We start from the raw sequence: 219,997 nt of genomic DNA, 5'->3' as shown, positions 1-219,997 counted from the left end.
TAGACTTTTGGAAAATCGCAAAAAATAAGATCTGTGTTCAACAAAGAGTTATGAACCTTACACGTTTTGTCTATCAAGATAATCTTTATAAGTTAAACGAAAATATATACATTTTGAAGCCTAAATAAAGCCGTCAGATATAAAATGCTAACGGTATGCTATAAACGGACTACAGCGCACCGGTCGCGGATCAACGTCATCATCAAGCTTCCTCAAACTTTATTTAAAAAACACGCTCGCTCATTATGATCTGCGCTGTTTATGGACACTTATCCACTTTTTCATGAGAAATATTGCCCATTCGTCATTTCCAAAAATGTTAGAAATATTGTTTACACGTGCCTCTTTGAGATTTTTTGTTAATGTTTTATTTATTTATTAGTTTATTATTTCGTTAGTTTATATAAACCTTAATATTATTTTCTTTGTGATTAAGGTTATGATGCATGATCATTGTGCCCCAAATATACTTTAAAAGATTATCTTTCACTGTATTATGTTTGATTGTATGTTTGCATACCATTTCTTCGCCAGAAAAAAAAACATCTCAGAAGCCCTAGCTATTGCCGTATCAATTTCCAATCTTATGTACTTTTTCTTACTTAGACGATAGAAAACCATAGATCGAGGAGAGAGAACCACTATAAATCTGGACATAACAGTGCAGCTTAGATGCTGGTTTACTTACCGGTATTGTAAGGGCCAGCATGAGGGACAAGGTTTATCAAGTCTCATTAAGTAAAACTATGGAGAGATAGAGGAGTTAAATAAAGTGTTCTATGTATTTATAACACAGTTAAATTCCAAACATTTAATATAATAGTTATATATAATTATATATGTTGAATTTAAAGAGAATTGTCCAATAGCATCAATGCTTAAATACAATATATTATAATTAAACCATACATGTTCCCTAAATAAACCATATATACTAATTTTGTTCACATTTTCTATATATTTTTACCTGGTAATCCACAAGCCCCAATGTGAGAGCCTGTGTAGTAAATTTTATCTCACATTACTGTGAGCTGACTGGTGTATAGTTACAATAGTTTAACATTTAATTTTTGGTATTTGTTAGACAAGTGACTTACAGTGCATTCAAGCTATAGATATCAGCGTGTTGTCTGGGAATTAAACAAAAGTTAACAAAATGCTCCAATCACGGATCCACAGAAACATTGCAGCAAGTTTTGTAGTAAACATCTTTATTTTCATAAAATAAGTAAACTGAAAACAAACTATATACTATATAATTCACATGACAAGTCTCTACAGGGAAAGAAGGTATGATTGCAACACAATGTGAATGCCCACATGGAAAATGCAAGTGCAAGTGTGTATAGTTGTGGCGAATTTTAATCAAGGTCCTCAAGGATGATTTCTTTGGGTCTCCTCCATCCAGCAAAGTACGTAATGGAATCCTCAAAATGAGCAACATATTCACACACAGCACTGAAAGTATCCCTATCTGGCAATTCTGTCTCCATTCGAATCACACTTTCACTCATCTGAAAAGCTGAATACCTGTCATGACAGTTACTCGTTTGCCTTTGGAGTTAGTCTTTGAGAAGCTGAATCTCTGTTATGGAATGCTCTAACTCAATCTCAAGCTGGATTCTTCTTCTTCGTCCAGACTGCAGCTCTTCTTTAGTTGTACTTTTATTTGAATGTTCCTCAGAATTGATAGTGAGGGTTTGATCAGCCGGAGATGGTTCATCATCTTTGTCAGCCATAAATTGTAGCCATTTCCTCCTCTTTATAAATGGGTGGTGGAACATTTTTAGGCACATCAGCCCTATCCTGTCTCAGGGAGTATGAATGATCTTCCAAAATTTGTCCAGTGGGAACATCATTTGTGGATATAAACAAAACGGGGACATTTTATCCCCTGCAGGAAAATGACAGCTGCAGATACGAGAATGGACACTGGGCATCCGGTCAGCTCGTCTAAGGATAAATTCAAAATAAGCAGTGTTAGTTTTATGGAAGTTACACCTTTACAAATTAAAATTACAAAAATCACACTTTACTACTAAAATAACAAAGATTAATATCATTGTTATCTAATGCCTAACTAGTGCTGTTTACAAATAACTACAATCATTATTATTAGTGGGTAAAGCAAAGTTGAATAAAAGTCAATAAACCAGGTATTATTTTGAATATTTTAATTAAACACATTTCTCGAAGTAACGTTAGCCTTTAATAAAACTGCAGCGGATCTAATCTATTAAACAGCAAAGTAAACAAGCTTTAAGATAATTTAAGAGAAAGACACAGGTAAGTTATTTTAGCTGTTGATTTTGTAATGAAAAACGTTTATTCTTGCTAACTTAGCCTTTTTAATTCCATCTGACCGTCAAAGTATCATATCATTCGCGTGTTGGGCAATATGCACCATTAAAGTTTGGTCGTGCATGGCCACATTAAGGCAGTAAATACGGTGTTCACATGGAAATCATCGTTGTGCTTACCTTACGGCACGAACAGTCTCCGCTGGGGAACATCGGACGGTAAACGAGCATCTTTCATCGACGACTTGTGGTTGCATCTCCGGACAAAACAAAACATGTCAAACTACAGTCTCTCCACAGTACAACAATATTTGGAAAAACTACAATTTGAAAAGACTAAATATATAACGTTATGTATATTAACTGAAAGGTAAACTTCTGAGAACGTGAGGCTGAAAGGCTAGTGACAGATTTCCTGTCATGATGACGTCGAAACTCCCCGCCAAGGATGTAGTCCCTATTAGCAACTTGTTAGCAACCACCGTTTTTAAGGCACAATAAAGTTTAAAAAAATCACAAGCAGATTATAACTGGTGTATTTTATGTCATAGAACAAAACGTGAAAATATTTAGAGGTTTTGTTAACCACAGACCTTATTTCAGGCGATTTAGCAAAAACCCATTCAAAAAACCCATAGACTTCAGGGCGAGGGAACCCGTAGTGCTAAAATGCTAACTCACTTCCGCGTTTTAGCCTACAAAGTGACGCCATTACTTCGGCACTCTATAGAGACAGAGCGCCGCGCGTCATAACCTGAAAACCACGCCCACCGGGGGGGAAAACAATCCAACCGTCTCCATTGACTTTGTATTGCGAGAGGCTGCCTCCTTGTCATTTCTGGCTTATAACAAAAAACAGAATAATGCCTAAAAACTGCTGTGTGACAATATCTACAGCTAACAAGCCAAAGAACCCAGAAATAAGTTTTTATAAGCTGTCGAGCCGTAAAACCCTGTCTTTAAGGAGAATAAAGTGGATCGCCGACTACGTTTCCCCCTATTGGACGCAGTTCTACTAATAGTATTACTATGAAAAGTTGCCTGTTTCCATTTTTGTGTCTTTAAACGCTCGTTTTTGGGGTCGACAGCTTATAAAAACTTATTTACAGATTAAAATTAAAAACAGAATAATACATAAAAGCTGCTGTGTGACAAGGTGTACAGCTAAAAAGCCAAAAAACCCAGAAATAAGTTTTTTTAAGCTGTCGACCTCATAAAACGAGCGTTTAAAGAAACAAAAGTGAAAACAGGCAACTTTTCATAGTACTTCTATTAGTAGAACTGCGTCCACTAGGGGGAAACGTAGTCGGCGATCCACTTTATTCTCCTTAAAAGCTGGGTTTTACGGCTCGACAGCTTATAAAAACTTATTTCTGGGTTCTTTGGCTTGTTAGCTGTACATATTGTCACACAGCAGCTTTTAGGCATTATTCTGTTTTTTGTTATAAGCCAGAAATGACAAGGAGGCAGCCTCTCGCAATACAAAGTCAATGGAGACGGTTGGATTGTTTTCCCCCCGGTGGGCGTGGTTTTCAAATTTGCATATCGACGCTCTGTCTCTATACACATTCATCACATTCAAAGGAAGAAGATAAAAAAGAAACGTAATGAAACTGGAAAATTCAGAAAGTTCTCAAGAAATCATGCAAGACTAAAGTCCTATCTACTTGAATTGGGAAAGGCAGATATCTCTAAAATCAACATATTTCAACAACAATTAATGGAACAGTATGTAGGATTGTGGCCAAAACTGGTATTGCAATAAAAAAACTTGTGGCTAAAACTGGTACTGCAATCACACAGCTTGTGGCCAATACACAAAATGACAACATAAACATCAGTTGAGGGCTGCAACTCCACTTTTTAAATGACAATATCCTGGCCAGACCACTGTTGTCAGTGATATAAGTATTTGAAATGAAAATGATTTCTTAATGTCTAGTGACATATCAGTGCCATTTTATGATTAATTGATATAAATTTCTTACATGCAGTTCTTTTAAATTTGACATCAACTGTATCATAACTTTTGTTTCTTAAGCTTAAATTGTGCAAAAACAACAAGTACTGCTCATGCACATCGCACCTCCGAGGGGCAATAATTCAAAATATGCGTTTGGAGTGTAATGTGTGTGGCTCTTCCTTTCAAAATATGTGTTTGTTGTGTCATGTGAACCATGTGCATCATGTGTCATGTCAAAGTACGTGTCTGCTGCACACGCATCGAAAGGGTTTATGATAAAAGAGACGCTCAAGTTCCTTGCAAGACGCTCGCAAGGTCGCGCTGGCACGTCACAACCAGAGATAGACGAGAAAGTGCATATTTTTTATATTTCGTTTCGCTAAATAAGACCCTTTTGCCTTGTTTGGGATCATTTAGAGTCCTTTAAAACTCAGTTGAAAAAAACTGTTAAGTGTTTGGGGTCCATTAAAGTCCATTAAAACATGGTGGTGAGTAAATTATCTGGAATTTTTTTAAAGAAAATGGACTAATCCTTTAACACTTAGATTAAGCGTATATCTGACAAACACGAGCATAAAGCAGCCGCCACATATTTTGACATGTTGCATGATGCACATAGGTTCACATGACGTGCCGAACACAAATTTTGACATGACGAGCCACACACATGATGGGCTAAATACATGTTGTGACATATTTAGCATTGCATTGTCCCCCTATTCATAATGTATATATCAGTGCCCAATTTTGTTATATCCAATATCTTTTAAATGTTACTTTTTTGATGAATATAATGTGCTCAGTTGTTTAATTGTCAAGAAAATTGTCATTCTTTAAAAAAAAATTATCATGAAAACAATATCATAGTGTAAAACATCTTCATGTTCCTGATTGATTTTCTTTATGTACAGTACGTTTTTTATTTTAATGCCACTTGTATACCTTTCTACCACCACAATAGTGCTTTAAAACGTAACCTTCCATAACTTAACATTTAACCATCAGACATTAGATTTCTCTTAAGGACTGTGAAATGCATTATTGCATCTCTATATACAGCAGCACTAAACGGAGGGGCTTTTAAGGACGGGTGTGTAATTTCAAATGACCCTGGTTTAGTTTACAGGAAATCATCTGCTCTTACATCATCTTCAGACCCATTTACATCCATCTCATTCAGACGTCATGCCTTTTAGTCTGATGTCAGATGACAGCTCAGACTCCTGATAAAAAGTGATTGACAGGTAGTTGTGGAATGAGAACCTAAAATATGATCCTGGACCACATCCATATGGGTATATTGTTAGCAATAGTCAACAACACATTTTATGGATCATGATGATAGATTTTTTTATGCCCAAAATTATTAGGATATAAAGTAAAGATCATGTCCATGAAGATATTTCCTAGTGTAAATAATATCAAAAATTATGTATCATCATTAGTAATATGGGTGGCTAAGGACTTCATTTGGACAACTTTAAAGGCGAGTTTCTCAATATTTTGATTTTTTGCACCCTCACATTCAAACAGTTGTATCTCGGCCAAATATTGAAAGATTGTTAATAAATTCAACATTCGCACGTTTTTGCTTTCGCCCCTTTGACATTGGGGTTAGGGGTGGGGTTTCATGACTGTTTTTTATGATAATCGTATGTTTTTAAACAAATTTATATGAATTAGCTAACTTATAAAATATGTATTACTATGAGATCAGGCTGGATCAGGTCATCTGATACACATACATATAACATTCATGTCAGGATGAAGTTGTCCATTTTAGATACCTGCTATAAGAGGTTGATGTTAGTGTGTCTCCAAGCAAATGAAATGTCTCTGAGAGATGACAATACTACAGACAACAGAAGGGAAAACGAGACGTGGTTGTCTGCAAAGAGCACAGACAAATATTTGAATCAGATCTTTACAAGGTCCAGACGAGTGAAGTCTGGCTCCAACTCAAGGACACATACATTATAATTATAGTGTCCAGGCAATAGAGAAAGAGAGAAAGAGAGAGAGATGCCCATTAACCAGAGACCATCCATCTTCAATGTAACTGCTGGATTTCAACCAGAACTCTTCTAACTCACCAAGGATACAGATAAGGTGTCTTTTGGTTTTGCATATTTGTCACACGTTAATTTTTCAGATCATAAAACTAATTTAAATATTGGTAATAGATAACACAAGTGAACAGAACATGCGGTTTTTAAATGAAGGTTTTTATTCCAAACCCACATGGCCCTGGGTGAAGTGTTTGCGCCTCATAACTTAACAGTGGTTTTTCACACTTGTGTTCAGATTCTCTTGCCACAGTCAAGCCTGATTACTGCCAAAGCTGTCCGCAATCAATAAATCACTTAAATAGTACCCGTCTGACAAAGTGAAGTAGACCAAAAGATCATCAAAAGCTACACATCATGCTGAGATCCAAAGATATTTAGAAACAAATGAGAAAGAGAGTAATTGAGATATACACCGTGTGCAATTATTTGGCAAGTTGTATTTTTGAGGATTACTTTTGTTATTGTACCGGTTAACATTTGAATTGCCAAACAGAACTGTAGTTGTACAATAACAAAAGTAATCCTCAAAATACAACTTGCCTAATAATTGTGCTCATGGTGTATCTGTTTGGAAAAGGTTACAAAGCTTTTGGACTCCAGTGAACCACAGTGAGATCAATTATCCACAAATGGATAAAACAGTGGAGAACCTTCTCAGGAGTGACCGACCCACCAAAATTACCGCAAGAGCGCAGTGACTACTCATTCAAGAGGTCACAAAAGACCCCACAACAACATCTAAAGAACTACAGGCCTCACGTGCCTCAGTTAAGATCAGGGTTCATGACTCCACCATAAGAAAGAGACCGGGAAAAATGGACTTTGCAAGACGAAAACCGCTGTTGAATTAAAAGAACATATAGTCTTGTCTTTGTTTTGCCAGATCCCCTAAACTTTTGGGAAAATACTCTGTGGACTGACGAGACAAATGGAAGGTGTGTGTCCATTACAACCAGGGCCGGAGTGGGGCCATTTTTCAGATCGGGATTTTCAGGCCCAAGACCGGCTCACTTTTTCCATGGTGGAATTCCAAATTAGCACTTTGCCAAATTGGATAAATGAAGCAACAGTTGAGCTCTTACTTTTGTGTAATTTTTATTAATACCATGGTTTAACAAATAATGTAAAGGTTTAATATTAATTAAATAATAACATACTTATTTACTACAAAAAAGTATTAATTATAAATTAAAATAAAATAATAATAAAAAGTAATTTTACTGCATACACAGATCAAGCTGGAGTTTTGTTATCAATATTAAACTGCATAGTCTATGAATCACATGTTTTGTGTGATACACAAAAGACTAATATTTTGATTAAATTTTATATTTTGCTTGTGCCAAATAATGAAGTTGTAATGCTACACTGTTAACCCAGAAATTGTCTTTACTCAAACAATCAAGGAAAAATCATTAATATTTTCTGTTTTGAAGCCAAAGCTTAAATTGATTTGTTGATTTAACTGTTAACCTTACAAAATCTATTAAACTAAAACATTCAAGTAAAATGAACTTAAAATTATTAGTTCATGTTGTGAGAAATACCCATAATCCTTTGCGCCTGAATATTTTGATTATTTTCTGCTTTTTCACAAATTAAAAACTGATAAGAACTTTCTGTACTCAAATATTTGTTAATAAAATGTCATATAGGTTCAAGCTCTTATTTTATTGATGTTGTTTTGTTGTAAATTATAATTTTGTGAAGTCACCGTTCAGGTGATCAGTGTTTCCTTACATGAAGCCTGTTCAGAACATTTTATTGTATTTCTCTCCACAGTACTGACAATGTATGTCAAAACACATTTTTTGTGTGTTTCTGTGGAGAATCATGTTTATTCAATGACTGACAAATCAGTCATTAATTTTTGTTATAAAACCATTTATAACATCAAATGTAATATAAAGTAATAAAAACTAAAGTTATATGCAATGGGTTTCCTCACACATAATGTCATCGAATCTGGGTTAAGAGTGCAGGAATATTGGAAGAAATTAAAACATTAAGTACATTAAACTTAAAATTAATTGTTATTTCAACCAGGCAAAATTAACTTTTTTAGGGCAACGAGTTTCCATAAATGTTTTAGGTTCAATCAACCTGTATGGGCTTACAGTGTAATCATTACTAGGCCTATCTCTCTTTACCTGTCGCCATTTGTGTTTGTCTTCTTGAAAATAAATCAGTAAGCTTGGCACATTTGGCAGCATCCTCCTCCAATGTCTTTTTTTTCTTCAACCTGGCTTTTACAGCCCCTCCTGGCCTCTTCCTTCCACCCATCCTCCCTGAAACACGCGTGACAATGTCTGGTCATCTGTTCATGACCTCAAGCTGAAGCAAACTTGGGTTCTGCAGCAGGACAATGATTCAAAACACACCAGCAAGTCCACCTCTGAATGGCTGAAAAAAAACAAAATGAAGACTTCGGAGTGGCCTAGTCAAAGTCCTGACCTCAATCCTATTGAGATGAGCTTTAAAAAGCAGTTTATGTTCAAAAACCCTTCAATGTGGCTGAATTACAGTACAACAATTCTGCAAAGATGAGGTCAACATTGCCCAAATGCTGGATTGCAGTTGTTGCTGCAACCGGTTATTAGGTTTAGGGGGCAAGCACTTTTTCACACCATGTAGGCCATGTAGTTAAGGATTTAGTTTTCCCTTCATTTAAAAACTTCATGTTGTGTTCACTTAGGTTTTATTTGACTAATATTGAAATTTGTTTGATGATCTGAAACATTAAAGTGTGACAAAAACATTATAAATCTGGAGACGGTCCAACACTTGTTCACACCACTGCACATCTCGTCTATCTTCTGTTACTAATCTTAAAGGGATATTTAAAACATGTACGCATTACTAGTATTAAAAAATATGGCCTACGACAATAACACATACACCACTTAAACTCGGCACATTCACACAGGAAGCTGAGTCATAACACAATCATAAGACATTTACAAGACATCTGCAGATGAATATTACATACCTGTTTAAAACCTCTGGCAGAATATACATCACTGTATAAACATTATTTACAACACAACTTCACAGCTTCATAAGGTAACAAATGTTCCAGATACATTATACATATATGTAATATTTAAGTTTAGATTCATATCGAATGATTTTCAGATTCACATAGGCTTGATAATTTAAGCAGTAAAAAGGAAGTTGACTTCACAAACAGTTTTAGTGTATAAAGTGCAGTCAGACCACTAACCAGTTTCATGCAAAACCAACGCCTTTGGTCAAGCTCAGTGTTAAATAAAGGTACAGATTGATGCCTTGTAGATTTTTAATTACATTAAACATTTTTCTTTCTGTTTATCTAAATAACATTTTCGAATTCATTATTTAAAGGAACAGTATGTAAGAAATTTATATCAATTAATCATAAAATGGCCCTGATATGTCACTAGACATTAAAAAATAATTTTCATTTGCAGCCCTCAACTGATGTTTATGTTGGCATGTTGTGTACTGGCCACCAGTTGTGTGATTGCAGTACCAGTTTTGGCCACAATCCTACATACTGTTCCTTTAACATTTGGCTGACATGCAGTGCATCTCGTTTCTGAGTGTGAAACATCTCATATACATATTTCTGTACGTGTCAGCATGTTGAGCTTACAGAAATAAAGGTTCCTCAACTGTTTTAAAGTTCAGAAAAAGCACGTTCTTATTCGAAGCATTTTTCTCTAAATACGATTTCTGCAGGGTGCTTCTCTGAAAAGAAAAGAGAGGTTCAGTGTTTTGACATTTGAATTATTTAAGGAACCAGACTATTGATATTTCTCCAAAGAACTAGAGAAATGTTATGTAAAGTCCCCCTATAGTGACATCAGAAAGTGAAACCTTTTCGGGTCTTCGTGGAACCTCTTTTCTAAAAGGGCTAATTTAAGTGTCGACTCATTTTAGATGTTACTCTTCCAACTCACAATGTCTGATTGTTCATGAACATTAATAATAGATGTTCTTCAGACAGGAGACAAACAAATCATATAAAAGGCAAAACCAATAGAAGTTGGAGACCATTGGAAGTAAAAGTTGTATGAATAACAAACACTCTTGTTAGTAACCAGTGGGCAGCTCTTTGCTAACAATTAATCCACATATAAAAACCTTTTATTTATTGCTGTTCAGGGATTGTACACTTACAGGTAATGCAGCCTCAACATTACTGTCAGTAGTTTTTTAGTGCGGAGAAATAAAAAAAATGAAATATTGTCTTTGCAATCTTTCTAATAATATACAGAGATCATCATTTCCTGACAAGTTTCTTTCTGACACACACATGACATTACAAAAGTATGCACGTACTCACGACTTTTAGTTTGCGTCAGATGTGGTAATAGATTTATTAATAGGAATTTTATTCATATGTTGTTACCAAATCTAATGGCGGCGTGTTTCAATTCAACAGCTTTTTACATTTTACAACAATTCTTTAAACTGTGACAAGTCACAGTTTGAAAAATTGTTGTGAAATGCAAGAAATATAAAATTGCAAAAGAAAAATCTCAAATATTATCTTTAAATTCTCTGAATCTTAAATGTGAGCTGTGTGATTCACATTAATCTCACAGATCTACACTCTCATACCAACATTTGACGTTTTAGTTTTTCTGGGGAACTTCTGAAGAAATGTCACAGTTATGTCATAAGTTTTGCAAGAGCAACACAATTCTCATGGCCGATGTTTTTGTTTTAATACAACAGAAATGCTTGTTTAGGTCGTCTTTACTGACCTCAGAAATCATGAGCTGGAGAGGTTCAGCTGGAAACCTTTCATTTACTGCTGTGCCTGGAGAAGAGAAACTCAATTACAATATGAGACTGTAGTTGTGTGTGCGTGGGTGACTGTGCTTGCGTGCATGCATGTGGTTTTTAAAGATTTAACCCATAAGAAAAAAGGGAAAGTGTTATATATCAGATATTTATTATCAAAGTATTTCAAAACAAAATCTGATCTACTAGACATATTGTTATAGCTAATCATTATTATTCTTCGTTTAAGAGATTTAAAGGGGACATATCATGAAAATCTGACTTTTTCCATGTTTAAGTGCTATAATTGAGTCCCCAGTGGTTCTATCAACCTAAAAAATGTGATTAAGATCAACCCAGTAACTAAGTTTTGGTAAACCATTCTCTGCAAGCATGTACAACCACGTCATTGAAATTTGGCTCCCCTTGTGATGTCAGAAGGGGATAATACCGCCCCTTAGGGGCTCATTATAGTTGTGGGTAGGTCCTAAGGCGAAGCCAAGACGACATAGGTTATGCGTCAGTTTTCATTTATACTTTTGCGTCGTTGTCCGCGTTGACATGCAAACACACGCGAAGACAGCTGGTAGGGGTTACAGTGCATGTTATAACAGCTAAGGGGCGTTGTTAGAAAAAAACCTTAGCTGTTATAAAATGCACTGGTAACCCACTGCTTCTTGGGGCTTATTGCTTTATTAAGAATCCATGATGATTCTGCACAAACACACATCTGTACAGGTTAGAAACATGCCAAATTCAATCCCTTGTTCATGGTCAATCTGTGCAACCCCAGTATAAACACCCATGTCTGTTTGGATACAGTGCCAAAGTTTTGGGTAATAAGATGTTTTACTGGCCTGATTCCACACAGTTCTGAGATCAGTATAATTTCCTACAGTGTGAGTGGTTTAAAGTTTGGGGTTTTGACTCTGTAAGTCTTTTACAAAAATCTCAAATTGCAACTCAGATTTTTTTAAAGAGAAAATAAGAAGTGATGTACAGCTAAAAGTGAAGGCCACTGTGTTTTCCTCTTTATGTGAAAGTAAAACACACACACACACACACACACACACACACACACACACACACACACACACACACACACACACACACACACACACACACACACACACACACACTTACTAACTCTTACAAACTTTATCACACTCAGTCTCTCTCTCTCTCGCTCTCTCTCTCATGTAAGCACTCCGTCAGACCTTTACCACAGAGCTCAAGCTTAACTTCTCATTTTAATGTCACTTCATTGGATGTTTATTGCTCTTGTCTGCTGGAAGTAAAATGTTTCATATCATTTTTCTCCTCACTGTTCCATTACTCAAATTACATGACGTCCATCCAAACCCATATGACTTACTTTCTTCTGTGGAAACTCTCTCTCTCTCTCTCTCCTCTCTCTCCTGTCGTATTATAAAGACAAAAATACTGTTTTACAATAAAAGTCAACAGTGATGTTTTTCAAACAAGAAACAGTTCATCAGTAACATATCCTCTTTATGTAACTATGCATGTTACCTAGTTTGTATGTAGTGTCTGGCACTGTGTGATAGAGTGGGAAAGTAGTTTCACACAGTAATATGAATACACGTTACCAGACTAAGTAACCACAGTGGGTTTATTTACTGAGTTTCTTAATCAACATAAAGGTAAACTCAACATATGGTTAAGTAAAAAACACGTACACATCACTTTTGTCACATATGAACAACTGAAGCATCTCACACATAAAAACCCATAACCTACATATCCTCTTAACCACTGCACTAACACCTTTACTAGACTTACTTAACCCCTTCAGACCCTGCCTCCACTGGAATGGACATAATGTAAAATTGCTGATCAACCAAACAAAATAAGGCACACTGATTAAACACCTGGAAAAATCAGGTCTGAAGGGGTTAAACAACTAACATAAAGGAGAATTAGTTAATTTGAAATAAATGTCAAATTATACTAAATTCAGATAGTTATATAATAAACAAACATGACTATCAACAATAGTATATTTACAAAATAATAAACATGAACTAATAATGAATAAATGCTAAAAATGTTTAATGTATTTATCTAATGGAACGACATTATAAAATGTTTTTATTACAGATATAATACATATATTGCGATGCAATAACGGTAATATTATATTTAAGTAATGGTTTAGCTCATGAAAGTGTTTTAAACTGGAGGAAGGAGGAGAGAGAGAGAGAGATGCGCCGGTGACGCGCGCGTGCCTCCGTTACGCGCACAAGAACTTCTCTCATCTGAACCTCTGCACATCACAGATTAAACATGTTGTTCATCTAGAGGATTTTACTTTGGACACAACACACGAATGGGTTTCTGTGAAGACACGCTCGACGTATCTGATGGTGAGTAAATATATGACTTGAAGAAAGCCGGAGATTTTGATGTTATAACAATGTTTCTATTCATCGTTTACTTTTGTGACAAACAAAGAGTTTGGGGAATTACATTTAACTCGATATGAGTACCGACTATCCTTTAATATAGGTGTTAAAGATATCCACTATATTTAATGCTATATTTACTATGACAGTATTATGACGCACTGAAAGCTCGCGCATCTGCATTGATTTTAACACCTTTACACATTATTCGTAAATGAACTTCATGTAATTGTTTATTTGTTGTATCATTGCGTTTGGGAGGTTAATTAATAACAAAGTTTGATCTAACTTCGTGCATAGTAAAATTCGCAATCCTGTGTATTACATTATATATGTATATATTAGCTTTATACATTATACATAATGTTATAATACGTCAGCACACTGCTGGTAAAACAATTTGTTCTGCTTTATTTTGTTATGCAATTTTTATAGTACTCGAATGTTCCTCAATTAATTATATCACAGTCCATAAATATGGTAATCATTTGATGTAATGTATAACATGGGCAGAGCCAGGGAGGGGAGATCGATGACGTCACCTAAAAGTTAGAATGTTTACCATGTTGAAAGATTATGAAAACAATTGTGTTGTAGCATGCAGTATAATGAATACGAGAAATGTGCAGTGGTAAAGAGTTTTTATTGGTTTATTCCTTAGAAAGATGTAAGCCACCAACATGACCGTGCCTGATCGGTGACCCTGAAGATAAACTCACCCGTTTAAGGTCCAACCACTGTCCTCCACTCATCTCACCTGCTTCATTTTCACCCCATCTCCATCACAAGAAGTGCTACCAGGATGATAAACGAGGTTATTTCCAGCCATTACAATCAGATGGGAAAGCCAAGCAATCGTACCACCACCAAAGAGCCTCTGAAGGATCCCAAAACAGCTGTGATTTTGGGAGTATGCAGCCTCATTGTTTTGGAGAACCTGATCGTTTTGTTGGCAGTTTGGAAGAATCATAAATTTCACAACCGAATGTATTTTTTCATCGCTAACCTGGCTTTATGCGACCTGTTGGCCGGCGTGAGCTACATGGTCAACCTGATGATGTCAGGAGAGTTTACGTTTCATCTGTCCACAACTGCGTGGTTTGTGCGTGAAGGGAGCACGTTTGTAGCCCTGAGCGCTTCCATCTTCAGCCTCTTGGCGATCGCTATTGAGCGCCACCTCACCATGATTAAAATGAGGCCTTATGATTCAAACAAAAAATACAGGGTGTTTCTCTTAATAGGGACTTGTTGGTTGATAGCCATCACACTGGGAGCTCTGCCCATTTTGGGCTGGAACTGTCTGGATAAACTTTCAGAGTGCTCAACCCTCTTTCCCCTCTACAGCAAATACTACGTGGCCTTCTGCATCACCATTTTCCTTTCACTGCTGCTGGCCATCTCCGTGCTGTACGCCAGGATTTACATCCTCGTCAAAACCACCAGCAGCAAAGTCACCAAGCACGGCGACTCGGAGCACTCCATGGCTCTCCTTCGAACCGTGATCATCGTGGTGGGCGTCTTCATCGCTTGCTGGACGCCCGTCTTCGTGCTTTTCCTTGTCGATGTGGCCTGCCAAGGGGGAGCCAAGAGCTGTCCCATCCTGCTGAAAGCAGAGTGGTTCATAGTCCTGGCAGTGTTGAATTCCGGCATGAACCCGGTGATATACACGTTAGCAAGCAGGGAAATGCGCCGTGCCTTTTACAGGCTGGTTTGTGGCTGTGTGGTGAAGGAGGACGGGTTGGGAAGCAAACAGAACACAGACCCCGGCAGAAGCAAGACGAGTTCGAACAGTCAGCAAGCGGCTGAACCCGACGGCCCTGAAACCATCAATGCAAAACCAACCGGCTGACTCTTAACAACAGCCAATGTAAAAGAGTTAAAGACTCGGTCTGTGTGTTCAATAAAGTGCACACAACTGCATTAGTGAATAGACTATAGAGCTATAGTATGCACTTTTTAAAGTGCCCATAATATATTAGCGCATGGAAAAGGAAGCTGTTTTAATGTTGCCCTTCATATGTAAGAGTCTTTAAAAAGCATGCACATTGAAACATGCTAACAAAACTCTGTCAGCAGTGGCACAATGAACAGTTTCAAGGCGGTATGCGAGACCCTTCCTTCAGATGATTTATTTTTTTGACTTGGGATGTATTCACAGCATGCAGCTACATAAAAATGACTCAGTTGAGTGCATTTATTTAATTTTACAGAGCATTTCACTTGCATTTGCGAATAAAAAAAATGCATGTGAAAAAGGATTATTTGAAAAACAAATTGGATTACAAAAAAAAAGAATGCATGAAGATGCATTTCTGAACCTATGGACAGTACAGCTCTTGTTGCACGGCTCACAGCAATGAAAGTACATGCACACTTTGTTTTTTTTTACCCATTAACTTATATAATGTAACTATAAAAACCACCAAACTGATCCCAACCCACAATCAAATTAAAACCAGCGGAAACCCGCACAATATGTAAACATTTTTACTTAACACTTAAAGTAATTTACAATAGTTTTACATTAATTTACTTTATATTTTACTACAGTGTTGGTAATTGAAAAAAAATGGAAAAGTGATAATGGTGGGGCGTTCTCATTTGACTCGATAGGTTTAAAAGTCCATTAGCACATTTAATAAAGCCTAAATGCATGAGTATTATATCTCAAACTGATACAGCACTTCCAATTCAGAAATTCAATTTCCAAAGTCAAACTGAAACTGGGAATAATTCAATTCTCAACTAAAGTTATGAGCAGACAAGAAGCTGGTATCCATTGATACTGGCGCATAACTAAACTATACAGATACAAAAAGAAATGTGAGAATTGGACATAGTATTTAATTTAGTATACTAGCATGTGCTACTATATTTAAGTCTGTGTCATAAACTGTATATATTGTTATAATTATGTATAATATATGTTCAAAAATCAGAGAATATGTGTATTTAAATGAGATCTGTCTGTATGGAGTAATTGTAGGCCTCTATTTTAAGATTAAATGCATAAACACCAGTGCTATATTTATTTTAACAGGCTGTTCCAGGTTTGTGGGTTTAACAGAGACATTATAAGTAACAGTAACCTGGCGCCACCTGCTGGATACAAATGTGAAGTACCAACAAATAAAATATTTCTGACATGTGAAGCAGAAAAAAGATGCTACTTTTTGTGTGAGCACATTTAGGGGCGTTATCCCAGGCAGGGCTTATCCAAGTTCCAGACTAAAATGCACATTTGAGTGGATAAAAAAAACTTGTTTTTGACATAAATCGGTAACATTGTTTTGTCTTAAGATGCACACCTGTAGTGATTTATTTTTTTGTAGAAACTTCTTAAATGATCTAATATAAATAAGGTCTAGTCCTGGATTAACCTTAACCCTGTCCGAGAAACTGCCCCATAATGTCTTATTTCTTTTGTGAATTATGCGAGTAATCCTGTCTGTGAAATCCATCAACGTTTCATTTTGATCATTGACTTTTACACTGATTTCATTCTTTCACATGACCTTACTCAGTCAATATTAAAGGTATCAAGATTATATTTTCACACAATGGTGTTTCAAGTATGTACACACTGAGTAAAAGTTGGATAAATTAAAACAAATACTTCAATTGGGTGGTAACATGTAAAAAAGCTTACATGGTGTCAACAACTGAAGTAATTTGTTAAAAAGCAACTTAAAGTGAGAACATTTTTGCATTCTTTCACTCTTTACAGATTTTGTGTAGAAAAAAAATCACAATTGAATGCACCTTAAAGATTACTCCACTTTCAAAAAAAAAAAAAAAATCTCTCTCTCTCTCTCTCTCTCTCTCTCTCTCTCTCTCTCTCTCTCTCTCTCTCTCTCTCTCTCTCTCTCTCTCTCTCTCATAAAGACAAAAATACTGTTTTACATAATAATAAAGTCAACAGTGATGTTTTTCAAACAAGAAACAGTCCATCAGTAACATATCCTCTTTATGTAACTATGCATGTTATAAAGTTTGTATGTAGTGTCTGGACACTGTGTGATAGAGTGGGAAATTAGTTTCACACAGTAATAAGAATACACGATACCAGACTTAGTAACCACAGTGGGTTTATTTATTGAGCTTCTTAACCAACATAAAGGTAAATTTAACATATGGTTAAGTAAAAAACACGTACACATCACTTTTGTCACATATGAACAACTGAAGCATCTCACGTATAAAAACCCATAACCCACATATCATCTTAACCACTGCACTAACACCTTTACTAGACTTACTTAACCCCTTCAGACCCTGCCTCCACTGGAATGGACATAATGTAAAAATGCTGATCAGCCAATCAAAATAAGGCACACTGATTAAACACCTGGAAAAATCAGGTCTGAAGGGGTTAAACAGCTAACATAAAGGAGAATTAGTTAATTTGAAATAAATGTCAAATTATACTAAATTCAGATAGTTATATAATAAACAAACAAGAAATGACTATCAACAATAGTATATTTATAAAATAATAAACATGAACTAATAATGAATAAATGCAAAAAAATGTTTAATGTATTTATCTAATGAAACGACATTATAAAATGTTATTATTACAGATATAATAGATATATTGCGATGCAATAACGGTAATATTATATTTAAGTTATGATTTAGCTCATGAAAGTGTTTTAAACTGGAGGAAGGAGGAGAGAGAGAGAGATGCGCCGGTGACGCGCGCGCGCCTTCATTACGCGCACAAGAACTTCTCTCATCTGAACCTCTACACATCACAGATTAAACATGTGGTGTATCTAGAGGATTTTACTTTGGACACAACATACGAATGGGTTTCTGTGAAGACGCGCTCGACGTATCTGATGGTGAGTAAAAATATATCGGAGATTTAGATGTTATTACAATGTTTCATCGTTTACTTTTGTGACAAACAAAGAGTTTGGGGAATGACATTTAACTAGATATAAGTACCGACTATCCTTTAATATAGGTGTTAAAGATATCCACTATATTTAATGCTATATTTACTATGACAGTATTATAGACGCATCATTGAAAGCTCGCGCATCTGCATTGATTTTAACACCTTGACACATTATTCGTAAATGAACTTCATGTAATTGTTTATTTGTTGTATCATTGCGTTTGTGAGGTTAGTTAATAACAAAGTTTGATCTAACTTCGTGCATAGTAAGATTAACAATCCCCTATATTACATTTTATATGTATATATTAGCTTTATACATTATACATAATGTCAGTGTATTATAATACGTCAGCACACTGCTGGTAAAACTATTTGTTCTGCTTTATTTTGTTATGCAATTTTTATAGTACTCGAATGTTCCTCAATTAATTATATCACAGTCCATAATTAAGTTAATCATTCATAGTAAGATGCGCAATCCTCTATATAACATTATAAATATGAGCTTTATACATCATAATGTATGTTATAAAGAAAGATTAGATTAGAAAGTACTCAAAAATGTTACTCAAGTGAAAGTACAAGTATTGAGTCTAGCCAGAATCATACTTGAGTAAAAGTAAAAAAGTACCACATTAAAATTCTTCTTGAGTATTAAAAAAGAATGAAAGAAGAATGAAAACTAGAGATTCTTTTTTAAGCTTTTAATCTCTTAAAACTCACAGGCAGCCGATGCAGGAAGAGGTGTATTAGACCTTATTCACACTTTCAGTCCAAATCCAATTTTGGTGTCCAATCAAATTTAGAACGTATAAACAGTCAAAAACCACATTAAATCCTTTTTTTCCTAATCCGTTTCAGGCTACTTCCAAAATCCTTTTTCAAATCGCATTTTCGGAAGTCCATTTTAGTCTGACCGCCCTGATTGCATTTGTGTAGCTTTTCGGATACGTCATGCTGTCGCGTCACGTAAACACGTCAGACGTTGAGGCAGCGTGACGTCATTGCCATAGAAAAAGTGCAGATAATCCCGAAAACGGCAGAACGCTACAGGACGCACAGATCAGATCTAAACAACAGTTGTGATACACAATGTGGACAGCGAGTCTTTCAAATTGGATATGCACCAAAATCAGATTTGGACTGACAGTGTGAACAAGGTCTTAATAAAGAGGTTACAAATAGCAGGGAACGTGTCACATGGGAACACACTTTATGTGCTGTCGGCTTCAAGGAAGCGAAAAAATCTTCATCATCAGATAAACTGTTGGCCAATTCCTTATTGTGGTCCAAAGGCTCCAGTATAAAAAAAAAACATTTGTGTGTTTCAGTTTCTGGTGTGAAAAGATGGAATTTCCTAGATAATGATTTAAAATTTGGTTCAAATATTACTCAATTTAAATATAAGTATAAACAGAAGATACTTTATTTGTATAAAGATGAATGTGAAAATTATTAAAATTATAATAATTATGATGGTCTCAAAGTTGTTTTCGTCGCCAGAATTGTTATCATTGTATTATTGTTCTTTTTTGTTTGTTTAGTGTTGTGTAAGCAGAATTTATAATAAAAACAATATAAAAATTAATTAAAAAATGAAAATTGTTAAAATTTAAAGCAGGTTAAATCTGGTCAGGGTTATTTTGTTAATTCTTTGGTGTTGTTATTTTTTGTTATGTCTGTGAGGCAATCTAATTTCTAATTTATAACTTTCTTAATATAAGAATGGGATAGGCGTTTATACGATTTTTTTCTTCGTCCTACTCCTGTTCTTCTTGTCATGGAATGTATTTTTGTTGTGTTTGTTGGATTGTTGTTGTGGCATTCGTGTTGACTTACCATGAAAAGGAAAATAAATAAATTAAATTAAATACTTTTTTAAAATTAAACTGGCCATCAGCGCAATTCAATTGGTTTGGTAAGAGCCAGGGAAAATAGAATGAAGTAATCTCTAAAAAATAAGTCGTTTTTGACTGTAAGGAGTAAAAAGTACTTTTTTTTCTTAAAAAAATTTGAATTAAGTAAAAGTATTGAATTGTACTCAAGTAAAGTAAAAATCCCCAAAAATAATACTTAAGTACAGTAATCAAGTAAAATAACTCAAGTACTTCTGGTTCTGCTTTATTTTGGTTAAGAAATTTTTATAGTACTCGAAGGTTCACAGTCCATAAATATAGTAATCATTTGATGCAAAGTATAAAGTGGTCAGAGTCAGGGAGGGGAGATTCATGACGTCACCTAAAAGTTAAAGAATGTTTACCATGTTGAAAGATTATGAAAAGAAATGTGTTGTAGCATGAAGTATAATGAACAGGAGAAATGTGCATTGGTAAAGAGTTTTATTGGTTTATTCCTTAGAAAGATGTAAGCCACCAACATGACGGTGCCTGATCGGTGACCCTGAAGATAAACTCACCCGTTTAAGGTCTAACCACTGTCCTTCACTCATCTCACCTGCTTCATTTTCACCCCATCTCCATCACAAGAAGCACTACCAACATGATAAACCAGACTATTTTCAAACATTACAATCAGATGGGAAAGACAAGCAATCGTACCACCACCATAGATGCCCTGAAGGATCCCAAAACAGCTGTGATTTTGGGAGTATGCAGCCTCATTGTTTTGGAGAACCTGATCGTTTTGTTGGCAATTTGGAAGAATCATAAATTTCACAACCGGATGTATTTTTTCATCGCTAACCTGGCTTTATGCGACCTGTTGGCCGGCGTGAGCTACATGGTCAACCTGATGATGTCAGGAGAGTTTACGTTTCATTTGTCCACAACTGCGTGGTTTGTGCGTGAAGGGAGCACGTTTGTAGCCCTGAGCGCTTCCATCTTCAGCCTCTTGGCGATCGCTATTGAGCGCCACCTCACCATGATTAAAATGAGGCCTTATGATTCAAACAAAAAATACAGGGTGTTTCTCTTAATAGGGACTTGTTGGTTGATAGCTGTCACACTGGGAGCTCTGCCCATTTTGGGCTGGAACTGTCTGGATAAACTTCAAGAGTGCTCGACCATCTTTCCCCTCTACAGCAAATATTACGTGGCCTTCTGCATCACCATTTTCCTTTCACTGCTGCTGGCCATCTCTGTGCTGTACACCAGGATTTATATCCTCGTCAAAACCACCAGCAGCAAAGTCACCAAGCACTGCGACTCGGAGCACTCCATGGCTCTCCTTCGAACTGTGATCATCGTGGTGGGCGTCTTCATCGCTTGCTGGACGCCCGTCTTCGTGCTCTTCCTTATCGACGTAGCATGCCAAGGGGGAGCCAAGAGCTGTCCCGTCCTGCTGAAAGATGATTGGTTCATAGCCCTGGCGGTGTCGAATTCCGGCATGAACCCGGTGATATACACGTTAGCAAGCAGGGAAATGCGCCGTGCCTTTTACAGGCTGGTTTGTGGCTGTGTGGTGAAGGAGGACGGGTTGGGAAGCAAATAGAACACAGACCCTGGCAGAAGCAAGACGAGTTCGAACAGTCAGCAAGCGGCTGAAACCATCAATGCACAAAACCAACCGGCTGACTCTTAACTCTTTCCCCGCCATTGACGAGATATCTCGTCAATTAAGAGAAAACGCTTCCCCGCCAATGACGAGATTTTCCGTCTTTGCGCAATACCGCTATTATCCACCAGGTGGCGCCCTTCCGCAACTTTTTAAAACCGGAAGTATTGCCCTATGGCAAGCTGCTGCATGTCCGTGTCTGTTCTAAAGATCGCTCTGAATCGGATCTCTATGAAAAGTCCGTCACAAATATGGAATTATTTTTGCTTTTTGCTCAAAATATGGTGTTTTTGCAAAAACCTACCCATATTCAAAAGCTGATTGCAAAAGAACCACTAAAGGTAGGATGAAACGGGTTTTTTTTGTTTGAAAGCAGAGGGTCTGTTCTTTCATTTGGTATATTGTATGTTTATTTATTTAAAGAAGAACATTTTCTGGAAGGCATTAAACTTTGGTGAAAATCATGAAAAACGCTGGCGCTGGCTGGCAACTTTTTTTAAAAACGCTGGCGGTGAAAGAGTTAACAACAGTCAATGTAAAAGAGTTAAAGATTCGGTCTTGAAAATAACCAATTCCTATCCTTCATACAATTGTCCAGAGATATGGGGTTGGAATGGATCAGTTCCTTTTACTACCAACAATTGAAAGCAATAATTAAGGCCAAAAAATAAATAAAAACACAATGAAACCTACAGATACCGCCTAACAGCTATTAAAAATTGCACACCATCCACAAAAAACTTTACAAAGTGATTGCATTTACAAACTCCTCCATAACACTTCCAATAGTAAAATGGGAGAATGAACTGCGACTTCTTCCAACCCCAGATTTCTGGCTAAATATCAGTAAAAACATATTCGCTATGACTACCAATACTAACCTACAACTTATACAATATAAAACTATTCACAGGACTCACTTTTTCCCAAAGCAAACTATTCAAAATGGGACTAGCGGATACAGCATTTGCCCTCACTGCACGACAGGGAGCACTGATTATTTGCATGCCACTTGGACCTGCCAGCCGGTCAATCTCCTATGGACATTAGTTACAAAAACATTTTTACCATTTTCTACTGTAGAATCCCACTCTCCCCCTCACTTTGCCTTCTAGGAGACACCACTTCCATTCTCATTCCACAGAAATGGAAATATCCACTCCTTGTCTCTTTAACTATTGCTAGGAAAAAAGTCTTTCAAAACTGGAAATCTAGAGACTCTTGTCACATAAATCATTGGATCAACCTAATTTCAAAACACATCCTAACAGAAGAACTCTCAGCTCAAAAGAAGAACGATACATCAGCGTTTAAAGACATTTTGAACCCTTACATATTTTTAACAAACTCGGCAATAATTGTGCCATTTACACTCCCTACCAGGGCTTGACATTAACTTTTTCGCTCACCAGCCAAAGTGGCTGTTTTTCAAAGTTATAGCATTTTCACCGGCCACAATTTTGATGTTGGTAAAATACATTTTATATGATTAAACTTGACTTTGGCCTCCTAAAACGACTTTAATTTGAGTAATCTTACTCGATTTAGCTAGATTAGATGCAGATTGACTTTCAAATGCAGACTGATCACCCAAATTAAGACTACATTTCTGCCCTACAAAGGCAAAAGGCAGTAACTTCGTTTTTGGTCAAAAATGACTTCAAGACCACCTTTATTATTTGCATTGGTATCTTGAGTCAATTTTATGTTTTTTTTTTCCGAGAAAATAAAAATAAAGAAGAAATTAACTGACAACTGAAACTCACTAGTCTAAACTTTAAAGTCATTTTTCTCACTTTCACACTCTAGCGAGTTAAGGTCTTTTGCTTTTACCAGGTATATCAGTATAGATCATATCATATATGTGGTGCATGAAAAACATGCTAGTAAATCATCAATAGATTAATTTCTAATGAATATATATTAAAAGTGGAGCAGGGGTGTAGAAGGTTAACTGAAAAGATAAACACAAAAACTTTTTTATGCTTGATCGTGGTTTTAAAAGTTATTTAAGCATGTACGTATGAAGTAAAAGTTGGATGAACCAAAAAAAAAAAAATGACTTTAATTGGTGGGTAACACGTAAAAAACTTTTGAGTGAAAAATTTCAGGTTAAAAAGCTTACATGTTTTAGGTGTCACCAAATAAAGTAATTTTTAAAAAAGGCATTTAAAGTGAGAAAATTAAAATTGAAAAAACTTGACTCAACTTTTACTTTTTACAGTGTAGAATAATTTTGTGTAGAAAACAGTAAATCACAATCAAATGCACACTTTCATAAAAAAATCCAGATAATTTACTCACCCCCATATCATCCAAGATGTTGGTGTCTTTCTTTCTTCAGTCGAGAAGAATTTAAGTTTTTGAGGAAAAGATTGCAGGATTTTTCTCCATATAGTGGACCTCAACAGTTTACAGTTTCAATGCAGCTTCAAAGGACTCTAAACGATCCCAACCGAGGCATTAAGGTTTTTTCTAGCGAAACCATCGTCATTTCACCAAAAAACCATGGGCGTAGATTTAGGGTGGGACGCTAGGGACATGTCCCTAGCAATATTCAGGGTAGACTGAATTGTCCCTAGCAATAATTTCGACCAAACAATTAATCTGTATTTATATATAACCACTGATGTCCGTCTTATTCTTGTGTTTTCTATTTTTTACTTATTATATTTTTTTCAGGAATCATTTAAATGAGATTAGAAATCTTTTGCAATCCCGTTCTGTAAAAATAACACTGGGATTTTTTTTGGCAAAATTAAATTAAGAATTAAATATTAATTGCATATTCTTCAATGTTATAAAGTAAATATGGATTCATATACAATGTGATTTTCTTTTTTTTGACAAAGACTTAAAGAGTTACTGTTTATTAGGCTCTAGGACATAACAAATTGTTTATTATAGTACATTAAATTTGGGATGGCACCTGGGGTGGCGAGTCAGATGTCACTGAGTAAAGTGCATACTGAGTTGTGTGTTGTTTATGTCAAGTAAACGATGATAAACAGTTTTTGCTATGCGACCATTTTATTTATGTCCCCACCAATGCCAAAATCAAACCTACACCCTTGCAAAAAATCCCCCACAACCACAACTTCCTGTCTTGCATTAGCCGTGTGTTGCGCCAGCAAGTCTTTACATAATCATGTATAAAGGCCATGTGAAACTACCGCTCCAGTGTTTAAAATGTGGAGAAAGACAGGTGTTCAGGCATTGTTGTATGTGGAATAATGCTAATTAATGTCTTTGTTTTATAATTTTTTTTGGTGAAAATGAGGATCGTTTAGGCAGCCAAACGTCACAGTATGCGCCAGAGCTCACACCTATGGCAAAGTGTGACCTTGTTCATAAGAGGAACAGGAAGTGATTTGTGGCTATTTCGGGATTCTGATTGGCTTACGTGGTTTTGAGCTTCTCGTTACACCGCCATCTAGAGGTTTGGCATGCTATTGACGACATACACTCACCTAAAGGATTATTAGGAACACCATACTAATACTGTGTTTAACCACCTTTTTCCTTTAGATCTGCCTTAATTGTACGTGGCATTGATTCAATAAGGTGCTGAAAGCATTCTTTAGAAATGTTGGCCCATATTGATAGGATAGCATCTTGCAGTTGATGGAGATTTGTGGGATGCACATCCAGGGCACGAAGCTCCCGTTCCACCACATCCCAAAGATGCTCTATTGAGTTGAGATCTGGTGACTGTGGGGGCCATTTTAGTACAGTGAACTCATTGTCATGTTCAAGAAACCAATTTGAAATGATTCGAGCTTTGTGACATGCTGCATTATCCTGCTGGAAGTAGCCATCAGAGGATGGGTACATGGTGATCATAAAGGGATGAACATGGTCAGAAACAATGCTCAGGTAGGCCGTGGCATTTAAACGATGCCCAATTGGCACTAAGGGGCCTAAAGAGTGCCAAGAAAACATCCCCCACACCATTACAGCATCAGCCTGCACAGTGGTAACAAGGCGTGATGGATCCATGTTCTCATTCTGTTTACGCCAAATTCTGACTCTACCATCTGAATGTCTCACAGAAATCGAGACTCATCAGACCAGGCAACATTTTTCCAGTCTTTAACTGTCCAATTTTGGTGAGGTCGTGCAGATAGGTCGTGTAGTCTCTTTTTCCTATTTGTAGTTGAGATGAGTGGTACCCGGTGGGGTCTTCTGCTGTTGTACGCCATCCACTTCAAGGTTGTGCGTGTTGTGGCTTCACAAATGCTTTGCTGCATACCTCTGTTGTAACGAGTGGTTATTTCAGTAAAAGTTGCTCTTCTATCAGCTTGAATCAGTCGGCTCATTCTCCTATGACTACTAGCATCAACAGGGCATTTTCACCCACAGGACTGCCCCATACTGGATGTTTTTCCCTTTTCACACTCATTCTTTGTAAACCCTAGAAATGGTTGTGCGTGAAAATCCCATTAACTGAGCAGATTGTGAAATACTCAGACCGGCACGTCTGGCACCAACAACCATGCCACGCTCAAAATTGCTTAAATCATCTTTCTTTCCCATTCTGACATTCAGTTTGGAGTTCAGGAGATTGTCTTACCAGGACCACACCCATAAATGCATTGAAACAACTGCCATGTGATTGGTTGATTAGATAATTGCATTAACGAGAAATTAAACAGGTGTTCCTAATAATCCTTTAGGTGAGTGTATATACACAGTTTCTAAAAACTGACATGTGTGCAAAAAGTTATTGAGAGGTTGAAATGTCCGTTTATGAAAATAAGCGCTCACGTGTAAACGTAGTCTTCAATTAACACTTTCAAAAGAGTTACATTGTTAACACTATTATGTTAATAATATTATCCTACACTTTCTCCAGAAAAAAAACTTCTTGCATAAAATAGATTAAAGCACTTTCTATAACCTGTATATATGTATGTATATTTTCAAAAACTTCCCAGGGCCTTGAATTATTTGCCCCAGAACTTTCAAGGATTTCAAGGACCCGTATCTAGAGAGTAACTTGTAGTAATACTCAAAAAACCACACAGCGGACACACATTTGTCACCCACAAAAGCATTGATTGTGCTATTCATTTATAATTCTTTATTTTCAAATAATAATCAGAAGAATAATTATAACATCACTGTGTCTGTTTGTGAAGCCCACAGCCAAACCATAAAAATCATAACAGCCAAAGTAGAAATGAAAGCCCTCGACCGAACAAATACACACCGTTGACAAGTTTAAAGAAGTAAGAACTAAAGTGAATGAAAGCAGAATTATTTAACACTGTGAGCAAACACACACAAGCACCTCTGCTGGGCTCTGATGCTACCAACAATGACCACAAATACAATACGGTTTTAAAGTCATGCGAGTGCCACAGGTTTCAACGTCATAGAAAAATGTACTGTAGGTACTTTAAAGCCGCGCGCGTGTGTGTGTGCGTGTGTTTTAAAGTGTGTACGTGCAGCGTGTGATTTGTGTTAAAGCAAACACATTCATATCCTCCGTCTGAAAGCATAAAACAGTGATTTGATAGAAGCTACCAAATAATCTGTGCTAAGGACCTCAAATAAATCCATATAAACAACAGCTTTAGTTTTTTTTTCTCAAATATGATTTTTCTTCTATCGTTTACCAACAAACATGAAAATCCAGTTGTGCTTGATAGACAAAACTAAAACTTTTTTTATTCTAAAATACTTTTTGTTAATCTAGTTTTCACCTCAACCCTCTTTGAGATGGAGTTACTTTCATCTAAACTACATATGTCATTTCTGCTTCAAACCCACCAAAGTCTTCTTCAAAAATATAGATTCTCAGCCAGCGCAGTAAAATAAATCTAACAGCTCATCGTCCAAAATAAATCGTCCACTGGTATCTCAAAATGGTTTCGCTGTCCTCTGTCTTTACGGTCACCTCGAAACGTTTGACAGTCATCACGCTCCTGATGGGAAAGTCATCCGAGCGTGTTTTCGTGAAAGAGGGGTGGGTTACCCGTCCCACTTGTTTTAAGGTTTTCTTTCAACCGGCTGCTTCAAACACAGTTCGCTTCCCGCCGAGACGATTGGCAGGTTGTTGTCACGGTGATGGCCAATCAGGTGGCTTATGCTCTCAAATATGTGATCTTTTGTCCGAACCTTGAATAAACAAAGTTGATTTAGTTTTAAAGCACATGTACGATATAACTGATCATTGTGCTAAACAGTACAGTACACAAAAAACATCCATGGATGATGGCTATCCATGTTTTTAAAGGGATAGTTCACTTTTATCAAAAATGAATCCTGATTATTTACTCACCCCCATGTCATCCAAGATTTTTCTTTGTTCAGTCGAGAAGAAATTAAGTTTTTTGGTCTAAAAGCCTAATCTTTAAAGAAGATACCTTAAAGTTTTTCACTGAAGTGTCTGGATTTTAAAATGGTTTTAGCAGTTTACATTTATTTTAATAAATAAAAATAATAAAATAAAGTATATATTTTATACATAAAATTATAAAAATTAAAATATTTTACGCCACAAATCACAAGTCTCAAGTAGTTGTGATCAAAATGTAAAGTTAAAATCACAAAAATGTGGTGTCACACTTTTAGTGGTTTTACCAACAACAGCCACTAGGTGTCAATGGTAAGCTGCATGCTCTTGTCCCAAATTAATAAATTACTGTCATTGTGCATTATTATTACTGCTAAAACGTTTTAGAATATGAAAACTACATTCTTAGAGCTTTCCAATGACATATAGTTTGTTAACATTATTGTAAATTTATAGTTTGATACAGTGCTTTGAATATATATTAATTGACATGCATTCCTATGGGGGGGTCCATGTAACACAAAAACTGTCACTACATTATTTCTATCATTAGATGAAATATGAAAACTATATTCTGAGAGCTTTGCAGTGATATATAGTTTTATCAAGATTTTAGGTTTAGAGTAGTGGTTTAGTGTTATAAATATGTCAAAACAAATTGGGCCTACACGTGGGCCCGTGACATTTTAGAAACTAACTCTCACTACGTCATTTCTTTCCCAAAATGGTGATGATAAAACTACACTCAAAGCTTTTAAATGATATATAGTTTGGATAGAATTCACATGCAAAACACTGAAGTAAATTTAGGCGTTCCTAGGGCTGTCACAATGATTAAATAATCGTATCATCGATGATTTCAGATCACTTCAATGATTGCACATCTCTCTAAAAAACACAAGGGGGAGCTGCGTCAGATTACTTTTAAAAATGTGTTATGTGTATAAATATTTACTGCCAGATAAACCTTGGAAAAGATTTCATTTAAATAATTACAACAATCTGTGAAAATTATTTCATAAACAAAAAAAGTATGAGAATTAAATGTCAAAGCAATAAACAGGCAATTAATCGTCATAATTTATTAAACAATTAACCTTCAGCCAAATTTCATAATCGTGACAGCCCTAGGCGTCCCACTGGCGGGACAGTGACATTTAGCAGGATATAAATGTTTTGAGGCGCACTCTCTTTATAAATAAATCAAATTACTCTCCTAAGATAATTTATTTTAAAAAACACTGTTGAAATATGTATTCTAGAGGCTTAGACCTTTTCATTGATATATAGTTTGTCAAGATGGATTAAAATTGACATAAAAAATATTGAAGTAAACTATACGGGACGGGTGACAGTTAAGATGTAGAAAATTAGTGCGCGAAAATAGAGCACTTTAAGTACACTATAGAAGTGTACTTCTTTTTTACCAGGGTCCAGGGAAAGCTCCATCATTCTCCAGGCTCCAAGAAAATATCTCAGTGAGCATTTATTATTAAGTTTCTTAAAGCACTGGTCATGTTTGGATGTTACCGTATGTTTAAATGATGCAAATATGGTAAAAGACTCTGCAATACAGTCAGATATCTTTAATAACATTGGACAAAGATGTTTGATTGTCTCTCTCTCTCACCGTGCCTTCCGGATCCACCAGCAGGAGGTGTTTAGCCAATCCGTTGTGCATTCCCGTCAGGACGTACGAGCCTGGGTTTGTGGTGCTCTTCCGCACCAAGAAGTCACCGTCGTGTAGCAGCAGTTTCTCTGCCTGTCGTCGGCTCATCTCTCCGTGATACCAGGCCTGGTCTTCAAGCTCCTCCTGAGCTCTGAGGGCAGCTGCTCGCACCAGCAGTGGGCTGGAGTTATCCACAGACGCCACTTTATGAAGCTCTGCGGCGGGAGGACCTGCAGTCGGAGTCATGATCGCATCTTCAAATGGCTCTGCGGGCAGAAAGTGACATGTTTACATTATTACTGAGGTACAAAAACTCTCCCTAAAGATTTTGAAGAGATCTCAAAACAAATATGATGGAATTCAATGGGTACCGTCAACTGTGTGCTTATCCAACCCAATCTCACGAAAATTCATGTTATAGTCATGAAAAATTTGATTAATGTATTCGTGTTATTGACACGATTTTCCAAATGTCTTTTTTGTGTCACTCAGCACGAATTTCTATAAATACTTTTCGTGTCTGTGGCATGACTTTCTTTATCGTGTCATTTAATATTTTGTTTTCTCGTAGTTTTTTCCTATTTTTTTACCATTGTTGCTTGGGGTTGGGGTTAGAATTACTTTCTGTGACATCCCAACATCCAAAAATCTATTTTTGTTCATCAGAAAAAAGAAATTCATACAGATATAGAGCAACATGACGATAAGAAAATGATGATTTTTGACTAAGTATTTTCACTTTAAGTATTTCGTAAATGTATATTTAGCACCACCTGCTGACGCCACTGCAGAACAGAAATGACACACTGCACCTTTAAGAATGAATCCATTAAAATCTCTTACTCATGTCAAAAAGGTCCTTCATCGGACTGTCTTTAGATGCCCCGGTTGTATCCGACGCCGTCTCTGTGTCACCCTGGAGTGCGGCGAGCACCTGCGTGTCAATGTGTTGCGTATTTACATATGTAGGGACCTCTCCTGGTTTAGGCGTCTGACCTTTGAACTCAGGGAGACTATATATGTCACAGGACCCTAAAAGAGAGACAAACATTTTATTAAAAACCTAAAATTTTAATATGTATTTATTACATATTTTTTATATTAACTTGACTTCTTTTATGTATGTTAAGGTAAAGTTTTGAGTAGACTACATAAAAAAGTAGCCCTCCAGAGACCCCTGCTGTCGATATTATGAGGAAAGTAGGTGTTGAAAATGTAAAGTATTGTAAGGCATCGGTCCACGCTAAACATGAAAGCAAAGTTTGACAGGAAGAGGAAATTTCACCTTGTTGGATGAACATGGGTCGCCCTTGATAGTACGTCTGGTCGACTCCAGTGGCCTGTAAGATAAAGAGTCATCATCTGTAAGAACGAGACGTCACACGTAATGATGATAGAGAAAACACTGACATACGTGATGGGAGTTTAGGAAATGTTTCATGCATTTGAGATTCCATTTATAAAAAAAAATTGTCCTGCAAACAAAACACAATACTTGAACTAAATTATTTACTGAAAATAAAAATCAGCTCACAACAAGTGAACAAGTGTTGAAAACTTTATAAACTTTATTACTACAGCGGTTAAGGGGGCGGAGACCTGGCTGCTGTCTTGCGTCTGACTGGTCAGTCTAGCGTCAATGAAGCCGCCTGGAGGTGGCATTTTGCCGGGAATACTGTTGTAGTAATGGTGATCGGCTGACTCCTCCCCTTCTTCGGTCCACGGAGGTTCATCTGTACTCATGACCCTGCACAGGACAGAACAAGTTTTTATTTTATTTTAACCAGAACAAGTTTTTGTACTCCCTAACAATTAAAAAGTTATTTGTATTGGTGTTGTGTGGATATAAGAGGAGTCTCACCTGTCCGGCATGGATGATGGTTTGCTGGATGGACACTGCAGGTAAAGTTGAAAGCGGAGGTCAAACGCCTGACCGATGGTACTGATGACATCCTGAGCCAGACCATCAGAACACTCCAGAATATGACACGCTACACACACACACACACACACACAGAGAAAGAAAGAGTCAAAATCTGAGTCAAGCTCGAATCAAAAGAAATAAGTTTGAAACGCAAAGAGAAGCTACGGTAGCCGTCACAGGACAAACATGTCAGCCTAGTAAAAAAAGTTTGTCCGTTAAGGGCTTCTGTAGAAACATGGCGGCACAAAATGGCGACTTCCATGTAAGGGGACCCTCGGTGTATGTAGATAAAAACGTCTCATTTTAAGGTAATAAACACATAACGGTTCATTATGAAAGGTCTTTATACACCCCTGATAATATAGTTTTGTATATGATTTTGCATTTTTGTCAAGAGATCCTTCTAAAAAATTACACACTGCACCTTTAACTCTTTCCACGCCATTAAAGAGTTAACGCGTCAGAAAACTCAGAAAACGCTTCTCTGCCAATGACGAGTTTTTATGGCAATCCATATTTTTCATTATCATCCACTAGATGGCGCTCTTACACAACTAATAAAACACTAAAGCATCCACTGATCCAAAAACAGTAAATGTTAATGTAAATGTGCCATTTTTGGGTGTGTTCCTTTAAATGCAAATGTTCTCATCTCTGCACTAAATGCCAGTGATGTGTTTATATAGTACAGATTAAGGGGCGATAATATAATAATAAGATCCCCTTCTGACATCACAAGGGGAGTCAAATTTCAATGACCTATTTTTTTACATTCTTGCAGAGAACAGTTTACCAAAAACTAAGTTACTGGGTTGATCTTTTTCACATTTTCTAGGTTGATAGAAGCACTGGGTACCCAAATATAACACTTAAACATAAAATAGTCAGAATTTCATGATATGTCCCCTTTAAAGTTGTCCAAATGAAGTCCTTAGCAACACATATTACTAATGATAAATACATTTTTGATATATTTACGTTAAGAAATTTTGAAAATAGCTTCATGGAAAATGATTATTACCTAATATCCTAATGATTTTTGGTATAATAATTTTGACCCATACAATGTATTGTTGTCTATTGCAACTTACATATAATCTTCATATCCTTAATACTGACTAAGATCATCCCAGGTGAAAAAGAAATATATTTAAATAGTATTTTTTGGGACATACTTAATATATTTAAAAGCTACTATACTAAATGCATATTAAATGTATTATATTGAACCCACTTCAAATATATTAAATGCATTTCAAGATATATTTAAAGTCAATTTTAATCTATTTGCATTATATTTAATATATTGAAATTGTGTTAAATTGGAACAACTTCAAATATATTTAGTGCAATTTAAGTGTACTTCTTTAAAATTCATTTGAAATGCACTTCTCATACACTTAAAAATACAGTTAGAATACATTTAAAGCTTAATTTAACTGTGCTTTAAGAACACTTTAATAGTACTTCAGCATATTAGAAATATACTAGCATTACATTAATAGAAATGTATTAGCATTACACTACTATTTTATTATAAAGCTGTTTTTAATATTTAAAATGTTATATTAAAATCATTAAATATTAAGACACATACACATATTTTGAATACAGAACAATTTAATATACTTCATATTGTGTTGTGTACATTACAAAAATATCTAAAGTAAATTAATCAAGCACAGAGACATAAATAATCTCTTGACCAAAGAGAAACATATAAAACAAATATCAGAGAAATGCAATTACAGAGCTACTTCTATCAAATTGTACAACATTAACATTAAATGTATTAATGAAAAGTACACTATGAATATGCAATCACTAAATATTCATAAGCAATGATTATATAATAATCATAATGTAATTCTCTGCATAAAAAGTTAATGAAAAAAAAATGTTTTAAGTGCAATTTAAAGACTGAGTGCACAATGTTTGAAAAACGCTTTGGAAAAGGAAATTGGGCCGACTACCAAAACACACTTGTAGCCATCCAGCAGTAAGGGGTGTGTCTACTAACCGACATCCTTGCCGGGGTTGCGTATGTGTGTGGTGGCTCTATCAAAAGAAGGTCCCGATTCTATTGGGGTAGAGGCATGTTTGTTTAGGTAATTTCAAATGTTAACATTGGCTTTCAAAAATAGTGCACTCTGCCTTTAACCAACTTAAGATAAACCTATAAAAAGCTGAACTAAAACACAAAACAGTTTAGATGTCACATGTTTAAGTGGAGGGTCACTTCTTGCAATTCAGACACCGTAGTAATTGAAGACTGCTTCATCACACGGTCTGTGAAAAGGAAACAGAATATACCAATTAACCAATAATGAATGAACATTTGGCTATCCATGTTTAAAATAAATTGGCATAGATATGCATGTATGGAAGTTTTGTTAACTTCTCAGTTTACCTTTTAAAGCTTTGACTGTGTCCTCATCAAGCGTGTCAGTTGTATCTGTCAGAGCACTCTACAAGTGGGAATGAAGACAGGATTAGAACACGCTCATGAAATAAAGCAACCTGTGTGTATTACAGGATATGTTTTACATTGATAATTGTGTTTTATTTGAACCTAGATAATTTTCCATTGTTTGTCTATTGTGGTCTTGCAAACTTAAGGTTCACCTCTGTTTAAGGAGATTTAAGGAAATCAGAAATGATGCCAAACAGGGCTCCAGACTGCTATCAAATGGTGGCCACCAAAATTTGAGAGTGTGCCACTGAATTTTACATCCGGTCGCACATGTGCGACCAGCAAATTTGACCTTTATTTTGTAATATGACACTGAATTTGAAAAAGTACATTGTACTTTCTGAATCTATAATTAAAGTATTTCTTAGTAATACAGTATAAATTAGTAGACATGTGAATATTTGGTTAGCATGTTGTTTTACCGTGTGTGCCCCTTAATTTTCTGGTTGCGCCCCTAAAATTTTCAGTTGGGGGCCACTGTGCTCCTAGTAAAAAAAGGTAGTCTGGTGCCCTGCCAAATGATATATGCAAGGATGACTAGGCCAAGTCCCTTACAGCTTTACAATAAAAACAAACGGTTTTTACAAGAATAATTCAAAAGGACAGAAATTAGCCACCTGGAATGGATGTGTTGCAAACGTTTTTCTTCCGAATCACTCCACAATTGTCCCAATTCAAAAATGTCAATAGCAGTTGATCTGAAAAACAACAGGCAGGTAAATGATGATTAATGATTTGTTTTCGTTTTAAGAATTATTTACCCCGAGTACAATATATTTAAGACAATATAATATAATCAAACCCAGCCTCGGCAGTTTTACAATCTCTAATAAAAGTATCCCTTCTCACAATGTCATTTTTGTGTCCATATGTAATTAGAAATACATTTAAAAATAAACAAAAAGACAATAAGGTTGTCAAGATTGAACTGATATAATCATTAGTCATTGAACAATACTAGAGTTATAATAACCATATGGTCATATCATGGTATTTTCAGGTAAGACAGCTCAAACACTTATTTTAAACTAACGTTAGCGTTGCAATAGAAACATTAGAAAAACTTAAACGTGAAAACAAATAGCAACAACAAACTTACCACCAAGAATAAGTCTTTCTATGCGCTGTATCTTCATTTGTTCCTGTCTACTTGGGATCTGGTTGGTCATATTTATGTCGCTGTGCTAAAAAAAAAGAAAGGTTTTAATGATTTCTGAAATGCTTAAGAGAAATGCCTAACGTTAGTCAGAAAATAAAGATGTTCAAATTACCACACGCAACACAGACATAACGTTACATAAAGAAGCTGGGTTAAATGTAATTTAATGTTTACTTATTTAATAGTTAACTTAATAAAGAAATGCGAAAATCTGTCATCACTTACCCTCGTGTTGTCTCGTTCATCTCCAAACAAAAAGCGAAATACTTTTTCCCTCGACGTCAGATCCACTAAAACTGCTCATATTTTAAATCGAGTTGTTTTATCTTAGTCCTCTGGTGAAATACGATCGCCGATTAATTAAATAAATACGTTTAATGCAGAGTCGCCATCTAATTTAACAGTTTATACGTTTAACGCAAGCAACCACATGCACCTCGTGAACTGAACTCACTGAACAACTACAGCTTTCAAATAGCACCGTGACGTGTTACTATGACAACAACCAATCAGGTTTAGTCACGTGTGTCACGTGTGTTGTTTGAACATAAACACTAGCAAACGTAAGATTTTAAGCAAATCTTTGAAAAAATAGTTTATTATGCAATCGGAATGATATAATGTTGAAATGTTTGAGGAAAGTTCAATGTTAGCTTATTACAATTAATGAATCATTTTTTGAAAAAAGTATGTTTTATCCAAATATACTAAAACTTCACTAGAAGTACATTTATGTTAAGCATATTTCTTAAAAATGTAATTATGCATATATTTATTACCAGCATACTTTTAGTACACTTAATATAAATACATTAAAAATATTCTTAAGTTTAGCATATTTCTTAAAAATGTAATAAAGCATATATTCATTACCAATGTACTTCTAGTACACTTAATACAAATACATTAAAAATATTCTTAAGTTTAGCATATTTCTTTAAAATGTAATTAAGTATATATTTATTACCAGTGTACTTCTAGTATACTTTAAAAAAATATGTTTAAATGCAATTTAACGTATTTTTAATACACTTCAAATAAGTATGTTGTAAATACAAATGTATTATAAACATACTATTTGTATTTTAAGTATATTTTTAATACATTAAATACTACGTCTTTTTGACCTGGGATGTCAAAGTTTGTACTAAATGAGAAATCAAACTATGGTGTTATGAAACTGAAATAGGCTTTATTTTATTCATATTCATTCAAAATATAAATGTTTACAATTTTTGTATCAAAGGTAAAATATGCTTGTGTTTTTGTGAGTTTCATAAAAAAATGAAACAGGAGTAAATTAACCAATATTAACCATAGACAGATAGCTAGATAGGTAGATGGACAGATAGATAAGAGGTAAATAGAGGTACACATACAAGTATACGCACACAACACAAATCTGAAGTATTAAATATCGGCAGATGGCGAAAACGAACGGATGACGATTTGCTGACTCGCTCCCGTTTAAAGGCTTCATTACGGGATCATTTCTCTGACAACATCAAAAATGCATTAGAAAATACAGCGAGAGTTTAAATACGTGACCTCTGTGCTGACAGGAAGCTATAAGATCCATGAAATAAAAAGAGAGAGAGCACGAGAGAGCGAGAGAGACATACAGCAGACACAGAAATTGATTTTTCAATGCTAAATACAGCTGTGGTGAGTTAATCAATCCCATGTGTTTGTCGATGTACTGTTACAAGCCAATCCAGTGTGGTAAACAAAGTAAAATGGCCCTCAGGAGCAGTAATGGTGATTTCACATAAAACTGTGGTTGACCGATATCAACCATTAAACATTCAGAGCACCAAAACTTACTTGTCTTTTAAAATATTCAGTTAGTATTGTAATATAATTCACACTTTCCTAAACTCATGTCATGATGTTAAAGGTGCCAAAGAATGCATTGAAATAATCTGTTAAATTGTTTTCTAATATCTACATAGCAGGTATGTGGCTTTATCTAGTGCAATAAATATCCAGAAATGTTTTTACATGTCCATTTACAACCCTAGGATTTGCCTTTAGATTGAAATGGTCTAACATTACCTTATTTGAAAGGGTCATGAATAATAATGTTGAGCTCTGCTCTGATTGGCTGTTTCTCAGAGCAGCTCCTTCAGTAGCTAATTTAATTAATTGTTTGGAGATTGTTAATAAACGTTTCTGAGTAGTAAGTTTGTGTTTTTTTCAGTATGGACCTGCAAAACATAACTGTAACGTCAATAGTGGAACTTCAGCCTAAAGGGCTATTTATAGTCGTGCGTATGTCCTACGGCGTAGCAGCGACGGCGTAGGTTCCGCGTCGGTTTTCATTTATACTTGTGCGTCGCCGTACGCGTCGACGTGCAAACACACGCGAAACCGCTGGTTGGCAGTAATCACGCGTGTAACCACAGTAGCAGCAGAAGTCGTCACAGAAGATGAAGCTAAGCAAGTTAACCCACAAACGAAGAAGAAATAGCAACTTGTTGTGTATAATTTGAGAAGACCAGCAATGATGGAAGTAAATAAACAGCGACTTACGTTTCAGTTTGAGTTAAATCACTCCTCAACTTGGCTCATCTTTGTTTTCACCGTCTCAAACGGAAATACCTATGACGCAGTTCTTTTACCTGACGGGAGGGGTTCTGGTGGACCAATCACAGCGCTTACAGTCCGCGTAGAGCCGACTCGCTGTTAGAAATTTTGTGAGGTGCGCGTCAGGCTACGCAGACCTACGCACGACTATAAATCGCCCTTTAATGCTAGCATATAGCATATAGATATGTTTTTAGCATTGTACCAACATTGTCATTATTTTAATGTGTAATTTAATGTTGGGGCGACTGTAACGTTATAGTTGGTGCTATGTTGAGATTGGTCTGTTTTCCAGCGCTCTTTTGCATGCACAACGTTTACATACGATGTACAGAACTCTTATTATTCATCCATGCCTACATAAATACAGTTTTACATTCTACGGCACCTTTCTACACAAAATCAGAAAACACAAAAGATTAGAGAAATACCTCGACGATTAACTGGATCTTTCGCTACATAAGCCACGAAGTCGGTCGTGTCCTGTTGACAAATGAAAGAGAAAATTATTATATAGAAATATCAAAATATCATCTAGATCATTTATTACAGTATGTTAAAATTGCCACTTTGTAGGTGTGTGCAAAAATGTGCCGTTTTGGGTGTGTCATTTTAAATGCAAATGAGCGGTTTGTTGCAATTGAAACTCAATTGTGCTGTGAATTATTTTCTCTCTCTCTTTTTCTCTGCACTAAATGGCAGTGCTGTGATTGGATAGTGCATATTAAGGGGCGGTATTATTATAATAAGAGCTCCTTATGACATCATAAGGAGAAACCTATTTTTTCATGTGCTTGAAGAGAATGGTTTACAAAAACTAAATTACTGGGTTGATCTTTTTCACATTTTCTAGGTTGATAGAAGCACTGGGGACCCAATCATGGCACTTAAACATGGAAAAAGTCAGATTTTTATGCCATGGCCCCTTTAAGACATTTTCTCTTAAAGTATCATTAATCACTGGTGTGATGAATCTGTGTAAAGACTTACTGGATCTCCACCAGAAGCAAAAGAGATGGACTGCATGTGATGATTGGCTATTATCTGCGGAAACAGGAAGAAATATCATCCATTTGCAATACAACACTCGTATATGGGAGCATGTGTGTGTGTGTGTGTGTGTGTGTGTATAAGTGTGTGTACCTGTTTGGAGTCTGGTGTCATTAGGTTTAAACTGCTGGTTGAGATGTTGAGATTGATACTCATACCAGCAAACTGCAGGTTACTCTTTCCCAAAATACTGGACAGAAGTTTAGAGGGAGGCTGAAAGAGAGAACAAGAGAGAGAGAGAAACATGGAATTAAATGAATATATTTTGTATTTTTGGATGCACCATACAGTGCATCAGTGTTGCATCACTCAATCAGAACAGCATGTCACAAAATCTCCACAATTCAAACATGCATTTCCTTTAATTTGGAAATGGACACAAGCGTACAAATGCCTGCAATATTCACTGCAAAGAGGCGCATCACGCACATACATGCACGGCAGGAGGGAGCTGTGCTGATATCTGCTGCTCAGTACAGAATGAGTCACCACGATAACACTGTGCCCACACACACACACACACACTTGTGCACAAACACACACAACACAAACACTCACACACTTGCACACACAGATTCAATCACACATAGACACACATTTGCACATACACTCTTGCACAGTCACACATACACGCACACTTGCACATAAACACACACACACACACACACAAACACACACTTGTGCACAAACACACACAACACAAACACTCACACACTTGCACACACAGATTCAATCACACATAGACACACATTTGCACATACACTCTTGCACAGTCACACATACACGCACACTTGCACATAAACACACACACACACATACTGCAGTGCACCATTTATTCCTCTATATTGCTTTATATTTAATCTTTAACTGTGTGAGTCCTGCTTTTAATCATTTCCTGATTTATTTATTTATTCCACATTTCCTTCCGGATCTTTCTGCACCCACCATCCGTCCCCCCTGCACTTCCTGTTAAAGGTTAACCAGACACAAACCAGGCTTAGCTGAAGCCAGGACTAGGCCTTATTCAAATTAAAATGTTCAAACATTTTAAGCATATAAATATGGCACTGGCATATTTTAAAGGACACATATCATGAAAATCTGACTTTTTACATGTTTAAGTGCTATAATTGGGTCCCCACTGAAAAAGATTAACCAAATAACTTAGATTTGGTAAACCATTCTCTGCAAGCATGTAAAAAAATAGGTAATTGAAATTTGGCTCCCCATGTGATGTCAGAAGGGGATCATGCACACAATTGAGTTTCAATGTCAACAAACCACCATTATGGTGATCAGTGTTGTCATTAGCTTATTTGCATTTTAAAGGACACACCCAAAAACGGCACATTTTTGCTCACACCTACAAAGTGTCAATTTTAACATGTTATAATAAATTATTTATGGGGTAATTGAGCTAAAACTTCACATATGTACTCTGGGGACACCAAAGATTTATTTGACATCTTAAAAAAGTCTTGTGAAATGTCCCCTTTAAAATCTGTCAGTGCAGGTTATTTTCAGTACAACTTAATCTGGGGAATTTTGGAAATATTCCAAATTGGAAACTTGACAGGAATTTATGGGAATTATTTGGAAATTTAGGGAAATGTATATAAACTATATCATATACAAACATAAATAAAAAAATGTTTGGGGTCATAAGCAGACATGCATGCAAGTTAATACAAATTTTGAAGAATCCTGATACTTACGCTCATTAAGCCTGGATTTATTTGATCAAAGATCCTTCAGAAATCATTCTAATACAGTAAACTAGCTTACACACAGCACAATTTTGAACAAATTTATGTAATTTCTGTGAATATATGCAAACATTGACATTTTGATATTATTTTGGGTACATGATATGGAAGAATGCAAGTACATGCAGGGGTGTGGCCTAAATGGCCCTTTGGTAAGAAGTTTGCTGTGTGCATGTGACTAAGAAATGTGCAGGGTAGAAATTCAACAACAACTTCAAGATTTTTTTAAGTACATTTAAGTATAGGCAACTCATTTTTTTAATTCCCAGTTTATTCCCATTAAGTCCCATATATTCCCGTTAATTCCCATATATTCCCGTTAATTCCCATGGAAAGTTTCCAGCCTTGAAAATTCCCAGAATTTTGCAAACCTAGCTGAGAGATGAGCATAAATGTTTGGATTTGATTACTATTTTTTCTCAGTTCTTTAGTGAATCAGTTAATATAACAATGCAGACTGTATATGCAAATATTTTTTCATATACAATAAATATATTTCTTTCTGTATGTCTCTCTCTTTCGCTTTACCTTTTTCTTGCGCAGAGCTCCTTTGGCAGCAGGGACAGCTTCACACACCAGACTGATCGCCTCCCTGTGGAAAGAAAAGAAAAAATATTATGGGGCAATCTGGTTGATATATCACTGTATTACTATTTATAGCGCAATATGTTATTTCACCACTAGAGGCTGCTAAACAACAACAACGGCGTAGCTTGATGATGCTGTAAAAGATTGTGTAATGATGGGAGTTGTAGTCTTCACCTTCACTGTTGATAGGACTCACAAATCATGTTCATGGATGACGGCCGACTCTCTAAGTATTTTTATATATTTAGGCTAGCATATAAATGATGTCTTTCTATTTGTATGCATCTTTTTTATATATATATTCTTATATTTGATCTAATGTATGTGTACTTTATAATGTATTTTTTATATGTTTCTGTAAAGCGCTGTAAAGTCCCATGCATTTGCACAACTACTGCGTTGTGTTATAAAATAAATATAATTTTTTAAATGCATAAAGTATTTAAACAATGAAAATGGCATAATCAACAGTCATGTGATTGATTTTAATGCAAAACACTGCAAGAGCAATAATGCTGTAATCTACAATTTTTATTTATTTTCAACTTCATTTTATTTGCAATTATTAAAAACTTTAAAAAATATGTTTGTATAAAATTATTGGAGGTAAAAAAAAATTGCAAAATTTGACCTCATACAGTATGTGAACTATGGCGAACGCTGGGTGTTGTATCCCCTATAAACAGGGATGGAGCTTTAGTTAATATGGCAAATTAATACGGTTAAACATTTTTGAGAAAATTTGCACATGTGCTGGCAATTTTAATACGAAAATCTTACATATTGTGCCTTTAATGCTTTCACAAAGCAAACAGTAAGGGTGCATTTTCTGATAAGGAGGGCCCAACTATTCAACCCTCTTTGCAATAAAGTAAGACAGTAAATATTTAGATAAACAGAGTCCAGCATACACTTCATTTGTATCTGTTTGTGTGAATGTTACAGGAAGTCAGGCAGTAAAGAGGATGTGACATGTTGCTAACGCTAGCTCCCGGTCTGCAGCCCACACAACATCCAGCATTCAATAAACAAGAGCCATCCGCTGGGAGCCGATCCACCGCTTTTACACTGATGTTACGCATCAGTCATCACCGCACGCACGGACGACTACATTCACATGACATGTGCTCATTTTAGCAAAAATACATTAATATTTGACACCAGATACAAAGAGGATATGGAAAGTTTAAAAGACAACATGATGAGAGCGGTGATGTAACCTAAAACCACAGTATGATAGCCATAAATATATCAAATAAATACATTTACACGATCATTAAACATTTGGACACACCTGAATGAATTTGCTTATCATGATGAAAAACATTCTGATCTAAAGGCTGATACTAATGCTTGACGTTCAGCTTTGCAAAGATAAAGTGCATATAAAAATCAGTGCATGTACATATGCCTAAGGGTTTACTTCATTTTGTAATGGATGAAGTGGAATGAAAAGTAGAGGAACACCAATCGGTTAAAAAAAATTAGTTTGAGAAAACAAACAGAAGTGTGAAGAGCTGTGATCAAGACCAAATCTCAAATACTAGTTTTGAGTATTGTGCAAAACTTTTAAATAATAATTTTTTAAGAGAAATTTGTCAAGGGAAAGTGCGTTACAAAGTCACTTTTAGCTTATGAAGTTACAATAAAATACATTAATTTAAAAACAAAAAACTTGTCAGCAAACAAAAGCCTCATGCTGTGCACTGTAACTGTGTACTTTCATAATCTACATGATTATCTTTGTGTTGCAGTAAATCCAAATAATTCATCTTTTCAATTTTCTGAAAATAGCACGTCAAAGGTTCATGTCGTTTTTAAAGTCTGCATCAAGTTTCAGCTGATGGTTTCGATGGTTTTAAGCAATGAGGGATGTTTTTGAAGTAGCTTTAAAGGCAGGGAATCTGTTTTGATCCAGAAACATTTTTCGTTATGCTGGGTGAAAGTCTCATCACATCCTGATAGCAATGTTAAGTTGTCTTAGTATAAATATAAGTCAGCTGTGGAAGGCGTAGGACCAAAAAAATCTTTGAATTCAGACCGAATGCAAGAATTTGACGCATGCAATTTTTGCTCATCTTCTGTGAACGTGTTTTGCATGACATCATCAGCGTGTTACGTGCGCTCTGGAAACTAACAACATGCACAAAAGTCACAAACAACAAAAACCATCTGGATCAGCATACAGTAAAAACCTGAATTAACATCTGTAACTTTACTGCTTTTCCACGAGATGGAAACAGCTGCGGGAGGCAAAGGGTCTGAAAGGGTTGTTGCAGTGTTTCTTTTGGAAAGGTAGGTACGCTGCATGATTTTATTTAGATTGAGTCAGATATTGTATTTTGATGAAACATTGTGTTCCTTATGTAGTTTGTGTTCCTTTACGAATTAGCGTAACGATACTTATGTTTTCAAAATTACAAGCAAACTAGTACGTCTACACCACCGAAAACGTGCTGTATCTCATTCTGATTTAAAACAGCTATGTTTGTTATTTTGGTAATGTTATTCACTTTTTACTTTAAAGTGGTGACGGACATGAGACATAAATGGGCTGCGTGTTCACGTGTTTTGTAGGAGGTATGGCACATTTTGAACATTACCGTGTGATTTGGGATCGCGTGGTGAAGTCCAGAGATCTCATGGACCGAAGAACTTCAATACAGCCCAAGTACTAAAGCAGAAAAACAAGAAGATCACATTAAAATAGCTGCTAATCACATTCAAACAAACGATTTACAAATGATCAAAACATTTTTATCTTTGCAATAATGTGCAGTGATGAATCATTAACAGAGAAAAAAACATGGGTCCACTTTGATTTCATGTGCAGTCTGTTTTTTAATCTGATAAACACCCAACGCACAATACACACACACCATAGGTGTCATTTACACTGGGGACGCTGGGGACATGTCCCCACCACTTTTTGAAATGACTGATTTTGTCCCCACCACTTTTTGAAAGCATTTGCTTAAAATGTTCTGAAAAATCATACAATACCTGTGCGACTTACACTGCAAAAATGACTTTCTTAGTATTTTTGTCTTGTTTTCAGTAGAAATTTCTAAAAATTTCGTAAATAAAAAAGCTTTTTCTTGATGAGCAAAATGACCTAAGAAAATAAGTCTAGTTTTTAGAGCAAAAACTATACAATTTAAGTGAATTTGTGATTAAAACAAGCAAAAAAATCTGCCAATGGGGTGAGAAAAAAAAATCAAGATTTCTTTTTTCTTAAACACTTAATTTAAAGGAACAGTATGTAGGATTGTGGCCAAAACTGGTATTGCAATCACAAAACGTGTGGCTAAAACTGGTACTGCAATCACACAGCTGGTGGCCAATATACCAAACGACAACATAAACATCAGTTGAGGGCTGCAACTCCACTTTTTAAATGACAATATCCTGGCCGGACTGCTGTTGTTAGTGATATAAGTATTTGAAATGAAAAGGATTTCTTAATGTCTAGTGACATTTCAGGGCCATTTAATGATTAATTGATATAAATTTCTTACATACTGTTCCTTTAAGCAAAATTTTTTCACCCCATTGGCAGATATTTTTGCTTGTTTTAAGCACAAATTAACTTAAATTGTAGAGTTTTTGTCTAAAAATTTAACTTAGTTTATTAGGTAAATTTGCTCATCAAGAAAGTACATCTTGATTTAAGAATTTTTAGATATTTTCTATATCTGAAAACAAGACAAAAATACTAAGAAAAAAAGTCAGATTTTCAAGAAAAAACTTCTAAGAATTTTTGTCTTGTTTTCAGTAAAAATATAAAAAAAATCTTAAATTCAGATGCTTTTTCTTGATGAGCAAAAATCTCGTTTTTAGACCAACGATATCAAATTTAAGTGATTTTGTGCATAAAACAAGCAAAAAATCTGCCAATGGGGTAAGCAATTTTTTTCTTGAATTTTTCTTGAATTTAGTGTTTAAAAAAATGTTCAAGATTTTTTGCTTACCCCATTAGCAGATTTTTTATGCACAAAATCACTTACATTTGATATTTTTGCTCTAAAAACTAGACTTATTTTCTTAGGTCATTTTGCTCATCAAGAAAAAGCATCTTAATTTAAGAATTTTTAGATATTTTTACTGAAAACAAGACAAAAATACAAAGAAAATGTTTTCTTGAAATTTTTTTTTTGCAGTGTACGACTGTTTTTTGGTCCAGGGTCACATATGTTGCGTTGTGTGCTTATGGTGTGTTTTCTTTTACAAATTTAATTAATTTCTTTGTAATCATTTACTTAACGTGCTGCTGTTTTCTATAGATGGTTTCATCGGACGCACGTGATACACGTCTGGATCCGAACCTTACTTCCGGTTTCGTTTTTTTAATGGTCTGACTAGTTGCTAAACTGATCTCTTGAACAAATGCCTCGTCGAAAATAACAAATGTTTTTGTTTCCTAGGTATGTAGGTCTATATGTTGTTTTGTTTGCTTGTTATATAAATAACCTATGTTTAAAGAATTTGTTGTTATTTATTATAAGCGGAGTTTACCGGAAGTTACGTGCGGACCGCGACAGCGGCTTGTTTATGTTGTGACCGCTGAAACGGTCTATAGTATGATCCCTTGGTGATGCTTTGTTCAGTTGAGCTGGTGTTGCAGGGACTGTTTCATGTGCAGTCAACATTGTTGAGGGTTTTATGCTGAATATTTTTGTGTTGTTGACTGGCCTAAACTATGCCCATTTTTGATGCGCCGTTATTCAATATTTTTCCCGTCCTGCTGTAATGTTTATTCATCTGATCTTTTGTCCCCACCACTTTTCGACACAAACTGACGCCCCTGACACACACACACACACACACAACGCACAATAAATCACACAATCTAAAATTTTTCAGCAGAAAGTAGGGCTGCAAAATATATTAAATATTATGTTAATATTGCAATGGTACACAATAACTGAATGACTTTAATACTTAAAAAGTTATGTAAAGTCAACATTTAAGATTCTGCTTTATTTTACAAAAAACTATGTAGGTTATATATTTGTGATTTTTAAAAATATTATAATATTATTTAATTGGATGCTATAAACCTAAAAAATTATAATATCGCATAGCGTACCAAGCAATTGCGTGTTTACCCACCATGCAAACCACGCAATTGCGCGGGGCCCCGCGGGCTTGGGGGGCCCCTATTAGCCTCCATAAATATGTACACTAGATGTCGCCTTTTCTACGGCAGTTCATTGGAACGAATGCGTCAAATAGAGGCGCCATTTTGAAACACGGGAGCCCTGCATCAGCATCATTGTAGGCAATGGTGTAACGGAATTAAAATCATCATAAATCGTCACGTCAAGTTTTTTTTTTTTTTTTGGTTCGTTCCAACGTCAGACATGTATTTAGCATTGAGTCCAGAAACAATTTTTAAGTTTTGATATTAACTCTTTCACCGCCAGCGTTTTTAAAAAAAGTTGCCAGCGAGCGCCAGCGTTTTTCATGATTTTCACAAAAGTTTAATGTCTTCCAGAAAATGTTCTTCTTCAAATATATAAACATACAATATACCAAATGAAAGAACAGACCCTCTGCTTTCAAACAAAAAAAACCGTTTCATCCTACCTTCAGTGGTTCTTTTGTAATCAGCTTTTGAATATGGGTAGGTTTCTGCAAAAACACCATATTTTGAGCAAAAAGCAGAGATAATTCCATTTTTATGACGGACTTTTCATAGAGATCCCATTCAGCGCGACCTTTAAAACAGACACGGACATGCAGCCCCTTGCCATTGGGCAATACTTCCGGGTTTAAAAAGTTGCGGAAGGGCGCCACCTAGTGGATAATAGCGGTATTGCGGAAAGACGGAAAAACTTGTCATTGGCGGGGAAGCGTTTTCTCTTGATTGACGAGATATCTTGTCAATGGCGGGGAAAGAGTTAAGAAAATCTACTTTTTCTAACTATAATGTATAGTGCTAGTAGGCCTAACATCCATACACAGCACAAAAGTCCATCATCGTCCATGAATTCAAAGTACAGGCGGAGATAGCAGCATTACCTAGCTACTTCCTATGACAAGACCCCTGTTGCAAGATGGCGAAGGTTTTGACGCATACTTAGAACCCCAAGGTGACATCTAGTGTACAAGCTGACCACAAGCAGTTAACTTATTTAATGATTTCGGCCCAGATACATAGAAAAAAACAGACAACGGACAAAATTAAGACTCTTGCTTAAGGCAGTGGTGGTTTTCCAACTGGGGGGGCGCGGAAAGCTTCGAAAGTATATTGCGTTTATTCAGACCAAAATCTAAGCAACTCATATAAAGAACGCGCGAACGCAAAAGATGTGCGAGTATGCGCGAAAATAATAATCACGTACAGAAAAGCATTCTTGCGAGGGCACATATAGGCAAGTTCACTACTATGCTCTCGCAACTGCACAACATTCACTCGATCGTCAAGTTGACTTTTGTGACTTTGGGCTTTACACCTGTGATTGTTGGTTTGGTTTGATCAGTGACACACGTCATCTTTTGTTCCACACTCGTCGTGAAATACAGGTAGAAACATGATAGGCTATAAAGACACCACACAGAGGTTTAAATAATGCAGGAAATACATGAATCATATTCTGTATCTCATCAAAATCTCATCTTTAGTATTTGTCTAGTCTATATGCTCGTTGTATTTCACAGTAAGTTTGTTTCTGCAAAATGAAAATGAGAGTTATGTGATTCCCAGGCAATAACCAACTTACAATGTTTCTTTCTGGTCTTTGTTTATTTAGTTTGTTAGATCAGTCTGAATCATAATCCAATGCTTCCCCTTTTTTCTCATTTAGTTTTTTAAGTAAGATCACAGACTGAAGTTACAGAACTCTGTATCAATTACATTGCTTTAAATACATCCTATAGACAGTTTCATCGGACGCACGTGATACACGTGTCTGGATCCGAACCTTACTTCCGGTTTCGATTTTTTAATGGTCTGACTAGTTACTAAACTGATCTCTTGAACGAATGCCACGTCGAAAAAAACAAATGTTTTGGTTTCCTAGGTAATCTATGTGTTGTTTTTTTACTTGTTATATAAATAAACAACGTTTAAAGAACTTTGTTGTTATTTATTCTTAGCAGAGTTTACCGGAAGTTACGTGCGGACCGCGACAGCCGCTTGTTTATGTTTTTACTGCTGAAACGGTCTATAAAAGGAGTTTGCAAGCAAAGGATCCAGGAGGGACTTGAAAATATTTTTTGTACAAAAGGGGAGCCGGTGAAAAAACTTTGGGAACCACTGGCTTAAGGTAAAACCAAGACCTTCATTTTTTTTACAGAGAATAATTCTGTATCATTTTGAATAAGACATTGTGCACTATTTGCATCTTTAAACCAAGAATGTTTGTCTTATACCAAATTGTAAAAATGTTATGTTATGTTAAGCAGTTCAAAATAAAATAAATCTGGTTTATATTTGTCTAACTTACTTCTATACACTCAATATTACTGTTGTGCAATTCAAATGAAAAACCTTAAGCAATGTTGGGGGCCCCAGGTCCTTGGACTTTGCTTAGGGCCCCCAAAATGGTAAACAAGTTATCGCATACCGCCTTTTTCAATTTTGTGCAGCCCTTTCAGAAAAAAGAGAAAGCGGTTTGTTAACTAGCCAAGTCTGTGTCCATGTAGACCTTTTAGTCTTAACTATAGACACCTATAAAACTTAATCATGTGACCTCTGGAACGGCCAATAGAATTCAGACGATTCAATCTGGATTTGTCTACCAAAAAAATAAACACTACACATGCAGTATAATATATTAGATTATTATTAGATATTATAAATATAGTATAATACATAATAATACAATTACCAACCTTACATCTACAATTAAATATCTAATAAAAATTTGCGTTGCAAAAAAGCAAATCAGGTGTCAGCAGGAAACGACACCAATTCCCTCCTTGTCGATGACATCATACATAAACAGTGACATCACATCAACACATCTCACTGCTGAATGACTCACTCACAGATTCTCGCTAACTAACTTCTCTTTACTAAATGAATGAGTCACCTGTCTAACCCTCCCCTCACCTGCAGTGAGCAACTCTGAAGTGTCTCACCTCCACAGACAAATCCAGTTTAACAATGGTTTTTAGATTTACCTTTACCAGTGTTAGCACAAATATTTCACCAATGAACAATGTACGTGCTGATTAGTTAAGTTTATTCAAGTGGCTTATGAAAAATTTGTGACGTACTGTCTGGTTTTTATTGCCCAAATCAATTCGCCGGTGTTCGAATGAAAGCTCAAAAGGAAATGAGCGCGGAAGAGGATGAATGAGTCAGGGCAATGTTTTGCATAGTATCTGGTTAAACTCACTGATAAAGTATTTAAGATTTGTTGAGACATTTGAAGGGTTTAGATTAATCCTAGGGTTTAGTTATATTAGGATATTTAAGTAGTTTTTATAAAACAAAGCCAATGATATATGTTAAGATATGTCAGTAAGGTGTTTTTAAATGAAGGTACGTTATTATTAGGCGAAAAAACAATATGTGATTTTATTTTATAAAAACAGAGCCATGTTGCTGGATGTTAATATCTTTTCCTAGTAGTCCTGGCTCATAATTCACATGCAGAAACACTTTAAGTTAAGCTAGATTTCATATAGCAGATAATACACAGCTCCTGAAATGTTAAATGAGGTCAACAGTACTTATCTATGTGTGCTGTACAGTTAAATAGAAAAGTGTTGTTATTATTAAAGAAGCTTATACAACAACCACAACATTACCATCGCTGTAAATCACTAAATCAAGCAAGTATTCAACCTAAAGTCCACTGTCTATCCAAACAGCATCCCGTTCAGAGTCAGTCAATGTCAACAGCTGTCCTTTTAGTCAAATGGACCATAGTGTGTTTGTGTGTCTGCCTTCAGGGTCATTCAATAAATGAACTGTAAAAAGTAACACAAACCCAGATCCCATGGTGGTCTTGAACGGATGGACACTGACAACTTTTACCATCAAACTAATAAAAAGACACAACAAACGCTAACGAAGAGCTTCAAAAGCACGATTTGTTTCTGTTGTTCCTTTTTAATAAACCAATAAATTGTTTGTTCTTTGATTCTGAAGCAGATAGAAAAACCTGGTAGGGTATAATGCATGATTCATCTGTCACGAATCAGAGTCACCTTCAGCTAAATTAAGCCTTGAACATGTTTACAGTCAACGATCGTAAACACGCTTAAAATGTGACACTGGCCAATCTGAGCTCAAAGCACAATTTTTTTTAAAGCAAATAAAGGTCTTCTTAATTGTAAATAGGTTTAATAATTTCCCACCAATAATTTTCCATTGCTTTATAATTTGTATTTAATGCTTGTTAAAATTCAAAAGATTTATAAAATGTCATTAATAAGACTATCGATAGACAGACGGATATTCTCATACAATTCCAATTAAAAGTCCACGTTCACTATTAGTGGTCGACCGATATTGGGTTGTGTAATGATACCGATATTGAGAAATAACACAAATGTATTTACAGTAAATAAGAGAAACAGAAAAATGGGGGAAAAATAAACATGTGTTATGTATAAGATTTATAAATATACTCTTTTTAAGTACTTGAAAAATAATTACAAGAAATCTGTACCTAGGATCTGACACCTTATACTGTAAAAATTCCTTGCACTTAAATTTTTAAGTTTAATCAACTTAAATTTACAATTAATTTCAACTTTCTTGAAGTTGCTATAAATTATAAAATAAATTTGAAATAACTAATAATAAGCTAATTCAACTTTATTTTTGTGCTGGGCAAAGATTAATCGTGATTAATCGCATACAACATAATTTGTAACGTAACATACAAGTGTGTTCTGTGTGTAATTATTATGTAAATAAATACACACACACACACACACACATTCATGTATGTATTTAAGAAATATTTACATGTGTATATATATTTATTTATATTTTTATATATTCTATATTATATATATATAAAAAATTTAAATATACATTTTAAGTGGATCAAAAATTTTTATAAAAATTTTCCTAAAAAGAGAATGGGTATTGGTTATTAGTTTTAAGACATCTTTTATAAAAGGTTTTGATCTACTTCAAGTGTCTACGACTAGTGTATATACACATAAAAAAATGTATGTGTGTGTGTGTGTGTTTAAATATACATAATAATTACACACAGCACACACACATATATTAGGCAAAAAGTAACTTTTATTTTGTATGCGATTAATCGCGATTAATCTTTGTCCAGCACTACTTTACTTGTATAATTTATAGCAACTCCTCAATAGTCAAGAAAGTTAAAACTTAATTGTAAATTCAAGTTTGAATTAGAATTTTTTACAGTGTACGTTACTGTTTGAATAAAACTTTACTGCGGAGCAAAATGTTGTAGTGTGTAACACGACATGACGCCATGTTAAAAAGTAAATAATGATTGGTCATTTTAATGTCTGTCAGACTTAGGCTTTACATTTGAGTGTTTTTCATTTCGAGCAATACATTTAACGAACAGATGTGATAAAAAATTACAAATATCGGCCGACTTTACTTTAGAGACTTTACAACAGACCTGGAATTCATAAATATATGAGAGCATTTTAAATCAACTGCACAGAAAATGGGGTGAATTGTGCACATACCTGATAATAAACATTTGACAAAGTGACCAGCAAAATATTATTTCATCATTCGACGCATATACAAGAATAATAACTCTAGCAACACATCATTATGTTTGGAGACAATACAGTAACAGAACAACATCCGCTTGCTCTGGTAACCGGTCGCCGTGGTTACGGGATTTGCATGCACTTCCCTTTTGATGTGATAAACTTGCAGATAATTTGAATAGATCAAATCTGTGCAGGTAAAGAAAAATAACCAGAGTCACGGACAACCGGACCACCACACCTGTTTAACGGAAAGTGACGCATAACTCGCTTGTGTTAATATCATTCTGTACATTACAAGTCTGCCAATTACACACATGCAGATCTCGGTGATAGAGATTACTGCTATTTACATGACATTACTTATGATGACTAGAGACCAATGAAGAAACGTTAAGAGTTTATCTCTTTATGCGCAACAACATGCCACATTAACCGATTCAACTGATATGCAGTAACAGGTTTGTTTATTTATGAATTAGTTGTTTCACAAAATTTGTTTTTATTTTGCGTTTGCTTTTGGTTTACATTTATTTATGTTTTGACTGAATCAAATGACGAACTATTAAATAGATACTACCACATGAACTGTTGCTTAACATTAAAATAAAAGGCCTTACACTGTGATCAAAGATTGTGGTCTTACCGCCCACCTGTACACGCATGTAAGAAACAAAGACAAACCAGATTACCAATAAATGCTGCACTGTACGTGGCAGAACAGACTGTGCTTCTGCGATCAGCTGTGCGTTTGGCATGAAAAGCATCATTTCATTTACAGCAGAGTCACCGGTGACCTTGCTTCCAGCTGCACTTTTCCAAACCGTACACGTAATCCCTCTGTTCCAGCACACGGACCGGAAGATTTTGTATTCTGTACCTTTACCTTTGTTTAAATCTCTCTCTCTCTTTCTGATGAAAAACAGAAAAAGCTGAAGAGAAATCCGAGAGGGGATCTGGCAAGTGTGCAATCTTACCTTAACGACGTACGTCACTCCAGGTCCGGAAATCTTTTCACTGGAGTGCAGCCACCCGCGACACGGCTTATTCACCAGCCCTTCGCAGCTGGCACTGGCCAGGTTCCAGCCCTCTCCACCGTGCGGAGGCTCTTCCATCCTCACCTTCTTCCCAGAGCTCACGGAGCCAGGCTCCAGCGGGACGTGCGGCGCTCCGGAGCTGCCCGTCGGGAGTGCGGATGAGTTAGGGCTGCCGGAGCCGCCTCCCCCCGCCCCTCCCTGGAGCTTGGACACGGCCAGGTCCTTGACGGCGGACGGCAGGCCCTTGATGCCCAGCAGTCCGGAGGAGTTGGCGAATTTGAGGTTGGAGACTTTGTTGATGAGGGTGCACAGAGTGGTTCCAGACTCTTCGGAGGGGTCGGGGGGCAAGACCTCGGCCGGCGGGGCGTAGGGAGGGTCGCCCACGGGTGGTGACGGCGGGACGGCCGAGACCTTGGCGTTCATGGAGAGACCGTGCAGAAGCTCATCGACGGACGTCACTGACTCATTCCGGAATCGGTTGTATTTAGCACGGTGAAGCATTCCCCTCTGTATGCCGGTCTACGCACGAAGGGACACCCGGCTGACCGTCCGCTTCTTTAGCATGCTGGACCCGAGAAACTGTCCTTACGCGGGCGGCGAGCAGCTGCTCGCTGGGCTGAAGATGGTGTTGATCGTGGCGAAGGGCTTTTGCTGTGGACGCTACTGTCAGGAAAATCCGATGCTGCACAGCAGCTCAGAGACCAAAAATAAACCACAAAACGCGGAATCCATGGAGACAAGAGGACGACGAGAGAAAAGCAGCGCGAGGTCGCTCCTCTACAGAGACAGAGGGCCAGAGATGGCAGGGAGAGAGACAGAGCTCTAGTGAAGAGATGTCTCTCTCTCTCCCCGCATCCTGGCAGATCCCAGAACATGCATGACTCACTCGGGGAGAGAGAGAGAGACAGAGAGAGAGAGAGAGAGAGAAAGAGAGAGAGACCCTTCTCAACAAAAGAGTCACTCAACACTGCAGAGCACTTTCTGTTACAAAAAAAACTCCCACTTACAGCTCGGTAGGACCAATCAATTCTCAAAATTTGCCCTGTCCGTAGGAACGCCTCCTGGTTTGATTTGGTTCATGCGACTAAACTAAAGCATATAACTGAAAAGATTGCGGTTCAAATCTCTACCAATCCATCAATCGTACAAAAACAATCAAACCTCAGAATGAAGTTAAGACTAAAACAATGCAACATTGCATAAGAAGCGAAAGGTTTTCAATTGAATGTACGCATAAAGAAACTTGAGTTTGTGGCGATCACTAATTTTCTAGATTTTATTCATTCAGTAGCATCTCACACAGACGCCAAACCATAATCTGTCATTGATTACGAAATAATAATTCACCGCATTAATTACAGAATAATCTAAATTCAAATACAATCACCTTTCGCCCGCCACCTTGTCGATCTGGTCGTTTCTACCTGTCTTATCCATCGCCGCAGTTTATGGAAAACCTTGTCAAATTTAAACCTCAAGACCAATACGGTTTAATCTCTTTGTTCAACAGCTCGTCACATCTGTTCGTCCTCAAATATTACAAAACATCGGCATAATTCCATCGGCAAGACCTTCAAAACAAGCCTAGTTTTTCTCCTGAATGAGCTTTGTTAAATAATTTAACGTCTCCCTCAAACACACAATGTCGAGATGCAATCTTACTGAAACGCCATCCAGATTCATTTGAACCATAAACGGTGATGTCAGATCTCTCAGTCCCATTAAAAAAAAAACAGCGACATTAAAAACGAGCCATTCATGAAGAATGTCCAGAGGAGCTCGACTCATGAGCGGCACTCATTCACAAGCTCTTGCGCGGCTGCGGCGATCACACTGCAGTCTCTCCCTGCGACTCGCTTTTCTGCCTGCCTGCGAACAAGAAAAAAAACAGAAAAACAGAGCAAGAGAGAGAGAGAGAGAGAGAGAAAGAGAGAGGGTTTGTATCTTCCACCGAGACAAAAGCAAGCAATAAAAAACACATAAGCTCCTTGCTCGGTGTTGTCAGGGCGACGCAGTAATGATGCTGAGGAGAGAAACAGAGGATGCTAAAGAGCCGTGCTGGTTAAAATGATTCGGTATGACTGTGAATGGAGAGGCAGACGGGCATACCGACGATTCTGTGAATGAAGTCAGGCCTTGGCAGCTTTCTGCACGGCAATCCCTCGGGATGGATCCCGACCGGCCAATCAGGAAAGAGCAGGATGACTCATTCAGGGTAGGCTGGCTGAATAGTGGGGCAAACCACTCGAAGCACAGGTGATGGGTGAAACCATTCTCATCATACATAAGACCATGCTACCTACTTCTGATACATCTCCTGACGTGACGCATGGGTGTAATGGAGATTTTGTGTGTGACTTGATCTCTCTACATGTCCTGAGTGCTCATTTTCAACATTCATATGAATGAAGGGTTATCAAAGAATACAGTCTGAACTAAATCGAGTTATACCGTATAATGAATAATGCCCAAAGAGGCAGGCACCTGAAACATTTTTTAATAATAGCATATTGTGGATAATTGTTAGAATATAGATAGTGTTGGTGCTCAATTGATCATTTTAATGTGACGTTACGCACTTAGCTTACTCCCTGCCAGCATTTTTGGTAATTTTCAAAAAGACAAAATTTTGAACAAAAAGCTGAAATAATTGCATTTTTGTAAGGGAATTTTGTTAGAGATCAGATTCAGAAAGATTAAAGGTGCAGTGTGTAATTTTTTAGAAGGATCTCTTGACAGAAATGCAATATAATATACAAAACTATATTATCAGGGGTGTATAAAGACCTTTCATAATGAACCGTTATGTTTTTATTACCTTAGAACGAGACCTTTTTATCTACATACACCGAGGGTCCCCTTACATGGAAGTCTCCATTTTGTGCCACCATTTTTCTACAGAAGCCCTTAAGGGACAATTTTTTTACTAAGTTGTCTCAGACGATGACATGTTTGTCCAGTGGCGGCTACCGTAGCTTCTCTATGTGTTTCAAAAGCGAGGGGTGAGCAGTGAACTAAGCCGTTGGTTGCAATTCGCAATCTTACCACTAGATGCCGCTAAAATTTACACACTGCACCTTAAACAAAACATACACGGAGCTTAAAATGTCATTAAAATTTTATTTTGCATATCCATCTAGTGGATAATAGCAGAATTACAGATTACCGTAAAAACTCGTCATTGGCAGGGAAATGTTTTACAGAATGCCGTCAAAGACCCAGAAAACCCGGAAGAGAGGAAGTTGTGAATTTTGCGAATTTTGCGACATAAACCTATACGCCTCACTGTACCCAGTGATGTAAAATAATGACAGTCATCAATACACACTTGTATTTACAGTGACTACTTCATCAAAAGTATCCTTACATAAAAATGGAAAAAATTTAGCATTGTATTTATAGTACTGTAGAAAATAAAAGAGTGTATATTTATAACATATATTATAATATATTTGTGTGTGTATAATTGGGTATATATATATATAAACTATCACGTTTAGTTGCGCGCACGTGAAAGCAAAAGTTTCATGTGCGCACGCGGTAGTTCACGTGCGCACACGAAACTAAACTTTTAAAAAAATCTGCACATGAAGGTTTCGCGTGAGAACATGAAAGTTTCACGTGAGCACGAAACTTAAACGAAACTAAACTTTAGATTTTTTTGTCTCCAGTGTTACCTTAGGGGCTCGGTAAATTTGAGAACATTTGTATTTATAATTTTTTATATATTTATATAATAAAAATATCAATATATGTCTGTGTTTATACAAAATAATTACACACAGTGCACACACATACAGTATATTATGCAAAAACAAACTTTTATTTTGAATGCAATTAATCGCGATTAATCTTTCGACAGCCCTAATCTTTAGCCATAAATCACATCTTTGCGTAATTTTCTTACCTAGATTGTCGTTGCGTTCTGAGGCCACCAACTACAGTTACACAAACTCAAGTTAGCTAAAGAGTTGTCATGTGAAAATGCAAAAGTGGTGAAAGAGTGAAAATGCAATGTTTGCAAATATTTTATCAGATCATTTGTTGTAGTCAGAGTGTTAAACTTTATTGCTTTTCATTAATATGATTGAATAAATTATAACACAATGTAATGTTATAATACTAATATAACCCTGGCAGCAGTATAAGGCAAGACATTTTCCACGAAATAAGATGCAAACATCGCCAAACAGTGGAGGTCTGGCAGGAATCTATAATTTAGTGACTATAAAATAGGGAATTGTGTGCGGAGTTTAAAATGTGTAGTTTATGTTCATATCTTATGTCTTTTTATGTAAACTTCTTCTCTGCCATTGACGAGTCATCTTGTCAATTAAGAGAAAACATTTCCCTGCCAATGACGCTTTCCTGATGAGTTTTTATGGTAATCTGTAATTCCGCTATTATCCACTAGATGGCCATAATTTACCCAATTTATAAAAACTGAAGCAAAAACATGCAACATTTTAAACTTTTTGTGTGTTGTGATAATTGTTCTGAATCTTTAACAAAATTCCTTTACAAAAATGCAATTATTTTAACTTTTTGCTCAAAATGTGGTATTTTTTAAGAAACCTACCCATATTTAAGAGGTTATAAAAAGAGAACAAATGAAGATTATTTTCTCATTTTGTTTGTTCCAAAAGCAGAGGGTCTGTTCTTTCATTTGATATATTTGTATGTTTATATATTTTTAGAAGAAAATTTTCCATGAAGGCATTTTGTGAAACTTTTGTGAAACTCACAAAAAAATGCCGACTATGATGCCTCAATTGAAAGCCCAAGATAAACTTCCAACATCCCAGGTGGGTCACGTGACTGAAAACTCTAAATTGGTGAAGACATCAGTTACGTGCTGATGTTTAATACCTCATACCTGTAAAGATGAGTCTCCCATTACCGTTCACCAGCATGTTGCCATGTGTCTAGAGAGGGAGACTGAAAAATAATGGGGCATTTGAGATGTTTGGTAAGTCATTTTGACAAAATCTATCTATGTTATCTATACATAATTTCCTAGTTATCCGGTTTATTTCTATGAATCCTACACAGGTCCTCAAGTAGTTTACTCACCTCGTGGATCAGGTCATCAGGTTCATCTGCTCTTCCAAAAGTGTATTTTCTGAAACAGGACAAATAAATATTTATTACAAACCTACAGGCAATGAAACCGTCTCAGTTTAAATGTATACATTATGAATTATGTATTTTCGAAAGATGTATATACAGAAAGAGAGGGAAGATAGTGGGTGGCGGGGTGCATGTGTATGTGATCATAGTCGTGACTGAAGTGTGTCGGGTTCACTCCTACATGCTCATTAAAACAGCAGGAAGTATCAAAAATAGGAGAGAGAGAGAGAGAGAGAGAGAGAGAGAGAGAGAGAGAGAGAGAGAGAGAGAGAGAGAGAGAGAGAGAGAGAGAGAGAGAGAGAGAGAGAGAGAGAGAGAGAGAGAGAGAGAGAGAGAGAGAGAGAGAGAGAGAGAGAGAGGTAGGGGGATGGAAGGATTTTTAAAGTCCAAAATCACATGTCTGTTGGGACACAGAGCAGGTACATCATTCAGGACCAGTTATAAACAGCAGGTAATACTGACTATTTTAGAACCAGTTTAATCCAGCGTCTAACTATGAGATTTAGCCATCAGTTTTGACCTTAAACTTTTCATTCACCCAAACCAAACATCTGTAATTATGATAAGGATATAAATATTAAATAGCATCCATTAACTACACAATAAAATAAAACACAAAGGCCCACCCGGAATATTATAACTTTATAGAGACGCTGCACGTTTAACACTTCTACTTAAAGACGACATTTAGCAGAGTAAACTGCAGCCAGACTCATACGGTAAGTCCATACAGACAGCGCCACTGCCTACAGGAGCCTTTACTGTAACCATAGTTTCAAAGACAGCATAGCAACAGGAATGAGGTGAGGGGGCCGGCCATAATGATTGGCAGCTCATATCTGGCGCATGCCATTGGCTGGTGTGAGTTGGTGAGAGTGTTTTCCGGTGTAGCATGTAGTGAGCTGGTGTACATGCCACTACATGTGTTCACATAAAATTGAAAGCAGTAAGATAAAATTCAGTAATCTGTTAATAGGAGACATCTCTACCCAGACGTACTGATACAATTGTAGCTTCTCTGTTTTGCTTAAAAATCCCAAATCATTGCAGATGGCAGATTAGGTCTTGGACTGATATTTTAACATTTTTCAACATTCGAACCACTGATAAAGCTTTACGTATAAAAGCACATAATAATAATAATAATAAACTAATTAATAAATGAAAGACAAATCTGATTGAATTGATTCTCATGTTTGGGGCTGTCACAATGATTTAATAATCGTCTCATCGCAATTTCAGATGATTTCAGATCACCGCGATGATTGCACATCTCTCTAAAAAACACAAGGGGGACCTGCAGCGCCTGTATAAACGAGACCGTATCAGATTACTGTGTTATGTGTAAAAAATATTTACGGCCAGATAAACCTTGCAAAATATTTAATTTAAATAATCACAACAATCTGTGAAAAATATTTCATAAACAAAAAAAAAATGTATGAGAATTAAATATCAAAGCAATATATTATAACAAATATATCGGACGCATGCGCGTTGTCGCGGTTATGCGTCTGAATCAAGTAAAAAACGAAGGATGACACGATGCTGCTTCCTTCCATTGTCCTGAACTGAACATAAAATGTACGGCGATGGGCGCTGACACGTTACACAAAAACGTCAGTTTGGAGCAAGGGCAGAAGGAATCGTCCGTGGAGCACGGAGGCAGAGCCGCGATATCAAACTTCTCAAATGCCAAATTCAACAACGCCCCTAAAACGTCTCATTTAACTGGCTTGCTAAAATAAGGTATGGTAAGTTAAATACAAAAACAACTAACGACTTAAATTTAAAGACAAATAATAATACACTATATCTTATATTAAAAACAGTACAGCTATTTTTTAAATGGATTAAAATGAAACACTAGTCTATCACAATGTGTTGGACAGCAAAATTAAAGATTTTTAGTTCATGCAGTCTGCTTTGAATAACGTTAGGCGTGTTATCTTAGCTAACAACATTTAATAATAAGCTTATGATACCACATTTAACGTTACCGGAAAAACTCGGAAAAGTGATCCGTCAGATCCTGTAGGTCTGTTAGTACAGTTTACTGCTGAACAACTCATTTTGTCGGTGTGAAATAACAGATATCGAAAATTAATAATTTGTTATATCTTCAATCTTCCCTCAAAGCTCCGTCAGTCCACTCAGAGAAGCTGTCAATCATAATGACACGCCCCATTTCTATAGCATCAAATTATTAACTAAAATTAAACTTATCACAAAAATGAACAATTAAACATATAGCGTGATAACAACAACCTTAAAGGACCAAAACCCTCTTTCAGAACATTTAATTGGAAGCGTAATTATTTATTTTTTATTTTGACCCGAGTCTCGTTTGTTTGCATGGAAAGAGAGAGAGAGAGAGAGGGGGTTATGACTTAAACGGCATCCAGCCACCAGGGGGCGATCAAAGAGCCAGCAGTTTCACTTTACAAGATGTATGAGGCACACCCGCCCTGCATTCCAGTTCGTTTTTTATGAACTTCCCTCGCTAACTTCCCTCAGTCTCGTTCACTCTGATATACGTCATTGCTTATGTTGTACGAGTGCCCACTACTGCTAAGTGGGTTCAAATGGATCGCCCTAAGCCCTTGATCACATGGAAAGTGGAGACCGCCCCCTCCATGTGCAAAGCGCGAGTTGCTGAAGTGACGTCACAATCGTGTTGCATTGTGGGATATGAAGCTGCATGAAGTGTACATATGAAGCAGACTCGCTCCCTCTGTCAAAATCGAGGGAGCGAGGGTCTGTCCATACAAACTTCCCTCGTCCACTTAACGAAGTGGAACGCACTTCAAAATGGTGACAGGGATTCCCCCGAGGGGAAGTGCTTAGGGAAGTTTGCGAGTGTGTGTCTAAAACTGGAGTGGAATGCACCCCCGGTCTGAACCGAAGTGAACTTCCGGTCTGTATCGGTTAAGCTAGTGGCTAAACTAATATCTGAAACAAACACCTTGTCAAAAATAAAATGTTTTGGTTTGCTAAAGATGAAGGGAGACGAAAAGCATGGATCTGTTGCGAAGAGATTTTTGCAGCCAGGCAGAATTCAAGGACCTGTAGCTAACATTGTATACATTAATTTTATACAGTAACATTAGGTTAGTATAGTAGTTGATATGCATTAGATATAATATATGAAAGAATGTAATTTACCTGTCATTTATTATGTTGGCTTGACAAAGCCAACATACTGTTCTTCGATCTAAGCTTATTATTATTATTATTATTATTAGTGGTGCTTGCATTTATGCAAGGCATCACTATTATTATTGCTCATACTTATTATTATTATTATGTTGGCTTGACAAAGCCAACATACTGTTCTTCGATCTAAGCTTATTATTATTATTATTATTATTATTATTATTATTATTATTCTTCTGGTACAAACTTTTTCTCACAGTAACTCCTCCTAGAGCTTTCAAGCTACACCCACAAAACTTTACAAAACTTTTAAGACTGGTACGTAGATTGTTGCTATGACTTTTCTAACTGATGGGACCTACCGAATTCCTAAACGGGGCGCTCAAACACCCCAAATTTTCCATTGACTTAACATTGCGACAAACTTTGACGGGTCATAGCTGCAAGCGAGAAATTTGTAGAAACTTGTGGGTTACCACATTTGAAGAGGCTGGCAGGCTCTGTAAGAACATACATCACATTGGGGTGTAAGTTTCACCCCTGGGGTGTAAGGGGCACCCAAATTTCCCCATTGACTTATAATGGGGCAGGGAACATGCCCATATAAGGGAATAAAAGCGTCCCAGATGAAATATCTTCACTTTAGAGTGTCGTAGAGACATGGGGGTTGGACCGTTTTACTTGTGGCTTGAAGGTTGATCATTATGGGATGCCAATTTTCTCCCTAGCAACCAAACTTAGTACCCTAGCAACGGAATAAACAAAGCCTTATATCTCCATTTCAGAACATCATAGAGACACGGGGGTTGGACCGTTTTACTTGTGGCTTGAAGGTTGATCATTATGGGATGCCAATTTTCTCCCTAGCAACCAAACTTAGTACCCTAGCAACGGAATAAACAAAGCCTTATATCTCCGCTTCAGAACATCATAGAGACATGGGGGTTGGACCGTTTTACTTGTGGCTTGAAGGTTGATCATTATGGGATGCCATTTTTCTCCCTAGCAACCAAACTTAGTACCCTAGCAACGGAATAAACAAAGCCTTATATCTCCGCTTCAGAACATCATAGAGACATGGGGGTTGGACCGTTTGACTTGTGGCTTGAAGTGTAATCATTATGGGATGCCAATTTTCTCCCTAGCAACCAAACTTAGTACCCTAGCAACGGAATAAACAAAGCCTTATTTCTCCGCTTCAGAACATCTTAGAGACACGGGGGTTGGACCGTTTTACTTGTGGCTTGAAGGTTGATCATTATGGGATGCCAATTTTCTCCCTAGCAACCAAACTTAGTACCCTAGCAACGGAATAAACAAAGCCTTATATCTCCGCTTCAGAACATCATAGAGACATGGGGGTTGGACCGTTTTACTTGTGGCTTGAAGGTTGATCATTATGGGATGCCAATTTTCTCCCTAGCAACCAAACTTAGTACCCTAGCAACGGAATAAACAAAGCCTTATATCTCCGCAGCAGAACATCATAGAGACACGGGGGTTGGACCGTTTTACTTGTGGCTTGAAGGTTGATCATTATGGGATGCCAATTTTCTCCCTAGCAACCAAACTTAGTACCCTAGCAACGGAATAAACAAAGCCTTATATCTCCGCTTCAGAACATCATAGAGACATGGGGGTTGGACCGTTTTACTTGTGGCTTGAAGGTTGATCATTATGGGATGCCATTTTTCTCCCTAGCAACCAAACTTAGTACCCTAGCAACGGAATAAACAAAGCCTTATATCTCCGCTTCAGAACATCATAGAGACATGGGGGTTGGACCGTTTGACTTGTGGCTTGAAGTGTAATCATTATGGGATGCCAATTTTCTCCCTAGCAACCAAACTTAGTACCCTAGCAACGGAATAAACGAAGCCTTATTTCTCCGCTTCAGAACATCTTAGAGACACGGGGTTGGACCGTTTTACTTGTGGCTTGAAGGTTGATCATTATGGGATGCCAATTTTCTCCCTAGCAACCAAACTTAGTACCCTAGCAACGGAATAAACAAAGCCTTATTTCTCTGCTTTAGAACATCTTAGAGACACGGGGGTTGGACCGTTTTACTTGTGGCTTGAAGGTTGATTATTATGGGATGCCAATTTCCTCCCTAGCAACCAAACTTAGTACCCTAGCAACGGAATAAACAAAGCCTTATATCTCTGCTTCAGAACATTTAGAGACACGGGGGTTGGACCGTTTTACTTGCGGCTTGAAGTGTGATCATTATGGGATGCCAATTTTCTCCCTAGCAACCAAACTAAGTACCCTAGCAACGGAATAAACAAAGCCTTATTTCTCCGCTTCAAAACATCTTAGAGACACGGGGGTTGGACCGTTTTACTTGTGGCTTGAAGGTTGATCATTATGGGATGCCAATTTTGTCCCTAGCAACCAAACTTAGTACCCTAGCAACGGAATAAACAAAGCCTTATATCTCCGCTTCAGAACATCATAGAGACACGGGGGTTGGACCGTTTTACTTGTGGCTTGAAGGTTGATCATTATGGGATGCCAATTTTCTCCCTAGCAACCAAACTTAGTACCCTAGCAACGGAATAAACAAAGCTTTATATCTCCGCATCAGAACATCATAGAGACACGGGGGTTGGACCGTTTTACTTGTGGCTTGAAGTGTAATCATTATGGGATGCCGATTTTCTCCCTAGCAACCAAACTTAGTACCCTAGCAACAGAACAAACAAAGCCTTACATCTCCGCATCAGAACATCATAGAGACATGGGGGTTGGACCGTTTTACTTGTGGCTTGAAGTGTAATCATTATGGGATGCCAATTTTCTGCCTAGCAACCAAACTTAGTACCCTAGCAGCGGAACAAACAAAGCCTTATATCTCTGCATCAGAACATCATAGAGACATGGGGGTTGGGTCTTTAAACATATTAGCTTTATGCTGACTTTATGCTAAATCATGTTAGCTTCATGCTAAATCAGGCTAGCTTTATGCTAAATTATGTTAGCTTTATTTTAAAAAGCTTCATACTTAAGCATACTAACAACAAGATAGCCTACTAAACCAAACTTCTGTCAAACTGTCTTAAACGTTCAGACCAGGCTTTGTCAAGCCAACATAAAGTTTGTCCTCAAACTTTAATATCTAGTTATATCTTATTATTCTTATGTCTGCACACTTTTTCGGCGCGTAACTCGTCCCACACGGTTTGTCGTAGACACACGAAAGAGGGCTCAAATTGACCGGATTATTGAGGAGAGGTGTGCTATGACTTTTATAAGAGATCGGGTGCAGGATTTCCGAAAGGGGGGCGAAAAACCACCCCAAAAATCCCATTGACTTAACATTGGGCCGAACTTTGACGGGTCATAGCTACGCTCGAGGATTTGGTAGAAACATGTGGGTTATAACATTTGAAGAGGGTGGTAGGCTCTGTAAGAACATACATCACAATGGGGTGTAAGCTGTACCCCTGGGGTGTAAGAGGCACCCGAAATTTCCCATTGACTTATAATGGGGCAGGGAACACGCCCATATAAGGGAATAAAATCGTTCCAGATGGGATATCTTTGCTTTACAGTGTCGTAGAGATAAGTGGGTGGGCTCATTTTACTCGGGCATCCAATCAGTCTCTCAGGATCATCTCAGAGCTATTAAGCCACGCCCCTAGCAACCACTTTTGAGCACCCTAGCAACATCTCCCACAGACTGCCATTATAAAATGCCCAGATGGATATCTTTGCAGAACAGTGTCATAGAGACATGGGGGTGGGCTCATTTTACTCAGGCATCCAATCAGTCTCTCAGGATCCTTACAGACTTACTAAGCCACGCCCCTAGCAACCACTTTTGAGCACCCTAGCAACATAAAATACAAACAGTTATATCTCGGCATCAGAACATCGTAGAGACACGGGGGTTGGACCGTTTTACTTGTGACTAGGGATGTAACAATTGGGCACATCATTGGCCACTCCCAAGCCACGCCCCTAGCAACCAAATTTGAGCACCCTAGCAACCGAATAAACAAAGCCTTATATCTCCGCATCAGAACATCGTAGAGACACGGGGTTTGGACCGTTTTACTTGTGACTCGGAGTGTAATCACTGGGCACATCATTGGCCACTCCCAAGCCACGCCCCTAGCAACCAAATACAGTACCCTAGCAACAGAGTAAACAAAGCCTTATATCTCCGCATCAGAACATCGTAGAGACACGGGGGTTGGACCGTTTTACTTGTGACTCGGAGTGTAATGACTGGGCACATCATTGGCCACTCCCAAGCCACGCCCCTAGCAACCAAATACAGTACCCTAGCAACAGAGTAAACAAAGCCTTATATCTCCGCATCAGAACATCGTAGAGACACGGGGGTTGGACCGTTTGACTCGTGACTCAGAGTGTAATCATTATGGGATGCGAATTTTTTCCCTAGCAACCAAATACAGTACCCTAGCAACAGAGTAAACAAAGCCTTATATCTCCGCATCAGAACATCGTAGAGACACGGGGGTTGGACCGTTTGACTCGTGACTCAGAGTGTAATCATTATGGGATGCCAATTTTTTCCCTAGCAACCAAATACAGTACCCTAGCAACAGAGTAAACAAAGCCTTATATCTCCGCATCAGAACATCGTAGAGACACAGGGGTTGGACCGTTTGACTCGTGACTTAGATTATAATCATATATTGTTCCCCGAAATTTGCCACGGCAAGCACCACTTCACATTTTCTTCAGGAAATGTACCTATCTAGTTATTATTATTCTTCTGGTCCACACTTTTTCTAACTGTAACTCCTCCTAGAGCTTTCAAGCTACACCCACAAAATTTTACAAAACTTTTAAGACTGGTACGTAGATTTATGCTATATCTTTTCTAACTGATGGGACCTACCGAATTCCTAAACGGGGCGCTCAAACACCCCAAATTTTCCATTGACTTAACATTGCGACAAACTTTGACGGGTCATAGCTGCGAGCGAGAAATTTGTAGAAACTTCTGGGTTACCACATTTGAAGAGGCTGGCAGGCTCTGTAAGAACATGCCTCACATTGGGGTGTAAGTTTCACCCCTGGGGCGTAAGGGCCACCCAAATTTCCCCATTGACTTATAATGGGGCAGGGAACATGCCCATATAAGGGGAATAAAAGCGTCCCAGATGGAATATCTTCACTTTAGAGTGTCGTAGAGACATGGGGGTGGGCTCATTTTACTCAGTCATCCAATCAGTCTCTTAGGATCACCCCAGAGCTATTAAGCCACGCCCCTAGCAACCATTTTGGGCACCCTAGCAACATCTTCCATAGACTGCCATTATAAAATGCCCAGATGGATATCTTTGCATCACAGTGTCACAGAGACATGGGGGTGGGCTTATTTTACTCAGACATCCAATCAGTCTCTTTGGATTCTTATTGAGGTATTAAGCCACGCCCCTAACAACCAAATATGAGCACCCTAGCAACATAATAAACAAAGCCTTATATCTCTGGATCCGAACATCATAGAGACATGGGGGTTGGGTCTTTTGGTCATGTTAGCCTTATGCTAGCTCCATGCTAAGTCATACTAGCTTCATGCTAGTTTCGTGCTAGCTTTATGCTAATTTCATAATAAATCTTGTTAACTTCATGCTAAATCATGTTAGCATCATGCTAGCTTCATGTTAATTCATGTTAGCATCGTGCTAGCTTCATGCTAATTCATGTTAACATCGTGCTAGCTTCATGCTAATTCATGTTAGCTTCATGCTAGCTTCATGCTAATTCATGTTAGCATCGTGCTAGCTTCATGCTAATTCATGTTAGCATCGTGCTAGCTTCATGTTAATTCATGTTAACATCGTGCTAGCTTCATGCTAATTCATGTTAGCATCGTGCTAACTTCATGCTAATTCATGTTAGCATCGTGCTAGCTTCATGCTAATTCATGTTAGCTTCGTGCTAGCTTCATGCTAATTCATGTTAGCATCGTGCTAGCTTCATGCTAATTCATGTTAGCATCGTGCTAGCTTCATGTTAATTCATGTTAACATCGTGCTAGCTTCATGCTAATTCATGTTAGCATCGTGCTAGCTTCATGCTAATTCATGTTAGCATCGTGCTAGCTTCATGCTAATTCATGTTAGCATCGTGCTAGCTTCATGCTAATTCATGTTAGCTTCGTGCTAGCTTCATGCTAATTCATGTTAGCATCGTGCTAGCTTCATGCTAATTCATGTTTTTTCATGCTAATTCATGTTAGCTTCATGCTAATTCATGTTAGCATCATGCTAGCTTCATGCTAATCATGCTAACATGATGCTAGCTTCCTGCTAATTCATGTTACCATCATGCTAACTTCATGTTTATTCATGTTAGCATCATGTTAGCTTCATGCTAATTCATGTTAGCATCATGTTACTTCATGCTAATTCATGTTAACATCATGCTAGCTTCATGCTAATTCATGTTAGCATCATGCTAACTTCATGCTAATTCATGTTAGCATCATGCTAGCTTCATGCTAATTCATGTTAACATCATGCTAGCTTCATGCTAATTCATGTTAACATCGTGCTAGCTTCATGCTAATTCATGTTAGCGTCGTGCTAGCTTCATGCTAATTCATGTTAGCATCATGCTAGCTTCATGCTAATTCATGTTAGCTTCATGTTAATTCATGTTAGCATCATGTTAGCTTCATGCTAATCATGCTAACATGATGTTAGCTTCCTGCTAATCATGCTAACATCATGCTAGCTTCATGCTTATCATGCTAGCATCATGCTAGCTTCATGCTAATTCATGTTAGCATCATGCTAGTTTCATGCTTATTCATGTTAGCATCATGCTAGCTTCATGCTAAGTCATGTTAGCATCATGGTAGCTTCATAGTAATTCATGTTAACATCATGCTAGCTTCATGCTAATTCATGTTAGCATCATGCTAGCTTCATGCTAATTCATGTTAGCTTCATGCTAGCTTCATGCTAATTCATGTTAGCTTCATGCTAATTCATGTTAGCATCATGCTAGCTTCATGCTAAGTCATGCTAGCTTCATGCTAATTCATGTTAACATCATGCTAGCTTCATGATAATTCATGTTAGCATCATGCTAGCTTCATGATAATTCATGTTAGCATCATGCTAGCTTCATGCTAATTCATGTTAGCATCATGCTAGCTTCATGTTAATTCATGTAAGCATCATGTTAATTCATGTTAGCATCATGTTAGCTTCATGCTAATTCATGTTAGCTTCATGCTAATTCATGTTAGCATCATGTTAGCTTCATGCTAATTCATGTTAGCTTCATGCTAATTCATGTTAGCATCATGTTAGCTTCATGCTAATTCATGTTATCATCATGTAAGCTTCATGCTAATTCATGTTAGCATCATGCTAACTTAGTGCTAAACATGCTAACATGGTAACTTTTGGTATCATGTTTACGGAAAGTTATAATACTAAACTTGTTTTAAATTTCTCTCAATCTGTTTTAAACATTCAGGCTAGGCTTTGTCAAGCCAACATAAAGTTTGTCTTCAAACTTTTCTATCTAGTTTCCCTTATTATCAGAAGTAAACTACTGTAAAGGGAGTGTTAAGTGTTGTAATTGAAACCGGAAGTTGCGTTTAGTCCACAAAGCCGTTTGTTTATGTTGTTGCTGCTGAAACTGTATGATGTTACACTCATGCAACAAATGTACCTTTTAATAGAAAATAATACCGTGATATCAAACTATTAAACAATAATATCAATAATAACAATAATAGCTATTCACTTATTAAAAAAAATTGTATAAAGTAACTCTCGTAACTTTGTTTGTATCGGAGAGAGTTTGAGTGGTTTTCTTAACCTAAATTTATTCTTCATGTGATGCATTTACGTACTCACATTTCATTTTTCAAAGATTCAATGGCAGAATTGATTGACTGTACAATACACACTGACAAAGCTGACCAGCCTTTACATTGACAATAGGGCGCACTCGCTTGAGAGAAATAAATAAACTCGGTGTAAATATTGTTTAAACCCAACTTTACCTTTAGTAACATGTTTCTAACAGAAAACTAAGATTTGTATTAGTTAAAGATGATATTTCGATGAAATACGACGACATTTTTGACACATCCACACGTGCTATCCAAGTAGCTCGCTGTTCGGTTACCAGGACAACAGCACTTTCCTCCGCCCCCACCCTTCCATGGTGCTGACGCAGACTGCGGTCACATGACCACGTCAGCCAATCAAGTGCGACGGCTCCGGTTGAATTGCCTGTTCAAAACTGTATCGGTTAAATTTGTCAAAAAGTTGCGACCAAGAGTCCGCTTGAATTCTTACCAGCGACTATAATACTTTAAACATTTCACTGCCGAATTCACGATCAAAATGGCTCACAAACAGATCTACTACTCGGATAAATACACAGATGAACTTTACGAGTACAGGTAAGACTGAGACGGAAAAGATTTGGTCCGGTTTCGGGCCTCGAGGCGGTTTTAGATGAATACAACATTTAACGTGAAGTTATTTCTACTCGCATTAGTGTGGAAATGAATCTTTGCCTGTTGTTTAGTTTACTAATAAATCTCTTTGATTACAGTCCGTTTGAAAGCATGTCTGATCGAACTCCTCCTGCCTTGGCTAACAGCCATGTGCTTGCTAGATACTTGACGTTTAATGCAGCTTTACGCAAATCTCAGTATTTTATTTTTAAATGAACATATTTGTCCTGTTTGATTGTAGACACGTGGTCTTACCGCGGGAACTAGCCAAACAGGTCCCTAAATCCCACCTGATGTCCGAGGATGAGTGGAGGAGACTGGGGGTGCAGCAGTCACTGGGATGGGTCCATTATATGATCCATGATCCTGGTTTGTGTTATACATCCATTTACATCAATGCCAATTTGTCAAACATCTGATTCAGCTGTTAATATGAGTCATTTCTGAGTCATCTGGTGTTATTTGTGCCCATTGAGTTCATTTACATCTATGCATTTGGCAGACACTTCAATACAATGTGACTTAAATTGCTATATATGCATATACATACTTTATGAACAACTGGCCCCAGGGAATAAGCTATATAGATTTTTTAATCAGTTTTTCCCTGTGGCCAGTTGTTCAAAAAGTCTGGATTTAAATAATCCAGATTTGGAAATCCCATGTTTTGCTATGCAAGATTACTAAAATCATCTCACTTTTGTCCTGATTTTTCAAAAAAAAAAAATTTTGAATTGTATCACCCTAATCCAGATATATACACTTTCAGATTAGCAAATCTGGATTAAATAGGATGACATGTCAATGTTGACACTTAGCTATGTAAATAAACAGTAAACCATGGCGCAGCAGGCACCGTCCAAAGTGAGATGGGCATCAGAGATGTAAAAAAAATAAAGCAGTCCATTGTATTAATGCCATTTTTTCTATGCCTGTTGTTTGCCATGTTTGTTTACTGTGAAGTCACATTTGGCCATGAGAAACATCGCAAGATCTACACAAGATTTTCTGTTTTCTCAGCTGAGACTTGCGTTGTTTGTGAAGTTAATCTGATGGTGCGTGATGTGCTGGCATGACCACATAGCAGCACTCCACACACTATAGGAACAAACATGTTAAAGAGCCCCTATTTCATTGCTAAAAACAACATTATTTTGTGTATTTGGTATAATACAATGTGTTTGTGTGGTTTGTGGTTCAAAAACACATTATTTTCCACATACCGTACATTTTGTAGCTCCAGATTTCCCTCTCTTCCTGAAACGCACAGATTTGAAAAGCTCTTTGTCCCTGATTGGCCAGGTAATCTGTACGTTGTGATTGGCCTTAATACCTCTGACGTCAGCCGGAAATGTGACGCTCCTTACCCTGTTTGAAAGATGCGGTCACAATGCACCAATCCCAGGAAGTAAACTGTTGCCTACAATCCATGTTTTTTTTTCTAGTCCAAGAAAAGAGATTTACATTGGAGATGATAACTCGTGTCATGGTTTACCTTTTGCATATTGTTAACGTGCTAATACACACTTGCACATCAAAGGAAATGTAAAATCGTGAATCGGACAATAGGTGCTCTTTAAATCATATTTTGTTTTCATCATGTTTGTGGTCTCATATTTGGAAAATCTGATTAGATTTATAAAATCTTTTGGTGTGGCCTTATCTTAAACCGATAGCCGAAATCCAAATGGATTACTTTTGAACTTTTGGTTTAAATCCAAATGGCCAGTTGTTCAAAAGTAATCCATTTGGATTTCGGCTATCGGATTAGATCAAAATTTCAAAATGGGTTGTTCAAAACAAAAACGGATTCTTAATTTGGATTGGATCACAAAATCCAATCTAGGATGTTGATCTGGATTAGATCGGCACTTTAGACTAGTCCTAGATTAAAATAAATGTAGAGGTGTCCAAACCGAAAACAACTTGCACTGACATATCTTAAAATACATCAGTGCCCTTTGTTTTGCTTCAAAATGCACACAGGTAATGTTTTTAGTAAGGCATGTTTGTTAAAACTAGATCAATTTTTTTAATTAAACTAGGGCTTAGTCCTGGCTTAAGCTAATACCTTTCTGGGAAACCACCACTTTGTGTTCAAAACTTTATGGTAAGAATGGGATTTGTTTGATCTCAAAAAGTAGGATTATTTTGATCCCAGCAGACGGGTGAACAAAAATATTTCCAAAAAAAATGGCTAAAACTTAAAAATCTGCAGTTAGTTTACAATACAACATTTCTATCATGTAATATTTATAAATGTGTCATGTTTTTTGAAATTTTGCTATTGATTAGTTCAATCCTTATGTATATGTATTCAAAGTATAACATTGGGCTACACCTTTCAGTCAATTAAAAAAAGTTCATATAAATCCCTCATACAAGAGTTAATAGCAAACCAAAAATATTTTACTTTTAATTTTAACAAAATAATCTTTAAAAGTCTGACCAAACACTCAGTAGTAGTTTTAACATCCGGCATCTCTACAAATGTAAACTATCGAACATTTAGCCTCTTTATGACTTAAAATTCATGTGTTTGTGTATAATCTTGATTTGTTTGGTTTTTGTGAGCCAAAAGAACAGACTGTATGGAAAGTATTTTTGGACTTTTTTAAATTAATTAATTAAATTATAAAATAATTAATTAAATTATAAAATAAAAATAAAATGGCAAAATATGTCTCAAATTTAAAAATGAAACGCTAAAATAAAAATTAAAACATTATATTAAATTATTTCATTTTTAATGTGATGAAGCATCATTCCGGCCAAATTGAAAAGTTAAATTAAATTGATGATTTGACATTTCATTTTCAATATAATCTTGAGTCAAGACTGACAATATTAAAATAAAAAGGCAAGCTTGAAAAGGAATCTGTAAATACATTTTTAAAAGGCTTTTTATTCATGCCCAAGCAATAATAGGGACAAAATAAAAATGTAAGTTCAGTTTTAATTTTCATGTTCATTTTTATTTTCAACTTGACTGCAAATTCAATGTTAATCAGTGAGTGGGGCTTACTTGCTTAAAAAAAGGGGATTGTCTGAAGCATTGTTGCCAACTCAGTGACTGTGTTGCTTGCCAACTTAGCGACCTTATTCCTTTTCAAGCTTGCCTTTTTATTTTAATATTGTCAGTCTTGACTCAAGATTATATTGAAAATGAAATGTCAAATCATTAATTTAATTTATTTTTTTCAATTTGGCTGGAATGATGCTTCATCACGTTAAAAATGAAATAATTACATATAATGTTTAAATTTTTATTTTAGCATTTCATTTTCAAATTTGGGACATATTTTGCGATTTTATTTTTTATTTTATAATTTAATTAATTAAAAAAGTCCAAAAATACCTTCCATAAGACTGAAGGTTAAAATGAAATAAAAAAGTAAGGTAAAGTTTTATTGCATTTCAAGTAAAAACACTTGGTCACTCCAAACTACCTGCTGTTTTTTACATAGCTAAGTGTCAACATTGACATGTCATCCCATTTACCTGTCCCTCCAGAAAAACGTGATTTTGCAATCGCATGATTCAACGCATAATCGGCCAAAGTCTGCATATTTGTGTGGGGGCTGCATTTTTTTTAAAAATATGCCGCACTTTCGCAGCGCAAATTGCAGAATTCCGTGCGCAAAATATGCAGGGCTTGCATGATTTCATAATCCCCGCATTTTCGTAGCAAAAATCACATATCTTAGCAGAAAGTTGAAAAATTTTGCATTTACTTTACACAAGCGCAGCCATGTTGCCATGGGATTGTTATGAAGTGACGTGATTATGTGACGTGAACATCTTTGAAAAGCTGCAAACAGATTTTGCTAGTTCATTGCATAAAATTGCATAAATATCCCACATATTCCATCGCATTTTTTATGAAAACGTGCAGCAAGATCAAGGATTTTTGCCTGCAACAATCACAAAAAACTGAAATCTGAAAAAGTGTGTATCTGGATTAGGGTGATCCAATCCAATTTTGTTTTGAAAAACCAGGACAATAGCGAGATGGTTTGCCCGATCCTGGATAGCAAAACATGGGATAATTTTGATCTGCCTTTGACTGCTAATGCGATACCAAAAACGACTCATTTGAATTGTTTCTTTAAATCTAATGAATATTTCTCTGCTTGTCATTTTTCCAGAACCTCATATTTTGCTGTTCAGGAGACCTCTACCGAAGCAGTGACCGTAACGGCTGGAGTACTCCTCTCTTCTGGATCATTCCTGTGGATTAATCTAGTATTCAGTGAATACTTGCATACTTTACCACGTTTTTGACTCCTGTGTTAATAATGCTGTATTTAACAGTGCTTATGCATGGACACAGAACCAAGGGAATATGGGGAAATGTGTTTTCAGTGAAAATCGCAGGGCTCTTAATTCAATCATGTGCCTTTCAGGTGAAGCGAAACCTTTGTGTGTCAAATAAAAGTCTGTGGAGCATCATTCAGCATTTAAAAAAAAAACCTTAATCAGTGTTTATCATAACTGCAGCGTATTTGAGAACCTATAGCAGGATTATGTTTGTGTTTAGGAAGGGTTGTCTGTAAAAGTTTGTGTTTTGGTGAGGCTTGAATAATTCTCAGGTTGCATTGATACTTCAGGGAAGGCACGTGTATTCGTATTATGTTCGTAAAGATGTGCATACTTTTAGATTTTTAATAATGTAAAGGGAAGTAGGAGTAAGAGCCCTTAAATAAAACCTCATACGCCATCATTAAAAATGTTTGTATTTACAGGCTTGTTTAACAGGACTGTGTTGTATATTGTTAACTTTGACAGGGTTTATATGCAAGAACAAATACTTTTGATGTATATCAGAACAAAATGATAAAGACAATTATGAATGCGCTGTTGTTTTGTTCTTGTGACTTAAAAATAAATGCAGCTCTGTTGATGATTATATGGTTTCTTTTCATTCACCACGAGAGGGCGCCACATCACAACTCATTTTCTCACTGCCTTCATACATACTGCAGTTCATGTCAACCAGCTTGTTTATTCAGTAATGAATATTTTATTACACACTGCAAAAGGCCAGAGCTGCTAACTTCCTGATCCGGCCTGGAATCATCTGCTGCCTGGTTTATTCTTATCTTGATCAAGTAGTGTTACATTTTTTACTATTTATACATTAAATTTAGTTTTGCTTTCACTTACCTGTGGTGGCATTGCTCTCTTTGTTTGTAAAGGCACCACATCCTGTATGTGGCAGAATAAATGTTCCTGAATGCGAGAGGTGAAAGTACAGTAACGCAACCATCCTAAAAATGGGGGTCGCAAGATTGTGCCAGGAGGGTCCCAGTTTTATGACATTTTATAAAATACATTAATAAATTCTGTGTAATTAAACCTACTAACCAACAGCAATATGTTGTATAGTTTAATGTTTATTTTAAGTATTACATTTTTTTGTAATTTTCTTTGGGGTAAATGTACATGGTTTCCACGGCACCTAGAAATCCTTGAAAGTTTGTGAATCTGGGAGGAAAATGGGAAGTTTTTAAAAATAAACGTATATAGATACAGGTCATGGAAAGTGCTTGAATCTATTTTATGCAAGAACTTTTCTGAAAAAAAAAATCATCTTCCCTGTGTAGTGTAGGATAATATCATAAAAATTTTAGACTTTATAAGCACACGTGCTAAACTTGTACCTTTAAATGCTTATATCTTCTGTATGCGAATGTTGATTCATACCAAAATGCTATTTTGCATAGTTGTGGTTGACAAATGAAAACGTCTCGGGTTACATATGTAACTGTTGTTCTCTAAGAAGGGAACGAGACGCTGAGTCTCCCTTGCCATACTTCCTGCGTCCCTGTAACGCCATCTTTGGCAATATTTCAGATAGCGATATACTTCCTGGCTCCCGCGTCACCCTGTCTTTGTCGTTAAGCCTCACCATTGGTTGAATTTGATATACACATTCAGACGCACTTACCCCTGGAGGCGTCCCCAAAGTGTCACCGCATTGACACAGCGCGAGTTCCCTCGAAAAGGAACTGTAACAATGTATCTTAAAAAGTAACACAATGTAACCTTGCTCTCACTTGAAATGTGTCCCCACATTTAGTCCTTGAATTTGAGGGTATTGGACCTGGAAAGTCCTTGAAAGGTCCTTGAATTTGAAGTTAACTACGGTGTGGGAACCCTGATGTAGTGGTTCTCAAACTTTTTCGGCATGGGACCTGGTTGTTATTTTTGCATACACTGAAAAAATTATTTATTCAATTTTTTAAGGTTAGTGTTTTTTTCTTATTTTATTTTGTTTAAATGTAGCTTAAATAAATTGATTGAAACCACTTACCTTTAAAAAAACAGTACATTTTTCAGTTTAGATTTTGACAAGAAAATGGCATGAACCACATTTTAAATCAATGTCTAGCTGACCATTTGAAATAAAAAAAGACAACAAATATTCTTTCAACCCTGAAAGACATTTTAAATATCTCTTCTCAAATAACACACCAGATTATTTAAAGTAAAAATAAACAGAGTAGATGTAGGAAACACACACATGGCTTTCGCTAACGTGAGCTGTCATCCGCTCTCAAGGATAGGCGGACTATAAATAGAAGTCTGCAAACTATCGTAGAAAGCAGCTGTCATCGGTCTCAATGTTCTCAGAGATCCAACTCGACCGTCCACACCTGTCTCACTGCAACAACCGTCTCGCGTTGAAATCCGTCGGGATCTCCAGTCTGTGGTCCAGGAACGGCCTGATGAGCACAGAGGAGACAGTCAATGTGTGCTGGTTGTCTAATGGCCTTCAAGCACCTCACATCATTGATGATGATGATGTCTGTGAAAGTGTCTGTGTGCTCTCGTCCAAGCATTTGTCCCTGGAGTGGAGTCAGAAAACCGTGCCATGACCGGCGGTGAGTGAGTTCAGAGAACAGCGTGTCCATCACAGCTCTCCTGCAAGAGGAACAGCAATGAAAACCAACATCATCACATACTGGTGGAACTGTAGGATCAACAAAAATAGCAAAAGAGTGATAGATTACAAACAAAAATGATAGTTCACCCAAAAATAAATGTTGTTGTAAACCTGTATGAATTTCTTTGTTCTGATGAACACAAAAGAAGATATTTTGATAAATGATGGTAAACACACAGCTGCTGTAACATTGACTTCCATAGTAGGAAAACAAATACGATGGAAGTATTGTGATAAAAGATGAAGAAGATATTTTGATACCCATTGAATTCCATCGTATTAGTTTTTCCTACTATGGAAGTCAATGGGTACAATCAGCTGTGTGCTTGCCATCATTTATCAAAATATCTTCTTTTGTGTTCATCAAAACAAAGAAATTCATACATGAGGTTGAGAAAATTTGGACGTAACCCTAACCCTTTAAAATGGCCTTGAGCAAGATACCTGTCCCCCGTTGCTCTCCAGACACTGCAGTGATACTTTTTTGGGTGTGCGTGCGCTCACTACTCACTGAATGGGTTAAATGCAGAGGTCACATTTCAAGTATGGGTACATACCATACATTGGTCATTACTTCACTTGATTAATTTCATAGTTTTAACTATTAAGGTGTGATTTTTGGGAGTGAATTGATTCGTACCTGGGCTTTCTTCCACTCCTTCAGCAGTCTGTTGTGATCTGACAGAGCGTTTCTCCACTGCTCCATTGCATCTCTGTGTGGAGCTTCATCTGACAGACGATAACAAATCACCCATCAGACTTTCCATTCAAATGTATTTATATAGCACTTTTGTACATTGCTACAAAGCAGATTTACATAAAAAAAAAATCACAGAAGAAACTGTACTTTAGCGTGAAATAATTAAAATGTTCTAATTGTAGTTGTACTATAACACTGAAAGCGATATTAAAGGCGGGGTGCACGATCTCTGAAAGCCAATGTTGACATTTGAAATCACCTAAACAAACCTCTACCCCAATAGACCCGCCCCACACATACGCAACCCAGGCAATGATGTCGGTTAATAGACACGCCCATTACTGCTGATTGGCTACAAGTTTTGGTCATAGACTGTAAAAAAAGATGCACGACGCGACGTCGCCTCCCTCCATTGTAATGAATTGAAGCCAAAAATGTCCAACCATAGTCGCCGCCATTTTACGTAAAAACGTCAGTTTGGAGCCAAGGCACGCGCAGAAGGAATCGTCCGTGGAGACAGAGGCGGAGCCGCGGTATCAAATTTCCGCCCAAACGATCAACAACGCCAATCATAATGGCATGCCCCATATCTAAAACATCAAAAAATTACTAGCTAAAATGAAACTTATCACAAAAATTAACACTTGAACATATATCAGCGTGATAACAACTACTTGAAAGGACCAAAACCATCTTACAGAAACTTTATTGAAGGTGTAAATAATTTTTTATTTAGAGCAGAGTCCCATTGGTTTGAATGGAGAGGGCGGGTTTATGACTTGTACCGCAGCCAGCCACCAGGGGGCGCTCAAAGAGCCAGTGGCTTCAGTTTTCAAGACTTATGAGGCACAGCCGGTTTTGGTACTCAGCCCGACTTCCTTTTCCAAAGCGTTTCTCAAAAATCGTGCACCCCGCCTTTAACAATGCACAAATCTTAAATCTAAACTAATCTCAGCAGTCTTTCAGTAAGCAAGCCAACAGGGTGAAGGCAATCAGGGACTCAAAAACTCAGTGTTGTTATAATGGATAAAAATAGTAAGATCAAGCTGGTGGGTCAGCCGGTCTTTCAGCCTTACGAGCTAAAAAAAAGTGTCCAAAACCAGCCAGCTACACCAGCTAAAACCCAGCTTATGCTGGGTTTAGCTGGATTTTTCATTAGGGATGTGCTGCTTTCAGTATTAATCTCTTAATTTGTGTTCTGAAGAAGAAGGTATTATGTGTGTGGAACGAGTAATAAATGACAATTTTTTATTCTGGGATGAATTAACCCTTTAAGAACTGTTAAAACTTTGCAAGATAAGCATTACTTTGTCTAGCACTTCTCATATTATTGCCATCCTAAGACAAATCGCTCTGTTATTTTCCTTAATATTGTAAATTGCTTTGGATCAAAGCATCTGCTAAATACCTAAATAATGGACAAAGAAGAAAGGTCATGGTCTGAAGAACATCTTACCCATGCTGTAGGGCCGGAGATCAATTTTGGACACGTCATTTCCTGCTGTTGAAACTGCTGTGCACTCGTACTGGACGTGTTTATTTACAGCCTTCTCCTTTATCCAGCTGCTCACCAGCACAGCATCACGTGAAAGAGTGTGTCTGTGTTCCCTGATGGGCGTCTCGAGTCTCCGCCCATTTACGTGCCACTGAACACTTACATCATTAGGACCTGAGAAAAAACTGCACTTATATACGTACCCCAAAAACAATAGACGCAGCGATATGAAACACAAACAATTATTTTCATTCACCTCCAAAAGCAGCTGAACCGCTTACAGAGTCATGCTGTATGTGTGAGATACAAAGCACTTACATTTAACAAGAAACTTTCATTTGTGTTAAAACACAAATACATACATGCACAAAACATGAATTAGGTTAATAAAAGCAACACCATAAGATCATCTGTCACAACTGGTTTTACTGTTCTCTTAGTAATAAACAACCCAATTTCTGTCATTATTATTACCATGTCGTAGACTTAAAACTTTAAATATATACATTAATAGGCTTTATGCCCAGCTGCACTACTTCCTGAACTTCAGCCAGCTCCTTGTTTCCTGTCTGCCATTATTGGACAAACTGATTAATCCAGGTGTGTCTGACCTCAGTAGTCACAACAACAATAATCAGACACACCTGGATTAATCAGTTTTTCCAATAATGGCAGACAGGAAACAAGGCTGAAGTTCAGGAGTAGTGCAGCTAGGCATAAAGCCTATTAGCCAAACAAATCTTGGGGTTGTTTATTTGCTTGTAAAACACAAATTGCATACATGTATGTGTATGCATGTATATGTATGTTACTACAGACTGAAAGTCACAAAGTTTTATTTTTTTAATTTTTTACTATATTTTTAAAGTAAATTCATAAGGCATCATAAACCTAAATCAAAGATGATATGTACAGATGAAATAAAGCCATAATATGTAAGAATTTTATAATAAAATATCCAATAACCGCTTGCACAAATGCAGCATGAAGTCAATTCAACCATTTCAATAAGTTGAAATAACTTATAAAGTCTAGTTGAAATTGTTTAACTTAATTTACGTAAAGTAACATAAAAATATATGTTGATTTAACAAAAATGCTGCATATTTTTTACACTGTGTGTACTTATATAATCCCAAATATTCCCAAACATTTGTAAATCCAGAAAAATACATTATTTTCAATAATAAAGGCCCATTCCTTGTCTCCCATCTAATTGTCGTCCTCTTAGTGACTTAATACCTGCGTTATCCTCAGTTTTGTGTTGCAGGAACTGAAGGCAACACAAGATGACAATGGCAAAAGTGACGGTTTAACAGCATCTAACACGCATCTGTTGTGCCTTGCGGCTAATTCATTAATAATAATAATAATAATAAAATGCATAAAATAATGTAAACAAACATACAGGTAAAACATTAATTCATTACCGCTTCCATGATCATTAAGCTTCACCTTTGTTATTGTGTAATAGCGACCTCAGTGGTAAAAATCCCACATATTGTGCCTTTAAAGGTAAACACCACCGTTTTCAATGTTTTACTATGTTCTTACCTCAATTTAGATTAATTAATACATCTCTATCTTTTTTCAATGCGTGCACTTTTAATCTTTGTATAGCGGGTCGTGAATGTGTTAGCATTTAGCCTAGCCCCATGCATTCCTTAGGATCCAAACAGGGATGAATTTAGAACCCACCAAACACTTTCATGTTTTCCCTATTTAAAGACTGGTACACAAGTAAGTATGGTGGCATAAAATAAAACTTTTGTTTGGAGCCATAGGAATGAATGGGGCTAGGCTAAATGCTAACACATTAACGAAGCACTGTACAAAGATTAAAAGTGCACGCATTGAAAAAACTGTGGTGTTTTCCTTTAATAGTTGCTCTTTATAGATGCTGTGCAATGAGACTGTAGCATAATTATTCATTTCATTAAGAATTATGAGATGTTTGAAAGTTATTTGAATAACACTACACAATTTGATTGGCTGAAGAGATAAAAACGCAGCATGTGCTTTTTGGAAATCAAAAATTTATTTAAGCGCTCTACCAAAAAGAATAATATTTAATAAAAATGTACATCTTCAGACATTTACACTGTACATAACCACTGCTGCTGAAACTCTACAGATGATCTGACATCTACAGACCTTCAATCAAATAAGAGCCATTTGTGAACCGACCTGAATCACTGTATGCTGCTTAAAAGCATATGAGATCCATGAATATTACAACTCTACAAATCACAAGATATTACAATAATACAAAATTGGTAAATGCAAAACAAAATTATAAATTAGGATTCAAAATAGATTTTGAAAATTCTTTAAAGGGGACATTTCAGAAGACTTTTAAAATTTAAAATAAATATTTGGTACATATGTAAGTTTTAGCTCAAAATCCCCGACAGATAATTTATTACAACATGTTAAAATTGCCACTTTGTAGGTTTGAGCAAAAATGTGCCGTTTTGGGTGTGTCCTTTAAATATAAATGAGCTCATCTCTGCACTAAATGGCAGTGCTGTGGTTGGATAATGCAGATTAAGGGGGGGGGGGGTATTATCCCCTTCTGACATCACAAGGGGAGCCAAATTTCTATTTTTCACATGCTTGCAGATAATGGTTTACCAAAACTAAGTACCTGGGTTGATCTTTTTCACATTTTATAGCAATTAACACAAATTATAACACAAACATGGAAAAAGTCAGATTTTCATGATATGTCCCCTTTAAAAAACTGTTTACAGCAATATACACCTAATGTTTTCTAAAAAAGTGACTCTCTATTATTTGTATTTTAATTTTTAAATGAAGTAAAAGAAAACAATTTTAAGCATAAGAAAATGTGCAAAATATCAGCCAACATGCAGCAATCCATACACACACATGCAGTAAATTAAGTGACTTCCTCTCTTATATGTGCACTCCACCCATTCAAATATATTCGGACAATCTGATCTGTATTTCATGCGGAAAATGTCATAAACACAGCATCTTTCACCCCAGCATTAAAAAAAATTATTTTGGTCGTCTGTTTTAGGCAAGATCATTAATATTCATTACAATTATTTGATTATATGAATGAATCATTACTGTAACACAAAACTATTATCAAAAAATATCTAAAATGATGTGGCTAAATGTAATTTGGGGGTGGGGCTCCATGTTTTATTATTTTGTGTGTGAAACACAACGTGCACTTTGTGTGACTGAATGATTCATTGTTAAAGTAACTATATTTTGTTCTGGGACTGAATCTTTGTCATTCACCACACCTTAAAGGGAACATTTCACAAAACTTTTTTAAGATGTCAAATAAATCTTTGGTGTCCCCAGAGTATGTATGTGAAGTTTTAGCTAAAAATCTCCCACAGATAATTTATTATAGCATGTTAAAATTGCCACTTGGTACGCATGTGCAAAAATGTGCCGTTTTTGGGTGTTTCCTTTAAAATGCAAATGAGTTGATCTCTGCACTAAATGGCAATGCATCACAAGGGGAGCCAAATTTCAATGACCTATTTTTCACATGCTTGCAAAGAATGGTTTACCAAAACTAAGTTACTAGGTTGATCTTTATCACATTTTCTAGATTGATAAGCACTGGAGACCCAATTTCTAAAAAAGTCAGATTTTCATGATATGTCCCTTTAAAGTATTGCAACAGTGTGCAGTGGAACTTAAAACTCTGAAATGTCCAATCAGAGGACATAAAAGTTGCTCCAGCCAATCAGAACGCTAAATATAGGTGGGAAGAGCAGGAGGTCACTTGTCAGAGTATTGAGACATTAAGACAAGATGTCAAAAACAAACAAGAAGAGAAAAGGACAAAAACAGTGTTGCAGAACCATAGATTTATATATATAATAAAGGCTAGATATTTAATGGTTTTGTCTCTAACGTCATCATCGGCGGCCATCTTGTCACAGGCAAGCTTTGTGGTGGTACCTGATGTAAGGTGAATGATCTGCACAAACACAAATGCTCTTATCTCGCCGGTTTTACAAATGGTTTGGTTTCTTACAAATGTAATTAAAATAGCTATAACATTATTCATTAGTATGCAGTGTCATAAGTACATCTCTGACGTTTAAAACAAACCAAACTGTTTGAAAATCTGTAGAAAATTGAGCAAGTTATGGTTATTTAAAAGTACATACATTGAAACAATGTTAAGAGCGAGCTGACTGTGACAAGATGGTCGCCAGGTGCAGACGTCAACCTCAATTGGCCAACAGCGCGGACGAGACATCTAGCCTTTATTATGTATATCTATGAGCAGAACAAGCAGAAGACAAAGGAGAAGGAGTCAGAGGTCAAAGGTACCACTCACCCAAGGCCAAACAGAACAGAAGAAAGGCCTGGTGAGGATGAACCCCCCATGTCTGATCCATCAGGAGGGGAGGTAACAGATGAGCCCTCCACAGAGAAGAGGAGGAAGAGGAGGGTAAGAGAGAGGGGTGGCTGCATGACGTGGGAAGTGATGGGGTGTCGACAGAGGAGGGTGGAGGAACAGCCAAAGAAGCTGTGAGGCAGGAAACATGAAGTGGAGAGAGAGAGAAAAAGAAAGAATGTGTGCTGAGTATCGGGTAAAAAGAAAAGTGAAGAATGAGATCATTTTAATTAATAATCAATGAAACAATAACAGCAAATAAAGAATAAATCACATGCATTTTATGATGAAAAATCTAATTTCATGTATGCACATTTAAATTTTTATTATTTGCAGGTTTTGTAATTCCTTATACATCATTATATAATGTCTATTTAAATAAAGGCTCACAATTGCAGAAAATATGTCTTAAAGGGATAGTTCACCCAAAAATTAAAATTATTTTAATCATTTTCTCATCCTCATGTTCTTACAAACCGGTATCCATTTCTTTGTTCTGCTAAAAACAAAGCAAGATATTTTGAGAAATGTTTGTAACTAACCGTTTTTAAGCACCAAACAGTATTTTTTCCTACAATAGAAGTCAATGGTGCTTCAGTACAAATATCTTATTTTGTGTTCAGCAAAACAAAGAAATGTATACAGGTTTGTAACAACATGAGAGTTGGTAAACGACAGAAATTTCTTTTTTGTGTGAACTACCCCTTTAAGCTGGACACACTGTATGATTTTGGCCACAATGTAGTTTGACATATTCACAGACTTTGTAGTTTGGTGACTATTGCCATCAAATTTTGCTTTCAATAAAATTTGGGAAGTGTCTGAAGTTTTGAGACACAAGACTATTTAAAATATTACAGTGTGCATTTAGCTTTACAAATCAAATGTTTCAAGAAATATTCTGTCATATAACCACAGGGCAAAAAGAACCAAGTACATAATAAGATACGGGAACAGCATCTTTCTCTCTCTCTTAAATAACAACTTTAAAACATCATAAATTCACAGGGAACTGTTTAAGGGACATTACACTTTTTAAAAAAATATATTAATTTTCCAGCTCCCCTAGAGTTAAACATTTGATTTTTACAGTTTTGGAATCCATTCAGCCGATCGCCGGGTCTGGCGATAACACTTTTAGCATAGCTTAGCATAATTCATTGAATCTGATTAGACCATTAGCATCGCGCTAAAAATAAACAAAGAGTTTCGATATTTTACCTATAAAACTTGACTCTTCTGTAGTTACATCGTGTACTAAGACTGACAGAAGATTAAAAGTTGCGATTTTCTAGGCAGATATGGCTAGGAACTATACTCTCATTCTGGCGTAATAATCAAGGACTTTGCTGCCTTAACATGGCTGCAGGAGGCGCAATTATATTACGCAGCAGCCAAAAATAGTTCCCTTAGTAACTTTCAATGCAGAGGACTTTTTTCGGTCAGTGTGTAATATCACTGCGACTGCTGCAGCCATGTTACAGCAGCAAAGTCCTTGATTATTACGCCAGAATGAGAGTTTAGTTCCTAGCCATATCTGCCTAGAAAATCACAACTTTTATTTTCCGTCGGTCTTAACTACAGAAGAGTCAAGTTTTAAATAGGAAAAATATCGAAAATCTTTGGTTATTTTTTAGTGTGATGCTAATGGTCTAATCAGATTCAATGGATTATGCTAAGCTATGCTAAAAGTGCTAGCGCCAGACCCGGAGATCGGCTGAATGGATTCCAAAACGGTAAAAATCAAATGTTTAACTCTAGGGGAGCTGGAAAATGTGATTTTTTTTTTTTTAAAGTGGAATGTCCCTTTAAAGAGACATCACAGTGTTCAGATGTGATGGTTTTGTTATTTAAATTATTCATTGTCTTCAGACAACCGTGACCTCCACCTACAAGTAAAGCCATTGGTAATGTAAGATGGCAGCCCTCGTTCTTGCTAAAGCTTCACAAAGCATTTGTTATCATCTAAACAGGACCATAACTTTGCCATTTCACATTGAAAAAAAAATATTTGACCAAAAAGAGCTTTGTTGTTTAGTTGTTGGGTTTGAGATGAAGTCAGGCAAAGTGTGCAATCATCATCTTAACATCTGCCATTCAGTGCTGTTTATAGAGATGTCAAACTTCAGCCCGTGTATCTGTGATACTTAAAGCAGCCCTGAGAATTCACCACACACATCTGAAGAGGAAAAACACTAAAGAAACGCCAGGTCGACTTATAAGTTACATCAGGTCAAGACTCCAGAAAAACACTGCCATAAAAATTATCCTTCGAATATAGTTCAGTGCTCCAATTTGGAAAACATGCACACTTACCAATTTGGTAAATAACGTTTCCAATCTGGAATCTTAAATTTCGCACGTTTCTTTATGGTTCGCTCGCTCTTTAGTGCATAAAGCAAGACAGACCTTATCCAGAAAATTTCAATTCACACGGCCTCGATATTATTCTGTCACTGCTAAGAAAAGAGCTCAAAGAAGAAGTGACCACATGGGCACATAACCCATTAAAGACAAAACATTTGTATCGTGTCATACTGCGCTTGGCATCACTAATGTGTGTCTGCATCTGCATCTACATATTCAATCGGCTGCGAAATGCAGTCTACGTCAAAGGGTTGCTCTTTAGATGAACTATCATCTGTGTCTTCACAGTTTGACTTAACCGCTCCGTTCCCACATTCAAGTTCGGTCTCATATCCGGTGTCTCTGTGTGGATGCGCTCCGTTCTGGAGCGTTTGGTCGCACGATTCGATCTTTTCCATCTGACCGCCCTCACACGCTACATATTCAGGCTGCGGCTGCTTCTTCGAGCCGAGCAGCGCGGCACGCAGGCGAAGGCACGGTGCCGGGAGGTACTGCATGTAGCAGTTATACGCTAGAGCGGCGAGGAAGAGGAGGAAGAAGAGGAGGAAGAGGGACAGGAGGGCCATACTGCTGTCATGCTGAATGTACGTCGCAGATGGGTCTATAGTCTCGGTGCGGGTCGGAAGATTGCCGTCGCCCAGCGGGTTATAATGTTTGGGTTTAATGATGTCAGTGGAAGTAGTGGTTAGTAGGGTGATCTCTGTGTGTCGCGTTGGTCCAAATGTGTTACCGTTATTACCTTCTGCCAGTGAGGTAGGGTCACGCACCGTGGATCCATACGAATGTACGGCCGCACCTGCGTCCGATGGGCGTTGAGCAGAAATGGAGGGTTCGCTGTTGGGAAGGTCCAGTCTGAGGATGTATCCAGCAACCAGATGAGTGAAATTCTTTCCAGCGGCGGATTCGAAGGACCAACACTCGTAACGGCCCAGGTCCTCCTGACCCACGCCGTATATGAGCAGTCCATTATCTCCAATCAGTAGAAAGTGAGACGCCTCGTTGAGAACGTTGTCGTTAAACTTCCAGAGCACCCGAGCAAGGTTTGAGCGCACCTGACAGGGGAGATCGGCAGAACCGCCCAGTTTTATCACCACCTGTGTGTAATCCTTGAATGCCAAAGGTTTAACTGTGGGAAAGACAGACAAAGAGATTCACGGCTTATCCTCAACATCACTTAAGTATGTTGACATTTTTGTGAAAGATTTACACATCTATTTTGCTATTAAAATCTTCTTTTCTCAATGCAATATATGATTATATCATTGCATTTTTTTTTTTTTGCCAACCAGCGCCACAATTTTTTATGATTTTCACAAAAGTTTAATGCCTTCCAGAATTTTTTTTTGTTTTATTATTATATCAAATGACAAAATATCAAATGAAAGAACAGACTCTCGCTTTAAAAAAACCCCACATCCTATCTTAATTTTATTTTATCACCTTTCAAATAAGGGAAGGTACGGAGCCCCTAAGGGGACATGGAGCAAAAATTAAATAAAAAGTTTAGCTTTGCGTGTGCACGTAAAACTATCGCGTTTAGTTTCGCGTGCGCATGTGAATCTTTCGCGTTTCACTTGTGCACGCGATAGTTTCAAGTGTGCACGCAATAGTTTCAGGTGCACACGCATAACTAAACCAAAAAATTCAAGTTTCACGTAAGCAAATGAAACTAAATTTTAGATTTTTTCACTCCAATGTCACCTTAGGGGCTTGGTAGATCGGTTTCTTCAAAAATTTATTTTTTTGCAAAATGCTGAGATAATTGCATTTTTGTGAAGGACTTTTGTTAGAGATCAGATTCAGAGCGATGATACACTGAACATACACAGAGATTTAACTGTTTAAATCAGTGGATACTTTAGTGTTTTATAAGTTGTGTAAGAGCGCCACCTAGTACATAATAACAGAAATATGTATGGCCATAAAAACACGTCATTGGCAGGGAAAGACAATTTGAAATTTTTACTATTAAAGGCTAAATATAAGTGTTTACATTTGAAGTAATACAAGAATATAATCACATTTTTACAATCTATTTTATTTGATCACATTACTAAATTCAGGGTAGTTAACTTTAAATTCAAGGACCTTTCAAGGACTTTCCAGGTCCAAAACCCTCAAATTCAAGGACTAAATGTGGGGACACATTTCAAGTGAGAGCAAGGTTACATCGTGTTACGTTTTAAGATACATTGTTACAGTTCCCTTTTGAGGGAACTCGCGCTGGGTCACTGCGGTAACACTTTGGGGACGCCTCCAGGGGTAAGTGCGTCTGAATGTGTATATCAAATTTAACCAATGCTGAGGCTTAACAAAGACAGGGTGATGCGGGAGCCAGGAAGTATATCCCTATCTGAAATATTGCCAGACGGCATTACAGGGATGCAGGAAGTATATGGCAAGGGAGACGCAGCGTCTCGTTCCCTTCTCAGGGAACAACAGTTACATACGTAACCCGAGACGTTTTCATGTGTCAAACACAACTATGCAAAAAAGCATTTTGGTATGAATCAACATTCACATACAGAAGATATAAGCATTTAAAGCGAACAGTTTAGCACGTGTGCTTAAAAAGTCTAGAATTTTTATGATATTATCCTACACCACAGGGAATAATATGGATTTTTTTCCAGAAAACATCTCGAAAATAGATTCAAGCACTTTCAATGGCATGTATCCATGTATGTATATTTTCAAAAACTTCCCCGGGCCTTTAATTTTTTCCCCCCAAGATTCACAAACTTTCAAGGACCCGTGGGAACCCTGTACATTAGATATTTGTGTATATGGCAATTATTTCCATAAGCTTTTATGTGGCCATTACTATTCCTAAAGACTAGCAGTTTTACGTCTTCAAATGAGACATTTCTTTAATGTAAATAATCTTCTCAAAGCTTTTCTCGTCAGTGTTTTTTTTGTAGGTTTCAGCTACAGGAAAACAGGAAACTGGTACTAAACCCCCACCAGACCACACATAAACCAAACACAAGATCTGTTCCATCAGATACGACTCTTTGTACAAGGTCTTTATACAAGTTTAAGTTTGAATACAATGACATTTTACATGACACACCTGAAGGACATATCCCAGCATCCCCTTTGAGGCTCTGAATCAACTTCCTGCAAAATCAAGCACGTAAAATTTAATTAAGAGTAAATATAGACATTGATCAAGGACAATAATCATCAAAATGATCAAAGGCTCACTTTAACTAATTTTTTTAAACTAAAAAAACACTAAACCTTAAGTACAAAGAGAAACTTACAAACGAGACACAAATGAGAACTGAAGTGACTCATTGACATAACCAAAGGTACATTGAAGAGACATACACTAGTGAGACAGTCATGCACGAATTGACTAATGGGGAGGACCGGGAGAATTCCCGGTGGGTTTTTTTGGCCACGAGGGCCGGTGTTGTCATGCCACCGGGTTGAAGGTTGCTGTCCCTAGGCTGGCAGCACTCACAATGCATATTTAGCTTTATGCCCAAATGTCCTCACCACTTATTGGAAAAATTCTTGCATTAAGGGCCATTAACATCTAAAAAGCATAAAAAAGGAAGGACGCACCACTTTCTTCTGCTTTTAAAGCGCTCGCCTGTGAACATGAGTTTTGTTTCAGATGCGTCTATATTTGAGTGCGCTTGCCGCGGGTCTACATTTGAAATAAACTTGAGTGCGGTTTGATACGAAGGGCCTCTAAAAGGAAAAGGATCTACGAATTCATAGATATAACTATGAATAGTCTATAATTGGTAATTTTCGTCTATTGCAAGAGTAACAAAATATATACATACATGTACATACATACATACATATACATAAAATCATAATTGTTTAGGCTACTGTATTTGCACTGAACACTGAATTGGAAATTAAATATTTGAAAAAATACTATAAATTGCAAGGGTGTAGAGAATTGCAGACTTATATACTTAGGATTTTATGATATCATTTTAATCTTGTCAGTAAGGAAACAAAGGGGGCCGGTCTAAGGCATGAAACTCCAGGGCTAAAAATAAGTCCCACTCCGGCCCGGTCACTGCATCTGAAACCACCTACTTCCATACTATAGAGAATGCAAAAAGCACATATAGTATGCGATTTCGGATGCAGCGAGTTTCTACTGATATCAGAGACTAACTCATGACTAAAATTAGTCACAATGTGCTCTCTCGCTTCTCATTTCTCACCGTTTCTCAGTGTCAATCTGGAAAATATTCATGCATACAGCAGAACGTGTGTCCCACGCACAGTATGGGTCTCGGGCCAGAACACAATCCTGACAGGACAGGTATTTCTCACAGAAAGCTGTGCGTGACTGCACCACACCCGAGTCAGAACCAACGTACAAGAACTGAGCCTGGAGACAGAGAAGACAAACACAGTTAAACAGTGAGTATTTAAAGGTGCAGTGCAGAGGCGCGGGAAGATATTTTCGGTAGGGGGTGCTGGGGTGCGGATGCAGCCGGGGGGGGGGGGGGGTGGTATTTGGTATAGAGTTATACAATTTTAAAGTTGTTCACAAGCTTTTTATTCTACAGACCAATCTACATATATATGTCTTCTTTTAAAAACTCACTCGCACCTCCCATCCATAAAGTAAAGATGAGCTGACAGCGCATACAAACTACATATATTGCAACATAGATTATCTGCCAGGGTCGTTATTTTCTGCTACTATCCTCAGCCGGGCCGTTGATAAAGCATATTTTTCATCATTACTTTATTAGGCTCATATTATATATAGACTAGGCCAAAGTAACAAAGGTGTCCAAAAAGTTACACAAATTACAAAATGCAACGCGAGTCATGTGCGGAGTCTCCTCGGGCACGCATCACGCACCGGGTCTGCTGTTCTGTATGGTGTAGCTTAAGTGCAACATGGAGTTTAAAGTTGTTAAGAAAAAAGAAAAACAGGAGAATTAACTTTGAGCAAGTTTGCAGGAAACTCGAATGCATGGAAACAGTTTATGTATACATTCTCACTCGTGCCAGTAGCCATACGCCTTCTTTGTTTTCCTTTGCTTAAGTTTTTACTATTTCTAAATTCTAACATGGAAACGTTATTGACTTCACTCGAGTTAAGGCGATTAGTGGACCGTTTAATTTACGGGTTTTTATTTAATTCTATTTTTACACGTAAATGTAATATAGTTTTGTTTCAGTTTGCCATGCCTTTAAAATTCAAACATCATATCCTAAATTGTCGGAATATGTTCCATATAGATTTATTTGGATTTATAGATGTTTTACATTAAAATCGATGCATGGGATTAATTTATATTAATTTTTGAAATACCCATCACCCTTAAATGCGCATGTTCCTTTTTGTACATCGAGGGTTTACAATTTAGTTCCTTTCATGTCGTTTTAATCATTTAATTCAATATGTTTTACTTTAAATGTTTACTTTAAATGTTCTGTAACATTTACATGTGCGTTAAACACCGCAAAACAATTTGGCTATATTTTTAAATAGTTTTTGAAAAGATGACCTTTTTCTGATATGCAGCATGAGGAGTCAGATGGAGAAATAACGGTAGTCCTCGGGACTTTTGGGCTGTGTGATTGAAAAAAATCCAAAATTCTCTTTTGAGACATTGCGAAGCTAATAGATACAGATAGCCTAATAAATGATTTAGTCATTGTAAGTGTGAGTGCCGTGGCTGTGAGTGTGCATGCTTGTCTGTTATGCTTATACGTATTCGCAGGGCTGAATTGCAATCACGTCGTCAAAACAAATCTGATTGGCTAATAAACACTGAATTAAATTAAATCATTTTAAAATTTCTAAAATGATCCCTGTCTTCATCACACACCCCAAGCATGACATACAGAATGTCTTTGAACAGAAACAAACAATCAGAGATATTTATAAGCTATCATTTTATTGTCATCGCAGTTTTAAATCTTTGCCACCAGGGGGTGCAGGGGGTGCTGCAGCACCTGCAGCACCCCCACTTCCCGCGCCCATGGTGCAGTGTGTAATATTTAGAAGGATCTCTTGACAGAAATGCAAAATGATATACAAAACTATATTATCAGGGGTGTATAAAGACCTTTCATAATGAACCGTTATGTTTTTATTACCTTAGAATGACCTTAGTTTTTACAGAAGCTCTTAACGGACAAACTTTTTTACAAAGTTATCTTCAACGGTATGTTACAGATATACTGCAGCATGCTTTACCGGAGGTGAATGTAGCAAACATCAAATACGGCCAGGGAGATTTTTTTAAAAAAAGAATAAAAATACGGGAGAAATACAGGAAATTATTCAAACGGGATGATGGCGGGACAGAATGGTAAAAAACTGAAAATCCCTGGAAAAACTGAAAGGTTGTCGGGTAACGTATGTGTGTGTAAGAAACAGGCATGAAAACAAGTCAGGGGTGAAAAGGTGAGAAGGGTACTCGGGGGGCGACGTGGCCTCTGATGGAGCCGGGAGGTAGGGGGGCTCCCCCAAAATAAATATTATGGCCTCATTAGGGGACATGCTGTAACCCAACTGGTTTATTCTTCAGGCATGTGATTGGCCGAGGACAAAAAAGAAGGAAGGAACCCAACATTCCCACAGAAAAAAAAAAACATAACATAAGCAAAAAATACATTATGACCATTATTTCAATTATTTATTTCTGACGGACAATTTAGATTGTAAATTTCAAATGCAAACATTTGACTAGTTACAGAAATCATGTTTAATTAAATTGGTTGATAAATGTGGAAAGCTTTAACAAGTAGCATTCCCTTACTATTTTACATCTGCAATAATTTTATTTTGCCATAATCTAACCATCAGTCGCAAGGCCATACCATTTTAAGTTGGCCTTGGAATAGGGTGGACCTGAAGGCCTACATATAATTTAAAATGACTTAATTTTACAATATAGTACTACAGGTTAAATGAGTAACATTATGGTTTTTGAGTCATGGGTTGAATGATTTTCAGATCAGCAAAAAAGTGATACAAATCAAGAAATTACAAGCATATAAAATAGAAAAGAACAAAGTTACAAATAAAGTAAGATCTAACAGTATTGATTAGGTAGAGAAACAGTATCAAATTAATATAACACTGTTTTCATTCTATAAACTTAAAAGAATTGATCTTTTTAAAGCTATAGAAGTGATTTTATTTTTGTCTTCTGTAGGTAATTAACATAATGACTCAAACATAAGCATTTCTTATAAGAGGTACTGTCCCTTTAACACTGGTGGAGAAGCGCTGATCTATACACTGACACATATGATCAACTGCTCACTTATAATAAATGACTGTTTTTATGAGAATACTTCCAGACACTGTGATATTACAAGATAATTTGTGTGTATATCTCCTCTAAAGCCCAAAGAAATTATGTGTTTGCGCGATTTTTTGAAACGCGCGTTTCTGTGCTAGGGCTTTTGAGTTTGTGCACGTACTGTACGCGCACCGAAAACATTTCACTTAAGCATCTTTGTCGCTTAAATAGTCTAAAATCGCTTAAATGTTACTGTAAATGATAAACTTTCTTATTAACAATATTTCATTCAATATTTAGCAGTTTTACTATTTACATGTACGTATTTACAGCAGTAGGCTAGTAACATAGACGAATGTGTACAGGAGTATGTCCATCATTCGTTTCAATCCATTCCAATAAAAAATCTTTTAGGTCACTTTGCATTGTCGGTCTGTGTATATACTGTATGTTGTTTTAATTGATTGACACCTTTTACAGTTATAGTTTTACAGTGTTTTGTGTCTTACACTTGACTTTACGTCCCGAAGGCAGTCGATCTATGCATCTTCAACAAGCATGTGAAGCATATGACGAAGAACACGGAAAAGGCGGATGACATCACAGTAGTGCGAGAGCGGTTCGAAAGCAGTCCTTATGACTTCTCGATTCACTCTTGTGGTACTTTGATGTCACCTGTCGGTTTTTGCAGCGCGGCATGAACTCAAACAAATTTAATGTCTGGGATACATGTTGGATGACGGCGAAGGGTGCATCAACAAACAACACGCGCATAATCCCCAACCCCCAAAATATTTCTTATCAAATCTACACGAATCACGTGGGTCACCTGTTTTAGCTTCAAAACGGTGAATTTTGACAAAAGGTGAGGGATGTTCATGCCTGAAGAAAATAAGTGTAGGTGTTTGTGTACACAGAACTAGAACAAAAGAAAATATTGTAGATCATTTGTTGCTTAAGGGGAACAGCTTGGGACGGTCTGTCTTTATGTCAGCCTGTCTATCTTAGTCAGTCCGTCTGTCAGTTTTTGTCAGCCCTGTCCGCTGCTAAATAACACATTGAATATAATCCTAATGATAATGCTATTGTTTTAAACAGTTCATCATTCAAAATGTCACATTAATAAGAGGAAGAGCACGTTGCAATCAAACTTCACATCACAGTCGTCTCAAACCGCAAACATTTTTACTTTAACCTCCTTTAACATACGTAGTCATCACATTTTTTGTTGGAACCTGTTGTAAACAAACTGGACAAATACACTGCTTCATGTTCAAAGAAAAATATTTGAAGAGTTTCGTTGCAAAACGAGATAACTCCGTTTTTTAAATTTTTCAGAAATCTCGTTTTTTGGTTGTGCATTCCAATTAATATCAATTCAACTGCAGTTGGTTTGTTTTGATTTAAACCTTCATAACTTAAAAAATACAGCTAAGTAGCACCATAAAACAAAATAATAACATGATAACATAATAATAAACATGTTTTGCAACGAAACTCTTCATTTGGTTATTATATTTATTGGTTCTTCCTTACCCCAAATAAATGGAAGAAATCTAAAATCCAAGCCAAACCAAAGCTCGGGTCTTAAGAGGATAAAAGTGCAAGCAAATGTATAACAGAAGAGAAATCTGAGATCGTACCACATGCTTGGATAGTACAAGTGTTTTAATTGGCTGAGAGTTCTTCACAAGCTGAATTTCCTCCACCGTATGGACATCGCCCTCCAACAGCACCGTCTTATGCAGTAAACCTTTGTCTACAAACACAGTGCAAAACATTACTAACAATACAGAAAAAACAACACTGCATTCATTTATTGATAAATCACAACATATTTTTACTGCATTCTTACCAGTGCCAGTGAAGATGACATCATAGACGTTACCGTCGAGGGCCTTTACTCTCTCTACAGCGATCTGGGTGTAGTTGATGTCTTTAGTAATGAACCGCGGCCCGTTTCCGATGGGAAGCACCGGATCCTCCAGCAAAGGGTGATCCTTTACAAACTGTAAGGTCTTATCGGGCAGCTGCAGGGATGAGTTGATGTTTTGCATGCGATTGTGGTTGTTGATGCACTGTGGATCATTAATACATAAAATTGTGTTTATATGACTATATTTAAAAATCACAGACCGATCATCGTCTGATATTTGGTTGTTTTGAGATTACTGGTATTCGTGTCCCATCAAGAGAACCATTGGTCTCAATCTTGTCTCCATTTAGGAGATTCTTTGATTAAAAAGCAATTCAAAAATCGCTCAAAAACATCTCAATGTTTGGTCAGTGAATAATGCACATGCTCTCGATATTTCAGTAAATGTTTTGTGTGCCATGTTGGCAAACTAACAGATTTCATTTATATAAAGGCAGCTAAAACATTTGAAGATTGTGTGTGGCATAAGCTGACAAACTATTGGTTTACATTTTCAAAACAAACTCACCAACCCTGTTTTAAGGATTCTGAACGCATGCAAAAAATACAAGTAATGGAAATCCAATGATGTCTGTACGAGATACTAACCGCTCCGGGTCTGGGATTGGGTGTGATGCCGTTAAATCGAACCCACTTCGTGTGGGATTGTTCCACTGTTGCCTTCTGCATGAAGTTTCCTTTGGAGAAAACCTCATCGATTGACGTCATGTTATACGCACACACCGCTGACAGACCAACATTACCCCTAAAATAAAGAAGAGGAACAAGGAACAATATATTTACATCTGTTATCTGATAAGAGTCTCAGGTGAGCCGTGACTCACATACCAATGAATCTAGACCAACAGGAACAATCGGTTTCATCTAAAAATACCAATCATGCATTCCAACATCTGGCATGGCATGGTTTTATTTTCATGTGACACAAACACACGTTAGAACTCACCACTGAGAAGTAAAAACCCCGTATATGACATTGTCTCTCCAGTGTGCCGCTCTCAGAATAAACACATCATGAACCACGTTGAAGACAAAGTTGAGTTCTGGCATTGAACACACAAGTTTGGCCTTCAGAAATGAGGTCCACTTCTTTTGCAGTGTCCTCTGGCCACCCAGATCACCCTGTAAGATTGAGAGGTGTATTGAGGATGGACACATCTAAGGACCGGTCAATATCCATAGCTAAACTATAAAATAGGTGTCATGGAGGCCGCATTTACACTGGCTATTTGAAGTGACTCAACTCTTGTTTTTTGTGTCACTGATCGGATATGAAATACGGATGTGTAAGCAAGAAAAAAAAGGCACATAGATTCCGATATTCCCCGATCAGTTTCAAGCATTATTCATATGTGGAAATAAATCAAATATGAATCGGATAGACCCTTTAACAACCCACGTGATAAATTAGCCTGCGCGCGCATTTTGGCAACAGAATTGGTGTTATTCCCCATTGGTTCTAACGTGTTAGCAACTCAGAAAGTTTTTTAAAATGGTTTCCCAGCATAAAAATGTCTGTTTGTTGCGTTTGGTTGCACTAATATAATATACTTATATATGTATCTGGCCACTTTATATTTGGCCATCTGCTAACGTCTTCTATCCACGCACTATAGTACATGGATCTGGTAGCTGTGTTGAAAAAGTTGATAAGTCGAATTTTAAAATAACTTTCTCTTCACTGCTGATTCTTGCCATACTTCCGTTGCCAAACTGCGCGCGCATACGCTGCCATGTCATCATTGTGTACAAACAGTAAAAGGGTCTATACATTTATTCGCGTCCACCATGTAAGTGGACAGATCGGATATTCCCATGTCAAGACATCATTAAAAATGCAACGCTGGCACACGACGTTCACTTAGTGGAGTGATGTTGAAGTTTTATGTCTTGTTACTGTGCTTTCATACCACCACCGCCGAGAGCGTTAAAGTGGCCGGAAGTCATTCATTTTCAATGAAAGCCAGCAGCGAGCTCTGTCAGGCAGCCGCGCGGCATGTACTGTATGGCGTGAGTGTCGAGGAGAGTTGAAATCAGCTCAACTTTATGGTAATGAGCTATGATGCAGTTCGACGACAACCAATCAGAAGGCGGAAACCTCTGGATTCCAGAGAATGCATTCGAGCGTCAGAGCGTCCACTACACCTTTTCAATAGTGTCGTTAGTAGGGCAGCCAGAGCTTTTATTGACGCTCTCGCCGGTGAAAGCACAGTTACAGAAATAATGCTTTATAATATCAATAATTAAAGGGACATTCCACTTTTTTGAAAATATGCTAATTTTCAAATTTTATTCTTACCATTTTGAAACCCATTCAGCTGATCTCCAGGTTTGGTGCTAGCACTTTTAGCATAGCTTAGCATAATCTACTGAATCTGATTAGACCATTAGCATCACGCTAAAAAATGACATGACCAAAAAGTTTCAATATTTTTCCTATTTAAAACTTGACTCTTCTGTAGTTACATCGTGTACTAAGACCGACAGAAAATTAAAAGCTGCGATTTTCTAGGCAGATATAGCCAGGAACTATACTCTCATTTTGGCGTAATAATCAAGGACTTTGATGATGTAACATGGCTGCAGCAGGCATAGTGATATTACGCACTGTCCGAAAATTGTCCCCTTGGTTACTTTCAATGGCAGGGACTTTCGGGCAGTGCGTTATATCACTACGCCTCCTTCATCCACAAACTTCATTTGTTCTCTTTTTATCACCTCTCAGATACAGGTAAGATTCTTCAAAAATACCAAATTTTGAGCAAAAACCTGAGATATTTTCATTTTTGTAAAGGACTTTTATTAAAGATCAGATTCAGAGCGTTGATCAAAACTTACACAGAGTTGTTACTGTTTTTGGGTCAGTGGATGGTTTAGTATTTTATATGTTAGGTAAGAGCACCACCTAGTCGATAAGAGCGGAAATATGGATTGCCATAAAAACTCGCGTTTTTTCTTAATTGACAAGATAACTTGTCAGTAGTGGGGAGATGATGATGTAAACAGGTGGTCAAAAAATCGGATATACTCAACAAATCGTAATCTGGCATCAAGATTTGCAGTGTAAATCCAGCCTTTTACAAAACAAATCATAAAACTAAAACGTTTTGTCTGTTCACTTGTTTATACATAATGTTTTTTTCATTATCTTATAATACACATATAAGTTTTGTTTGGAGGTTAGCAAACAGTTTAAACGGGTCCTTCATAGAAATACATACGTTTTGCCATTTCCCCGAGCACACTTGTGTATTGTATTTTGTTTTCTTAGTAGGGCTGTAACGATTAATCGTGCGAATGCGTGTTTTCTCAATGAATGAATTTTAATGAATTACAGTACGATGAAACCCAGCAAATCCCAAAGCCAGGGGGCGCTCTCGTACAGAAACTCCTTTTGTGCCACACAAGTAGCAGCATTCCAAACGTTATTCCAGGAAATGTCTATATAAATATTTATATTGCTGTTCTTAAAATTGTTTCAGGTATTGGCATGATAATAAAGAATATTCTAAATGATTTTGTTTAACGAGTGTTGCTTTTTTAAATGCACGTTATAAACGACTCCGACTCATAATGATTTTAGATGGATAAGGACTTCGTACTGACCAAATGCCGTAGTACACGCACAAGATGTGCATGAAACAAAGAATCGCAGCCGTGCAATTTTATAAAACACATCACTATTGGTCACGAACAACTGTCATCACAAGTTCAAGATGATAATGTCAATTTATCATATCACATCTGGTCAGGTGTAAGGAGAAGATGTGGACTTATTTCAAAACTGATCTCACCTTACACACACGAGCAATCCTGGGGATGAGCAGTTTGCCAAAGAACTCGTACTCCACCGACACCTCGGTGAAGAAGTAATAAATCTTATCGTCGTCACCGTCGGGACTGTTCTGTCCCTCCCGAATCACATCTGCATGAACAAAACTGGGTTCTGCACAGAGAACCAGAAGCACATGGGTAAGTATATAAACAGAGTTATATGCCATCCTAAAGAGATGATGAACACTAAATAAAACATGATTTTTTTTGTTCTTGCGGTTTAGTTCTGACTGAAGGTTGTTTTAAACTGCAGATTAAAATAAGCAAGATTTATAAATGTAATGTGACATAACTGTGACAAGCATGGTTATCCGTGTTGTGTTATTGATGGTTAATGGTTTTCTTGTGTAAAGTGACACAATTCTGTGCGTACCGTTGAGCCAGGACGTCGAATACTCTGTTCGCAGTAAACTCTGAGACCGTGAATATCTGGAGATGATCGGCTCGCTTCCCAGAAAGTTATAAGCAGTTCCTGAGTATAGCTCACTGTCTGTTGAAAAATACAGAACAAACATCTCATAACGTGTTTCAGACTGAAAGAAGAGATGTAGCGATCATCAAATGTCCTCCAGATGCGTTCAGAAATAAAACGGCAAGTTACTGTAACTTACCGACCATTACAGTAGTGAAGCTCTGTGCAGGATCAAAGGGACATTTCCCCCGACCGTCCTCTCTTTGGTTCCTTAAGCTAAAATTCCCAAGCGACTAAAAACAAAAAGAGGATGATTTCGATAAGGCATGATGTGTCAAACTTCCCGTTTTCTAATCAGGTTTGAAAATTTGCATCAAAATGTCAAATGAATAAGAACAGACGCGTTAAGACTTTTTGCAATGTATTGATGACAATTATGCCAAAATGTGAGGGGAAATCAGTGTAATAAAATATTTAATCATCAGTCATTGTAACAAAGGTAAAAGGAACCTACTAAAATAGGAAATTACTAGCTATTGTTTCACAAAAGATCAGAAAAGTTCCTACATGAAGAGATGTGACCGATACTGTAATCGAAATATCATCAATGTTTCCCTTTTGGTGTTGCACATCAAATAAAAAGCAAAACATCATCAACACATCAAACTGACTGGGCTGATAAGTTTAAAACGTTAAACAGCTGGACATTAACCTATGGCTGTTACACACCAAATAATCACAGAAGGGCTGAAACGCATGAGTCCCGCAAACATACAGATGGTCTTCATCCAAAACCTGTAAAACTCGAATGTAATTTCGACACTCCATCTGTCACACAAAGACAAACACAAGTTTACAGTAAGTCAAAGTGCAAATACAGGCATAACTTCAGATCAAATATCAGCAAAGATTCCACAGTCGGTCAAACGGCATCAGGACATCTTGTTTGAATTTTTCCGCATTACCTCTTTAGATTTTCCCTTTAAAATGCACATTGACATGTCAGAGTCTGGAACTTTCCACAGAAGCTGAAACAGTTAGAAAGGGGAATAAAAATCACACTGAGTGTTATAGGAAAAACATTGCAGTACATCGTGTGACAGTATTATTTCTCACCTGGTTGCTTTTGATTGACACATTGTTCATGTTGAGTTGATAAATGACCTCTCGGGCTCCCACATACAGCGCACCCCGATCTTCATTGAGCAGTAGAGTCGTGTAGTTAAACACACCGGGCTCCCAAAACTCAACCAAATCCACATCTAAAAAACACACCTCACATCAGCTGGAAACTCACACAGGAAAATAAACAGCATGGATCGAAAGAAGAAAGAGGAAAATATCTGGATATGAGATCGGAGATATTAAATTTAATTAATATTTAAAGATTTTAAAGGATTATTCCACTTTCATTAAAAATCCTGATAATTTACTCACCCCCATGTCATCCAATATGTTTATGTTTCAATATCTTTTTTTTTTTTTGAGGAAAGCATTTCAGGATTTTTCTTCATTTTGTGGACTTTAGTGGACCTGAACAGTTTACAGTTTCAATGCAGCTCTAAAAGATCCCAACTGAGGCATAAAGGTCTTATCTAGCCAAACTATCATCATTTTCATGAAAATTTTTAAAATAAGTACTTCTTAAACCGCAACTTTTTTTCTTGCACTAGCCGTGTGATGTCTTGCACTAGCCGTGTGATGCGGTCAGACGTAACACATGTGAAACGCACACTTGCGAAGCATAAGGGTCTTCATCTATCCTAATATTTGTATGTACTGTAAATGTCGCGAATCAGTGCTGCCCTAACGGCCTGGTAGAGTAATAATTTGAATAAGAAATCATTTTTATTGCATGTGTGTCGAACACAGCCATTCGCACGTCGCCGCAATGAGTACACTTGGAAAGCTACACGAACGCGTGCGAGCCAGACGTGGAAAAAAGGTATACCTGGCCCTTAATACTTTTTCAAAAACGTTAAAAGTTTTTGGTTTTTTGGCGAAAATGATGATTGTTTGACTAGATAAGACTAGGGCTTGGTATTGGCAAGGGCCTCATGATAAAATACGTATCACGATACATATGTCGTGGTACGATGTATCACGATACGATACGGTGCGATGCGATGCGATACGGTGCATGTTGCAATACTTTTTTTTTATTTTATCAAAAATGTAAAAAAGAGAGCTGAATTTTTTTTGGTACTTTTTTAAGCCAATATGCTCCCACGCATCGGCTTTGAAAGCAGCAGGTGTTTTTACATTTTCTGCCATTTTCTCACTCCCGCTAACTGCCTGTATACGGACTACCGGCACATCCAGGAACTTGACTGTAAATTTCGTCACGGCCCCATTTTGGGGGAAAACAAACTAGACTTCTCTTTGTTCTGCTATTTTGTATGGAAGTCAATGGGAAAGTATTCAAAAAGTATTTAATTACTTATTACTAATTACTTTCTAAATCCTATTTAGTACATGATACAAGGATAGGCTTGAAATGGCTTGAATAAATAATACAATATATAAAAGTAAATCAATTATTCTGGTCCCACTTTAGGGTCCAATTCTCTCTATGAAATAACTATTAACTACTTTTGCCTCAATATACTCCAACTAATGCTTATTAATACTAAAGAAGTTGTTTATTTTAAGTATTGGTAGAAATGGGGAGGTTTAAGGACATAGAATAAGGTTTTGCAGAATCAGGCATTAATATGTGCTATTAAGTATTAATAAACAGCCAGCATCTCATTAATATGAATGCTAATAATCAACCAGTTAATAGTGAGAATTGTAAACTTAAACCATGTTAAATCCACTACTGTATTATAGTATACATAATTGTTTTAGAGTCCACAGTATTTAGATACATCAGAAGTAACTGTAATTAGATTACAAGAAAAATAAGAGTAATCCCTTACGTTACTTTTCAAGGGAAAAGTAATTAAATTACTTAGTAACTAGTTACACCCAACACTGATCACGATAGTTAGCTGTATCGATATTTTTGCACAGATCTAGATAAGACCCTTGTGCCTCGGTTGTGATCGTTTAGAGACCTTTAAAACTGCATGAAACTGTAAACTGTTAAGTACAGACCTCTATATGGAGAAAAATCCTGGAATGTTTTCCTCAAAACATTTTATGTCTTCTCGACTGAACAAATAAAGACAGAAACATCTTGGATGATATGGGGGTGAGTGAATTATCAGAATTTTTATATGAAAGTGGAGAAATCTTTTACCCCCTGGTAACTCCACTTGTATTACGAACCTAAACTTAAACTACAGTTCACTGTATATGTGTATATTTGTATGTGTGTAAATCCAGACAGTATGTAGTTTGTGTTGTGTGTTTATCTACATGTATACTTTTGGTAAAAGCCGCAACGTTTTATAAACTGAACAGGTGTCATATACACATGCCGTTGTTATCTCTGTTACTGTATAACCAACACGTGCCGGTCTCTTCCTGTGCTGGTTTAGCATTGTGGCTTCTCAACTGAGGCCACGTGAGGTTACCTTTTATACAATAATTCATCACTACCTATAGCCATCATTCAAAATATTCATTTCAGTGTCAAATTCAATAGAAATTAGAAATGACGGATGCATGCTTTTACATTTACATTCACGCGTTTGGCAGACACTTCATCCAAAGCCCACAAATTTTACATACCACTAGTACTTTTAATAGGGGTTGTTTTAAAAAATTAAAAACATGCAATTTTAACCATATAAAAATCAACATGGCCGGACCATAGTATTTTTGAGAAGTGTGGGACAAACAAATAAATAAACAAATCTAACCTTCCTGTTTCCATGAGCTTCTGGGAATGCTGGAGGGGCCACGTGTGGAAACTTCAAGAAGCAATCCCAGAAACACCCCAAACACGCTCAGAGCCATGTTAGACTCGGGGACCTTCGACAACGTGAGGTTTCCTCTGTGAGAGAGAGAGAAATAGAAAGAGAAAGAGAAAGAAAGAGAGAGAGAGAAGAGAAAGAAAGAGAGAGAGAGAGAGAGAGAGAGAGAGAGAGAGACCTCACTAATGAGTCAATGTATCCAAGAAATGATGATCAAACTTGTGACATTCTTCAAACTTCAAACTTTGTATAGCACATTTAAAAACAAGCTTGTTGCCAAAGTGCTTCACAAACCACACAGGTTAACCACCAACTTGCAGTTTTAATGCACCAAAAATAAAAAAATAAAAATCACCCAACTATATTCATTTTACCACCTGCAAATCTTGATCGGAGTAAGAACCATACTTACACTTACACTGTTTTTCTTGTATTTGCACTTTCTGCTAAAACATTTTTTGTGCCCCAGAAGAAAGTCATGCACCACCTATCCCTTAAATGCAGGATTTTCATTCATATTGTAGTAACTAAAAGCTTTGGCATGAATAATACACGTTAAAGTATATGCAACATTTATCTAGAATGAGTCCTCAGCAGGAATTCTGGGAAGCAGGGATAAGGAATGCCAGGAGAAGTGACCAAAATTAGCATCAGTGAGTGAGATAAAGAAAAGTCTCTCGACCAGTCGAGACAGTCGGCAAAGCACAGATGGCTCTCATGTTATGAGATAAACCATACATATCCTGTTTAATCCAAAAACAAGCTGATGTACAAAATATTGAAACATTATAACACACAAACTATTTGACTTCTACATCACCGATTAAAAAACGGTGTAAGCCGTGTATACTGTGAAGATTCCTACTGTAAACATTTACTTTTGCATATTTTTAGGAATTCTCACAAACTGATACACACGTCTAACAGGAAACCGATACCAGGCCTGTACATATAATACTCAGGCATTCTGAAATCACAATACATGACTGTAAAACTACGACTGACCCTCAGGACAAATGGATGATACCGGAGATAACAACGACCCATATTTAGATCATCTAGAATTCCACGGAAAACTTGCAGCGAAACACGGAGACGCATCCGTTTACAGTGACGCACATAGAAACAGGCTGTTGTGAGAATGAATGTGGTCCTTGGATGTGATGTTCAGATCCTGAAAGTGGTTTTCAATGTGTTGCTAAGTGTTTGCAAGGATGGTTTTGCACATTGCTATCTGCAATTAAAATAACATAAACAAAATTTTTGTGACCGTTAATGATCTGTTTTGATTTACAGTGACGTCTATGCCAAAGTGTAAATAAACAATCATTGCAAGAACAGATATGATGTGCAAACAGCGGATGACATAGGCTATGCAACGACACATTTCTTACTCTTCAGAGTTTAAATCAGCCTTTAAAACTTTAACCAAAGGCTATAAACAAACATACCAGCCAAATAGTTTAGTGAAACATGCCATGACACAAACAATGCAAGTCAATGAACTCATTTAGTGTCACTAAACAAATTATTGTAATTCAGACCAACTTCTGAAATTTTTTCTGTGAAATAACTTAAAAACAACATTTACATTTATTATTGTAAGTTTACAGTTCAGTTGAGGTCAACCGATATGAGCTTCTTTTTTATAGCCAATCCCGATATTAAGAAAGCTGTATGGCCGATTGGCCAATATAAGGGCGATATAACAAACGTTATTACTAAGTAAGAGACAAACATAAAATTGGTGAAACAAAAAAAAACATTAGTTATGCATAACATTAATAAATATACTCTTTTAAAGTACTTTACACAACATAATTATCTCTGATCTCTCATGGTACTGTTTGAATAAGTGTGTTAAACGAATGATTGGTCATTTTACTGTCTGTCAGACTTTGGCTTTACATTGAGTGACACTGAGTGTCTTTTTTATTACAAAAATGTACTGGCCGATTGAAAGATTTATTGGCCGATGCAGATTATAAAAAATTATTCAAATATCGGCCTATATATCCGATATATACTGCAATATATTGTCCTATCACTTGTCTTGAGTTGATTTAAAACTTAAATTTAAACACTTTGATTTATGAAAAAGTTAAATAAGACTTTAGTTTTCATCAGGCATACTTTTATAGTTTACTATGGCAAATGTTATAAACAAATGATTACAAAAGTTCCAGGTAAAAAATCTTTGCTGCCTTAAATTTTTGTTGAATCAACTCAGATTTACACGTCATGTCAACTTACTATGATTTATCTTGACCAGAGAAGAGTTACTACAACTTATTAAATGAAGTTGACTTTTTTCAACTTTATTTGATACGTTATAACAACTCATCTGTAGTTATAACAACTTTTCACTAGTCAAGATAAATAATAGAAAGTTGAAATGACTTTCAACAAAAAGTTGAGTTGATTCAACAAAAAATTTAAGGCAGCGAAGAATTTTTTACAGTGCACCAAAAACAAAACAAAAAAAGCTCTTTCAAACTACTAGAAATAATTTCATACCATCATGCATTTTATTTCTCACAGACATGTTGAAATAAAGGAGCAGAAAGTTTCAAATGCAAAAGAAAACTGAAGTTAAAACAATGTATTTTAATAAAAGAAAACTGGACATCATTTGTACAGAGCCAGCAGATCATCATTTTAACACATGGGGACATGAATTTATATACACAAACACATCACACAGTTTCATTTTAACACATTACAAACCTGGACGAGTTAAATTAACTTTACGTCATTGTTTAAATAAAAGACAATATCTATGTTAACATTGCAGTTCTTTTAAGAGAAAAGTAAATAAATGCAATTTCCTCCATGAAATTCACATGTATTATAATTATAACCTATAAGGCGGGTACACGTAGTGACATCAGATATTTATATTATTTTCCATGGAAAGAAAAATGAAAGAAGACAGAAACTCACGCACTTGGAATGAAGTCAAACCTGCGTAAAAGGTCACGGGCAGCGGCATGACCGATTACTGATTCACCCAGACAGTGACGGGTGTATCAGAAATCACTGCAAAACAACAAACCATTGATTTCCGGCAGATGAGTTTTTACAACCTCAGGGAGGAAACAAACACACGCAAAGCCGTAATCTGCAGCATAACATTGGCAACAGGTTTTACGAAAGGAGGTCACACACATACAAAGATCCAATTGTGTGTGTTTGAGTCAAGAATACCCCCCTCCAAGCCAAACCAAACACACACACACACACAAATCACACACACACAATCACACACACGCACACACACGCACACACACACACACACACACACACACACACACACGCGCACACAACAATCAACAAAAGGTTCAAACATAGCCAGAGTGTTTCTAAGTACTGTAGCGATTTATTGCATCCTCTCGCACCATAAAGTTTTCTCAAAAATTTGCAGTTACACAGCTGACCAGGTTCCCATGCATTTAAGCTATAGATAAGCTATCGAATTCGTGACCTTAGTGTTGCTAGTTATGCCTCAGCAACACACAAACCATATGCACTGTATATATAAAAGCATACTAACCTACTCATACTATTTTTGCAGTATGCAGATTTTCTGTATGCACAGAACAGACAACACATTACATCAAGCATGGTACTGCAACCCACAATGCAATGCCCTTAACCCAACCCAAATTTTATCAGTAATTTATCAGACAAGCAAGTGCATTGTGGGATGCAGTATTAACAGTGCATTTTGATTGTATACTGTACTACCTTTGCCAACATGTATTCTATGCATAAAGACAATTAGCATACAGTGCACACTACGTCATGCTTACATAAGCATGCCATTAAGTATGCCATTCCAACGCACAAACAGACTACTCTTCCAGTATTAATACTCTTTATGCTAAACACCTGTTTTGCGTCCACTGCACGCATGGGTTTAGAAATGCAAGCTGGGTATAAACGATGGCGTCCTGCCAACTGGGCAACCGTGCAGCCGCCTCAAACATTCAATGCTTGCCAAATGTGCCCTGCATCTTCCCCGCTGCCCTTCTCTCTTTACACACTGGCACAGTGATCGATGCCGCTCTCTGACGACCCACAATGCACTTATGCCAAAACCAGCTTTCCCACTACGCCCGCTGACAGCTCCAACAATCCCTCTCTTCTTCTCTGCATCATTTAATGCCTCTCATGCACCTGTCTGTGTGTGTTATTCATTTTGTTGTTTAGCTTGCACGATCAGAATATCTGAGCAATGATGACATCAGTAGAAAAACAGAGGTGAGAAGTTATTACATTTAGATGACAAGTCTTTTTTGACATTTACATATAATGTGAAGTTGCTTGAAATTATTTTACTTTATAGGGATGCACCAACATCAACAAATTTCTGTGCCGATGCGATATTTGACATCTACGATACCAAAAGAAACCAATAGTTTAGCTTTTATCTCGTTTCAAATTATGATGTCCCGAAATCCTGAATAAAGTGCACAAACTGCAATTTTGTTTAATTGTGACCCAATTCAAAATAATCACACAGTATCTGGTGTGTTTTTCTATCAGGGTTCCCACACCGTAGTTAACTTCAAATTCAAGGACCTTTCAAGGACTTTCCAGGTCCAATACCCTGAAATTCAAGGACTAAATGTGGGGACATATTTCAAGTGAGAGCAAGTTACATCGGGTTACGTTTAAAGATACATTGTTACAGTTCCCTTTTGAGGGAACTCGCGCTGCGTCACTGCGGTGACACTTTGGGGACGCCTCCAGGGGTAAGTGCGTCTGAACGTGTATATCAAATTCAACCAATGGTGAGGCTTAACGACAGAGACAGGGTGACGTGGGAGCCAGGAAGTATATCGCTATCTGAAATATTGTCAAAGACGACGTTACAGGAATGCAGGAAGTATGGCAAGGGAGACGCAGCGTCTCGTTCCCTTCTCAGAGAACAACAGTAACATACGTAACCCGAGACGTTTTCATGTGTCAAACACAGCAAAAAAGCATTTTGGTATGAATCAACATAGGCATACAGAAGATATAAGCATTTAAAGGTACAAGTTTAACACATGTGCTTAAAAAGTCTAAAATTTTTATGATATTATCCTACACTACACAGTGAATAATATGGATTTTTTTTTTCAGAAAAGTTCTTGCATAAAATAGATTCAAGCACTTTCAATGACCTGTATCTACAGTATGTATGTATATTTTCAAAAACTTCCCAAGGTCTTGATTTTTTTCCCCTAGATTCACAATCTTTCAAGGACTTGTGGGAACCCTGAATCTGCCCTGATCATTGACTGTTTTTTAACATTGGCAATGTCCATGTTATTGTTATTTTATGCAACTTTAAAAGTTTTTATAAAAGTTAAAGTTCTAAAAGTCATACTTAAAGACAATTTAACAAACATAACATATCCACATTATTTACTATACTGAAGATTAACGTAAATCCAATAATACCTTTGGTATACATAAAAAAAACCATAAAAAGTGACCATCAGCTGCATTTCAGGAGGGCAGCAGATCCTGAATTATTCTTTGTACCCAAGTGTAAAATCTGTTTGCAAATTCAGTTTCACATGGACTTTAATGTCCAGCAGATGGACAAAAACAAAACGTTGATTTGTTGTTCATGTGGAAATCTACATCCTGTGATGAAAGTTAATGCAAGGTGCTGACAGATGTGTGGTGGACCCAGAAAAACTGCAGTGGACACAAAGTCTTTGCTTTGGGATCTGATGTGGCTTTACTCTAATGACATCATGGTGAAGCGGAGGAGACAGCATGCAATTAAACTTCACATGCAAAATATACTTTACAGAAACATGTCAAACGGCCTTTAGATCTAACAGTAATTTCAGACATGGGTAATGCAGACGGCCTCTGAAGGCTCCCACACGCTTTAATAACAGAACAGGATACAAGTGCTTCACAACACCTGCTTTAAAAACAGCAAACCACAAAATGAGAGAGTTTACTGCTCCGTTTCAATTACAACCAAGCTTAAACACAAAGTCCACCTCTTTATACTAAAGAATAACAGAAGCAACACGAATTTGTACGCATTTTACGATATCCAGCCGTAACCCCGACCCTAAACCCAACAACAAGGGGGAAAGCAAAAATATTTTCCAGAATGCTTTGCAAAAGGCTGTTATTTTATAGTTTTATTCTATAAAGACAAAAGACTTGTTAATGTTTAATGTTCATTTAACTTTGCACTACCTGTTTGCCAGTAAATAACATACATTTAAATCTACAGTAAGTTACTGGCAAACATTTGCATAACTACAGAAAAAGTTTTGCATTGTAAATCCACTTACTTTAATGTCTGATTCTATGCGCTACACAAACAAACCTGTATATAAATAGAAACTTGCAAAAGGCTTTATAAAGTCCATCAGCATAAAACTGGTTGACTGAACTAGTGTACGGCAGAAAACTAAAGGGAATGGAAACCCAATGCAAAGAAGGCAAAAAATAACTCTTTCACGTGTAATTACAGCCGTAGATCTGTGCTCGGAGGACAGGGCAGCTCTAAAGTCACCACACAAAAGCCAGTAAAAACCTATATTTACACAAGCTTACGAAGATCTTTAAAATACACACGCTTCACATCAGCTGCAGATTCGGCACAGAAAAGTAGACGCAAAGAAAGTGTGTGTGTGTGTGTTTGTGTCTTCTTAAACACGCACCAGTTGTGTCACTACACTGTAAAATATAATAACTACCTGTGGTGCTCTAGTAAAAGGGCAAAATGAACACATCTGCATTGCTTCAAAATATAGGTTCCCAAAGTAGTTATACAAACAGAAGCCATAGAAGAACCTTTATTTCTCAAATGGGTATCACAGACCCCTGTGCATCAGTCCTGTACAGTCATTGACATCTGACAAAATTAAACTACTGCTATTTCTGTGATAACAGTGATAAAAGTGTAGTATTTAAATTCAGCAATTACACTTTTAAACTGGTCTCATGTGTGAACCGTGTATGGCCTTGAAGTGAAGTGAGTATTTGCCAATGTATGGTAACTAGGGCTGGGTATCGATTCAGATGTTCCAGATCGATTCGATTTCGATTCACAAGCTATCAAATCGATTCGATTCCGATTCTCGATTAAATTTTCGATTCTGGTTCTCAGGTAGGTTTTTATACTCGATTCTCGATTCAACTCAATGAATATAGATTTAATACACATACTATATTAATAAAAAAGAACAGTGAACAGCAGTTTACAAGTGGGTAATTAATAAAAAGAAATTAAAAGCCACAACACGTCTTGCTTGCAAAATCTAAAATGCTTCCATTCCTCCATTCAATGTTTGTGGAAATACATATGAAAAAAATCGATTCTGCTCTTTGAGAATCGATTTTTAATCGACCACGTTTTAAAAATCGATTAATCGAAAAATCGATTTTTTTGCCCAGCCCTAATGGTAACCCATACTTGGAATGTGATCTCTGCATTTAAACCATCCAGTGAATAGTCAACACACGCAATGCAAGTCGTGAACACACAAACACCCGGAGCAGTGGGCAGCTATCCCTGCACCGCCCGGGAAGCGCTTGCTCAAGGGCACCACAGTCACAACCCGCCAGTCGTGAGCCTCGGCACTCTAACCACTAGGCTAGAACTGCCCCTAAGTGACCCGCATGTGCAAAAGATGTGACGTAGGACGCAGTGCACTGTGTTTGCGGAAATAAACATGGATGCTGCACGTAAAAGTCGGATAAAATGCGACATGGCCGTTCAGACTGAAGTTGCATTGTAATACATCAGATATGTATCAGATTTAGGAACACATATGAAAGTGGCCTGTGTCTGATTTGAAAAAAAAAAAGGTATTTGTGCTGTCAGATTTGGGCCACTTTCGCCTGCAGTGTGAACATAGCCTTATTGCTTAGTTTGGAGTTATAAATGGGTCAATGACGTGATGTTAATTATTTGTGTTTGTATGGTTTAATTAAATGTAAAAGGTTAAAAACTTCAAAATAAATTTGCAGATTACTTGCATATATTTTCTTTTTTGAGGACCAAGTCTAAAATTTCTTGTTTCATTTCATTTTGAAAGAAAATTTGGGGGATAATTGCAAAAATCTCAATGTGGTGTAACTGGTCTGTGTCAATTGGTGTAACTAGTATTTTTTTTTAAATAAAAATATATTAATAAAAAAAATGTGGAATAAAATATAATCATCTAGTTTAGTGAAATATGATTTTTTTTACATACATTTTTACATAATTTTTAAAAGATTATTTAGAAAACAGAGCTGTTTCAGCATATATCAGGACAAATGTTACAAAAACGCATTAAAATTGACAATTAGAAATAACTTTAAAAAATATATTACATTTTTCTATGATTATGCTTACATGCGATCAAGGTGTATAAAATATTTAATATTTCTCATTCTTTGGCGCAATTGGCGGTTACACAATTTTAAATGTTCAGGTCCATTTAGTCTTAACTTTCATAAAAATGGTGCAAATGTAATTTTTATTGCATAAAATCAACATAAATATTGCGTCTCTATCAACATCTCATCTTGCAATACCTTTTTTGTCACTGACCCAAATACAAGCTTATACAAGTACATGCTGGGCTTCATTTGGCTCTGTATATAGCTGACCTCAAAAACACAAAAAGTTTACAGCCTAAAATTGTTCTTAATAAAGAAGAGCCACCGTAACAGAGTAACCTTTGTTTTGACAAGTGCATGAGTTAAAACTCATAAGATTTGAATATTAATCTTCAGACCATAACCTATATTCACATCAAGTCACTGGAGTGCAAGCAGAACAGGATTTAAACCTCTGATGTTCCTCTGATGTCACTCATCCCAAGCTGCAGTCGGGTTTCAGTCAATCCACTGTGTTCCCTTGACTATTACAAAAGTAAAGCAGGTGGGTATTACATCAACTCCAAACAGTATTTGGGCCCTTTAAACTGTTCGAATGTCACTGCATTACATAAAACATACCAAAACAAACCTCACGTGCAAATAAATGACGTTTGAGGTTTTCTCACAGCAAACTTTAACAGGTGGATTAATGCAATAATATTCTTCAGCATGTCTCAGGATTTATATATACACTTACTGTCGGTAAAGATCAAAGGCAAAAGTCTGGACCGTGATGTCTGAACACAGGTGTTATGTATGTGTGCGTGAAAAAATATTAGGAGGCAGATCTTGTTCAACCTTGGAAGGGCCAGATTGCTTTCAGTGCGGTCACTGTGCTACTGTGTGTGGTTGTACTTCAGCAGTCAACTCAGGAATCATTAACACTGTGTGTGTGTGTGCGCTGAAACCAGGAATCTTTAGTTCCTCTCTGCATAGTGTCCGAGTAAAAATAAACCTTACACACAGTGGGATATCAGGTTTAAGAGTGGGGTATATTACATCCCTTACTGCTACACGACACGAGAAAAGATTCAGCAATGAAACAGAGAAAGAGAGCGACTTAGACCCCTGAGGGAAGAAACTATGTTAGTTTCTGGAAACATTAGAAGGTACAAAGTCTGTGCAATACAGTCATATCTTTGAAAAAATTGTTTGCTCTTAAAATAAATTTTATGTACCTACCCCTAAACCTAATCCTACCTATCAAGACAAACTGAAACAGTGACAACTCAAAACTCCCTTGTTCAGTCCATCTTGAACATTTACTGAAACTAAGGCTATGTTTACACAACAGCGATTGGTAATAATACGTTTTTCGTCACATACACACGACAATGTCAAAATGATCCACGTTTTAACTAATCTTCAAAAATGACAGAAAACTAGGACTGCAACAAATAATCACTAAAATAATAATAATCATTAATAATCGATTATGAAAGTCAACAATTTTTATTATTGTTTAGTTGGTCTGTGACATCACATGCTCTTGCACCACAGCGAACAGCACAAACACACGTCCGCTTCATACTGTACAGCGCGAGCTGTGTGCTTATAATTAAAGTCAGTGCGAGCTGGATGCTCAGACACTTTTTCTTCATACAACACGAGCTGCACGTTTATCAGGTGCTTCTCACCGTGCAAACAGCTTTTTTAAAAGCATGCAAGAAAAAACACGAAAGCAAAAGCACAAAAGAACGCTGGTTTAATTTCTTCCTTTTATATAAGTGAGTTTGCATTTGTTTAATTGTTGTTGGGTTGTCATAAAAATAGTATTAAATCACAAACTAAGCATCTGTTTTAAAGTAAGTGGGAAAACCAGGTTTTTATTAAATGTAACAAAACATGTATATCACTTTTATATCTTGTACCTGTATATCTAAAACTCAATTCGTTTTGCTTATTTATATTTTGACATTTAAAAATGTTTTACTATTTCAAAGCTGCACAAATCAAAATCCAAAAAATTATGTTTGTTAAACTTTGTAATAGTGTGTGGCTTTTGCACTTTAAAAGTACAATTCTACACGTGAATACCCTAATTTAGTGCATTATTTAGCTATAATAAGTGAAAAATCTAAATAAGTATTTATGTTTTAATCAGATTAGTCGATTAATCAAAAAATAATCACCTGATTAATTGATTATGAAAGTTATTAGTAGTTGTAGCCCTACAAAAGCACTGTATTATAAGTGCCAGGCGCCAGTAGTTGGCGATGTTACTTTATAAAGAAACGCAACACGCCTGTGCACATATGCATTCTTCTACAGACAGATACATTCATAGAATCAAGACAGCGAAAGCATCGCGCATTATTTTTAGATGTACTATGAGGAAGGTTTATTACTATAAGTGACCCTATAAAGTGACAAATGTGACCAGTCACAGAAAGTAGGGACACAAGTCGGATCTGGGGCATTTTGAGTTATTCACAGATTCTGAAAGTGCAGTTTCGAAGCTTTCCAACGATGTAACACATGGAAATCTGATAAGATTTGGAGAAGTTATGGCCATTTGAATTTAGGAACTCAGAAAAACTCAAACCGAGAAAATAGAGACGAAAGGTACTCTTTTTTCCAGCTGGGGGAGACAATAGGGCTCATTTACATCTCATTTGGCTAAGCCATACCCCCTGTAAAGCCGTTTTGAGATAAAGATGTTCTAGCATCATATGTAGTATTTTGTGAAAGAAGTCTGGATGACAACATGCAAAAATAAAAATGACTTTTTACCTTTGTTTTGATCACAAGTCGAATCTAATCTGTTTCATATGTGTGAATCATCCAATGACCATTTTTGTCCACAAATGCATATAATCCGTGAATAATAAACATATAGTCTATCGTTTACATCAGATTTTGCATGAGGGTCTGGTAATAGAATATAATATACAATCTGAGGACTATTTACATCGTAACATGTAAGGGTATATGAGATTACATTTCGGTAATTTCCGTTCCGTTAAACACATGAACCCTCCTTCAAAGTTTGTATTTTAAATAGGGAGGTAGTATAATAGATAATCCAAACAACGCCGTCGAAAACATGACGTCCTTTAGGGATGTAACCAACCGCTCGCTCGTTCCTCCATCAGCCAATGACTTCATGGAAAATATTGATAGACAAAACATGTAGCCAATTATATAACGAATTCAACGATCTCAATGTAACTTATATGTGTTTGACTTCGTGCTGCGCTGCAAGAACTGACAGACAGATGACTTCAAAGTACCGCAAGAGCGAGTCGAAATTAGACTGCTCCATAAGATTTCTGGAAGAGGTCTCGCGGTACTTTTACCATTAAGTCGAACAAGCCAGTGATGCGGCTGACGTTTGACACGGCTGACTGTTATCTGTTCTGCCCCAGCTTCTTTTTTTTTCTTTTGTTTTGTGCGCCCGAGCTTCGTTTACAGTCTGGGGAGATGCATGCTGTAAGTTTGAAAAAAAAAAACTTAGCAAACATGTCTGAGGAACAGTTCAGCCGCGTCACTACAGTCACGCGACTTCACGCGGTTCACAACAGAACTGAAAGAGAAGACAATGCTGAATAAAGTCGTAATTCTTGCTATTTTTAGAACCAAAATGTATTTTCGATGCTTCAACACATTCAAGCTGACCAACTGAAGTCACATGGACTACTTTGATGATATTTTTATTACCTTGCTGGACATGGAAACCATACACAGATTTTCAATGGAGGGACAGAAAGCTCTCGGACTAAATCTAACGTCAAAACATCTAAAACTGTGTTGCAAAGATGAACGGAGGTCTTCCAAGTTTAGAACGACATAAGGGTAAGTCATTAATGACATTATTTTCATTTTTGGGCGAACTATCCCTATTAAGGAGCCACTTGTGTCACTGGTTTCTGTGACGGGTCACAATTTTTTTAAAATTTGTTAAAAAAGAGAGTATCTACAGTACAGCAGCAAAAACGCAGTCCTGCAGACGTCATTGTTGTTTATACTTGTGCATGTCTATAGACTGAATAAACACATGCGTATGACATCACCATAATCACAGATTTGCATTTATGTAGTTAACACAGAGCCGACAAGGCGTCATGGATTTTTTTTTTACTTTGAAACCTGTTTTTAAAAGTTTGCAGTTTTATGCCGCCAAATGCATAAAAACGTTCCTATTTTCAGTTGAAAAAGATGTGTTTATTCACAGCCTCTAAACTGCAATAATAACGGTTCAAAATCATTACATCACAATCACAACTATCATCTTATAAACAGATCAACACCCAAATTTGCACCTATTTAGTATGATTTTGGACCAGTGAGGCTTCACTGAGAGCTGAGTCAGCTAGCACAATACTTCTATATAACAAACCAAAAATCCAACAAAACTTTGTCTTGCTAATTGGTCAATTAAGACAAAAATTCAGATCTCTCTTTTAAAAGACAATTAAATGTAGCGATTTTTAACCCAGCATTAATGCTCTCTCACATTAAATAAAGACGCTCATGGCAGATTACAGTCAACCGGCCACATAAACTGTGTTTTTTTGTGTGCCTGTTTCCTGTTCATTAATGAGTCGTCACCCTGTTGAGCCTTTAAAACAAGAAAAAGTCTCACAAGTCTCTCACTGTCAAACTTCACAGGCCTTGGGTCTTTAGCATTGTAACAAGACACCATCTTTAGTATGGCACCAATTTCACGCTTGGATTTAGGTTCAGCCTGGACAAAAGCCCTTCTGGATGCTTGTGTGAAAACTCTCAGCATCCCCGGCTCCTTCTGCCCCTCCACAGTGTTCATCTGGCACACATGAGGGTAAACTCTTATTCGGACAGTCAGACACCGATTCATTAAGACAGACATAAAGATCGACTACTGTGGTCCTCTTGTGCAACATTATGTGACTATAAAATAAACAGACCTGCTCATCTAGGTGATAAAACAAACTATTGTACAAATGACAGCAAAGACACAAAAACAAGTGTTTTACAGACATAATGCTATAAACTCTCAGTAAATCACTTAATAATTATTACTTAAAAGGCACAATCTGTAATATTTCACCACACTGTAAATCATGAAAGCCTCATTATGTGTAATAACTATTTTTATTTAAAGGTGCAGTGTGTAAATTTTAGAAGGATCTTTTAACAGCAATGCAATATAATATAGATAACTATATTATCAGTGGTGGATAAAGACCTTATATAATAAACTGTATTGTTTTTATTAGCTCAGAATGAGCCGTTTTATCTACAAACACCTACATGTAAACCGCCATTTTGCGCCGCCATGTTTCTACAGTAGCCCTAAATGGACAAACTGCTCTACAGAGCGCGTTTGTCTTTACATTGTCTCAGATGATGACATGTCTATCCTATGAAGTCTATCGTAGCTTCTCTATGTGCTTCAAAAGAGGGGGCAATTCGCATCCTCACCACTAGATGCCGCTAAAATCTACACACTGCACCTTTAAGTAAAATAATCTAATAAACATGGCAAGTTTTATGTTAAACTCATGTTTGTAAGTTTCTATATAGGGATGCACCGAATGTTCTGCAACCGAAATTATAAAAAAAAATGAAAAGGCTGAATACATTTATCAGAATAATGAGTTTTTTTAATAGGGCTGGGTATTGGCGAGGGCCCCACGATACAATACATATCAGGATACATGTGTCATGATACAATGTATCACGATACGATACAATACGTTGCATGTTGCGATACATTGCACTACGTTTTCCTTTTTCGTGCTTCTACGCGACTGCTTTGAAAGCTGCAGGCGTTTTTACATTTTCTGCCATTTTCTCACTCCTGATAACTTATGAGACATTGGCTGAATATGACCGACAACTGGACAGCGGCGCAGGAGGTTGCTTGACGCGCATAGAGGGACTAGATGGGTTTTCAAAATATTGATAGTAGAGATTGAAATATCGATACACTATTATGGAAAATTTTATCACAATAGTTATGACGATAGAAGCTGTATCAATATTTTTGCACAGCCCTTGTTTTGAATGAAACGATTAAACTAACCAGCGCAGATTGAGAGATGCGCAAATGCAGCAAATATGTTGGTAAAAGCATTTTAAAGTGTTCGAGAAAGACGCGAAAACATACATCATTACAAGTTACCTTTATCATTTAAAATCAAGACATCCTGGACACCATGCAGCGTGTGAGAAATACGTGATGGTATTTGTCTGCTGAATGCACAAGCACGGAGAACGAGAGGCTTGAGCTCTTCATCTCATGTTATAGAGCAACTGCATTGTGTAATAAAAACCAGTTAAGTCCTACAATGACAAACTGCTTATATTAAAAGGAGAAATTAAACTTTTATAAACAATACGATTCTGGTTAGAGCGCTTTTCCTTTGTCATCTCCTGTCAATTTTGCCGCCGTCTCCTTCTCATTTTTTTTGCTCGTGCTTGCCATGCACGCAGGCGAACGTCTACTGCTCAAAATACAGTGATATATAAGCGTTGTTGCAAGTTTCTTAAGGCGGATTAATATCAGTTTAGCCAAGACTTATTTATGTGGTCGAATGTAAATAGAAGTTTAAACGACCTGGTTTAAAAAGGCCATATACTGTAATGACTGCTGGAATGTTACACTCTTATTGTTAAATAATGTGAAATAAATATAGTAAAAAGGACATTCTGAAAATCTAACTTGTGCAATGGTGAGAAAATTGGCAATAATTATTTTTTAAATAAAAAAATATATTTGGTGGTTCGGTATTCGGCCTTATGTGATGTCTGAAAAAGTTAAACGTAAAGTTTTACATTGTTTCAACTACTTAAGTTGCATCAAAGAGCATCTTCAAGTTTATACAACTCCCATTTTTACGGCAGCAGGTGAACATTTGTTTCTACATTTAACCAGCTCGAACTGTTTTACAGTGCACTTAAGGTCACATATTCAAAACGACAACAAAGGCGAAGCTTTATGATGTTATAAAGATGAAAGTGAAACAATGGGAGATATTTTCACCATCCAGAGACGTACTGTATGGAATTTGCTAATCCTCTTCATTGATAAGGTATTGCATTAAAAAACACTGTGCAAAAATCTTACATATTGAGGCTTTAAATGCCTAAGCTTCAATATCAGGAAGCTCACAAAGTAGCTAAACATTTCTGAAACTAAGAACACGGATAGAAACTGAAGAAAACAGCTGCAGGATTTTGAGACTTTGTTCCAGGAAGTTTTAAATGATTTTCAAGTATTTATGCTGCCTGCCAACTTCCGCCATAAAATTCATGTTTAACTACAGCACACAATACTGTGTATTAAAGTTGTTTCTGAAGAACAGAACACGTCTCAGATCTGTAACCCTAAACACTGGATCCAGTTACACACATGCTGCACAATTAAGACCAACTGAGATCCAGTAGATTCAGAATAATATACATTTTAAAAATGCTGGGTTATTTTAACCTACAGGGTTCCCACACCTTAGTTAACTTTACATTCAAGGACCTTTCAAGGACTTTCCAGGTCCAATACCCTCAAATTCAAGGATTAAATGTGGGGACACACGAGGTTACGTTTTAAGATACAGTGTTACAGTTCCCTTTTGAGGGAACTCACGCTGCGTCACTGCAGTTACACTTTGGGGACGCCTCCTGGGGTACAGTAAGTGCGTTTGATTGTGTATATCAAATTCAACCAATGGTGAGGCTTAACGACAAAGACAGGGTGACGTGGGAGCCAGAAAGTATATCACTATCTGAAATATTGCCAAAAACGGCGTTACAGGGACGCAGGAAGTATGGCAAGGGAGACGCAGCGTCACATTTCCTGAGGAACACTACACTACACAGGGAATAATGTGGATTTTTTTTTTTCAGAACACTTCTTGCATAAAATAGATTCAAGCACTTTCAATAACCAGTATGCATGTATATTTTCAAAAACTTCCCAGGGCCTTGAATTGTTTATCCCCGGATTCACAAATTTCAAGAACCCGTGGGAACCATGAACCTATGCAATTCATGGTTGGGTGAAATATAAACATTTACTGGGTTAATCTTACCCAACACGCTGGGTTGAAAATAACCCAGCAAACGGTCAATAACTTGACATGAACAGTAAAAAACTAAACAATATTAAGCGTATAATTATGTGATCAAACCAAACACAAGCAAAGAGAGGAAAGTGAGAGAAATAAAGGGAGAAAACAAGCCTTCAAAGAAACCCAAATCAAACTCAAGCATTAAAAAAACTAATAAAACAGCGAAGAATAGGATCACATTGTAAATATTTACAAATAAAGAAAAACAGAAACTGCAGGAGAAAAGCAAAATTCCAGTTCAACCAAAAGATCAACATAAGGAAAATAAGAAAGTAACATGCAGATTTTAAATGCAAGGTCAGCATGTGCAGAAGCCAATCTGCAGTGGGAGGGGTTTCATGCAGTGATGTCATCGCAGCATGCAGGCCGGACAGCAAATGAAAGAGCGGAAGCCCCAAAACAAACTCGCGAGTGGAGAGAGAGCGTAAAAAAAGGGGCGAGAGGGTGAAACGTCTAACCTGTAACTCTTCCACGATGCTCGACTAGATGAGTAGATCCGTCCTTTCAGAGAGAATTATAAAATCCGCCGGCTAAAAAGAGACACAGAGATGGAAGAGAGAGAGAGAGAGAGTTATCATGGAGTGACTGAACGACTGGACGTATGGATGAATGTTAGACAACATCACATATATGAAAGAGGAGCAGAACTATAAAACTTTTCACTGCCAACAGCTTACAAACACACACACAAGCATCAACCTCAAATTCAAGCACACAATAATTTCTAAGGGTAAAAAACGTATTATCAGTATATTTGCACTTATAGTTGTGTTTCTAATTCAAATAATAAATCAATAAAAAGTTAAAAAAAAGTTTGGCCTGAAAAGAACAAAACAAAAAATAAACAACAAAAATAAGACACAAGCAAGCAATTCAGTATAGATTATTAATTGATGTGCCATAAAACATTATTATGAGACATCACATTACTTTTCTCAGAAAACAGAGAGATGGATGACAGATTGAACAGAAGGCAGATAGATGTTTTACATAATAAGAAAATTAAAGACATTTTCACAGCTGTAAAACACACTGACATAGAAAGAGATTTATGAAGTGAAGTGAATCCTCCTACATTCACACGCTGATTTACAGAGACAACATTATCACAACAGGAAAACAAAAGCAAAACAAATCACAAGGATTGGGCTGCACAATTAATCAAAAAACTAATCAGGATTACAATTACAGGTGAAATAATTACATAATAAAATTTTTGTGCATTTCGGCAGTATGTTTGGGCCAGTGGCGAGGCCAGAAATGTTCAAGTGGGTGGGCCTTTTATAAAACAGGGTGGGCAAAGCATAGAATGTACATAAACTGGGGGCGTGCACAACAAAGTTTGTATGCCTGTGGCCGGCATATGTTTTTTCCCAATGGAAGCGTGGCGTTTTTCAAAACAGCCAGCAGCTGTCCGTTTTTTTTCCGCGCTGTGGTCGAAAAATATTTAACTTTGGGTTAAAAGCTCAGCTCGTCAATGTAAGTTCTCACATGGCTGTCCAATCACAGTGGACGAAGGGCGGGACAAATATCACAACAACCAACCGGCTCACAGCTCAAGTATCACAGCAACCAAAGCGCTGGGCTGAAAAAACAGCTGGCATTCGGCGTCTTCAGCCGCGTTTAAAAGCGTTGGTGTGCACGCTACCTAAGCAAAGTTACCTTGATGCCATGCAGGCAGCACAATGTTTCAAGGGGAAAATTATAAAACCACTTACAAATAACCAACCAGCTTGTCTACAGTATATGGGCAGGTGGTACTGTGAAAATTATATGTCATTCCTCGTCAGCAATATGCATGACGTGAAAGCGTCATAGGCTACGACAGATTCAACAGGTAGTGATTTGATTTTACTAAAGAACTCGTTTGAGAGATTGTTATTTAATGAGAAAATGGCCATCAAACAACATGGCGCAATCCAAATTTCATGTGTTGTCATTTAAGTGTAAATTTTATTCCAACTGTAAATCATACAGCCTATACACGACACAGAGTCTGCCTCCCTAAATAGTTGACTGGAGTAATACTCCTGACTATAAACTGTAGTAATGACACCACTATAAACATTACGAAAATGTCTGAACTCACCTTTACATGTCCTACTGTAGTCTGATACAGGGCTTCTGGTTAAAGATGGAGAAAGTCTCGATCATAATAACAAAGTCCAATATCTTTGATCATAATATGTCCCTTCGCGCAAAGAAAAGCAGAAATACATTTCTCAGACGAGCATTTATCATCGATGAGCGTAACGTTATATGTTTTTGTACAATATGTGGTGAAGAACAGTCTTTCAACACAGCATGACGTCATTATCAAAGTAATAAGTGCTTGTTTCGTTTTTTTAACTTTTGAAAAGATGTCCTCAGTAATCCAACATTTCCATGAGTGATGTATAGTCTCTGTCTCCAAAAGCAAACAAACAACAGCAGATGTCATCGTGGAAAGGCTGTTAAACTTGATGATTTGCGACTTGCTATTTTTAAATTCAGTTCAATCGCGCGTAGGCGGAACTAACAATGACTGACGAATCATATTCAACGTTTCATGTTGACAAGCGTGTGCACCAATAGGGTAAAAGAAAACTGCGAAACTGCCTGAACATGCAAACTTGCACTTATATTTTATATTTTAATTATATTTATAATTGTATTACATATATGAAATTAATATAGTGTGATAAGACGTCTATTCGTAGTACTATTATTTATTTTTGTTAAATTATTTACACATTTGTCTGGAAAATGGCCTTCTGATTGGATGGGCCACAACTCAAAGTGGGCGGGCCCAGGCCCGGCCAGGCCCACCTGTAGCTTCGCCACTGGTTTGGGCACCAAATACAGTCTTGAACCACAGATTTTAAAATTGATTAGTTGACAAGTCATTTTTTTTATTTTAACAACATGACTCACATAATTATTTGTTATTTACATAATATTATTTACTTTTGGATGTTTTGAATTTACCGTGCAGCTATTTAACAGGAAATTAAAAAGCATTTCAAAACTTTAGTGTGAAGGTTATTAACCGACATTAATAACTGCAATTACAATATCAAGGTTAATAAACGACTATTATGACACAAGTATAACGTTCAGAATCAGTTATCAGATCATGGACGCTCTTCAAATGTTTGATCTTCACTGACAAACACTACAGCAGTAAAAACTCACCCAATCCCAACACAAATACTTTACTTAAACATCACAGATGTTTAACTCACCAGATTAAACTTCATAAGCAGTAGCAATAAGCAATGCATGTGACATTCCCTCAGCAAACTACTACTACTACACAATTTCCCAGACACAAACACATCTGTTTTATATAAATATGCAAATAGGAAAAGTTTCTCGTTTCTACTTTATGAAATTTGTTTATACTTCCTTTACAAAAAAAACCTGCAGTGACACTATACTGTATGGCACAGTCAGGAATTTACTATATTGAACCACAGTTTTTACATAGTATTACTATAAAGACATTTTGAAGTATTATGTTTTTCTTTTATTTGTGAATTACCAAAAAACTCCTAGCTTCCATTTTTTGTGATATACTTTATTCTGAATAAAATCACCCTACATAATGTAAAGAACATTCTGTGAAAATATAATCTTGATATCTTTAATGTTGACCGAGTAAAATCATGTCAAAGATTCAAATCAATGTGAAATAAATGAAATCAATCTTGGACGCACATGATCTCATCATTAGATTATGACCGGGTGTGCCAGGTACATCCTGTAAAGTGAAACGGGACTTGTCAAAAAAAAAAATTACACTTCCCATAAAATTTTCCAAAAGATGGTTTTGGTCCTTTAAGGTAGTTGCTATCACGCTGATATATGTTCAATTGTTAATTTTTGTGTAAAGTTTTAGTAATTTGATGCTATAGAAATGGGGCATGTCATTATGATTGACAGCTTCTCTGAGTGGACTGTCGGCCTTTCGAGGGAAGACTGAAGATATAACTAGAGCTGCAACTATCGACTATTTTTTCAACCGATTAATCTATCGATTATTTTTTCGATTAATCGAATAGTCTAATGATTTTTTTATACATATAATTCCCCAACAAATAATAAATGTAACATCTGCCATTAACGCTAACATTTTATTTAAGCATTTTCTTAATTAAACAAACACACAAACCAAAATTTTCAACATGAAAAATAAAGTGGCAGTGCCACTTTAAAAGAGGCATTATTCACCTTAAACAATAAAATAGGCATATATTAATATTTTAAACATTAGTTTATGATTAGTACATGCATTAACTCAGCATTAGTTCAGACTGAAGTAAAAATAAGTTCATTGTGATTCATGAACCCTTATATAAGATGTAATGGTTATATTATTACTGTTAATATTATTACTATTAGTAGTACTGCATTCTCATTTAACTTTAACATTTAACTTTTCTTAAGTTCCGGGTAAAAAACAAGTTCAGTTAGTATGATCTTCTAATATTTTATAAACGGCGTTTACGCCGCTGTTACTTTAAATAAACGCATGTCAGGAATACCTTACAAGACGAGCTTCTGTAACATCTGCGCACATATTCGCAAAAAAGACGTTCATTGGGAACTCCGCACTGCCAGCTGGCTTTCAGTGCACGCGGGCACATGCCTATCAGTTCTCAATGTGACAGTAACTTATTATTTCATAACTTCTTAATATAAAAACATGTCCTGCTCTTTATTTACTGTTTCAACATACTGCCCAGAAGCGATGCAATGTCACGTCTGTCAGGCGTCTCGCAGCTCGTATTAAACGAAGATGTAAACGCAGCTGTATTAAGCACAATATGTATTGATTCTATTGTTTATAGAGTAAGTGTATAAAAACTTACTGTAATAGTTCAAATTCTTACGCTGACGTCTCGTCATTTTGAGGTCGGAGAGCCCCAGGTTTTCTTCTTTTAAGATGATCATACACAGGTGTTGCGCTGCTGTGGTATGCCATTTCAGTTTTACACAGTATGTGTTTTATTTGGTCTCTGCTTAAAGTATTCCCACACTTTTGATCGCGTTCTGTCTGTTTGGTATAACACTTGTATCACCCGGTCGGAGCTGAAGCCGCCTTCATTTCAAAATGTAAACAGTGCGACGCATCGACGCATTTCCGGCAAATCGACGTAATTACGAAATCGACGTAATCGACTACGTCGACGCGTCGTTCCAGCCCTAGATATAACTAACTATTAACTTTTCGATTTCTGTGTTATTCCACACCAACAAAATTAGTTTTATTTAAAGCGACACCATGTAATTTTTCAACCTTCATAATACATTTTCAAGACACTTGTGATAGTACATCGACTTTAAATAGGTTGAATGACATGTCTACCATAGCCTGACGGGGTCTGTATCGCTTTTACTCATACTTTAAAACTTCGGGTTTCGGGTAGTAACCAGAGCACAAAAAACTACCAAATTCGACTGCTTTACGGCATACGTCACTTCCTCCACTACCTCAACAGTTTTTTTTTTACGTGAATTTTGCTGGAGGCTACTTAACGAGTGTAGCGAGCAACTTCTTTTATGTGACTCTGTGTTAGTGTCACAGACCTATGACACGGGCGACCCGGGATCGATTCCCCTTTAAGGCAATTTTTTATATAAACTCACGATCTTGATTCATACATAAATGCGATCTTCTTTATAAATGACGGCGATTATCTATAGTTCCCTGTATTCAGATGCTGCATTCACGTGTTCACGTATTTACCTTTCTTTTACTGTCTATGGTATTTACATTACAATCCAGGATGCTATAGCAGTCAAACTTGCTCAAACTCACACAGTGTAAAACCAAACCCTATTCATTCACCAATCAGATCCGAGCATTTCTCTCTTCCTCATTTGCTGCGTTCCGCTAACACTCACGTGACGTATTACAAAGCGGCAGACCTAAACACATCGGTTTACTTGGATTTGGAGCGACAATTTTCACACAAAAGAGAGGAAAACATTGCGGAAAATCCTGGTGGCGAGGGAGAGAGGGATGATGCAACAATATTTGTTTTGAAAAAGTCAAGGAAATACTTCTGATCGTTTCTCAATTGGAAGGCTGCAGCCTCCGGAGGTCAAATATGCAGGCTGCATACGTAAACTGGTAAACTGAGCATTACATTCGCAAATCATAAGCATACTGCAACAATTTACGATTAACTAAGTATAATAGTCAACTTTATAATTGTTAATATTCTGAAATAAGACAGTCTTGATGACGTATGCAGCTTAGAAATACGACATCCGGAGGCTGCAACCTTCGAGTTCCTCATCAGAAGTTGTAAAATGAGTGCGTTTCTCCCTGATGCCTCAAAATGTTGATCGTTTAGCGTTTAGTTTTTAAAGGTTTAGTTTTTAGTTTAGTTTTAAGGTTGGCCAGTTCTTTTCCTTTGCGACAGTGCTGCGGCGCTTGTGGCCTCTAGGGGCGCTAGGCGTGAAAAATACATGTCTAGCGCCCTAGTGGCCAAAAAGTTCCGCGGTGTGCCTTTAACTAACCTTATTTTAGCAAGTCAGTCAAATGAGACGTTCAAGGGGCGTGGCTGAATTGGGCGTGCGAGCATTCGGGCGGAAGTTTGATATCGCGGCCCCGCCCCTGTGGCTCCATGGACAATTTCTTCTGTGCATGCCCAGGCTCCAAACTGACATTTTTGCGTAACATGTCAGCCCCCCATCGTCGTATATTTTACGTTCAGTTCATTCAATGAAAGACCAATGTAACGAAACGTCGCAATAAATATTTTGCAAGTTATTAGTGTGCGGGATATCTCTTTTGTATACACGTTCAGTTCATTACAACGGAAGGAAGCGGCGGCGCGGCGGCCATCTTTTTTTCAGTCTATTATTATAACACTTCATCCTGGATTTTAATCTGGGACTAGATTTTTTTACAGTTTAAAGTGCAACTTGCAGGTTCCATTTTCTGTGAGATAAATATATAACCTTGTATGAAAGTACCATATGAAAATTAAATGCGAAAGCAAAAAAACATTTACAATACTCTAAGCGCATAAATTTAGTAAAAAAGGTGAAATTTTCTAAGACCGCTCTCAAATTCCCTGTTTTTTTTAACAACGCGTCATATTACGTAGTCAGAGGCGTTCTTCTGACAGGCTCTATTGGCTCAGTGCTGCGGTTGTATTAAGCAAAAGCAGTCGCAAATTGATGTGATTCTTCGTAGTTTCAATTTAGCATCGTCATGGTTAATAATTGTGTTAGTGGAGGTTTTACAAACTCCAGCCTGTCAGGACAATGAGTCTACAGGTTTCTTTTGAAGAATAAAGACCGCGCTATTTTCCGTGTCTGGGTGTGTTTAGCGCAGCACGAGGAAAGAGACGAGAGACGCGACTTCACTTCAGCATGTGCTTCAGAAAAACGCGGTGGTGTATAGCGTTCACATTTGATCGGAGGATTATCATCCCGGCAATATGATGGAGTTAAACATTGGATGCCGAAGCAAGAACCACGTGAGGCCTGTGTTTTTGCCACCTCGAGAAAACATGAATCGATCACGGTCCGTCTGAGATGCAGCTCGAAGATAACGTGAACTATGCACAGTAAGTCTTGTTTTTTTAACATTTGCTAACTACCAAATCATTTAACATAATGATTTCATTCAAGTTTCTTATAAATAAGGAAATCAACTAACTGATAACCTTAGTTTGCAAATAGTATAACCATCAAATCGAGTTACATCTTATTTACTTTGTTTGCATAGCTAACGTTAATTCGTAATTCGTTTTTTGTCATGTGGTGTGTTCATGTATGTAACCAAGAAGTGACATGCTGTTATACAATTATATAAAGGTGAATCTGTTTTAATTCTAGTTGTCCAGCTACAGATTAAGATGCTTAGTATGATTAATCATCCTCTGTTGTCATGGATGAACCTGGTGATGTGTTATGGAGGAGGAAAAAACAAAAAAAACTCATCTGATGAGAAACCACTGCAAGAATCTCATCCTGTTCACACAAGTAAGACTTATTCAAAAATAATGTTTTTTCTTTTTATTCAGGGCTGTTGGCAAGTTCATTGTTTGCTAAAGCCAGCTGATGTCTGTTGTACCATAACCTGTATTTTTTGTTTTATATGCTATGGTATAGTAATTTTCTGCTTTTTATATACATCTCTTAGGTCTGTGCAGCATGCATGTATCAGCATTTTTTGTGACCAGTGACTGAGGGGCGTGAATTCCAAATATGTGTTTGTTGTGACGTGTGTGAACCATGTGCATCATGCCTCTTGTCACAATAGGCTACGTGCCTGCTGCACATGCATTGAAAAGGTTTATGATAAAAGAAGCACTCATGTTCACAAAATACTCGCAAGACACTAACTTGACACTAAACTGTGATTACACAGGAGATTAAGTGAGTATCAGGCAAACGTGAGCGTATCTTTTATCATAAACCCTTTACATGCGTGTGCAGCAGATTTTGACATCACGTGTGATGCACATAAGTTTACATGACGCGCTGAACACATATTTTGAAATGACAAGCAACACACATGACGAGCTCAATGCATGTGACCAGCTTCGCAACGTGTGCCCTCGAAAAAAAGTCACCGGCCGACACTGACCCAGATCATCAAGATGTTAAAGCTGTTTGGGCTTCAGAGCATCTTGTCAGCACCTTCTTCCACCATGTACACAATTTCTACCATCGTGAAGGCGTGGCAGAATGAGAGATTTGCAGTAAGCGGTTGTTTTTTGTTAAAAGATTGTAAATGTTTGAACAATAGCATTGTATATCGCTTTCAAAAAATAATATAAAACTGACTCATCACCAAAACCACTTTGACTATCATTTTTTTATCAGAACTGTATTACTTTGGTGTACACTGTTAACAGGGACAAATAAATTTAATCTATTTAAATATTCTGTTCTGGAATACTCCAGGTCACCACAGGCTCTACGAGAATGCAGCACTGTCCTGTCTTCCACTACACCTGCTCCCCTCTCCAGAGCCATCCAGAGGATCAACAAGGATGAAGCTGTTGGGATCTATTAATCACAGCATTCACAATTTAACACATTATTATAATACCCGCACAAATGATGGAAAGATACTGAATTTTTTTTTAAATGTTTTTAAATGGGTCAGATTGTATATCTTTCTTTCGGTGCTACATAAATAAAACTAAATCGCATTACAAATGCAGATCTACTTTGTATATATCTGATCTAAACTTCATAAACCAGTTTTTATACGGTAAGACAATTTGTGATTATTGTTTATTGATTGTCACAAAATGGGGGTATTCAAACCATTTATAAAGTCCTCCTTCCTCTGGAACCTGTCCTCGAATGGCTGACACATGCAGGTAAGGGCGCCTGCACAGAGTTCCTTAGACACCCAGCGGATAACTTGCCTATGCTGTATTTAGTGGTATTGTCTGGAGATGGGAAAACTTTTAATATTGTTAATTTGAATATTGACTAGTGCCAGCAAAAATTGTGACTTAGTCATGACCTATAGGCAACTTGTAATGAAAACAAATTCATTAGGATTGTTTTAAAACAAATTTATTAAGATTGTTTTAACATTCAAATCTTTAGTTTACTGTTCATTTATACATGCATATTAAATAAATTACTAATAAATAATCTCTGCCATAAACATACTCATTTCTACTGGCCTGGCCTGTAGCACATATGGGTTTAGACAGCTCACCTCTCCTGCGGTGATGAGCAACATCTGTATCACGTAACGTAAGTGTGGATGGATATTAACATTTACATTTAGTCATATAAGTTATTAACATAATTTATAAGCATTAAAAAGACGTAAAGTATCAATACTATCTTTGCTATTGCATGATATATGATAATAATCTGTACAATCTTGTGATCTGAGCACAGTATTACATCTCGCCAGATCACTGATCTCACCCAGACATCTGTCCTTTTCTCCTCACATAACACTTCAATTTGTCTCCTCTGATCGTTCTGTTTAATCCTGACCAGTCCCTGCACTCTTGGCTGCATAGCAAACTCATAATTGTATGGCTGTAGTTCGCCATACGAGTATGAATAAACATTTACTCGTTCCTCAGCGTCCGAAGAACTGTCATTGCGATCCATCGTGCGCCTCTCGTGATGTCACTTCCGGTTTGGCGGTTTTTAGAGGCGGGTCTAAAATTTTCTTACAAAAATGACCCCAGAAGCCTAATTAGTGCATTTTGAAAAATATATTTTTTTTAATCTATTTCCTACAGTATTTTTCTGTACTTTGAGTGAATGGGTGGTTTAACTTACAAGTTGCTCTTTAAATATAAACGTAATAAACTGAAATGCTGTTCTCCAGATGATCGTCTTTTAAAATTTTACAGATTAAATGTCGCTATCTAGATGACACTTTAAACTGTTTTTTAATCAAGCTACACACTCCCATCTGGACTAATTTTTTTTTCCAAACTTTTTCCCCGGGAAAACCGACCCGACAGCTCAAATTATAAATCATTATTATAAGCTTACCATTGTGAACTGGGCCAAGGTAACATATTCTACATATTCAATAACTGATTTTTGTTTGTTTTTAACTGACATTTTTTTACGGATTGCCACTTATATATCACACAGATCTCATCAGAAAGATTTAATGTATATATCACAAAGTAAACAACAGGCTGAAAAAAAAACAGCCAGTCATGCAAACGTAATCCCAGCGCACACAAACACATGACGCTGTGACCGCGAGACAAAACAAAATGAACCAATGAGAGATTGTGTTGCATGCTAATTTCTTTCTTATGTCAGTCCAAGTTTGATTCACACACTCATCCATCCATGGCAGGTGTCTGTATCTCACACACCCAACATCTTGTCACATTACTGACGGTGGCCTACAATTGATGCACTACAAGTCAAAGGTCACGTCCTTTTACAGCGAGAGGAAACCATCGAACCCCACTTTAGACATATTGGACAAAAAGTGTCTTCAACATCCGGCACGCCTCACGCTGCGATAGAGGCGTCAGTCACACAGAGGAAGAGGAAGTCAAAGATGTCACAGGTCGACTACTTCATAATGGAGGATTCGGTTATTGAACACAGAGACGACTTTTTGATTGTTAATGAGAGATCGGAAAACAAACAGGATTGATTGATGATAAGAACCATGGCACTTAGAAATAAGAGGAGGATATTGTTATATGTATTCAATACAGGTCTCAGCATCTCAAGCAAAGCTCTTAAAGATGGTGGCATGTGAGTTATTAATCCATTTCAGATTGAATGTCCACTTAATAAAGAAAATGAAGTCAGAATTTACTTATTAAATTATTTACTTTTTTAGACTGTATGTTAGACATTCGAGAGCTATGACAAATGAGAAACCTGTTGTTTTGGAAAAGATTTAGCTTAGGATCTTCCATTTTATTTTATAGTCAGATTTATATAGGTGAAATGTCTATGAAAGGTTGTAAATAATTACAAAATACTCACTTCCAGCTTAATAATCACTTTAAGACAAAATGTGAAATCCAGGTTCAAGTCTTATAATCTGATTTGGAGCATCAAATTTGATTTCACCCAATGATTTTAATCTTTGACATGACCTTACTCAGTCAATATTAAAAATATCAAGATTATATTTTCTTTACATTATGTAGGATGACAGTAAATCACAAAAATAACTTTAGCTGGGCTTTACAGACTGGATCACACATAACAAAAGCAACAAATGTAGTTGATATCCTTCCTCTTGACTGGATATTTGAGAAACAGAAAGTAAAACTTAATATTTGTAAATGATTGCCTCTCACAGCGGCTTTAGCAGATGGTTTACTGTTTGTTTTGACAGAATAAGAGTGTTTGTAAGCCTGGAGGTGATAGGTCAGGGGATCTTGACCTTTGAACTACAACTAAATAATCTCGAGGTCATGTGATCACACGCTGTTCATATGCTGATGAGCTCCGTCAGACTGATATTCACGCACGGGACGAGGAAAAGGAGGGGATGAGGTGTATAAACAGACAGAGGGAAGAATAAAGCATTTAGGACAAAAAAAAGATAAAAACAAGAAGCAGACTTATATAACAATGATTAAAAGGGGACAAATCTGACTTTTTCCATCTTGAAGTGTTGAAGAATATATATATACACAGTGAGGAAAATAAGTATTTGAACACCCTTCTATTTTGCAAGTTCTCCCACTTAGAAATCATTGAGGGGTCTGAAATTGTCATCGTAGGTGCATGTCAATGTTAATATTTGGTACAGTAGCCTTTGTTTGCAATTAATCCAAACACGTTTAGTGAAATTATGATTAAAAAGTTCTACTTTGGTCTCATCTGACCACATGACTTTCTCCCATGACTCCTCTGGATCATCCAAATGGTCATTGGCAAACTTAAGACGGGCCTGGACATGTGCTGGTTTAAGCAGGGGAACCTTCCGTGCCATGCATGATTTTAAACCATGACGTTTTAATGTATTACCAACAGTAACCTTGGAACTTAATTTCTCACCTTTCTTAGGATCATTGAGACCCCACGAGGTGAGATCTTGCTTGGAGCCCCAGTCCAAGGGAGATTGACAGTCTTGTTTAGCTTCTTCCATTTTTTTATGTTGGCTCCAACAGTCGACCTTTTTTTACCAAGCTGCTTGGCAAGGCTTTCCACCCTTGTGGAGGTTTACAATTTTGTCTCTAGTGTCTTTGAACAGCTCTTTGGTCTTGGCAATGTTGGTGTCTTTATGCAGCACAGGTGTCTTTATGCAGCTAAAGACCTCAAACAGGTGCATCTAATTTAGGATAATAAATGGAGTGGGGGTGGACATTTTAAAGGCAGACTAACAGGTCTTTGAGGGTCAAAATTCTAGCTGATAGACAGGTGTTCAAATACTTATTTTCCTCACTGTATATATACAGTGAGTAATATTTATAGTTTGCAATTAATCGTGACCCCATGAATCATAATCCAATCTATTCAAAAGGCTCTAGTAATCTCATTTCACTGGATGAGATTATATCCAATCTAATAATGTGATATCTATATCCTTCAAATCAATGTTTTCATACTGTAACTAACTTGTGCGCAGTGGATCCTGATTTTATCAAATGCAACTTGCAGAAGAAATTCTTGCACAACTTGCACTTTTCCTGTTCTTGCAAACACACAAGATTTTAAACAGCATCATTCACACTCACAATACTTGACTGCTTAATCCAGCTTGTTACATATTACAGTTTATCCAACAAAGATATCAGCAAACAGACCTTTTATCCTATGCATCACGTGACCAAAACACCTGGTTGACAAAAACATCCATGACCTACATATGCACAATATGCATAATTGCAATGGTTTGCAATAGCTGAAAGATTTTAAAACTTCAAAAGCACATGCAGTGTACACGAGTAATGCTTTCTTTTACCCAGAAAGAATGTAAAACATGCATGTTAGTTGGATCATTTTGAGGTTTTTACATTTTGAAATGCAAGTTATTACATATTGCACATTTCATTTTTCTTTAATACCGTGCAGCCTTAAAAACACACACAAACACAGTTGATTACAAGGATTACAACGATAAAGAAAGTAAAAAGTACTACAAGTCTTCAAGTATTTGAGTCAATATTAATTGAGACAGATAGAGATAAAGAGGTAAAGAAACAGAGGAAGACATATATTCAGACAGAAGTCTTGTGTAGTGGGTGTCTTTGTTCTCTCATTCTTTCTCTGTTTTGCCTTTACGTCTCTTCAGAAGCACATTTATCATTCCTCCACATGAAGCATTGTGCTACAAAAGTGACAGTCACAGGCAATACAATGGACGACTAAATCGGGGGCCTCCGATCGGTTGGTTGCTAGGATACATCTGATCTTTCTGACAACTATTCGACAAGCTTGTCGATCCACAAGTGTCAGTGATGATGATTCAACTTCAGCTGAAGACAACTTCATTTACTCATGAATATATTCTGCTGTGTGATTCAGAGAGACCTGACCATACAAAATCATTGACTATAAAGTTTTCTGAAATAATTTCATGTTTATTTTATATATTAGATGAATGCCTGTTCATTAAATCACATACAGAGGATTTTGTCCGCGGACACATCAATTAACGACAGCTACATACAGTTTGCTTGTTCAGGTTAAAACTTAAATAAACAAAAGTACGGTTTCAGCTCTCTGTCCGAATTTCCAAGAGTCATCGGATCACATTTTTCGCTGAATATAACACATGTAAGATAGACGTCTGACAGCTGTCAATTATTAAAAGAGAAGTCAGCATTCACAAAAAAACTTTACTGCCTATTTTTCTTTTTCCACTGATCTGTAGTAGTGGTTCCCCCACAGCCCTATCAGTAAGGCTCCTTAATCAAAACTAAATCAAAGTTGTGTTTTAAAGACGAATTTTAAACTTTAAAGTAAAAAGCACTGACTGATGAAGCATGTTTATTTGTCTTAAGATTTGAAACCAGGGATAGATCTTAGGTTAGAACTCAGTGTGACATTATTATGAATTGTCATGCAATCATCCGGAAAGATTAGTGGATGCAGACCTTGAATATATAGATTGATCTGAAAATAAGCAAACCTTTTAAAATCAACAAAACTTGTCACACTATCAAAACATTAAAGGAAAACACCACCAAAACAGTGGCGTTTTCCTTTAAGGGCCACATTTACTAACAGCTTGCGTTTGCGTAAACCATAATTTTGGCATTAAATGACGACTGACGGGACATACAAAAAAACCACAGTGGATAATTAGTGCTAAATGATTCTGGGACAAAATATGTTACATTACTTTAAAAACTCTGCAAATGTTTGTTTGCGTCATTTGTAGGGCTGCACCGATAAATCGACCAATGATGCTTGCTATGCTTCTCAATGATTTACGGTGAAATACTCCTACATCCAAAAGCCAGAGGGCGATCTCGTGCAGAAACGCAATATAGGCGGCAAAAGACGAACCATTTACACAGGCAGCTCCAGGAAATGGCTTAAGCATACATTTATATTGCTTTTCTTTAAACCTTTTGAGGTATTTTTTCATGATAATAAAGAACATGTATAAAGATTATGTTTGACGATTGTTGCTTTTTCAAATGCATGTTATAAATGCCTCAAACAGTGATTTCAGATCGATAATAGGGTGACCATACGTGCCATTCTTCCCGGACGCGTCCTGGCCAGGATTTCGGTGCGTCTTCCAGAATTCGTATTTGTTGACCACAAACGCCATTCAGTTAAAAACATAAGACATACAATCGTAAAATGTAACGGTTGCCTTTCTGTAATAATAATAATAATACTCTATGACGTATGCGGTCGACAAATACAACTTCCGGAAGACGAACCCGAAATCCTGGCCAGGACGCATCCGGGAAGAATGGCACGTATTGTCATCCTAATCGATAAGGACTTGCTGATCAAAAGCCATAGTACATGAAACAGTTGTGAATAAGATCGGCTGTGCAATTCAGAATAGTTATCAGCATTTATCGTCACATCCCTAATAATTTGAATTGAAACTGCTATGGCTGCGGGAATGAATATCATTTTTTTAACATTATTTATAGTTAATAAACTTTGTTTTTAGAAACGAATCAGGTTCATTGAAAATAATATGATCGGTATTGAATTGGACATTGCTTTCGTGTTTTGGAGAGTACAGCGCATTTACTCACCACTGCTAATAATATTAAAGATGAAAGTGAAAATTTCATTTAAAGTGGTCATTTCCTAACAAAAATCAATGTTTTAGATGAACAACTGGACAAACAAGAGACATTTTAATTAAAAGTAAATGAGATTACAGCAAAATCGAAATCTTTTTCGCATACCCCCTGGAAACTCTTCAGGTACCCCTGGTTGGGAATCAAAACAAATTTATGGTCAACCACAATCTAACTTTGTTTATACTGTATTAAAAAAGTCAATCTTTTGCTTTGGATAAAAGCGTCTGCTAAATTATAAATAAACTATCATGTAAAACAGCAATAACAGCTTTGCAGGTGCATTATTGTTAAGATAAAAAGATACTTTACTATGTCACTATGTTGCACACGTGGGTCTCTGCTGACGCCTGCCAAAAAGGTTTAATTGTGCAAGATTCAATCATGCATTGAATTTGCTTCAAAATAGATGTTTATTATGAACCATGTCAATCTCAGTGGAATGTTAAAATACGGTTAAAAATAAATCTCTGTATTACAACCAACTTGAAATCTCCAAATCCAAATAACGCATCACATTATTTTTTAATACACATTCAGTATTCACCAAGTGTCTACTTGCTTGCATTGAACCCTAAAGACTGTGAGGCACCAGACAATCATAAAAGAAACTGTAGGGCAAAGCGCAAACAAACATTCATCACACTTTGTTTTGATGTCTACTTAACCTGTGTTCCTAAGTTACTGTAATAGCAACGAATCGGAAGACCCTGATATTGTGCTATTAATCAGATAACTATACTAGTTAACATTTTAAGTGGATCAAAAAAGTTAAAAGTTGACTTTTTTATTGTTCAAAATTTTAAGACAACTTTTATGAAATGTTGACTAGTGTAGTTAGTTATAAAATGTTTGGAAAATAATGCCAGGGTATCAAAGCAGTCAATCTTTTTTTCACCTTCACCTAATCGACTCAAAACAACGTAATATCTTTTCATCTTTTCCTGTAAAGAGCACCAGATGAAAGCCCATGCAGGACAGAGAAAGCAAAGTGTCAATTTTGGACCAAACAGCAACACAAAAGAGCAGCCAAGAAACATCCAGCATCAGAATCTAAACCCTGCCAAGATGAAATGCAAATCAGCCTCCATGCAAATGCCAAACATCTCCAAGAGGCCCTCAGAGAAAAGACCCTTTATCTGCCTGTGTTTTTCAGCTTCAGGCGTCCCGTCCGTTCGCCTGAAGACGTAATCACGGACAGGCTAACCTGATGGTCTGATCTGAGATCATACATGAAAACAGGAGATGCATTCTTCAAACAGAAGATATGGAACAACTACTTACTTGAACGCCACGGCATCGAGAGATGAAAACTGATTCATTAGGGATTCTTGTGTAGGTTCACGTCCAGCAGCTGAAGATTGAGCGGAGAGCTCTTAAGGGATCTGTGGAGAGGCCACAAGGACGAGTTCATTAGGAGGGGGAAGATGTTTGAACTCTCACACACACAAAAGCCGGGTTCAGAATGAAATACTGCTGTACTACATTTACTGAGATGTGTAAAGGTATGCAGTATCCAAGAAATTTAAAAAAATTATATGCATGTGACTTTATTAATACTTTACACGATTAACTCATTAAACAACTTTTGTTATATTAAAAAAAAATTGTTTCTTTTTTTACACCATGTTAGCTCTTATAAAAAATCAAAATAAATAGTTATTTAGGATTCATTGTTTTCTAAAAACTGCAAAACAACATTTGGATTTATTTTAGGGCTGTCAAAAGATTAATTACGATTAATCGCATACAAAATAAAAGTTTGTGCACTGTGTGTAATTATTTTGTATATATATATAGATATAGATAAAAAATTAGATTATTAATAATAATAGTTATAATAATAATAATAATAATAATAATAATAATAATAATTAATAAAACTGAATTGTGGATCCCTTGCCATCGCGTCAGTGTGGTTGCTTGCGGCAAAAGTTGAACATTTCTCAACTTTTCAAGCGGCAACGCTTGCATCAGCCAATCAGATCGCCTTATGCAAATAACCTAAGCAGAGCCAGCCAATTACGCTTATTGAAGACCGGAGCATAGGTTGCGGCCACTGTGATTGGCTGTTGGCCACGCTTCAGACAAGCTTTTCGTCAAGCGTTAACGCTTTTGCCCCCGTGTGAATGTACCGTTATGCAAATACAAACTTTTATTTTGTATGTGATTAATCGCAATTAATCTTTTGACAGCCCTAATTTATTTGGTTAAAAACTTTTTCAAATAATCTAAACTGTATACAATTCTCACAAAGTGTATTAATTGTCTCAACATTTGGCAATAAAGTAAAACAGTAATGGTTCATTTGTCATAATGTGAAATGTGACCCTGGACCACAAATGTTTTTAAAAAAAATTTATTGAGATTTATACATCATTGTTGTATGGTTTGTTAGGATAGGACAATATTTGGCGGAGATACAACTGTTCTGGAAATCTAGAATCTAATGGTGCATAAAATCTAAATATTGAGAAAATCACTATTAAAGTTGTCCAAATGAAGTCCTTTGCAACACATTTTTTTTTTGGCATAAAAGAGAAGTCGTTCATTTTGACCCATACAATGTATTGTTAGCCATTGCAAGAAACATTCCCGTGTGACTTATGCTTTTGTGGTCCAGGGTCACAAATGGTGATTCAGATAAGTTGAGCACATTGCATTGTGGTTAACAGTTTACTATCCAACGTGCGTTATGTATTAAAGCAAAATATGTGTTCCATGTATATATAGCAGGCTGAAAATGGCCTAATCTTGAACCCTATATGACTAAAAAATAAAACATGCATACACGCACACACGCACACACACACACGGCTGTGCTTGCAAACAAAAGACAGAGCTATAATGCACAACTGCAGCGCTCTCAATCAGGTTGTGTTAAAGGGGTTTCCGCTGGACGGTGGGGGATTCTGTCGTCATGGTGACAATGAAGCCCTGGTGAATGAATTGAACGCGCTGAGGAATTCAGTGATGTGGAAGGAGAACACGGTCGCTCCCAGGGGCAACAGAATCGAATCTGATTAACTACAGCCATGCAGACAAATACATGAGTGTTTTCATTAGCGAAATATAGATTCATTGGCAACCCAAAACAAGAGAAATAAATGAAAAACGTCCGTCACAAAACTGCAGCACATTGGTTTTAAAATTGAGTGTGTTTCACTAATGCTAAAGGCTCTGTAAAGGTCATGTAGAATGGTAATATGTACAATAAAATTAATAAATGTATAGTTAATACTAGGGCTGAATTATATTTGAAAGAAAGATGGGATATGCCATAACTTAAAATAATGTGATATGACTGCTTTATGTTGGTACAATAAGTTTGCACTTTATTAAAGGTGCCAAAGAATGCATTGAAATAAAGTGTTAAATTGATCTACTTTAAAGGTATGTGGCTTTATTAAATGCAAAAAATATACAGAAACGTTTTTACATGTCTATTTACAACCCTAGGATTTGCCTTTAAAATGAAATGGTCTATTACTACCTTATTTGAAAGTGTTATGAAGGTTGAGCTCTGCTCTGATTGGTTGTTTCTCAGAGCAGCTTCTTCGGTAGCTCTGTGTGTGTGTAAACAGATCTTATGTTTGAGCCTGTATCAGATGAAGATACAGATTTTGAGGTATAATCAATTGTTTGGAGATTGTTAATGGATGTTTCTGAGTGGAAAGTTTGTGTTTTTTTCAGTATGGACCTGCAAAACGTAACTGTAATGAGAAGAGTAGAACACTAGCATATAGCATTAACTAGCTTATAGCGCTAACTCGGTCTTCACAACTTTATTTTTAGCATTGTAACAACATTGTACTTAATTTAATGTGTAATTTTATGTAGAGCTGCAACTATCGACTATTTTTTCAACCGATTAATCTATCGATTATTTTTTCGATTAATCGAATAGTCTAATGATTTTTTTATACCTATAATTCCCCAACAAATAATAAATGTAACATCTGCCATTGACGCTAACATTTTATTTAAGCATTTTCTTAATTAAACAAACACACAAACCAAAATTTTCAACATGAAAAATAAAGTGGCAGTGCCACTTTAAAAGAGGCATTATTCACCTTAAACAATAAAATAGGCATATATTAATATTTTAAACATTAGTTTATGATTAGTACATGCATTAACTCAGCATTAGTTCAGACTGAAGTAAAAATAAGTTCATTGTGATAATGATTCATGAACCCTTATATAAGATGTAATGGTTATATTATTACTGTTAATATTATTACTAACTGCATTCTCATTTAACTTTAACATTTAACTTTTCTTAAGTTCCGGGTAAAAAACAAGTTCAGTTAGTATGATCTTCTAATATTTTATAAACAGCGTTTACGCCGCTGTTACTTTAAATAAACGCATGTCAGGAATACCTTACAAGACAAGCTTCTGTAATATCTGCGCACATATTCGCAAAAAAGACGTTCATTGGGAACTCCGCACTGCCAGCTGGCTTTCAGTGCACGCGGGCACATGCCTATCAGTTCTCAATGTGACAGTAACTTATTATTTCATAACTTCTTAATATAAAAACATGTCCTGCTCTTTATTTACTGTTTCAACATACTGCCCAGAAGCGATGCAATGTCACGTCTGTCAGGCGTCTCGCAGCTCGTATTAAACGAAGATGTAAACGCAGCTGTATTAAGCACAATATGTATTGATTCTGTTGTTTATAGAGTAAGTATAAAAACTTACTGTAATAGTTCAAATTCTTACGCTGACGTCTCGTCATTTTGAGGTCGGAGAGCTCCAGGTTTTCTTCTTTTAAGATGATCATACACAGGTGTTGCGCTGCTGTGGTATGCCATTTCAGTTTTACACAGGATGTGTTTTATTTGGTCTCTGCTTAAATTATTCCCACACTTTTGAGCGCGTTCTGTCTGTTTGGTATTACACTTGTATCACCCGGTCGGAGCTGAAGCCGCCTTCATTTCAAAATGTAAACAGTGCGACGCATCGACGCATTTCCGGCAAATCGACGTAATTACGTAATCGACGTAATCGACTACGTCGACGCGTCGTTCCAGCCCTAATTTTATGTTGGGGGCGTACATTACGACTGTAATGTCACAAGTTATGTTGAGATGGGTCTTTTGCATGCACAAGGTTTACATTTGAAGGAGGAAACATTCGTGCATGATATCTCATTACCATGTACCAAACTCTTATTATTCCTCAATGCCTAGGTAAATACAGTTTTTCATTTTACGACACCTTTAAAATGTATTTAAAAACTGAAGAAAAAAAAACTTCACAATCTTCCCGATTTCTCTGTTAAACTATACACTTTTGAAGTATTGAAATTATTCAGTTATTGCACTGTTGCAGTATGCACTTTTGTGCAATTGCAATACTTTCTTTACCTATTATTTGCATTTATGCATTTGGCAGATGCTTCCATCCAAAGCATCGTATAGCTTGTAATGCATTGCATGCGTGTTCCCTTGCAAATTGAACCAATGACCTTTGCACTGCTAAAGCAATGCTCTAACACTTAAAGGTATTGCGGAGGATTTTCTTTTTCCGGGTGGATCATCAAGACTATTGGTCCCCAGTTGTCAATCAGGAGTGTTGCGCAATTGCATTTTTTTAAAAAGTAAAGAAGGCGGTTCTTTTCTAAAATTTGAACTCCAAACTACACGATTATATTCCTGATGTAAAGGCTTGAGGTGTCACTACATTCAATCATCACGCAGCAGTATTCAGCTGGACATTTGGTATGAGAAGGAAAAACAACCCAAATAGATTTGAGCTTTATGTGCCAATGCATGCAGTGGTTTATTTTTTACTAAAGGCAAAGTCAACCATAATTTTGAGAAGTTCAAGTGGTTTTTAGGGTTGAAAGGTTCAGGGGAGGGCTCATCTCCAGACCGCCTCAAGGCTCTTTAGTCCGAGACATCACTACAAACCTCTGGGGAGATAAACGTATGCCAGACATCTGAGCAACTTTGTCATTAGGGTTTATGCATGGGTGTGATGTATAAACTAAAAACACAAACACACAGACTCACACACTTCCCACTAGACACAAATCAAACACTAATTGTGTAACTTTAACAACAATTGTACTTCTGTTGGTTGTACATTATTCTTTGCTTATAGTTTCTACAAATAACATAGTAGTGTTTGTAAGTGAAAAATAATGGAAGGGAAATACAAGGAAATGAGTCATTCATTACATTATGTTTCTATCAAGGATTAGAGATTTTTTTGTTTGACAACTACATTACCCATTTGCATTTGTCAAGCAGCTCGGTTTTGAATCACTGGTTCAGAAACAGGGATAGATTTTCATCCAGACCCAAATTCTTTTTCACCTCTGAACAATGGCAGGGACTGAATTACCCAAACGTGACCGATGTCTACCGTCTATCTGAAAGTGTTTAATGGTCCCATAAAGGACTCCTAAAATACACCAGGCCAATAAAGGTGCCCGTTTTTCCTTAGTATCCCAAATCTCTTCGCAATGATAATTTATAATCGTTCCAATTCTGTGGCTTTCCACAATTCAACCAATGACCCAATTGTTTCAAAAGGTTTGGAAGGAAACGGTTTCCAATGAGGGTATGAAGTTCCTGAATTTTTTTTCCAAGAGCTGGAGCATAAATCTCATCAGACGGAAAATATAAAAGCATAATCAAATTTTCCCCACAGGTCCCACATGCATTGAAAGGGTATTTATTTACAAGCCACCATTAAGTTAATGTTTAAAACGTGAGTTTAGAGTATCTGTTACATAACATTTTAGCAGATCCCATCCAAAACGTGTCAGAATGGAAACTGGTAGACAGTAGCTGCGCACCATTACAGATTAGAGCAAAACTTTAGCGCTTTTTTATGTTAAAAAAAACCCTGCAAAATGACAACGTTTCCATTAACTGATGTCACGCGACTAAAATGTAATTTTGTTGTCTCGCAATTGTGACACAACAACTCTTCTGTCTTGTCCTCCAATCAATGGTACAGCGCCATATTTAAGCAATGATCATGAGATGCACATCTGGGGCCTCATTTATCAACATTGCGTAGAAAATGTTCTATATTTGTACCTACGAATGAAATTTAGAATGTGCCTAAGTACAAAAAAATCGGGATTTATCAAACGTGCGCACGTGGTTCGTACGCACATCAGTAAGTAATCCTTGATGATAAATCCCACTTGTTCTTAAGCACCATGCTCGTGCACGTTCATGGTCATTTGCATTCCGAAACGCCTCCAATGAACCATATATGGTGACAACACCTCCCGTTATAAGTCACGTGGTTGTGCTTTTTCCCTCATCGCAATAATGGCAAAGAGAGCGAAAAAGAGGAACTTTACAGACACAGAAATTGAGTTACTGGTGGATGAGGTTAATAACACATCTGTTTGGTTCACTTAGTACGGGAGGAATGACTAACAAAAGAAAACAAATCTGCATGGGAACATGTTACCAGTGAGTTTAATTCGTTGGGTATGAGAACACTTCTAGAAATAAAAAAGTGGTTTGAAATTAAATTATCAGCCAAAAAAAAAAAACGCGTCACAGCACACCGACGTGAAATCTGTTGGAAATTGAGGACAGACAATGACAGAACTTTCCTTGGACAGCCGCATAACCCGCATCATCGGCGGGATCTCTGAAAACGCGCTCCCGGCGGAATGGATGATTTGCCAAGTCTTCCAATAATGCAAGATAAGCCACTGTGTCAAGCATTTGACGGAGCTTTCTTATATAGGGTTAGACACTTATTTCATTAATTAACTTCAATACTGATTTGCAGTTACTTTATTAACAGTAATCATTTTTAACACCTGGGGGTGGATAATAAATAGACAAAGTGTTCTTTTAACACTGGGGCTGGACGGTCCTGTGTAGTATCGCTATTATACCACTAGATGCTCTGCGTACGCATACTCCGAGGTGTGCGTATATTTACACACATTTCTACGTATAAGTGCAATTTGATAAATTCCACACTTTGCGTAAAACTGTTCCTACGCACACTTTACGCACACTTCTGTGCGTACGAACGCTTGATAAATGAGGCCCCTGGTGACCTATAAATGTGGAAAAAGCAGTTTTGCGATATTTAGCCTTTTCGAAATGCCTGAAAACCAACTTAAAGGGACAATAAGTAGGATTTACCCCCATTTAGTGGTAAAATTGTATTTCGCATCAAACGAATAGTGCTCTCTAGCGCCTCGCTTTTCCAAATGTGTGTTGCAACTACGGTAGCCATTATGTAATCACGAATCTCCTTGTCCGTTTCAGCTGGTTCACGTGTTCTGAATGAAAACACGTTGGTAGACTAGTGCTTTTTGTCCCGCTCTGCTATTATAGTTTATCAATACGACACTTTTTAAAGGAGACTTAAAAGCAAAGTCTAAAGGAAAATGGGTTCTTTTGGCCTGCAAATACATTGCAACCAAGCAAAACACCCTAGCAACCACTTACTCAAGTAAGCAAGACCAAATGAATTTTGCTATACCAATAACACCACCACCACATATAATTTATAAGAACAATTAAATAAAACAAAATCCCACAGGGAACCATCAACTATGTTCACACATGTGAACCGGCCGGCCACTCCTGAGCCTCACAGACAAACAGATGGATCATGAAAAGACAGACGTGTGTGCTTTGATCTGACCCCTGCTCAACATCCTCCACCCTCACATGCTTCAGAAAGACTCAAATCTGAGAAAATGATGATGACAGTGGAGATTTAAATACACCCTTCATCTTGGCTTTTGGAGATAAAGAACTGCCAACAACCACAAGTCTGTCTGGAGAATAACAAACTAAATAATACAGTACAGTACATCTTTTCATTTTATGCAAGCAATATGAATGCTGCTTGTCTGGCCAAGATGTTGACATGCGGTTGCTAGGGTGTCATTGGTGGTTGCTAGGGTTCTCTTTGTTATTCCAAATGGACAAGTTCACCTCCAAGCACCTATTATATCTATGGTCAATAGATATGGCTCACATCCTTCCTGCAGGATGTTTATTGGAAGGTTTATCACACCTCACCTTAAAAAGATCACAATGTGAGCTGTCAATCATATTAGTACGCAAATAATGCAGAACAAGATATGCAATTATAAATAGACTTCTAATCTTTGTGAAGTAATATTATAATACAAAAGGAAACTAGTTACTAAAGACAACTTTGCTCAACCGGATTCACACACTTAAAATAAAACCTGTCAACACAAACACCATCAGCACATCAGAGTGTGATGTTCATTGTAAACTTTTTTGTTATGTGTAGGCTACTTAAGTGAGTAAATAAGTTAGTATTATATGACTCTTATTTACCCCTTTAAATGTAGAATAAAGCTTACTCGGGCATCTTACAATGCACTTATGTTGTTATGCAGTTTTAAAATACAACATACAAACATGTCTGGATGTAAAAAAAATGCCTAAATGCATTTATTTTGTTGTATGCAGTTTGAAAATGTTTGTAAAAAAGCCGATTGTACAATGCACTGATTTTGTTGTTACGCAAGTTTCAAAATACAACATGAGTGTGTTTAAAAGTAGGAAAATGTAGTCATCATCAGTGATATATCTCCAGCCCTTCATTTGAGATGCTTTTCATGAAACTAAATGAATAGCCCTGTCGTAGACACTCATCTCAAATCACAATTATATTCAATAATTAATTTTGTTTTTAGCATTTTATACTTTATTGAGATGTTCATAATATTTGGATAATTATTAAACAGGTAATTCACTCAAAATATAAAATTCTGTCATTTATTACTCTCCATCATGTCGTTCTAAACCCGTAAAACTTTCACTCATCCTCGGAACACAAATGAAGAACGTTTTGATGAAATTGAGAGATTTCTTTCCCTCCATTGACAGCCTACACAACTACCACTTTGATGCTTCGAAAAAAGTTCATAAAAAGATCATAAAACTAACTAACCCATATGAATTGAGCAGTTTCATCAACTTTTTTCACTCTGCTCCTATATTTCTTTGTGTGCTCCTAATTTGTTTCAATTAGGAGCACATGTACTCCTTGGGAAAAAGGTTAGCGTAGAGCCCTGCTTACATGCTAAATCAATTTAAAATTTGGTTTGCATCGGTACTTTTTTTTACATTTCTAGAATTTTTTTACAAAAGCATAATAAAATTGATAAATGTGGTGATTTTGGTTACTATAAACATAGGGATGCTCCGATCGATCAGCTGCCGATAACGGCATTAAATGACTCGATCGGTCCTCGCTAAATTTGCCGATCTCGTGAACCGATCTTTCAGTTAACTTCTTACACTCTGAAGCTATTTTGAGGATTTTCGCCTGGATTTGGCCTACCTATTTTCAAAAGCTTCCCATACTCACATGCAGAGGTTTACATACAAAAGTTTGGTATCATTTTACAGGAAACCCTTTGAAATTACATAAAACACTGTTGAAAGTGGTAAACATGGTTGTATGTGATGTCAGGCCTCTAATAAACACAAAAATAAATAGGCGCTTTTTGATGTTTTTTTCTAAAGTTTTTATTTGAAAGTATATAACTCTGGCCCTGGGTATCTCAGCTCCCTGCAAATAGTTTTGTTTGATTCCAGCGATTGTCAGCTTACAGAGGAAAAAGGAATTTTTTCTCTATCCTAATCTATGCAAAAGTTATTTTACTCCAACTGAAGGGAGGAATAATACCCTTTTTGTATACAATTTCTGCCTAAAAACATTTGAAGTGCTCCCATAACCACATACAGTGGAATAAATGCAATTTCTTTATATCATTTTAAAGAAAATCCTTTGAAGTTACATAAAAAGCTGCTGTTTGTGACAAATATTGTTATTTATGTTGTTTTTCATATGATGAAACACAAAATTTTCTTTTTTATGTTGTAAACACTGTCTTTGATAGTGTATAACTCTGGTTCTGGGTGCTCTAGCAGACTGCAGACAGTTCTGGTTGTTACCAGCAGCAGACAGTAAACACCCAAAAAAAGAATGAACTCTTTAGCATGTCGCATTCAAAAGATATTCTTATTTTACTGAAGGGTGCGGAAATACATTTTTCATATAAATATTAATTTTTTGTTTTGCACATATAATAAATAGCAAGGGATTAATTATGCACACAACCAAATAAAATGCTGTGAATGGACTCATTGTTTAGAGTAGGACCTAAAATAAAAGATGGTGTATCATTTGTGGCTATCTGTGCTATCTGAGGCAGTCCACACTCAAGTTTCACATATGAAATTGTCTATACAAAAGACAATTTTTTACCTTATTATTCATTCGATGATTGTTGGATACGTGTTGATAATAGATCAAAAATAACACTGTAGCCTTATTCCTGAGAATCAGAGCTTTAATTTGATATAAGATTTGCCCATGTTTGTCATACTTGAAAAATATGAAATATGTGAATATTAAATCATATAATAAAATATCGGGGGGGGTGATAGTGTAAATTAAGTGTAAATAACTTTCTTACAGTAAAAGATATGTCAAAGTGATGCATATCTGCAGAAAGTAGAGACTCTAAGCTTTCAAACAGTATCTCATATGTGTTACTGGGGTCCATGACGGAGCATTAAAGCTTAAAATAATCTTTTATATTAAGTCAAAATACGAAATTTTGGACCCGGGACAGGGTCCTCAGGGTTGAAGAGGTTAACTTTTGTCATCATAGGGATCCTGAATGTGGCAGCAATTACAATTTTTTTTTATGTAGTGCGATTTTATAAGCAGTTGCAGTAAGTACAGTTAAGACTGTGAAGTGTTTTATTTTCATTTTTTTTTAACAGACATAAGCCTTTTTAAAAGGCATTTTAAAATTCTCTTTGTGGAAGAAATATTTGTTGTGCTTATTTATTTGAATGTCCATTAACACAATAATATACCCAATTACAGCAAGTAATATAACAAAGGCAACATCTGTGGTATTACTTTATATAGAAAAATGTGTAACAGTTACGGTCATCAAAGAGCTTGCATATCAGCTAAAAAAAAAACAGTAAGATAACAAATCTGTAATCGGTATCGGCTGCAAAAATCCTGATCGGAGCATCCCTACTATAATGTAAAATATTCATACCATTTCATCTCTATGAGGGATATTAACAGCTTACTGTTCTTAAAATTAAAATGCATTCAATCTATATTATCCAAACTAATGCAATGTCAGAATAACTCACCAGCTGCTTGTGAAGAGAGGAATTAAAGTCCACCCAAACTCAAAGATGCACAAAATGCCCACAAAAAAATAAAGAAAGAAAATACAATAGAGAAACTCATTCAGTGTCTGCAAATCTCTGAAGTTTGCATTTCATCTTGGAGGTTCAGACGAGTCTATAATTCACAGCAACTCTGTAATTTACAGGGTGTCATAAAGGTTGATGTTCTCAATGTCTGTGGCGGTCTGAATACCAGCAAAAAGATAAGACATTCAAACCTTACTCCCTCCCCCCAATCTATCTCTCTTTCTTTCTCTCTCTCGCTCTCTCTCTTTCTTTCTCTTGCTCGCTTTCTGCTGAGACACCACAATCCACAAAGAGAGCATCCATAGGCATCAAGACAGTTTAACCTCAACCTTAACTCACTTTCTCTCGTGTCAAAGCATCAATTAAATATTTATGACAGATCACACACACGCTGGTGGAGCTGCTTCTCTTTGTGACAGGTGCAAAACATCAGCCGACAGATGAGCTGATGCGCTGCACATAAACATGCGTGTTGGTGTGCATGCGATCAATGTGTACACTTGAGACAGTTTGCAGTAGGATATAATCGATGCACATTTATTCTAGCTGCACAGGGGCTGGGTGGTCAGGGTGTGTGTCTATTGTTTACAGGGTTATGGTGCGTCTCTAACAGACCGTCAGCTCAGTGGCCTCATGTTCAGTCTTTAAGCTTAACTGACCTTACTGCATTCCTGCAACACTGACCTCAGATCAGACTGATACAACTACTGGACTTCAAAACTGCAAATAAACCTAAACAGATTTCTGAATGACCGAAACCTAAGAAATAGCCTTAAACAATTTATACAAACTCTATGGCATTTAATAAAAGTGTAAGGATCATTGTGCAGCATATTTTTTTTTTTAGGAGATGTCTAGTTTTGCGGGATGTTGCATACGCTGGATAAACAGTATGAAGCTTTCACAGGAAGTAAATGTGCACAAATGTGCATAAATGCAGCATACAGTGCATCTTTTTCAATGCAAAGATTCTTATCTATGATAACTTGCCAAATTAAATTTTTCTGGCTCTACACTAAGGGTGTAAATCAGACAGTTCATTACGATATGGTACAAAATTGTTTTTTTTTTTCATTAGTGATGCATATTTGCACTTCTTCGATGCAATTATGATTCGATGCGATTCAATTAATTTATTGATATTTTTATATTATGTAACTAGTTAAGCAGTTACATTTTTTAAAACTTAGAAATGCAACCAAAATATGAAGAGATCTATTTTGACTCATTTCAGTAAAAACGTGTTTTCTATCAGAAAGTGACAAGATGAAAACAACCGTTTTCTGTTGCAACTTTGACATAGCATCTATCTTTAGGTTATAATTCTAATCCATAATTTGATTTTCAAAGATTTATTATAAAAACTGATTATTTTCCACAAAATGCAATAAAGCCATGACAATTTTTTCCCCAAAATGCTATAAATCTATTTAATCAATACATAAATGTGCATTCATCTTTGCCATGTTATATTCATTTTGTTGACTAGTTGTATACACTGATTAAAAAAATAAACATTAATGGCATTAATCAAAACACTTACTTTGTCATATAAAGAACATTGTCATTGCAGTTGTCATCCTTGGGACGTCGTCATTGAACTTTTTTGACTGCAATCAGCTATAAAATTATTTTGTCCTGCTTGATTTTTATTGACTTAGAGTAAAATAATGGCAAGTTTTTCATAAGATCCCCTGGGGTTAATGTGTTAGCATGACAGAAGCTTGATGCTGTCGTGTGAGAACAAGCAACAAATCCACCACAGGTTTATCAATGCCATCAAAATTACTATTTTGTTTTTATTTGTTTGTTGAAGTAAAAAGTAGATGAGGAAACTAGGATTATGCGTGTATTCAATGTGCCGCCATTATTGTTTACAATGCGTGGAATGGTGCGCTGTGATTTGTTTAGCGGACTTACTGCATTCTGCAGAAAAGGAGGAGTGGGGTTTTTCGCGTTTTGGGAAAAAAGATAACAGAATAAATTAACATGGCGAATATTGGATTTTGCATAAAATGAAGAATTTACTGTTTAATACTGACCTGATACAATACTGATTTTGGCGGTAACAATTTTTTTTTAAATGGCGTTTATTGCGTTTTGGAACCAAACTCTTTATATATAACATGAACATTTAATTAAACCTGTTGAAAATGGTACAATCTCTGTCCCAATTAAAACATTTACAACAGCACACTAACAAAAAAAATACACTTTTTAAATAAAGAAAATAAATAATGAGGGGAAAAAAGTCATATAAAATCAAGCTTACAATTGCAACAATCAAAGTCCTTAAGTATTTTGTGCCAAATTGTGCAATAGCGACAATCACTGAGGTTGTTTACTTGTTGACACTAGCAGACGGAAAAAACAAAAAATGTGCGGATGGACGTTACGTCAAGGAATGAGGATGCATAGAGTGTCAAAATGTAAATGTAGTCCGATTTACGATTTTTTTTTTTTTTATTTCCTTCGGTGTGCAAGTGTGTATTAGTACATGTTAACGATATGCAAAAGGTACAAACCCCAAGGTAAACAATAATGCGAGTTATCGTCTTCAAAGTAAATCTGTTTTCTTGAACAACAACAAACACACAGAGTGTAGGCAACAGTTTATGTCCTCGGATTGGTGATGTAGAGAAGACCGACATTATCATAATTCCTCCCGCTTGGACTCACAGCCTGTACTGTAAGTTAACTCCTGTTAGCAACCAAATCTTTCAAACATGGTAAGGACAGTATTTCCCACTGACGTCAGAGGTATTTAGGCCAATCACAACGTACAGATTAGTTGGCCAATCAGGGACACAGCACTTTTCAAATCCATGAGTTTTGTACAAAATATGTGCGTTTCAGGAAGAGAGGGAAATCTGAAGCTAAAATAATGTACAGTATGCGGAAAATAATGTGTTTTTTAACCATAAACCACACAAACACATTGTATTATACCAGATACACAAAATAACTTTTTTTTGCAATGAAATAAGTGCTCTTTAAACTTAATAATAAAAACCTATAGATTTTTTAACATTATGATGAAACAAGTGGACATAAGGAGGAAAACAAACTGGTACAGAACCACAAAATATAAGACCTTCAACTTCAGATGTGCTGTACCGAACCATAAACATTTTTAATACAATGATCGTCCAAGTGTGACATTTTCCTCCTCCGCAAAGAAGTTTGTGTCTTTTTAAACACTCCCTTATGAAACATTTAAGCTCTTCAAATTCTTGCTTCACTGCTGAACTCCAAAATCACATCAATAACATTAAAGGGATACTTCACCGATTTAGCATTCAGCTTTGTATCTGTAGAAACCCGGCAGTATCACTGAATGACCATGTTTCCCTCCCTCATTTCCCCCTGAGAGGAGAGATATCTGCATTTTGGTTCTGCAAAAAAGTCCTCCGATGATGTAATATGACGATTTTTGCATCATCGGAGGACTTTTTTGCAGAACCAAAATGCAGATATCTCTCCTCTCAGGGGGAAATGATGGAGGGAAACATGGTCATTCAGTAATACTGCCGGGTTTCTACAGATACAGCTGAATGCTAAATCGGTGAAGTATCCCTTTAATGGAAGCAGACCTCACAACGACCGGTTTCATTTGATAGGTTAAGCAAGAGATAATGTACAACCAGTCCATCACAATATAAACAACTTTGAATTCTGTGGCTCAGGACAAAATTATGAACATGGACGGTAATATTTACCCAGCAGCAGTGTAAAAAAAGTTTACAAGACCTCATCATAAAAAGGCCTGGGAAAACTTTACTGGTTCCCCTATACAACCTGTAAGAGATGCAGATTAAAATCTTGTTATCTTGCACAAAATTAGACGCGTAATGCACTTTCAACCCCCATGTGTTTGTGGCTTTCTCTTTTTGGTTAACTGGAGTTCATGAGTATTTCAGATAAAGAAAAATCTTTAAACTAATAATCTAATGAGGCCAAATGTAATAACTGGTAACCCAGAGCATGTCTGAATGGAGAAAGATGTATAAATGCCACACAGAGGACAGAGAAACTCATCATAAGAGATCTGTTTACAAAAGAGATGAGAATCATTTCCCAGAATCATTACCTGCTGGCATTAGTCTTATCTGGACAAAAACAACACCCGTGTCCGATAACTCATGGCACGCAAAAGAAATAAAGTCAATTAACTACAATGGACTCTTTCAACACAACCGGACTGCTCCCATGGTCCGATAAACCGATTACCTCTGGAATGATTCTGTTTTAGGAATCTGGACAATATTATCTAGGAGTATTGTTATACAAAACAAGCAAGTCTTATGTCATCTCCCAACATGATGCTTCCAGTTTAAAAACAAACACAACAACGACAGTCACAATCCAAATGTGTTTTACATTTTCTCAAACATGAAGAATAAGTGATCTGTTTGTTTGAAAGATCTCTCGCAGCTCGGCTGGCTTTAAGTAACGCATTCCTATAAATACACAGCGGACACACGCCTTTAAACTTTGACCTCCAATTAGCAGATGTTTCTCCATGAGCCAAGAAATACAAAGATGAGACAGAAAGGAGATAAGGGTGGAGAAACATCAAAGATTTGTGTGCAAACTACAAGAAAGAAAGAAAGCTAAAGTGAATTTTTTTACTTTCTGTTACTTGCTCATCCTTCAATATAATTTTGTTTGTGGCTATTTACGATGTGTATTAAGATGTGTTTTGGTCGATCGGATCACAATTGGACAACGCTAATGTAAACGGGGTGTAAAACATTTTAAGCTCATTCACTTATACATTTAGAAAATGCATTTGACCAGATTTGGACTGCTTTTGTGGCATGTGGGAACCACCTCTTTATCTAATCTGATGTACCGAGCACAATGTTTTTACATTGGACATGACTTACAGCGCAAACCAACGGTGCTCAACGCGATATTTATGCTGCGTTTACACCAATCGGGGTACAGGCGTCAAGCGCGAGTGATTTCAATGTTAAGTCAATGTGAACACACGTTGACGCGCGTCTGGAGGTCTCGCAGCGCAAATGAGGCGTTTAGCGCGGCACGGTAGATGCAATTCCACCTCATTGGCGGAATTGAGCGTCTGGCGCGGTACGCGCGAATGGTGCATTTGGGTTTGACGCAAATTTGCTGCTGACGCTCGAATTGAAAACAGCTAAAATCCACCAAAGTAAAGCCCCTTTCAAACCTGTGTTCACAAAAGGACACAAAATATAAGACAGAATGTTTACAGAAAGTCAGGTGGTTGAATAGATCACTTTAAAAACAATAGTTTGTTCAAATACTTACCCTAAGTCTTAGCAAAAGTAACAGTTCTGTTTATCTACTGGTGTTGGTTCACAGGGATATTGGGTACCAGTCTGACCCAGCGCCAACAAATCAGGGTTGCATGATTTTATCACGGCCTACCATGAAGGTAGGTCATTGTCTGATTGTGACCTCAACATGAACCTTTGTACAGACAAACATACAGTTTATCGCTTACTGATAACACAATGTTCTCATTAAAACATGCCTGAGGGATTCATTAAACACAAATATATCGATCAGGATATTCGAGTGATGATGTCTGCTCTAATTATCCTAACACAAACCGTGTTGGAAACATGATGAAAAACTAATGACAAGTAAGGCATGTTTACAACAAAATATTACTGCATACCCTGTGCTTTACACTGAGAATCACCCAAAATGAGAAATCATCATTTAGTAACCCTCATGTCTATATTTAAATGGTGGAATGATCTTCCTATTGCAATCCGTCTCAGCAACATCTCTTGCAACATTCAAAAAACAATTAAAAACCAAAATACATGACATAGATATTGACTGCATTTCTATCTCTTCTCTCTTTTCAGTAAAAAACAGGTATTGTTTCAGAATAGTGAAAACTTGTATCTTGGCATAAGCACCTTTTGTACTTTTGCCTTCCTATGACACATCACTTTTATTGTTTCCTAATCCTGGTAAGTCGTTTTGGATAAAAGTGTCTGCTAAATGCCTTAATGTTCATGTAAAATGTGTATTAAATATACAATAGAATAGATTAAATGTTTTAAACAGCAAGATGCTATATTGTTGTCTCGTGAGTGACTGACACCATGCAAGTTATTTTGCATTTTTGTAGTCTACGCTTTTGTAAAAATATCTTAACGTTATGTGTCAAGAAAGATAAGGTAAAAGTGCATTTCACTTCTGGTTTATCTGTCGGTATGGAAATAGGAGTTTAGGTCAAGTATTGCATTGTGGTGCATTGTGAACATTAATGCATCTGTGGAAGTTACACTAATAGAGCCTAACTATGTATAAAGACTAAATAAATACATTTGCCCGTACTTATCTGATTACTTCATTACAATTTAACTTTTTAGAACAAAACAATTGACTACAGGGTACATGTTTGTTACAAAGTTCAAATTCACATCACAATGTTTTAAATACATTTAACAAAAAACTATTTTAGGTTTTAAATGGATATAATAGAAAGACTCATTTGATGTCCAGGGTCTCAGGGGTCATGGACACACAAGTCTCAGTCTATAGACAGGTGCAATGAGAACCTTCATCTGACAGTTAGTTCATGTAAGCTACTGTATGTATTTTCAGTTAGGGGAGAGTTTTACCTACTTTTATATAAACAGCTTTGAGAGATATGAAAGAGTTTATGCAAAAACTTCTAATGGGGTCTTACTTTTAAAACACATTTGTATCTTATTGCATTTTGGAAAATTTGTGAAGTTAGAAAAGTCAATCTTGAGATACAAACTTACATACTTTTATGTTTGCAACTGATACTCAAGTATTACCAGAATTTAAGAGATTCAAGAGGTTGTCGCTTTTGTTGTTCAAATGAAAAGTCTGAGGTAATTTATGCGAGTTTGAGAGCAGCACAGACCTCCAGCTGACCATTAAAACACACATTTATAAACCAAACCAAACACACAAACGTGCAGATTCACAAACATGAATCAAAAACCTGTAGTTTTCTAAACGAAATTACGCGAACAATGCGACTCCGCGATAAACAGAGATACGATATGCTACTTTGTAACGTCACAGTTTTCAAATGATGAACCCGAGAGCAATGTTACATTCAAAAGTACAAATATTTGTTCTGCTGTTCGATACAAAGTAACATTGAATAAAACCCGCGGGAAATGAGCTGTGAAGAGCAAAACAGTGAGTGTTTGTGTGTAAAGAAGCGGCGCTAACCTGAGGAACAAGTGCACGCCGAGTTCAGAGTCCAGCGGAGAAACCACCGGAGAGAAATCCGCCCGAAACCGCCGACAAACCGACAAACCGACAAACCGACAAACCGACAAACCGACAAACCGACAAACCGAAGCACATAAATCCCGCTGACACGTGTGACGAGCTCCGGTCCTCCGTGCACGCGCTTAACGATTAAAGTTTAAAGACTTTGAGAGCTGATGTCAACGAGTGTATTTTCACAGATGAGAGAGAGAGAGAGAGAGAGAGAGAGAGAGAGAGAGAGAGAGAGAGAGAGAGAGAGAGAGAGAGAGAGAGAGAGAGAGAGAGAGAGAGAGAGAGAGAGAGAGAGAGAGAGAATGCCCAAAGCACCAGAAGCACACAATGCACGATCATATAACCGTGTCCTGTTAAGATCTGTTTATTTATTATTTTTAATTAGACCATTTATTTGATTCATTATTTTACAAATTTATTTAAATAGTAGCCAAAGGATGTTAAATAAATTGCAAATATACAACCCCATGGTTTCACAGACAAGGACTAAAGCTAGTCCAAGACTATAACACATGTTTGAGCTGTCTCAACTGAAAATAGCTGACACTGACAGATCTTAAAATATGCGATTGATTTGTCTTAAGATACACACCAGCAACCTCTTTTGTAAGGCTGTTTCACAAAAGATGCTTACGTCAAAATTTAAAGGGGACATATCATGAAAATTTGACTTTTTCCATGTATAAGTGTTGGGTCCCAAGTGCATCTATCAACCTATGTGAAAAAGATCAACCCAGTAACTTAGTTTTGGTAAACCATTCTCTGCAAGTATGTGAAAAAATAGGTAATTGAAATGTGGCTCCCCTTCTGATGTCAGAAGGGGATCTTATTATAATGATAACACCCCTTAATCTGCCCTATCCAACCACAGCACTGCCATTTAGTGCAGAGATCAGCTCATTTAAAAGGATATACCCAAAAACGGCACATTTTTGCTCACACGTACAAAGTGGCAATTTTAACATGTTATAATAAATTATTTATGGGGTATTTTGAGCTAAAACTTTACATATGTACTCTGGGCACACCAAATATTTATTTAAATTGAAATGTCCCCTTTAATTAAGGCCTGTCCTGGCTTTAACTAAGTCTTGTCTGTGAAACCAGGCCAACATGTAAATTATTATATGATATCCTTTAATGTTAAACTCGTGTATTATTTCTGAAGAATTCATAAAACTCAGTTAATGCTTATAACTCCTTCACTGGAAATATTGTCAAACTTTCTATGGCAGAGTTTCTGTCATTTGTTTATGACATGATTGTTGTAGTGGTGGGCAATGATTAATCACAATTACAAATAAAAGATTGTTTTGAGTTTATGAGTGTGTGCTTTGTGTAATTATTATGTATATATAAATTACACACACATTAATTTATGTATTTAAGAAAAATGTTAATGTATATTTATATTTTTATATAATCTATATTATTTAAAAATAATAATATATAATATACATAATAATTACACACAAAACACAAATATTATGCAAAAACGCACTTTTATTTTGTAGCGCGATTAATCATTGCCCACCACTCTTTGAATGGATGTGTTAAATCTTTGTGTTGTTGTTGAAACAACACATTTTGTGTTACTTTTAACACAACTTGTGTTTTATTTTAATACAAAATCTACACAAAATGACAAAATGTGTAAAAATATTTGTCTCAGGTCAGCAGGGTTAGTGCTGTCTGACAAATATCCTTGTGAGAGGGTCAAAGGTTACAATATGAGACATTTTCTGTCTATGGAGGAGTATCAAAATAATGACTGTACTGTATGAACAGAGAACAACAACCCGCATTACAAAAAGATACAAAGAAACAACAGAAGAAATTGTTTGTAGAAATATCATCATTAAATTGTGATAAACATTATGAAGGTTCAAATCAATATTAGAATATATAAGAGTCTATATGATCCACTTCCCTGTTCAGATATAAAGCTAAGAATTTCTATTAAATATTGACTAGTCTAGCACTTATCAAATAAACCACTAATGGGTCACTTCTGTTTTGATAACATCTTTATAGCACATGGTTTAAGTTTCTCTGGGTCATGTGACCACACTCACTCCACTTGGCTGATATGATGTGGAGGTACACAGATGTGTTTTCTCTTCTGTTCTCCTGCCAGTAAAAGACAGAGACAGATCTGATCTGAGATCAAATTTAGTAGTTCAGTAAAACTGTTATTCAGAGATCTGTTCTTTAATGCTCTTTCTTATGTTTTTGTAGGGTACTTTAAAAGCAAAACAGCTCGAGTGATGTCAGCTTATCGTTTGAAGTAAATTCAGTTTTGGTATTGATTTGTTATTTACAGTATGGTGGTTTTGCAGAGTGAAACCCTGTATAGATGTTCATCTGATCTCTTGTGTTCACTTCTCGTCTCTGTGTTTTCTCTCTGTCTCGCTGATATGTGGACGAGCTAATTTTAGTCTCACTTCTCCACGTGTATCTATGCAGTTGAGAGGAGTCAAATAGTTTACATCCATTATTCCAAGAAGCGTGTGTCTTTGTGTGCCTGCATTTTATCCTGCATAGTTTAAGTTCACTTGCAGTGTGCAGATACGTGCAATTGGATACACACCTTCATGAAGCTTAACCATTTACCCATAATGCAACTAGTGCAATTTAAAAGTGACCTTATTCTGCATTTCTCAGTAGCTAAAGCAATAATGCTTACATACCGAGATTCTAGAGATCATAACAAAACCATCTCTGTTTGAACATGATGTAATATTTACATTTTTAAATACACTTTTCTGGTCATGGTCACACTACTGTAATATACAGTATTGTAGCAGAAGTAAAATGTTTTTCTTTTTTTAAGCAACAAGCAATTCCCATATCTAAGTGTCTAAGAATGAAAAACATCCTCTCTATTTGAAGTTCAGGGGTTGCTTAGGGTTGAATGGATCTACTGGGATACAAACTTATCTTCAGACATCTCTGGAATCCTTATTATGGAGATCAGACCAGAATAAGACTCTATAGGCAGGTTTAATGGTCTAAAACCAGTCTAACCAACGCTGAATCAACAGAAACAAAGCTCAGACGATCACACCTGTAACCTCAGTGAGTAACACCTGTGTGATGGAGTTAGTGAGTGATCAGTTTCACTGATAATTAAAATGGATTGATCACATTTCTGACGATGCAACTTTGGTTAACTGAAAGGTCTTTATTTCGACTCAGTCAAGAGAGAGAAAGAGAAGCTCGTCTGTTGGATCGGACCACACGGGCCAGCCTTTGCTCCTGCCTCAATGAGATTGTCACCGGTTCACCACTTTTCCTTCCTTGGACCGCTTTTAAGTGTAGTGTTAGAAGCAGGAAAAATGAGCAAGCTTAAGGATCTTAGCGACTTTGACAGGGATCAAATTGTGATGGCTAGACGACTGGGTCAGAGCATCTCCAAAACCGCAGCTCTTGTGGAGTGTTGTTCCCGGTCTCCAGTGGTCAGTAGGGAGAACGGGGCCAAACGTGATGCTTTTTGACTTTGGCTATATTAAAAAAATATTTAAGTTTTGAATGATATATAATTGAAATATTTAAGATTAATCATTTTTTTACACAATCAACACACATCTCTGCTACAAATGAACACTCCAAGTTTGTTTGTGGGACCTACCGTTATCGTACAATTACTCCGAAAGTGAAAGGAGTGTAAATGTTACACTGCAAAAAATTATTTTCAAGAAAAATCTTCTTAGTATTTTTGTCTTGTTTTCAGTAAAAATATCTTTAAAATGCTTTTTCTTGATGAGCAAAACGACCCAAGAAAATAAATCTAGTTTTTACCAAAAATATAAAATTTAAGTGATTTTGTGCATAAAACAAGCAAAAAATATTTGCCAATGGTGTAAGCAAAATTTTCTTGAATTTAGTGTTTAAGAAAAAATTTCAAGATTTTTTTGTTTCCCCCCATTGGCAGATAATTTTGCTTGTTTTATGCACAAAATCACTTAAATTTGATATTTTTGGTCTAAAAACTAGACTTATTTTCTTGGGTCATTTTGCTCATCAAGAAAAAGCATCTTAATTTAAGATTTTTTTGATATTTTTACTGAAAACAAGAAAAAAACAAAGTTTTTTTTTTGCAGTGTACAACTTACCCCATAGACAGTGATGGGGATTTTAAAAGTAATGCATTACAATATTAAGTTACTCCCCAAAAAAGTAAATTATTGCATTACTTAGTTACTTTTCATGGAAATTAATGCTTACGTTACTTTTGCGTTACTTTTTCTTACTTGGCTGAGGCTTGACCTCTTTCAGGCTTTGCAGGTGTTTTTATTGATCGCAAAAATGTCAAGCTCTGGCCAAGCTATCAGTTACTAGGAGTTGCTTACATGCTTTAAAATGCTCCAAAAGACAGTGATTAAAATAATATAAGGTTTTGGTGGATTTGGTGACTTACACACCCAACTCAGAAAAAAAAGACATTTACTTTCATGCCTCCAAAACACTTTTTGTTCAATATCTTAACCAAAATATCAAAACTTTTCACTAATTCACAGGAAATCTTCTGACAGCAAGAGAAAAAGACCAAAAGCACAGATTGCTCGGCCCTGTAGAAATATGTTAAGTGGCTGCATTACAATTAACCCCACGTTAGTTTGTGCCCCGCTCACCCAAGGAAGGAAATCAGTGAACCAGCGGCAAGGTCATGGGGGGGAGCGAAAGCTGGCCCGTGTGGTCCGATCCAACAGACGAGCTACTGTAGCTGTAATTGAAAAAGTGATTTGTGATATTTATAGAAAGATTGAGTCCATGCCTGGACGGGTCAGGGCTGTTTTGGTGGCAAAAGGGGGACAAACAGAAGATGCCACTCAAGTTACAGCAAACATAACACAGACAGTAAACTGGTTTGGTAAGAGTATTGTAGACCTGAACTAGTTAATACAGTGTTACAGTATACACACTGAAAGCATTGGACTACTTTTAAACTGTTTTTGCAGATTGATGTTTTTCTATGGGTTTGAGATGAAAGGATTTTGTTTATTAGTTGTTGGTATGTGAATAGTCAGTGGGCTGCTTTTGGACTAATTTTGAATGGACATTTGGCTGATTTAAATCTGGCAACCCTGCACACTGACAATAATGATGACAGAATGTGATGCATATACAGTTTTTTGGTTATAATGCGCCATCTAGTGGACTGTTTTGACTGTACAAAGGAACTGTCCAGCTGTTTCAGTCATGTATGAAAATTACCATGAGATTTTTATTTTCACTCCTAGGGAGCACTTCTGAAAATATTTTTGGGATTCTTCTAAAAAGAAAAAAACAGAAGTAGACTTCATTAGAGTCTTACAATGAAACTCTTTAATAGCAGTACATCTGGATCCAAACTGAATCCACCTCACTTCAGTTTACATTGTACATGGCACTTTTTCTCTCTTTTCAAAATAAATTCATATACATCAGAGACATTTGGCCAGTGACGTCACAGACACTTGACAAAATGAATTCGACAGGGCGGATGTGTGACTCCTTGTTTTGGCATGCCAGATACACAACCGATCAAAACCCATTTCAGTACGACATCACACACGCTCACAATAACGATACATTCGATCTTAAAAGAAACAATAAAGAAACAAACTCATTTCTCAAGAAAGCACAATGTACAAAGCTTTGAAACATTACGCACATGCAGGGGTGTATTTTACCATGGTATACTCCTAATGTTTCTCTTTTATTTTCAAATAGGCCACATGTTTAGCTTAGAAATTCAAAATAAACATTTTATTACATAAAATTTGACCAATTTCGAGATTACCTTTCAAAAAAAGTACTGAAATAAATAACACCCCTAAACCACATCACCATCCAAAATAAACATCTATAGACATTAAGGAATGACTCTGTTTTAATAAATGCAACACCTATCTACACATACAGTACACATGAGACATTTGCATACACATCTGACAATAAAAAAGTGGTTCAACGGTTTCATCCAAAGGGCGACACTTTATAACATTTACACAGCAAGTGTTGCCCATTACAAGTTACGTCACAAAATAAATCCTTTACTTTCCTGACATACAGTACACACAACATATAATTCAGATCATCAGGCCTGAAACATACTGCGCTAATGCAAGTATGTGAATACAGGGGACAATATAATCGTCAGATTCTCATGGAGGTGAATTGCTGAGCATGTCTATAGCTTTATATCTTCATACCTGAATAACATCTGGTTTACTGGCTCAGACGTCTAACAGTAGCAATGATCAAAATTTTTATCAGCACACAGATTCACTAAGCAAGCATTGACACCTGCATTTGCATAGTTGCATGAAGTATGTTTCTGGCCTTAATGTATTCAGTGCATGCGAGGTCCGAACTCAGACCAGGCTGAATGGCTTTGTTATTCATGATGTGGCCATACTGTATGTTCTCTCCCACATCACTTATATTGCACAACTGCATTTATAAACCATCAGGATGTCTGGAATGTGATGAGAAGGCAGAATTAGGAAAAATAATCACACGCGTTACATTAAGCCATACGATGTTTCACTACAACAGGAGACGGAGGAATTTCAGAGGCAGGAGGCACAGATAGGAAGCGAAGGCCATTCAGTTTTCCGAGGAAGAATTTGCACGTGGAAAAGCGTAGCAGCTGGGGTTAAAGTTAAGAGTTGTTTTAAAACCTTTAACCCTGAAGAGAGACACTGAATGAAGTCTATTTGAGCTACACTAATGACAATGTTGAGCAGAGAGCGTTTGCGTTTCTTTTAAATCATTATAAAAAGCAGAAAATGTAAACTGGATTATTGTTTTCGTTCATTATTTAAGAAATGTTTTGGTGGAAGTCACCAGTGAATAAGACTACACTAACAATAAAAGCTGTTATCGCTAATGTCTAATTCCAAATAAACAAATTATGAAGAATTAACAAACACCTGATTTTTATTGGTAACCTAAAGTTGCTGAATGTGTATTGACATTAAAAATTCATCCGCCCAGCTTACTGTCCAAAACACAGATGTTTACTTTTTACTTTTTTTACCGTAGCTAAGGCATTAAACCCTTTTTAGTCTAACCTGGGCCGTAGGCAAGTCGAAACACCTGAACATAAAATGTAAATAAACCAATAAATCAACACATGATGTGGTCACCTCCCTCCGCACCCTGAGGGTTCAGAGGTCACGTACAGTAACAGTGAGGTCACATGAGGACGTTGGCACGAGTGTCGGGTAGCCGCAGACCCACCAGACCTCCGCAGACCAGAACAGATGACGCCAGCAGGATGGGAATGGATTTGGTGATCCCGACCAAAGAACCAAATATTAGATTTCCCATTACTGCCGCTAACTTGCACATGGCATTACAGAAACCAAAACCAGTCCCCCTACAGGAAAGCATTACAAGAATTATAAGCAGCATTTGGTGGATTATCAGAATCATTTCAGTACAGTTTTTATGTCTAAAGGCCTTCACAAGACTTATATACAGCGGGGGGGGAAATATTTGACACATCAGCATTTTTATCAGTAAGGGGATTTCTAAGTGGGCTATTGACACACAATTTCCACCAGATGTAGCCATCAAGCCATATATTATACAAAGAAATCAGAACATTTAAGTGTACAAGTTGAGTCATAATAAATAAGGTGAAATGACACAGGGAAAAAGTATTGAACACATGAAGGAGTTTGAATTTTTTTTGTGCTGATGCTGATGTGTAAAATACTTATTTTCCCAGCTGTATGTATGAGCATTATATGAATTTTGTGTATACCCATATGAAAGTGAATAACAATTTAAAACAAACGCTGTCAGATCAATGTGTGTGGTATATTACCCATCCAATCAGGTTTTCTGTTTTAGAAAGAAGGTGGGGGTAATGTTTGTAGCTTGATGCCTTTGAACATGTGCAAAGTCATGTGACAGGCCGCTAGGAATGCATGTGAATGTCAATGAGAGATTGTGCATCCACGTACCTTCTGTTGGTGGGGTAAAGTTCGGCCGTCACCACGTCTAGTGAGTTCCAGGCGGATATACTGAGTCCGTTATAAAGGCACAACATCGCTATCATCATTGATTCACTAGTGCCAAACCACAGAAAGAAACAACTGATGCCAGACAACACCATAGAGCCACCTAAACACAAACAATAACAACAAGAAGTTAGTTTTCACTTATTAAATATTTGGTAATGTCCCAGCAAGCAATTTTGCATTTAAAAGATGTCTAATAGGCAAAATTTGATCTATCAGTGAAAATTTTATAGGTGTCAAAAATAAATGAAATTATAACCTTGCAATACACCTTGTAATCAATGTTGGCTTTTGCATACATGATTGCAAAAATAAATTAATTTTGAGAAGTGGTTTACTCATAAAATGTATTTATATAAGCTGTTGCTTGCTGGGGTTGCAATGTAATAGTAAAGTTTCTCACCTAACATGCTCAGACGTCCGACTTTATCCATCAGCAGGGCGGAGACGATGTTGCCAGGCAACACAGCCAGCGTTCCAAGGAAGTTGATGAAATAGACCCAGTAGGCACTGTAGTCGTCATCGAATGTCATCTGACAGCCTGTCTTATTGTGCGCAAACGTGGAGTTGATCACAGAAGAGCCGATGAATTTTGAGTCATCAATATCTGCATAGAGCATCGGTAAACACAGTGTTAGTGACATTTATGAGACATTTTTTACGCAAACAGAAAAAGCTACAGTATCTATAGAGAAAGATACGGATGATCTGGTGTCCTCTTCTGGTAATAGTTAGAATTACATCATCTAAGTGAGGTGGTCTCGCACACAGGGTTGCCAAGTCTGCGGTTTTCTTGTGAAATTGGGTTAAAAGTTGATAGTGTCGTTTTTTCTTTGATTGTGTTTATGGTGCACAATATAACATGCGTTTATGTTTTGGGTGTAAAAACACAGTATTTTGCACACAGTTTAATTTAATCTATACTGCTGTTTTCAATGTCCTAAACACGGGCTGATGTCTTCCTTGTTTTATGAAGTCCCTCCTTCAGCAATACGTAACGAGTTCTGATTGTGTATCCGGTCCTTGTGATTCAACAGCAGCTTAGTGCATGTTGTAAGTAATGCAGGCATTATTTATGCCCTAACTGTAGGTTCACACCAGATGCGAGTTCAATGATTTGTTCAAGTAGATTACATACATAGTCAATGCAAAGACACGATCAGATGCGTCCTCGCGTAGGGCGATGTGAATGACGTGAAATGGGTGGCGCGTTTGCCGCAAAAAACACACGCTACTGCCTCAAACGCGTCTTCGCCCGAGTTGAAAATATTCAACTCAAGCAAAAAATTTGCATGACACGAACTTAAATCCCGCGAGTAATATATAGCGAGTAACGTGATGCCCTGCCTTTGGTGTGTACGTAGCATAACAGCAACCTTACACACCGACTTAAGTTGGGATCACGAAATGGGATCACGAAAAATGGCACCTTTAATACTGCTACTGTAGGCTGTGCTACTGTAAGTCCATGGGTTAAAAGAGATCCCAATAATGTGATAATTAGCATATTTTCCAGACTATAAGTCGCATTGTTTCATATTTTGGCTGGTGCTGCGTCTTTTCCTCAGGGGTGCCTTTAAGTCTGTATGAATTAATTTTTACATTTATGAGGCAAGAGAAACATCATTACCGTCTACAGTCGCGAGAGTCCGCTATACGTTGCTCCTGTATTTATGCAATTCAGTGGATTCAGTGATGTTGTATGACCAGTCCGCGAACTTGATGCTCGGTGGCTTGTTCAGTTAATTTAGCCTATTCAACCTTCCAGGTAAGTTCTGTATGCTATTGTTTATCTTGTAAATAACTAATAATGTTACGATTACGAACATCTATTCAGCCAACTGTTCTGTGTGCTATTGTTTAGTTGAATAACTTGCCTCTCCAGATGAAATGTGCGTTTTTCGGCGCAGATTTTGTGAAATAATTTTATAAATAAATGCCACATATAGTGCACTGCGATATGTTATATATATGTTATATATATGTTATATATATATATATATATATATATATGCTTTATATGTTATTTCGTCTGACTGACGCATTCATTTTTGAATGATGCGGCTTATACTCTGGTGCGGCTTATAGGTCGGAAATTACGGTAGCCCCGGGAAGGCAAATTTGAACAGATGTACCTCATCAAAAATGCAGATTTTACCCCTGGAACGCAATTTTTACCACCTCCTTGAAACGTGATTGGGCTAGTTTTGGGCAAGTTTTGAAAAGCAATTGGGTGGGTTTTGCCTTGAAAACATGGCAACCCTGCTTATATAGCACAAGACGAACTTTAGTTGGTTTAACCCTTAAAGATAAAACTATTAGTAAACATGAGCATTTCTCCAAACCTGCTTTCATCACCATACACACATATACTATTTCTTTTGTCATTTTGTTGAGTAGTTCAGAAATTGCTTAGAAACATGAATTTAGAGAGAACTCAATTTCCTATGAGGCCTCTGATCTTTCTTTCATAAGGCATGTTTGTGTTTGTTCTGCTGAGATTTGTAGTTTGTATGAAGTGGGCTTTTGAGTCAGCAGATCCTAAAATGAGCCAATCAGCCTTCCCAAAACACACGCCTGAAGCAAATCAAATCCTGTTATGAATCAATGTCAACACTCAAATGAAATGTACAGCACACACACGCATGCAAGCACAGACACACAGTTTCTTTCTTTATGAAACCTCATCATGTTAATTCATTTTTTTGTGGTTATTCTTATTGTTTTTAGGTCTTGCTATGTTATCAGTACTCTAAGCTTTAATCTTTCATTGGCCTAATGTATCTACTTGCCTCCAAATGCACATAAATTAGAGGTTATTTCAACTTCAAAGTCAAAGGTTTTTACTCCATTGTTATCTTTAAACATCAAACATTGCTACGAAAGACATTGTGTTCGTCTCAAATCATTCATCTCCAGGTATTAATCTTACAGAAGAGAATAAAGGACAAAGCCATTCATTTCTTTTACTATAAAACTACAAGAATTTCATTATTGTTCACAACCACTGTCAAAGATAATAAACCAAGTGATGTGATGTGTTTCGTAAGCCAATATGGTTGTAGAGTTTTTATTAACCTATCAACCACCTCCATGTCTAAACCAATAAGTGCAGGAAATGAGACAACACAACATAAATATGAGTTGTATTCACATGTACCTGTGTTATAGAAGAACGCCTCTATGATGGTGCAATTTTTAAAGAAAGAATTGATGGAGGTCACATCCTCAAAGTAACAGCTCTGAAATGTGGAGTCCACAAAAGTCACCGACTTAAACTTCATGCCAATGAACCTGAAAGCAGAAGAAGACAGCACAGAATCACAACTGACTCAAAACTATTATATCAATCAGCAAAACTAATATAAAAAAACCTTCCCCTCCTCCTCTAGAAAAATTTTAACATGTGCAACCAGTAAATATACCGCCAAAACATCTCACATCTCATTAATTCTCGTTGTGCTCCTTCTTGTACACAAAATGTTTTGCGCAATTTGATTGAATCTGTTCAGTAATGGGCCGCTGGCTGTGGATGGGAGCTGTGCTCTACAACAACAAAAGATAAGAGTTTCTTCTCCTCTATAGGGGCCAGATAAAAATGATAAAGTTGGAGGACAGAGGAAGAAAGAGACTAAGGGAGAGAGAGAGAGAGAAGAAAGGAGGAGGAGAGATAAGAGCTTTTTAATTTCCTGCACTGTGTCTGAATGATACATTAACTGAACACTAAGAGATTATTTATGAGAGAGACCACTGAAATACACACACACACACACACATGCACGCAAACACGCGCGCAAACACACTAACAATAGTTGAATAACTTCATGTGCTTTTGTTGCAAACTTAAGAGTTTCTGCAAACAAACGTATTAAGGTAAATAAGGAATAGATGAGATAAGTAAACAAATCTCACGGATGTGTGATCTTGGATGTGTGATGTAAAATCACATTGTGAAATATTTGCCTCTTTAATTCAAATGCATTTCCAATGTAAATCTGACCATAAATATTAAAATCTCACATAAACATAGGTAAGCAATAAGGTACAAGAGGTTGTGAGGAATGCCTGCAATCCCTACAGCCGTTACTTATTCACGATACAGCACTTGCCTCAAGTACCTTATTGCTTTTATAAAACCGTTACCACACAATATTAAAGTAAAAAAATACATTATTGAAACTTTCATGAAGTTGAAACAATAAAAAGCATTCCTTCCGCTAGAAAAATATAGTCCCTCACCATGAACAAAAATGTGTTCCAATGTGTAATATGCATGAAAGCTGAAATAAAAACAACAAACCGATACGTGTGGTTGCTAAGGCTTCAGTGATAAACAGAATCATTGGGTGAAGCGGTCATAGCTGTGTTTTATCGTGAATAAAGCACACCTATTGACCAATCAGAATCAAGGATTGGAACTAACCATTTTATAATAAGACATAAATGACCTTTTGATATTTATTACTTAAAAAGAAGTAACACTCAGAAGACCCACACAGAATCACATTTTTATAAACTGCTAATGGACATGTGGGTCACATTGCACCATGACCAGTGCCCTCTAAATGAGGTTCTACAGGAGGTTCTACTGGTTACCTGCTGTGTAAATGCAACAAGAACACCATATTTACATATTCAGTGACATGTAAACAAATGCAAAAGTTTTTATTGCAAGAAATATCCAATATTAGTAAATGCCATTAAAGGCAAGTGCTTTGCGCGAGCATGCGAACGGCCCTTTAAAGTGGGTTCTAAAGAGAGGTTCTAGATTGGGTTCTATGTGATGTTCTAGATTGGGTTCTAGCAGAGGTTCTAGAGTTGGTTCTACAGAAGGTTCTATTGGATATTCTAAAGAGGTTCTGGTTCTAAAAAGAGAGTTGTAAAGTGGGTTCCAAAAATAGGTTCTAGAGTGGGTTTTATAGGAGGTTCTAGATTGGGTTCCACAGGAGGTTCTAAAGTGGGTACTATAGGAGGTTCTAGAGTGGGTTCTACAGAAGGTTCTATAGGATATTCTAAAGAGGTTCTGGCTCTAAAGAGTGAGTTGTAAAGTGGGTTCAAGAGTGGGTTCTAAGAGGTTCTAGATTGGGTTCTACATAAGGTTTTATAAAAGATTCTAAAAAGGTTCTGGTTCTAAAGAGTGGGTTGTAGTGTGAGTTTAAAAGTGGGTTCTATAGGAGGTTCTAGAGTGGGTACTATAGGAGGTTCTATGGAAGGATCTAGATTGGTTTCCATAGGAGGTTCTAGAGTGGGTTCTACAGAAGTTTCTATAGGATATTCTAAAGAGGTTCTGGCTCTAAAGAGCGAGTTGTAAAGTGGGTTCTAAGAGGTTCTAGATTGGGTTCTACATAAGGTTTTATAAAAGATTCTAAAAAGGTTCTGGTTCTAAAGAGTGGGTTTTAGTGTGAGTTTTAAAGTGGGTTCTATAGGAGGTTCTAGAGTGGGTACTATAGGAGGATCTAGATTGGGTTCTACGTGAGGTTCTAGAGTGGGTACTATAGGAGGTTCTAGAGTGGGTACTAAAAGAGGTTCTATGGGAGATTTGGTTCTACAGGAGGTTCTCGAGCTGTAAAGTGAGTAAAAAACCTCTTGTAGAACTGTAAAGTGAGTTGTAAAGTGGGTTCTAAAAATAGGTTCTAGAGTGGATTCTACAGGAGGAGTGGGTTCTACAGCAGGTTCTAAAAAGCTTCTGGTTCTAAAAAGTGGTTTGTATTGTGAATTAAAGTGGGTTCTAAAGAGAGGTTCTAGATTGGGTTCTATATGAGGTTCTAGAGTGGGTTCTAGAGGAGTTTCTATAGTAGATTCTAGATGAGGTTCTATGGGGGTTCAAGAGGTTTTACAGGAGGTTCTAGCACTCTACTTTTTACTTACCTGTCATTGATGAAAACTCCATTTTTATGAATCTGGTTCTCCAGAGTGAAATTAAAGGTGAAATCTTCGGTTCTCTCATTATTGTGGAGCTTCACTCGAGACGCATATTCATCCGCCTGCAGGTGCTTTATGACATCAGGGAACCAAACAGACAGACCATAATACCTGTGCAAAGGAAGTGATATCAGTGTAAACCCCTGTAAGAATTCTGTAACTTTATTCTTGAATGACTGACTCCAGTTATATCCATATGTGTTTCTATGTGAATTTTTTTTATTTTGTACCAAAGTGAGTGAAAACATGAAATTATTAAGACTACAACAAAAGTTACATTCATTCAAAATAAAATAAAAAATAAACTTTTAAAATATAGTTATAGTAATTAGTCTGTTTTGGCAACTTGATTTCAAACAGGAAGTGCCCAATCTGAGTTTCGAGCCTCATTTCAAAATAGAATAGTGTTTTTTTTAAGTTTCGTAGTGTGATTTTTTAAGTAAACTGGGTACAGTACCTACACCAAAAACATTCAGTCAGGTCAAGCCTACATGCCTTTACCAGAATAATAAAATCATCCCTCCTCCTCCCCAATCTCCTCCTTCATTGCTCATTGCTCTTTTTTTCTCCATACACTTCTATTACAGGGGTTAGGGTTGTGTGATGTCTATAATCAGGACTCAGCTGTGTAATAATGTGTGTAAGTATAGTGGTTGTGAATCAGCGGTCAATCTGCTGTCTCACCCAAAAGACAGCGAAAACCAGACGATAGCCAACTTCATAGTGTTTTCCTTGACAGGGTGATCCCAACACTTCATGAACGTCAGCCAGATCTACACACACAAACACGCACCATTACATTAATGCATAAATCACACACAGTTTTTCCTTTGAATAAACAATGAAGAAATGCTGAAGCAAAGATTAATCAGCACAAAATTTCATCTGCTCAGATCACCAGATGGAGCTTTCGAAACCAGATCCTGAATGTAGTTGTTCAAACAAAAAAAGCAGCTTTTTTAAGTAAAATCAAGTGTTTGCCCACATGCTCTTAACTTTAGCACTGAGATTTTTGCTGATAGGCATTTGTGTATTTGATTATTTTTCCAATGTTGCAATGCTATAGAGAGAAAGAATCAGATGGCTGATTTAAGATCAATGTTTTCTTCACTTACTCCACGCAGTTCATTCTTGATTCTGAATAAGACTTTGAGTACAGGGTTGGTAGACTCTGACTGCATCTCGACCAGTTCATCCATCTGTTTTGGGATCTTTATACGATTGACCTGCAGGGGGAGACAGAGAGAGACATAAGATTACTGCACTTCTTTTAATGTCTGAGATTGTAAGTACAGTTCATGCTGTAAAACTTCATCTTAAAGCACAGATTGTAAGCATTCGTAAGCGTGTGTGTGAATGTGTAAGAGAGATAGATAGAGAGAGTCTCACAGTAAACACTTTCTCCGGTTCTCCACGAGCTCGCATGTTGGTGTCATGAATCTGTTTAAGAACCATCCAGGCCTCGTCATGTTTTCCCATCTGTACACACAGAGTACCAAGCATACATCAGTCAATGGCGATCATTATTATTATGATTATCCACATACAGCATTCAGAATTACAGTAAAGTGAAATTAGAGGAGACAGATGCATAAAGTAAAAAAAATGTAACCTGTCTATATACTGAAGGTGGATATTGTTTATATATCTGCCTATAATAGATATTATCCATACATTCATCCATCTATGATCCTTCATCTAACAATCATTGTATTATGCATCAGCACATATAAATAAATCATAATTGATTTATTTCTCCTGATTATATTGACAGTTATCATTAACACAGTTTAAGATGTTTTAGATTTTGTCCGAAATCTTTGTGACCCTCCTTTGAAAATCTATGTACGGTATACCGTCCCATGTCCAGAAAGGTAATAAAACATCAAAGTAGTCCATGTGACATCAGTGGGTCAGTTAGAATGTGTTGAAGCATCAAACATACATTTCGGAAATTCCAAAAATAACAAAAATTAAGACTTTATTCAGCATTGTCTTCTCTTCCGCGTCTGTTGTGAAGCGAATGCGCGAGACTAAAGTCACGTGACGTGGCTGACGTGTTATCCTCAGACATGTTTGCAAAGTTGTTTTTTTCAACTTACAGCATGCATCCCCCTCAGAATGTAAACGAAGCTCGAACAAAAAAAACAGCTGGGGCGCACCAGATAACACGTCAGCCGTGTCATTGCAGTCACTTTAGTCTCGCGCATGCGCTTCACAACAAAACCTTTAGAGAAAACAATGCTGAATAAAGTCTTTTTTTTAGAGCAAAATGTTTCTTTCATGTTTCAACACATTCTAACTGACCCAATGATGTCACATGGACTACTTTGATGATGTTTTTATTACCTTTCTGGACATGGACAGTACATAGATTTTCAATGGAGGGTCAGAAAGCTCCAAAGATTTGAGTTTTCCAAAGATGAACAGAGGTCTTACGAGTTTGGAACCACATGAGGGTGAGACAATAATGATATTATTTTCATTTTTGGGTGAACTAACCCTTTAAATCTGACAGTAAACAGTTTATATGCTCAAACCATAACAAAAACACACTCAGTCCGTTCTCTCTCTCACACAGGTTACCTCCAGATAGAAGCGTGGACTCTCTGGCATAAATGTCAGAGCCACGACAGCAGAGACACAGGGCAGAGCGCAGACGACAACAAAAACCCTCCAACTGTGAAACTGATAAGCTGAACCCATACTGAAACTCCATCCTGCACACACAAACATACACACACAGAGAGAAGACAAATATGTTGATTAACTTCAGGTGATACATTGTATACATTTGAGCATGTTACTGTAAGGTTTCTAGGATGTTCTGGATGGTTGCTAGATAGCGGGTTACTGGTTTAAATCAAAAGATTATTTTGTGAGAAGCCAAAACAGTTTAACCCAAACGAGAATGCAAAGTAATTTCAGCAGAGCGAGTGAATTTCACAGTGAATAAGTTTGTGTGTGTGTGTATGAGAGTCTATTAAGAAGTCCTCCAGGACTATACTGCTGAACACACATACACACATACACACACACACACACACACAGTGAAAAATAATCATTAAAGTTGTGATCGTTTTCCACACGACTGCTGGAAATGTCTAGAGGCGGAGCAGGACCATATGGTGCATGTGTGTGCGTTTTATTCAGAAGTGAGAAATGTTGAGAGCTGTGAGATTTCCTTACAGGACAGCTGTGGGTGAGCACAGATGAGAAACTCAAAACACCTTAAAGGACAGAAAAGTGTCTTCGAGCAGGCTAAGAAAACATTGAAATGAAGACACATGAATATGCAAATTTGTCCCCGCCTCCACTCAATCGCACCACCTCGTATTATAGATATGTTTAAATAGATAATAAATTCGGCAGTTTCAGACACTTGAAGGCTAAATCCGATTTCTCACAATGCATTCATGAACTTGCATACTTTGCAAAGCATTTTTTAGCGCTGATGTTAACACGTGTGAGCATCACAGAAGTGAAGCAGCTGTGCTGCAATCGTTTTAGTGTCGAGTCTATACGGCATTACATACATAATATCTATTGAGACTATCTTTGAGAAAGTCAAATTTTTGGAAAAAAACACAGCAATGATGCTGAATTATGCATTTGTGCATGGTTTGACTTAAAGCGTATTAACTCTTTCCCCGCCATTTACAAATCATTTCTCATTAACCCTGCCAATGATGCTTCCCTAACAAGTTTTTACGGCAATCCATATTTTTGCTATTATTCACTAGGTGGTGCTCTCCCTTAACTTATAAAACACTTAAGCATCCACCGATTCGGAAACAGCTAAATCGCTACGTATGTTTTAATCATCGTTCTGAATCTGATCTCTAACAAAAGTCCTTTACAAAAATGCAACAATCTCAGTTTTTTACTCAAAATGTTGTATTATTGAAGAAACATTTTAGAGGTTATAAAAAGCAAACAATTAAAGATATAATGAATTTTTTTAAATTTTTTGTTTGCTTGTTTAAAGCAGAGGGTCTGTTTTTTCATTTGATATATTGTATGTTTATATATTTATAGAAAAAAATTTTCTTTCTGGAAGACATTCATTCTTTCCCTGCCGTTAATTAAGAGAAAACATTTGCATAAAAAAGTGTTCTGATGAATTTCTATGTTAATCTGCAATACCGCGATTACCCAATTTATGAAAAAACTAAAGCCAAAACGTTATTTACTAATTTTAAACTCTGTGTATGTTTTGATAATCATTTTGAATCTAATCTCTAAAAAAAAATTCAGTAACACTTTACAATAAGGTTCATTAGTTAACATTAGTTAGTTAACATGAACTAATAATGAACTGCACTTATACAGCATTTATTAATCTTTGTTAATGTTAATTTCAACAATTATTAATACTTTATTAAAATCTTGTTACCGTTAGTTAATGCACTGTGAACTAACATGAGCAAACAATTAAAAGCTTTATTTCTATTAACTAACTTTAACAAAAATTTATAAATACCATAACAAATGAATTGCTCATAGTTTGTTCATGTTAGTTAATACATTAACTAATGTAAACTAATGAATCTTATTGTAAAGTGTTACCAAAATTTCTTCACAAAAATGCAATTATTTCAGCTTTTTGTTAAAAATGTGTATTTTTAAAGAAAAATACCCATATTTAGGAGTTTATAAGGAGAGAAAAAAACTATAGGATGAAAAGTTTTTATCCCGTTTTGCTTGTTTGTTTGTTTATTGTTTGTTTAAAAGCAGAGGGTCTGTTCTTTCATTTGATATATTTGTACAGTATGTTTATATATTTTTAGAAAAAAAATATTTCACATTTTGAGAAACTTTTGTAAAACTCACAAAAAATGCTAACGGGAAACTTTAAAAAAATGTCTGGCGCGGAATGAGTAAAAAATTTGTGTAAACCATAAAAATGCTGGCACTGTCTGGCAACAGGAGTGGGACTTTAAATTAATTTTAATATCATTCATATTTATGTTTTTAATAATATTTATAATATTATGAAATAATAATATTTCATATAAAAATGTTTTAATTAATTTAAAATGAAAATTAGACCACAAAAATATTGTGAAATATTTTTATTAATGTATTAATATTTATACATATGAATATGTATTAATATTTATTAATACACAAACACACGCACACACGCATGCTCGCGCACACACACACACACACACACGCACGCGCGCACGCACGCACGCACGCACGCACGCACGCACGCACGCACGCACGCACGCACGCACGCACGCACACACACACACACACACACACACACAGCTGTAGAGACACAGAGATACATTACCAAAGAGATAAGATATATTACATCCTTAAAGCTCTCTCTCTCTCTCTCTCTCTCTCTCTCTTGCATTTCTGCCTTCTCACATCCCATAAACCCTACAGGAAGAGCAGATTATCTGGCAGTCATTAAGACTGAAGTTATAAAGAGTTGATCAGTGACCACAGAAATCTTATAATATAGATAATGTGTGTAATAAAATGACTTCTTGGCACACTGAGTGTAAAGACATGCACACACTGTGAATAATGCAGCGTGCAGAGAAAGTGCATTCATTAGCATCACATCAAACATCTCTTACATAATAAAAACAGTCTAGACCAGCTTGACATCATACATACATTGATTTGTTGATATTCTAGTAGTTGTGTTAAATACGCCACTGACTACAGACATTATTGCAACCTTACAAATAACCAAATTAATTTCCTTTAGAAATAGATAACCGTTCTATTCATATTACAACCAAATCTCTTCTAAACTGTTTTTAGTAGGGAAAGGACAAAAAATTAACTGTTATTCTTATTTATTACACGGCTCTCTGGAATGCTTGATTCTGATTGGTCAGTTGAGACACTTGCAGGTTCGTTCTTTTCAAATAATAACCGCTCCAAAATAATAACGCATAGCCGGACTACTTGCACGAGTAAAATCGCTCCGCGCCAATAAAGATCAATAAAGATTACTGTCTGTTTGGCGCCATCTTGTGACAAACACTGGACAACCACGACAAGACACAGACAGCTTACTGAGACTGAACTTGACAAAATAGAGCATGACAGCTACAAAGCCAACACACACAAAATACAGAATGGGCATTAAAACTTCTCAAAGACTGGCTAAAAGAGAAAAAAATGGAGACAAGTATGAAGCAGAGGATCTTAATAAGGTATTACGATCATTTTATGCATCTGTGCAAAGTTTCACGGAAGGATAAAAATGTTAATTTAAAACAAATATGCCAATAAAATGTTTCAAATTCATATTCATGTCCAGTTTTTTTTCTAATGTGGCAAGTAGCCGTGTAATAAGCGGGATAATGTAGAGGCAGCCGGTAGTTATTGGGAAATAAGCCCCTTCAGTGTGATACAAGACCCTCCGCTTCGCGTCGGGTCCTGATCACACTGTCGGGGCTTATTTCCCAATAACTACCGGCTGCCTCTACATTATCCCTTACCTAACATTTGCCATTAGTTTTACAACTAGCATGAAAGTGAGCTTTGTAGGGATACCCATAGCTTCATCCTCAAAGATGTTTTTTATTATAAACGCCCGAAAATGTTTTCTCTTGAATATATTGTATATTTTTTTTTAAATTTAAAAACGCAATTTACATTTATGTAATTTTATTTCTCTTATTTGAGTTGAGTGAGATTCAATGTACGTAAACACATTATGCTTTTTTTGTTTTGTTACAGTGATTGTCATTAATACAACTGTGATTGTTTTCGCTGATTTTATAAGAGCATAAGTTTTGCTATAATGTTTGGAAGGGATTTATAACTCATTCTATAAAATTGTCAGCTTTTACTGTTGCATGCCAGCTCAATTTCATAAAAATCTTCTTTGATAAAAAACAATCATCGCCAGGATGTCAATTTCTACTTTAAAACAAATTTTAATGGTTGCATTTGAAATTGAAACCAACTTTAACTGGTCCCCCACACACACATAATTAACTGGATCTCCAGCGTCCTCTCGCCTCAGTCCTTCAGTGATGGAGTCACTGCGGCAGAACCGCTGTACCTGACCTCACAAACTGTTAAAACATAAGACACTAAGCCATTGACCTCAATTACCAGCCGAAGAAAAGAAGAACCGGAGAGAACCACACATTTTCCTGTACTGTAACTCATCCTGTTTCTACTCCTTCATTGAAATTGAGCTGTCATCTCTGCACTATGAAGCTGTGGTGATAATAAAGCACAGAGAGATGTTTAGCAGAATGAAGAACAAACAACACATCGCTCAGTGGAGTGTAATACCTTATGCTGACTGACTTATAGGCCCAGTACGTACGATTTTTGCATTTAAATACCTCCCTCCAAAAAACATGAGCACAGCGTTACATATTTTCTGTACTCACATTATCCCAAATGTTTTCAATAATGTTTAAATCCAGAGAATTAACGGTTCTCTGCCCCTATAATTGTTCGTCAATGAGGTCACATCCGGGTTATCCTCAGTAATTTTTTAAGGGGTGGTTCAATGATATTTCATACATTCTGACTTATTAACACAGTTAGAGTTGTTTCCTCACGCTAAATGTAGGCAAAGTGTCAAAAAAGCAAGTTTCGGAAAGATTTTTCCATTATGGGTCCAGCTGACGTTTTAGGGGTTTCTATACGTATCACTTCTTTATATGGGCACTTCCCCCGGAAAACCCCGCCCACCCGTCAATCAGCGGGAGACGCTAGAACTTGCAAACATCTTATCACACGCGACAGCTTTGTTTAATTTCAAAACTCAACAATGGCAAGAAAGAAGAATTGTGTTTTGGATGTTAGGAGAAGAAAGCCAGCCTTATGAAAACAATGGATTATTATCCAGGGTAGCAGCGGAGTTTTGCGTGTGTGTTTGATGCGCTGGATTTTCCCAACCGGGTCATGAGTTGCATGCGGTAAATAAGACTTCTGTCTTATGTTGGAAATAGGCGCGTGCATATTATATAAATGACACAAACATGTAGTGAATCATAAGTTAAACAGTGTTGTATAGTGTTGCATGACTCGTACTCGCTCCTCCCGCGGTAGTAACTCCTCCTTCTTCATTTTTTCGTACATTATCGGAAAGAATCGGTAAAGCTAATCTTTCTTTTATAAATCTGATTAAACTTAAGACTCTTCGGAGATATAAAGGATGTCATACTACTCTATAGGTACTCCAGATTAACATCAGAAATGCCGAAACAGTGTGTGTTACGTAAGCTTTCATAATCTAGGCCAGGGGTCTCCAACTTTTTTGTGAGCATGTGCTCCCACAACAGAAAAATATTCTGGAGGGCTACTTTTTTGATATAGTCTACTCAACTTTCTTGTTTTACTTGTTGATATGTTAATATCATGTTAACATACATAAAAGAACCCAAGCTAATGTAAAAAATATATAATAAATGTTAAACATAATAGTTAGTAGAATGTGCTGTGGCGGGCAGCTCACAGACTCTGTGCGGGCACCATGTTGGAGACCACTGATCTAGGTTATTTTCAGGCATACAGTATAAACAGCAACTAAAATATTCAATATAAAAGGTTTCTGGTTGCAACTTTGATATGTTTTTTTGATATGTTCACCATCTAATTTACTTTATTCGTGATTACAAAAAGGAAACACGGCGCACTACGGCAAGCAGCAGGTGTCCAAAATAACGGCTCCTTACTCGACTGCAGGCGGCAAACCTCGCCTAACAGTCTGTGCAGCGCTACATGAGCTCGAACACACCTTTATTCTTTATCGATTGATGATTGGTTCTTTCAACTGGAAGGCGGGACTTCTGTAAAGTCCCAAAGTGGCCATATTGAGCATTGCATTGTCCCCTATACATGATAGTATCATTGCTTAATCATGTTATATCCAATGTCTTTGGTACAAATCAAAATGTCTTGAAAGATATGATCATTTTTCTTCCAAAACATTCACTCATAAATCTAATTAAAGAAGCTACTTGCCTAGAATGATGTTAGTGAAAATAAAACAGCAATAAAGGGATAGTTCAGCCAAAAATGATATTAAACCCATGATTAACTCACCCCGAAGCCGTCCAAGATGCATTATGTCCATCATTTTTCAGATATTTTAGAAAATGTTTTAGATCTTTCAGTTAATTAAATGTAAAGTTAAGGGACTGTTTGCTGTAGAAATATCGACATTTAAAACTTTATAAATGAAAATAACTAGCTTCTGATAACGCCGCCATCTTAGTCTCATCCGCATGGCGGTGCTTACGGAAGCTAGTTATTTTTGTTTATAAAGTTTTAAATATGGATATTTCTATCAAATCACTGCGCGGATTACCCTCAGAAGGCCTTTGTTTATCATCCTGGAGCCGTCTGGATTTCTTTGGGGAAGGGTATATACACATTTTTTTAGACTTGAAGGACGTGGACCCCATAACTTCACTGTTTAGCAGCTGGAAAATATAAGATATTTTCTAAAATAACTGAAAATGTGTTTGTCTGAAAAATTATCGACATATGCATCTCGGACGGCTTCGGGGTGAGTAAATCATGGGTTAAATATAATTATTGGTTGAACTATCCCTTTAATCGCCACTTTTATGTACGCAGCAGTGACTGATGTGTATACACAATACAATCTTATACATGAATGCCGCTTATAGCGCAGGAAATTCCAGGGGAGCTCTCTGATTGGTCAGTTGGTGTTGTCACTCACCATAGTGTGGTATAATGGCCCAGGCCATGGCTGAGGCGTAGATCCCACCCACCATCCAGAACATACAGAGCCAACTCAGATGCTCTCCACGCTTCTCACGAGCCAAAAACTCAGCGAAGTATGAGAACACGATCGGAACGGCACCGCCGATCCTGAAAAACATCACAAAAAATGTAATATACGCACGCTAGCAGGACACAAATATCACATTTTTTTTTCAAGATCGTGCAGCACTATTTTAGTGATCAATAAAGTCATTTTCAGGCACATAAATAACATTTCAGGTTTATAAGATTTCGTGCACATTGAATATATAAAATCTCTTTTAAGAGCTACAGTAAAAGGTTTCACCCGCTTATAAAGAGAAAAATGAAATAAATAACAAACACATGAAAGGGAAGAAGTTGTGTTACATCACACTGAAAAGAGAAGAGAAATTCAGTCTGATCTAAAAAAAAAATCAATAAATCTCGATCTCTCCTCTCTCTCTGATCTCATTCCAGAAGATCAGTAGCTCAATATCAATAATTCATCTGACACAGTCATGAGATGGGAAAACCACAGTCGGCAAGAGAAAAATAGAGATAACTGAAAACATTTATATCATTCAGAACTGTGATAAATAGGATCCCATATCTTGTAAAGAACAACTGTGGTAGGTCAGTAAGTAGTTTTTTCACTAACCAGCATAAACCAATCTAGCACCAAAAACCATCCTGTCAGCAGAATAAATACTGTAAATATACTACCACATTATAGCACATAAACACCCAATAACATATTCAATTAAAGTGTGCTCATTAAAAAACAATTATCATTCATCTGTAGTTGTTGAACTGTGTGACCTTTGACCCCTCACTGCAGTTGTCTCTATATGAAGGGCCGAAATGATGGTGTGGAGTCTCCTGCAGGAGCCGGAGAGAACGCTTAAATTCAATTAGCAATAAAACCCTTTACTGTGCACTCAATACACACACACACACACACACACACACACACACACATACACACACACACACACACACACACACACACACACACACACACACACACACACACACACACACACACACACACACACACACACACACACACACACACACACACACACACACACACACACACACACACACACACACACACACACACACACACACACACACACACACACACACACACACACACACACACACACACACACACACACACACACACACACACACACACACACACACACACACACACACACAACTCTTAAATCATGGATCTGTGCCAGGAGGTTAAAAGAACTGTGACACTGCAGAAGCGCATGAAAAAGAGAGAGAGATGGCGAGACAGAGAGAAAGAAAGAGAGAGAGAGAGAGAGAGAGAGAGAGAGAGTCAGTATGTCTGCTTTCTTAAAGTGAGAGAGAGTCTGTGTGTGTGTGAGACAAAAGATCACACACTTCAAACAATAAAGATTATAAATAGCCTTTATTGCAACAATGCCGCAGAAGAACCATTTTTAGTTCCCCGAAGAACCTTTCAGTCTAAATTTTCCCTCTTATCTCTTTATAGTCTGTTGAATCTTTCTTTTTGAGAAAAAAATGAAAAGTTTAAGAACCACTGCCTTTATTTACTGAGATTAGAAAGATTATCTTGGTAAAGCAAAGTTGATTAAAGCAGTAGATAGATACAGTACATCATTTCTTTATTCAAATCAAGAGTTCAGGACAATGAAGAAAAAAAGACTCACCCAAAGCCTGACAGCATCCGGCAGAAGAGGAAAGTGCTGTAACCTTGAACGAATGATGACAGGAAGGCGAAGAAGCCATTGACAGACATACAGACCAGTAGACACTGTCTCCTGCCCACTTTATCTGACAGACCGCCCCAGAAGAACGCACCAACCATCATTCCTAAATACACAACACTACCTACACACAGAGAAAGAGAGGGGAAAAGATATTTATTTTTAAAGAAGGTTGTGAGGTAAACTATCACACGCACACACGTGTAAAATGCTGATCATGCACAATCAAACACATGTAACACAGCACATACGGTTCAATGGTTTTTCTCTCTTAGATGTGATAATGGGTTCATACAATCCTTCATTTAAGCTTAAATTGTATCTCACAACCTTTCAGTTGAAAGTTTTTGCATGATATGACACTTCAGGTATAGAAGATTGTTTTACAAAGACTCCTATCTCAGCCCAAATATAGTTTTCACTGCAAAAAAACTTTCTTACTTAATATTTTTGTCTTGATTTCAGTAGAAATATCTACAAATTCTTACATTAATATTTTCTTGATGAGCAAATTGACCTAAGAATCTAGTTTTTAGATAAAAACGATCAATTTGAAGTACATTTGTGCTTAAAACAAGCAAATAAATCTGCTAAAGGGGAAAGAAAAAAAATCTTGAAATTAAGATTACTTTTTTCTTAAACATTTAATTCAAGAAAAAATTTCTTACCCCAATGGCAGACATTTTTGCTTGTTTTAAGCACAAATTGACTTAAATTGTATATATTTTTTCTTAAGTCATTTTGCTTATTTTATTTTAAAAAAATCATGATATTTCTACTGAAAACAAGACACAAATACTAATTAGGAAAAAAATTGTGGTAATTTTGCCCAATGTAAGGGTTTTGTCTTGTGTTTTGTTTGGTTTTTTGGTTAGGTCTTTATTTTTATATGTTCTGTTTCAGGTCTTTTATTTTGAAATCTGGTCATGTCATGCTTCACATTCCACTTCCTGTTTATCAGTATATAACCGGTTTAATCAACATGATCTCACCAAGGTCTGTGGGATAGTCACGGAATTTTGTGCTCATTTTTCCGTGGCATTCTCACGGATCTCCGCATTTTTCCGTGGCATTCTCACGGATTGGTTACTCAACTGCTTTTTCCTATTTTCAAACCATTTTCGCTTCGGTTTAGGGTTAGATTTGGTGTTTGCGTTAGTATGTGACTTTAAGTATTGGTTTATACTATTTTTCAGATTTATTCTTTTTTATTTTCTAAACTTTAAACAATTGTCGCCTGGCGTTGGGGTTAGAGTTGGGTTTGGGTAGGGATGTCATTTCATGTAAATCTAACCCTAAACCGAAGCGAAAATGGTAAGAAAATAGGACAAAACCGTTGAGTAACCAATCCGTGAGAATGCCACGGAAAAATTAGCACAAAATTCGGTGACTATGCCACGGAAATTCGTGAGATCAGGTTGGTTTAATCTGTACATCTCACTGCGAAGTATTGCCAGAGTAACCCAAAGCATTCATATTCATAGTCTTTTCTTGTTTCTTGTTCATGGTCTGTTTTGTTTCTTGTTCTTGATCTGTTTTTGACCCTTGCCTGTTTATGTGGATAACGCCTTTGGATTTCCCTGTTTGGATTTGTTTGAATGCCTTTGTGGATTTTAATAAACCTTCTTGCACATGGATTCTCCTTTCTCTCGCTTTGTGTAAGCAGCCCACGTTGCACAGAAACACTTTTTATTCAGGGTTCCCACATTTTAGTTAACTTTAACTTCAAGGACCGTTCAAGGACTTTCCCGGTCCAATACCCTCAAATCCAAGGACTAAATGTGGGGACACATTTCAAGTGAGAGCAAGATTACATCGTGTTACATTTAAAGATACATTGTTACAGTTCCCTTTTGAGGGAACTCGCGCTGCATCACTGCGGTGACACTTTGGGGACGCCTCCAGGGGTAAGTGCGTCTGAATGTGTCAAATTTAACCAATGGTGAGGCTTAATGACAAAGACAGGGTGACGCGGGAGCCAGGAAGTATATCGCTATCTGAAATATTGACAAAGACTGCATTACAGGGATGCAAGAAGTATGGAAAGGGAGACGCAGCGTCTCGTTCCCTTCTCTTTTTGCTGAGCTATCCCTTTAAGTAAAATAGTCTAAATTGGATATGGTCTGAAGGCAATGATAGGATGTCAGTACATTTGCCAGAAAATGCCACTTGTTTTTTTCTGCAGGTTAAATCAGTCAGGTGTCTGCTATTCATAAGCTGTCAATCTGTAGGTAAGATTACTTAAAAAAATTTAATAGTTTTGGTATTTGAGCTTAGATCATTGAGCTAGTTTTGAGGTTGGTTTTAGGCAGATCTGGCAACCATGCATGTTCTATTACGCCATGCAGACCAAGCAAGAATGGCAAACAGCAACTATCTTTCATTCCTCCTGAACCGACAAAACATTGCACAAGAAAATGACGTAAACTGACAGTTTTAGAAATGGCTATAAAGTATAAAGAAGGTGGGATCTTATGCCTTCAATGCTAGCTATGGCTAGCCTCTACAAAATTTCCTATCCAACCTTTAAATAACTGACCTCATGTGGTTTACAGTCTGACCTCAGAACAGCAAGAATAAAGTTAAAGTTAATTTATTCATCACGGCCAGAAATGACTGCTTTACAGATGTACAGTATCGAGATTATCTTATGAGCAGCAGGTGTAAAATGATAACAATAAAAAAATGTGCTGTGGTCAACCGAATGGCTCGCTCTGTCCAGTGCCCGCTCAATAAATCCACTTCTGTCTCATCACACACGATACGGCTATAAAAATGCTAATTTATGTTGTGGTAGAAAGCGAAAAGCGTTTGCTGTGCACCAGCTGAACCAATGAAACAACAGAGATGCGTCTATCTTTCCATCGTTCTGCGCTGGCTTTAGCCTTATTCATCCTCGCGTTTGCTCTGCCTGCGTTATCTGCCTGCGCAGACGTGATGAGGTGAGCTGGTTATTCATTACACCTGACAGTGCTGAAAAGAAGCAGAAAAAAATTACCAGGAGACCGATTTCATTAAAGCCGCCGATTGACCGTGAAAACACTTTACATGCATAATCTCGGATGTTATTCTGAGGTGGAATTGTTTCTGTTTGATCGTGTGCAGTAAAGCTCTTATTAGGATTAATAATTCAACTACATTCATTCATTGTAATAAACTCAAGTGAAGAGAATGTAACTCACTTTGTTTTCAAGTGTTTGGGGTCGTTCAACAGAATTATTTTCTTAATACTGTCTGGCATAAGTGACAGCTCAGTTAAAAGAGGACCTTTACAAGACTTTTTTAAGATGTCAAATAAATCTTTGGTGTCCCCAGAGTACATATGTAAAGTTTTAGCTCAAAATACCATATAGATAATTTATTATAAGTTGTCACTTTGTTATAAATTTTGCAGGCAAAATTTTTTACATGCTTGCAGAGAATGGTTTACCGAAACTAAGTTACTGGGTTGAATTGATATTTTTTCACATTTTCTTGGTTGTTAGAAGCACTGGGGACTCAATTATAACATGAAAAAAGTCAGATTTTCATGATATGTCCCCTTTAAAGATCAGCATCAATATTATATTTCATGGACCACAAAACCATAAGTAGCACAGTTATATTTGTAGCAATAACCAACAATACATGGGTAAAAATTAGGGATGCTAAACAATTAATCGCGATTAATCGTTAGCAGAATAAAAGTTTTTGTTTACATCACATATGTGTGTAAACTGTGTATAATAAATATGTATATATATATAAAGATGAACACATTCATGTATAATTTTAAGAAAAAAAAAGGTATATATGTATATTTATATATAATATAAATTATATATACAAATGTATATACACATGTAAACATTTCTAAAACATATACATGCATGTGTGTACATTTATTTATACAAATTTATTATACACAGTTCACACACATATATGATGTAAACAAAAACTTTTATTCTGCTAACGATTAATCGCGATTAATTGTTTAGCATCCCTAGTCAAAATTATAGATTTTTTATGCAAAAAAAAATAAAATGTTCCATGAAGATATTTTGTACATTTCCTACCATGAATATATCAAAACTTTTTATCATTTTTTTATCATCTTTTTATCATTAGCAAAAGGTTGTGCTAAGGACTTAATTTGGACAACTTTAAAGTAGATTTTCTCAATATTTTGATTTTAGAATGTTAAACTTTGCCAAATATTGTCCTGTCCTAACAAACCATAAATGGAAAGCTTATTTATTTAGGTTTAGATGATGTATAATTGTCAATTTTTACATTTTGGATTTGTGGTTCATGGTCACATTGAAAAAAAAAAACTCTTGACAACATGTTTAAATTAGGTTTTCTTGAAATGAAATTAACATAAATTAAAATTAATTTAATTTTAAGAAAACTTGATTCAATCATGTTGAACTGCTGTACATAATTAAATTACGTAGATCCAACAACTTTTTTCAACAATATATCAAATCACTTTTTATCATTTTTTTATCATCTTTTTATCATTAGCAAAAGGTTGTGCTAAGGACTTAATTTGGACAACTTTAAAGTAGATTTTCTCAATATTTTGATTTTAGAATGTTAAACTTTGCCAAATATTGTCCTGTCCTAACAAACCATAAATGGAAAGCTTATTTATTTAGGTTTAGATGATGTATAATTGTCAATTTTTACATTTTGGATTTGTGGTTCATGGTCACATTGAAAAAAAAAAACTCTTGACAACATGTTTAAATTAGGTTTTCTTGAAATGAAATTAACATAAATTAAAATTAATTTAATTTTAAGAAAACTTGATTCAATCATGTTGAACTGCTGTACATAATTAAATTACGTAGATCCAACAACTTTTTTTTTAGAAAAATTATTTTAAGAAAATTTAATCATGTGCATAAAAATGTTTGCAGTGTATGAATTGTGTTCTGTTATTGATTTGTAAATGGGTCAATGACGTGAATTTAATTCTTTTGTGTCCATATGGTTCAATTAAATGTAAAAGGTTAAAATTTAAAAATAAATTTGCAGATTAATTGCATACATTCTCTTTTTTGAGGACCAAGTCTAAAATTTTCTGGTTTTACTTCGTTTTGAAAGAATATTTGGGAGATAATTGCAAAAATGTCAATGTGGTAACTAGTCTGTGTCAATTGTTGTAGCTAGTATTTTTTTATGAAAATATAAATATATTCATTAAAAAATGTGGAATAAAATCTAATCAACTAGTTTCGGTGTAATATGATTTTTTTTACATACATTTTTACATCATTTGTCAAAGATTATTTGGAGAACAGAGCTGTTTTCAGCATATTTCAGGACAAATATTACAAAAACGCATTCAAATTTATTTACATTTAGAAATAATAAAATTATATTTTAAAATTATATTTTTTTGATGATTACGCTTACATGCCATGGCTAAAATATGTCATATTTCGCATTCTTTGGCACAATTGGCAGATACACCATTTAACATTTTCAAGTCCATTCAGTCTTAACTTTCATAAAAATGGTGCAAATTTAATTTTTTTATTGCATTAAAGCAACATAAATACACTATGTGCATTGAAATAAACCTGATGCATGCTTTTAAAACAAGTTTTTTAAAAGAGTTGTGAATTTCTCATCTTGCCAAACAGTTTTTGTCACTGACCCAAACTAAGCACAAACTAAGAGGGTCAAAATGTTTGTACTAAACAGTCACACAAACACACACACACACACAGTTTAGCTTGAACTGCACAACATCTGATGTTGCTGATACTGCAGTATGTAAGGATGAGAGAGAGAGAGAGAGAGAGAGAGAGAGAGAGAGAGAGCGAGAGAGAGAGCGAGAGAGAGAGAGCGCAGTAAAGCGTGAAATCAGAAAGTGTCAGGCACATTACAGACGCCTCTCAGGGGTCCTTCAGTACAGCGGCGTCTCACCTCTCAGGGTTTCTCTTGATCACACATCCGCTCTCTATCTAAAACTGCACTGAGATCATTGAGATAATGGCCACACTGAATCACCCACACCCCTTTTGCTTGCTCTCTACCCATTTTCTCTTCTTAATTTTGAGGGGTAGTATGTAGTGTATAGTATGCAGTGTGCATTATTCCACTCCAAACGTGTGTGTGCGTGTGTGTGTGTGTGATGACATAACATACACTCTTGGGGTGACTGTGATTGACAGCTGTGTTTATCAGTGGTCCAGCTCCACCCACCCCACCTGACGTCTAATTTATTGATCAGATGCATTGATCCCAAGCACTCGCTAACTACAGCTGATTGTGTATGTTTTATATATGTGCTGCTGTATTAGGTTGCTGTTTCTAATGAAAGTGTTTGTGTGTGTGTTGTTTTGTGCGGTTATAGTTCTAGGGGTCATTAAGCTGAAAGAGTCATTGTGTACTGCAGACACAAAGAGGACGGAAAGAAGAAAGGACGAGTGATTACAGGAGGGGGTAAATAAAGCAGGTTTTACTGCAGGAGAAAAGAAGAAGAGAGAAATAAAGATGAAGATAACAGAAGCCCTGGAAACAACGGAGGAAGAGCAGGTGACACAACACAAAACAAACACACACATCTGCCTGTGTGTGTGTGTGTGTGTGTGTGTGTGTGTGTGTGTGTGTGTGTGTGTGTGTGTGTGTGTGTGTGTGTGTGTGTGTGTGTGTGTGTGTGTGTGTGTGTGTGATAAGAGCGTACACACATATCTTCAGAGGAGGAGAGCTGATCAAGACTTAAGTGCAGAGTATTGATCTACACAAACCAATCAGAGAGAAAATCCCTGCGTCCAAAATTGCCTGCTTCCATACTATATATAGTGGGCGAAAATCAGCATGTGAAATGTCTGAAACCACAGTATGCATGTAAGAACGGATGGACATTTTTTATCTCATAAGGCCACAGGAGCCACCAAATTAAAAAAGTTAAAAACTCCTTTTAACTGTACTTTCATAAAAAGTTTTTTTGTGTTTGTTGCAGGCAATAATCCTTGATCTTGCGGCACGTTTTCTTAAAAAATGCGATTGAATATGCAGGATATTTATGCAAATTTAATGCAATGAAATTGCGGGACTTGCAAAAATTGCAGAAACTCTTTGCAGCTTTTTCAGCTCTTCAATGATGTCACTTCATAACGTTCCCATGGCAACAGGGCAAATGGCTGCACTTGTGTTTAGCCATGTAAATGCAAAAGTTTTCAACTTTCTGCTAAGATATATGTGATTTTTGCTACGAAAATGCAGGGATTATGAAATCATGCAAGCCCCGCATATTTTGTGCACGGAAATCTGCAATTTATGCTGCGAAAGTGCGATGTATTTAAAAAAAATACGGCCCCGCATAAATATGCGGACTTTGGCTGATTATGCGTTAAATCATGCAATCGCATATTCGTGTTTTTCTGGAGGGACTGTTTTAAGTGTAAGTGATATATGTACTAAGAAGTGTATTTCTCATGGTTATAATGTGCTCCTGTATAGGAAAAGGTCATAGGTTTGAACCCAGGGAACACACAACTGATCAAAAAAATATACCTTGTGATGCACTGTAAGTCAGGTCGGCCAAATGTGTAATGGTACAATAAAAAATATTTTCACAGTTGTTGTTGTTCTCATACTGGACCACAAAACTATCATAAGTCACACGGGTATATCTGTAGCAACAGCCAGCAATACATTGTATGCGTTAAAATTATTGATGTTTCCTTTTATGCCAAAAATCATTAGGATATTAAGTAAATATTATGTTACATGAAGATATATTGTAAATTTCTGTACTGGAAATATATACAAATTTATTTATCTTTATTAATATGTGTTGCTAAGGACTTCATTGGGACAACTTTAGCTTTTTTGCACTCCAGATTCCAGATTTTCAAATATTTGTATCTTGATCAAATATTAACTCTTTTCCGGTCATTGACTGGTTAACTAGTCAATTAAAAGAAAACGCTTCCCTGCCAATGATGAGTATTTCTGGCTTTCCATTATAACGCTATTATCCACCAGGTGCTCTTCCACAACTTATAAAACCCGAAAGTATCACCCTATGGAAATATCGCCCTATGGCAAACAGCTGTTTGTCCGTGTAAGTTTTGATGATCGCTCTGAATTTGATCCTTAACAAATTTTTGTCTTGTTTTCAGTGAAAAAAGCAAAACGACCCAAGAAAATAAGTCTAGTTTTTAGACCAAAAATATCAAATGTAAGTGATTTTGTGCATAAAACAAGCAAAAAAACAAAAAAAACTGCCAGTGGGGTAAGCAAAAAATCTTGAAAATTTTTCTTAAACATTGAATTCAAGAAAAATTCCAAAAAAATGTGTTTACCCCATTGGCAGATTTATTTTGTGCTTGTTTTATGCACAAAATCACTTAAATTTGATATTTTTTGGTCTAAAAACTAGACTTATTTTCTTGGGTAGTTTGGCTCTTCAAGAAAAAGTATCTTAATTTAAGAATTTTTAGATTTTTTTACTGAAAACAAGACAACAATACTAAGATTTTTTTGCATGAAAATAATTTTTCCCAGTTTTGGGATCGTTTTGAGCCCTTTGAAGCTGCATTAAAACTGTAAACTGTTGAGGTCCACTAAAGTCCACTATATGGAGAAAAAACGTTTCCTCAAAAAACTTGATTTCTTTCTACTAAGATGCGCACATTAGATAAATACTGTATAAGGCACACTTATACATGAGACCGAACAAATTAGGCCTTTACAAATATGATCAAAGTAAACTTCCCACACATGTACGCTATCACCTGCTGCCAAAACAACAGACTCATCACAGAACAAATCCTCAATTCAACAACAATCTCTACCCACACACACACACACAACCACATAAACACACTAATAGTATACACACATACACAACAACATATGTCACCAAAACACCACCCACCTTACACACAAGATACACACACACATTCATTAGCATTTGAAAACCTTCATTATATTAAAAGAAGAAAGCAGCTTTTCATCTTATGAGCGTGTGACTGCAGGCACGACAGAAACGTGTGGGTACAAGAAAGAGAGGTTTAACAGGAGCAAATGATGTTTCCAAAGGTAGGTGGCATCATTATTACCATTTTAAATCAATTCTATGGGAGTTGCATAATGCCTGTGTGATGAAGGCAATCCCATAATGCACTGCAACAAGTGCAGTGAAGAAAAGCATCCAAGATGGCAGGCAAAGTATAATATGATCAGTGCTAAAAAGTATTTTACTCCAAATACTTTAGTTTGCACATATTTTGTATGCATATCAGTCCATTGTATTGTAAGTTATGCGTGTATTAAATCCCTATATGTGAAGTCACTGCTTAATAAGGATGCGGCCTACAGTATGTAGATCAATTAGTCGACTACTGACACTTACCCAGCCATCCGACTCCTGAATTGGGCACACACATGTCCACCTCAGCGCTGGGCAGAACGAAACCCACGACAAACACTTCCACACCATCAGACATAAGCGCCAACCCAAGCACAAAGAAGAGCTGCCACTGAAAGCGTCCGTGTCCACATTCCTGTATGATGAGTTCGTACTGCTGAGCGAGCTCTTCCTCGTCCGCCTCTCGCTCTTTTTCCAGCTCTCGTCTGTCCTTCATGCCATCCGGCACCGACTGTCCCATCGCCATCTGGACACGCCCGTCCGAAAGCCCACCCCCTGCGGGAACGCCCTGATACTCGCCCTCGTAGATTTCATCTTCGTCGTCGTGGCCTTCGGTGGCGTCGCTGGAACCCTCGTCATCCTCCCGCTGCGCCTGACCGTCCTGATAATAATAATCTTCATCTCCACCTTCCTCTTCGTCATTATCAAAGCGACTGTAGTTGCGGCCCGCGTACTCGTCCGAGGCGCGGTCTACGACTTTATTGACCTTTTTGACAGCGTGACGCTTGGCCTCTTTGGCGATGTCACGGGCACCTTTGACCAGGGACGTCCGGTCTCTGTATGGGTCTTCCATATTTTCCAGCAGATGTTACCAAGAGGATGCTGATGGTGATTGAGAAATCTGAACTTTTCTTACGCGCTAACGAGGAACCGGCAAAGTGTCAACAGCAGGTACTGATGGAGGAGTGATTCTCTCAGACCGGCAGCTTCATTTACTATGAAGAAGATCAGGAGGAACTGTGAAGAAAGACAAACACATCATACTTAGATTTTTTTTAAATTAAAAATAATAGTAATTTAGTATCTAAATTAGTTTCAAACATAAAGCTTTACAAGACTGGAATATAGCACTCAGCTCATACAGCGTGACCTTTCAATGTGATTACATAATACGTAAGGTCGCGCTGGCGCATCATACGGCTAGTGCAAGACGAGAAGTTTAAATAATATTACTTTTCTGAAGTAACAAGTAATGCATTACTTTATAAATGTACATATTAATATTTTTTTGCGCATATTAATATAAGAGTTACTTATTTTAATAAAGTAATGCGAGTTACTTTTCAGTTTAATTAATTTGATGTAAAAAAACAATGTACTACATTAAACTGAACATATTAATGTAGATTTACGCACCGAGCGTAATGACGGAACAGTTTCAGTCATTTTTGAGATGGAAATTTGCAATTTCTGAATGCAGAACTTCTCAGTCACCTGCAAGGCCTGAAAGAGATCAAGCCTCAGCAAAGTAAGAAAAAGTAATGAAAAAGTAACGCAAAAGTAACGTAAGCATTACTTTCCTATATGGAGAAAAATCCTTGAATGTTTTTATCAAAAAACTGATTTTTTTTAAAGACATAAACATCTTGGATGACATGGGGGTGAGTAAATTATTAGGATTTTTTTATGAAAGTGGAGTAATCCTTTAACTATAGACCCGATATAGTACAGCTATGAGTAACCCACTTCTAGCCAAAATAAACGTAAAAATAAAAGCAAAGTCAACAGTGATTATAAGGTGTTTCGTTTCATTTTATTTCTTAATTTAATTTAATTTAATTTAATTTAATTTAATTTAATTTAATTTAATTTAATTTAATTTAATTTAATTTAATTTAATTTAATTTAATTTAATTTAATTTAATTTAATTTAATTTAATTTTATTTAATTTAATTTTATTTTATTTTATTTTATTTACATCTATAAAATTTGTCCTCAAATTTTGTTTTGTTTTAGCCTAGTAGTCTGGGCTGTGTTTTGTCTTTAAAATTTACGTCTTTTTTTACGTGTTTTTATGGCACTTTATGTCCTATTTGGAAAAAATAAACATAATTTAGTGAAGTTTATGCTTCAAATAAGAATATTTACTGTATATCTATACTGATATAAATGTCAATGTGTCTACTTTAAAGGATTTTAGATATTTCTGACAAAGTTTTTTGTTAATGTGTATACTGTATGTGGACAGGTTTGGGTTAGTTTTATTTGTGTTATAGTTTTTTGTTTAATAAGTCCCTGTGTTCAAATTATGTCAAAGATTATGGGGGATCCCCTAGCTAAGTATCCTTTTGGCTTAGTTTATTGCAAAATTAGGAGAAATAATAGACAGTATCGCTTTGTGGCAGCCAATGGCGGCCGGTGACTTCTTTTTCGAGGGCCCATGATGTGAAACTCGTCACAACACGTATGTAGCCTGTCATGTGTGTGGTTCGCCATTTCAAAATATGTGTTCGGCGCATGTTATGTCAAAATAAGTGCCTGCTGCAGACGCGTCTAAAGGGTTTGTGATAAAAGAGACGCACGGGTTGCCAGATACTCTTATAATCTTATGCATAATCAGAGTTTACTGTTAAGAGAGTATCTTGCAAGTATTTTGTGAACGTGAGCGTCTCTTTTATCACAAACGGTTTTGACGCGTGTGCAGCAGGCACGTATTTTGACAAGACGAGCGATGCACATGGTTCACATTACGCAACAAACACATATTTGAAAATGATGAGCGACACGCATGACACTCCAAACACGCGCCCCTCGGAAGAGCAGTCATGAGCTACCACTGGTGGAAACGCAGTGCGGCACAGCACGATAATTTTAAATTCATGTAGTATTTAAATTTTAATACCCCCCTAATTTATAAGAGGTCCAGGACCACCCCAGCCCCCCCCCCCCCCTAAATTCCAACGCTGATTTGTCCTATAGAGTAAGCAGTATGTTGGTCTGAATGTCCTCTGTTGGCTCTGTCAGTCTGATTAATGAGACCTGCTGCCAGCTGCAGGAGAGCACCAGATTTACACCGCTCTTACCACAGTCAAAGCCAAAAATACCCATCTGATTTAAAACCCAAACTGAGTGAAATTTCAATCTAATTCAAATTAATTAAAGTCAAATGCTTGTATCAAGAACGATCTAAAGAACATTTCTTTAGACAGCAGTAATGCATCAATCTCCTCACCGTCCAAAACTAACAACCAAACACTAAATGCCATCCAGGAAGTTTAGTAGAAAGTACAACATAATGCAGAAGTGTACTACAGTGAGACTCGGCTGTTTTGGATCTTGCGTAAGAGATATAAACATTTCAAATGGCAGAGATTATCTTTCATCATCAAAGCTGGGGTAAACAGTTATGTTTATTTTGAATGCTTCATGGGTCTTTCTATGTCCAGATGCCATTCACATTGAAATCCCAAAAGAAATGACTTTGCTATTGTTAAAGCAAAGTAGATTATGTTTCTTGTAAAGTTATTTTTTGGGCATTTATTTGACAGACAGTAAGGAGAGGACATGAAAGTAGGGGTGCGCGGGGAAAAAACTAACGTGGGGTTAGTTGTAACACGGACTGTTTACGTTGTTGCACAAGGTTGAGAAAATTATTGGAAATGTATAACGTTTTTCCAAAGAGTTATTGATGAACGAGTGTTTTGGTGGCATGTAAATTTTTTCATTATATGTTTTTTTCGGTTTTTAAGTTGGGTGTGTAAGATACCAAATCCAATGCTATGTCATATTAAAGCAACACTATGTAGTTTTTTTACCTTTAAATAATGTCTCTAAAATTATTTCAGTGATAGAACAACTTTTAACTGGACAAATTGTACTGTTGCTGCAACCTGAGCAGCCTCCTAGCTGCTACAAGCACACTCTGAAAGTGGCGGTGGAGGGTAGGAAACACAGCTCCGCCCCTCCCCCTGCCTGCAGAAGAGTGTCTGATACCAGGCACTGTTGCGCTTTTCAACCACATGGGGGAGCTGTAAGTCATTTGTACATGGAAACTACATAGTGTTGCTTTAATTAGTGTCTTGTTGACTAAAACACAGCATCGTTTTGAAATATGTCTGCAGCTCTTAGCGACTTTTTTGGTGGGCTTGAAAATATTTTGACCAAGCGGGTTTTATTGTAACACTGTGTTACAACGAACCTCTAAGCGCTTACGATATGAAAACCGTTAACGTTAGCATCATTCTTGCCGTTGTTGTAAATAGGCTATACAAGAATGATTGCTGGCTGCCAAAAAAATAAATGTACCTGTCTGATCAAAAATCGTGTGTCAAATGTATTTTTGTTCATATCTTTATTATTGATTGAATAAGGTCACGTCAAAGATTGAAATCATAATAAAATAAATGGCTAAAATCAGACTTTGAAGCTCACTATATCAGAATTTGATTTTGAGACTTTAATATGGTTTACAGACTGGGTCACATATAAAAAATATTTTGTCATAATTTAATTGTGCCGTTTTTTCCCCCACATATTTAGACATTTGTATCCATTTATAATTGAATTATTGTTAGAAAAGGGCTGGATGAAAGAATACAGTGTGGATACATGTCTATTATAGACAGAAATATAAACAATACCCATTTCAAGTATATAGACAAAATAGTATTGAAATCTTTGCCTGCAAACTTAATTTTAAGCAAGTGTTACAACTAACCCCCTACCTGTTACAATTAACCCCACCTATGGGGTAAGTTGTAACGTTTGCTCTTCTGTCACGTTTGATGTAATTGTATAAGAATGGAAAGTTATATAAACATACTTCAAACGTTCATTTGTAGCAGAGATGTGTGTGTTGCTTGTGTAAAAATATAATTAATCAAACTCAAATATTTTTTGAATGATTGGCCAAAACCAAAAAACGTTAGGTTGTGCCCCGCTCTTCCCTACACTGTAAAAAAAAAAGATTAAGTGCCTTAGATTTACGCAAAATTTAAGTTAAAAATAATTTTAAAATGTGAGTAAAAAACACATTATTGAGTAAATTGAACTTAATTTTATTAAGTATAATCCACATAAATTCGTAAGAAGGAAATTAACTTATTAATTTTGTATTGAAACTTCACAAATGACTTTGGTAGACATAACTAACTAAAGACTTGTAGTTCCCAGCATGCTTTTGACTTTTTTTTGAGTAGGAATAAACAAAATACAATGGAATTCATGGATACCACCATTGAAGCTTGCGTTCTAGCCATGTTTTTTTTTCAAAATGTCTGATAGTCGCAATAGAAAAAGTGTCTACGAAAGAAACAAGACCAGAGTGTTTTTGAGAGAATATTTCACACGATGTAAAAATATATAAGCTATGATTAGCAATGCTAGCCCTGGCACAAGTCACGAACCGCACAGACACGGTAAACATTTCAATGTATGAGCCATGCGACAGCAACTTGTAAACAAAGCGTGCACGAGAAGAACTAGGCTCGTGCATGCTCTCTCGTGCACACGTTTAATAGGCGTTTTTTTAAAGTGGAGAGGGCGGTTTTTTTCTAAAATTCGGGATCTTCCACTATACCTTAAAGTCAAGGATACTAAATACTGTACATCAGCTGAACACGCATGTGTGTGTTTACATAACTACACCGCGTACCAGACTGAAAGATGAGTCTGACTCACATCTGTGGGAACTGATATCAAATCAGTCAAAATGCAATCAAAAATCTGAAGCAATCCCCTGATTAAGACTCCACCCAAATACTCCTCCCATACACCCCTAAAAATAAATGATGTCATGTTCAATCATTAGCCCTCGTGAAAACTCAGAATTTAAATCTGGACTGTTCTGCTGATGGTCCAGCCGAGTCTTGAGAAGTCAGCGAAACCTTCATCTGTCTAGATTCAGCCACAACAAAACTAATGATTTTCTAACAGTTGGGTTTTCATGGGCCACTGATACTGTCACAGAGACCCTCATTAATCACGCCGAGACAGTCACACACATACACACGCTAACTAACTGACTAACTCGAGATTAAATACTGAAAGCAGACATTTACACATTTAAAAAACATTGCATCAATAAATCACAAATTCTTGGTAACGACTAACCAGTAAATTTGCATCACCTTCACGACTTTCCTCAACTTACAAACTATCTTTCCCTCAGTACTGTACAGGTCGTGTCTGCTGCTGCGGCAATCTTTATTACAGACAAAAACATGACATCATTTCCTCTCAGACCAAATAAAGGCTGTTTCCAACGTAACTATGACATCATTAGAGGAATGATGTAATCAATGCGACACCCATTTTCTGCATTAACCCCGGCTCTGAGCACAGGGGGGTGACGGGGTAAATGGAGCAAATTTATAGGATACTGCACCATCAGCAGTTAAAGAGACAGTGTGACCCCACCACAGACGGCTAAACGTATACAGAACGGTGGTGTACGCAAAATCTGTGTATCGGTGAACTTAAATTACTAGAATAAATCATTATTAAAATGCACAAGCGAGGTCATTTTGAGTAATGTAGAGTTAAACTAACGGTAGAGTGGCGGACAAACAGCTTCAGTACACTTAATATAACTGAATAAAAGACAACTACACTAACACACATGCGGTAGAAACACACACAAGCACACACACGTCCTGCAGGAATGTAATGATGGATAACTAAAGGCTTCACTGGTCACTGGGACTAACCAGCAGCTGTGCAGCTTTCATAGTGGACGCATGCACACATTAAACCACAATGAAATGTGTATATGTGTGTGTGTGTGTGTGTGTGTGTGTGTGTGTGTGTGTGTGTGTGTGTGTGTGTGTGTGTGTGTGTGTGTGTGTTGATTGCTAGTACTTTATGGTATTTATCAATATGGCATTATGTATCATTATATTATTTAAAAGATTATCTGATCTTTAGTAGAAATCTGTCCGTGTTGGCCATTTTTACATTTCAGGTTAGGGAACATTTTTAAACTGTTAATTTGTTGTGTAAGTAATGTAATGTGTTTTTATGAAGGGATAAGACTATTACTTTATTAATATTAGCGATTTATATTGCTTTTCCAGGTTACACACACATAGTGTACACACACTCATCACACACACAATGTGTTTCAGTTAATCAGTGAAGTGGATCAGACCATGTGCTCCCCCCACTACACACAGAGGTCATAACCTTTAACTCACAGGATCCTTACATTGGGGTTGTTAAGAAAAAAAATTCCATTTTTGACAGCATCGATATTTCACAAAAATAACTGAAAGTGGTTTTGTTTAAAGTGCACCTATTTCTTTGCTAAAAAAACTATGTTGTTTTGTGTATTTCGTATAATGCAATGTGTTCACGTGGTTTATGGTTTAAAAAAAAACATTAATATTTTCATACCGTACATTTTTGTTGCTCCAGATATCTTTGGCATCCTTAAAAGCTATTTTTTCTCAACATGATCTCTCAAAGTTCCGTGGTATACTTTGCTCATTTATTGTGTCATTGTCACGGATCTCGGAATTTTTCCGTGTTCGTACCACGGACTTTCATTTCCGTCTCAGTTTCACGTATTGGTTACTCAATTGATTTTCTTATTTTTACACCATTGTCGCTTGGGTTTGGGGTTAGATTTGGGGTTTGGGTTAGGATGTCACTTTAAAGGGACAATAAGTAGGATTTAACCCCATCTAGTGGTGAAATTGTATTTTGCATTCAAACGAATAGTGCTCTCTAGCGCCTCGCCTTTTCAAATGCGTGTTGCAACTACAGTAGCCGTTATATACTCACTGATCTCCTTGTCCGTTGCAGCTTGTTCACGTGTTTTGAATGCAAACACGTTGTGGAAACGCATTGGTAGGCTAGTGCTTTTTGTCCCTCTCTGCTATTATAGTTTATCAATTACGGCGAAACGACATGGAAGCCTTCCTAGACTTACCCGTTCAATGTAAGTAAAGAAGAGAAATTCTAAGCTTACAAAGAAAAGTCAGATCACTGGCAGAGGTCATTTGACACCAACGAGGACATATTTATGATTAAAGACATTGATTTTGATTAATAAAACACTTAAAATCCTACTTACTGTCCCTTTAACTATTGGTTTATACTATTTTTTCCGGATTTTTAAACAATTGTCACCTGACGTTAGGGTTAGAGTTGGGTTTTGGATTTCATTTTATGTAATGAAAGTCATTCTAACCCTAAACCCAAGCGACAATGGTAAGAAAATAGGAATAACAATTGAGTAACCAATAGTTGAAACTGACATGGAAAAGAAACTCCGTAGTACAGAAAAATGCGGAGTTGCATGACAATGATACGGATAAATGAGCAAAATATTCCGTGACTATAACACGGAAGCTCATCGATCCAAAAAGCGATGTTTCCCAGATTGGCCAGCTGACCAGTATGTTGTGATTGGCTTGAATACCTCTGACGTCAGACAGAAATGTGACGCTCCTTACCATGTTTGAAAGATTTGCTCACAATGCAATACTGACAGGAGTTAATATCGTCTTTACTACCTTATCAATACGAGACGAATCTGATCCAGAAAATGCAGATGACCAAGCTGATAAATCCACTTTACCAGCACGGCTTGAGCAGAACGTAACAGATTGGTAAGATAAGGAAACTAAAACATTAAACCATGTCTGCATTTGTGATCGTAGAAATGACAAACAACAAGTGCTACTCTACACTGCACAAAACTCGTGTTTGAATCATGGTTTAGTCAGTAGTAAATTATTTAAATATAAAAACATAGACTAGAGTGACCGTACGTGCCATTTTCCCGGACACGTCCTGGCCAGGATTTCGGCTGCGTCCTCTGAAAGTCGCATTTGTCGACCACATCAAGGTTTTCACGTTTCAGTTAAAACGTTATAAAATTTACATGTATTTCTCTTAGAACATACAAATTTTATTCTTATCATGAAATGTAGCGGTTGTGTTTCTGAAATAGAACCTGGAATAATAAACCTCAATGACATATGCGGCCGACAAATGCGACTTCCAGAAGATGCACCCAAATTCCTGGCCAGGAAGTGTCCAGGGAAAATGGCACATATGGTCCCCTTAACATAGACGACTTACAGGCTGTGTGTCAGAAGTGGGAGGAATTATGATAATGACCGTTGCGTCGACGCCAACCGGGCGAGGAAATAAACTGTTGCCTACAATCCGTGTGTTTGTTGTAGTCCAAAAAAAGAGATTTACTTTGGAAACGATAACTCGTGTAATCATTTACTTTGGGGTTTGTACCTTTTGCATATCATTAACATGCACTAATACACACTTACACATCAGAGGAAATGTAAAATCGTGAATCGGACAATAGGTGCTCTTTAATATTAGATCCTTCAGAACAAACTGTGCTTAATGGAACCAGCTGCATATTACCATTTTCTGCAAGACTTTACCATAATAAAGTCACATTTTTATAATGCACCATTATAGTTCAGTATTCAGCCCCCCTCCCTCTCTCTCTCTCTCCTCTAAGGCTGGTGTATCACGCACCACAGCTTTTACTAGCATTGAGCGTAAAGTCATCAGTCTGCGTGCGGATCTCCAGCACAACCGGGAAAAAGCATCCATCACCGTCCGGCTCTGACGTAAGCCACGGGCCATAATGAGATTTCGGCTGTCCTGACATTGTGCATGAGAATCAATCCTGTCCCTTCTGTCACGCACACGCACACACATAAGAGGACAGTGCCACAGTGGACACTCTTTTACCTTTGGTTTTATGGTGAACTCTTACAATAAATTCAAGAGATTGACACTTTATCCAATGAGACTTAGAATGCAGTCAAGCTATACAGTTTTTATCACTAGGGATCGAACCCTAACAAATTGCTTTATACCAATACAGAAACAGAATTCACACTTTAACTGCTCTGTAATCCCTATATATAAAGTATAGCGTAATAGCGCCTGGTTAAGTTCAAACCTAAAATCCCAATCGTCCACACAACGCAGATCAGTTTATAAACGCATGCGGATCAATCCCTACTTTATACACGTGACAAATTGGCATCATATACAACTAATAATTAAGTATAAAACACATACATACTGTTTCAATTTCGGTTTTAAGTTTTGCATATTAAGTACAGCGCAGCGTAAAAATATATAAAAGAAACGATGTGACTATAAAACAGGTGCGGCATCGTTTTCAATGCAGAAATTCTCTCACGAAGCGATCCTGGGTTTCATATGAGATATTTTAATAGCTGATTTACGTACACGAGCGTCAAACGGACGCATTGGATGTTGCGTTGCGTCCGGCTTATCATTCGCGTTTATTTAACGGCAAGTTAAAGCACTTCAACTTCTCCAAACTGACACGTTCCGTTTCGCTTTGAACGCAACAGCGCGTCCCCTCAAAATGCAACAAAAGTTAATGTCATGCTTTCTTTACGCTTCTAAACGCACGAAAACACTCGTGCAGAATCACTCACCGACTGTATGAGAGTCGAGTCCGGATTTCACGGGTGCGCGTCCATGTAAACCGGACCGGACCGCGGGAGCGCGGATCTTTCTTCAGCGTTTCTTTTCCCTCGTTCTCCTCAATGCAGCAGCGGCGGCGGCGCGCGCTCTCTCTCTGCAGTACTTGAAGAAAATATGAGAAGTGATGAGAGAGAGAGAGAAAGAGAGAGAGAGAGAGGGAGGGAGAGAGGGGCAGAGAGAATGAAATCAATAGTTGTAGCCCGCTGAGCGAGGCTAAATGTGACGCGACGCAGGGGGAGCAGAATGAGCGCGTTACGGCAGTTTCATAGCGAGTACACTGTGACTGTGTGCGTGGAGATGAATTACCCTCCCTCCCCCCAAGCCACCCGTGACGCATTGCTCTTTTTCCGCGAGTCACGACTATCCTGAGCATTTTTTCTCGTTTGGAGGAGTGTTTAGCACGAGCGCAACTTTCCAAGCTTCCCCCGACTGCGCGTCACAGCTAAGGGGTAAAAACTGCGACACGGGTTTGTTTCTCGAGTCCTCGTGAATGGAGTCTCATCAGGAGATGGGAATTTACTGTGCACTGTGAAGTGGGTATCAGGTGGGGCAGTTCACACGAGAGGGGAAGCACGCGCGTGACACGCTGGGAACGGAACTCTCCGTGGTGCTGAAGTGTACGCGGATAACGCGAAACAGGCCAATCTGGAACAGACCCAACACAAAACAAAACAAATCCAATCAGATCTGATTTGATCTTACAGGAACAGAACAACCCAAAACGCAATATGTTGTATGAGAACTATGTAATAAATGTTCAGCTTTTATAAAAGCTTAAAAGTTTCAGCTGGAGTTCACAGCAAAGTCTTGTCCAGAGTTCTGACTGGGCCATTAACATCACAAAAGCGTACAATAAACACGAAGGGCATGTGTGAAATTAGTCCTGGGCTCGAGGAGGCTTTTCTGTTTTGAGCTAAAACGGTTCCCCGGAGAGCTGTTAGGAGAGAATCCATCTCACATCCTTTCCAACCTCTCCAGTCGGATGGAAAGAAGCCCCTCGAAATCTCTGAATGATCTTCTCCTCCTCTTGGAAATCTTGAGAATGAAAAGAAGCAGATCTGCAGGAAGGAAGAGAGGAGGTTTCCCTTCTGATTCTAACAGCCGCAATAAATATGCAAATGGTGCAGATTGCCGATCCAGCACCAGCTGTCTGGAGGGTGTTTTCAGTTCAAATGGGCACTAATAAAGTTTCCATCTCTTTTCAAGATGATTCAAGAAGTTCTCAGTGAGAAAGACTTGAAATTGACAGCATAAAATAACATATAGCCTACGAGAAATCTATTTAGCATTATTTTCTAATTGGATACAAATTTCTTTCTTTACAAAAACGATTTGATTAACGATAAATTTGGTATGATTTATTTAAAGTTCTTGTGATCCTTTACGTCATGGGCGTAGATCACGCGGGGGACATGTCCACCACCATCACCATTTTGCCTATGTATTTACTTAGATTTAAGTGAAGTAACATTAACCCAAATACAAGGCCAGGTCAACGTGTATAAATACATTTTTGGTCGCAATTTTTTATCAATTTTACTGGAAGCCGACTGCATGAAAAATGTGTTGTGTATAATGTCACAGTTCACTTTATTTTGCTTTACTATATCCATATACATATCCCTCTCACTCGTAAGATGCTAAAGGTTAAACGAAAATGAAATGCAAACATTCTGATCTTGCTTTGCAAACACAAACATACAATTAAAAAGCCAAAATTAGGAGTTTTATTGGTGTCCCTATATTAATTTGCATCTTTTTTATTTGAATAACTCCACCTCAAATCATTTAAAGCATATGTGAGAGGGTGGGTCTGTTGCCATGGTGATGACATATCGATCAGGGCCTGCAGCAAAGGCTTGTAAAATAGGAAACAGTTGAGGCCTGTGTGAGTCATCTAGCCGTTCATTATATGATGTATTTAAGATGAGAAATACACAGGACACCTTAGCAACCTAATAGCAATGCGCTGGCTATCACTCAGAACACCCTAGCAACTGCTTAGCAACCATTATGAATGTAATAGCAACCAACCAGCTTTTGCTCAAACCATCACTGTTCGCCTGTTTGTCTGATAGTGTAAATCTAGTTTGTAATTCCAGTCTTTATTTACGATCTGACCTCTTTCCATTCAGGTTCATATAATCATAGAGATTACAGTTCTTTAAACGTACAAAAGTTCAAACTTAGAAGAAAATGGCAACACAATGTTCTCAAATTACTCTCCATCATTATGTGAACATGCGATATTGCTTTTAATTGGTATGCAATTACTTGCATCAGTGAATGTCTATTTTTATGCAAATAATCTGAAAAACAGGGAGCTTTTAGTGCTTTGTGTGCGTGCGTGTGACACACTGTTCCTGCCTGCAGATAAAAACACACACCTGCAGGCGTGATGTTGAGGACCCCGGTGGGTGTAATTGGTGCCTGTTTAAATTCTCGCCTGTCTGCCAAAACATTAACTTTCTGCATGCAAACTTTCTACCAATGCTGCCCATTACAGACAGTCAAACACAGGTTAGAGATACACAAATTTGAACTTAATAAAACTTTACTTGCCATCTTGTATGAAGGTGGACCCTAAACAGTCTTTTCTGTCATGCAATACAGTGATTTTACCGCAGATAAAGTGTTTAGCAAAGCATCAATACTTAAGAGATAGATCTGTCAGGAACAGTATACTTTAAATTTGATCTTATTGTTTTATTCTCATAAACTGTGTTGAACTGTACTGTATGAAACATGGAGCTACAGGAGAGATTCTGTCCCTGTTCTTCATCCTCTCGGTCTGATGTCATTAACCTTGCAGTCTCCTCCAGATCTCAGTCTGACACACAGAGACCTTGATTTCATCCTCTCAGTCAGGGGTAACATTTTTCATCAAACTTAAGTGCTGTTCTCTTCACAAATGTGTGTAACAGTTTGGTCCAGTGTTTTACACAGAGCTGAGCTTTTGTGTGTCAGAGATGAACCTGGGATCAAACGTTTACAAAAGAGATATAAGAAAAGTCATTTTGTAGGCATGTTAACCAAACCCTATTAAAAAAAGAGTTGTTTTGAATGATTTTGATTGATACATTAGAAATTGAACAAATTAGAAAAATTGGTAACAGTTTACTTGAAGGGCTGTTCAAGACACGTGTCATGAACATGAAGGAGATTTATGCATGTTTATGACAACGGTCATTAAGTGTCATTTGTTCAATTATGACATTTTTAATGCAAAGATGACATTGTTTGAGATGTCTATGTTATGACACCTTTACATAAACCCATCCATCATAACTTGTTATAAATCTGTCATAAACATGACATGGCAGAATAATTATCAACATTAAGAAGCTACCTAGCTTTATAGGTTAACATGCATTAAACATTGTCATTTAAATATCATTAAGTGTTAAATACTCCGTCAAATAGTTTTATAACAGCATCATGAATATTTTTCTTGACCTCAACTACAGTGGTACAAATTAAACTTGCCATTAAAATGTCATATTAATAATATTTATATTAATAATAATTTGAAATACCTTAACAAAATGCAACAGACACGTCAAAAGATTATACTTAACTTTATTTAGATGCACAACACATAAAAAACTAACAACTAACAGAACTTGTTTTTCCTCACACAGAGGGTTCTGAAATTTTCTAACATAGAAGAAAAAACGAATTACATTAATTCAATGTTATCAACATTTTTTGTGCAAACTTTTCATCAATATGGCCCCAACGCTGCATGGCTTTACCCATGATTGTACCGTTTTCATTTAATTTTAGGTGAAACTGTCTCCAAATGCAATAAAATATAATTTTATCAATTTTAATTATTATTATTATTAGATGATTGATTTTATTTCTCTAAAACTTGACCGAAGCGTAAAAAAATTATGAAGAATATTCATGACGCTGTTATTAAACTATTTGACAGAGCATTAACACTTAATAACAATTTAATGACAAATTATATTTGTACCACTGTAGTTGAGGTCAAGAAAAATATTCATGATGCTGTTATAAAACCATTTGATAGAGTATTAAAGGTAGGGTAACAGATTTGATCCTGAAACATTTTTAGTTATGCTGGTTAAAAGTCTCCTCACATCCTGATAGCAATCACTGTGTTAAGTTGTTTAAATGTATTTGTAGAAATTTATGTCATCTGTGAAAGGCATAGGACCAAAAAATGTTCAACAAATCATAGATTTCGGTCCGAACGGACGTTTCCTTTTTTGTCCCTCATACGTAAGCGTAATTTGAATTCCCACCGCGCAGCGAGTCCACGCAGACACCATACGTCATCGGCGCGTTCACGTGTGCTCACCTCCTGTAAACAACGAGAACAGCAAACTTTTCTGCTGAATTGACAACCTACACAGGAGCCACAAAACTAAAAGCATCTTTTATAACAACCCAGTCTCACCCCATGGCGTCAATATTTGACAACACTTGACCATGCGTCAATACGAACTGGGGACTTCAATACTATTACGTCCGTTGCATTCCCTTTCCTATTTTCTTACCATTTTTGCGTCGGTTTAGGGTTAGATTTACATAATGACATCCCTACCCAAACCTAACTCTAACCCCAACGCCAGGTGACAACTGTTTAATTTCGTGTACCTAACTCTAACCCCAATGCCAGGTGACAACTGTTTAATTTCGCGTACACGGTTTAATTTTGCGTAATCTAACCCTAAACCGACGCGAAAATGGTAAGAAAATAGGAAAGAGAATGCAACAGACGTAATAGTATTGAAGTCCCCAGTTCGTCAAAAAATGACGCGAAAGGTATACCCTCCGCGTCAACATATTGACGCATGGTCAAGTGTCGTCAAATATTGACGCCATGGGGTGAGACTGTGTAGTTTATAACAACAACAGCAAAAAAAGCCTGGACCAGCAAAGAGCAAAACCCCAAATTAACATCAGTAACTTTACTGCTTTACCACGAGATGCAAACAGCTGCAGGAGGCAAAGGGTCTGAAAGGGTCGTTGCACTGTTTATTTTGGTAAGGTAGGTACGTGATATATTTGTATTGAGATGGATTCAGATATTTTACTTTGATGAAACATTGTGTTGCTTATGAAATTTGTGTTCGTTTACGGATTAGCATAACGATATAGTTACTACGTCTACACAACCGAACGTGTGCTTAAACTAATTCTGATGTAAACCAGTTGTTTATGTTGGTTATTTTGGAAGTGTTATTCACTTTGTACTGCAAAGTTTTCTCACTGGTGAATGAGACATGAGATGTGACCGTCTGATCTGTGCGTGTTCATGTGTTTGGAAAGAGGCGTGACTTTGGATGGCGATTTGACTTGAGGGTGGGATCGGGATTTCATTGCTAGGCGGCTACCGTTAGCATTTTTCAAAATGTGTTACCCTACCTTTAACACTTAATGACATTTTAATGATAAATTCAATTTGTACCACTGGTAAAAATTGGTCAGTTATGTTGTCTTGGTAATGTCAAGTTGTCCTGACAAGTTATAATGTATTGGTTAATGTCAAGTTGTCACATGGCCGGCGTCATGGGGAGGCATTCGCAGGCTGTGCCCCCCAAACAGGTTGTTGTGCCCCCCCTACACAGTTTTTTTATTAATTTAATATATATCAAGAAAAATTTAAATTAATTAAACATTGAATGTTTCATGACTTTTAATCTAATCAAATGAGGAAAATATAGTTGATATACGTTTTTTTTTTTAAATAGACCAGTTTCTCTGATAGATTTTTGCGGCGTTTCATGCACCTTTACGTCTTTAGCATATTAATGTGACTTGATACTAGCAACGTGTTTTTTCGCGGCATTGAAATGAGCGGACAGTCAAGTTGAATAAGTGTGCGTGCGCTGTATTTGTTGTTTTTATGCCTTGTTTTTCCAATTTGTTGTCCCCCCATTGGAAGTCGCGTGCCCCCCTGTTAGTTATAGTCTGGCGCCGGCTCTGAGTTGTCATGACAAAGACATCTCAAACATGGTAAAATCCTCTTCATGTTTATGACACAGGTAATCTCATGATTATGTCTTATGAACACCCCTAGTAGTACAGAAAATGTATTTGCTTTTACATCATCCAAAGGCTAAACAGGTCAACTAATTTTTTTTTAAATGAAATGTATCGAACAAACACATTTTTAAGATTAAGGTTTTTTATGTGATCACTGTCTTTTGTGCGACAAATATAGAAAATTTAGATCCCGCTTTTTTTTCTTTGTGAAACGATACAGCCCTTTTGGAGAGTCAGAGTTGGTTACAGGTTAAAGGGGCGGTTTCTCGAACAAGGCTTATCCTAGTCCCAGACTAAAATGAACGTTTGAGCTGCCTTAATTTAAAAACACCTTGTACTGACATATCTTAACATATATCAGTGCCATTGTCTATAGATTCATACCAGTATTGTTTTTTGTAGAAAACTACTTAAAGATCCTAATATAACTAAGGCCTAGTCCTGGACTAATCTAAACCCTGTCCGGGAAAGAGATTATGCTCCCACCCCTCACAATACAGCTAATTAAATTTGGTATCTTTTTTTGAAAAAGGGATTTACAGATGGTTATCAATTTCTTGATCTGTTGCAATTTTTTTTATTTATAAATGTAGATGGAAGTCAAAGCCCAACTTTAATCCGTGATTTATTTATTTATTTTTACTATAATTTGGGTTTGTGCTCGTATTTTGTATTTTTGCGTTTCTAGTTACTGATATGCTCAACCAAAGGCTGATCGATACTTTAATATTCATTGTTTAATCATATGCCTTGATTGTTTGTAAAGTTAAGGTAATAAATAAATAAAAAAATAAAAAGAGAGTTGAAGCCCGAGACATCAGGGGTAAAAGGTCAATCTAGACAAAAGAAGAAAGACCCAGAAATGCATCATGTTGACAAACCTGCTACACTTCAGCTACATGTGCTGCTATATAAAGTCAACAAAATCAGCCTTATGAACAAAACACGGTTACTTTCTTGCTATTACCAGAATAAGAAGAAACTGTGTCTCTTGATTAAATCTGATATTCACAGTTTTGTCACCGGATACATGTCATCATCTTTACTCAAAGCTTCTCTTTGATCATAAATAGAACTTTAATAAATAATAATTTATGCATAAAGAACAGACATATGAATGAGTCATTTTTGCAGTGAATCTTTGAATCTCTCCAGGTTTTCGATGGGAATTCCCTGAATCTGCCTTTAGATTTCAACTCATGGGAAATTCTGTGGATTCACTTCATTCAAGGCCGAGAAGCCCGGCATAATACTAAACTGCCCTGTGTGAATTATTCAAAGGAAGAATTTAAGTCTCTTTCATCATCTGAGTTTCCGACTGCGAGCGCGGTCGTGCTGCCGGCTGTGTGTGTGTGTGCGTATAAAAGAGGTTTGTGAGACACAGCGATTATTTCTGAAAGGGAAACACAGAAAATGAAACATAAATGTGGGCGCTGGAAAAGCCTCCGAGCCGTAACCAATAACATCCTGTATCCGCAGCAGTGTTGGGTAAGTTATTCAAAAAAGTAAGTTCCTAATTACATCTTCAGTCATGTAATTACATTACTGTAAAAATTACTTTCTCCAAAAAGTATTTAATTACTTATTTTTAATTACTTTCTAAATCCTATTTACTAAATGATACAAAGAGGCTTGAAGCGGCTAGAATAAATTATATAAAAGTACATCAATTATTCTGGTAACACTTTTTAAGGTCCTAATGCCTCAATATAGTCCTAATTACTGCTTATTAATGCTTAGTAGAGCAGTTGTTAAGTGTAAGAGTAAGTAGGAACTGTGTAGGATTAAGGATGTAGAATAAGGTTTTGCAGAATCAGGCAGTGATGTGGCTACCTGCCGGTCACGTGACGAGTGTGACAAAACATGCAGACAAGAACGAATGGGTGTCTAAAACGCACTTGGGAAAATGAATATGTCATGACTATGATGATTATGATCAATTTAGTATTAACAAAAATTAAAGTATTAAAAGATTTTCTGTCCTCCATAGCTTTATTTAATTCAATTTAAATGTTGTTAGAAATGGAAGCTCTTACGAACGGTTTCATTGGATGCACGTGCGGTGACGCGATTAAGCGTCTGGTCGGAACTTTACTTCCGGTTTTTGTTTGTTTAATGATCTGAATAGTTGCTTAACTGAACTCTTGAAGAAATACCTTGTCGAAAATAACAAATGTTTGGTTTCCTATGTAATGTGTTGTTTATTTTGCTTGTTAAACTAGAGATGCACCGAATATTCAGCCACCTAAAATACTTTTTTCACCGAAACAATATGACCGAAATGTTGTGATGATGCAAACAGAAACCGTGACCTGCACATGCTTGTCTGAAGCAACATATCTGCGGTGTGGACGTATTTAACCACAAAATGGTGCTAAAGTGAGCAGCTTTCTGTACGCACAGACGCACATGCGGTTGAATGTGTCCGGTCCAGCTCCAGTCAGACGTGATCATCACTATGCCCTTCAAAGATCAGAACTCTTGATGTGTAAACTTTAGAGAGTTGCTCTAATGTGTCTCATACTGTAGTCCATTAACAACCCAGTCTCGCGAAATGTTGTGATATAGTGACGTAACTTTTTGATTATTTTCTTTGACACTGTCACGAATTTCTGTGTTTTTTCGTGATCGTTTCACGAATTTCCGTTTACGTGTCACTGTCACGTATTGGTTACTCAACTGTTTTGTCCTATTTTCTTACCATTGTCACTTCGATTTATGGTTAGATTTACATAAAATGACATCCTAAACCAAACCCAACCCTAACACCAGGCGACAATGGTTTAAAAATCTGAAAAAAAAAAGCAAGCAAAAAATCTTTCTGTTATTGACTGGACACATACAAACAAAATGATATCCACAGTATTCTTTTTCTAATAAAAACATTTGTTTATGTCTTAAGTGTAGGTATAGATTACAGTCAGAATCCAGTCTGTGCTTATTTGGTCTTAAAGAGACAGTAACCTCAATTAACATAAGTCTGTGTCAGTAATGTTAATTAAACAACCCAAGACGAAAAAAACACTTCTGTAGCTCTAAAATAATAATTATATTTAATTCATACAATAACGACAAGGTTATTATTCATTTAATTCGATTTCTGTACGTAATGCTAATTTCAGACCTTACTTAAAGGTGCAGGGTGTAAGTTTTAGCGGCATCTAGTGGTGAGGTTGCGAATAGCAACCAACTGCTCACTCCTCTCTTTTGAAAAGCTGTCACCCGAAAAATATGTCATCGTCGGAGACAACTTAGTAAAAAAAGTTTGTCCGTTAAGGGCTTCTGTAGAAACATTGCGGCACAAAATGGCGACTTACACGTAATGGGACCCTCGGTGTATGTAGATAAAAACGTCTCATTCTAAGGTAATAAAAACATAACGGTTCATTACAAAAAAGGCCTTTATACACCCCTGGTAATATTGTTTTGTATATTATTTTGCATTTCTGTCAAGAGATCCTTCTAAAAATTACACACTGCACCTTTAATGTGCAACTTTGTTCTTTTTTATAAATGTTTGCAATTTCTTTGATATTAGATTTTTCCCACCCCTTTTTTGCTGATCCGAAAAATAACTCTAACCCTAACCTTGTTTATGTTGTTACTTATGAAACCGTCCAAATGGTACCCTTTCAAAAAGTACATTGTTTCCAAATATATACATATCTGTACCTAAATGGTACATATTAGGACCTTTTAAAGGGTACTGCCCCAGAAACAGCTTGGGACCATTTTCAAGCTGGGTGTAATCCACACGACACTGTTTTTGGGTCAGGGACACACACATACACACCTGGCACAGGTGCGGTGTGCTAGGCTGCTGTGTGTTTGCTCATTTCAGGTGTGGCTCTGTCAATATAACATGAGCTGTGATGAACAATGAGGAACGTTACGCGTGGACTCATCCTCATGGCCGCTGTAAACCTGCGTTTGTGCTGGCGCTGCATCGCAGACGTGGGAGGAGAAACGGGAAGATAAATGAAGAAAACGTGTGATAGAGAAAGCTGTGGAGGCGAACGGCTCCGTCAGGACTCTCGCTGTCATCTCACATTACCTGCTTTGATAATAAATGACTGCTGACATTGATGTTAATTGGCTTTATTCTCTACTAAGCCTGCGTGTGCGTGCATGCATGAAAAACTCATTTCTGACACTCTCCCCTCTTTAGAAAGAAAGAAAGGTACACTTTGGATAGTAGTCGAGCTGTTTCACGATTACCCTAAATTTAAGTACTAAACTTTATCAATCAAACATCGAATCATGAGCAAAACTCGACAACCAAATATCTTGGAATCACCCAGAACACCATGGCAACCACAAAAATCCTCACATCTCATATCAGTCCCATCATCTATTTTATCATCTAACAGGCAAACATCTGAACTCCGCTACCTATCCGTCCATGTGTATCATCATGTGTGCACGTGGTTGCTCTATTTTCCATCTATTGCATTTAATGAACAATCGTATTCTGAACATATTTTTTCATTTAACCTTGTTTGGACGCTGATGTGTATGTGAAGCAGCGTACCGTGTTAGGCTCTAATAACCAGCCGTAATGTGTCATTAAATTGTTTAAGCACCCACACACATGGAAACCCCACACTGCAGCATCTGATTGGCTGTCTGCGGTCACATGACGGATTTTGACTGTGAGTCGTGAGTGGAAGAGGGAAACCCACCCTGAAGGGTCTGCAGCAGCAGCTGTGTGTGTCTGTGTGTGTCACGCCTCATCTTTACTCTACACAATTGCTGCTTTAACAACACATTTACGGAGTAATGGGCTCTCAGCGGTTGCCAACACACAACACACACATTCAATCCTGTTGATAAACCGTTGTAATATTTTTCCTCCAGTCATTTTCTTCACATGTTTAGAAGCAAAACTTGTGCATCTCTAACAGGGCTTATCAAGTGAAAAGAGAGATTTTGATCATCTAAAAGGATTAGTCAATTTTCTTATTAATAATAATCCAGATAATTTACTCACCACCATGTCATCCAAAATGTTGATGTCTTTTTTTGTTCAGTAGAAAATAAATTATGTTTTTTGAGGACAACATTCCAGGACTTTAATGGACCCCAACACTTAACAGTTTTAATGCAGTTTAAAATTGCAGTTTCAAAGGACTCTAAACGATCCCAAACGAGGCATAAGGGTCTTATCTAGTGAAAAGATTGTCATTTTTGGCAAGAAAAATAAAAAATATGCACTTTTAAACCACAACTTCTTGTCTATCTCCGGTCCTGTGACGCGCCAGCGCGACCTCACGTAATACGTCATCACGCCGAAAGGTTACAGATGACGTATGCGAAACTATGCCCTAGTGTTTACAAATGTGGAGAAAGAGGACCGTTCCGACGTTGTTGCATGTTGAATGATACTAATTAATGTCTTTGTGTCAGTTTATTGTTTAAAATGGTCCACAAATGTGCGTTTCATATATCTAACAAGTGACCTTTCCACGTCATTACGCAATTACGTGAGGTCACGCTGGCGCAATGAGAAGTTGTTTAAAAGTGCATATTATTTATTTTTCTTGATAAGACCCTTATGTCTCGTTTGGGATCGTTTAGAGTCCTTTGAAACTCAGTTGAAACTGCAATTTTAAACTGTTACGTGTTGGGGTCCATTAAAGTCCATTATAATGAGAAAAATCATGGAATGTTTTCCTCAAAAAACCTAAATTCTTCTCAACTGAACAACATTTTGGATGACATGGTGGTGAGTAAATTGTTTGGATTTTTTTTTATGAAAATTGACTAATCCTTTAATACAGCACAAATGTCATGTCATGTCCTAACTTTGGTTTGAAATATTTGGCAAATACAAAAAAGCAGGATTTTTACTGTGGTCTTTTTACACAATGGCTTTGTTTACATGCACAAAATTTTGTCAATCCAACTGAATTTAATCTGATTGAAGGTTATGACAATACAGTTTACATGCACCCTAAACATTGCAATCTGATTAAAATGTTCGTTTGCATGTACATTATATAGAATCCGAACCAAACTGGGTTGCCAGACTCGCGTATCAAAACCATCCCAATGGACATTCAAAACTAGCCCAAAAGCATCCTAATGAGTATTCACAGCCAAAATACCAATAACTAATGAACAAAATCCTTTCATCTTTAATCTGCCGAAAAAAACAACAACCTGCAGAGACAGTTTAAACAGTAGCCCAAAAATCTGAAATCGAAAAAAGCAGAGGACTTGGCAACGCCACCCAGTGCACAACATCTCTCGTCGAATTTACACTTTATCTCTGGATGAATTTACACTTTATCTCTGGATAAATTTACACTTTATCTCTGGATAAATGTACTAAATTGAGTTGGAGAAAGTTGTTCTTAAAAAGATTTCAGATATAGGCAAAAAAAAAAAAACAATTTTCAAAAGGCACAGCGCTATTTTACTGCGTGTTGCCATTGCCTTGTTATTGCATGTTTCTGTGACAAGAATCGTGTGATACGTATATATGTAACCCAGTCTCATGGCAAGTCGTGTAATAGTAACAAAAATTTTTATTCATTTATTCGTGTTTGATGACACGAATTTCCGCTGTTTTTCGTGTCTCTGGAGACAAATGTCTTTTTCGTCCTTCCCAGCACAAATTTCTATCAATGGCGGTTCGTGTCTGTGGCACAACTTTCTTTATCGTGTCATTTTATATTTTGTTTTCTCATCGTTGTTTTCTATTTTTTGACCATTGTCGCTTGGGGTTAGGGTTAGAATTACTTTCTGTGACTTCCTAACCAAACCCCAACTCCAGGCGAGAATAGTTTTAAAAGCGGACGAAAAACATGTAGAAACCAATGCATAAAATCACATCCTAACGCAAACCCCAAATCTAACCCTAACCTCAAGCGACAATGATTTAAAAATAGGAAAGAATGATAAGAAAACAAAAATGACACGATAAAGAAAGTCGTGCCACAGACACGAACAGCCATTGATAGAAATTCCTGCTGGGAAGGACAAAAAAGACATTCGTCTCCAGAGACACGAAAAACAGCAGAAATTTGTGTCATCAAACACGAATAAATAAACATTTTCTTTACTATAACACAACTTGCCGTGAGACTGTGTTGAAATATGGGGTAAATATAAGACGTGAGCTTGAGCACAAATATTCTGCGCAATGTATTTTTGCATCCGATTGAGAAAAAACTACGATTCACGTGTTTACATGCGTACTTTTCTCCTGCTCATCGGATCACAGATCGGACTACAGCACCTCTTTCAATACGATCGAACTTTGCATCCGATTGAACTTAATCATATTGACTAAGGTTATTACATGGAGGCTTTTTAATCCAACTGAGCCATCAATATGATTACAAACAGATTATTTGGTTGCATGTAAACGTACTGAATGAAATTGGACAACGACCCAAATTCACCCAAAAATAAAACAGCATGCAGTTTTGGTCACATATCTGTTCATTTAAACAGTTTTTAATGTAAAATGCACACAGCAGCTTTTTGTTCGCATGACTCGGACTGATTCAGTTAGTTTGATAACAACTTCCACACAGATAAATATATAGTTTGAATCCACTGGAAGTCACTCTGAATATGTAGGCGTCTGCAGATTTGAAAACCAATTCATCAGTCTGATACTGAGTAAATGAATCATCATCAATCAAAGAGAGAGAGGAAAAGTGAGAGACTTAAAGCATTTGTTTAAAGCAAGAATGATGATATAAAAATCACACCAGCTGGAAGATCTCGCCTAGGCATGCTTATATTGACCGGTTAACCAAATTTATTTAAAATCTCATTTGTTATAAAAAACTGTCAAGGCCAAAACGTTTACAGGTTTTAAATAAAGGTACAGCAAACAGGACTGCTGGGCTGAGGGTTTAACTGAAGTGTTTTTTGGCTGACAGACAGATCCAGAGTGGGTGGACACATGTTTCATCATGTTTTCATCGCCTGAGTTTAAAGCAGCTTTTAGATGAAAGCGTCCTGGAAAACCTGCATTCATAATGCCATACAAACATTTGTTCTGGGGTGCGTTTCCCAAACAACGACGTAACCGACCATAGTACGATGCATCGTTGGAGAAACGAACTACCTTGTCACGACTGTTTCCCGAAAGCATAGTAACTTTGACGCACATACATCGTTTGAATCATGTTGGTTTAACAACATAGTTGACGATGTCACATGAGAGGTGAAGTACTAATTAATCTGTGCAAATCGATTTAATGTCAGATTATTGATGTAAATAACATATATTGCATCGGAAGACTGATTTTGTTATCGTGATTTAGTTATCTGTTTTTATTTTTAAGATATTTAATTCACGCGCAAGTTCCCTCTTACGTCACTCCTCCCAGGGATTCCCCAGGGTCTTAAAGCTCGTAGGGCTGCGCACATGCGCAGTTTTCAAATGAAGCGCTTTCATTCTGTTCACAAATTTAAAGACGTAAAATAAAATTGTAATATATATTTAGAATGATGGATATAGAGTTAACTCGTCAATTTAGAGAAAACGCTTTCATGCAAATGACGAGTTTTTCTGGCAATCCGTATTTTCACTATTATCCACCAGGTGGCACTCTTACCCAACATATAAACCCGTTAGCAACCCTTTAAGACAAACAGTTCAAACTCTGTATATGTTTTGATCATCGTTCTAAATCTGATCTCTATCAAAAGTCGTTCACAAAAATGCAATTATTTCAGCTTTTTGCTCAAAATTTTTTATTTTTGAAGAAACCTACCCATAATTCAGAGGTGATAAAGAAAACAAATAAAGGTAGGATGAGCAGAGGATCTGTTCTTTCATTTGATATATTGTAAGTTTATATATTTAAAAAAGGAAGGCATTAAACTTCTCTGAAAATCATAAAAATGCTGACACTGGCTGGCAACTTTTTAAAAAAACGCTGGCAGGGAAAGAGTGAAAGGACACCTATCCTATGCGAAATGCACATTTACAAAGTGTTTGGAAATGGATGTGTGTGAAAACAACCAGCCTACAAGAAAAAAATCCTCCAAACCCTCTTTTGTTAAAAGCATGCCATTTTAATCCTCTGGGTAATGTGAGGTCACACTGATAAAGCCCCACCTACAGCCACTGACTGACAGCCCTGCATTACCATAGTTTCCCCCCTCAACGAGTTGTACTATGTCTGCCATATCTCAATAATAAGATACTATTGTCTCAGACTGTATTCACATGAATCAGATCTATTTTATCTAAAAATGCTGTATTTTTTGGCAAGGGAGTGAGGAGCTGTAGCTCTTTGCATTTAAAGGTAGAGATTAAAACAGGACATTTTTTGCTCTCACCCAAATTCCCAAATCATTTTGGACATGCTACTGTATAATAAATGATCTGTGGGGTATTTTGAGCTGAAACTTTGCAAACACATTATAGGCACACCTAATGCAGGGTTCACACCAGATGCGGTAGAGGTGGCAAGAGCAAGCGATTTACATTGTAAGTCAATACAAAGACGCGATTAGGCATCCTACGGCGGCGATTGTGCGTTCCACGCGAATTGAGCGTTGCCATGGGAAATGCGCGAGTTAAAAAATCTGAACTTTGGCGGATTTCCGCAACACGCTAACCAATCAGGACCTTGCTATAGTAGTAACGTGATTACAGGAAGCGAGCGGAGTCTCTGCGGAGTTGCAGAAGCCCCTCCCATGAGGCGAATTTCTCCGTGAATGTTTTGAATGACTAGAATTTCACGCACAAATGAAGTGAGAATGTTCAAGCGTACAACTACGTGCGAATAGCACATTTTTGCCACCTCTACCGCGGCTGGTATGAATGCACCATTAGACTTACATTTTGTATAAATGGCCATTATATGTGCCCTTTAATGGTGTAATATCTGTAAAATATATAAAGATATGTAAAAGATTGATATACTGGACAAAAACAATGTCCATGTCAGACAGTCCATATTGTGAAATGTTGTTATTCATTTATTATGAACAGGAGGAGGTGTGATGGTGACCTACTTGTTGTCAAATCTCTGCCGGAATCAGACACCCTGATCAATACTGCAACAGAACGGAAAACATCCTTTACAAACCCTCATTCATGTGAATAATGACCTGACTACACAAACACACATACTGTATGGAGAACCAAAAAGTCATCGAAATTCTGGATGTGAATGTGCAAGCTTTGTACACTCTAAGAAAGGATGTATTCACTTTTTACCCATTGGATGTTATTATTTTAACACATTATGGGCCCTATTTTAACGATCTGAAACGCAAGTGCGAAGCGCAACGCGCAAGTGAGTTTGTGGGCGGATCTTGGGCGCTGTTGCTATTTTCCCGGCGTGAGAAATAACTCTTGCGCCGGGCGCAAATCAATAAGGGGTTGGTCTGAAGTAGGTTCATTATTCATAGGTGTGGTTTGGGCGTAACGTCAAATAAACCAATCAGAACGCTATCCAACATTCCCTTTAAACGCAAGGGCGCAAGTTCCATGGCGGGTTGCTATTATTATGACGGATTTACCAGGCGCACGCCAGCAGCGGTTCACAGCCGAGGAGACTGACGTTCTTGTACGGGGGAATCCCAAGCTTGCCAGCATAAATCGGGCACGCCGTGTAACGGGAGGTGGATCTGCCTACACATGGCCTGACGCCAGCAGAGGACATCGCTGCGTCCACCCTCACCGCTGAAAGGGTTTGGGGGCTTTGAAATCGGACCCAAGAAACGCAAGCAAGGTCCAACCCCAAAGTACACTTACAAATCAAGTTCATATACATTAAGGTTTCTTATGAAAACATTTTAATTATTATTTACATAAAATAAAACGTAATACAGCCACACAACAAACTTATGAAAATATTTTAATCGTTATTTGCATGAGAATTTTTTAACGCAGCATCACATAAATAAAAACTATCACCACAATGCTCACCACTATGATTTCCCTTATCTCATGTATTAATATTTTTTTAGTGTAACAATTTATGATTTGCAAAAATAACTGTTGCATCTGTGTAGATTAGATAAGCAAAGTGTGTGCGCGTTGTGCACGCTATACATTATGGTCAAGCATGCGCCCTTAAAATAGCATAATGAACAACGCGCAACACGCCACTGACTTTAAACTGTTTTTTTCTGGTCAGTGGCGCAATTGTTTTTTGAAACTGCAAAATAGCATCAGGGATGGTTTGCGCCGGAACACGCCTCTTTTTTTGCGCTGAACTGCCCAGGGAGCGCAAGTTCATTCCCTAGTTTGCCGACGTGCGTCTGTGGAGGGAAAAACCCGCTGTGCGCCGGTGCAAAATACGAAATGATACATGCGTCACTGACAAAGTCAATTGCGCTGGGTGCAAGATAGGGCCCTATGTGTCATTTCGTGTTGATTTTTTGTTCAAAAAAATAAAAGGGACAACACAAGATGTGTTAAAACATCACAAAGTGTGTAATAACACATTTCTGACTGATTAAATATTACATTTTCTAAGAAACAGCTGTGTTTATTTTTCTCCACCTCTTACCTTACAGATGACCAAGTTGAGTTAAATGTGCATCCAAACTCAGATTTCTGTAAAGGGTGATTTCAATTGAGGGCAAATGGAGCTGTAGGGAGAAAACCGAGAGAATGAGAAAACCTGAGCTGGAAAATGTTAGCAGATGTTTCAGTACAGCCTGTTTATGGCTTAAAGTATAATAGAGAGTGGTATAGCGCTGCTGGCCATACAGTGATGTCAGAATGAACTAAAAGTACATTTATAAAAAGAAACTTCCCATGGCCAGTGCACACATCTGAAGTGCAAGCTTGTGTATGTGTGTGTGTGTGTGTGTGTGTGTGTGTGTGGTTTACCAATAGAAGAGCTGAAGGCTAAAGTCACCAGGAGAAGAGTAAAAACTCTTCATATGATTCCCATAACGCCACTGTATGGCTTTCAGAGTAGCTGTAAAGCCCTAAAGCAAATGAGAGACACAATACAAGCACATAGCACACATCAGACAAGAGAAAAAACTGAGCAACATTTTAAGTTTCATGTTTTTAAACCATTTCACATTTTATTTGCTCTCCTCTCTTTTTTCCCATATTAACGTGTATGACTCAACCAGACACACACCCAAACCTGCAATCACAAAAACACACAGACACATACAAAAACAAACAAACAAACACAATCACAAACACACACACACGTGCACAGGTTTTGGTTTAAATCATTCTTCTGATGCGAGCACACACACTCTATAATTCGAAGGCTGGCGCATAATTTGCGTCACCTGGTTTTGGGTGTATCCTTTTAAATGCAAATAAACTGATGCAAACATTGATCACCATAATGGTGGTCTGTTGAAACTGAAACTCAATAGTGCTGTAAATTATTATTTTTTCTCTCTCTCTGCACTAAATGGCAGTGCTGTGATAGTGCAGATTAAGGGGCGGTATTATCCCCTTCTGACATCACAAGGGGAGCCAAATTTCAATTAGCTTTTTTCACATGCTTGGAGAGAATGGTTTACAAAAATAAGTTACTAGGTTGATCTTTTTCACATTTTCAAGGTTGATAGAATCACTGGTGACCCTATTATAGCACTTAAACATGGAAAAGTTGGATTTTCATTATATTTCCCCTTTAAACTAACCAAAAGTATATCAAATTAATCAATCTTAAAAATGTATGCAACATACACAGAATAATATTAATACAAAACGTAACTTATAAACACTTTTTTTTCCGGCTAAATACACACTTATATTTAATAAAGGTTTTAAAGGTTATTTTAAAATATCCAGCCATTACAGGCACGCAATGAATCTCAGGATAGCCTAGGCTCTGAAGGATCCATTCGTTCTATCCGAAGAAATAATTACGCATTTTGAGGCTTCATTTTAAGCAGCCTTCGAATTGGGACAGCCTTAGTAGCCTTCAGTCGCGCTGCTGGGCTTAGAATACGTAGAAGATCGTAGACTTCGAATTGGGACACATCTTATTTCTTTGTAGTTTTCATGAGCATCAACAAGTGATGCTATACTGATGAGTAAGCATCTCCATGGCAACCAGACATACAGGTTTCTATTCTGATACTAAAGAGATGCTAATAATGTGAATTCTGAAAATGCTATTTCTGATCATCTACACACACACACACATCAGCTTACTCATACATACCACAGTCATGAGATCTAACACAAAGAACATCAAACCCTTAATTGTAAACGCAGTATGTAAATCACATAAATGTATGACATACATTTGTAAATTGTTTAAATGTTTGAAACAGAAATCTTGCTTGTTAAATAGATCCCACTGTAAGGTTAAATATATGCATGTACTGTATACTAGTCAAATCTATTCCTATTCAAAACCCAGACGTTTATCCTGTTTTTGAAATGGCCAAGAGCCTCCTTATCATTTTTTTTTATTGAGATCATCTGAAAACTTAAGCTTTCTATTGATGTATGGATATGACAATATTTGGCCGAGATACAACCATTTGAAAATCAGGTGCAAAAAATCTAAGTATTGAAAAATCGCCTTTATAGTTATCCAAATGAAGTCCTTAGCAGCATATATTACTAATGATTAATAAAAAAAAATTATTTACGCAAGGAAATTTAAAAAAACATCTTCATGAAACATGATCTTTAATTAATATCATAATGATTTTTGGCATTCAAAACAAAATAATTATGACCCATACAATGTGTTTTTGGATATTGCTACAAATATATGTGTGTGACTTTTGACTAGTTTTGTGGTCCAGGGTCACATACCTGATAGGTTGTCAAGACAAAAACCTCATTCACACAGCACTTTGCTCCCAGAAATAATCCGTAAAATTGGCAGACAGGCTTCTGTGTGAACGCAAACACGTCCCGTAAATGTTCTGGGATGGCTTCTGGAAAAAGGACCTAGCAACATTTCCATAACATTCCCGGGAAGCCCCCTGTGAGAACAAGATGCAGAAACAATGCTGTAAGGGGCATGTGCCAAGGACGTACGTGTCATCTGTCTTCGCAACAATGAAGTTATGGTTCAGCTCTTTAAAATGAGGGATTTAGCTGAAATCATTCAGCAGCATAAAAGAATAGCACATCACAGGCTTACATGAGCTTATAATAAACAAAAAATGCACGCGCGTCAACGCAACAAGATATATCGTTCAGCTCTTTTT

At 36.8% G+C, this 219,997-nt stretch overlaps 6 protein-coding genes and 2 long non-coding RNA genes across 12 annotated transcripts; 4 read left to right on the top strand and 4 right to left on the bottom strand.

Annotated features, from left to right (window-relative positions):
- Positions 1-13,348: 13,348 nt before the first annotated feature.
- Positions 13,349-16,547, top strand: LOC135721509 (sphingosine 1-phosphate receptor 3-like). Its single transcript, XM_065243808.1, has 2 exons — positions 13,349-13,489; positions 14,190-16,547. The coding sequence occupies exon 2, from the start codon at positions 14,331-14,333 to the stop codon at positions 15,375-15,377; it is 1,047 nt and encodes a 348-aa protein (XP_065099880.1). The 5' UTR covers positions 13,349-13,489; positions 14,190-14,330; the 3' UTR covers positions 15,378-16,547.
- Positions 16,548-18,257: 1,710 nt separating this feature from the next.
- Positions 18,258-21,972, top strand: LOC135721510 (sphingosine 1-phosphate receptor 3-like). The gene is made up of 2 exons (XM_065243809.1): positions 18,258-18,375; positions 20,796-21,972. Exon 2 carries the CDS (start codon positions 20,937-20,939, stop codon positions 21,885-21,887), a length of 951 nt encoding a protein of 316 aa, XP_065099881.1. The 5' UTR covers positions 18,258-18,375; positions 20,796-20,936; the 3' UTR covers positions 21,888-21,972.
- A 5,000-nt stretch (positions 21,973-26,972) lies between these two features.
- On the bottom strand, positions 26,973-55,346 carry shc3 (SHC (Src homology 2 domain containing) transforming protein 3). Its single transcript, XM_065243810.2, has 12 exons — positions 53,124-55,346; positions 44,070-44,140; positions 41,407-41,470; positions 39,206-39,325; positions 39,053-39,106; positions 38,494-38,545; positions 31,782-31,911; positions 31,520-31,667; positions 31,206-31,260; positions 30,764-30,952; positions 29,882-30,186; positions 26,973-28,073 (listed from the first exon to the last, which is right to left on the bottom strand). Exons 1-12 carry the CDS (start codon positions 53,682-53,684, stop codon positions 27,945-27,947), a joined length of 1,878 nt encoding a protein of 625 aa, XP_065099882.1. The 5' UTR covers positions 53,685-55,346; the 3' UTR covers positions 26,973-27,944.
- LOC135721787 (uncharacterized) lies at positions 34,255-36,123 on the bottom strand. 2 transcript variants are annotated; one of them, XR_010521573.2, is made up of 4 exons: positions 35,702-36,123; positions 35,417-35,501; positions 34,935-35,015; positions 34,255-34,312 (listed from the first exon to the last, which is right to left on the bottom strand). It is a non-coding gene; the product is annotated as an uncharacterized lncRNA (long non-coding RNA). The 2 variants fall into 2 exon arrangements; XR_010521574.2 differs by lacking the exon at positions 34,255-34,312 and adding an exon at positions 34,750-34,802.
- A 14,338-nt stretch (positions 55,347-69,684) lies between the features above and the next one.
- On the top strand, positions 69,685-74,851 carry LOC135721788 (cyclin-dependent kinases regulatory subunit 2). The gene is made up of 3 exons (XM_065244247.1): positions 69,685-69,885; positions 70,184-70,311; positions 74,091-74,851. The coding sequence occupies exons 1-3, from the start codon at positions 69,827-69,829 to the stop codon at positions 74,132-74,134; spliced, it is 231 nt and encodes a 76-aa protein (XP_065100319.1). The 5' UTR covers positions 69,685-69,826; the 3' UTR covers positions 74,135-74,851.
- An 881-nt stretch (positions 74,852-75,732) lies between these two features.
- Positions 75,733-154,853, bottom strand: sema4d (sema domain, immunoglobulin domain (Ig), transmembrane domain (TM) and short cytoplasmic domain, (semaphorin) 4D). Of its 4 annotated transcripts, XM_073812521.1 has the most exons (20): positions 154,766-154,853; positions 136,587-136,687; positions 103,094-103,227; positions 100,401-100,546; positions 100,250-100,312; positions 100,014-100,112; positions 99,484-99,577; positions 99,246-99,362; positions 98,833-98,984; positions 95,985-96,160; positions 95,627-95,783; positions 94,958-95,180; positions 94,746-94,861; positions 90,049-90,218; positions 88,926-88,972; positions 86,592-86,978; positions 83,426-83,617; positions 79,048-79,260; positions 77,532-77,620; positions 75,733-76,869 (listed from the first exon to the last, which is right to left on the bottom strand). In XM_073812521.1, the coding sequence occupies exons 2-20, from the start codon at positions 136,622-136,624 to the stop codon at positions 76,840-76,842; spliced, it is 2,643 nt and encodes an 880-aa protein (XP_073668622.1). In that variant the 5' UTR covers positions 136,625-136,687; positions 154,766-154,853; the 3' UTR covers positions 75,733-76,839. The 4 variants fall into 4 exon arrangements, with proteins under 4 accessions (XP_073668622.1, XP_065099883.1, XP_073668621.1 ...); XM_065243811.2 differs by lacking the exons at positions 75,733-76,869; positions 77,532-77,620; positions 79,048-79,260; positions 83,426-83,617 and adding an exon at positions 120,054-120,125 and having other exon boundaries at positions 85,231-86,978; positions 154,766-154,845; XM_073812520.1 differs by lacking the exons at positions 75,733-76,869; positions 77,532-77,620; positions 79,048-79,260; positions 83,426-83,617 and having other exon boundaries at positions 85,231-86,978.
- LOC135721789 (uncharacterized) lies at positions 126,521-128,794 on the top strand. The gene is made up of 4 exons (XR_012335380.1): positions 126,521-127,163; positions 127,435-127,581; positions 127,742-128,303; positions 128,509-128,794. It is a non-coding gene; the product is annotated as an uncharacterized lncRNA (long non-coding RNA).
- Positions 154,854-160,124: 5,271 nt separating the features above from the next.
- On the bottom strand, positions 160,125-200,122 carry LOC135721514 (synaptic vesicle glycoprotein 2C-like). Its single transcript, XM_065243815.2, has 13 exons — positions 199,789-200,122; positions 189,598-190,350; positions 180,183-180,363; positions 178,448-178,599; positions 171,346-171,479; positions 170,149-170,238; positions 169,875-169,985; positions 169,444-169,532; positions 168,706-168,870; positions 165,998-166,131; positions 163,241-163,444; positions 162,781-162,940; positions 160,125-162,188 (listed from the first exon to the last, which is right to left on the bottom strand). Exons 2-13 carry the CDS (start codon positions 190,184-190,186, stop codon positions 162,005-162,007), a joined length of 2,193 nt encoding a protein of 730 aa, XP_065099887.1. The 5' UTR covers positions 190,187-190,350; positions 199,789-200,122; the 3' UTR covers positions 160,125-162,004.
- Positions 200,123-219,997: the final 19,875 nt, after the last annotated feature.

Source organism: Paramisgurnus dabryanus, chromosome 18 (genome assembly GCF_030506205.2).
Source record: "Paramisgurnus dabryanus chromosome 18, PD_genome_1.1, whole genome shotgun sequence".
Taxonomy (NCBI): domain Eukaryota; kingdom Metazoa; phylum Chordata; class Actinopteri; order Cypriniformes; family Cobitidae; genus Paramisgurnus; species Paramisgurnus dabryanus.
The sequence above is the reverse complement of the archived record's forward strand: the minus strand, read 5'-3'. Positions and strand labels throughout refer to the sequence as shown.

What these genes read in the sequence shown, in the direction of transcription:
- LOC135721510 (XM_065243809.1), top strand. Translation starts at nt 20,937, where the DNA reads ATGATAAACCAGACTATTTTCAAACATTACAATCAGATGGGAAAGACA.
- shc3 (XM_065243810.2), bottom strand. Translation starts at nt 53,684, where the DNA reads ATGCTTCACCGTGCTAAATACAACCGATTCCGGAATGAGTCAGTGACG. An exon ending in CCATCATCCATGCCGGACAG is followed by an intron (nt 31,668 to 31,781) that starts GTGAGACTCCTC and finishes TGTCCTGTGCAG; the next exon opens with GGTCATGAGTACAGATGAAC. An exon ending in GAAGGACCTTTTTGACATGA is followed by an intron (nt 30,187 to 30,763) that starts GTAAGAGATTTT and finishes TTCTGCCCGCAG; the next exon opens with AGCCATTTGAAGATGCGATC.
- LOC135721514 (XM_065243815.2), bottom strand. Translation starts at nt 190,186, where the DNA reads ATGGAAGACCCATACAGAGACCGGACGTCCCTGGTCAAAGGTGCCCGT. An exon ending in TTCAGGAGTCGGATGGCTGG is followed by an intron (nt 180,364 to 189,597) that starts GTAAGTGTCAGT and finishes CTCTGTGTGTAG; the next exon opens with GTAGTGTTGTGTATTTAGGA. An exon ending in GGCGTTCTTCTATAACACAG is followed by an intron (nt 163,445 to 165,997) that starts GTACATGTGAAT and finishes TGCTCTATGCAG; the next exon opens with ATATTGATGACTCAAAATTC.
- LOC135721509 (XM_065243808.1), top strand. Translation starts at nt 14,331, where the DNA reads ATGATAAACGAGGTTATTTCCAGCCATTACAATCAGATGGGAAAGCCA.
- sema4d (XM_073812520.1), bottom strand. Translation starts at nt 136,624, where the DNA reads ATGAATCAGTTTTCATCTCTCGATGCCGTGGCGTTCAA. An exon ending in GGGGTTTTTACTTCTCAGTG is followed by an intron (nt 95,784 to 95,984) that starts GTGAGTTCTAAC and finishes TCTTTATTTTAG; the next exon opens with GGGTAATGTTGGTCTGTCAG. An exon ending in TGCTGGGATATGTCCTTCAG is followed by an intron (nt 86,979 to 88,925) that starts GTGTGTCATGTA and finishes TCTTTCCCACAG; the next exon opens with TTAAACCTTTGGCATTCAAG.
- LOC135721788 (XM_065244247.1), top strand. Translation starts at nt 69,827, where the DNA reads ATGGCTCACAAACAGATCTACTACTCGGATAAATACACAGATGAACTT. An exon ending in GATGAACTTTACGAGTACAG is followed by an intron (nt 69,886 to 70,183) that starts GTAAGACTGAGA and finishes GTTTGATTGTAG; the next exon opens with ACACGTGGTCTTACCGCGGG. An exon ending in TTATATGATCCATGATCCTG is followed by an intron (nt 70,312 to 74,090) that starts GTTTGTGTTATA and finishes TCATTTTTCCAG; the next exon opens with AACCTCATATTTTGCTGTTC.